This window comes from Rhinopithecus roxellana, chromosome 1 (assembly GCF_007565055.1).
Source record: "Rhinopithecus roxellana isolate Shanxi Qingling chromosome 1, ASM756505v1, whole genome shotgun sequence".
NCBI classification, from domain to species: Eukaryota; Metazoa; Chordata; class Mammalia; order Primates; family Cercopithecidae; genus Rhinopithecus; species Rhinopithecus roxellana.
Genome location: NC_044549.1, coordinates 156,774,675 through 157,063,032, shown reverse-complemented (window position 1 = coordinate 157,063,032; position 288,358 = coordinate 156,774,675). Strand labels below are relative to the sequence as shown.

The following is a 288,358-nucleotide window of genomic DNA, read 5'->3' as shown; positions in this document are numbered from 1 at the left end:
GTTGCAGTAATTACCTGGCACAGGTGGTTTGGTTTATAGGAGGACCTGTGGTGGTAACATGGATAGTCATTATTTTCCATTACTTCATATATCCTCTTGATTCACTGCTTACCACTGGTGTTTCTCCTTCCCTTTGTTTACAGTTCTTTAGTTTGATTGTGGATTCCTAAACCAAAATTACTAACCTGATTTTCTCTAAATATGTTCTCTTTTTGACTGGAAATACTGTCGATACTTAAACAGGACATCTAATGATGATTCACAGATCTTTAACATTCTCTCTAATCAACTGCATGTCATAATCACTATTTGGATGTCCCCTCATCACTTAGCATGGTCATCCTTGTCACTTTCAAAGGAACTTCTCAAGACATTAATGGAATTATACATTTTGGAGAGCTATTTTAGACATTATATTTATTAACGTGTTCATTTTTTTATTTGCAAACTGATTGATTCTAGGTTTCATGTCTTTTTCTACATGGTTATTTAGAACACCTAGCACAGTGCTTGGCACATGGACTCATCACAGATTCAGTTTACTGAAGAAAACTCAGGGATTAGTAAATATGAAGCAACTGAGTAGCTACAAAAACCTAAGTTAGTTAAAATACTTGAAACTGTTCATAAAACATCTCTAGCAATAGTTTCAACCCTGGAATCTGTGTGTTCATAAATTATTTTCAAAATTTCAAGGAACATAAAATGTGCCATATACTTTATTGAGAAAAATTATACACCTATGTTACGGGAAAGGGGTCCTGATCCAGACACCAAGAGAAGGTTCTTGGATCTCACACAAGAAAGAATTCAGGGCAAGTCCATACAGTAAAGTGAAAGCAAGTTTATTAGGAAAGTAAAGGAATAAAAGAATGGCTATTCTATAGACAGAGCAGCCAAGGGCTGCAGGTTGTCCATTTTTATGGTTATTTCTTGATGAAATGCTAAACAAGGGGTGGATTATTCATGCCTCCCCCTTTTAGACTGTAAGTGGTAACTTCCTGACGTTGCCATGGCATCTGTAAACTATCATGGCGCTGGTGGGTGTATAGCTGTGACGATAAACTGGGGCCACTCTCATGGCCAGCTTGGTTTTGGTGGGTTTCGGCCATCTTCTTTACTGCAACCTGTTTTATCAGGAAGGTCTTTATGACCCACATTTTGTGCTGACCTACTATCTCATCCCATGACTTGGAATGCCTTAACCACCTGGGAATGCAGCCCAGTAGCTTTCAGCCTCATTTTACCTAATTACTATTTAAGATAGAGTTGTTCAGGTTCACACACATCTGACACCTACATATATATGGAATAACACGGAGATTTAAATTGTAGTGCCATTTAAAGCACCAAGCAGAAACCACAAAAATTTTATTAATTAGGCTGGTAAAAGAAAATGTGATACATCAATAAAATGGCATACCACACTGAATACTATGTGTGTGTCTTCGTTCAAGAGAAAATCATAAGGTACAGAACATTGTGTGAGTATTATTATTCTGCTTGAATTTACTGGAAGAATGTATACCACACATGAAACTGGAGATTAGGATTATAGCTAGTGGTAGGGTTAGCATTTGGGGCAGGAGCTTGAAAGTCAAGCTTACAAGGAGGACTAAGTTTTCACTGTATATTCTTGATAATATTTAAATTTTTACCAGATGCTTACTTTAGCTTTTTTTTTTTTTAAAAAAAAGATAACATCTCCAGATGACTTAAACAAAAGACAAGAAATGTAAAAATTGCAGAGAAATCTGAGACAACAAGGCTTAATATTCAAATAAAACCAGAGTGAATTTCAGAATATGTCTTCTAAAACATTCTTCTTTTAAGATATGACATTATAGCTCAAAGGATCAGAGTCAACAATCTTGGATAGCTAGAACTTTTTGTAATGACTTTCCTGTTCTTTTTGTTCCAAGAGTATCACCTTCGTTTAGTGTATACCTGAAAGAGTCAGGAAAATTTACTTGGTTCTAGTTAGTTGCAGGTTTCTGCAGCCAAGGTTGTAGATAAGCAAAAGGGAATCTTTCAGATTTCTCATTTATGATATTTAAAAACACATTTAATCTGTGTGAGCAGGTTTAGAAGTACTGTAAATCATTTTGTGTGAGCTGTAAAGGTAAAGTATAGACTGAAGAATGCCCTGAGAGTAGGCATCATGTTTCGTATGCCTGAATGGTCTTGGGCTGGGACATTGCACAAGCCCCAAAGTATATTGGCTTCCTTATAGAAAATATTTCCAACTGTTTTAGCTAACTCTTCTTCCTGTCCTCAGCATTACCAAAGAACACAAAAATTATGCAAAAGTGGGTTCTAATACAGTTTTACTTTTATATAGATAAGGCATATAATCCCATTAAGACTTCTTATATACAAATAAGCCAAAGATGACTTTTGTGTATTGGCCCCTAGGTTGCTTACTTCTTCAGTATAACTGAAATTTTTATACATCAGGTTGTTTTAAACATAGCCTAAACAAGTACATTTTAGCCACTTAGAACCTGCCTGCTTTGCATACAATGGTAAAAATCTGCTAGCCATAGATGAGAATAATTTCTGGTGCTGTTGAGCAGACATCACTCAGATAGGTAAGCCCCCTTTCTGATTTTCCTCTCCCGGGAATTTTCTTTCCCTCTTCCTCTTCTGAGTAGAAACCCCCACTGCCTCTTGCCTCAGGCCAGATGCGTGCTATGAAGGACTTGCCTGCATGCAAACCTGACAAAGCAACACTCAATAAAGCTTGTGTGCGCTACTGCCACCTCGCGGTCCATTATTTTCCTTGATTAGCCCCCATACCTTGAATTGTATGTGGCTCCTCCAATTTGAAATGATTGGTTTGGAATTATAGTAATACAACTTCAAGATAATTACCTAGTTCTGATTAGAAGGTGCAATTTGTAGGGTGAAAATAAATGGTTGTTAACTTGCCTTGAAGAAAAAAAAACTGAATTGCATGGCTTATCACTACAAAGAGGTTGAACTTTCTCATTTCTAATTTATAGTTTGAAGATAATGAGCTATTCTTAGGTTACGTAGTCGACTTAAGGTCACATAATTAATAAACCCTTAGGTTTTGAACTTAGGATATAGTTTAAAGAAAAAGTTTAGAATAATAAAATTGAACAGAGTTTAACTGAGCAAAGATTGATTCGTGGAATCGGGCAGCCCCCAAAACCAGAATCCGTTCAGAGTGGCCCCATGGCTGTCACGTGGTCAGATAACCTTTAGGGACAGATAAAGAAAAGTGATTTACAGAAAATGGAAATGAGGTACAGAAACAGCTGGATGGGTTACAGTTGAGCCATCCATCGGTTAATTTGAATCTGCCGTCAACAGTTGACTGCTGGTGGTGGGCTGAGACTGCTATGTTTTAATAGAGTAGGTTACAGTCTGTTTACACATCAGATGAGGTTGTAGTTAAATATGTTTGGTGAAACCTTTAAGTTTGATTATTTCCTTTTTCCAAATTGTCTGTCTTCTTCTTTTACAAAGTAATAAGGTTTATCTTCTTTTTCTATCTTCTCTTAAGTAATTTTTTAAATTGATAGAATTTGAGTTTTTACTTCAAATTTCAGCTATTATAAACAAACGTGCTGTATTGGTCCGTTCTCACACTGCTATAAAGAAATACCCAAGACTAAGTAATTTATAGAGGAAAGAAGTTTAATTGACTCACAGTTCCACATGGCTGGCGAGGCCTCAGGAAACTTACAATCACGGCGGAAGGCAAAGGAGAATCAAGCACTTTTTTAACAAGGTGGCAGGAGAGAGTGAAGAGGGAAGAGGCCTTTTTAAAACCATCAGGTCTCATGAGAAGTCACTCACTATCATGAGAACAGCATGAGGGAAACTGCCCCCCCCATGATCCAATCACCTCCCACCAGGTCCCTCCCCACAACACATGGGGATTACAATTCCTACTACAATTTGAGATGAGATTTTGATGAGGACACAGGCAAACCATATTTGGTGTATTAAACAATCTTATGCATTTATCCTTACACTTATGTGATTATTTATGTATCTTTCAAAAGTCTTGGTTGCAAGTAACAGAAACCAAACCTGGTGACCTTAAAAAGTAAAAAATAGTGCATTGAGGGGCTGTATTTTCCTCATGGAGATGAATGGAACCTGGGAGAGAACTTTAAACATAAGCAGAAATCAATTAAACTCCAGAGGGCTGAGCAGCAGGAATGCTAGGGAAGGGTTTCAACACAACCATTCATTCATTAAAGTCATTACAATGAAACAAATCATCTCTAAACTGCCTTACCACCCTTGTGACGTCAACTTGAGGAGATAGTTATGGGAGCCAGCTCCTGATTGGCAGAAGTCACTCGTCCTCTGAGTGAGGAGAGGATGCGTGCAACCGCTTCAACTTCCATACAGGAAAGTGGCTTCTACCTGACAGGTATCTCCAAATCGCATAGGTGAAAAGAGTGTATTCATTATGGGTTTAAACTGCATTTTAGCAAATTTGAAAATTTTGAGTTAAGATAAGCATGTTTTAATAATAAAAGCCTTTTGATTTCCCAATTTCTATTAGGGTATGAGTCATTTTCTTAGAAATTAGTAAGAGTTATTTCTGTAATAAGATAATTAGTTATCTGTTACAGGTAATTAAAATCTTAAAAATTGATTTGACTTTTTATGATATATTTTGATATGCATATGTATCATTTTCTCTTCTCTGTATGTACTATTTTGCTATTCTTACAAAGTCGTCTCCAACTGCAAGATTACTGTCATAAAAACAAAGCAAAAGCCTCTTGTTCTTATTTTAAAAACTTTCATGGTTTTGTTTTCAGTATCTAAAAATTTTACCCACTACCTGGAATTTATTTTAATACTAGAAATAAAGCAGCATTCAAGCTTTATTAATTTTTAAAAATTGACTTCTTGGTTGCCTTTTGTCTCAAATGACTAAAATGCTATCTGCATCATAAAATTAATTCTTACATATATTTAGCTTTATTTTTGGATAATGCATTATTTTCTATGTATTTTGATTATTGTATATTTATATATGTTTTAAAATCTGGTTGGGCTAGTTCCTCTTCCGTATTCTTATTTTTCAGAACTTTCTGAGGACTATTTCTACTTATTTTTACATATTAATTCTAAATGTAGTTCTACTGATTACTTAAAAAAAATTTTGGTTTGGGGACATTTTACATTTATGTATTAACTTATGGAGAATGGATATCTATAAAATATTGAAACTTTCAAGGAAAGAAGCACTTTATGTTTTTTACATGCTTTTGTTTATTTTTTGACCAACCAAAATTCTGATAACCTCATATCCATTATACGGACATAGTACACTTTGATTATCCCTTCATCAGTTGATGGACATTTGGGTTGTTTCCACATTCTGACTATTAATAAAAATGCTGCCATGGACATTCATGTACAAGTTTTTGTGTAGAAACATATGTTATTTCATGGGTATAGACCTAGAAGTGAAATTGCTGGGTCATATGATAACTTTATACTTAATATTTTAAGGATCTGTCAAACCGTTTTCCAAAGTGGCTCTACCATTTTACAGGCTAATCAGCAATATATGAGACTTCCAGTTTCTCTACATCCTTGCCAAGATTTTTACTATAGTCATACTAAATAGTGAATGTGAAGTGGTATCTCAAGTTGGTTTTGATTTGCATTTTCCTAATGACTAATAATGTTGAGAATCTTTTCATGTGTTTGTTGAGCATTTGTATATTTTCTTTGAAAAAATAAATATTCAGATTATTTGCTTATTTTTTAAATGGAATATGTTTTATTGAATTATAAAAGTTCCTTACACATTCTTGATACAAGTATCTCATTAGATATGTAATTTGCAAATACTTTCTCCTTGTATGTATATGTTCAATGAATTGTCTCTTCACTGTTGCATGGTGTCCTTTACAAAATGATCTAATTTTGAGAAACTCAAATTTACCTATTTTTCTTTTGTCACTTATACTTTTGTATCAAGAGCCGAGGCCCTAATCCAAGATGATGAAGATTTACCGCAATTTTTTAAATAGTTTTGCCATTTTCGCCTTTCATTTGTGACAATGATGCATTTTGAGATAATTAACTTTTCTGTATTGTATAAAGGAAGGATTCAACTTCATTCTTTGCATGTGACTATCCAGTGATCTCAGTGCCACTTGTTTATGTTGTTATTTTGATATAATAGTGAATTCTTTTAAAATAAATTATTGTTTTGTTTCAATATTCAAAAATTAGATTGTTCTGCCTTAGATATTATTATTAATGCTATGTAGAATTCATACAAGATGTTTGTAAACTTTTATCTCTGTTTGGCAAAGTTTAAATCTCATTAGATATATATTATATTAAAATTTGGAAGAAATTGTCTAGGACTAGTGTTTAATTGGTCTAGTAGATTACTGCTACATTTCTGAACATCCTCTGTAATAATGATTTGCATGGATTTTTCATTTATTCTTAGGTAAGTTTGGATAACTTTCATTTTTCTAGTAAAGCATAATTAATTTGTATGCTTAAATTTCCAAGCCGTAAAATTTTTTCTTCCATTTTTAATGTAAGGTTTAGCTTTCCAGCATTGTGATCTAAAGAATATTTTCTGCGTTGTTATGTCAGATTTCATTTTTGCATAATAGTCAAATTTCGTAAATTTTTCATAGTATTTGAAAAGGCAGTAGATTCTCTTCCTTTACATTATAAAGGCTAATAAAACCACCCACTATACCTATTTTATGAAATTTGTGATTTATACTTTTATAGCCTAACTTATTTTCATTCTGCCTGATCTATCATGAGCCAGGAGATGTAAATGGAGTTCTCTACCACTATGCCTTGCTTTATTTCTCTCCTTGGATTTTGCTGGAGATTTTGCTTTACATATTTTGAGTTTGAAAAAATTTGATGCAGCTGGGTGCAGTGTCTCACGCCAATAATCCCAGCACTTTGGGAGTCCAAGACAGGCAGATCAAAAGGTCAGGAGATTGAGACCATCTTGGCTAACACAGTGAAACCTCGTCTCTACTAAAAATACAAAAACTTTAGCGGGGTGTGGTGGCACACGTCTGTAGTCCCAGGAACTCAGGAGGTTGAAGCAGGAGAATTGCTTGAACTCAGGAGGCAGAGGTTGCAGTGAGCTGAGATCACGCCACTGCACTCCAGCCTGGGCAACACAGTGAGACTCCATCTCAAAAAAAAAAAAAAAATTGGATGCACAGAAATTTATGGAAGTTTCGCTTTTCTTTGTAATCATGACTTTATTGTTTCATATTCTTGTTGTAGCTGTTCCAGTTTGAAGCTTGATTTTAACCATGTCAACTATTAGTATCTCCATATTTTCTTTCTCTTAATTTGCATTTGCCTATTTTTTAACCTTCATTTTATTTTTGACTTTTCTAGATCATTTTATATTAGATATGTCATGTATAAAATATATGGGTGAATTGTGACCTAGTGGAATAACCTTTTTTTTTCCATCATAAGCTACTTTATTCTATTTATTTTATTTACACCTGTCCTGTATAATTTTGGTCACTCTATTTGTTGCTTTCCTTCCTTTCTTTTAGTACTTCTTCCCATTGTTACACCATTATTTTTGTGTTTATGTTTACACCTCAGTATCACATAGACACTTTTCTCACTTCAAAAATTTCCCCTGTATTCACCACCATAGCCGTTCTCCCCAATCCTTATACGTTCACCTTTTTCAGAATACCATATCAATGGACTCATACAATATATAGGCTTTGGTATCTTGTTTATTTCATTTAGCAAAATGTATTTAAAATGTATTCGGGTTGGAGGGTGGATCAATGGCTCACTCCTTTTCATTGCTAAATAGAAGTTCATTGTATCCATGTACCAAAATTCGCTTACCTATTCTTCGGCTGAAAGACATCAAATACGTTTCCAGTGTTTGGCAAATATGAGAAAAAAGTTGATAAAAACATCCACACACATGATTTGTATGAAGATAACTTTTCATTACTCTTTAGTAAATAATGAGGAGTGGGATTGTTGGGTCATATGGTAAGTGCATTCTGAAAAAAAACTGCCAAAAATGTTTCCCAGTGACTGTGCCATTTTGGATTCTCACCAGAAATGAATGAGCATTGCTATTGCTTGCCAATGTTTGGTATTGTTAGATTTTGGATCATTATTATTTTATTCGTTATAATGTGTAGTAATATTGTATTATGGTTTTATTTGCATTTATAAAGACTAGTGATGTTGAGCATCTTTTCATTAATATAATTGGCATCTTCTTTAATGAAGTTTTTTTTCAGATCTTTTGCGCATTTTTCTAATTAGGCAGTTTGTTTCTGTGCTATTGGGTTGTAAGAGTTCTTTATATATTCTTGATATAAGGACTTTATCACATATGACTTGCAAATATATTTGCCCATCTATATATCATCTTTTCATTCTTTTGAGTATCATTTTAAGAGCAAAAGTTAGTTTTGAAAAAAAAATATAATGTATCATTTTTTAACAGAACATGCCTTTGATGTTGTATCTAAAAATTCATTGAGAAATACAAGATTATACAGATTTTATCCTATGTTTTTCTAGAAATTTAAAAGTTTTATGTTTTATTTTGAAATCTATGATTCATTTTTGGTTCATCTTTTTGTGAAATGTGAGGTAAATGTTGAGTTCTGTTTTTGCATATAAATATCCAATTATATTAGTAATATTTGCTTAAAAGACTGTATTTTATTGCCTTTCATCCTTTGTAAAACCAATCAGTTTATTCCATTTTTTGAGCATATATTCCTGGGCTGCCCCTTTTGTTCCACTGCCTTATGTGTACACCTTTTACCAACATCACATTGTCTTGATAGCTATAGTTGACAGTAAGTCTTGAAATCATGTAACTTGAGTCCACAAACATTGCTTTTCTTTTTCAGAATTGTTTTAACTATTCTAGTTCCTCTTTCTTTTCATATAACTTTTAGGATCAGCTTGTCAGTATCTCCAAAAGAAAAAAAAAAAAAAAACGTGATTTTCATTGGAATCTTCTATAATCTATTGATCAAATTAGACAGAACTAGCATCTTAATATTGGATCTTTCAATTTATGAGTATGGGATATCTCTCTACCTATTTAGAACTCTGATCTTTGTCTTAAGTGTGTAAAAGTGCTCATGATACAGATTCTGCATATGTTCTGATGTATTTATACTTAAGTACTTCATGATTTTGGTACTATTTTAACTGATATTGCTCTTTTTCTAGCTTCAAGTTCAAATTGCATATTGCCAGCATAAAGAAACACAACTGACTTTTAAAGATTGAGCAGTTGTCCTACACCCATATTAATCTCACTTACTAGTCCCAGTAGCATTTTTGTATGTTCTTTGGAATTTTCTACATTTATATTTAAGCTGTCTCTAAATATGAATAGTATTGTTTTTTCCTTTCCATTCTGTACGTCTTTTATTTCATTTTCTTTCCTTGTTGCACTGACTGGGTCTTCTGCTATGATGTTAAATAAGAATGGTCTAACAGGAGATCTTGAGCCTATTTCTGATCTTTGGGGCAAAGACTAGTATATATGATTATCAATAACCTTGATAATTTGAATTAATTGAAATAACATATAAATTATTTGTATATGCTTTCTATTAGGATAAGGATGTTCCTTCTCTTATTTCTAGTTTTCTGGGAGTTTTTTAAATCATAAATGGATGTTTGATTGAATGTTTTGTTCTGGTACTATTGAAATGATATTATTTTCTTATTTATCCTGTTAATGTTGTGAATTACCATGAATGATTTTTGTATGCTGAACAAGTCTTATATTCTTGGATGAACCCCAATGGTTGTGACAATTATCCTTTTTATATATTACTGAATTTGATTTGCTGACCTGTTGCCAAGGAATTTTATGTCTATGTTCATGAAGGATATTGAGCTGTTATATTTGTATATTGTCTTTGGTGTTTGTATTAAGGTATTGCTGGACTCATAGAATGAATTGGGAACTATTTCTTTTATTCTATTTATGAAAGAAATTTTGTAGAAATCTTATTATTTATTCCTTAAATATTTGCTGTAATCCACGAGTAAAACCATCTGGGCTGGTAGTCTTTTCTTATTTTTTCCCCTTTTTGAAATGTTTTCTATTTTTTGAAAAAAGTTAAATTTTTGATAGACACAACATTATTCAGGTTATTTCTTTATTCTTTTTATTTTTCCAAATTTTTATTACATATTTAGGGGGTACACATTTAGATATGTGCAGGTTTGTTACCTGGGCATATTGTGTGATGTTGAGGTTTACAATATGAATAATACTATTACCCACGTACTGAGCATAGTTCCAACAGTTTTTCATCCCTGTCCTCCCTCCTGCCTACCTGCTCTTATAGTCCCCAGTTTCTATTGTTGCCATCTTTATGTCTATGAATACCCAACATTTAACTCCTACTTATAAATGAGAACATGCAGTATTTAGTTTTCTGTTCCTGCATTAATCCACTTAGGATAGTGGCCTCCAGTTGTGTCCATGTTGCTGTCAAGGGTATCATTACATTCCTTTTTACAGCCAGGTAGTATTCCATGGTGTATATGTACCACATTGTCTTAATCCAATCCACTGTTGATGGACACTTAGGTTGATTCCTTGTCTTTGCTATTGTGAATAGTGCTGCAATGAACATATGAGTGCATGTGTCTTTTTGGTAGAATGATTTGTTTTCTTTGGATGTATACCCAGAAACAGATTGCTGGGTCGAATGGTAATTCTGTGTTATGTTCTTTGAGAAATTTCCAAACTTCTTTCCACCGGGGTTTAACTAATTTACATTCCCACCAAGAGTGCATAAGCGTTTCCATCTCTCCTCAACTTCACCAGCATGGGTTCCTTTTTTTTTTTTTTTTTTTTTTTTTTTTTTTTTTTTGAGGCGGAGTCTCGCTCTGTCGCCCGGACTGGAGTGCAGTGGCCGGATCTCAGCTCACTGCAAGCTCCGCCTCCCGGGTTTACGCCATTCTCCTGCCTCAGCCTCCCGAGTAGCTGGGACTACAGGTGCCCGCCACCTCGCCCGGCTAGTTTTTTTGTATTTTTTTAGTAGAGACGGTGTTTCACCGTGTTAGCCAGAATGGTCTCGATCTCCTGACCTCGTGATCCGCCCGTCTCGGCCTCCCAAAGTGCTGGGATTACAGGCTTGAGCGACCGCGCCCGGCTGCATGGGTTCTTTTTAGTCTTTTAGATAATAGCCATTCTGAGTGGTGTAAGATGGTATTTCATTGTACTTTTGATTTGCACTTCTCTAATGATTAGTGATATGAACCATTTTTTCAAGTTTGTTGGCTGCTTGTATATCTTCTTTTGAGATGTATCTGTTCATGTGTTTTGCCCATGTTTATTGGGGTTATTTGGTTTTGCTTGTTCAATTGTTTAAGTGCCTTACAGATTCTGGATATTAGACCTTTGTTGGATGTGTAGTTTGTGAATATTTTCTCCCATTCTGTAAGTTTGATGTTTACTCTGTTAATAGTTTCTTCTGCTGTGCAGAAGCTCCTTAGTTAAATTGGGTTCCACTTGTCAATCTTATCTTTGTTGTAATTGCTTTTGAGGACTAACTCATAAATTTTTTTCCTAAAGCTGATGTCCACAATAGTGTTCTATAGGTTTTCTTCTAGAATTTTTATACTTTGAGGTCTTACGTTTAGACCTTTAATTCATCTTAATTTTTTATATGGTGAAAGGTAAGGATGCAGTTTTATTCTTCTGCATACTGCTAGCCAGCTATCCCATCACCATTTATTGAATACAGACTCCTTCTCCCATTGCTTATTTTTGTTGACTTTATCAAAGATCAGATGATTGTACTTGTGTGTCCTTACTTCTGCATTCTCTATTCTGTTTTGTTGGTCTATGTGTCTATTTTTGTACCAGTACCATGATGTTTTGTTACCCTTATAATATACTTTGAAGTCAGACAATGTAATGCTCCTGGTTTTGTTCTTTTTGCTTAGGATTTCTTTGATTATTCAGGCTCTTTTTTGGTTCCACATAAATTTTAGAAGAGTTTTTTCAGGTTCTCTGAAAATTTTTATTGGTAGTTTGATAGGAATAACATTGAATTTCTAGATTCTTTGGAAGCAATGTGGCCATTTTAAATATTTTGATTGTTCCAATTCATGGTGATGGAATGTTTATTTCTTTGTGTCATCCATGATTTCTTTTAACAGTGTTTTGTAGTTCTCCTTTTAGAGATCATTCACCTCCTTGGGTAGACATATTCCTAGGTATTTTAATTTTTTGTGCTATTGTAGATGAGATTGAATTTTTAAATTATTTTTATTTTTAACTTTTATGGGTACATAGTAGTTATATACATATATATATATATATATATTTAAGGAATAAATGATATATTTGGGTACAGGTATGCAATGCATAATGATCACATCATGGAACATTAGTTATCCCTCCCCTCAAGCATGTATCATTTGTGTTACAAACAATCTATCTGTACACTTATAGTTATTTTAAAAAGTACACTTAATCTATTATTGACTACAGTCCCCTTGCTGTGCTATCAAATGCTATGTCTTATTCATTCTTTCAACCCATGGAGGGAGTGCATTCTTGATATGGTTGTCTGCTCGAACGTTATTGGTTTTGTACGTGGATTTTGTTTCCTGAAACCTGACTAAAATCATTTATCAGTTCTAGGAGCCTCTTGGCAGAGTCTTTAAGAGTTTTCTAAGTATAGAATCATAATGTCTCTACAAAGAGATACTTTGACTTCTTTTCCTGTTTGGATGCTTTTTATATGTTTCTCTTGCCTAGCTACTGTGGTTAGCACTTCCAATACTATGTTGAATAGGAGTGGAGAAAGTGGGCATTCTTGTCTTGTTCCAGTTTTCAAGGGAAATGTTTTCAGTTTTTGCCAATTCAGTATGATGATGGCTGTGGGTTTGTCATAGATGGCTCTTATTATTTTGAGGTATGATCCTTCACTGCCTAGTTTATTGAGAGTTTTTATCATGAAGGGATGTTAGATTTCATTGATGGCTTTTTCCATATCTATTAAGATGGCCATATGGTTTTGCTTTTTAATTCTATTTATGTGATAAATCACCTTTATTGATTTGCCCATGTTGAACCAACCTTGCATCCCAGAAATGAAGGCTACTTGATGATGGTAAATTAACTCTTTGATATGTTGCTGGATTTCATTTGCTAGTATTTTGTTGAAGATTTTTGCATCTATGTTAATTAGGGATATGAGCCTGAACTTTTCTTTTTTCAGTGTGTCTTTTCCTAGTTTTGGTATCAGGTGATGCTAGCTTCTTATCAATAGTTAGGGAGGAGTTCTTCCTCAAATTTTTGAAACAGTTTCAGTAGAATTGGTACCAGGTTTTTCTTTCTTTGTTTTTTTTTTTTTTTTTTTTTACATCTGGTAAAATTTGGCTATGAATTCATACGTTGTAGGGCATTTTTGGCTGGTAGATGTTTTATTACTGATTCAATTTCTGGACTCAATATTGGTCTATTCAGGGTTTTACTTTCTTCCTGGTTCAATCTTGGAAGATTGTGTTTTCGGGAATTTATTTATTCCTTCTAGATTTTCTAATGTGTGTGCATGGAGTTGTTCATAAAAGTCTCTGAGGATCTTTTATTTCTGTGCAACTGTGTGTAAACAACACTGATATGATTTTGCTCTGTGTCCGTACCCAAATCTCACCTTTAATCATAATACCCATAATCCCCACGTGTCAAAGGTGGGACGAAGTGGAGGTAATTGGATCATGGGGGTGGTTTCCCCCAAGCTGTTCTCTTGATAATATAAGTGAGTTTCATGAGATCTGATGGTTTTATAAGTGTCTGGCATTTCCCCTACTTGCACTCACATTGACAGGCCACCCTGTAAAGAAGGTGGTGCTTCTCCTTTTCCTTCCATCATGATTGTAAGTTTCTTGAGGCTTCCCCAGCAATGCGGAACTGTGAGTCAATTAAATCTCTTTTCTTTATAAATTACCCAGTCTCAGGTGTTTCTTCATAGCAGTGTGAGAACGGGGACTAATACATTCACCTTTGTTTTTTTCTGCTAGCACTTATTCTTCCTTTATTCATTCTTAATCTAGGTAGTGGTCTATCAACTTGTTTATCCTTTTAAAACATCAACTTTTGGTTTCATTGATTCTCTCTGTGGATTTTCATGTCTCAATTTCACTCAGTTTTGCTCTGATTTTAGTTTTTTTCTTTCCTTCTGCTAGCTTTGAGGCTAGTTTTTCTTTTTTTCTAGTTCCTCTAGGTGTGATGTTAGGTCAGCAGACCAGTTCCAGGCACCAAGATGGCCCTGGCTGCAAGTCTTGCCACGCAGGAGAAACTGCAGGTGTAGCATCTCTCCTTCTGCCCCAGGCTTGCAACAGGAAGAGCACAATTCCGGCACCGATTGCTGGGACACTTTCCGTAGTTTTGGCTATGGAGGTCCCTACCCAACTCCAGAGTAGGCACTCCAATCTCCGGTCTGAGACTAATGATATATGTAATCTAAGTGTGTGATTTATACACGTATAAGTTTTTATAGTATTCTTTTTATTGTTTTTTAACATATTTGAGATAGTCACGTCTCCTCTTTGATTTCTTATATTAATTATTTCATCAATTTTTTTCTCTTCATCAGCTGTGCTAGAAATTTATCAATATTATTGATAGAGCCAGCTTTTGGTTTAATTAATATTCTCCATGGCTTTTCTATTTTTAGTTTCATTAATTACTTTTTCTTTTTTTCTTTGTGTTCAATGTGCTCATCTTTTTCTAGTTTCTGAAGTTGGAAACAGGTTACTGGTGCTAGATCTTTCTTATTTTTTAATATAAACTTTCAATGCTATAAATTTCCCCCTAAGCACTGCTTTAGCTACCTCTCACACATTTTTATATGCTGTACTTTCATTTTTATTAGATCAATATTTTTAAAAAATATTATTGTTATAGCTTTTCAATTTATTTGAAAGTATGTGTTTAATTTCCAAATACTTGGTGATATGGTTTGGCTCTGTGTTCCCACTCAAATCTCATTTCAAATTGTAATCCCCACATGTCAAGGGAGGGACCTGGTGGAAGGTGATTGGATCATTGGGGCAGTTTTCCCCATGCTGTTCTGTGATAGTGAGGTAATTCTCACGAGATCTGGTTGTTTGATAAGTGTCTGGCATTTCCCCTGCACGCGCTCTCTCTCTCTCCTGCCACCTTGTGCACATAGTGCCTGCTTCCCCTTTGCCTTCCGCCATGATTGAAGGTTTCCTGAGGCCTCCCCAGCTAGGCAGAATTATGAGTCAATTAAACCTCTTTTCTTTACTATTTACCCAGTCTCAAGTAGTATCTTTATAGCAATGTGAGAACAGACTAATGCATTTGGTTTCTAAGTATCTCTTGTTATTGATTTTAGCTTTAATTTTGTGACGGTCTAAGACCTAGAACATATTCTGAGTCATAAAATAAACTGTAACAATTAGTTCTAGCTTGGTGCATGTTCCATGTACGCTTGAGAAGAATGTATATTTTGCTATTTTTTGGCGGAGTGTCCTATAAATATAAATTATGTTAAGGTACTTGATAGTTTAGGGTATCTATATCCTAACTGACTTCTGCTTATACATTCATACCAATTATTGAAAGAGAAATGTTGATGTCTCCAACTATAGCTGTGGATTTGTCTGTTTTTCCTTTTTATACCTGTCCATTTTTATCTCACATATTTTGAAGCTCTGTTGATAAGTGCATAGAAGAAATACGTATTCTCAAAAAGATAATGTCAGAAGTTTATAATGATATTTTCAGTTCAACTGTAAAACTAGTTTTTATGCTAGTTATTTGATTTTATATTAATGAAGCTTTTTCTCATGTTTCTGAAACAGATTAGGAGCCTTAAAATTTACACTTTTATATCAGTAAGAGAATTAGTTCATATATTTAAGGGCCATCTTAAATTATTTTTCTGCAAAATCTCATTCATAAATTTTGTCCATTTTTGTCTTGGTCTTCCTCTTCTTAATTCTTATTTTTTATGTGTTAGAAATTTAAAGCTTCATTTTCTGTTATATACTTCTGTATACCTTTTCTCAAATTTTTACATTTTTCTTTGGCTTTGTCAAAGATTTTTAAGCTATAAATGTTTTGTAAGGTAATCAAAGTCAATGTTTTATTTCTTCTGGATTTTGAATCATAGTTACAGAAATATTTCCTCTTTCATTTTATGATGAAATTAATCCATTATTTTCTAGAAAGTTTATAGCCTTTTTGAAAAAAAAATATCTTTTAACCATTAGGGATTTGTTTGCATATGATGTGATAATAAATGTGTTTTTTTTCAAATGCCTATCCAGTTTTAAATAACATTTATTAAAACACCTGTCCATTCTCTATTAATTTGAGATGCAATTTATGCCATAAGCATTAAGGTTCCATATGCCCTTGTATGTTTTTCAGAGCTTTAGCTTTTGTTCAATTAATCTGAATGGCCATTCCCAAGCCAATAACAACACTGATTTAATTACAGAAATTGTAATTTGGTAGGCCTATTCCCCAGATTGCTCTTCTTTTTGGGGATTTCCCAGCTATACTTGGTCTTCAAGAATAGTACTGTCTTCACATTGTGTAATTACAAAAAATAATGTATGCATTGTATTGGGAATCCACTGAATTTATATATTTATTTAGGGAGCATTGGCATCTCTCCAATACTCCTTGGTCTCTCTGACCACGCACATTTTTCTATTCTGTTTGTTCAAGTCAAGTTTTTATAATAATTATTTCAAAATTTTTCTCACATAGATTTTGATTTTTTAAGTGTTATTTTAGGCTTAGGGGTACATGTGCAGGTTTGTTATACAAGTAAATTGTGTTTTGCAGGGGTTTGGTGGAAAGATTATTGTATCACCCAAGTAATAAGCATAGTACCTGATAGGTAGTTTCTTGATCCTCTCCCTCCTCCCACCCTGCACCCTCAAGTAGTCCCTGGTGTTTGTTGTTTCCTTCTTTGTGTATTTCTGTACTCAAAGTTTAGCTACCACTTATAAGTGACAACATGTGTCATTTGGTTTTCTGTTTCTGTGTTAGTTTGCTTATGGTAATGCCCCACAGCTCCACTCATGATGCTGCAAAGGACACGATCTCTTTTTTTTTTTTTTTTTTTTTTATTATACTTTAAGTTCTAGGGTACATGTGCATAAAGTGCAGGTTTGTTACATATGTATACTTATGCCATGTTGGTGTGCTGCACCCATAAACTCGTCAGCACCCATCAATTCATCATTTATATCATGTATAACTCCCCAATGCAATCCCTCCCTCCTCCCCCCTCCCCATGATAGGCCCCAGTGTGTGATGTTCCCCTTCCCGAGTCCAAGTGATCTCATTGTTCAGTTCCCACCTATGAGTGAGAACATGCGGTGTTTGGTTTTCTGTTCTTGTGATAGTTTGCTAAGAATGATGGTTTCCAGCTGCATCCATGTCCCTACAAAGGACGCAAACTTATCCTTTTTATGGCTGCATAGTATTCCATGGTGTATATGTGCCACATTTTCTTAATCCAGTCTGTCACAGATGGACATTTGGGTTGATTCCAAGTCTTTGCTATTGTGAATAGTGCTGCAATAAACATATGTGTGCATGTGTCTTTGTAGTAGAATAATTTATAATCCTTTGGGTATATACCCAGTAGTGGGATGGCTGGGTCATATGGTACATCTAGTTCTAGATCCTTGAGGAATTGCCATACTGTTTTCCATAATGGTTGAACTAGTTTACAATCCCACCAACAGTGTAAAAGTGTTCCTATTTCTCCACATCCTCTCTAACACCTGTTGTTTCCTGACTTCTTAATGATTGCCGTTCTAACTGGTGTGAGATGGTATCTCATTGTGGTTTTGATTTGAATTTCTCTGATGGCGAGTAATAATGAGCATTTTTTCATGTGTCTGTTGGCTGTATGAATGTCTTCTTTTGAGAAATGTCTGTTCGTATCCTTTCCCCACTTTTTGATGGGGTTGTTTGTTTTTTTCTTGTATATTTGTTTGAGTTCTTTGTAGATTCTGGATATTAGCCCTTTGTCAGATGAGTAGTTTGCAAAAATTTTCTCCCATTCTGTAGGTTGCCTGTTCACTCTGGTGGTAGTTTCTTTTGCTGTGCAGAAGCTCTTTAGTTTAATTAGATCCCATTTGTCAATTTTGGCTTTTGCTGCTGTTGCTTTTGATGTTTTAGACATGAAGTCCTTGCCCATGCCTATGTCCTGAATGGTACTACCTAGATTTTCTTCTACGTTTTTATGGTATTAGGTCTAACATTTAAGTCTCTAATCCATCTTGAATTAATCTTCGTATAAGGGGTAAGGAAAGGATCCAGTTTCAGCTTTCTACTTACGGCTAACCAATTTTCCCAGCACCATTTATTAAATAGGGAGTCCTTTCCCCATTTCTTGTTTCTCTCAGGTTTGTCAAAGATCAGATGGCTATAGATGTGTGGTATTATTTCTGAGGACTCTGTTCTGTTCCATTGGTCTATATCTCTGTTTTGGTACCAGTACCATGCTGTTTTGGTTACTGTAGCCTTGTAGTATAGTTTGAAGTCAGGTAGCGTGACGCCTCCAGCTTTGTCCTTTTGACTTAGGATTGTCTTGTCAATGCGGGCTCTTTTTTGGTTCCATATGAACTTTAAAGCAGTTTTTTCCAATCTGTAAAGAAACTCATTGGTAGCTTGATGGGGATGGCATTGAATCTATAAATAACCTTGGGCAGTATGGCCATTTTCACGATATTGATTCTTCCTATCCATGAGCATGGTACGTTCTTCCATTTGTTGGTGTCCTCTTTTATTTCACTGAGCAGTGGTTTGTAGCTCTCCTTGAAGAAGTCCTTGACATCCCTTGTAAGCTGGATTCCTAGGTATTTTATTCTCTTGGAAGCAATTGTGAATGGAATTTCATTCCTGATTTGGCTCTCTGCTTGTCTTTTACTGGTGTATAAGAATGCTTGTAATTTTTGCACATTAATTTTGTATCCTGAGACTTTGCTGAAGTTGCTTATCAGCTTAAGGAGATTTTGGGCTGAGACGATGGGGTTTTCTAAATATACAATCATGTCATCTGCAAACAGGGACAATTTGACTTCTTCTTTTCCTAACTGGATACCCTTGATTTCTTTCTCTTACCTGATTGCCCTAGCCAGAACTTCCAACGCTATGTTGAATAGGAGTGGTGAGAGAGGGCATCCCTGTCTTGTGCCAGTTTTCAAAGGGAATTTTTCCAGTTTTTGCCCATTCAGTATGATATTAGCTGTGGGTTTGTCATAAATAGCTCTTATTATTTTGAGGTACGTTCCATCAATACCGAATTTATTGAGCGTTTTTAGCATGAAGGGCTGTTGAATTTTGTCAAAAGCCTTTTCTGCATCTATTGAGATAATCATGTGGTTCTTGACTTTGGTTTTGTTCATATGCTGGATTACGTTTATTGATTTGCGAATGTTGAACCAGCCTTGCATCCCAGGGATGAAGCCCACTTGATCATGGTGGATAAGCTTTTTGATGTGCTGCTGAATCCGCTTTGCCAGTATTTTATTGAGGATTTTTGCATCGATGTTCATCAGGGATATTGGTCTAAAATTCTCTTTTTTTGTTGTGTCTCTGCCAGGCTTTGGTATCAGGATATGTTGGCCTCATAAAATGAGTTAGGGAGGATTCCCTCTTTTTCTATTGATTGGAATAGTTTCAGAAGGAATGGTACCAGCTCCTCCTTGTACCTCTGGTAGAATTCAGCTGTGAATCCATCTGGTCCTGGACTTTTTTTGGTGGGTAGGCTATTAATTGTTGCCTCAATTTCAGAGCCTGCTATTGGTCTATTCAGGGATTCAACTTCTTCCTGGTTTAGTCTTGGGAGAGTGTAAGTGTCCAGGAAATTATCCATTTCTTCTAGATTTTCTAGTTGATTTCCGTAGAGGCGTTTATAGTATTATCTGATGGTTGTTTGTATTTCTGTGGGGTCGGTGGTGATATCCCCTTTATCATTTTTTATTCCATCTATTTGATTCCTCTCTCTTTTCTAATTTATTAGTCTTGCTAGCGGTCTGTCAATTTTGTTGATCTTTTCAAAAAACCAACTCTTGGATTCATTGATTTTTTGGAGGGTTTTTTGTGTCTCTATCTCCTTCAGTTCTGCTCTGATCTTAGTTATTTCTTGCCTTCTGCTAGCTTTTGAATGTGTTTGCTCTTGCCTCTCTAGTTCTTTTAATTGTAAGTTAGAGTGTCAATTTTAGATCTTTCCTGCTTTTTCTTGTGGGTATTTAGTGCTATAAATTTCCCTCTACACACTGCTTTAAATGTGTCCCAGAGATTCTGGTATGTTGTATCTTTGTTCTCATTGGTTTCAAAGAACATCTTTATTTCTGCTTTCATTTCGTTATGTACCCAGTAGTCATTCAGGAGCAGGTTGTTCAGTTTCCATGTAGTTGAGCGGTTTTGATTGAGTTTCTTAGTCCTGAGTTCTAGTTTGATTGCACTGTGGTCTGAGAGACAGTTTGTTATAATTTCTGTTCTTTTACATTTGCTGAGGAGTGCTTTACTTCCAATTATGTGGTCAATTTTGGAATAAGTGCGATGTGGTGCTGAGAAGAATGTATATTCTGTTGATTTGGGGTGGAGAGTTCTATAGATGTCTATTAGGTCCGCTTGGTGCAGAGTTCAATTCCTAGATATCCTTGTTAACTTTCTGTCTCGTTGATCTGTCTAATGTTGACAGTGGAGTGTTGAAGTCTCCCATTATTATTGTATGGGAGTCTAAGTCTCTTTGTAAGTCCCTAAGGACTTGCTTTATGAATCTGGGTGCTCCTGTATTGGGTGCATATATATTTAGGAGAGTTAGCTCTTCCTGTTGAATTGATCCCTTTACCATTATGTAATGGCCTTCTTTGTCTCTTTTGATCTTTGATGGTTTAAAGTCTGTTTTATCAGAGACTAGGATTGCAACCCCTGCTTTTTTTTGTTCTCCATTTGCTTGGTAGATCTTCCTCCATCCCTTTATTTTGAGCCTATGTATGTCTCTGCATGTGAGATTGGTCTCCTGAATACAGCAGACTGATGGGTCTTGACTCTTTATCCAGTTTGCCAGTCTGTGTCTTTTAATTGGAGCATTTAGTCCATTAACATTTAAGGTTAATATTGTTATGTGTGAACTTGATCCTGTCATTATGATATTAACTGGTTATTTTGTTCGTTAGTTGATGCAGTTTCTTCCTAGCCTCGATGGTCTTTACATTTTGGCATGTTTTTGCAATGGCTGGTACTGGTTGTTCCTTTCCATGTTTATGGCTTCCTTCAGGATCTCTTGTAAGGCAGGCCTGGTGGTGACAAAATCTCTAAACATTTGCTTATCTGTAAAGGATTTTATTTCTCCTTCACTTATGAAACTTAGTTTGGCTGGATATGAAATTCTGGGTTTAAAATTCTTTTCTTTAAGAACGTTGAATATTGGCCCCCACTCTCTTCTGGCTTGTAGAGATTCTGCCAAGAGATCTGCTGTTAGTCTGATGGGCTTCCCTTTGTGGGTAACCCGACCTTTCTGTCTGGCTGCCCTTAAGATTTTTTCCTTCATTTCAACTTTGGTGACTCTGGCAATTATGTGTCTTGGAGTTGCTCTTCTCGAGGAGTATCTTTGTGGCGTTCTCTGTATTTCCTGAATTTGAATGTTGGCCTGCCCTACTAGGTTGGGGAAGTTCTCTTGGATGATATCCTGAAGAGTGTTTTCTAACTTGGTTCCATTTTCCCCCTCACTTTCAGGCACCCCAATCAGACGTAGATTTGGTCTTTTTACATAATCCCATACTTCTTGCAGGTTTTGTTCATTTCTTTTTCTTCTTTTTTCTTTTGGTTTCTCTTCTCGCTTCATTTCATTCATTTGATCCTCAATCGCTGATACTCTTTCTTCCAGTTGATCGAGTCGGTTACTGAAGCTTGTGCATTTGTCACGTATTTCTTGTGTCATGGTTTTCATCTCTGTCATTTCGTTTATGACCTTCTCTGCATTAATTAGTCTAGCTGTCAATTCTTCCACTCTTTTTTCAAGATTTTTAGTTTCTTTGCGCTGGGTACGTAATTCCTCCTTTAGCTCTGAGAAGTTTGATGGACTGAAGCCTTCTTCTCTCATCTCGTCCAAGTCATTCTCTGACCAGCTTTGATCCGTTGCTGGCGATGGGCTGCGCTCCTTTGCAGGGGGAGATGCGCTCTTATTTTTTGAATTTCCAGCTTTTCTGCCCTGCTTCTTCCCCATCTTTGTGGTTTTATCTGCCTCTGGTCTTTGATGATGGTGATGTACTCATGGGGTTTTAGTATAGGTGTCCTTCCTGTTTGATAGTTTTCCTTCTGACAGTCAGAAGGACTGTTTGTTGGTCTGTTGGAGATTGCTTGAGGTCCACTCCAGGCCCTGTTTGCCTGGGTATCAGCAGCAGAGTTTGCCAAAGATAGAATATTGCTGAACAGCGAGTGTACCTGTCTGATTCTTCCTTTGGAAGTTTCCTCTCAGGGGTGTACTCCACCCTGTGAGGTGTGGGGTGTTAGACTGCCCCTAGTGGGGGATGTCTCCCAGCTAGGCTACTCAGGGGTCAGGGACCCACCTGAGCAGGCAGCCTGTCCGTTCTCAGATCTCAACCTCCACGTTGGGAGATCCACGGCTCTCCCCAAAGCTGTCAGGCAGAGTCGTTTGCGTCTGCACCGGCCCCCGCTGCTTCCGCTGTTGGTCTTCAGCTGTGCACTGTCCCCAGAGGTGGAGACTACAGAGACAGGCAGGCTTCCTTGAGCTGCTTTGAGCTCCACCCAGTTCGAGCTTCCTAGCGGCTTTGTTTACCTACTTAAGCCTCAGCAATGGCGGGCGCCCCTCCACCAGCCTCGCTGCTGCCTTGCGGATAGATCGCGGCAGACTGCTGTGTTAGCAGTGAGGGAGGCTCCGTGGGCATGGGACCCTCCCGGACAGGTGTGGGATATATTCTCCTGGTGTGCCTGTTTGCTTAAAGCGCAGTATTGGGGTGGGAGTTACCCAATTTTCCAGGTGTTGTGTGTCTCAGTTCCCCTGGCTAGGAAAAGGGATTCCCTTCCCCCTTGCACTTCCAGGTGAGGCGATGCCTCGCCCTGCTTCAGCTCTCGCTGGTCAGGCTGCAGCAGCTGACCAGCACCAATTGTCCGGCACTCCCTAGTGAGATGACCCCAGTACCTCAGTTGAAAATGCAGAAATCACCAGTCTTCTGTGTCGCTCGCGCTGGGAGTTGGAGACTGGAGCTGTTCCTATTCGGCCATCTTGCTCCGCCGCCCAATCTCATTCTTTTTTATGCCTCTTTAGTATTCCATGGTGTATACATACCACATTTTCTTTATTCAGTCTATCATTAATGGGCGTTTAGGTTGATTCCATGTCTTTGCTATTGTGAATAGTGCTGTGATGAACATATATGTGTTTGTGTTTTTAAGGTAGAACAATTTCTATTCCTTTGGGTATATAACCAATAATGGCATTTCTGGTGGAATGGTACTTCTATTTTACATTCTTTGATAAATTGCCAAACTGCTTTCCATGATGGCTGAATTAATTTACGTTCTCACCAGCAGTGTATAAGCACTCCCTTTGTTCCACAAATTTACCGGCATCTGTTAGTTTTTGATTTTTTAATAATAGCCATTCTGACTGGTGTGAGATGTTATCTCATTGTGATTTTGATTTGCATTTCTCTAATGATTCGTGGTGTTGAGCATATTTTATATGCTTGTTAGCCATGTGTATGTCTTCTTTTGAAGAGTGTCTGTTCATGTCATTTGTCCTTGTTTAATGGTATTGTTTTTTGCTTGCAAATTTGTTTAAGTTCCTTATAGATTCTGCATATTAGACCTTTGTCAGATGCATAGTTTGCAAATATTTTTTCCCATTCTGTAGGTTGTCTTTTTACTCTGTTGATAGTGTCTTTTGCTGTGGAGAGACCTTTAGTTTCATTAGGTCTCATTTGTCAGTTTTTGTTTGTGTTGCAATTGTTTTTGGTGTCTTCATTATAAAATCTTTGCCAGGTCCTATGTCCAGAATGGTATTTCCTAGGTTATCTTCCAAGGATTTTATAGCTTTTTGTTTTACATTTAAGTGTTTATTCCATCTTGATTTGATTTTTGTATATGGTGCAAGGCAGGGATCCATCTTCAGTCTTCTGCATATGGCTAGACAGCTATCTCAGCACCTTTTATTACATAGGAAGTTCTTTCCTATTGCTTGTTTTTGTCAATTTTGTTGAAGATCAGATGGTTGTAGGTGTTTAATTTCTGTCTAGGGTTGTTTGTTTTTGTTTTTGATTGGGGGACATTAAAGACAACTCTAGGCTTATTAAATTAGTGTCCAGTGGTAATTCTCTCACTTGCCCTTCAAAATTGAGGTCTTCCCTGTTTCAAGCCTCTCAAAAGACCATACTATTACTCTGAGACCACCATTTTATCCCCTGGAATCTTGAAGCCTCCTTCAAACACTCTAATGACAAACTGCAATGTAGATAGTTTCTACACTGCATTCCTGTATGGAACACACAGGAATCTTTCTTGAGTACATGTGTTGGGAGTTGGGAGCTGACTGAACTAATAAATTCAGGAGAAAAAAGATTGACATATAAACTTAACAAGGTGAGTTCAAGAAGTTGTAATTTGGCTTACAAAGCTCTGAGAATGTCAGCAGCCTGCTCTTCATTTAACTTCATGCACTCTTTTCCCACCTTGCAGTTTGCATCTCTCCTGGGCGTATATTATGTCATCAGAACATCCTGACATAAATCTTCCTTCATTTAAGTTCATAAGCAGTATTCAGGAAGACTGCCATTAGGAACCCTAACAGCAAAAGTTGAATCAAGTGGGGTGCAGAAGGGTGTGGAAGACAATCACGAACTGAAGTGGAGGCATTGTTCTGATGCTGTGAAAGGTGCTTTTAAGTATATTAATGATATTCCTGCGAAAGCTATCTTATCAATTCATTCAAAATAAAACAGCTATTATGCAAAAACTGTGACACAGAAGGAAAGAACATAATGATCCTTTTGTTACAAACATCTGGGAAAATAAGTCAAGATTCAGTCAGGGTTCCCTAAAAGAAATGTTAACTATTTTAATTAATGGATCTTTTAAAAAATTTCTGAATATTACAAAACTACTAAAATAATCTGAAAACACTTATTCTTCCTTCTTTTCCCTCTTCCTTATACTAATAAGCCTCCCTAGAGGTTAAGTAACTGTCTCAGTTAAACTTCTAATTGATACTGAGACCCCAGTTGCCAAATAGTGGCACAGAAATAAATGGTCACTGGAAATTAATAACGTGTGATTGATTTCTATTCTCTATGTAACTGAAAATGATCTCTCCAAGTATTTTTGCATAATTTTTAAAGCAGGTAAAGATTAATATCGCTATACTTTTAAATTATTATAATATTTGATCATGGCTTGGCTATATTAATAATGTGTTGGGTCAAGTGAAAATAATACAGATTTGGGAGTCAGAACTGGGTTTGAATTCCAGATTTAATCTATTTTGGTTGTGATATCAGGGCAAAGTATGTAACCATTCTGGGAAATAGAAAAAAAATCACATATATCTTAAATACCACAGTTAAGATTAAATAAGATAATACATGTTGCAAATGGATATTTTCGTGCCCCAAAAATATTTAATAATAAGTATTCAGATGAGTAATTGTTTACCACTCACTCCATATTCACCCTACTTTCTCTTCTCTTCAATCTCTTTCTGTTTATTTAGAGAAAAATAGGGTCTGTATAAGTCCATAAATTCTTCAATGAATAGAGGGAGACTGGTGTCATCTCTGGCCTAATTGAGGTTTAAATACCCCCAAAATATGAATACCATTGCTCATTAGTTACTTTCCATGAAGACAAAAACTCAGATCATGTGTTTAGGTTCAAGTTTCACAAGGATGGAATACAGTTGATAACCTCCAAATTGGATGGATGTTGATGCTGGAACAAATACTGGGAAGATCATTCATTCATTGAGTTGTCTTCATTCCATGCTCACACAGAAACTACCTGAATTTTCCATTGTTCAGCCCATCACCTAATCTCAAGCTCCTACATATAGGCTCACTTTCTCTATGTTGTGCATTTGACAGTGGGAGCAAAGAACCAATAAGTGAAAACATACTAGTCATAGGCTTTATAGAAAGCATGTCCCATGCATTTTATTACTGATTTCACAGACTTACTCTATGAAGTTGGTGCTATTATTATCCTTCATATTATACATAACAAAACTGAGACATCTTGTGACTATTTTTTAAAATCATATGAAAGATCAGCATTACATTCAGGCACTGAATATTTGAATTCCAATGCATGAAATCACTTCATCATACTGTATGCTGTTGTTTTTAGAGGCTTCTTTTGAAGCCCTTGGCATTGACCTAAGAACCACAAATGGATGTCTTAGGATGAAAAATAATGCCTCACTTCCTCCTTTAGCTTGGAATATTGTGATACAGACTTAAGATAGAAAGCGGGTAGTCATTAGCCTCACTTTTAACAATCTTTAAGAGCTCTGAAGATGACTATTATGATAACCCCTTAGTTTTGTCCTTCACCTTCTCCTTCCTATTATTGAAAAGATTCTAAATACCAGACTCCTACATCTGGCTGTATTTGTATCTTCTATATCCAGAGCAAGCCATTTGACCTGTTAGGACCTTGGTTTCCTTGGCTGAAAATGAGATTCAACAATATAATCACCCAGATACATTTCAGTTCTAAAGAGATTTTTGTTCTATAATGCAAAATAGAAGTCATTTTTATCTGTTCTCTTGGCCTCATTTTGAAATATTTTCTTCATGATTAAGACACTCTAAAACCCTCAACAAATCCATACATATGATAACTAATAAATATATAACTAACAAATATTAGTATATACACACACATGTGTGTATATACATGTTTGGGTATATATTTAATAACATATATTATTATTATATATGATTAATTATGTGATATAATTATGTAGTATAATTAATCATATATAATAATAACATTTAATGTGATATGTACCCAGGAATAAATACCAGTGCAAACACACTACAAATGAATATATAAAAGGCAATCTGTGTTTTATTGACTCAATCAAAACCCACATACCAAGAAAAGAAGATAAATACTATGATAGTGGGAAAGTCTATGTAGGATGGTAAAAATGATAGATGAGATTACTTAAGGCATAGAGAGAGAAAAGGAAATGTTTGAAAGTCTATTTAATTTCCATCTTTATATTCAAAATCTTGCAGGCTACCAAGTAAATCCTTCTGAGCCCAGTAATTCATATCTTTTTCTTTCTTTAATTTTTCAGGCAGAGGAGGATTTAAAATTGGGAGACAGTAAAATTTTGTGAGTTAGCATTCATTGAAAAATTATCACATTCCTGGTGCTGTATTTTCCACCTTGCACAATTGTTTGATTTAAAGCTCACAGTACTACCTGTAGAAGAGACTATTATCTGTAATATAGAAATGAAGTTGTTGAAATTCCAAAGGTTAAAGACTTAGCTATTCCTTCTATAACTACTAAATAGCAGACTTAGAATTAGAAACGAATTGTATCTGGATCCAGAGACCAAGCTCTATCTGTCTATCTGTAACAAAACAATAATTGTGATTTTGGTATTAGAAAAAACAGGTTATCACAGCTTTCTTTTCCAAAGTAGCACTGTATGAACCCTATGACCCAATGCTTCCTAGTTCTTGATCTACAGAATCACATGTAAGTATATAGTATTTGGTAAATAAAAGACAAAATTGGATACTGCTTTGAAATTTGTTGATACAATTTACCACCAGTGGATTTAATATAGAGAAAATATTCAAGAGCTGTATGTTGGTAAAAGTTGGTAATTCTTTTTTTTTTTCTTTTTTTTTTTTAATTATACTTTAAGTTCTAGGGTACATGTGCATAATGTGCAGGTTTGTTACATATGTATACTTGTGCCATGTTGGTGTGCTGCACCCATCAACTAGTCAGCACCCATCAACTCTCCATTTACATCAAGTATAACTCCCAGTGCAATCCCTCCCCCCTCCCCCCTCCCCTTGATAGGCCCCAGTGTGTGATGTTCCACTTCCCGAGTCCAGGTGATCTCATTGTTCAGTTCCCACCTATGAGTGAGAACATGCGGTGTTTGGTTTTCTGTTCTTGTGATAGTTTGCTAAGAATGATGGTTTCCAGCTGCATCCATGTCCCTACAAAGGACACAAACTCATCCTTTTTTATGGCTGCATAGTATTCCATGGTGTATATGTGCCACATTTTCTTAATCCAGTCTGTCACAGATGGACATTTGGGTTGATTCCAAGTCTTTGCTATTGTGAATAGAGCCGCAATAAACATATGTGTGCATGTATGTCTTTGTAGTAGAATAATTTATAATCCTTTGGGTATATACCCAGTAGTGGGATGGCTGGGTCATATGGTACATCTAGTTCTAGATCCTTGAGGAATTGCCATACTGTTTTCCATAATGGTTGAACTAGTTTACAATCCCACCAACAGTGTAAAAGTGTTCCTATTTCTCCACATCCTCTCCAACAACTGTTGTTTCCTGATTTTTTAATGATTGCCGTTCTAACTGGTGTGAGATGGTATCTCATTGTGGTTTTGATTTGCATTTCTCTGATGGCGAGTGATGAGGAGCATTTTTTCATGTGTCTGTTGGCTGTATGAATGTCTTCTTTTGAGAAATGTCTGGATCCTTTCCTTACTCCTTATACGAAGATTAATTCAAGGTGGATTAGAGACTTAAATGTTAGACCTAATACCATAAAAACCCTAGAAGAAAATCTAGGTAGTACCATTCAGGACATAGGCATGGGCAAGGACTTCATGTCTAAAACACCAAAAGCAACGGCAGCAAAAGCAAAAATTGACAAATGGGATCTAATTAAACTAAAGAGCTTCTGCACAGCAAAAGAAACTACCACCAGAGTGAACAGGCAACCTACAGAATGGGAGAAAATTTTTGCAATCTACTCATCTGACAAAGGGCTAATATCCAGAATCTACAAAGAACTCAAACAAATATACAAGAAAAAAACAAACAACCCCATCAAAAAGTGGGCAAAAGATATGAAGTTGGTAATTCTTTTGAGTGGTGTTAGAAAGTCCTAGTAACTGGAATAACAAATTTGATGTCCCTGGGACTTGCTAAGGTGGGCTTTTTGTTTGTTATTTTGTTTGGTTTGTTTTGGCCCTATGATCTCTGGTCTTCCTTTCCAAAGCTCCTAGGGAGGGCTTCTGAATAAAGAAAAGAGAATCGTAGTTATTTACACTTTGGAAGCTACAGGAATACAACACAATCAAAATGAAAGGGAAATGGAAACAGGAACTTCCTAAAGAGCATTATGTCCTCCAGGGATTACTCTGAAAATGGATAAATTCTGATTATGTGGGATTTCAGGCCACGAAAGCTGGGTTTAGTGAGGATAGAGAAAAGAGAGATAAACATTTAGTAATGTCTTCTTGTGTAGCAGACACTGTGCCGGTATCTTTAATCAATGTCCCAACTTTTTGAGGTGTCTTCATTTTAGAAGAAAACTGAAGTGCTAAGTGGTACAGTCACTTTCTTAAAGTGAGGTAAAACTGAATGTTGTTATGTGTGTCTCGATGATCTTTATAACCTTTGAAGATTAACTTTACAAAGACTCCCCTGTTTTTGCTTCTTACTCATTCTCACGTTTTCTTCCTTGTTTTCTCTAATTTATGACCATCATGTTTTCAAAATACTTTTTAAAGAGCTCCAATAATTTTGATTAGGAGAGCAGCATACAATTTCAATCACTACCTGTTTGTTTTTCACCCTAGTGTATCACGACCTATGTCCTTGCCCAGAACCTCTTCTAACTCTACCTTCATAACCTGACTTTTTGTCTCATAAAAGTGCTCGTTAGAGTGCGGAAGGTTGCCTTGACAAGGAACATGAACCAAATCACTAGAGCATCAAGTTTCTTTTCATATCATAATTACAGGTGCTTGCTGGAGAGTAATTAGCAAGATGGGTGCCAAGTAATTTTCAGAACCATCTTCTAATCCTGATCTCTTTCCCATAGCAGCATTCTCTGACAGGTATGCCTATTTTTCAAGTTTAAAAATTGCAGCATCAGGTGACTTAAACTAGATTCAAGAATGAGGAGAATGCTACAGAAGGGAGCACGAGAATTGAAACGATGATTGTTATTACCCCTCCTCTAAAATAATAGGCCCCTACTAGTTTCTTCAGTGCCATTTGTATTGTGGATTAGAAACTTCCTTGTAACAAAATGACATGCTTGCTTCCTAGTTATTGAGAGAGGGCTGGAATTGGTGGCACTGCTGTCCCCTGCCCCCCATGCAGAGCCGACACTCTTAGTTACAGCAAATGTTCTAGAATCTGTCATTGTTTTAAAATACCAACCAGGAGATATGGTCATTTCCTCACAGCAATGAATAATGCATTGAATATTTCAGGTAGTGAAATCACTAAAAATAGCAGGAAAGTTGAATGTCCTGAGCCATAAAACAAAATCTTTACTATTTCTGAATACTGTTATTATTTAAAGATACACCAGACAAACTAATTTCCTAAAGATTTTGTTTTATTTTACTTACTTCACAGCAAATTTCCAAGTAACTTCTGAAAGATGGAACAAATACTGAAGTGCGTCTTATGCTGTTGCTCTAGTTCTTCAAATCTGAGCACAAATAAGACCTCGCTTGCCTCTCACACCTTTAAGTTGATGCCTGACACTCACATATTAAACCGGAGTATGAGGGACTAAAAAATAAATTTTAAAACCTTGGGAAGAAACCCACCTTTAAAATGAAAAAACCTGGGGTAATAGCTCTGATTTTCCATTTTAAAGATGGGTACTCTCTTCTGTTAAAGAAAACACTCCTAATGTGTTCATGAGAGTCTAGGTTTTAACGTTAACTAGCTAGATATACTTGGGAAAATCAGTCGGCCTCTCTGATCTTCTGTTTCCCCATATGTAAAATAGAGATATTATCCCCTGCTTATAAGACTGTTGTACTGATAAATTAAGAAAGAAGTGGAAAGCTTTATAAACAATACAACTTACAATTTAAGTAATAATGTCATTGATTCAAAGAAGATATGAAATCACCATAAAGGAACTTTGGACAAACCCCTGCTCTGACACACACCCCATTTTGAGTTAAGTTTTTTTTCCATGTTGTTTGATTCACACAATATATGAATAACTTACTTTAAAATATTCAGAAGTATATGGAGAGAAATGAGACAATTTTCTTAGTGAACCTGTTTAAGATTTTTATTTTCCCAATGTAGTCACTGTTCATAGTTGGAAGTGACCTTTGCTTCTTCCTCGTTAACAGTGCAGTCGACCCGCACTCCTTACGCTTGAGGCAGACCTGGGGAAGTGTTGCGATTTGACCTCTGTGTGACCCCATGTTTGTAATTTTTCCTGCTTGGAACATACCCACCTTTCAGATATTGAGAAATAGAAATCTCTTTCTGGATGAAGGTGATATCAAACAGTGAGTCATCAACATCCCCTCAAAAAAGCTTGTTGTTAGAGCGTTGTTTTCTTTTTTTCCACCTAGTGAGAAGACAGTTATTACGTTATCCATGATTCATCACTTTTTAGGCTGTGATTAGTACATGTTTGAAGCTGACAGAAGAATGGTGCCAAATCATTCATGTGGCGCTTGAAAATGCTGGATAATTTGATTGCTCTGCTGTTTTCAGTCAGATATGAAGCTAAGGTGATTGCTTGAGATCTGTTGAATATATACATTTTTTATCAAGCTTTGTTGAGATAGTGTTTTTGAGTCTTTACATTTCTGATGTTGCCTTCGACATCTGAGGCACTGTGACCAAATATAGACACTAGTTTATTTGTGATTTCATATCAATTTGTGTCAGAACTCAAGAGAAAACTGCCATTTATAAATGCTAAAAATGATTTATAGTAATTATTAATAAAGACAATGTAGCAATGTTATATACTTCATGTCATCACAATGGTGGCTACACAACAAAACTAATTTTCAGTTTCCAATTCAGTTAAGAAGTGGGAAATTTGCATCCATGAACCTCAAGGTTCATACTTTTTTACCCCTTAAAAAGCAACTTTGAAAAACTTTGGATATTTCAAGTTGACCAATAAAACTTTTAATACAAAACTTAAATGGTTATAAAAGATGTAATTTGTAGTATTATAAATACTGAAATTTTAAACTAAAGCTCATATCACTGCTTAAAATGTCTTCAATAAATACTTGAGCAATTTGATATCCACATTTATTTATTTTAAGAAATAGCCCAGCTCTTAGTAGTCAAATATTTTACATAGTTTTTTTAATCTTTTAAAACTCACATATATATTTCATATAACCCTGAAAAGATGAGGCACAAGAAGGTTAAATGACTTGCCTAAGGTCACACAGCACATATATGGCAACTCACATGAATCCAGACTGCTTGCCTCAGAGTCTGTTTGATATTTATATTGTTAATAACCATTTGTTATTTACATTCTTAGCTTAAATGAAATTGTAAGAATGTGTACACCACCTATTAATAATTTGTTCCTTGTATTGATGCTGCTTTTCTTTTTATCTATGAACATAAATATTTTAATACTGTTACTAGAAGAGCATGATATAGAACCCAGTTGGTTCCATGCCTGGAAGATGCATGCATTATGAGTTTTTAGAAAGGAAAGATAATATGTTTTTCAGTTGTTAAAAAAAAAAAATTGACAGACTTTGTGTTTAGTAGCATGTAATATTTCTGATGAAGGAAAAAAGGAATGAAATCCACTTTCAGTGATCCAAATAAGATAGAAAATGATTTTTTTGAATGCCATTGCTGTCAATCATTTTTATGTTTAGAAAAAGGGAGATTCACTGACTTGAGGAAGAGACCCAGCATGAAGGTCATGTTTCTGTGGATGGACCCTTTTGTTTGGGGTCTATTCTTTCTATGGAAGTATGGGTTTCAAGGGTTTTTTGCTCTTGATTTTGAAAAACTTTAAAGATTATGACCTCACCAGGAAAGGGCTCAAAAACTTGTAGGAGAGTATCTGATTTTTATTTCATGTTATCCTGTGTAGAAAAATTAATTAAGTTGAAAATACTTTGTGAATGATTTCTGCCTCTTGAATTTCTGAACCTATCATACTCTGCCTTATAAAACCAATATATTTATTGGGGACCTGGCAGGAAGGGAAAAAAAACTTCCCTGAACTTTTACTAAAAATGTCCACTAATTGATAGTGTCCATTAATAATAACCAATGCCCATTAATTACCAAAGGTGAGATGAAAAGAACGCCGGCTATTCAATTCTGACAGAGGACAGGAAACCTCTCGCGGGCATTCTGCCCTGTGTGTCACAGAAAGTTACAATCCCACTTCTGGTGATGCCTGTTCCTTTGGCTTGTCCTGCCTGGTTCACCACATTCCTTCCTTCTTCCTCACCTCATCTCCTTCCCTGTCTCCTGTTTTATTATCTCATCTCTTTGTGATCCCCGTACCACATTATGTCCTTTCATTTTCCCTTTTTTCCCATTATTTGTAACCCTAATAAGGGTGCCTCCATTCCATGATTAAGTCCTGCTGTGCCTGGAGAGTAACCCAGATTATATAGGATGCCGAGCCTTTCTCTGGAAGAACTCACAACCCAGCTGTCAACTTTCCCTATGTCGCCCTCACAACCCATCCCCATGGCGTGGAGAGCTAGAGGCATTTGTGAGGCACCAGAAGCATTATCATTTACCGTAGAACAAACACTGTGCCACTCACTTCAGACACATAATCATATTAGACCTAGATTACATAAATCTTACACCATGCAGATGTAGAAACAAGCTTTGAGAGCTGTTCAAATCCATGGAACAGGGTGACCTGGGTCTACCTGCTCCAAGCCTGTGTAAAACTCTCCCTCTCGCCCTCACTGCCTCTGAGAATATGGTTAACCTTAAATTCTAATTGAATTGGATGACATACCCCAAGTTGGGATTTTGTGAAGAGAATATTTGCAGAAAACTACGTAAGTCAGGTTTTCTCACATCTGAATTGCGGGAGGACTGCAGTCTTCAATAGAGTAGTTTCCATTGTACCATTGCTTTTTTCAGGTTTCAGATAAATTCCTTTCACTAAGAGGTTGAAGGCACCAACTGCGGCTTTCTCTTTGTAGCCATGCAACTGTTCAAAACAACTTTTTAAAAGAGTTAAAATAAGCCTTCCTTTAAATGGGAGATTTTTTTTTTAATTTGCCATGCTACTATGCTAAAGTTGCAGATTCAGGACACACACACCTGTAAAGTAAGACGTCATAGAAATAACAACCATTCAGAGCTGGCAGGTTTCTCTCAGCTGCTTTGGAAAGGTAAAACCACCTTTCATCTCTCCCACATATGACCAGGTATCTTTTGCTATGGCATAAGAGCTATTATTCATATATTTAGATTTTACTTTCATTTATTCATTTCATCCTGGCAGCAAACATCGAGAAAAGAGCTATAGGAAAATGTTTAAATGACTGATATTGCATTTCCTATCCAAAGCACAAATCACATTATCTCCAAAGGTATTTAAATCCCTTTTCCACCTCAAACACAGATAGTAAATTAAAATGTCAAAAATACGTTTTAGCTTAAACATTTGTTTTGAAGATCAAAGTTATAACCTGGCTTTATTGTTAATGAAAGTCACACAAATTTTGTTCTTTTGTGGATTTCAGCAGTCTGGGTCCACAGAAACAGGAAAAAAAAAGCAGTTTTGGAATCTTCATCTAGAATATTTTTTGATGATAATGATATTAGTGGATCTCAAATAGAACAATATCATCAGAAGCAAGATCAGGTACTGTACAAAATCACAGGTTCTGAATTCAAGATCTGTATTTGTTACTTGCTATGCGGGTCTGGGCAAAGTCGATAACCTGTTTTCTCATCTATATGATGGGGGTCACAGTGATACCTAATATAATGATTTCAAGTATTAAATGGGACTATGCCTATAAAAATCCGTAGCATTATATCTGATATGAAATGCCATAAGGGCTCAATAAGTGGTGACTTTAGTTTCTATCATAGTTATTACATACCTGAAGGTTGACTAGGGTGAGAAAAACTTGAAAAGGTGCCAGAGTGGTCATAGTCAAATAAGTTTGCAAAATACACAGGAGTACATTGAATGCTTTGAAAAGTACTGCACTAAAGAATGCTCTCAAGCTTTTTGTAACTCAGTATTTTTCAATGTCATATGACCAAGCATGGCTTCCCCGACCCCACATCACTCTCAAAGCTTTGATGTGAATGTCCCACAGAAATTAGAACTGTGATAGGTACTCCAATAATAAGTCCTCCCTTCTGTAGTGGTGATTTATATTTAAGCATTTGTTGGTTTTGGGTAATGATGTTATATGTTTAAATAAGTCCTTTTGTATAATAAAGTAATTCATGCTTACTACTGAAGTTTTGGAAAATTGAGAGATGTAAGATATAACAATTAATTGTACTCAGGCTTATCTTTCAGAGAAAACCATTGTTAACATAAGATGGGTCATTTTCCATATTTCTTTCACAATTTAATGTTTTTTTGACTTAAACAGTTCCATCTATGTTGTTGCAAATGAAAGTTCCTCAAAAAATTAAAAGAAGAACTACCATACAATCCAGCAATTTCACTACTGGGTGTATATCCAAAAGAAAGAAAATCATTTTATCAAAAAGGTATCTGCACTTTTATGTTTATTGCAGCACTATTCACAATAGTTAAAATATGTAATCAACCTAAATACCCAACAATGGATAAATGGATTTTTAAAAGTACTATATATACACAATGGGACCCCCCCCTTTTTTTTGTTTGTTTGTTTGTTTGAAACAGAGTCTCACTGTGTCACCCACGCTGGAGTGCAGTGGCATGATCTTGGCTCACTGAAACCTCTGTCTCCCGGGTATGAATGATTCTCCTGACTCAGCCTCCCTAGTAGCTGGGATTATAGGCACCCACCACCATGACCAGCTAAATTTTGTATTTTTAGTAGAAACAGGGTTTCACCATTGAGGCCAGGCAGGTCTCAAACTCCTGACCTCAAGTGATCCACCTGCCTCGGCCTCCCAAAGTGCTGGGATTACAGGCATGAGCCACTGCGCCCCGCCTCACAATGGGATAGTATTAAGCCACGCACAAGAATAAAACACCAATTACTTTTCTATTAGTTTGTTTCATTTATACTCATTCTGAATATAAAATTGTGTACATTCCTTTTTTCTTAACATTTTAACATTTGTTATAATACACTCTTTATAGATATTATTTATAAACGTTATATTATTTTCAATTGAGTGAACATGCCATAATTTTCCTAACCATTAATTTACGGTAATGTTTATAAGCTTTTACCAAGTTATAATTCTTATAAATTAGCATTAAAGTCTTGTAAAGTTTTAAAATTCTAAGGTTTTCTTCCCTATATTTTACATTTCTCATTTATAATAAATTCTTATAATTGGGATTATAGGATCAAAATTTTATTTACTACTTGATTTATTTGTTCAACAGATACATATTCACTTATTTAACTGAGTATATGTGCCAGGCATGGTGCTATGGTTAAAATCTAATGGCATTTCAGCCATGGATCCCGTCTTAGAGAATGTATTATCAGATATTTGTTTTTTTAATCAAGTGTATTTTTTTTCTTTTATTATTATTATTATTATACTTTAAGTTCTAGGGTACATGTGCATAACGTGCAGGTTTCTTACATATGTATAACTGTGCCATGTTGGTGTGCTGCACCCATCAACTCGTCAGCACCCATCAACTCGTCATTACATCAGGTATAACTCCCAATGCAATCCCTCCCCCCTCCCTCCTCCCCATAATAAGCTCCGGTGTGTGACGTCCTCCTCCCTGAGTCCAAGTGATCTCATTGTTCAGTTCCCACCTATGAGTGAGAACGTGCGGTGTTTGGTTTTCTGTTCTTGCGATAGTTTGCTGAGAATGACGGTTTCCAGCTGCATCTATGTCCCTACAAAGGACACAAACTCATCCTTTTTTATGGCTGTATAGTATTCCATGGTGCGTATGTGCCACATTTTCTTAATCCAGTCTGTCACAGATGGACATTTGGGTTGATTCCAAATCTTTGCTATTGTGAATAGTGCCGCAATAAACATACGTGTGCATGTATGTCTTTGTAGTAGAATAATTTATAATCCTTTGGGTATATACCCAGTAGTGGGATGGCTGGGTCATATGGTACATCTAGTTCTAGATCCTTGAGGAATTGCCATACTGTTTTCCATAATGGTTGAACTAGTTTACAATCCCACCAACAGTGTAAAAGTGTTCCTATTTCTCCACATCCTCTCCAGCACCTGTCATTTCCTGACTTTTTAATGATTGCCATTCTAAGTGGTGTGAGATGGTATCTCATTGTGGTTTTGATTTGCATTTCTCTGATGGCCAGTGATGAGGAGCATTTTTTCATGTGTCTGTTGGCTGTATGCATGTCTTCTTTTGAGAAATATCTGTTCATATCCTTTACCCACTTTTTGATGAAGAATATATGCAGACAAATATAAAAGCATTTTCCAAAAGCACTGTCAAATTTGTGCTATAGACCATAATAATTAAACTCTAAGAGCAATTGTAAAAATATATAGAAAAAGAGAGATAAAAATACATATAGAAACAGTAATACACTTACAGATATAGGGACATTTAAATAGAAATCTATATGAAAGAGATAACTAGCATTATGTGGATACATAGATATCTCACATTCTTTTTTACTTACCCCAATTTCTGCTTTCATCAAGAAGAATGTTCTATTTATCTAAAATATATGAAAATATCTGAATAGCACCACTAGTTGTCTAACACATACATCACACTTTTTTTGTTGGGGCGGGGGGATGGAGTTTTGCTCTTGTCACTCAGGCTAGAGTGCAATGGTGCATCTCGGCTCACTGTAACCTCCACCTGTCGGGTTCCAGTGATTCTCCCACCGCAGCCTCCTGAGTAGGTGACATTACAGGCACCCATCATCATGCCCAGCTAATTTTTGTATTTTTTAGTACAGACAGGGTTCGCCCTGTGGCTGGGCTGGTCTTGAACTCCTGACCTCAGGTGATCCGCCTACCTCGGCCTCCCAAAGTGCTGGGATTACAGGCATGAGCCACCGCGCCCAGCCTATACACATCAATTTTGCATGTCTTTCACAAAACAGTCATCAAAAAATTGGCCTTAAATTTTTAATATATTTTAATTAAGTTTGTCAAATTGTTGCAGTATATTTTAGCTCTGGGAGTAGGCCCAGCTTGCCTTTAGGCTCTCAAGTCCATTTAATTTTCTAAAATTTACACAGTAAGTTGTATTCCAGCAAACTCTTTCCAAATACACTCTCCTCTGAATTCCCACACATCAGTGCCACCAGGAGAGGCTTTCTTCCACTACTGCCATAGCAACTTAAAGCAGTTTCTCCCTGCTTTAAGCTCATTCCTAGCAGAGTTTCCAAATCAACACTCTTGAAACCTTACTCTGATCATTTCGCTATCTCAATCAATAGCCTGTCATGACTCCCTGCTAACCCCAGGTCGGGGGTGTGGTGTGGGGAGAGGGGTGGAACTCTGAATACAGTTTTTTCAAAGTATGCTTCTTTCTCCTTCCTTTCGGCCAACTCCGGTTCCATTCAAATCCAAATCCTCAGCTCCCCTTTCATGCCCTTCACTTTGCCACCTTATTCCTAGATTTAGTCTGTCCAGTTGGTTTAGAAAACCCTATAATATCTACATATTAATGGTTATCATGTATTGTGTGTTGACTACCTATTTTGTTCCAGGAACTGAATAAGGTTTCCAAATGTTATCACATTGACTTTATCACATATAGTAGCCTCTATTTCACGTATGAAATAAATGTGACTCATTTAAATGACTTGTCTAATTCTTAAAACTTAGTTAAATTTATAGCGATTAGACTCTAGAGTTCCTGTTCTATCAATTTTAGCACATTTCATGATACAGATATTCCTTGTTCTTCCACCTCGGTTCTCACCAAATTCATGAAATCATTTCCAATGTTAAATTTAGGCCTACCAAAAGACAAGGATTTTGCTAAACACCTGGTATATAAAAAAACACAAACATGATCTTTGCTGTCAAAAAACATACAATTTAGTTATGGAAACTCAAAATAAATATGTAAACATTTTAACTAGTGCTATGAAGACAAAACACAGAATATGATGAGACAATAAAGAAAGGTCATCATGAGTGAGGGGATTGGTTCTGATGTGGCTTTGCCACAGAAGGCAAATGTCAGCTAAGACATCAGGATGAACAGAAATTAGCCATGTAAAGAATGGGAGTGTAGAAGAACAACATCCTAAGCATAAGGAAAAGCCTATGCATCAATTTTGAAACACAGAAAGACTGTGGTTTCCAAGAACCAAAACAACGTCATTCAAGGACATGGTATAAAATTGTGCAGTTGTCTATGGGAATGGAATCCAATAGGGTTTTGCAGTGGAGTCCTGAGGTCAAAATACCTTGAGTGAACCAATAGCCAGGCATCAGTGTAGAAAGGAAGGCAGAGTCAGATCACTCAACACTCATGAGTTCATATCTCCTTATGCAAATGAAAGTATCTCATAGGATTTAAATCAGTAATTCCCATGCTTCAATTTTGAATGTTTATTTATTCCTCCAGAAGATTAACAGTGTATGTTGACATATCTATGCCGATCTATTTTATCTTTAATATATTTTTTAACTCTGCAGTGCCTTATATAAGTCTTAGAAAACATCAGTTGTTTAATGTGTATTTTCTGAGACATATAATAAATTATTTTCTTTATTTTCTGAATCATAAATGTAGTGTCGTCATAATCAGACTACTTTCTTGTGTAATGACACCAACTTCAGCATAGCATGCATAAAATTCTGTACCTTTTTTTCTTCAAGTGGTATTTTTTAAAAAATGTCTCTAATCGAGCAAAATAACTGGTTAAACCATCAAAAAAAAAAAAAAATGTCTTTAACCAACTTTGGTCCTTCCCAGATGGTTGAGCTCTTAACATTGCTGCCAGCTAAAACTGACTGTTTGTGAACTACAGACATTTGGTGCAATGACTGCTTTGACAGTCTAGGTATAAAAGAACTGTCAAGCTTTTTATTCTAAGGCTATAGGTTACAGATATTTCGGAAGTGAAGTGTGGTATTCCCTTTGAATCAATTTGTCACAACCTCTGCTAATCCCATATGCTAAAGGACTTACCTCTAAGAGATTGCATATCGGAACCCTTGACCTTTCTAAGAAGAATCAACGAAGTTGAGATTGTAGCAAGTTAGTGTTTGTATAGAATGTTGGAAGATTGCCCTTCTCCAGGTGGAAATCTACTGGGTGGGCTGCTGCAAAATTCCTAGACTGGGGAGAAAAATTCATTTATATTTCATCAGTCAGTGCTAACCAGTCAGCAGTAGCTCTATTGAGAAAGATTTGTAGACAACATCTGGGCTGAGGAAGAGATGCCACAACTTATTAATGGTATCTATTGTATGTTCAGAAAGAGGAGTTGCCCAATACCTATGGGATATACAGTTATTATTTATTTCAAAGTCCATTTAAAAGAGCCAGGGTCCTGAGGAGGTCTTTTAGCATGGGATAATCTAATCAAACATAAAACAAAAAGGGATATAAACCAAGATTCTTAAAGAATGGCAAAAAAACACCATAAAAAGCCTATAAAACTAAAATTAATATTCAAAGAGTGCTATAAAATTGATGATAAAATGACCTCAATATAAATTTGGATAATGAGCACAGGCAGATATAGAATTATTTTAATAGTCCTTTTGATTCATCCTACTTAGTGAATTGTTCTTTAAATTTTTTATCATTGTTACCTTGGTTCTCTTGGATTTTTCACATGGAGAATCTGTGGGTAATTATAACAAATTGCATTGCAACTTTCAAATACCTAAATATCTTTTTAAAAATTTTATTGCATTGTCAAGAATTTCTAAAACAATATAAATTATACTTGAGAGAGTATACATTCTTTTCTGTTCTTTAATGAAAATTCCTTTAATGTGAAGGGTTGTTTTTAAAGTAGAATAAAAGTTAAAGTATATAAATATCTTTTTCTGACACTAATTAGTAGAATTTATATATTTTTTCTCCTCTCACTTATTAAGGTAATAGATACCCTGCTATTGATAACATAAACATACTGGCCATGGCATATTTTTCATGCTGCTATAATTGATATACTAATATTTTATTTAAGGTATTTGTTGTTTCAATATTTAAAAATGAGAATGCACCAAATATTTTTTCTTTAGGGATGCATATTGGTAAAGTACTATTGCATCGATACTTTATTTATTTATTTATTTATTTATTTATTTATTTATTTATTTATTGAGACGGAGTCTCGCTCTGTCGCCCAGGCTGGAGTGCAGTGGCCGGATCTCAGCTCACTGCAAGCTCCGCCTCCCGGGTTCACGCCATTCTCCTGCCTCAGCCTCCCGAGTCGCTGGGACTACAGGCACCCGCCACCTCGCCCGGCTAGTTTTTTGTATATTTTAGTAGAGACGGGGTTTCACCGTGTTAGCCAGGATGGTCTCGATCTCCTGACCTCGTGATCCGCCCGCCTCGGCCTCCCAAAGTGCTGGGATTACAGGCTTGAGCCACTGCGCCCGGCCTACTTCATTTATTTTAAAAAAATTTGTACTCTGTTACAATTAGAGTTCAGGAAGCAACTTAAGGTAATGGTTAAGAATCTAGGCTCTTACATACAACAGATGTGGGTTAGAAATTTGGTTACACTATTTACTGTCTCATCTTGGTTGTGTAACTTAACAAGCATATTTCCCATCTGTAAGAAAGAAAAAAAAAAAAACTGTACCTCCCTCATAAAAAGTGATAGTACCCACTATCGTATTTAATGTGAGCACACACTATCATATCACTACTTGTGGCAAGTAATAGGCATTCAATAGGTGTGTAAACACACACACAGACACTCAAAGAAACACAAAAATTAAGAATGTATTATACTTTAAAGGCTTGATAAAATTTGCCAGTAAAGCAGTAGAGCCTAATGCCTCTTGAATTCTTAATTCTTTGAAACATTTTTCCTCTTTCTTCCATACGTATTTGCTTTCAAGGCTCTCTATCTCTTTTGTCTTTCGTGATATTTAGTTTGTATTAGCCCAGATATCAACTATTTCAACAAAAAATTTTCAATATATCAATTTATTGTACATAGCTTTTAAAGAATAATTAGCTTCTCAATCCCCTCTGAACCAATGGCTCTATCTCATTTTGCTCATAATAATTTTTATTTCTTCAACACTGTCGGAACTTGGTTTATTAGCATTTCCCAAGAGTAGCTCTCAGTTAAGCACTTTTTAAAAAATTCTTTCTCGTTTTCTAATTTAATGATTTCTATCTGTATTGACTTATTTCCCATCCTTTGGTTTTTATTTTCTGGAACACACAGTCTCTGCCTAGCTGAGGATGTGTGGTGGTAGGGAGGCACTGGAGAGGGGGCCATGGAAACCTCGTCTCTAGCAGGTGTTTGCAAGAGGCTGGCTTCCACTTCCATCACTAGTACTGACTCTAGGTCTCTGGGTAAGGAATCATCCGGAAGAGCACAGAGTATCCTCCTGACTCTGACATGTGGTCTCTTGTCACATATATTCACCTAAAGAGTGTGAGGTTTAAAATCAAACACTTAGATTTGAGTCCAGGTTCTGCCACTTATTATCTTAGTGATGAATCCCTTAACTTTTCCAAATCTCATTTTCTTCACCTTTGAAAAGGCTATTATAATAGAGTCTTTCTCATGGGATTATGGTAAGGATTAAATGAGATCATTCAGGGCCCACGTTTATCTCATTGTCATATCCCTACGGATATACACTGATGCATGCATGTGTGTGGTGTGCTTGCATATGTGCATGCATTTATGTATAAATTATTTCTTAAATTAATAATTCAAGAATATTTCTTGAATAAGCCTTGGGAATTTCCTCCCAGCCTTAAAACTCTACAAGTTACTGGGACCCAATCTTGTGAAGAGATTGAAGAGCTCACTGAACCTCTTCAGCTATTACGTGATAAAAATGATTGAAGCCGCTTGCCAACATAAAAGTGCCTTGTGCATGGTTATTAATAATACTGAGCAGTGCCCATTATAGAAAACCTGCAGCTTTTATGCTTCCATAATTTTAGTCATGCTATCATCCTCTCAAAAAAGAAGAATCGTCCCCAACACAAATTCTACCAGCTCTCTGTTTTCCAATAAAGAGAACCTTGCAAATGATGAAAACAAAGGCAGGTCCTTTTCACTAGACCCACTCAGAAGTTAGGAAGGGATGCGGATGAGGAACATTTACCTTGGCTGACACAAATCAACACATGCTTGGCTGTTTCCAAGCTGATGGCAAAATCTTCCATTAACCGAGAGGGGAAGGGATGCTCCTCCTTCAGCAAAGAACCACTTCTGAAAAGGACCTCTTTTACAATAAAAAATAGCATGAAAAATATTTAGAGAAAATAACCAAAACGGACTTCCAAAAGCAAGCTGAATATTGTTTTACATGACATTTACAACCATGACTTGTTTCAGAGAATACTCACACAAAATCTTTAACATTCCAGAAGCCTCTCCTTTTTATTTAGATGAGACTTTTTATAATGACTCTACTTCCTGTTCAAAGGGCAGAAAATTATTGTTTAACATTCTGGATTGCTGTGTGTAAACATTTGAAATTAGAATGTAATTTTGTTGGGTTCATAGCAAATATATAACATTTATAGTATATATAAAGCACAAGTCATTCTCTATAAACTGCCTAAAATGGTAATAGAAAAGTTACTGTAATAAACATTTTAGTGATGTTTAGTACACTGAGAGATTGCCTGTGAGAAAATGATATGTAAGATTAAGAAAAAACACTTGAACACAACGATCCAGCAAGTAGAAAAAAATGCATGGGGAAAGCCAGGTCAAGAGTTGGTGCTGACAGCTGATTTTTTCCATTGTGGGATTCATAGGTCAGAGAACCCAAACCTGAGGGAATGAAGTTACTCCAAAGAGAAGACTTCCACTCATCACTTCATCACTCATCCCAGGAAGTGAATGTTCAGACTGCTTTGCTCATCCACCTATGCGTGCCAGAAAGCAGTGTGGACTTGTCATACCACCTCTGGGGTCTCTGTCCTGCCAGATAAAAACTATAGGAAAAAAAAATTGGAGTTTGATTTTGAAAAGGAAGGTGGGGAGGGGAAAATAACTAACTTTTAAGAAGAATAGCTTCTGTTTTTCCTCGTGGTCCCTAAATTGTCTTGGGACATAACTGTTTTTTGACAAAGACTTTAACTGAATTTTTTGAAATAGGACTCCAGTAAGCTAATGCTTCCTCCTTTGACGGGGCCAGTATTAAAGTCTGATTCCACTGTAGTAAAATTTTCATTCTTTAAAAAAGTATCAGCCATTTACAAAATAGGGTGAAAATGGGCAGAGAGTGAGGTTTCGCATGTTATGCATCTTTACCCATGATTATATTTCAAATAGGCTGCTAACATGTTAAACATGGGACTTACTTCAAGATGGGCTCCTTATCTCTTCTTGCATGTTTCCTGAGAATTTTCTGAATTCAGTATTCAAGTATCAGTCAAAAGGCTCCAGAACTTAATAGTGAAAGCATGTTCCATTCCACATTTCATATCCAGCAATAACATGCCTCTGCTGCCTCGAATTATTTCTCTCTCAGTCAATGCACATGCAAGATTAATACAATTTAAATATTTGGCGCTACAGATGTCGCATTTGGAAAATGAGAAACAGGAAGCTCCTGCAGGCAAATATCTTTGAGATGAAAAGCCACAATGGAAAGTTGGGTTGCATCAACTTTCAGATAAAATTCCCTTCTTCCATTGTAATACAGACTATGAAGGATTTTCTTATTTTCAGAAATAAATAATAAAACTGAGGTGGGATGAGCGTTTCCTTTTCTTGTTATAACCTCGTTCAGACTTATTATTAAAAGATAAACCGGGATCCTTTACGTGCTTGCTTTTACAGTGTTGAGGAAACTGTACTATACATGAAATCTCTTGCGGTTTTGTCAGCCAGATTTGTCTTTATTTATCTTACTCAAGGACAATAAAAGGTATTGGTGACAGCACCAATGTGCAAATTTCACTTGTGGAACTACGTGATGAAGTCAGAAAGGAATCAGGGTTTTAAGCAGCACAATAAATAGCACAGACAACATAGAGACCTAATGCCCCCTATTGTTAAAAATGTATAAATCTAGAAATATATTCAGTTAGACTTTGGGCATCAAGTACCATGATTTTACTTTTGACTGGTGCCGTTACCTATGCAGAGACCTTCTTCGTCTTATTTTTACTAACATACCAGATGAACTGGTCCCTTCATTATTATTGTAGCCAAGTGCATATTGTCATGTGAGGCATGAGGAAGGGACTGATGAGGAGGGCTGCGGCATACACAAAGCTACTGTGGAGAGCCCTGCTAATTGCCTTGTGGTCCAACCTCAGCATCAATGTGATTACCTGGCAGCAGTCCAGATGGCATCAGCCTCTACTCCAGGCATGTCAGCCCACAAAGGAGGGCACTGCCACCTGCTCGAGAAAGAGAGGTGAGCCCATTAATTCTGATTTACAAAGATGACACTGATTGAAGAGAGTTGGGCATGTGGTACCCCATAGCCCATTTCTAGAAACAGGCCACTGAGACCTCTTCATTCTTCCCATTCTCTGTCCTCTGCCCTTGCCTGCAATGAAATTACTTGCAGCCTTTAAACTCTCTTTGCTCTGTGGTTTTATTGCTGGCAGAAAGCTGTACAGTTTATCAACATTATCTCATATTGGCAGATTCCAGACAGTGGAATGGTAGTTGCTGGGGCCATTAAGAGATGGCTCCACACTCTGCCTGATGCAGAATTTATAGAGTCTTACTGTGTAAGGTCCTAGAAAATACAGATTGTCTCATTAGATGAAATGACAGCCTAGCACCTCAGAGATAGGGCAATTCCAAGTACTCGCAGGCCTCAGGTACAACTGGGCTTCCGAGGCTTGTTAAAAATGATGCTGATAAACTTTTAAGATTTTTACAGGATACATCTTTCTGTGCTCATGCCTTCAAGGGAAAATAGGCTTTCTTCGTTCTAGAAAGCTCCTGCAAATCCTCCTTTGAGGAAATTCATATGCCTATCTGTGTAGGGAAAGTTGATAACTTTGCTCTTTGTTCTTTCCTGTATTTCAACTGTGTGTGTGTGTGTTTCTCTTTGGTTGAGTTACTCTGAAGTGAAGGCTGAGACAGAGCTTCCTGTGTACATGGTTTATTGAAGACGGTTCTCCTTGGAGAAGGGCAGGAAGGGAAACAGAAGGGGCTGAGCAAGGCTGTGGTCTGAGGTGGGGTCTAACCTCAGCGAGACACCATGGGGAGCTCTGAAGCATGCTTTGCTCCACAGAGTTGATCTCACAGTTAGTAAAGGAATTATCCTTTTGCCCTCTGTCAGTCAGGCATAATCCTCCATGGAGAGGAGGGATGGGAAGGGGTTGCTGTGACCTCTAGGCCAGGAGGATTTAGCTTGGTCTGGAAGAGTGGTTCTCAAGAAGTGATCCATAGACTAGCAGAATCAACAGCACCTAGGAATTTGTTCTAGGTGCCATTTCTCAGAAATCTCCCCAGACACAATGAATGAGAAAGTCTGAGAATGAGGTCCAGATATATGAGGGTTAACAAGCCCTCCAGGTGATTCTGATTCATTATAAAATTTGAGAACCACTAGTTGAGGTCAATTCCTTGGAGAAGGGGGTGTCTCTGAGCATGTAGCAGTCTTCACTCACAGCAGCTACAAGATGGGTACACAAGCCTGGTGAAAGGGGTCATATGTATTTATTTATTTTTTATTCTCTAACTTTTATTTTACATCCAGGGGGTACATGCGCAGGTTTGATACATGGGTAAGTTGCACTTTGCTGGGGTTTGATGTACAAAAGATTTTGTCAACCAGATTGTGAGCATAATACTTGATAGGTAGTTTTACTTTCCTCACCCTCCTCCCACTCTCTGCCTGCAGGTAGGCTCCAGTGTCTATTTAATCCTGTCTTTGAGTCCGTGTGTACTCAACATTTAGCTTTCACTTATAAATGAGAACATGCAGTGTTGAATAGGGACATCTCTTTGTTGAATAGGGACTCCTTTCCCCATTGTTAGTTACGGTTGACTTTTTTGAAGATTAGATGGTTGAAGGTGTGTGACTTTATTTTGGGTTCTCTATTATGTTCCATTGGTCTATGTGTCTGTTTTTGTACCAGTACCATGCTGTTTTGGTTACCTTACAGCATAGTTTGAAGTCAGGTAGTATGATGTCTCCAGATTTGTTCTTTTTGCTTGGGATTGCTTGGGCTATTCAGGGTTTTTTTGTTTATTTGTTTGTTTTTTAGTTCCATATGAATTTTAGATTAGTTTTTTTCCTGGTTCTGTGGAGAATGACCTTTGTAATTTGATAGGAATAGCATCAAATCTGTAGATTGCTTTGGGCAGTATTGCCATTTTAATTGTATTATTTTTTCCTATCTATGAGCTTGGAACTTGTTTTTCATTTGTTTGTGCCATCTCTGACTTCTTTAAGCAGTGTTTTGGAATTCTTGTCGCAGTCATTCACATCCCTGGTTAGCTGTATTTCTAGGTATTTTATTCTCTTAGTGGCTATTGTGAATGGAATTGCATTCTTGATTTGATTCTCATGTTGGCCATTATTGACATATAGAGATACAATTTATTTTTATACATTGATTTTTGTGTCCTGAAACTTTACTGAAGTTGCTTATCAGTTCAAGGAGCCTTTGGGCAGAGACTATAGGATTTTCTATGTATAGAATCATATAAGTCGCAAAGGGAGATAGTTTGAGTTACTTTCTTCCTACTTAGATGTCTTTTCTTTCTTTCTCTTGCCTTATTGCTCAGCTGGCACTTTCAGTACCATGTTAAATAGGAGTGGTGAGAGTGGGCATTCTTACCCTGTTCCAGATTTCAGGAGGTATGCTTCCAGCTTTTGCCCACTCAGTATATTGTTGGCTGAGGGTTTGCCATAGATGGCGCTTATTATCTTACGGTGTATGTTTTTCATGTCAACTCTTTTGAGGGTTTTAACATAAAAGTGATATAGTTTGGATGTTTTGTCCCCTTCAAATCTAATTTTAAAATGTAACCCCAATGTTGGAGGGGATTGGATCATGGGGGTGGATTGCTTGTGGTTTAGCACCATCCCCCTTGGTACTGTCCTGGTGATAGTGAACGAGTTCTCATAAGATCTGATCATTTAAAAGTGTGTAGCACCTCCCCCTTTGCTCTATTGCTCCTGCTCTGACCGTGTGTTATACCTGCTTCAACTTTGCGGTCTGCCATGATTGTAAGTTTCCTGAGGCCTCCTCAGAGGCCAAGTAGAAGGCAGCATCATGTTTCCTGTACAGCCTGCAGAGCTGTGAGCCAATTAAACCTCCTTTCTTTATAAATTACCCAGTCTCAGATTTTTTTTATAGCAAAGCAAGAATGAACTAACATAGAAGGGATATTGGATTTTATTAAAAAGCTTTTCAGCATCTATCGAGGTGATCATGCAGCTTTTGTTTTTAGTTCTGTTTATGTGATGTGTCACATTTAATGATTTGCATAAGTAGAACCAACCTTGCACTCCAGGAATAAAGCCTCCTTGATCATAGTGGATTAGCTCTTTGATGTGCTGCTGGTTTTGATTCACAAGTACTTATTGAGGATATTTGTGTCTATGTTCATTAGGGATATGGGTCTAAAGTTGCTTTTTTTGTTGTGTATCTGCCAGGTTTTGGTATTGGAATGATGCTGACCATAAAGAATGAGTTAGGGAGAAGCCCCTTCTCCTTGATTTTTTGGAATAGTTTTAGGAGGATTGGTACTGGCTCTTCTTTATACATGTGGTTAACATTCAGCTGTGAATCTAGCTGGTCCAGGACTTTGTTTGGTCAGTAGGTTTTTTCTTTTTGATTCAATTTTGGAACTCATCATTAGTCTCTTCAGGATTTCAAGTTCTTACTAGATCAATCTTGGGAGGTTGTATTTTTCCATGAATTTAGCCATTTCTCCTAGGTTTTCTGCTTCTCTAGTTTGCATGCATAGAGATGTTCATAATAGTGTCTGAGGGATTTTTGTATTTGTGTGGGATTATTAGTAATATAACGTTTGTCATTTCTGATTGCATTTATTTGGATCTTCTTTCTTTTTTTCTTTGTTAATCTAGCTAGTAATCTCTCAATGTTATTTATTCTTTCAAAAAAAACTTTTGGTTTCGTTGATCTTTTGTATGGGATTTTTATGTCTCAGTTTTGTTCAGTGTAGCTCTGATTTTGGTTACTTTTTTCTTCTGCTAGCTTTGGAGTTGGCTGGCTCTTGTTTTTCTAGTTCTTCTATATATACTATTAGATTATTAATTTAAAATCATTCAGTCTTCTTGGCGTAGGCATTTAGCGCTATAAACTTTCCTCGTAGCACTGCTTTTGTTGTGTCTTAGAGATTCTGGAATGTTGTACCTTTGTTTTCATCAGTTTCAAAGAATTTTTTTTTTATTTCTGCCTTAATTTTATTCTTTACCCTAAAGTCATTCAGGAACACATTGTTTAATTTCCTTGTAATTGGATGGTTTTGAGAGCTCTTCTTGGTGTTGATTTCTGTTTTTATTGCATTGTCATTCAAGAACGTGGTAGGTATGATTGTGTGTGTGTGTGTGTGTGTGTGTGTGTGTTTTTAATTCATTCAGAATTGCTTTATGGCCTCGTGTGTGGTCAATCCTAAGAGTATGTGCCATGTGCAGATGAGAAGGATATATATTCTCTTGTTAGGCATGGTATTCTATAGATATCTGTTAGTCTGTTTCGTCAAGTGTCAAGTTAAGTTCTAGAATATCTTTGTTTTCTGTCTATATTCTGCTCATATGTCTACTATTACACTAATATTATTAAAGTAATTATTATTATTAGAGTAATAATGTCTGAGACTGTCAATAGGATGCCAAAGTCTCCCACTATTATTTTGTGGCTATCTAAGACTCTTCTTAAGTCTCTAAGAACCTGTTTTATGAATCTGAGTGCTTCAGTTTGGGTGCATATATATTTAGAATAGTGAAGTGCTCTTGTTGAATTGAACCTTTTATCATTATGTAATGCCCTTTTATGTCCTTTTTCATTGTTGTTAAAGTCTGTTTTGTCTGAAATAAGAATAGCAATCTCTGCTCTATTTTGTTTTTCATTTGCTTGATAGACCTTTCTCCATCCCTTTACTTTGAGCTTATGGATATCATTTCATGTGAGATGGGTTTCTTGAATACAGCATACAGTTGAATCTTGCTTCTATATCCAACTTGCCACTCTGTGTCTCCTAATTGGGATACTTGGCCAGTTTACATTCAAGGTTGATGTTGATATGTGAGGATTTGATCCAATTATTGTTCTGTTAGCTAGTTGTTATACAGACTTGATTGTATAGTTGCTTTATAGTATCAGTGGGCTATGTGCTTAAGTGTGTTTTTGTTGTGGCTGCTAATGATCTCTCATTTCTGTGTTTAGCACTCTCTGATGACCTCTTATGAGGCAGGTCTAGTGGTAATAAATTCAATTAGCATTTACTTGTCTAAAAATGATTTTATTTCTGTTTTTCTTAGGAAGCTTATTTTGGCTGAATATAAAATTCTTCATTCACATTTTTTCCTTTAAGGACGCTGAATATAGGCTCCCAATCTCTTCTGGCTTATAAAGTTTCTACTTAAAGATCTGCTGTTAGCCTGATGGGGTTCCCTTTGTATGTAACCTGCCCCTTCTTTCTAGCTGCCTTTAAGATTTTTTCTTTTGTGTTGACCTTGAAAAAACCCATGACTGTGTGTCTTGGGGCTAGTCATCTTGGATAGTATCTCACAGGGGTTCTCTGAATTTCCTTAATTTGCATGTTGACCTCTCTAGTGAAGCCGAAGAAATTTTCATGGACAATATTCTCAAATATGCCTTCCATGTTGCTTGTTCTTGCTCTGTCTCTTTCAGAAATGACAGTGAGTCATTGGTTTGGTCTCTTTACATAATCCTTTATTTCTCAGCAATTTTGTTCTTTTTTAAAAATTATTTTTTCTTTATTTTTGTCTGCCTGCATTGACTTGAAGGAATTATCTTTGAGCTCTGAGATTCTTTCCTCAGTTTGGTCTATTCTGTTACTAATGCTTCCAATTGCATTCTGAAATTCCTGTAGTTAATTTTTTATTTCCAGAAGTTCAGTTTAGTTCTTTCTTAAAATGCCTTTGTCATACTTTACTCTTTGACCATTTTACTGTTTCCCTTGGATTGGGTTTCAACCCTCTCCTGTATCTTGATGAGCTACCTTGCCATCCATATTCTGAATTCTATGTCTGTCATTTCAATCATTTCAGTCTGGTTAAGAAACTTTGCTGGGGAGCAAGTGTGGTCATTTGGAGGCAAGAGGACACTCTGGCTTTTAGAGCATTCCCGTGTTCTTGTGTTGGTTCTTTCTCATCTCTCTGGGCTGATGTTCCTTTAATCTTTGAGGTTGCTGTCTTTTGGAAGGGACTTTTTGCTTTTATATATATTTTTTATGCACTTGAGGGTTTGACTGTGCTATAAATTGGGTTTAGTCAATTGGCTTTATTTCTGGATCCTTTCAGGTGGCCAAGGCTTAGCTCAGCACTCCTGGGCTGTATGCTCTAATCTTGGCAGTTGGGATCAGCCCTGTGACTTTGTTTTCTGGGCCCTTGAGTTTAAGTATATGCTGTGCTGGAGGGGCCAAGGTGTTCCCAGTCCACTAGCAACAACACTCCAACAGGAGCTGCCAGCAAAATCTCCAGTGGGGTGGTGGTGGGACCCTTTGCATGTGTGTGCCAGCAGTGTGCTGGAGATGGGTCTGTACATGGATGTATGCTAGCAGGGTGGCAGAGAGTACCCACATGTATGCATTCCAGTGGGGCTGTGTGGGGAGACTGTAGGGGAGTGCACACTGGTGGAGGTCCATCTGCAAAGTGGTCTGATGGGTAGGTGGGGTCTGCTGGCAAAAGAGCTCTGATGGTGGCCACTGGCAAGCTGAGGCTATACTGCATGTGTGCAGCCAAGCAGGGACCCTGTGAGAGACACAAGTGCTCAGATAAGACTATTTCTGTCTCACAGATAAGACAGCTCTGCTCTGTCCAAGACTGGTAGCTAACAAAGTCTAAAGTCACTTAGAGTGTGGTGAGCTTTGGGGGTTGAACACATATGGCTGTGCTCCACTGCAGCTGTTCCCACACCAAACCTTCTGGGCTCTGCACAGGCTGAAGTTATTTCTCTGTCAATTCTCCAGGCAGTCCTCCTTGCTAGCTCAGGTGTCTGTGGGGGTCATGGGATCTCCTGTTGCTAGGATTCTGGAGGTTCATGGTGAACCTCCAGTAGACCACTGCATGCCTATTTTACTCAGCCTTTCCCTAGAAGCTGCTATGGGCCAGGAATGAGTCCTGGTCCTCAGTGACCCTATGCAGAGTCCCGAGTTTCCTTACCCTTCAGTCTGGGCTCTGCATCCTCTGTCCATTCTAAATATCTTTTTTTTCTTTTTTTTTTTTCCAAGCAAAGGGGGTCATTTTTATCAGGTCTCAGGAAAGCTTGTGCAAAGAGAGAAAAATGTGGGATAAAATCTTAAGTAAGATAAAATGTTAGTTGAGTAGAGAAAGCAGATTTCTAGGTAGGGAAAGAATCATGAAAGAAGGTTCTAAAGTTGAAAAATGTTATAGTTTATTGGAAGAACTGATTGAAGAGTAATGTGGACAGTGCACTGAGAGCAGGAGAAATAATGGTGCAAAGGGAAGGCTGAGAGGTAGATTAGGGTCTAAAGCACATTTAAAATGGCCAATAATAATGATGGTGAACATTACAGAGTATTTGCTGGTGCACACTACTCCAGTTTCTGCATTAAACACAAAAGTTTAAATAGTATATCATAGCTTTAGCCTGTCCACCTGTTAATATCTGGGTATTAAATTTCATTGCTAGTGAGACCCAGTGTCTGGTTTTCCAGAGCTAAGATCCCTGCAGCTTTCAAATGTCAGCACATCTTTCCCTTGCAACTGTGTTAAACCAGAGCACATGGAGGGACCTCCTGCCTTAATCTTGCTTTTATATTTTTAAACACATGTCTCCTTTCAAAGCTTATCTATTTTATATTCTGAATACATGCATTAGCCAAAAAGAATTCAAAACATTTTAATTGCTATTTAAAGAAGTAGAGATGTTGATATAGATTTTAAATTATACATGCAAGTATAATTTTTTTTTTTTTATTCTGTCATGCTCTCTATCCTGAGGAAATTTTTTCCTGATTGCAAGTCACTGTTTGTTCTGGTTTCCCTGCTTAGCTCAGGAGTTATGGCCCGTCTTCACTCTTTTACAGAAAGTTTTTCAGTTGCTTTCTCCAAGGGATGGTAACCTATGTTGTATATAGTCTTAGGAACTTTCACACATATGTGTATATAAATGTAGAGTAGACAGTAATAGTGACAACAGTAGCTCTGCTGGGAAAAACTCTACAGAAGAAAATGGCCCTCATTTTTCCTATAATATCACTACCAGTAAGTTATTGTGATAAACTTTATCTTATTTAAAAGCATTCCCCTGCCAAGTGTTAAAACACAAAACATACCATTCTCATTTCAATCTAAGGATCTTTAAGTAATTTTGTATGTGCTGAGAGACATGAGATAAAGATTTCTGAGAATAAGACTCAGACTCCAGAAGGTGAATTTGTAGCTGCACAAAGCCATAAACACACTCGGAAAAGGAAAATCAGGATGTAGAGAAATGGGCCCTGCACTTGGCAGAGGGCCATTCCTGAACACCACCACCAATGGCATCGTTCAGGGTGTACTTCCACGTGCATTCTCACATCTAAAGCCTCCTCAGTTCTACCAGGGAGGTACTACTGCTGCTACAGCAAGGAAATCAAGAATCAGAGACTAAACCGCTTTTCAAAGCCACTTTAACTTTGGTGGTTTGGTGAGACCACAGAAATTTTGACTTCCAAACCTGTGTTTTTTGTAATACCCCCAAATTTAAGGAATCTAGGTCCTGGCTAAGAGTTGCCATAAGGACTAGAACTTTCATACTAGTTCGCTTGTGCTTTCTTGGTCCCCAGAGGTGATCTGCAGCATGTGCTGTGGAATCAGCATAGTCATGGGGCTAACAGCACACTTTTAGTGAGCTGTCAAGATGCTAGAAAATATTAAGAGAAAATTGGGTGTAAAATCTAACTGGCAAATAATATCAATTATTTTAAAGTTAAACGAAGAATGGCTACTACATATTATATAATTGATTATCATTTTAAAAGATAAAACTCAAATTCAAGGACACTTTCTGTTTCTAGAAACTAATATCAGGCTAGACTCAAAGTTTCCCTCATGACTACATTATGTGTCTGCTCTTGGTGGTATCAACATTGAATAGTTTCAGAAGCACTGATGGTTTAAAAAGCCTTTTTGTAATAACAGAATGGATTTACTTTCCTTTTGTCAGTGATTGTATCATTTCTTTTGAGGTAGGAGTTGAGGGAGAGGTGAGGAGCTAAGTGTTCTCTTTTGTATAGAAGCATCCAAACATGAAGATGGCTACACAGATTTTATGCTTTATGGCACTAGCCTACTCCCATAACTCTATAGGTTACATGTAACATAGATATTAGCTCATTGCCTTCTGAACTACTTAACCTGTTGTCAGTCACAAAGTAAGGCCACAGCAATAATAATGACTTAAGGGTAGGCTATCCCTTGAGTGAGGATAATATTTGAAGGCTATGCCATGCGTAAGAGAAGAAAGATCTTCATGGAGAAAAATAAATAAATAAAGGTTGGCTTTAGTGTTTAGATCTTAGAAAAATAAGAGAGGGAGCTTTTATTTCTGTTATATCTCTGAACATTCTCATGGCTCCCTCAGAGGGTTGGAGTACATTCAAAAGAGGTAGAGAATTTTTGAAGTTGATGTCCAACATTCTAAGACGACACTGATTTGTTGGTGATCAAAGTCAACTCTTCTTCAGCCTGGCATTTAAAACCCTTTGCCTCACTTTATTCATGTTATATGATCAAGGTTATTTTTCATTACTCCCACTGATTTTCATTCTGCACTTGCTGCCCGGTCTCTCAGGACATTAATATTTATGTTTTTTCAGTGCCCATATCGTTGCTCCCAGCATGAATTAGCAACTTACTTAAGCTTATCAAAAATAGATCCATTCTTCCTCTAATGCGTATTATTGCCTTTGTGCTTGAAATTATAAATGGCAACTATATTTTAAGTGCTAAAATATTTCAGGTATTTCTGACAAAATCTCAATTCAAAAGTGAAACTAGTTCTTCAAGGGACTATGGTTTAAAGAAAGATACCTAAACCTCCTAAATAACAAAAGTATGGATTTTGTATTTTCTACTTCCATTTTATTTTTAAAAAAAACTCACGTGCTTAAAAAATTAAATTGTTCTAAATGACCGAAAGGGAAAAGATACAAATCTAATTGTTCTATCTTTTTTTACACCTGAGTGTAAGAAGCATAAATGTCCAACTCTGTTAGCCATCTGTGAATATATTTATACTTACATTTCTAAGTAATATGTTTGTGAACTTCTCATTTAGATATTATCTATTGACTTCTTACTCTAGTGGATTAGGATTTAGACAGAAAACATTCTCCTCCCCACAATTTCTCCCCTACATTTCAATATAGTTGTTTTATACACACTGGTTAAGTCAATATTCACCATTTATGTGTATGACTGTCAATAACTGACCTCACTGAAATACAAATAGTCAATTGCACTTAGTGAAATATGATTATGTTTTGTGTACTGCAAAACAATTTGTTTTCTTTTCTATGTAGTTACTACAAATTCTTCTAAAATGTTTCCATTTTATCTCTCACTAAACACATTAGACAAATAATTCAGTGCATTTTATTTTTCCTAGAGACTTTTCTTTTGAAACCAACTTTCCTCGTTCTCTAATCTAGAATTGTTCTCTAGGCTGCTGAGTACATATTGTCCCAGAACTGTCCTACATTATCTAGTGTTGATCCCTTTTTCTTGAGTCCTGTTTTCTTATTTCTAAGTTGATTCCTACATCTTATTGGAATATACCTTCCAAAGTTTCCTATGAAGAAAGGTACTTAGAAACTCAACTGAATACTGCTGTCTAACACTGTATTAGTTTTAGCCTTAAATCTGAGAGGAGTTTGGTTGGGTATAGAGTTCTAGAATTAGATTTTTTTTTTTTTCAGAATCTTTGATGCATTGTCTTTTACTTTCTAGCACTGCTGCCAAGAAGCTTGAAACCTTTCTATCCTGATATTTAGTATTTACCTATTTTTTATCCATAAAAGCTTTTCATTTTTTTTGCCTAGATCTTGATGTTCTGAAATGTCATATTGATATGCCTTGAGACAAGGCTCCTTTCTGTTCATTGTGGTAGACAGACACAGCATGGCCCTTTCACCCTTGAAATATCTTATGTCTTTATTTCCTCCGCATATTTATCTGTTCAGTTCTTCTAATATTTCTGCTATATTTTCTGATCTCCTAGATTGTTTCTGTAATAGTCTCATAATTTATTAGCTATTTTGCATCTTTGGCCTCTTATTCATGTTTCTGGAACTGCCTCAGTTTTAGTTTGGTATTTTCTATTATTTTTCTGCTCAAATTCAGTAATGAAATAGCTAATTTTTCTCTAATGCTTTTAAAAATTACATATGTTTGTTTCATGGATGCAATACTCTCTCATCTCTTTGAGGGTGTTACAGATAGTTTTCTTCTTGTTAATCATCTTTCTTTTCCTCTGTTTCTTTCATGGTCTCTGTTTCATCTCTGGTTTTCTTTTTTGTTGTTTTTTTCTTGTTTGTTTAGATTCTGTTTGTCACATTGGAAGCTCCCCTCATATATTATGTACCCATGGTTGTTCTAGGTTGTCTATTTATGTTGAAGAATTAGATGTTACATTAGTAATTTTTAAACTCTACATATCTGGAAGGGATTTATATACTAGTACAATTCACTGTAGAGCAATTGGGCTTCAAAAGAGAATGTTAGTTTTGTTGATCTGTTGGTCTTTTTGGCCTTGGACTGATCATCATTCTAAGAGCACCCTGTAATACATTATCTGAAGTTACTGAAGTATGTACCTGGTTGCTAACAGTCTGGAAAGAGAGGGAGAGGGAGGTTAGGCTTTCCTTTAATGTTATTTCCAGCCTTGCACCTCATCCCATTCTCCACAGTTCTTGTTTGTCAATCAGTGGATTCTCTTCATTTACCTTCTTGTTCTCTTGCTTTGGGTGCAAGGTGAGAAACGTGGTAATCAGTTGGCCATATAGAGTGTGAGGTCCCTTGGAGGTATAAGAACCCCACATGTATACTTTGGAGCTGTGTTCCTGTTTTTAGCCCCATAAACCACTTCCAACTTCTGTGATACCAGTTGACTTTTAATTCAGAGATTCCGTAGTACTTCTCAGGTCAAATTCTCACCAGAAAGTTCTTCCTCTGTAAGCACTTAGTTTTCTGCTTTAATTCTCCAGGAGACTCTAAGGTAGGGCTGCTCCTGTGTTCTGTCTGCATTTCATCTCCCCAAAAGTTTTGAAATTTTTAATCTACTGCTATCACATTGCCTATAATCTTTATCCTTGCTATTCACATACTTTATTTTATTATTAATGTTTATGTGTGCTTTTGGAGAGCTGTGATATAAGTCTGCTATTTTATGTTTAAAATTCCATTTAGATTAAGACAAGAACCAAGGTTTGATTGGGAAGAATCTTCTTTCCTTGTAATTAATGGAAGTTAAGAAACATTATATACTCCCTGTGTCTTTAAATTTTTATTACCATGAAACCTGATTAAATATAACTGAGTAAAACTATTTTTGCTTAAATCCTCAATCCTTACATCCACTGAAAAATGAAAAGATTGAGGAAAACTCTAAATAGAGAAATAAAAAAATCTGCCACAACGTAGCCCACAAGCTCTGACCCATACCTTAAAAAGTCTGTGAAATATTCACTGAGGTGATAACACTAACGTGTATGATTCAAGGCTGTAGAATTCACAGCTCACTCTAGCTCTCAAACTCTGGCCATTGCCTAGCCTATCCTAGCCTGAATAATGTAGTAGTAGACATATAGGTGTATATTATAACAACATAAAATATATGGCATGGAACATATGGCTTCGAAGATAGCTGTCCATGAAACTGATATTAGAGGCCAGAAATGGAAAGTCATGTTACAACAGAAAATATTTTATAATATTTTATAAATAGTAATCTACAACATATTGGTAGGTAGACCATAGGGATACTAAAGTGAAAGCAATTGTGTGCATTTGGCAAGGAAGTAAATTAAAGGTTTGAGCTAATCAAATAATTGGCTAGCTTCAAAACTGAAATAAAAGGGATTAAACAGTTTAGAAATGTTGTAACATGTAGAATTAGAATAGCTGATTGCCTTTATGTTCAAAATGTAAAGATAAATTTAAGAAAGGCTTAAGACCCATTAAAATTTAATTTGTTGGAATAAACCAAATTAAGGATATGACTTTACCCTCTAGTATTAAAAAATCTAAATGAATTAAGACACCTGAAAGCAAATATAAGAATAAAGGCATAGCATTTCCAGAATAGCTAGAGCAATATGAACATGAAATAGAAAAAAAAACACAAGTTACATGAAAACTCTGCTCTCAAAAAGATTTCTGATGCAGAAAACTTGTTGGAAGGAAATGGATTAAAAAATCTATTAAGATTTGAGAGAATTAGTCAAAGAAATCATGAAATTGTATGTGAAAGTTTTCTGAATGGGTCTTAGACACCTACCTGTCATGCGCAGAATGCAGGCTGAGAAAGCTGTGCACCCTGGAAGAAGGTTGTATTTCCCTAATACCTATATTAGAGAAAGCCACGAAGAAAAACAGTAAAGGAAGAAGCCCCACAGAGTGGAGTCAGGGACCACATAGGATAATGGACAAGGAAACTATGCCCAAGAGAAAAATTAGGGCCTAAACAAGGAACATTCCCCACCCAGGGTTGGGCTTTCACAGTGTTATCCAGGCTAGCTACTTACAGGTTATCATTCATGTTTTAAATAAGCTCCTACAAAAATAAATCAGAACACTGATAGTACAGAAACTTTCTACTATTGATAGTTATCTTCATAGCTCTCTTATATAACATTCCCATAAGCCTTGAGCGATGCTTATTTCGAACTTCAGTGTGATTCAATATAGTGATTGTATGTGGTACTGTTTTCTGGATGACGGGTTCCATCACCAGTTCCTGCAGTGATAGAGAGTCTACTATACTGAGCTAGGACAAAGTTAGTCTTTGTCTATGAGACTGATGATAATGAAGGTAGCCCAGACAAGTTAAAAATTTGAAACCCATTATATAAATATTCTTCAGATATTAGTTTAGCATTTATGTGAAGGTGTTATTAATGGCCAATTATATATTAACAAATATTAGATGTCTCTAGATGTCTCTTTTTTTTTTTTTTTTTTTTTTTTTGAGACGGAGTCTCACTCTGTCGCCCAGGCTGGAGTGCAGTGGCCGGATCTCAGCTCACTGCAAGCTCCGCTTCCCGGGTTCACGCTATTCTCCTGCCTCAGCCTCCCGAGTAGCTGGGACTACAGGCGCCCGCCACCGCGCCCGGCTAGTTTTTTTATTTTTTAGTAGAGACGGGGTTTCACCATGTTAGCCAGGATGGTCTCGATTCTTTATCAAAAATAAAGAATTTTTACATGTGCTAAATATAAAATAATTTTTAACATATTTGTGTTTATCTTTCATTTCACCCTTTTCTCCATTAGTTATATTTAAATGGTGTTACTCACACTCAGAATAAAGTTAATTTACATTAATATATTTCCAAAAGTCATGTTCAAATTGTTTTAAAGTTTCTTTCTGGCTTTTGTACTGGAAAGCACCGTTCTGAAGGTCTTGTTCTTCCTTCCTTTCCTCAGTGATTTTCCAAACCAGGCATCATTTTGGCAGTTGTGTTAGCCTGTTTTGCCTTGCTATAAAGGAATACCCGAGAATGGGTAATTTGTATAGAAAAGTGGTTTATTTGGCTCATAGTTCTGCAGGCTGTACAGGCATGGCACCAGCATCTTCTTTGGGTGATGCCTCAGGAAACCTTTGCTTATGATGGGAAGTGAAGAGATAGCAGACATGTAAAATGGTGAGAGAGGGTGCAAGAGAGAAAGACGAAGGTGCCAGACTCCTTTAAACAACCAGCCCTGCCAAGAACTAAAAGAGTGAGCACTCACTTACTACCACAGGACAGTATGAAGCCATTCGTGAGGGATCTGTCTCCATAATCCAAACACTCCCATCAGGTTCCACCTCCAACACTGGGGATCCCATTTCAGTATGAGATTGGGAGGGGACAAAACCTTCAAACTACATCAACAATCAAAAGAAAAATGTTGAAAATGTATATATTAACATATATGTAAATAACATATAAATGTATATATTAACATATATGTAAATAACATAAATGTATATATAACATATATGTAAATAACATATACATGTGCATATAGCGTATGTAAATAACATATACATGTATATGTTAACATGTATGTAAATAACACATAAATGTATATATTACATATATGTAAGTAACATAAATGTATATATGGACATATATGTAAATAACATGTAAATGTATATATTACATATATGTAAATAACAAATGTATATATTGACATATATGTAAATAACATATAAATGTATATATTAACATATATACATTTCAAAATATATATATATAGCCATAAATTGCTTTTTTTCCCCTGAAGACATAACTGTGGCATTCAGAAAGCCATGCGGTTTTATGATATCCATGGTTCATGAGTACTGAATTTACGAAGGGCTGGTTGCAATGGTGACAACATGCTAAGATAAAACTCCTCCCAGGAACCAGATATTGCTAGCCAATAATTTTTTTTTTAATTTTTAAATTCATGCTCTAGGATTCTGTTGACTTCAGCTGGACTGAATGCAGATTACATTTCACTCGGTACATGAGAATCCTGCATAGAAATCTATATTTATGCTTGTGGTCCTTTCATGCTCCTATGGAGTGGCCACTTGAAAATTGATGCTCTGGTTTATCCTTCAACCAGCTCTTGGTTTTCATTAAGCTCATTGAGCTAAAGCTTGTGTTTGGAAGTTCTCAGACATTTTCTATTTTCTCTGTTTAATTGATTTAGTAATAATTTTTATTTAGACTCTTCATGTACTGTTGAATATCTGATGAAGAGAGCCACAGTCAAAAGCAAACAAGGCAGCAGTGATTCCCACACTAGATACTAAGTACCTAAGTGCATTTAGTAGCCTTTGTGGAAGGAGGGTGATGAAAAAAAAATGAGTCCTAATTTAAAAGGTTTGTCTTACTCTACTGACATCACAGAGCTGCCTTGAATGTTGAATGTGTTTGTATATATAAAAGTACCTTTGCAAACAGAGGTGCCAGTTCATCATTAGTGTCAGGAACAATAACTTCCAATGGTTGTCCTCTCTACTTTCCATCAGTAGGAATGAAAATACCGGTACTTAGGTAAGTACCAGGTATCACATGAAAATCAATAACCACTTTGACTTTTTCCAATCTTTTTTCTTTTCCCCTTATTCCTCCCTAAGAGAATATTCAAGAAAGTAAATTGTAAAGTGGAAGTTTTACTTAGTCTCCACCTAGATGGCATAAATATTTCTAAGTAATTTTTCTTTATAGTTAGTCAAACAACTAAAAATTTATCAGAGTTATTTTTAAAGCTACCCTTCTACCCTACCCCCAAAAAGATGGTCTTCCAGCTTTGATAAATAGAAGATGGATTTTGTTTTTATTTAAAATATCAAACTTCAAATTTGCCTAAGACTTCCCATATTCAGCTAGGTGGGGCTTGAAACTTGGGAAGCTAATAAGAAAAAAGTTAGACACAACTGAATAGTCTCAGTTACTTATTCTTAGAAACTTAAACCAAATCCTATAACCTTTTTAAGGTAAAACCAATTAAAACAGACCTTAGTGTGATACAGAACATTTTGAGGGATGATTCGCAAAAACTTAACAACAGTAGATAGAAAGACAGCATGCTATTTCTAAACAAAGCAATGTAAAAGATTCTGATGTAGAAATGTTTGCAAAGGAGTAAAGCAAAATTAAAGGTGAGAAATTACTATCCAAAGTGTTCTATAGTGTTGGGTGTGCTTATAATCTATTGGGGTATAAAGGATAAAAAGAAGCAGAGGGACCTATTGGAATAAGCAGGAGGAAGAAGGCAAAATCATTTCCTTGCATGTGAGCTCTATTGTTGAATACAGGAAGTCCAACAGAAGGTAAGAAATCAAACCTAGAGCTAGGACAAGGGCGTAAATGAGTAGATAAGTGGCAGAGAATGGGACTGAGTTTCTAATACTTTTATATGCACTGTGTGGATAGCTTAACATTGTAAGCAATGTAGGGAAGCATTGTTAACTGTTTAGACACCATAACTTCAGACTCATGATTCAGTTGTGGGTAGAAAATAGCACCAAGCAGGAAGGGAGAAGGGAAGAAAGGAAAAAACAAAACAAAAAAACATTCATTAGTACATCCTGACATGTCGTTAAGTACTTTACATAACTTATCTCATATTGATGTCATTCATTATTTTTCTCCAATTATGAGTAATATTATTCTTAATGAAACTTAAGAAAGCATAGAAAAAAATAAAAAGTATTTATAATCTCACTACCTTAGATGTCTGTGAACCACATAGATTTCATAGAATTTATTCCATAAAACACAGCATTTTACATAGTGGTTGGTTTTTGTCTTTTTTTTTTTTTTTTCTGCTTGCCATGGTCATTGTCACATTATTACCTACTCATGGAAAAACTAATATTCAATGATATCCCTTGATTATTACCTTGTAAGTTACTTGGAAGATGATATCAGAATTTGTCTCAAACCCATATCAAATATCTATACTTATTTTTAGAAACTTTTTCTTCAAAATGCACTATAAGAGTAAAAAAAAAATAGCAGAGATAATGCTAGCTTCTCCTAACACTTTCCTGTAGAGAAATTTGGGGATCAACTAAGAATGAGCCCTCACTGATTAAATGACTAAACGTATCCATGTGGATACAAGCCTGTCTTTGCGGCTAATGATGACAATTTAAAACATAATTATAATTTGACTCTGGATATGTATATTTTTTCTGTTTACTATTTCACACCAATTGCCTTCTGGATACACAATATTTAATCATACACTCAATTATAATTAAGTGTTTCAGGAGATTGGGTATGATGATATACAGTAATAAAGGGGTGATGTCAATATGGTAGTTTTTTGTGCTGCCTCAGTTATCTGGAAATTATGACAGCCAAGTCACATTAGCATGTTATTGTTGTCTGAGGTTAATAGCATGCTCTCTGATGTGGAAAACCAATAAGATAAGCTGAGCCTCTTTTTCCTAAGATTAAAATGATAAAGGGCATGGCCTTCTATGTAATTTTTTTTACATAGAACTTAATTAACTGTATTGATTAAAAATATAGTTATATTTTGAAATAGATAAATACATATACACAAACACACGTGGACTATTTTCTGCTCCTTTAAGCTTCTTTTGCAGTAAAAGGCAGAACATTGAGGGAGAATAAGGCTAGGCTAGAATTAACCCTAACCCTAATATGTGTGTGTGTGTGTGTGTGTGTATGTCTATCTATCTATCTACCTAAATTGCCATTCTCATAAATATAATAGGCAATATATTTCTAAGGTTCAATATGTTACTGGAGGATGACACAATAATAATGTATTCAGGTATGAAGGGAAAGGATTTAATCTAATCCTTCCTTACACAGGGAATAATCTGGAATTTATAGAGGCTGTTAACAGTCAGTGTCAGTTGGTTTTACATTTTGCTCTAAATTACATAGGCTTCTAGTATAATTGTAAATATAAAGTTGGTTGATTAGTTGATTTTACTGAGCCTTTTCCTTGGTTTCCAATAAAACCAAAGAATATCAAGCAAACAAACCAAAACTACCAATAGGTTGTTGCCAAAAAAGTTGTTCTTAACACAGAACAAAAAAAGAAAAAGCATCTCCTCTTCTAAATCGTTATTTCACATTTATTAGATCCTTAGCATTTTTATCTTATAATAAACACTTTCCCTTTTATTTTCCTCTCCTTTGAGCTTCCTTTGTAGTAAAACGCAGAACACTGGGAGAGAATAAGGGTAGAATCAACAGAATAAGTTTTACAGAGTCAAATAGACCAAACTTGGTTCAATTTATAAGCCAGGGTAGATGTTTCATTGCCAGCTTGAACTAGATCTACCCTGAGGCTCGTTTATTTCACAGAGCTGATAGAAAGTTTTCTTGTTACTGTTCCTAAGGCACAAAATTGATTTCTCTAAATGAAAGTGTAAACTTATTTCAATAAAATTTCTGGCACCCTTTTCTCTTTACTGTAAGCTCAACATGTAAAACCATATTTCTTTCAGCATTTCCCTCTCTCAGTTGTCAGTATTCCAGCAATAGAAATGACACTCATTTTTAGGCACAGTAAGTGAACAAAAGAATTGAGAATCTACATTGCACACGGACTATGGACTGGGTCGCTTTTTCTGATTACACTGTTGAACATAGCAGTGCCTTGCTGGTGGAAACTGCTTTGAGAACATACGCACATAAAACAGGAGATGGAGCTCTTGACTAACACGAATTCAAGTTGCCTACCATCTTTTTAGATTAACCTCATTTACTTTATCTTACACAATTCAGAGACTCCCGGAAATCAAGGCTAAGTAATTTCCCCTGATTATCAGTTATTTGTGTTAGGAAGTATTCAATTTGGGGAATTAAAGTCCTTCCAGACTCAGGGTCATTACCTTAAAACAATGAGAACTTGAAGCAGAAGCTCTGAGTCCCAGAATTGTGAGATTCAAGGAATCACTGCACTGGGACAATTCTCCACAAAGAAGTGTGTGTGTGTGTGTGTGTGTGTGTGTGTGTGTGTGTGTGTGGGTGTGTGTGTGCGCGCGCGCGCCTATGACAAAGGTAAGCCTTGGCTCTCTTTGACACTAATAATTGACTCTTAACAGTCTCATGTAAAGTCTCTGCAAATGCAACTTTAAGACCCTTCTTTTAGCCAATTGTTCCATCTGAAGTCCTTTCACATAAATAGTGGAACTGCTACTGGGGTATGTTGATTGACTGACTTTTGAGGATGGCCACACATGACTTCTGTTTCTTTTCTGAACATGCTCTTTTCTTTTCAATATTCCCATTTTGTTTTCCAGCTTTATTCTAGGTAGATTTTCTTTCACTGTTTTTCTCTTTCTATTCTATTCTAATGGTATGAAGTAATTTTGGAAGTAAACACCCCTCACAGTTCAAAAGAAATAAGCAAAAAAGCAGAGTTTTAGGCATTATTCTTTATGGCAAAATAGTACAGACATTTTTTTCTTATACTTGTGAATAATTGTATTTGCTGGAATTTTCTTCCTGTATTTGGCCCATTAGGAAATTTCTAAATTGCTCATTCATGTGTTGAAGTATAACCCTCTTTAGAAAAAACCTTCTGTGACACCTTAACTGAAGCCACTGCAGTTCAAGGTGAATATATGAGAGGTCCTCATTGGACAAAACACTCTGCATAAAGCGCCTTGGAAATGGCTCTTATTAGCTCATCCTCTTTGTTTCATTCCTAGTGAACTCACTCACTGAAGAGGGAGTCAGCAAAATGCTAGTTAAGTAATAAATGAGGGTGAGAAAGACAGGTTAGACTCCCATTCACAGCATCTCACCTCAGCTTTTGCAAATCTGAGTGAACTTCATATAGAGAGATTACCTGTGTTTCTAAGCTAGGCAACCATGGACAGTGCTCGCTTTACCACTAGGTTCCTGAGCCCATGAAGCAGTCTTCTCTTTTCAGCCTCTAAGAGACAGTGCTTTCTTCAATTTTAGTTTTGGACTAGGAAAGGATCCAAGAGGGTTTTCTTTGTGTCCTCCTGAAACAGTAACACTAGAGGTAAAAAAAAAAATGGCTTGATATTTCTTTATAATCACTAAAAGGCAATAAGGTGGGGCTATTACCTTCAATGAAGACACATTCCATGCAACCCCCTGTGCCAGATACATTGGCATATATTTTCCGAAGAATACCTAGGAGATTGTCTTATCCTATAAACCGTACAATAAAAAAATCCTGGGGCTAAAATCTTGCTGTGAAACAGAGGTGACACATATGCAGACGTGATACAATGTCTGTGCAAAGTGTGACAAGTCACAGAGCATCAGTGGAAAGGAGGGAGTGCAGCAATGGTCGGTGTCAGCAGTGTTCAGGAAGGACTTCTGAAAAAAGGAAATTTAACCTGAATTTTGGAGGATGGCTAGGATAACCTTGAACTGACGAGAGGAAGGAGAAACTGCAGACAGACAAGAGTAGGATCATGCTGCTGGCAGATGACAGCACAGAGGCATGGAAGCAAGAGTTATGAGGAGTCCTGTTTTTGCAGAGTGTGAAATACTGAGCTTGGGGTCATGGAGAAGTATGCTTTTGAAGTGCTTGCTTGTGCTATGTGTTGCTGACTCTTAATCATGTAAGTGATAGGGGCGCGGTAAATGTTTTGCAGACTTACTTCCACATTTCTCTTACTGTGTGGAAAGAAAAGCGGATAATGTTGTCTCAGTGCCTCTTAAGTCTCCAAGATTCTTGGTGTGGTGAGGATAACATTTGAATTGGAGTTTTTAAGAGGAACTTGAGGCTGTTGGGCATATATTTTTAGAAAAATGTTTCACATGTTTTCTAATGATGGTGAATTGGTTATGTAAAGAAGTTCTACGTTGTTAGACGCTGTGAATGATGTGACATATTTGATTTGTAACCAGCCAAAATCAGAGTTTCTTACATTGGATAACATGGTGCTTTTCTGGAAATGGATAATGCAGAGTACTCATTATAAATGTGCATAACATATCATTTGCCTATAAATAAGTCTATCGGTAACAATTTATATGTGATGCTTTGTCAGACCTGGTGATAAGCAAGCTCCCTTAAAGGAGACATAGCCTGTGTAGTTTCAGTTGATGGCATTTGTGCGTGCTATTTGACAGAAACAAGGAAACAAGATTATTTTTGGTTGCAATTTACTTAATTTATGGGAAAGACATAGAGCAACAAGAAATTGTGAACCTTGACTTAGGAGGACTCCAATGGAGTACATTTTAACATTATACTTTTGAATTCTATATGGGGTATTTTCTGTCTAATCTCTGGTGAAAACAATGCTTATATTGTGTAGTTAATTTAGAACTTAATAGAAAAAAATAAGTATTTTCCTGAAAACATAGCATGTTCCTTTTTTATAAAGTAATCTATAATTATCTCCTTTATATGAACTGTAAAAATCACTTATAATTAATCACAATGTCCATATTAGCCTGGTGTTTCATATGTTTATTTTTGATTACTGCTCCTTTAGTAATCCCATTTAAATTTTAGCAATAGTACTATAAAAGAGTCTCTGTTATGTATTAAAGATACTATTTTTCTTCTTTCTCTTTTCTTTTGTAGGGGATGATATTATCATTTGCTCCTGGTATAAGTATGATCTGAAAGTTACAATGAAACTTATATTCATTTCCCGATGAAGACTGGTCCCAGTGGTTTTCCTTAGTTATACAGACATAATATTACTAAGCATCTATTGCTGGGGGGAAGATCTGAGAAAGGCAATAAAAGGATGTTAGGTAACTTTTTAGGTTTCTATCATGGCTGACCTTATAGCCAAATCTAGTCACAAGTAAAAATGTAGGTTAATTTGGAGGGTTTTTGGGGAAAGAAAATAACAGTATGCATACTTTAAATGTGTAATAAGAGTAATAGCTTTTCAAAAAGAGTTTGAGGGGTCTTAAAATTTATCAAGTCTAATAATTTCTTCTTATGAGAAAATTGAAATACCAAGGGATTAATGACTTTCTGAGTATCACGCATTAGAACGCAGAGTTTTTTGTTTGTGTGTTTGCTCACTTTTGTTTTTGTTTTGCAAATATCACAAAATACTAATCAAACTTTTGGAATTCTGATATAATATAACAAAAGATTAACATAGCTTTGGTTAACTTTAGTCAAAGTCACATCCTGATTTACACTGAAATAGTGATCTGCATCAGAACTAGAATAATAAAAGCGAAGGTAAGTTTCTTCCATCATGAAAATATGCTATTCTGCAACGACATAATATTCAGTCCTACTTTTTTGTTCATCTCATCAAGCCTTGCTAAAACAGACTGTCTCTCCTAAGTCCAATCTACACTGCTATGTTTTCGAGAGAATTTAATGATCTTTAGATGCACTCCGTTCCTAGGGAGGTATCCTGGTTTTCCGTTTTTAAAAAAGATATTTTAGAAAATCGGCCGGGCGCGGTGGCGCAAGCCTGTAATCCCAGCACTTTGGGAGGCCGAGGCGGGTGGATCACGAGGTCAGGAGATTGAGACCATCCTGGCTAACACGGTGAAACCCCATCTCTACTAAAAAATACAAAAACAAAAACTAGCCGGGCAAGGTGGCGGGCGCCTGTAGTCCCAGCTACTCGGGAGGCTGAGGCAGGAGAATGGAGTGAACCCGGGAGGCGGAGCTTGCAGTGAGCTGAGATCCGGCCACTGCACTCCAGCCTGGGCGACAGAGCCAGACTCCGTCTCAAAAAAATAAAAATAAAAAATCATTTGGCAACATAAACCCAGAGTTTTCAAATATTTACACGTGCCTACCTAAATTGGCGTTTTTCTTAAGGAATAATGGGGAAACAACTTTATGTCAAATTTCACAACGCTATTATTTATGAGATTGAAAAATAACAGAAATAGAAATATAAAAATAGATCAAATATTTCTAAAATCTGAAAACAGATATTTGGTGAAACATTAGGCAAACATTAAAATTTGCATAATAACTTGAGAACCTGCAAATGTAAATTGTTATAATGCAGAGAACAAACTAAGACTAAGTGTTAGATGTGGTATCCCTGAATAATGACAATCAAGAAATTAAATTTGCTTCCAATAATTTTTCTGTATGCTTCTGTTTTTCTGCATAGAAAATACTTCATATTATAATCAGGAAATGGCTTACTGAAATATAGATGAAAGAAAATGATAAGAGGACAGGCTTTTAAAAGCAACAATGCAGAATGATGTGAAACAGGAAAAATGTATACAGTCATAAAAAATGCTGTCCTTTTAATTTTCAGGAGCTAGGGGACCTAGCTTAAAACATTTAATTTCTCAGTATTACTAAAAAAATTCACACTTGTGGATTCTCCTCTCATTTTTAATTCACGGGAAAAAATAGATTTTTATTATTGCTGTCACCTTGACCCTTCTAACATCTTCCTACTTTCCTTCCAGTATATTTCTCTGTAAATTTGGGAACAAACTGTAACTGAAGTTTGCTGAAAAACTCAAGGCACTTGGGCCTTCCATTTTGAAAACATTAAATATTGCTGTAGGAACCCATTCATTCTGCTCAAAATAACAAAAATGAAATAAAGCCTTTCCTGCTGTATATTTTGAATTACATGATAAATCTGTTGGTTCTTCCATTTTTCTACCTAAAAAATACCTTGGGGAACCAATTTTTCTTACTAATATTATTATTAGATAATTAATGGCATTAGGATATAAATGTTTCAGAGGATGATTCTTAAACACTTTTTTTTTGTATTAACCATTGTTTCTCACAGTCTTTGGTGATTTTTGTTTTTTCTCTGTAGCTTTGTATGGATGACACACCCATCTGCAAATACGTGACAAATACTATAAATCAGGTGTTGGCAAGCTTTCTCTGGAAAGAGTAATTGGTAGTAAACATTACAGACTTTGTGAGCTCCACACAGTCTCTTCTGCAACTACTCAAATCTGGCAACTGCAGCCTGAATGCAGTCATAGATGATACATAAATATATGGGAGAGGTTGTTTTCTAGTAAAACTTGATTTATGCAAACTGAAATTTGTATTTCATATAATTTTCACATGTCACAAAATGTTATTCTTCTTTTGAAATTTTTAAACCATTTGCAAGTGTAAGAACTCTTCTTAGCTTGCAGGCAGAAAAAAAAAAAAAAAAGTCAATGACATGCAGGTATTGGCTAGCAAGCCATATTTTCACAATCTCTGCCACAAATCAAGTGGGAACACACTAATCAGAGCCTCTGATGAAGGTAACAACCTTGTCCCTTTGTCCTGGTCCTCAACTGCGTGTTCTTCAGATCTTTCATTGCAGTGTTACTTGGACACATCCTCAAGAACCTGTCATCTAAACCGTTGTTCTGAGTCATAGATACAGAAACAGCCACAATTCTTTACAGCCCCCACCAGGAGGTGGAAGAGGGAGTGTATACTTAGGCAAGCAGGCTCTTCTTGTGATTTCTGCCAATAGAAGGTAGCAAAAGCAATGATGTGCAGATTTACCTTGGTCTTTTGCTCACTTTTGCCTCACTCATAGAATGTGACATCATGGTTATGGAAACATCACTGCATGGCTTGTGGGAGGGTGAGAAACCTCTTGAAAAGTAAATTACTCATTCTGGCAGAGGTATCTTAGTCTCAACTGACTAAAAGGCAGGTCAGCAAATCGAACTGACCTGATAAGGGTGGCCCAGATTAACAGAACTGATCCACTGAGTCCAGCCCAATTTGCCAATTCACAGATTTCTGAGCTAAATAAATACTTACTGTTTAATCCACTCCACGTGGGGAAATTTGTAGCTCAAGACAAGAAATAGATATGTCATGGCTACTATTTGAAAAGATATCCATGAAAGGACATAAGCAGAAGGTGAAGGACTACATGTAGTTCTGTTTATTTGTCTGTAAATTAACAAATCTTTTCATGTGGAAAGTTATAACAACTGAGATGACAACAATTTAGGTTTTACTTTTCATTCTCCTATATTTTATTCCTTTATTCATTTACTACTTTTTTTGTTTGTTAGTTTTGAAACAGGGCCTGCCACTGTCACCCAGGGTGGAGTGTAGTGGCAGTATCACGGCTCACTGCAGCCTCTATCTCCCGGGTTCAGGTGATCCTCCCACCTCAGCCTCCAAAGTAGCTGGAACCACACGCGTATGTCACCATGCCTGGCTAGTTTTTGTTTTCCTTTTTTTTTTTTAATTTTATTTTTGCAGAGACGGGATCTCCCTATGTTTCCCAGATTGGTCTTGAACTCCTGGACTCAAGTGATCCTTTTTCCCTAGATTCTCAAGGTCTGGGATTACAGATGTGAGCCACCTTGCCCAGCTCTTTACTACTTTTTAAGCAAAAATTTGTTTATTTCTATAGAATCTCCTCTACTATATTTATTATTTGTTTCTGTATAGGAGCTCTACCATAAAGTCAATTAGAAGTGGTTAATTAGATATTCTCAGCTTGCTAATATTTAGATATATGTATATGTATGGATCGACAGATATGGATGGATAGATAAAGAGATAGACAGACAGACAGATAATATTCAGTTCTGTCACACATACCAACCAGATATTAGTATCCAAATATCATTTTGCACTAAAGGAACCAAGGCTCTTTGGAGAAATAGCCAATCAATTCTGTAGCTGGGGCAGGAAAAATACAATACAGGCTTCGGATATATCAGTGCAGTTTATCAACTCAGTTCATCTGAGAGTTAATAGCTACTCTTACTGAAAACTTCCTATTTGCCAGAAATAATATGAAGTTATTTATGTGTATTATTTCTTCTGCACTATGGCACATATATAACTTTAATTCCCATGTTTTGGTTGTGGGACTATAGCTCACGTAAATAAAGAAACTTTCCAAGATTACTCAGCGAACAAACTGAGGAGCACGAGATTCAAATAGGCCACTGTTTTTGGTCAACAGATTTGTTTAGAATCTGTTTATTGTTGATTTCTCTTAGACATAGTTTTCACTCACAATAACTCTGTGGTATTCATGGTCTTTGATTTTCCTTTCATTCATTTATGTGTAAATTCTGGCCTTTATTTCTGTCCACCTAAAAGAACAGTATATGTTCTGACTGAAAGTGTGTAGGGGAGAAAATATTTTCTTCCTCACTCATCACAATGTTTATGGCTCATACTGCTATATTGGTTCAGAAATTCTTTCCTCTCTTTTTTCTTTACCAAATTTATCTTTCTTTCCACAGTCCTCCCAAAGAACGTTGTTTATATTTCTATTCTAAAATGGCATTCCTCCTTGCTTCATAATTGACAGTACCTATGTCCCCAACTAAACAGTTGGATATTTCATGGCAATGTTTTGTTCCTCTTGGTGTTTCTTGCACAACAGAGGATAATGCCCTCTTTAAGTCTTAGATCCCAGAACACAGTGGAGGTCTAATTTTGCTTTCCTAAGAAAAAACCATCACCTCCCAGAGGTTTTAAACAAATGTCTTACTTATTCTCTGTGTATTTGGTTTTTTTTTTTTTTTTTCCAAATTGTCTTCTCTAACACCACCTGAATATCTTTTTTGTCATTAGTCTCTAAATCTTTCTAAAATATCCAATTACCTACATCCTTTTTAAACACTCCCGCATGCTTTCCCTGAACTTCTTGGATAAATGCTGTTGGTTTAGCTGTTTTAATCTGTCCTTCAGCTCTGAGTTCTTTAAGCTGGTCCAGGAATTCCTTTTTCACTTTTTTCTTCATTAAATATATTCCAAAATTCTATATTCCAAAATTTCAACTCAATTTTTATAGAAGATGTGTAAAGGAGTTTATCTTTCATATTTCAAACAGTTATGCTTGCACCTGCCAGTAAAAATCCTACAGCAGATACACTTCTCTCTATAGAATTATCTCTTCTCACTTTCTAAATGAAAATCACAGAGCATTTGGTTAAGTCTGCCTTCTATCTGCCAGGTTTCCAGATTTCATTTCATGCTTACATTCACTCATTCAAACTCAGAATCAGGTAGACAATTTTACTGGGATTGTTTACACATCTCAGTATTTTTCAGGTTATTATATTTTTCTTATATTGATAGCCTAATGCTGCAAGTGAATGAGTGAAGATGTGAGCATTATCTAGCTTCTTGAATCCTGTGACATAATTCTAGTTGTCTTTTTTTCTCTTGGCATATTATTTAAAGTTAACACAAATTCTCCAAAGAACTGAAGTTGCCTTACATTGGATGCTACAGTGGAAGCTGTCTTCTCAGCATCCAAGAAATAGACCCCTGCTTTAGGTCTACTGTTTTCCCTTTAAACAGGTCAGTTTTCCTGTCACCGCCTACACATGGCATTACCCTAAACCTTTTTCTCCCAATCTTCTTTCTCAATCTATCTTGTAAACTGGATCTCCTGATACATACTCTTAGCTACAGAAATCTTGATCCAAAGACACTGGTCTTCCCTGAACTGTACACATGACCGCTTCCCTTGCCTTCACCACTTTTCATGACCTTTATTCAGTTGATAGTCTTCTGGTGGCCAAGGCCAGGGGATAAATGGATAAACTGATTTTTCCACACTTGGGTAGTTCCTGGATATGTACTGCTTCTCTTTCCTTCTCTAACTTAATCATTCCCCCCCTTTGCTCCATTCTCCTCTGGTCTTGTGAATTGTGAGTTGCTGAAGTGTGTGTAGAGGTCATTTGATTCTTCTATATCATTCTTTATCCTTTGTTCTTCATTTCGTCAAGTGAGCCAAGTCTATTCGATATTTATAACAGCCCCAGGAAGAAGAGAGCAGAAAGATTTTTATCCTCGTTTCTCAAGTGAGCAAACTAAAGTTCCAGCAGGGAATCTAAGATTCCTAACTGTAACACTCTGGCCCAAGAAATGCTAGAGCAAGACAAATAACTAGGAAAATGGAAAAAGTGCCAAAGTGAGAATTGATTTCACTCTCTTTTCTTCCCAGTATTACAGGATAAACCTGGATTTACATCAAAACACATTATTCTCTGTGCTTTTGTTTTTTCATCTATACAATAGGGCTTATACGAAAATCTATATCATCGTGTTAGAAGAATTATACAGGTTTGTACAAGTGAAATATTTAGAACAGTGACTGGTGCACGCAGTAAGTGTTGTCTATTTTTATTATATCTAAATAAAATAAAATCACATCTTCCTTCTCAAAATGTATTTACCTTCTGGTATGTCTTATTCCTTAAGTTATGCCACTATTTAAGTCTCCTAGGTTACTAAACTTAGTCACCCATGACTTCCTCATTCATATTCATCTGCTAATATTTTTTGCCTTTATCTTTGAAGCAACATTTATCTTCATTTCTTCCTCTGCAACCTCACTAATGGTGTACCAAATTATAATATATAGTATATATTAAGATTATATAATGATTATATTAACACGTACAGTGTGTAATATGTATAATAGTTATGTAATGCTAATCTATATTAATATATTCTATACATTTTAATATTATATAGAGACTCGTATATAGGGGTCACTTAATTATGGGATATGTTCTGAGAAATGAATTGTTAGGTGATTTTGTGATTGTGTGAACATTACAGAGTGTACTTACACAAACCTATACAGTACAGCCTATTAGACACCTAGGCTATATAATATAGCCTATTGCTCCTAGGATACAAACCAGTACGGCATATTGTTGTACTGAATACTGCAGGCAGTTGTAACATATTGATAAGTATTTGGGTATCTAAACATACCTACACGTAGAAAATATTCAGTTAAAATATGATATTATAATCTTAAGGGACCATCATAGTATATCCAGTCTGTCTTTGATTGAAATGTTGATATGCAGGGCATGACTGTACTGCTATTATGTTTACAAATGTGGACCTTATTGAAGAGAATTTATGAACCAAAGGATACATTAATTGACAGTTTCATCCAAAGACACACTATACGGACAATTTGCATTTCCAATTGCACAGAGTAATTTTCCCTTGTGAAGCAGGAGAAAACTCCAGTTTGTCTCTGGAGTGACCTAATAATATCCATTCTCATGAAATGTTCATTTTTACAAGTTAAGGAACTCATGAATCAGTTTCGCCACAGTGTCAGAAAAAAATTGATATTAATATATGCTATGTCAGTCAGGGAAAGCCGGATTATGCAGTCATAACACAAACTGAAAAATATTTGTGCCTTCCATAACAGGGTTTTATTTCATGTCTCTGCAAGAAATTCATCATGAGTTGGCCAGAAGCTCAGCCCCAAGATAGGGACTCAAGCTAAAGGAGATTCCATCATGAAGGATGTTGCTGAATACATTGTAAGAGGCAAAAAATTATTAGAGCATCTTCTCACTGGCAATTAAATGATCCAGTCCACAGTAATACTTTTTGTATCAATCACAACCTATTGACCAGAACCTCTCACAGCATTCCACAGAAATACAAGGAAGGTAGAAAAGCCAAATCCTACCATTGATCAAAAGGACAACAGAACAAACATACATAAACACTAGAAATCTCTACCACATTATTTAAATTCTAAAAGCTTAATCTTGGGATGAAACTTCTTCCATCAGTATATGTCCCAAAAGGAGGTTTGTGTATAACCCCTTTTCATGACTAATGCTTCAGAAATTCAAGAAGTAAGATGTTCTCATCAAACTTGCTACAGAAGAGGTAGCATGTATTTTTAATTTAAAAAAATGTATTTTTAATTTAAAAAAAAACCTATGATGAAATGTAGCCTTTTACTTTATTTTCATGATATTTATATTTATATTTATTTTTATTTTTATTTTGATATGGAGTTTCACTCTGTCGCCTAGGCTGGAGTGTGATGGCGCGACCTTAGCTCACTGCAACCTCTACCTCCCACGTTCAAGCAATTCTCCTGCCTCAGCCTCCCAAGTAGCTGGTATGACAGGCATGTGCCACCATGCCAGGCTAATTTTGTATTTATTTTTATTTTTATTTATTTATTTATTTATTTTAGTAAAGATGGGGTTTCACCATGTTCGTCAGGCTGGTCTCAAACTCCTAACCTCAGATGATCTGCCAGCCTCGGCCTCCCAGAGTGTTGGGATTACAGGCGTTAACCACCGCTCCCAGCTGATATTTGTACTTTTGAAGCATTTGGTCCAATTGTCCATTATGTCTCATCACTTGAATATTATCTGATTTCACTTCCTTTTACTTAGATTCAACTTAATCATTTTCTCCTAAGAATACAATTTAGTTAATTTTCTGTACATTTAATCCCATCATAACAGGAGACACATGACGTCAGTTTACTTTATCAGTGATGTTACATTTGATCACTTAGTTAACAATGTAAAATGGATACAGGGGTTTCCTACCAAGAAAATCCTGTTTGCATATCTATGCCAATCCCCTAGCTCCAGTGAGTCTTGGATGTTCGTTGTTCATAGTTGTCCCATAAGGAATTGCTTTAAGCCAGCAGAATGCTCTGTGTGTACTTGAAAAGAAGGTATATCCCCAGTTCAGAGTTTCAGATTCATAACTCAGATGTTGTTAATTGTGCTATAGAGCTCTTCTGGTGCCTCATTTCTTTTTGCCCAATTATTTTGTTTGAACTGATAGTAATGTATTAATATTTATTTCTTACTATGTTTCTGTGTCTAATTTAATCTCCTATAGTTTCTACTTTAATAGAAGATTGTTATATTTGGTACATACATATTCATAACTGTCGTATGTTCATTATGATTTCTGGCTCTTAGAGAATAATATATCATGTCATATTTAAGTGCCTTTTTCTTGAATTATATATTGTCAATGTCAAGATCTCAATGCAAATTTTCTTATTTTCTTATATTAACAAATTTATTGAAATATAATTGATGCACATAAAATTGCACATATTTAAAGTAGAAAATTAAATGCATTAAGGCATATGTAGACACATGTGAAACCATCATCGCAGTCAAGATAATAAACATGTCCATCACCCCTAAATGGTACATTTCTTTGTAATCAATTCGTCTTTATCTCTAGACACTCGATGATTTGTTTGCTGTCACTATAGATTAGTTTGAATTTTCTAGAATCTAACAAAAATGGAAACATACAGTATATAACTCCTTATTGTCTATATTATTTACTCAGCATAATTATTTTGACATTTATTGTTTATGTTGGATATACCAATCATTTCGTTTTTATTCATACAAGTTCATTGTTTGTCTGTTTCACAGTTTGTTTGTCTGTTTATCTGTTGATTCACATTTGAGTTGTTTCCAATTGTTGTCTATTACAAATATTGTTGTTATGGACATTCATGTGTAAATGTTTGTGAAGACATGTATGTCTTAGTATTTTGTGTAAGTATCTCAGAAATATGTAATATATGCTTTGTAGAAACTTTAGTAATTATTTGGCTATTGCTCCCTGGTGTCTCTTGGCCATAGTCTCCAGCATTTCACCCCATGTAAGTGAAAAGCAGTATTCAGTCCAAAATTCTTGGATACTATCTGCAGATTTCTGGAATTGTCTGTACAGAGTCCTCCTCTTTGGCATCTTTCTCCAAAATATCTAGCAACATCAGCCTCTGTAAACCCTGTTCTCATTATATTTATTTTTCTACAACAGTCTGTTAATGTAGGTAACTACGCTGATTGATTTTTGAAAGTTAAACCAAACTGACATTCTTGGGATAAAGCTTATTCAGTCATGGTGTGTGTCTGTGTGTGTGTGTGTGTGTGTGTGTGTGTGTGTGTGTGTGTGTGTGTGTGTTTTCAGCAGGCTGGATAGATCAGTCATGGTTTTTAAAATTATTATTTTAGTATATGTTTGCATTTAATTGGCTACTTAATAATTTTTTTTTTTTTTGAGACGTTGTCTCACACTGCTGTAGCCCAGGCTGGACTGGAGTGCAGTGGTGTGATCTAGGCTCACTGCAACCTCTGCCTCCTGGGTTCAAGCAATTCACCTGCCTCAGCCTCCCGAGTAGCTGGGACTACAGCTGCATGCTGCAACACCAGGTTAATTTTTTGTATTTTTAGTAGAGATGGGGTTTCACTGTGTTTCCCAGGCTAGTCTCTAACTCCTGAGCTCAGGCAATCTGCCCGCCTTGGCCTCCCAAAGTGCTAGGATTACAGGTGTTGAGCCACCGCACCTAGCCTGCTTTAAAAATTTCTATCTAAAGGTACAGAACAAGATGGCAGAATAAAAGCCTTCACCATTGGTACCTCCTGAAGGAACACCAAATTTTGCTATCTGCACACAGAAAAGCACTGTCACAAGAACCAAAAATCAAATGAGCAATCAACAGTACCTGGTCTTAACTTCAACTCATTGAAAGAGGCTTTGAGGAGAGCAGGAGAGGCAGTGTTGAATTGCCAATGCCACTCCTCCATTCCCTACCCCAGCCATGCAGTTCTGAGAACCTGTGCACTTGAGGGAGGGAAAGTACGGTAATGAGGGAACATTACATTGAACTCAGTGCTACCCTGTCGCAGCAGAGAATAAAGCTGTGCTGAGCTCAGCTAACACCCATGCACAGAGGGAGAATTTGGACCAGACCTAGCTAGAGGAGAATCACCCATCCCATCAGTCAAAACTCAAATTTCTCAGCAAGTCTCTCTACCACAGGCCAAAGTGCCGTAGGGTGCTAAGTAAACTTGCAAGGCAGTCTAGGACACAAGCACTGCAATTCCTAGAACTGCAATTCCTAGGCAACTCCTAGTGCTGGGCTGAGGTCGGAACCAGCGGACTAGTGTGGCTTATGACCTAGGGAGATACCAGTCAGGGCCGCTAAAGGAGTGCTTGCACCACTCCTCCCATTACCCCAGGCAGTGCAGCTCACAGCAGTGAAAGAGTCTCCTTCCTCTGCCTAAGGGGAGGAGAGTTAAGAGTAAAAAGCACTTAGTTTTTCTTCTTGGATACAAGCTCAGCCACAGTAGGATAAAGCACCAAGCAAAGTCCTAATGCTCCCATTCCCGGCCCTAACTACCTGGATGACATTTCTAAACATATCCTAGGCCTAAAGGGAACCTATTGCCTTGAACGGAATAACCTAGTCCTGTCAATATTTGTCACCTGCTAACTAAAGAGCCCTTGTGCCCTGAATAACCCATAGCAATATTCAGGTAATACACCATGGGCTGAGCTCTGAGACATGCTGACTACAGGTGTACTCTAGCACATTCCAAGCTATGGTGGCTATGTTGAAAGACTCCTTTTGGATAAAAGTTAAGGAAAAGTAAAGGGGGCTTTGTCTCACACCTTAGGTGCCGGCTTGACCACAGAGGAGTAGGACAAGTAGGGTCTTGGGAGTCCCTGAGTGTAGGCCTAGGCTCTTGGTAAGCATTTGTGGACTTTCCCTGAGACAGAGGAAAGCCCAGTTCCCAGAAGGCTGAGTCCCAGGCCTGGAAGCATTTATCCCAAGGGGACTGAAGAGCACTTGGGCTTTAAGTGAACACGAGTAGTGGCCTCACAAAAGCTCCTTGTGGACCAGTGGTGGTGCTGTCACAGGGAGAGGCTTCACTGCCTTTGGAAAGGTGGGTAGAAAGCAGGAAGGGCTTTATACTGTAGTTTGAGTGCCAGTTTAGCAGCAGTAGGATAGAACATCGGGCAAATTTCTAAGGTTTTTGACTTCGATTCCTGGCTCCCTGACAGCATCTCTGAACCCACCCAGGGCCTAGGGGATCTTGCTCCCCTGAAGGAAAATACACAAACCTGACTAGCTTCACCACCTTCTAATTGTAAAGACTCAGGGCCTTGAGTGAACATGGGTAGTAGACAAGTAGTTGTTCTAGCAGGCCACACCTCCAGTTTCAGACAGCTAAGCACAGAGGGAGAGACTATTTTCAGAGTAGTTTTTGTAGGTTTTTGGTTTCCTGTTCTTGTGTTAGTTTGCTAAGGAATGGCATCCAGCTCCATCCATGTCCCTGCAAAGGACATAATATTGTTTCTTTTTATGGTTGCATGGTATTACATAGTGTAGACACAGGAACCACATTTTCTTTATTCAGTCTAACACCAGAGAGCATGTAGGTTGATTCCATGCCTTTTCTATTGTGAATAGTGCTGCAGTGAACATACTCATGCATGTATCTTCATAATAGAATGATTTATATTCCTCTGGGTATGTACCCAGTAACGGGATTGCTGCATCAAGTGGTATTTCTGCATCTAGGTCTTTGAGAAATTGCCACACTTTCTTCCACAATTGTTGAACTCATGTATACTCCCACCAACAGTGTAAAAGCATTCCTTTTTCTCCACAGCCCCACCATTGATTTTTAATAATAGCTATTCTGCTGGTATCAATGAGATAATATCTCATTGAGGTTTTTATTTACATTTATATAATAATCAGTGATGTTGAGGTTTTTTTCTTTTTTTTCAAGACAGAGTTTTGCTCTGTTGCCCAGGCTAGAGTCCAGTGGTGTGATCTCCACTCACTGCAAGCTCCACCTCCCGGGTTCATGCTATTCTCCTGCCTCGCCTCCCGAGTTGCTGGGACTACAGATGCCCGCCACTGCGCCCGGCTAATTTTTTTTTTTTTTTTTTTTTTTTTTAGTAGATATGGGGTTTCATCATGTTAGCCAGGATGGTCTCAATCTTCTTACCTCGTGATCGACCCGCCTTGGCCTCCCAAAGTGCTGGGATTACAGGCTTGAGCCACCACGCCCAGCTGATGTTGAGTTTTTATTCATATATTTGTTGGCCACATGTATGTCTTCTTTTGAGAAGTGTCTGTTCATGTCCTTTGCCCACTTTTTAATATGGTTGTTTGTTTGTAAATTTGTTTAAGTTCCTTGTAGATGCTGGATATCACTTTTGTCAGATAGATTACAGAAATTTTCTACCAGATCTGTAGCTTGTCTGCTTGCTTTCTGCTCACTGCAATCTCCGCCTCTTGATAGCTGATAGTTTCATTTGTTGTGCAGAGGCTCTTTAGTTTAATTAGATTCCATTTGTCAATTTTTGCTTATGTTGCAATTTCTTTTGACAGCTTTGTCATGAAATCTTTGCCCATACCTATGTCTGAAATTGTATTGCCTAGGTTTTCTTCTAGGATTTTTATAGTTTTGGATTTTACATTTAACTCTTTAATCCATCTTGAGTTGATTTTTGTATATGATGTAAGGAAAGGGTCCAGTTACAATTTTCTGCATGGCTAATCAGTTCTCCCAGCTCCATTTATTAAATAAAGAATACTTTTCCCGTTGCTTGCTTTTGACAGGTTTGCCAAAGATCAGATAGTTGTAGATGTGTGGTCTTATTTCTGGATTCTCTATTCTTTTCCATTCGTGTTTGTGTCTGTTCTTGTACCAGTAGCATGCTGTTTTGGTTACTGTAGCTTTGTAGTGTAATTTGAAGTCAGGTAGCAGGATACCTCCAGTTTTGTTCTTTTTGCTTAGAATTGTCTTGGCTATTCAGGCTCCTTTTTTAGTTCCATATGCATTTTAAAATAGTATTTTCTTTAATTCCATGAAGAATGACTGATAATTTAATAAAAATAGCATTGAATCTATAAATTGTTTTGGGCAGTATGACCACTTTTATACATTGATTCTTCCTATCCATGAGCATGGAATGTTTTTTCATTTGGTTGTGTCATCTCCAATATCTTCGCAGTGGTTTGTAGCTCTCCTTGAAGAGATCCCTCACTTCTCTTTTTAATTGTATTCCTAGGTATTTTTTCCTTTTGTGACAATTATGAATGGAAGTTCATTCATGATTTGGCTCTCTGCTTACCAATTGTTGGGTTATAGAAATGATAGCAAATTTTGCACATTGATTTTGTATCCTGAGACTTTGCTGAAGTTGCTTATCAGATTAAGAAGTCTTTGGGCTGAGTTGATGGGGTTTTCTTGATATAGGATCATGTCAACTGCAAACAAAAGTTAGTTTGACTTTCTCTCTTCCTATCTGAATATGCTTTATTTCTTTCTCTTGTCTGGTTGTCCTGGCCAGAACTTCCAATACTATGTTAAATAGGAGTGGTGAGACACGGCATCCTTGTCTACTTCTGGTTTTCAAGGGGAATGCTTCTAGCTTTTGTCCATTCATTATGATATTAGCTGTGGGTTTGTCATATATGGCTCTTATTATTTTGAGTTATGTTCCTTCAATACCTAGTTTATTGAGAGTTTTTATCATGAAGAAATGTTGAATTTTATCAAAAGCCTTTTCTGCATCTGTTGAGATAATCATGTGGTTTTTGTCTTTAGTTCTGCATATGGCATGAATCACATTTAATGTTGAACCAAACTTGCATCCCAGTGATGAAGCCTACTTGATCATAGTGGATAAGATTTTTGATGTGGTGCTGGATTTGATTTGCCAGTATTTTATTGAGAATTTTTGCATCAACGTTCATCAGGATATTGGTCTGAAGTTTTCTTTTTTATTGTGTCTCAGCCAAATTTTGGTATCAGGCTGATGCTGGCCTTATAGAATTAGTTGAGGAGAAATGCCTCCATTTCCATTTTTTGAAATAGTTTCAGTAGGAATGGTACCGGCTCTTCTTTGTAAATCTTGTAGAATTCAACTATGAACTCATCTGGTCTTGAGCTTTTTCTTTTTTTTTTTTTTTTTTTTTTTTTTTTTTTTTTTTTTTTTTTTTTTTTTTTTGGTTAGTAGGCTATTTATCACTACCTCATTATTGGTCTATTTAGGGATTCAATTTCTTCCTGGTTCAGTCTTGGGAGGGTGTATGCATCCAGGAATTATTCCATTTCTTCTAGATTTTCTAGTTAATGAGGATAGAAATGTTTATACTATTTTCTGATGGTTCTTTGTATTTCTGTGGGGTCAGTGGTAATATCCCCTTTATCATTTCTGATTGTGTCTATTTGAATCTTGCCGCTTTTCTTCTTTATCAATCTAGTTAGCAGTGTATTTATTGTGTTAATTTTTTCACAAACTAGCTCCTGGATTCATTGATTTTTTGAAGGTTTTTTGTATCTCTAACTCCTTCAGTTCAGCTCTGATCTTCGTTATTTCTTGTGTATTGCCAGCTTTGGGGTTTGTTTGTAGTTGGTTCTCAGTTTTTATAGTTGTGATGTTAGGATATTAAATTGAGATCTTTCTAGCATTTTGATATGGGCATTAAGGGCTACAAATTTTCCTCTAACACTGCTTTAGCTGTGTCCCAGAGATTTGTGTACACTGTATCTTTTTTCTCATTAGTTTCAAAAACTTCTTCTTTTCTGACTTAATTCCATGATTTATTCAAGAATCATTCAGGAGCAGATTGTTCAATTTCCTCATAGTTGTATGGTTTTGTGTGAACTTCTTAATCTCAAGTTCTAATTTGATTGAGCTGTGGTCTAAGAGACGGTTTGTTATACTTTCAGTTATTTTGCATTTGCTGAGTGTTTCACTTCCAATTATATGATCAATTTTAGAGTGCCATGTGGCAATGAGAAGACTGTATATTCTGTTGTTTTTGAGTGGAGAGTTTTGTAGATATATAACAGGTCCTCTTGATCCAGAGTTGAGTTTAGGTCCTGAAAATCTTTGTTAGTTTTCTGTCTCAATGATCTGTCTAATCTTTTCAGTGAGGTATTAAAGTCTCCCACCATTATTTTTGTGGGACTTTAAGTCTCTTTGAAGGTCTCTAAGAACTTGCTTCATGAATCTGAATGTTCTTGTTTTGGGTGAATATATACTTAGGATAGCTATGTCTTCTTGTTGAATTGAACCCTGTACCATTACGTAATGCCCTTCTTTGTCTTTTTTGATCTTTGCTGGTTTAAAGTCTGTTTTGTCAGAAACTAGGTTTGCAGCCCCCTGATTTTGTCTGTTTTTATTTTCTTGGTAAATTTTCTTCCATCCCTTTATTCTGAGCCTATGTGTGTCTTTGCATGTGAGATGGGCCTCTTGAAGATAACATACTGATGGGTCTTGGTTTTTTATTCAGCTTACCATATTGTGTCTTTTAATTGGGGTATTTAGCCCACTTACATTTAAGGTTAGTATTGTTATGTGTGGATTTGATCTCATCATTATGCTACTAGTTGGTTATTTTGCAGACTTGTTAATGTGGTTGCTGTATAGTGTCACTGGTCTGCATACTTCAGTGCCCTTTTGTAGTGGCTGGTAATGGTTTCTCCTTTCAGTATTTAGAGCTTCCTTCAAGAGCTCTTGCAAGGCAGCCCTGGTTGTGATATATTCCCTTGGGATTTGCTTGTCTGAAAAGCATCTGATTTCTCCTGCACTTATGAAGGTCAGTTTGGACTGATATGAAATTTCGTGTTATAAATTCTAAGAATATTGAATATTGGCTTCCAATCCCTTTTGGCTTGTAGGGTTTCTATTGAGAGGTTTGCTGTTAGTCTGATGGACTTCCCTTTGTAGGTGACCTGGTCTTTCCCTTTGGCTGCACTTAACATTTTTTCTTTTATTTCTACCTTGGAGAATCTGATAATTATGTGTCTTGGGGACAATCTTTTGGTGGAATATCTACTGAGGTTCTCTGCATTTCCTGAATTTCAGTATTGACCTTTCTGGTTAGGTTGGGAATGTTATCCTGGATGATATCCTTTAGTATCTTATCCAACTTGGCTTCCTTCTCACCATCTCTTTCAGATACCCCAATCAGCCATAGATTCAGTCTCTTTATATAATCCCATATTTCTCAGAGGTCTTGTTCATTCCTTTTTATTATTTCTTCTCTCTTCTTGTCTGCCTGTCTTATTTCAGAGAGATAGTCTTCAAGCTCTGAGACTCTTCTTCACTTGCTCTATTCTGCTATTAATACTCATGATTGCATTGTGAAGTTCTTGTAGTGTATTTATTAGCTCTAACAGGTTGGTTATGTTCCTCTCTAGACTGGTTATTTTGGCTGTCAGCTCCTGGTTTGTTTTATCATGCTTCTTAGCTTCTTTGCATTGAATTACAATGTGCTCTTTTAGCTCAATGAAGTTCATTATCATCCATATTCTGAAGCCTACTTCTGTCATTTCAGCCATCTCAGCCACAGCTCAGTTCTAAATTCTTGCTAGAAAGGCGCTGCAGTCATTTGGGAGAAAAGCAGCACTATGAATTTTTGAGTTTTCAGTGTTTTTGCATTGATTCTTTCTCATTTTATTTATTTATTTATTTATTTATTTATTTATTTTTATTATACTTTAAGTTCTGGGGTACATGTGCATAACGTGCAGGTTTGTTACATATATATATTTGTGCCATGTTGGTGTGCTGCACCCATCAACTCATCAGCACCCATCAATTCATCATTTATATCATGCGTAACTCCCCAGTGCAATACCTTCCCGCTCCCCCCTCCCCATGATAGGCCCCGGTGTGTGATGTTCCCCTTCTCGAGTCCAAGTGATCTCATTGTTCAGTTCCCACCTATGAGTGAGAACATGCGGTGTTTGGTTTTCTCTTCTTGTGATAGTTTGCTAAGAATGCTGGTTTCCAGCTTCATCCATGTCCCTACAAAGGATGCAAACTCATCCTTTTTTATGGCTGCATAGTATTCCATGGTGTATATGTGCCACATTTTCTTAGTCCAGTCTGTCACAGATGGACATTTGGGTTGATTCCAAGTCTTTGCTATTGTGAATAGTGCCGCAATAAACATACATGTGCATGTGTCTTTGTAGTAGAATAATTTATAATCCTTTGGGTATATACCCAGTAGTGGGATGGCTGGGTCATATGGAACATCTAGTTCTAGATCCTTGAGGAATTGCCATACTGTTTTCCATAATGGTTGAACTAGTTTACAATCCCACCAACAGTGTAAAAGTGTTCCTATTTCTCCACATCCTCTCCAACACCTGCTGTTTCCTGATTTTTTAATGATTGCCATTCTAGCTGGTGTGAGATGGTATCTCATTTTGGTTTTGATTTGCATTTCTCTGATGGCAAATGATGATGAGCATATTTTCATGTGTCTGTTGGCTGTATGAATGTCTTCTTTTGAGAAATGTCTGTTCATATCCTTTCCCCACTTTTTGATGGGGTTGTTTGTTTTTTTCTTGTAAATTTGTTTGAGTTCTTTGTAGATTCTGGATATTAGCCCTTTGTCAGATGAGTAGATTGCAAAAATTTTCTCCCATTCTGTAGGTTGCCTGTTCACTCTGATGGTAGTTTCTTTTGCTGTGCAGTAGCTCTTTAGTTTAATTAGATCCCATTTGTCAATTCTGGCTTTTGCTGCCGTTGCTTTTGGTGTTTTAGACATGAAGTCCTTGCCCATGCCTATGTCCTGAATGGTACTACCTAGATTTTCTTCTAGGGTTTTTATGGTATTAGGTCTAACATTTAAGTCTCTAATCCATCTTGAATTAATCTTCGTATAAGGAGTAAGGAAAGGATCCAGTTTCAGCTTTCTACTTATGCCTAGCCAATTTTCCCAGCACCATTTATTAAATAGGGAATCCTTTCCCCATTTCTTGTTTCTCTCAGGTTTGTCAAAGATCAGATGGCTGTAGATGTGTGGTATTATTTCTGAGGACTCTGTTCTGTTCCATTGGTCTATATCTCTGTTTTGGTACCAGTACCATGCTGTTTTGGTTACTGTAGCCTTGTAGTATAGTTTGAAGTCAGGTAGCGTGACGCCTCCAGCTTTGTCCTTTTGACTTAGGATTGTCTTGTCAATGTGGGCTCTTTTTTGGTTCCATATGAACTTTAAAGCAGTTTTTTCCAATTCTGTGAAGAAACTCATTGGTAGCTTGATGGGGATGGCATTGAACCTATAAATAACCTTGGGCAATATAGCCATTTTCACGATATTGATTCTTCCTATCCATGAGCATGGTATGTTCTTCCATTTGTTTGTGTCCTCTTTGATTTCACTGAGCAGTGGTTTGTAGTTCTCCTTGAAGAGGTCCTTTGCATCCCTTGTAAGTTGGATTCCTAGGTATTTTATTCTCTTTGAAGCAATTGTGAATGGAAGTTCATTCCCGACTTGGCTCTCTGCTTGTCTGTTACTGGTGTATAAGAATGCTTGTGATTTTTGCACATTAATTTTGTATCCTGAGACTTTGCTGAAGTTGCTTATCAGCTTAAGGAGATTTGGGGCTGAGATGATGGGGTTTTCTAAATATACATTCATGTCATCTGCAAACAGGGACAATTTGACTTCTTCTTTTCCTAACTGGATACCCTTGATTTCTTTCTCTTGCCTGATTGCCCTAGCCAGAACTTCCAACACTATGTTGAATAGGAGGGTGAGAGAGGGCATCCCTGTCTTGTACCAGTTTTCAAAGGGAATTTTTCCAGTTTTTCCCATTCAGTATGATATTAACTGTGGGTTTGTCATAAATAGCTCTTATTATTTTGAGGTACGTTCCATCAATACCGAATTTATTGAGCGTTTTTAGCATGAAGGGTTGTTGAATTTTGTCAAAAGCCTTTTCTGCATCTATTGAGATAATCATGTGGGTCTTGACTTTGGTTCTGTTTATATGCTGGATTACGTTTATTGATTTGCAAATGTTGAACCAGCCTTGCATCCCAGGGATGAAGCCCACTTGATCATGGTGGATAAGCTTTTTGATGTGCTGCTGAATCCGGTTTGCCAGTATTTTATTGAGGATTTTTGCATCGATGTTCATCAGGGATATTGGTCTAAAATTCTCTTTTTTTGTTGTGTCTCTGCCAGGCTTTGGTATCAGGATGATGTTGGCCTCATAAAATGAGTTAGGGAGGATTCCCTCTTTTTCTATTGATTGGAATAGTTTCAGAAGGAATGGTACCAGCTCCTCCTTGTACCTCTGGTAGAATTCAGCTGTGAATCCATCTGGTCCTGGACTTTTTTTGGTGGGTAGGCTATTAATTGTTGCCTCAATTTCAGAGCCTGCTATTGGTCTATTCAGGGATTCAACTTCTTCCTGGTTTAGTCTTGGAAGAGTGTAAGTGTCCAGGAAATTATCCATTTCTTCTAGATTTTCTAGTTGATTTGCGTAGAGGTGTTTATAGTATTCTCTGATGGTTGTTTGTATTTCTGTGGGGTCGGTGGTGATATCCCCTTTATCATTTTTTATTGCATCTGTTTGATTCCTCTCTCTCTTCTTCTTTATTAGTCTTGCTAGCGGTCTGTCAATTTTGTTGATCTTTTCAAAAAACCAACTCCTGGATTCATTGATTTTTTGGAGGGTTTTTTGTGTCTCTATCTCCTTCAGTTCTGCTCTGATCTTAGTTATTTCTTGCCTTCTGCTAGCTTTTGAATGTGTTTGCTCTTGCCTCTCTAGTTCTTTTAATTGTGATGTTAGAGTGTCCATTTTAGATCTTTCCTGCTTTCTCTTGTGGGCATTTAGTGCTATAAATTTCCCTCTACACACTGCTTTAAATGTGTCCCAGAGATTCTGGTATGTTGTATCTTTGTTCTCATTGGTTTCAAAGAACATCTTTATTTCTGCCTTCATTTCATTATGTACCCAGTAGTCATTCAGGAGCAGGTTGTTCAGTTTCCATGTAGTGGAGCGGTTTTGATTGAGTTTCTTAGTCCTGAGTTCTAGTTTGATTGCACTGTGGTCTGAGAGACAGTTTGTTATAATTTATGTTCTTGTACATTTGCTGAGGAGTGCTTTACTTCCAATTATGTGGTCAATTTTGGAATAAGTGCGATGTGGTGCTGAGAAGAATGTATATTCTGTTGATTTGGGGTGGAGAGTTCTATAGATGTCTATTAGGTCCGCTTGGTGCAGAGATGAGTTCAATTCCTGGATATCCTTGTTAACTTTCTGTCTCGTTGATCTGTCTAACGTTGACAGTGGAGTGTTGAAGTCTCCCATTATTATTGTATGGGAATCTAAGTCTCTTTGTAAGTCTCTAAGGACTTGCTTTATGAATCTGGGTGCTCCTGTATTGGGTGCATATATATTTAGGATAGTTAACTCTTCCTGTTGAATTGATCCCTTTACCATTATGTAATGGCCTTCTTTGTCTCTTTTGATCTTTGATGGTTTAAAGTCTGTTTTATCAGAAACTAGGATTGCAACCCCTGCTTTTTTTTGTTCTCATTTGCTTGGTAGATCTTCCTCCATCCCTTTATTTTGAGCCTATGTATGTCTCTGCATGTGAGATGGGTCTCCTGAATACAGCAGACTGATGGGTCTTGACTCTTTATCCAGTTTGCCAGTCTGTGTCTTTTAATTGGAGCATTTAGTCCATTTACATTTAAGCTTAATATTGTTATGTGTGAACTTGATCCTGCCATTATGATATTAACTGGTTATTTTGCTTGTTAGTTGATGCAGTTTTTTCCTAGCCTCGATGGTCTTTACATTTTGGCATGTTTTTGCAATGGCTTGTACCGGTTGTTCCTTTCCATGTTTAGGGCTTCCTTCAGGGTCTCTTGTAAGGCAGGCCTGGTGGTGACAAAATCTCTAAGCATTTGCTTATCTGTAAAGGATTTTATTTCTCCTTCACTGATGAAACTTAGTTTGGCTGGATATGAAATTCTGGGTTTAAAATTCTTTTCTTTAAGAACGTTGAATATTGGCCCCCACTCTCTTCTGGCTTGTAGAGTTTCTGCCGAGAGATCTGCTGTTAGTCTGATGGGCTTCCCTTTGTGGGTAACCCGACCTTTCTCTCTGGCTGCCCTTAAGATTTTTTCCTTCATTTCAACTTTGGTGACTCTGGCAATTATGTGTCTTGGAGTTGCTCTTCTGGAGGAGTATCTTTGTGGCGTTCTCTGTATTTCCTGGATTTGAATGTTGGCCTGCCCTACTAGGTTGGGGAAGTTCTCCTGGATGATATCCTGAAGAGTGTTTTCCAACTTGTTTCCAATTTCCCCCTCACTTTCAGGCACCCCAATCAGATGTAGATTTGGTCTTTTTACATAATCCCATACTTCTTGTAGGCTTTGTTCATTTCTTTTTCTTCTTTTTTCTTTTGGTTTCTCTTCTCGCTTCATTTCATTCATTTGATCCTCAATTGCTGATACTCTTTCTTCCAGTTGATCGAGTCGGTTACTGAAGCTTGTGCATTTGTCACGTATTTCTCGTGTCATGGTTTTCATCTCTGTCATTTCGTTTATGACCTTCTCTGCATTAATTAGTCTAGCTGTCAATTCTTCCACTCTTTTTTCAAGATTTTTAGTTTCTTTGCGCTGGGTACGTAATTCCTCCTTTAGCTCTGAGAAGTTTGATGGACTGAAGCCTTCTTCTCTCATCTCGTCAAAGTCATTCTCTGACCAGCTTCGATCCATTGCTGGCGATGGGCTGCGCTCCTTTGCAGGGGTAGATGCGCTCTTATTTTTTGAATTTCCAGCTTTTCTGCCCTGCTTTTTCCCCATCTTTGTGGTTTTATCTGCCTCTGGTCTTTGATGATGGTGACATACTGATGGGGTTTTGGTATAGGTGTCCTTCCTGTTTGATAGTTTTCCTTCTGACAGTCAGGACCCTCAGCTATAGTTCTGTTGGAGATTGCTTGAGGTCCCCTCCAGACCCTGTTTGCCTGGGTATCAGCAGCAGAGGTTGCAGAAGATAGAATATTGCTGAACAGCGAGTGTACCTGTCTGATTCTTCCTTTGGAAGCTTCCTCTCAGGGGTGTACTCCACCCTGTGAGGTGTGGGGTGTCAGACTGCCCCTAGTGGGTGATATCTCCCAGTTAGGCTACTCAGGGGTCAGTGACCCACTTGAGCAGGCAGTCTGTCCGTTCTCAGATCTCAACCTCCGCGTTGAGAGATCCACTGCTCTCTTCAAAGCTGTCAGACAGAGTTGTTTGCGTCTGCTCAGGCCTCTGTTGCTTCCCCTGTTGTTCTTTTAGCTGAGCCCTGCCCCCAGAGGTGGAGTCTATAGAGACAGGCAGGTTTCCTTGAGCTGCTGTGAGCTCCACCCAGTTCGATCTTCCCAGCGGCTTTGTTTACCTACTTAAGCCTCAGCAATGGTGGGCACCCCTCCCCCAGCCTCGCTGCTGTCTGGCGGTTAGATCGCTGCAGACTGCTGTGTTAACAATGAGGGAGGCTCCGTGGGCGTGGGACCCTCCCGGCCAGGTGAGGGATATATTCTTCTGGTGTGCCCATTTGCTTAGAGCACGGTATTGGGGTGGGAGTTATCCGATTTTCCAGGTGTTGTGTGTCTCAGTTCCCCTGGCTAGGAAAAGGGATACCCTTCCCCCTTGCGCTTCCCAGGTGAGGCGATGCCTTGCCCTGCTTCAGCTCTCGCTGGTCCGGCTGCAGCAGCTGACCAGCACCAATTGTCGGGCACTCCCCAGTGAGATGACCTCAGTACCTCAGTTGAAGATGCAGAAATCACCGGTCTTCTGTGTCGCTCGCGCTGGGAGTTGGAGACTGGAGCTGTTCCTATTCGGCCATCTTGCTCTGCCCCCGATTCTTTCTCATTTTTGTGGACTTATCTATACTTTTGATCTTTGAGGTTGATGACATTTGGATGGAGTTTTTGTAGGGGGTTGGTGTTGTTGTTGTTTTCTGTTTGCTTGCTTTTCTTTTGACAGTCTGGCCATCCTTCAGTCAGGGGTGCTGTGGTTTGCTGGGGGTCTGTTCCAGACCCTAGTTGCCTCCGTTTTTCCCAGACATGGAAGTATCACCAGTTAAGGCTGTGAAACAGCAAAGATGGTAGCCTGCCCCTTCCTCTGGAAGCTCCATCCCAGGCAGGTACTGACCTATTGCCAGCCTCTATGCATCTGTAGGAGGTGGCTGGAGACCCCAGTTTGGAGGTCTCACCCAATATGGAAGAATGGTATGAGGGGCCTGTTAACGCAGCAGTCTGACTGCCTTTTGGTAGAGGAGTTGTGCTGTGTTGGCAGTCCCTTCAGCCCTTGATTGGTTTGGGCTCTCCAAGGCCCACAGTCTGGACCAGCTGAGAAGCCTGAACAGCCAAGGCAGCAGCCTTCCCTGTCCCTCAGGCACTCTGTCCCACAGAAAAATTAGAGCTTTGCTGGCCATAGAACACAGACAGGGGTGGCCGGAGGCCCCAGCTGGGAAGACCTTCCCCATGAGGAGAAGTGGAATGCAGTGACACTTAAAGAAGCAGTCTGTCCAGGCACGGTGGCTCATGCCTGTAATCCCAGCACTTTGGAAGGCCGAGGCGGGCAGATCACCTGAGGTCAGGAGTTTAAGACCAGCCTGACTAACATGGTGAAACCCCGTCTCTACTAAAAATACAAAAATTAGCCAGGTATAGTGGCAGGCACCAGTAATCTCAGCTACTCAGGAGGCTAAGGCAGGAGAATAGCTTGAATCCAGGAGGCGAAGGTTGCAGTGAGCCAAGATTGTGCCATTGCACTCTAGCCTGGGCAACTGAGCAAGACTCCGTCTCAAAAAAAAAAAAAAAAAAGAAGCACACAGAACAGTGTGTTGTGGTGGGGAACCACCTCTGCCCCTGTCAGCTTGGACTTTCCAAAGCCCACAGGCTGGAACAGCTGAGTTGTCCAACCAACCCAGGTGGTGGCCCTCCCTCCTCTGTGCACTCTGTCTCAGGGAGAGATCAGAGCTCTCTCTCTAAGACGTGCAGGTGGCCATGGCTGGAGGGCCTGGTTATAGGTTTCACTTAGTGAGGAGGAATAGATTGGGATCTTGCTTAAGGTAGCACAATCTGGCCATGATCTAGCAAAGCCTCTGTGCTTCACTGGCATGAGACTTTCTTGTCTGTTTGGATTCTGCAAAGCCCACAGTCTAGAACAGCTTGGTTGACCAAACAGCAGAGATGGTGACCGCCCATTGTGCCACAGGCTCCATCCTATCTCATGCAGGCTCCACCCTGTTGCCAGTGGCTGACTGGAATTCCAAGCCAATTTGTCTTATCTTGTGAGGTGCTGTGGAAGTGGGGCCCATGGAATGATGCTGTTTGGCTCCAAGGAAGGTATGTGCAAGCCTTCCGCCTTGTCTGAGGTGCAGACACATTTGTTGGGGATCCCAGGGCTGGACTATGTAAAGCTCTTGGGTCTCTGTGTGTGCTTGAACAGCTGCTCTGCCAAGACTGCACACAGTTCTGTGTGTCGGACCCAAGGCCCTCATGGTGTGGGCTCACTAGGGGATTTCCTGATCTGCAGGTTGCAAAGATCCGTGGAAGAAGTGTGGTTTCCCAGGGTCACACCATCACTCACTGCTTCCCTTGACTGGGGGTGAGGGCTCCCTTGGCTTTGTGTGGCTTCCAGGTAGACCGTCACCCTGCCCTGCTTTTCTTCATTCTCCATGGATCAAGTTGTTTCCATGATCAGTCCCAGTATGAGTACCTGGATATTTCAGTTGAAGGTGCTGTATTCACTCATGCCTTTCATTCCTCTCTGTGAGCGCTGAGGACCGCAGTCGCTTCTAATTGACCATCTTGGCACTAAATCCTTAAGATTTGTTATAATGGATACAGGGATTTAGGTATAATATATAATGTATATAGGCATAATTATTAAGGTAATAGACCTCTAAGACTCTTTCCTATACCATGTTTAATGAGGTTTCTCTACTAGGCCTGGTGTGAATGAACTCTTCCTTGCCTTTTAGAAACTGGTAATTATTTGGCAATTGCTCCCTTGTGTCTCTTGGCATAGTCTTGAAAAGCAGTATTCAGTCCAAATTTCTTTGAGATAATCTGCAGATTTCTGCAATTGTCCTTGCAGAGTCCTTGTCTTCAGCATTCTTCTCTAAAATGTCAGCCACCTCAGCATCTGTGAACTCTGTTATATTTTTCTTCAACTCAGTGAGATTGCTGGGCTCCATTTGAGTTCCCCTACTTGCTCTGCAGCTTGAAGATACCGATAGGCAGTATTTTCAAGACAATCTACTGTTATGATCACAATCTTGTTCTTCACGATCCACTGTTTCAAAATAATTATTTCATATATTTTTTCTAGTTTTCTAATTGTCTACAATAGAAAGGTAATTGCAAAACAGTTCATTCATAGTAGTTCAGCTGTAAAAGCAGAAGTTGAAAATATCCAAAATTTATACTATTTAATCCTCAGAGCTTACTGTATTTTCTAACCAAATAACGTGTCCTTATCTGTATCTGCTTTCATCATCCTCTAATGAGGATTTCAGATCCAGATGGTAATTTTGGGATGTATGTGTGCTGAGCAACACTAAATATATTATACTCACCTTTCCCAAGTGATAGCTCTTTTATTAACATGGCCACCACTTCCTAACAACTTCTGCTGTTTTAATGGTAATGTAGATTCCTTGCCTTCTTTAGTTACTATTTCAATTTCATTCTTACACAAACGTATGTACCTATTCTGCTGTTTGTTTGTTTTTTTTTTTTTTTTGAAGCTTAATGAATCATACCTGTTACTTAATTTATCTTTATTCTGCCCTTTTCTTCTTATTATTCTAATCCCTTTTTGATATTTCCATTTCATCTTTAACACTAGATATCTGGTCGATCCATCTCTTTGCTTATTTCTATCTTTTCTTAACCCTGGAGTGGAACATCTTCACAGAACATCTATTTCGTTGTTGTACTTAATAAAAGTCTTGCTAGCATATATGATAGTCAGAGATGCTTGACAGTGAGTGATTACAATGTTATTGTAAGGCTACATTGTTTGTAGAAAGAGTGCAAGTTTTATAAGTAGAAAACGTGTTTCAAGTTCTATATTGTTATTACATAGGTATAACATTTAACCACAGAGTCTGTTTTCTTGGCTGTAAAATGGAGATGAGTCTTTCCAAATTCCCAAACTACAGAATCTCAGAAATCTATACATTTTAAAAAACATTGTTGTTTTAAGTGTATAAGTTAAAGTATTTTATAGGTAGCAATATTAATAACGGGAAAAATAGTGTGGAATCAATTCATCAGATGCACTATTAGGTTTCCTTATTTGTAAATTGGGCATAATGGTAATGTCTATTTCAGGGGGCTTTGTAAAAATTAAATGTAATTTATAGAAAATAATTTATTAATAGTTGAGTGCCTAGCACATAAAAGATGCTTTGCAAATGTTAAATAACTTTTCTTCTTTTTTACTTACTGTTGTTTGAAATAAGGTTTGAAATAAGACTTATCTTTATAGGACATATGTGTAAGAAGAAAGATTCCTTGAGCATCTGAGAAAATATGGACCAAAACTTTAAAGAATCCTTTCTTTAGTTTGGCTATTTGCTAGGGTTTAATATTACCAATAGTATGCTATTAACAAAATTTTGTTAAAAACAAGACTAAACAAGGAGGCATATAAAAGTTCACCAAGAGCAAATGCTAAGGGCAGGTAAATTCACTTAACTTAAGATTTTGGCTTACATTTACCTGTAATGTTTCTGCCATAACCAATAATAAGCTACTGTTGTGAAAAAGTATATTTTCAGAGTTCAGATGAAGAACACAAGGTACTAAAATTGCCTATATTTAATAATTTCAAATAATGCTAAGAGAAAACAGCTATAATAGACTGATTTATAAGATAATATATTCGTATGTTTTTATAAGCCTTAAAACTTCAGTGTATCATGATTTTTATGTAGCCATTCTACTTTAGCATTTAGATTATTCCTTTGCTCAAACAAATCTATTCCATTATTGTACTTTTTGAATTATACATATATCTTTTTGTTCTCTCTATATAATGCATACATTGTTGTGAGGATTGAAAAATCTTTGTTTTTTCATGGCATGGCTTGGCAATAATAAAACAGGAAAATAAAACAAAAAGCATGAGTAAATTCAAGAGAGTCTGATACTGATTGAATGTGAGGATGAGTTTGGGAATGAAAGGAATTGTTATGATCACTCCCACCTTATCACATTGACTAACTAATTCTACGTAGTTGTTTTCTGGTGACAGGAGTTGATGATCAGTTATGCTGAGAAAAAACTATGTCTGTGGTGACAAGTGGGAGTATTTCAAAAGCTGCACAGTCTCATATGGAAGTAGATCTTAGGTGGGTAACAGAGAAGGTGGTATGTGAGATGACAAAGAAAATTGAGAATACGTCAGGAAGAAAAAAATCTAGCAGAGAGAATGAGTTGAAGATGTTGGAAATAAATCTTTATGTCCTTACAGATTATCCAAAAAAGAACCTGTGGCCTGTCACATGACCTCTTCCTTTGTTAATTCTGTGATGACGATTACAATATGTCAACTTGGCTAGGTTATTTTCTCTAGTTATTCAATCAAACACTAACCTGGGTGTTACTGTAAAGGAAGTTTGCAAATCTAATTCAACTCCCTAATCAAGTAACTTTAAGTAAGGTATATTATCCTGGATAATATGACTAGGCCTGACTGAAGTAATTAGAGGGCTATAAAAGCCTCACCAAGACTTCTCCAAGGCACAAAGGAATTCCACCTGTGGATAATAGCTTTGGACCTTGTTCATAGAGCTAAATCTAGTTTAAAATCTTACTTTCTTGACTGTCTGTGGACAACAGCCTCAGCTTATGTGCATAAATTCCAGCCTGCCCGTAATCTTGCCTCCCAGACTGCCTGCCCTATGGAATTTTACTTTCTTAGCCAGGTTCCACAACTGCATAAGCCAATTCCTTATATTTAAATGTATTGTTTCACATGTATGTTAATATATATCATATAGTCCTGCTTCTCTGTTAAAACCTGACTTATTTATCTTCAAGTTCCTTGATCTCCTATCCTACTACCTTATGCTCATGATGAAACCAAAACTCTAGCTGAATCCAACATTCAATCAACTTTATGACATATATATTTAAAGTCATAGAAGATATCCCATTATAAGGCTGCATAATACATTAGAGATAATAAATAAGAAAGAGATATAGATATTTGATACCTGCATGTTCTTCACAAACTGAACCCAACCATTAGACTTCTCTTTATCATGAAGAACTTAATGTTGTCTAAAATCAGAAATGTGGAATATTTCTATATGTGATTATATGGATTTTAAAAGTTAAGAATAAAAACCAAGACAGAATAAAAATACTTAGGATTCACTAAATTATCTTTCTAACAAACTACTAGATCTTCCTAGACAGTAGAACCTCTACTTTGTTTATTGTTTCCTTTGACTTTCTTATCAGACTATATATTGGACTCTGAGAAACACCTTATTTAATAGATAGAATTCTATAACTACTATTTAGAAGGTAACATAAAATACAAATATATCTAGTGCATCTATATTTTTTCCTGATGAATGGAAAGCTTAATCAGTCTTAATCAAGATACTATAATTATTCATGCTAGTGTATGAATAATAATGGAATTTGCATTTTAAAGCCAAATGAATGAATCTTTAAAGTGAAAATTTCAGAAATCAGCAATTAAGTCAATTCAAGAGTGGATAAATAATGTGCAAAAATTCTGGGGACAGTACAATGGCTCTGGATCCAGGATATAATTATAAATGTGGTGACAGCAAAGGCACATACACAATATTCAAAGCTCCCAGCAGCCTCTCTGTTGACAACCCTACTCTCTCTTTTTCTATCCTTATTTGTGGTAAATGGTCCTTTTTTATCAGAACCAGGTAGCCTTAACAATGAGATGCAGCTCTCCCAGGATCCTAAAGAACGTGTCTTCTAGTGATCCTACCTTGCTCCTCAATTTTCTACTTTAGTTTCTGAAATTGACTCAGTCTTTCATTAGCGTACTTTAACCTTAATACCATTGGCCACATCTTTTCTCCTAAAACTCCAAATAACTTGGAAACCCAGGAATTAAAAATAAATTATCCTGAATTACTTGTCATGATGTAATGCACTTAAAGTAAAATCTAGGTTTATTTAAAAAAGAAGAAGAAGAAGAGAACTGAAGGTATCACACGACCAGACTTCAAAATATACTACAAAACTACGTAACCAAAATAATTTGGTAATGGCACAAAACCAAACACATAGATCAGTGGAACAGAATGGAGAACCCAGAATAAATCCAAGCATTTACAGCCAACTCATTTTCAACAAAGATGCCAAGAACATATATTAGGGAAGACAGTTTCTTCAATAAATTGTGCTGGAAAATTGGATATTCATATGTACAAGATTAAAACTAGACCCCTATCTTTTGTAATATACAAAAATAAAATAAAAATGGATTAAAGACTTACATGTAAAACCCAGAATTATACAAGTACTAGAAGAAAATATAGGGGAACTACTTCAGGACATTGATTTGGGCAAAGATTTTGTGGGCCAAAGGTTTTATGGGCAAAGAAACAAAGGCAACAAAAGCAAAAAAAAAAAAAAAAAAAGTATGATGTAAAACTGAAAAGCATCTTCACAGCAAAGAAAACAATCAGCAGAATAAAGAGATAATCTGGAAAAGGGGGAAATATTTGCAAACTATTCATCTGACCAGAGATTAATAACCAGAAGTCACAAGAAACTCAAACAACTCAATAGCTAAAACCAAATCATCTGATGAAAAAATGGGCAAAAGTTCTGAATATATATTTCTCAAAGAAGTTGTACAAATTGTCAATAAACATTAAAAAAAAAAAGCTCTACATCACTAATGATCAGTGAAATGCTAATGACAACCATACTGAGATATTCTCACACCAGATAGAATGGGTATTAACAAATATTTTTAAAAAACACAAATATTGACAAGGAGAATGGGAATGGAGATGTGAAGAAAAGAGAATTCTTATACGTTGCTGGTGGGAATGTAAATTAGTATAGCCATTATGAAAACAGTGTAAAGGTTTATCAGGAAACACTAAAAATAGATCTACAATATGATCCAGCAATCCCACTACTGGGTATTTATCCAAGGGAAAGAAAATCAGTTTATCAAAGAAACATCTGTACTTCCAATGTTTATTGCAGCACTATTCACAATAACCGTGATATGTAATCAACCTAAGTGTCTATCAAAAGATGACTAGATAAAAAAATGTGTTATGTATGTATACACACACCCAAACACCGCCCCCCTACACACAAACACACATGTAAGAGAATACTACTGAACCATAAAAAAACTTAAATTCTGTTATTTGAGGCAACATGGATGATCATGGAAAACAATACGTTAATTGAAATAAAAGTCAGACACAGAAAGACAAATACTGTGGGTTCTCACTCATATTTGGAAGCTAAAAAGTTAATCCCATAGAACTATAAAGAACAGTGATTACTAGAGGCTGGGAAGGGTTCAAGAAGAGGGCATAGAGACTGGTTGGTTAATAAATACAAAATAATAGCTAGATAAAAAGAATAAGTTCTATTGTTCTATAGCACTGTAAGATGACCATAGTTTTTAATAATTTATTGTATATTTTCAAATAGCTAAAGACGATTTTGAATGTTCCCAAAGCAAAGAAATAATACATGTTTGAGGTGATGAATATAATAATTATCCTGATTTGATCATTACACATTTTATACATGTATCAAAATATTACTCTAGGAGAAGGCAGAGAAGGATAACCAACTGGAAGCCTCCAGTGATTTTCCTCTGTACTAGTCTGTTCCCTTATTGCTACAAATAAGTACCTGAGACTGATTAATTAATAAAGAAAATAGGTTTAATTGGCTCATGATTCCACAGGCTGTATAGGAAGCATAATGCTGGCATCTGCTTAGCTTCTGGGGAGGTGTCAGGGAGCTTACAATCATAGCAGAAGTTGAAGTGGGGGACCAGCACAACTTACATGGCAGAATCAGGAGCAAGAGAGAGAAAGGAGGGAGGTGCTATGCACTTTTAAACAACCAGTGTTCATGAGGACTCACTACTAGGCGAAGAGCACCAAGGGTATGGTGCTAACCCATTCATCAGAAACCATCCCCATGATCCAATCACTTCCTACCAGGCCCCATCTTCAACACTGAGGCTTATGATTAGACACAAGATTTGGGTGGGAACACAGATCCAAACCATATTATTCTGCCCCTAGCTCCCCCACCACCACAAATTTCATGTCTTTCTTCCACTGCAAAATGCAATCATTTATTCTCAACAGTCCCCCAAAGTCTTCAGTTACCTCCACATTAACTCAAAAGTCCAAAGCCTCATCTAAGAAAAGGCAAGTCCTTTCCACCAATGAGCTTGTAAAATCAAAAACAAGTTAGTAACTTCCAAGATAAAATGGAGATGTAGGCATTGGGTAAATTCTCAATTCCAAAAGGGAGAAATCAGCTAAAAGAAGGGAGTTAGAATTCCCATACAAGTCCAAAACCAAGGAGAAACGCTATGTAGAAGCTGTCAAAGCTTATGGCTTTTACCCTCTGAAGCAGTGGCCCAAGCTGTACCTGGACCCCTTTGAGCCATGGCTGAAGCTGGAGTGACTGGGATTCAGGGAGCAATATCCAGAAGCTCCCCAGGATAGCAGAGCACTGGATGTGGCCGACAAAACCATTTAGGCCTCCTAGGCCTCTGGGTCTGTGATAGGAGGGGCTGCTGCAATGGTCTCTGAAATACCTTTGAGACCCTTTTCTCCCATTGTCATGGCTATCAGCACTTGGCTTTTTTTTTTTTTTTTTTTTTTTTTTTTACTTGGGCAAATTTATACAGCCTACTTGAATTCCTCCCCTGAAAATGGACTTTTCTTTTCTACCATATGGTCACATTGCAAATTTTCAAAACTTTTTTGCTCTATTTACCCTTTAAATATAAGTTTCAACTTTAGACCATTTCTTTGCCCACACATATGAGCATAGGTTGTTAGAAGCAGCCAGGTCTCATCTTGATTCTCACTTTCCCCATTGTTATTCAACATTGTACTGAAAGTCTTAGCTAGAGCACTCTGGCAAGAGAAAGAAATAAAGCACATCCAAATTGGAAAAGAAGAAGTCCAGTTATCATTGTTTGCAGATGATATCAGCTTATGTTTAGAAAAAGAAAATCTAAGAATCCACCAAAAAATACTGAAACCATAAACAAATTCTATAAAATCAACATAAAAAAATCAGTGGCATTTCTATATAACAACAGTGAATCATCTGAAAAAGAAACAAAGAAGCAACCCCATTTATAATAGCCATGAATAAAATTATATACCTTGGAAGTAACCAAAGAAGTGAAAGATCACTACAATAAAAACTATAAAACATTCATGAAAGATACTGAAGAGGACACAACACAATGGAAAGATATTCTATTTCCATAAATTAGAAGAGTCAATAATGTTAAAATATCCATACTATCTAAAGCAATCTATAGATTCAATGCAATTCCTATCAAAATACCAATGACATTTTTTCACAGAAATAGAAAAAATAATTCTCAAATGTGTATTGAACCACAAGACACTCAGAGTAGCCACAGCCATCCTAAGCAAAAAGAACAAATCTGAATGAATGACTTTACCTGACTTAAAATTATACTATAGAGCTATAGTACCCAAAATAGCCTGGTACTGACATAAAAACAGATACATAGACCAATGTAACAAAACAGAAAACCCAGAAACAAATTCACACACCTATAGTGAATTGATTTTTGACAAAGGTACCAAGGACATGCATTCAGGAAGGTCTCTGCAATAAATGATGCTGGGAAAACTGGATATCCATATGCAGAAGAATGAAACTAGACTCCTATTTCTCACCCTAAACAAAAATCAAATTAAAATGGATTAAAGGCTTAAGTATAAGAACTGACCAGGTATAGTGGCTCACAGCTGTCATCTCAGCACCCTGAGAGGCCAAGGTAGGTGACTTGAGGCCAGGAGTTAGAGACCAGCCTGGACAACATGGTGAAACCCCATCTCTACTAAAAATAAAATGAAAAAGAAGCCTACCTCTAGTCCCTACTACTTAGGATGCTGAGGTGGGAGAATCACCTGACCCAGCAGAAGTCAAGGCTGCAGTGAGCTGTGATTGTGCCACTGCATTCCAACCTGGATGATGGAAATGACACTCTGTCTCAAAAGCAATAATAAAAATTATATATATATATATAGTAACTGCAACTATAAAACAACTACAAGAAAATAGTGGAAGGATTTCTAGGACTTTGTCTGGGCAAGTATTTCTTGAGTAATATCAACAAGCACAGTCACCTCAAAGCACAAATGAACAAATGAGATCACATCTTCTGCACGGCAAAAGAAACAATCAACAAAGTGAAGAGATAACCCACAGAATAGAAGAAAATATTTGCAAACTACTCATCTGACAAGGGATTAATAACCTGAATATATAAAGAGCTCAAAAAATAGTATATAGAGAGCTCAACTCTATAGAAAAAATAATCTTATTTAAAATGGTCAAAAGATCTGTTTAGACACTTTTCAAAAGAAGACTTATAAATGGCAAACAGGCATAAGAAAAGGTGCTCAGCATCACTGATCATCAGAGAAATGCAAACCAAAACTCCAATGAGATATTATATCACTCAGTCAATAGCTTTTATCCAAAAGACAGACAATAACAAATTCTGGAGAGGATGTTCTTGGTGGGAATATACATTAGTACAACTACTATGGAGAAGAGTAGGGAGGTTCCTCAATAAACTAAAAATAGAGCTACCATATGATCCAGCCATCTCACCACTGGGTATATACACAAAAGAAAGGAAATAAGTATATCTAATAGATACCTGCACTCTCATGTTTATTGTTGCATTGCTCAAAATAGCCAAGATTTAGAAGTAATCTAAGTTTCCATCAACAGATGAATGGATGAAGAAAATGTAGTAGATATCCACAATGGAGTGCTATTCAGACATAAAAAGAATGGGATCCTGTCACTTGCAACAACATGGATAGAACTGGAGGAGATTAAAAATAAGTCAGGCAAAGACAGACAAACTGCATGTTCTCACTTATTTGTGGGAGCTAAAAATTAAGACAATTGAACTCGTGGAGATAGAGTGTTGAATGATAGTTACCAGAGGCAGGAAAGGCTAGTAGGAGTGTGGGGTGGAAGTGAGAATGATAATGGGTAGAAAATATAGTGATCGTAGAGTTTAAATAACTGTTCAGTTATTTAATATAACTATATTATATGTATATTAATACAAATATTAATATAAAATAAAATTAATATAACTGTACAGTTATTTAACATAACTGTAATATAAATAATTATACAGTGTAAAATAACTAAAAGAGTATGATTGAATTGTTTGTAACACAAGGGATAAATGCTTGAGGTGATGGGCTACCCTATTTACCCTGATGTCATTATTATGGATTTTATTCCTGCATCAAAATATCTCATGTACCCGATAAATACGTGCATTTACTATGTACCCCCAAAATTAAAAATTTTAAAAATCACTGTCACTCTGTACTTCTGTACAGTTATTACATGTCAATTTAAAATAAAATGTAAACATTGAGCTGTACTTTAATTATGAACAAGATTTACCCATTATGAATTAATTCTCTATTATTTAAACTTTATAAATTTTTAGACTAGCCCATAAGTAGACCAATTGTGAAACTGTGTAAATGTAGTTAAAGTAACTTTAGCTATTCAATCGTTGATGGGCTTCATTTAAGTGAGTTTTTCCTTCATCCTTTTAGTAAACAATTCTTTGTTTATAATAGTGATTTTATGTTGTGTCTACTTGAATAAACCAAAGTTGTTTCCCAGAATCCCTTCTTTTGCCATAGTCCTGGCTTAGAGTTGGCTGAAAGAAAAATTTGCGCAAGATTTAAAAGTCAAATATGAAACAGCTAACTTGTTTCCTGATGTGGTTTTGATTAGATGTGATGGCATATGCCAAGTGGCCAACTACTGAAACTTTTTTCACCCTCCTGTACTCCACATGCGGCTCATCTCAAATGCCAGCCCTGCTGACCAGTAATGATGCCAGCCCACCACATAGTGCAGAGCTAAATAACCTCCTGTAGACTTGTCCATACACTACCATATCTCAAACTGTCAACCAGGTGTGCCTGGCTCCTCAGATCTTCCTATAAGCTCCAACTTGTTCGTTCATGTCAAAGCTTTACAAAGACTGGTAGTGATTTTTCTTTGAACCTCCAAGTATTTTTTTTCCATACTTTAACTGTTTCATGTCTTCTCACAGTTGTTTAAGGTCTAAAATGTTCCATAATAAGTCCCTGATTCCATAATAATTATAGTGGTTCTGCTTTCCTGTTTGAAACCTGTCAGAAACACGTGTCTGCATAATTCGTTCCTAGAAACAGAAATTTAAAGATGAGAATCTGAACTATGTTTTCTTAGCCAATTATGCTTAGCCAATTATGCTGTTGGATTAACAACCCTGTTGCCAGTGGTAAAGGAAATATTAGTAATCTATGGCACATGGTGAAAAAAGGTATTAAAATTATTATCTGTTGGTAGCTGCAATCAAGTGACTATGGAAGGAAAGGCTTTGCATCATTAAATGGCTAATATGGAATGTATTAGTGAACAGAGTTTATTTTCATTGGCTTATTGCTTCTAAGTGCACTGAAGAACTTAGAGAAATGAAGCTTTGAGTTCTGGGATTTAAACTTCCAACTTAAAATCTGCTGAGACAAAGTTTTACAACTGCTCTGAAAGAAAAATCCTTTGTCTTCCGACCACTGGGATGCAATTGCTGAAAAATAGGTCCAAACACTGATCTTTCAGGTAGCTTAATTAAACTCAAATTGGATCAGACTCTTTCAGCCTCTCTTACATTAAAGCTGGGTATTGATTGAGAAAGAATTGGTGGGATCCTTAAAATCGGAATGGGGAAATATGAGATAATTTAATTGTTTCAGTAAGTCGTTTGCCAGCGGAAATATCACTTCCTCCTCACTGAGGAGTTTAGTCTTCCTTTGCCTAAGGAAACTATGTTAGTCTCCCCAGAGATAATTGCCTTCAGTGGAATTTTAAATTATCCCTGCCCCTTCTGCACTATTTCTACTCAGTAACTAGTAGGAACTAGGGGGCAAGGTACAAAGTGGGACCTGTGAGGGGGTATAAAACACATCAAAACAACTAAAAAATTTTGCTAGCACATATCCACAGAAATCTCAAGAATATGTATAAATGTGCATCATAAGGATGTTGCATTGTGGTTGTAGGAATATAATATCGGAGCGGGCAGAATTTGTTGATATTGGTACATGATACAAAAATTCTGAAATCAATGTGCTATCTTGAGCAGCAGGAAGAGGCTCCAATATTTTCCCTAAGAACAAAATATTGTGAGGAAGGTGGAGGAACCTAGGAGAGCCATCAGATCTTAATGCAAGTCTTATCTCTATGGAAGAGAGAAGAAAGAGAAGAAGGCTGAGTAGGCAAGGAAATAAATTTAAGTAGAAAATGTCTTAGAATGTGGTGTGGTTCTCAGAAAAGCTTGGTAAATCTGGTCACAAGTCCTTGAGCCAACATCATCTATTACAGGAGTCCCATGTCTTCCAGGAATACTCCTGTCCTTGTATCTCGGCCATACTCAGTCTTTGGCTGTGAGCAGTCCATGGAAAGTGCAGTTTCCATGTGAACACAGTGATAAATTTCAGAACACAGCAGTGGGAGTTATAGGTCAATTACGTTGCCTGCAACTACAGACCTGAGAGGCCCAGTTTCATGGCTGCCATACTATGAAGTGATTAAAATGTTTAATTCACTAAGAAAACCTAATAATTCTTAAAATGTATGTTTTATTCTCACAATATACTTGTACTACCACAGTAGATTATACCACACTTCCACTAGTTATGGCTAGATAAAGTAGACAAGAAAGAATCCAATAATGGTCCCAAGTATTAGCCCTAAATAGTCTTCTCAATCACACTTGTCATATTTATAAAAATTGGTCATATACTAGTTTAAGAATCAATCCACAATAAATTATAAAGAATACGTATCATACAGGTGACACTTTCTGGCAACAATGCAATTAAATTGGATGTTAATGATTAAAAAATGAAATAAAAAATCACAAGCAAGTATTTGGAATTTTAAAATAATTTTAAATAACTCATGGGCCAAAAAATAAACTATAAAGGAAATATTAAGTTAGACATGGAGAAGACAAGCACGTCTATCATCAGGGAGTAGACAGGTTTCTCCTCAGCCTCAGATAACTAAGATTCTTTATCTTTTGCTTTCATCTTGCAGATCCCAAGTCCTTGTTCTGCAGGGTCCTCACCAACACTGAGCAGTTGAGCAAGTATGGAGACAGGTTCTCCTTTCCTGTGATGATCATGTTTGTCCCTGGTGTAGTAGGTAAATAACTGACCCTAGAATTCAAACCTTACACCTGGGTTCACATTCCAACCACATCACCCAAATTTTGTGAACAACGACAGATGACTCCATGTCGTTGAAGCTCAAGTTTCTCATTTGTAAAATGGATTAATAAAAGTGATATCATTGAGTTGCTGAAGGCAACTGTAAGTTAGAACCTTTAACTTGCTGTAAGTTAGAGTCTTGAGACAATAGGAGATATTTACAAAATGCTAAGTATGCATGATTTTCTTTTCCCGGGTTCGAATTCTTAGTATTTGGCTATACAAGCCAGATAGATCCTTATACATGTATTCAGTTCAGCCTTGTACTTCAGGTTCATCTTAAGTTTAAAAAGCTTTTGAGATTACCTGGCCAATATCTGTGTACTTATTTCCCAGTTCTCACTTAGTCGAGGGACAAAAATCTCAGCTTAATCATCTCCATCATCAAAAGATGTGGCTGGGCACAAAGTAGAAATCTGAAGCATAAACACTGAATAGATGAATGAACAAATGGTTTCTAAAAGTGTACTTGTATGTGGGAACTGCTAGTAGATATCATTAGACTTTCCTCTCCACCTGACTGAAATTCAATTTTGAGGGTTCATACTCTTTGATCAAAACCCTCTCAAGTTCCCTCACACTTGGATAGAATATATTGAGTAGTTTCAAAGAGGAAATTTATTTTTCATGAACAGGTTTTTTGATATCCACTCTCAAAAGTGCCTGGAGTTAGTGAAAATGCAGTGAGACCCTCTCTCTAAGCACCACTACCTTATACAAAATCATTTATATTTGATTTAGATTCAGTTTGTGCTAGGACTTTAAAGTATATTGGTTTAGATCAGCATTTCACAACCTCAATACTACTGACATTTGGAGCCAGATCATTCTCTGTTGGGGGAAGGTGGCTGTCCTATGTATAGTAGGATGATTAGCCCTGACCTCTTCCCATTAGATGCCAGTAGCAACCCCACCCACCCACACTGCTATGACAGCCAGAAATGCCCAAACATTGCCAAATATTCCTCTGGATGACAAAAGTGTTCCCTGCTTAGAAACACTTCTTTAGAATGATTTTTGCTATAACATAAATATAAGCTTTCTCAAAAGTTGAAGTGAGTAGTATATCATCAACTCTGGAATCTACTTCATTGTTGAAATTTATGATTGTTTAAGGTAATGTCTCAATCCAATCAGAAAACTCTCACCCTAAACTGGCAAGTGCTATTTTTTGCCAAATCATCATATTGAGAGTACTAAGTCTTTAACAAAAAGTCACTTACTGACTGTAGATTATGATGGCTTCTACACTGTGTGTGTGTGTGTGTGTGTGTGTGTGTACACATCATACATAAATGAAGGTATATATCACAGTTAATTTATATTCTTGAATTCATCACTAAGTTTTAGTTACATCATCTGTTAATCCTTTAGAAGGATTGGTCTAAAATTTTCCACTTCAATTATGTTTCTGAAAACAATTTTATGCAAAGTTATTCAACACATCAATAGTCTAAAAAGTTACAATGTTTTGTATCTGCTTCCACATAATCTGATAGAAATATTACAATATAATGTTATTTTTACACATTTGATGACACACCTCTGCATAGACTTTTAATTTTTACCTTACTGCTCCACTCTGTTTTAGTCCTTATTATACTAGGTTATAATATAGTCCAAATTATACTAGGGTATAATTTGATTTCATTTTCGACCCTTTAGGAGTGTCTGCCATTTAATAAGAAAAATGAACCTATCTATTCATGTTACAACAGGTATATTTTGCTTTACTTGCACCATGTTGTTCCATTCAAGTTTCCTCTGAATTCGTACTCTTTTAGTGGGGAATTTATTTACTTTGCTCTTACCAATCCTACTGCTTTAGAACTCATATTTTTTGTTCTTAATTCTACTAATAGTCACTAAAGTTTTTCCATGAGTTTCTAAGAATGTTTTATAATTCTTTTAATTTTTACATTATATATTTTGGTTTATAATGTCAGGTGCATATGGATTCAAATAATGTATTCCTGGTGAATTACTCCTTTTGTTATTAAAAATGTCTCTCTTGTATCCATTAAAAATATTTCTACCTTAAAGACCTTTTTTCTCAACAACTTCTTTTGATTAGTAAGTTTTGCACTGCTTCGCATTTCCCACTACTATTTTTCAGTGTTTTTTTTTATTTAATTTTATTTTGTTTTTATTGCATATTTTAAGATATAGGGCACTATGTTTTTATATACATACTCGCAGTGAAGTAATTACTACAGACTAATAAATTAACATACCCACCACCTCACATAGTTGTCTTTCTTTTCTTTTTTGTGGTAAGAGTACCTAAAATCTACTCTGAGCACATTCTCAGTACACACAAAAAATTATTAACTATTGTCCTCATGTTGTGCATTAGATCTCTACACTTATTCATCCTACATAACTGAGACTTTGTACCCTTTAACCTACATCTTCCCATTTTCCCCATCCTCAACCCCTGTTAAATACCATCTTGCTCTGTTTCTATGTATTCAATGTATTTATTTATTTATTTATTTATTTTAGATCCCACATATAAGCAAGATCATGTAGTATTTTTCTTTTTGTGTCTGGCTTACTTTACTTCACAGAATGTCCTCTAAGTTCATCATCCTTGTTCTCTCAAATGCTAGGATATTCTATTTTGAGGCTGAATAATATTTCATTAAGTATATGTGGGTATATATATATATATATATATATCCCAACTTATTTATATCTGTTCATGGATACTCAAATTGTTTGCATGTCTTGACTATTGTGAATAATGCTGCAACAAACATAGGAATGCAGGTATCTTTACAAGGTGATGATTTCATTGCTTTTGAATATACACCCAGAAAATGGATGCTGGATCATATAGTAGTTCTATCTTTAATTTCATTAGGAATCTCTGTACTGTTTTCCACAGTGGCTGCACCAATATACATTCCCACCAACAGTGTACAAGGGTTTCCTTTTCTCCAAACTCTCACTAACACTTACGTCTTGTCTTTTTGATAAAAGCCATCTTAACAGTTGTCAGCTGATATCTCATTATGGTCTTGATTTGCATTTCCCTGGTGATTAGTAGTGTTGAGCATTTTTCATATACTTGTTAGTCGTTTTTATGTATTCTTTGAAGAAATGTTTATTTAGTTCCTTTGCCCGTTTAAAAAAACCAAGTTATTTCCATTTTTCTGCTATTTAGTTGAGCAGATTCCTTCCTTATTGTATTTTGGATTAACGCCTTATCAGATATATAATTCGCCAATGTTTTCTTCCAATCTGTAGGCTGCCTTTTTATTTTGTTAATTGTGTCCTTTGCTGTGCAGAAACTTTTTAGTTTGATGTAGTCTCACTTATTTATTTGTGCTATTTTGTTTGTTCTTTGGTATCATATCCAAAAAATAATTGCCAAGACTGACATCAAAGAGCTTTGCCCCTATGTATTATTACAGAAGTTTTATGGCTTCAGGTCTTGTATTTAGGTTTTTACTCCATTTTCAGTTGATTTTTGTGTATGGTGTACAATACAGGTCCAATTTCATTCTTCTGCATGTAGATATCTAGCTCCCCAGCATCATTTGTTGAAGATACAATCCTTTCCCCATGGTATCTTCTTTGTGCCTTTGTCAAAGATTAGTTGACTGGATTTGTCAAAGATTAGTGGACTAGTGTGTTTATTTCTGGGCTCTCTATTCTGTTCCACTGGTCACTGTGTCTGTTTTATGTTAGCACCATACCATTTTGATTATTATAGATTCATACTCAATTTTGAGATTAGATTAGCTTGATGTCTCCAACTTCGTTCATTTTCCTCAAGATTGCGTTGGCTATTCAGGGTCTTTTGTGGTTCCAGATGAACTTTAGGATAGATTTTTTGTTGTTGTTGCTGTGAAAAATATCATTGAAATTTTGATAGGGATTGCATGGAATCTGAATAATATTTTGGTTAGTATGAGCATTTTTAACAATATTAATTTTTCCAACCCATGAACACAGAATAACCTCCTTGATTAAATTTATTCCTACTTTTTGTACATATTGTAAAAGAGATTGTTTTCTTAATTTTGTTTTCAATGGCGTGTTCTTAATGTACAGAAACACTAGTAATTTTTGTACATTGCTTTTATATTGTGCAACTTTATCAAATACATGTATTAGTTCTAACAAATTTTTGATGAAGTCTATAAGGTTTTCTACAGATAAGATCATGTTATCTGCAAACAGGAACAACTTAACTGCTTTTCTTTCCCAATTTAGATGCTTTTTATTTCTTTCTTTTATGTAATTTATCTGGCTAGGACTTTTGGTACTGTGTAGAATAGAAATGGTGCGAGTGGGCATCCTTGTCTTATTCCTGATCTTAGACAAAAAACTTTCCATTTTTTTGCCATTCAGTATGTTTACCTGTGAGTTTGTCATATATGGCCTTTATTATGCTGAAGTATATTCCTTCTGTATCTAATTTGTTGACATTTTCCCTCTTATTTTTAATTAACATGCAATAATAGTACATATTTATGAGATACAGAATATTTTGATACATGCACATTATATATAAAGATTAAATCAGTATAATTAGCATATCTACCACTTCAAACGTTTATCTTTCTATTTGTTGTAAACATTCTGAATCTTTTCTTATGGCTTTTTTCAAAATACACACTAAATTATCATTAACCATATCCACTCTACAGTGCTAAAGCATGCTAAAACTTGTTCCTTCCAGTTAGCTGTAATTTTGTATCCCTTAACCAACCTCTTCCTATTTTTCCCTTTCCCTACCCTTTCCAGTCTCTAATAACATAATTCTACTATGTACTCCTATGAAATTGATGTTTTCATTCCTATATGACTAAGAACATGCAATATTGATCTTTCTGTGCCTAACTTATTTCACCTAACATAACATCCCCCAGGGTCATCCATGTTGCTGTGAATAATAGGATTTCATTTGTTTTATGGCTAAATAATATTTCACCAGGTTTATATACCTCTTTGCTTTATCCGTTTGTCTGTTGATAGACACTTAAGTTGATTCCATATTTGGCTATTGTGAATAGAGCTGCAATGAATATAAGGTTACAGGTATCTCTTCAATATACTGATTTATCCTTTAGATAAATATATAGTAGTGATATTGATGGATGGTATTAACCGTTATTTAATTTTATTTTTCAACTTTTCAATTTTTAAATAACTTTAAACACTTACCAAAACCAGAAATATATCATTGATGTAATTCTATTAATGAAACATTCAACTTTATTTGAATTGTATAAGATTTTCTATTAATGTCCCCTTTAGAATTCTACTTAGGTTGAACATTGCATTCAGTTATTTCTCCTTTAGTCTCCCTCAATTTGTTGTTTTTTTTATTCAAGAGGAAAGTTTTTAAAATCAATGTATATTTATTATAATTTCTAGTTTTGTTTTCAATTACTCTAGTTTTTTAATTCTTGCATTTATATTTCTGCAGTTTTTGTTTTCTGTTATTTTAATATGGCCTTTTAATATTTACATTTGTCCTCTAGATATTTGAAATAAATTTGTCTTATTTGCAGTTCTATTAGGGGTTAAATTTGGTTAAAATTATCTCCCCAATAGTTCTCTAATTAGCCATATTGCATAAAACCTTTTCTTAGTGTTCATCCATTTATTAAGGTATTTCATCACCCTGCTCCAAGTTCTTATGGGTGTGATCTGGGTGCTTCAGTATGAGTTATTTTATTCATTTATTATTTTATGATGTAATTTATGCTTTGTATTTACTTTGTTTTCAGTTTTGCTCCCTGTTGCTTATGTGTTTTAAAACCTAGAGACTGTCAAACAGAAAGTTTTCAATAATTAATTGTTGATTTAAATTATCATATTTCCACCCGTTTTCTGGACCTGAATCTTTCAAAAGTTGTTTTGACACTTATCCATTAATCTTTCCCTGTCATAGTTTCTCTAATTTTAGATTTTTTTCCTTCCAGCTCATTGGCATTAAGACTTTCAAAGATATGTTGAATTAATAGAGTATTTCAGGCAATATTACGTATTTAGAAGCACTTTCTATTGTGCTAACATCTGAAATATAATTTGGCTAAGTTTAAAATTATTCCATCATCAATACCTCCTCTCCCAACAATATTCCTTACATTGTTTCTATATCTCTCACAACGTGTGTTTCAGAGCAGAAGTCAAATGTTTTTAACCCTTTTCTAATGTTCTTGATGAATGTAGAATGATTTCCTTTTAATTTTATAACTCAAGCATTTACCTGACTAATTTTAGATGTGAGTTTTCTTTTCAGTAATTTTTCTAGTGCTTGGTTATTCCTTTCACACTTCATACATCTTTCCTCAACTGAGAAATTTTTTCAATTCTATTTTTGAATAATTTTGTGATCCTGCCATACAAGTCTCTTGTGCATAACTCCAAGTTTCTACAGGTTAGATTTCTGTTCTCTGTTTATCATACCTGTTATTTTCTGTCATTGGTTCTTTTTGTCATTTTTCTCCATATTCTGCAAGAATCTACCAGTTTGACCTGCGTGTCATTCATTTACTTTTTTATTTGTTTGTTTTTGTATATTCTAACTCATATGTGAGGGCTAAAATGTTTATCTCAGGGTGGTAGAGAATAGAATGGTGGTTACCAGAGGCTAAGAAGGGTAGGGGAGAAAAGGGCATGAAGAGAGGCTGGTTAATGGGTACAAAGGTACAGTTAGATAGGTACAGTTCTAGTGTTCAATAGCACAGTAAAGTGACTACAGTTAATAAGATGCTATTGTATATTTTAAAAATAGCTAGAAGAGAAGATTTTGAATGTTTCTAACACAAACAAATGTTAAATGTTTGAGGTGATGAATATCTCAGCTACCCTGATTTGATCATTAGACATTGTAGGCATGTGTCATTCACTTTTAATTGAATCAATTTGATTCTCTATTAAAGCAAAATCAAGTATAAAAGAAAGTTTTTGTGGTTTTGGTTTTAACTATTTTTCTTTATATTATTTAGCTACTTTTGTATTTCAGACTAATCTTTCCATTTGGAACATGGTCTGCTTACCAAGTGTTGGCAATAGCAGTAATAGTTTACAGCATGGTAACTATACACTGAGGATGCTAACTATCCATTGAGGACATTATATCCATTACCTTATGCAGTTGTCATTATAAGTGTAAAATGTAGGTATTGTAATTGTCCACATTTTACACATTAGTAATCTGAGTCACTTTGTAACTTAACTTGCTCAGAGAAACCCAACTTGAAAATGGAGAATCAAGAGAGACATGGATCCAGGCCAATGTCAGTATCTGATTTCAGCATAGCAATACTGAGTTTTCAAAATATCTATTATTTTACCTGACATTTATAGTTAATCCTCGGACTAAAATGTCTGTGTCTTCTGAATCATGAATCACATTCATGTTCCTGTAGTATTATATAAATACCTATGTAGTGTTTTAAAAGTTAATACTTCAATCAGGTCAAATTTTTTAGAGTTAATATTTGCAACACAGAGGAGACAGACTCTACCATTAGCTAAATTCCCTGTCTGGTTGTTCAGACTGCACACCATGTATCTAGAACTAGAGAACAAACTGATGTACACAGTACCTAACATGTGACCATTTCTGCTTCATGGAATTGAGTGAACACCTTCTTCCCTCCTGTTTGCTTCCTGTACATCCTGATCCAGTGAAAAATATGAGAAACTATGCTCTTCCATATACACTACTTCCAGAGTTCTTTTCTCTTCTTTACCTACAGTATTTACCTTATAGGAGCTCCACATCTCAGGATGAATGTCACCATGCCAGAATTACTCTCACTTTATATCTTTTTTTTTTTTTTTTTTTTTTTTTTTTTTTTTTTTTTTTAAGATTTGCTGTTGCACAATGAATATAGAAAAGAGGAGGAAGGCACAAATGAGAGAAGGAAAAGAAGGAACAATATTGTTGCTAACTCGAAAAATCCATTCCCTTGTAATGGAATGAAAGTGTTTTAGTTTTCTGATTCATACCAACTGACGAAGACTCTCTCCTTTAACAAAACTTGAGTCAGGCTCCTGTGAGTTCTTAAGGACCAGACCCAACATTGGGTTACCCTCTCCGTCCTTGTAGAATCATGTATGAGCAAGGTAGTTTGGTGAAAATCCTCCATCCTCGATATCTGACCACTCTCAATGGTTGATCACCTTGGTCTACCTTCAGCAATAATTCTGCCAAGTTCGTGTAGCCAGGAACTGCCTTATCGCTGATATTTCCTGTTACTCATTTTCCATCCACTGATCCTGACCCTACTTTTTGGCTGTAAATCCCCATTTGCCTTTGTTGGGATCAGAGTTGAGCCCATTCTCTCTCCCCCATTGAAAAACTCCAATTGCAGTTTTCCTATTACTATGGTCCCTTTTAATAAAGTCTGTTTTACTGTGTTTAACAAATGTTGTAAATATTTTTTCTTAAACACAACCATAAACTCTAAACAAAGAGGAGTCTTGCAGTATATTTACTGTATTTCATGAGTCGATAATTTAACATCAAGTGATTTTTTTTTTCCCTTGGCATTTTCAACTTATACTGACGATCAGACTGTGTTTTTATTGTATAATCACACACTCCATGATGGACTGCATATACAATGGTGGTCCCATAAGATTATAATGGAGTTGAAAAATTCCTATTGCCTAATGATGTCTTGATGATCCTGTCCCTGTGTAGCCCTAACAAAAAGTTTAAAGAGGAAAAAATTAAAATTAGATATAAGCTTATAGAATAAAAATATAAAGTGAAAAATATTTTTGTACACCTGTGCAATGTGTGTGTTTTAAGCTAAATATTATTACAAAGGAATCAAAAGTTAAAAAAATTAAACAGTAACAAAGTTGCAATAAGCTAAGTTTAATCTATTATTGAAGAAAGAAAAATATTTTTTATAAATTTAGTGTAGCATCAGTGTACAAAGTTTAGAAAGTCTACCGTAGCATACAGTAATGTCCTTGGCCTTCATATACAGTCACCACTCACTCACTGGCTCATCCAGAGCAACTTCCAGTCCTGCAAGCTCCATTCATGCTATGTACCCTATATAGGTATACTACTCTCTATCTTTTATGCTGTATCTTTTAATGTACCTTTTCTATGTTTAGATATGCAAGTACTTACCCTTGTATTACAATTGCCTACAGTATTTAGTGCACTAACATGCTGTACAGGTTTGTATAGGAGCAATAGGCTATACCATATAGCCTAGATGTGTAGTAAGCTATACCATCTAGCATTTGTGTAAGTACATTCTATGATGTTCACACAAGGAAGAAATTGCCTGAGGAGGTAGGTATTTTTCAGAATATACTTTCATCATAACGCAATGCATGGCTGTATTACTTTTTTAAAATCAGTTTTATGCCTTCAGACAATCAGAAATACTGCAGCAGACAGTATAAGCCAGCCAATAGTTAAAAATAAAGTTTTATTCACTTTTTTCTCTTACAAAACATGAATTAAAAAAAATAAAAAAAGATAGTAACCAGGTAACAGTAATGATCATTTATATGTGAGTATATATTTTGAGTACTTTTACATGACTATAAATATATGAAAAAACTGGATATGTGAGTGATAATATATCTTTAATAAAAATGGAAATATGTACCTTTCTATTTTCAATAAATTGTGTTTTTCTAGTGCCTACATCATGTTCAAATATGCTTCCTTACATGGATAGTTTAAAAATAGACTACATAGAAGTAGTCAAACTTTGAGTGATGAGAGGGACATGATTGAATTATTCTAGCTCTGAAGTTAGATAGTAAAAGGAAAATCATGTCAATTTTATGCTACAAGTTTAAATTAAAGCATTAAAAATATTGTATGTTGCAGAAACTGAAAAAGAAGCAAGGATGTACCAAAGACTTAAAATAAAATATATTTTATAAAAATATCTATATATTTCCAAAATGTTGCACCAAAAAATTATATATATTTGAACTTTAATTTAATACAGATCAATGATAGTGAATTAGGTACTACAGCAATAATTCCAAGATAGAAAATGGACCACACTTCCCCCTAAAGATACAGACCTCAATCACACAGGAAGTTTTTACAAAGTGTGAATTCATCAACACCTCCCACTCCATTTTACTCCATACACACAAAGTTCTGATATTTCTTGGTATGCGGTGCTGACAGTGACTTTTCCCCATACTACCCTAAACCTCTCCCATCACCGTCACCTAGCCTGCCCTGACATAGCATTCATTATTGGGAATGCTAGTAAGGGAAGATATCTATCATCCTCAGGAGTGATGTCATTCAGACAGGTAAGACTGTCTATATGCTAGGAAGTGGTGATGATTCATTTGGACCTTGAGAAAGTCACAGGTCACAAGTGAGGCATATACTTGAAAAGGTAATTACAGTGCATTATGCTCAAGGGTTCCATTTGGAATGATAGAGGAAGTGCTCCTCATCCTGCTTTGGAGACAGGAGAGTTCACAGAGAAGTTATCGCTTCAATGTAGTCTTCAGTAAAGTTTGAGAATTTTCTAGATATACCCAGGGAAAGGAAGAACACTGTAATATCATAATTTGTTGCACTTTTTCCTTCTGTGCAATGACATGAAATAATGAGGCAAACAAATGTCACCATTCAATCATAGCTACTGTTTACTATAGAGTATTTACTATGTGACAAACATTGTGCTCAGGACCTCACTGTGTTGGTAATCTTATGATTTCCTCTCCTGCCACTCTCCACTCTTCATTTTCACCCTATTCTGTGTCCCTGAAGGTTCCTTGCCCTTGCACTTCAATTTGAATCTTGTCAATGAGGAGCACAGGTAGGATATTAAAGGAAGAGGGGAGAATGAAGCCAGGGTATTTATCACTCTATTCCCTCCCTGTGGGGTAATTGTGGTCTAACTGGGTCTGTCATTCAGAGGTCACAATTCTGTCAGCCAGCCCTCTCCATATATCCCTCATCTTAGTTCCAGAAACCACTACCTCAGTGCCCAGCACTTTTCTAGCCCCAGGCTTCTGAAATTTTTCTCCTGATTTCCCTTCACCCAACTTACACTTTTGAAAATAGCTCCTTTGTTATATTCTTCTTAAATTACCCAGTTTGAAATGTCATCTAGCATCAGGAACCTGCTCACATTATCTCGTGTAACCCTTCCTATAATGCAGCAGTGTAGGCCCTATCATCCCATTTTTTTCCCCCATTTGAGTTAGAATTTCTTTGGAAAGTGTTTCTAAGAACAACTGCTCTTTTTGTCAACTTATGATACATGTCACCAACCAGAAAAAGAAATAATACTATAGTTATCATTTATCAGATTCCAACCACGAGCAATCTCTTTAAATAAAAACTTAATCCTCAAAATGTGCATTTGAGGCCGGGCGCGGTGGCTCAAGCCTGTAATCCCAGCACTTTGGGAGGCCGAGACGGGCGGATCACGAGGTCAGGAGATCGAGACCATCCTGGCTAACACGGTGAAACCCCGTCTCTACTAAAAATACAAAAAAAAAAAACTAGCCGGGCGAGGTGGCGGCGCCTGTAGTCCCAGCTACTCGGGAGGCTGAGGCAGGAGAATGGCGTAAACCTGGGAGGCGGAGCTTGCAGTGAGCTGAGATCCGGCCACTGCACTCCAGTCCGGGCGACAGAGCGAGACTCCGCCTCAAAAAAAAAAAAAAAAAAATGTGCATTTGAGATAAATTATCTTATCCTAATTTTTGAAAAGATGAAATTGTAACCAGACCTAGGTTCTGCTGCTCACTGCTCAAAAGCCAAACATAAGCAGCAAGGGTTGATGGGAGGAAGTGCAGGTTTAATTCGAGAGCCAGCAAACGGAAGATGGTAAACTAGCATTCTAAAGGACCACCTTAAATTTTAAATTGTACCATAGCATTTCTAAAGGGAAACTTGGTATGGGAGACACGCAGAAGTGGTACAAGGTGCAAGGTGCAAGGTGCAGGGTCTGTGTGTCCATTCTGATGGCTATCCTAAGTAATCACCCATCTTGAGGTCTGGTTGTCATGTTATCTTGACTTTGGCCCATGGTGGTGGACTTAAATCGTTTGCCACTCCCCGGATGTGGGAGGATTTCACAGGGACTCTGTGCCTGATTTGTTTCAAGATTAGCCTCTGGAATTTCTTAAACAAGAACACAATTGGATAAACATGCATTGCTGAAGGGAGTATCTAGAGGAGGAAGAATGAAGGAGTGAGAGGGGAGGGAAGGAAGAAAATGTGAGTGATTAAAATATATTATTAAAACTGAGGTTCTTGGTTACGAAACTGGCTTCAAGAGGTTAAGTAACTTCTTTGTATTTACATCCCAACTATGCAGAGGGATTCAAACCCTCTCTCTCAGGATTCAAACTCAGTGTTGTCATCTCCTCCACTAACCAATGAAAATTCCATTATGAAAAAAAATTGTGAATGACATCAGGTAAATAAAATTCACTAATCTTTTAAATCCAATTTATTTATTCACAAAGGATAAGAGAAATTTCATATTTTGTGTATGTTCTTCTCAGTAAATTTTTTACATTTAATATATAGCAACCCTAAACCTCTCTCAGAATTTTTTTTCATGGTGTTACCAAAAATTCATGGATCATTTTATTGTATCTAATTTCAGACTGTTGAAAATTTTTATCTCATTTTATCTTAAAAGAAAATATACAAAAAAAGTATATAAAATGAATGTATACATTGAATAACTGATAGCAAGGCAAAAAAAAAAAAATTTCATGTTACCACCACTCAAGTCAAGAAAAAATTTTTGTTATCAAAGTTTCTCTAGTCTTTACCAACTGCAATTAATCCCTCAGAGGTAATCATAATTGTTCATTTATACCCATTATTTAATTGTATTTAAAAACTGTTTTTGGCCAGCTGCGGTAGCTCACGCCTGTAATCCCAGCACTTTGGGAGGCTGAGGCGGGTGGATCACAAGGTCAGGAGATCAAGACCAGCCTGGCTAACATGGTGAAACCCCGTCCCTACTAAAAATACAAAAAATTAGCCGGGCGTGGTGGTGGGCGTCTATAGTCCCAGCTACTCGGGAGGCTGAGGCAGGAGAATGGCATGAACCTGGGAGGCAGAGGTTACAGTGAGCCAAGACCATGCCACTGCACTCCAGCCTGGGTGACAGAGTGAGACTTCGTCTCAAAAAAAAAAAAAAATTTTTTTTTACTGCCTGTGTATCCGTCTCTACATGACATACTTATGCTTCGCTTTGCTTGTTTTTGAAATTTACATAAATGGAATCAAATTGCTTGTATGCTTTCACAACTTTTCTTTGTTTTCTTGATTAATATTATGAATGCAAGATGCATTCATGTCATTGAACAGAACAAAATTTTTATTTTCATTGTAGAGAATTTCATTTTACAAATATACCACAATACATTGATTAATTTTCCTATTTGTAAATATTTGTTTTTTTTCCTATTTTTGCCTATTTTAAATAAAACTGCTGTGAACATTCTTGACATGTTTCTTGATGACATATGTACACATTTCTGTTGGTACATATCTAACAATGGAAATATTAGGTAATCAAGTGTACAGATATAAACATTGACAAGCAAATTTCCAAAGTAGAGGTATGAATTTATGCTATATGCCAGTTCTAGTTGTTCCACATTTTCACCAACCCAGGGAATCTTCAGTTTTTGCTAACATTAGATATTCTGGTAGGGGTAGGTGTATAATGGTATTCCACCATGATTTCAATTTGTATTTCACTGCCTATACATTCACTTGGACACCTTTCGTTTCTTAAAATTGAGATTTCCTCTTTGTTGAAGTGTCTCTTCAAGTTTTTTTTTTTTTTAACATTTTTTAAAATTTTTATGACCTGGCTTTTCATCACTTATCTATAGCAATTTTATAGATATTCCAGATATTTGTCCTTTGTCAGTAATAATATGTGTGACAAATGCTGTTTCTCACTTTGTGGCTTTATATTTGGAAAAATATATCAAATGTTGTATCGTTAAATTTGACACTCTCCATTCATGGTTGGTGGTTTCAATGTGTTGTTTTTTAAAAAGTCCTACCACATCCCAATGCTACTAAGGCTTGATAAGGCCTTTAATGTCTTTCATTGACCTGGAATTACTTTTAATGTATGAAGTGAAATGGAGAATCCAAAATCTAAAGATAATCAAACCTTATCATCCTGTCAGTAAAATTAAATCTAAAAAGTTAAAATGTAAACACCATTTACTCACCTTCCAACTCATTTTTTTCCCCGTGGGAATTTCAGTCTAACGTATTTTTTTACTTGCTGTTACTGCCAGTGAATCCATAAGGGTCTGCAGCAACCTCAATTCTTGCCTCCTCAGAAGATAGAATTTGACTGAAGGGTATAAGGCAGAAGGAGAGACTGAGGCATGTTTTTGAGCAGGAGTGGAAGTTTATTAACAAGCTTTAGAGCAGGAATGAAAGGAAGGAAAGTATACTTGGAAGAGGGCCAAGTGGCTAACTTGAGAGATCAATTGTACGTGGGTTTTATACGTTGGCATGTTTCTGTGGCCTTGTGTTACTTTTCCTATGATTCTTCCCTTGGGGTGGGCTGTCCACGTGCTCAGTGGCCTGCTGGCATTTGGGAGGGAAGCACGCACGGTGTGTTTACTGGAGCTGTGCGCATGCTCACTTGAGGTGCTTTTCCCTCACCAGTCTAGTGTTCCTAAAGGAAGGTCATCCGCTATTTTGCCTCTTAGTGCGCATGCTTGAGCCGACTCACTGAACTCCTGAGATCTTTTTGGGAAGCTGCTGATAACCAGTTTCCGATTTTTCTATCTAGTGAGAGACTGCCTTTTCCTGATCCCAGCTGTAACTAATTATTATTTTAGAGAAACGGAGTAACAACTGCCCGACCATCGCCTGATGGTTACCTGACATTCCTGAGTTGAGGGAAGGAAGCCCTCTCCTGCCTTGCTCACTCCTGACTAGCTACCTACTGTAAAATTCTGATCCCCACTAGACATTAGTTTTACAATTTTGTACAATTTTGGTTCATTTACGTTAGCCCCCATATTTCCCATTTTCTGTTTTTAATTCCTTTGGCTTTTCAGGCCTCACATTTGTGTTCATTTTTTTTCTACTTGAATTCTTCAGAATTATCTTTTGTAAGACTCTTTCCTCAGTCTTTGTTTATTGTACATGTTTATATTTGACTTTCATTCAGTATATTTTCTCTGGATATAAAATTCTAGGTTGCAGTTATTTTATTTCAGGTTTTTAAAAATAGCCTTTCTGTTTTCTGATTTTTGTAGTGACTATTGAGAAATCAGTCACTAAATATGAAATAGGGGTGTCACCAAACTGTGGCAGGGGCAGAGAGGGTGTTCCGCACCAAGCAATTCTCCAATAGCTAGGTGTACTAAAATTTAATTCAGTTCTAATATTAACCAAAGTTAGCACAAACCCAGACCCCACAGGTTAAGGGCTCAGTCCCACAGGACTGCCGCACAACAGATGACAATCACAAGTAATAGGTTTCCAGGCTACCCACACTCTGTCTGACTTGACCACAAATTACAGATTCCTTCAACTCCCCCTCAGGTTCTATGTTTTGCTAGAATGACACACAGAACTCAGGGAAACACTTTATTTACATTCACCCAATTATTATAAAAGGATGCAACTCAGGAACAGCCAGATGGAAGAGATGCATAGAACAAGTTATGTGGAGAGGAGCTTGGAGTTTCCATGCCCTCTCCAGGCACACCACCCTCCCAGCACTTCCGCATGTTGAGGAATCCAAAAACTTCAAACTCCATCCTTCTGGGTTTGGTTGTGTTGTTTTGTTTTGCTGAGATAAGGTCTTGCTCTATTGTCCAGGCTGCAGTGTAGTGGCACAATCATAGCTCATTGCAGGCTCAATCTTCTGGTCTCAAGCAATTCTCCCAAGTAGCTGGGACCACAGGTACATACCACCACACCTGGCTCATTTTTGTATTTTTTGTAGAGATGCATTTTTGCCTGTTGTACAGGCTCGTCTCAAACTCTAGGCTCAATCTTTAGCCCCATGTCAGCCTCCCAAATTGCTGAGATTAAAAGTATGAGCCACTGAGCCTGAACCCTTTTGGTGTTTTTGGAGGCTTCATTCTAAACAAGCATCGTTGATTAAATCATTGGTTATTAGTAAGTAGCTCAATCTCTAGCGCGTCTTCCCTCCCTGGAGGTTGTAGAGGAGGTTGGAAAATGGTTGAGGGTTTGAAAGTTCCATTCCTGCTAATTATATGTTTGTCCCCTGATAATTATTATCAATTCTGAGCTTATCCCAGGGCCCTCAACCATCTGATCATTTCATTAGCATACCAAAGACACATCATTTCAGAGATTCCAAAGGTTTTAGGAGTTGTATACCAGGAAATGGGTTAGGGGAGACCTAAATATATAGTTGTTATTGAAGCACAATATTATAACCTCTAATCTATGTTTATCTTTGCTTTTTTCTATGATTTACTCTGCATAATTTGTTATGATCTGCCTTCCAGTTTTCGAAAACTTCTATCTGTTGTTGCTATTTATATTATTTTTTAAAATGTGGAATATTATCTTTTTTACTATGTCTTAAGTTTTATTCATGTGAAACCCTATAATTTCATTAATAGTATTGTATAAAAGCTAACGTCCAGGATTTGCAAATTTTATTCTAGTTATATAAGATGTTAACATTAGGGGAAGCTGAATAAGAGATATCTGGGAACTCTCTGTACTGTTGTTACAACTTTTCTGTAAGTCTAAAATTAGTTCAAATTACATTTTGTTTTTTTTTTAAAGCAATGTATCATACTAGATAGTAATCCAGCGTGTGTGATTAATGTGACTTTAAAAATGATAAAAATGTACTGACCCAAAGAAGACAGCAGGTGCTCATTAGAAGTGTGAAATTCTCATTAATAATTCAACTCCATATACAGAAACCATTCCCACAGCAGAAAGTAGGGACCCAAATCAGTTATAGATTACAAAAAAAATAAGCAAATGTCTCAGACCAGAAACTTCTTTTATGTTTTCCTAGAAAATGTAGAACCCAGAAGCTATAGCCCCTGCACTTCCTTCTTTTATTTTTACTTCTCTTCTTCCTCTACCTCTCTTTCTATTCTTCCTTTTATTAATAACAAGTAGTTAGATAGAAATTACCATAACAGATTTTTTTCCTCATGTAAGTAATACTCAGAGCTTCCAGTATAAAAATATTATCTTGCAAATGTGCTAAATGAAGCATAATTAAATTTGCCATGGAATCATTCCAAAGCAGTGAGGGTGGGCTCTCCCTTCTGTAATGTACCCCCTTCCATCCTCTCCCTTACTTCATTTTCTGTGCTTTTATTTCTTTGAATTATTGGCTCTGCCTAAATGCAGAACAGAGTAGACTGTAGAAATAGTTCTTGGTCCACTTCAAAAACCAGCATCAATTTAGTTGAAGCATTCTTAACCTGTTTTCTGGGTAATGTAGTCCATGAATCTGGAAACCTGTTTCCATCACCCTACTCTGATTAGAAGCTTTTAGTTAACACTATCTTTCACCTTCCCTTGCCTGGCTCAGATTACTTCAGGCTGCACATTTTCAAGTGCGCTAGAGGGATGTGGGAAGTTAAGCAAAAGCCTGGGGTATGAGATCATTATACGATTTTGGAGCTTGAGCAACCATCACCTCCTCATATACAGAATGTGCCCAGGTAGGCACACGTACAAACACACACATATACGCAAAGGGACCAGAGAATGGCTTCTAAAGGGCTAACTTCCTTCCCAGAAGCTTCAAGTAGCAGCTGTGTCTCCATTGCAAACCGGGGATTCCAGGTCTCTGTTCATCTCATGAGGAGTACCCACCTGCTTCCGCAGACACCCAGCAGCCAGGGAGAAGTCTGCTTCTCCTGCCTTATTGCCCGTTCAATGAGCCTTCTGAGAGAGAAACAGCTCATTTCTCTTAATCAGTAGCAATGACTTTCAAGAGTCTGATGGCACCAATTGATGAAGTAAGTCAAGAGGGAGAAGCTAATCATGAAGGATGTGCCTTGTGCCGGGTGTGTGTTATTTATAGAAACCTCAGCAGACAAGAATACATTAACATTATTAAGCTAAATCTACCCTGTGATTCTGAGTTCTTGTTAGTGACGAATTCTCCCTTAAGTGCTTACTATATTATTCTATAACAATCAATGCTATATTTATTTTAGTTAAAATTGTGCCCTGGAATAGAGTGTTTCTCACCTTTTTTTCTCCTCTAAAAAGCTGTTGATCTGGATCTCCATAGCAAGTCATAGAAAGATGATGAACAATGTTTCAAAAAAAACATAACATGTGGATAGAAACATGTTGCCTTTTCCTAAGTAAAATGATTTTTTTTTTACATTTAAAACGATATTACTTTGCAAAGGGCTGTCGTAACAATGCAGTCTATTTAACAGCAATGATATGTATGAAAAGACGGATACAGACAAGTAAGCAGAAACTTAAAGACATTAAGACCTAGAGAGGAAATTTAATAACTCTAACAATGGGACGCAGAGCCAATCCCGTTTCCAGTTTAGGGTGCTGTACTTGTCATGAAAAATTGCAAATTAGTTTTGTCATTTCAGTTATTGTTTCCCAAAATACAAAAGCCACAACACAAAAAATTCTCAGTACAATCAAATATCCAGTCAGTGTTTAAATTTCCATAATTGCCTAATTAATTAATTAGAACAGTTTGCTTTTGCTTGTCTGAATCATGGCATGCATTGTGATTGGTTATTTCTGAAGTCTTTTAAATCTGTAGTTTCTTTCATCTTTTTCTCTTTCTTTTCTTTCTGTCAATGCATTTATTGAGGAAGCCAGCTTGATGCACTTTGGAATATACCATGGTCAGGATTTTGCTGGTTGCACCCCTCTAGTGTCATATAATATTTTATTTGAAAATTGGTGTTTAGTTTAGAATTTTCATCAGAAATGGATTTGGTTTTTTTTGGCAAAACTTCTTTATTGGTGATACGTATTTTCATTAGGAAATGTTAGCACTTTTGTTCTAGGAATCCTTGTTCATTATGGATTGCTAAATGTTGATATTCTCATTCTATCATTCTCTCTTCATGCATTAGCTGGATCCCATCTTTAAGAACTTTCCCTCATAAGCTATTTGACCACCCAGATGCATAGTTTAAAAAGAAGAGGCAAAACTAATGTTAATTCTTTCTCTTTATTTATGAATTTTTCACATGTTTCCTAGCATCTTCTAAAATTAGCCAATGATATTTTACTTTTGAAATTTCATTATGAATTCAGGGATTTAAAAGTTTTTGGTGAGTTTCAAACTATTGCAGTCATAGTTCTTATTCCTCATCTTTGATCACTGATTCTCATCATTGTGATTTCTTTATATAGAGAGATTTATATAAAATTATTTATAAAGTTTATATATAATTTTAACTAAACATAATAATTGCACATATTTATGGAGTACAATGTGATGTTTCCAGTGTGTAATGTTTACATTGTGTAATGATCTAATCAAGGTAATTAACATATTTACCATCTAAAACATTTATTTCTTTGTGGTCAGAACATTCAAAATCTTGTCTTCTAGCTATTTTGAAATATACATTATTGTTAACTATATCACAATTCTGTGCAAAGAACACTAGAACTTACTCCTCTGATCTAACTGTGACAGAGTACTCATTAACTGCTTCCTGTCTTCTCTACTTTCCCTAGTCTCTGGTAACCATGATTCTACTCGACTTCTATGAGATCCACCTTTTTTAGATCCCATATGTGAGTGAGATCATGTCATATTTGACCTTCTGTGCCTGGCTTCTTTCACTTAAAAATGTCCTCTTGGTTCATCCATGTTGTTGCAAATGACAGGATTTCATTCTTTGTTATGGCTGAATAGTATTCCATTGTGTATATGTACATTTTTATTTCATTTGTTCATTGATGGATACTTAGATTGATTCCATATTTTGGATGTTGAAATAGACATGGGAATACAGACATCAACGTACTCATTTCATTTCTTTTGGGTATATATCCAACAATAGGATTGCTGGATCATACGGTAGTTCTATTTTTAATTTTTTGAGGAACCCTCATATTGTTCACCTTAATGATTCTCATCAACAGTGTACAAGAGTTCCCCTTTCTCTACATGCTGGCCATAATTTGTTATTTTTTGTCTTTTGGGCAATAGCCATTCTAACTAGGATGAGATAGTATCTCATTGTGGTTTTGATTTTCCAGCATCATTAATTGAAGAAAGTATCCCTTCCCCAATGTGTGTTCTTGGTGCTTTTGTTGAAAATCAGTTAACTGTAGATGTATGGGTTCATTTCTAGGTTCGCTATTTAGTTTCATTAATCTGTGTCTGTTTTCGTGACAACACCATGCTGTTTTAGTTATTACAACTCAGTAGTATATTTTGAAGTCAAATAATGTGATGCCTCTAGCATTGTTCTGTGTAGTCAGGATTGCTTTGGCTATTTAGGAATTTTTTGTGTTTCCACAGACATTTTAGAATTTTCTTTTTTTCTATTTTTGTGAAGAATGTCATTGGTATACTAAAAAAATTTCATTGAATCTATAGATTAAATTGGGGAGTATGGACATTTTATTAATATTAAATCTTTCCATTCATCCCCATGGGATATTTTTCCATTTATTTGTGTCTTCTTCAGTTTCTTCCATTAGTGTTTTATAACTTTTATCATAGAGATCTTTCACGTCCTTGGTAAAATTTATTTCTTTTATTTTTAGCTATTATAAATGGCATTGTCTTCTTGATTTCTTTTTCAGATCATTCACTATTAGAATATACAACACGACTGACTTTCGTATGTTGATTTGTATGCTACATCTTTATTGAATTGGTTTATCAGTTCTAATAGATTTTTGGTGGCATCTTTAGGGATTTTTAATATATACAATTATGTCATTAGCAAACAGGGACAATTCAACCTCCTACTTTTCAATTTAGATACTCTTTATTTCTTTCTCTTGCCCAATTTCTCTGACTAGAACTTCCAGTACTATGTTTAATACAAGTGGTAAATATGGGCATCCTTGTCCTGACCCAGGTCTTACACAAAAAGTTTTCAGTTTTTCCCTGTTCGTTATGATGTTAGCTGTGGGTTTATCTTGTATGACATTTAATATATAAACCAAAATTAAAATGTCAGGCCCCTCAGCCAACTGAATGGACCTTCTTTTGGTCAAGGGGACCCCAGAGAAACTTTAAAAACTGAGTTTCTGGTCATGATAAGATAGGAGGTTGGACAGGCCTTGTTATACTCATGCCGTTTTATGGTTTAGACAAAAACTGACCAGTATTAATGTTAAAATAGAGATTATAAGACTGACCAGAATAGACTCTTTGTGGTAAGAAGTTAACAAACTGTAAAAACACTTAATGCCATGCCAGACAAGGGTTAAGTCATGCAGCCTTACACTTGAAGAATAAACTATGTTCTAACTGCCACAAGGTTTTTCTTTTTCTCTAGCAACTAAATAAGCACCAGCCTTGAGATAAGCAATATTTAAATAATTTACAAGGCCGGGCGCGGTGGCTCAAGCCTGTAATCCCAGCACTTTGGGAGGCCGAGTCGGGCGGATCACGAGGTCAGGAGATCGAGACCATCCTGGCTAACACGGCGAAACCCCGTCTCTACTAAAAACTACAAAAAACTAGCCGGGCGACGCGGCGGCGCCTGTAGTCCCAGCTACCCGGGAGGCTGAGACAGGAGAATGGCGTGAACCCGGGAGGCGGAGCTTGCAGTGAGCTGAGATCCGGCCACAGCACTCCAGCCTGGGTGACAGAGCGAGACTCCGTCTCAAAAAAAAAAAAAAAAAAAAAAAAACAATTTACAGCTCAATTTCAGATGCTAACTGACCCTCTAGTCCACAGGCCACAACTACAGCCTTGATTGGGTAAGAGACTGATTTCAGTAATTTTCTGTTGATAAGAAGACCACTGACATGGACTAGTTCTGGCTGGTTTACAGAGGCTGTGCGTTTGAACGCCTTCGTGTCCCTGCTTCACCTTTTGATGTATAGGGCCTAAATTTAATACCTCTAAATGTTAAGTCTCCACTCCTAGGTGAAAATGGGTCATATGTTGTAACATGCACGTTTGTTTAGTACATGTTTTGGAACCACCTTCATGAATAATCATAGCTTATCCTGTTACCTGTTGAATATGTATACCTAACCAACAAATTGAGCATAAATTTCTGTCTCAGCTTTCTTCCTTTGAAGTACTTACCTGTTGTCTTTTTGTCTTTGCCTAAGGCTATGCTTCCCATCCTACAGGATGACCACCTTGTGAGCTGTAAACTTTTATATGAAATAAAGTCTCCTCTCCATATAAGACCTTGTTATTTTTTGTTAACATTATGTTGAGGTGTGTTTCATCTTTACCTAATTTGCTTAGAGTTTTTATTATGAAGACATGCTGAATTCTATCAAATATTTTTCCATGTCTATTGAAATGATCATGTTGTTTTACCCTTAATTCTTTCAATGTGATGTATCATGTTTATTGATTTGTGTGTAGTGAACCATCCTTGAATTCCTGGGGTGAATCCCATGTGATTACAGTGATTTTTTTAAATGTATTGTTGAATTTTATTTGATTGTATTTTGTTGAGGATCTTTGCATGTGTGTCCATCAGGGATATTGATTGGCATGTGCCAATCACATTTCCTTTCTTGTCATGTCCTTGTCTGGTTTTACTGTCAGGGTAATGCTGGCATAAAATAATGAGTTTGGAAGAAATTACTTGCTAAAGGTTGCATATTTGTTGCCTCCAAATCTCATGTTAAAACTTAATTCCCAATGTGGCAACACTGAGAGGTAGGCCTTTAAGAGTAGACTGGGTAATGAGTGCTCTCCCCTCATGAAGGGATTAATCCAATAATGGATTAATGGATTCATGGGTTAATGGATAAGTGGGTTACTCTGGGAATAAGACTTTATAAGAAGAAAAAGAGAGTCCTGAGCCAGCACATTCAGTCCCCTCATGATGTGATACTCTGCACCTCCTCTGGACTTTACAGAGGGTCTCCACCAGCCAAAAGCCCCTCATCAGATGAAGCCTTTGACCTTGTACTTCTCAGCCTCCATAAATGTAAGAAATAAACTTATCAAGCGGGGCACAGTGGCTTACCCCTGTAATCCCAGCACTTTGGGAGGCTGAGGTGGGTGGATCACCTGATGTCAGGAGTTTGAGACCAGCCTGGCCACCATGGGGAAACCCCATCTCTACTAAAAATACAAAAATTAACCAGGCATGGTTGCATGCACCTGTAATCCCACCTACTTAGAAGGCTGAGGCAGGAGAATCACTTGAACCTGGGAGGTGGGGGTTACAGCAAGCTGAGATCGCACCACAGCACCCCAGCCTGGGTGACAGAGTGAGAGTCTGTCTCAAAAACAAACAAAAAAAAAAAAAAAAAAGAGAGAGAAGAAAAAGAAAAAAGTAAAAGAATTCTCTTTATAAATTACCCAGTTTCAGGCATTTTGTTAAAAGTAACAGAAAATGGACTAAGACATCCTTCCTCTTTAATATTTTGGAAGAGGTTGAGAAAAATTGGTATTCGTTCTTTAAGTGTTTGGTGGAATTCAGCAGTGAAGCCATCGGTCTGTGGGTTTTTGCCTTTTTTATGGGGGGTTTTATTACTGATTCAAACTTGTTTCTTATTATTGGTCTGTTTAGGTTTTCTATTTCTTCATGATGCAATTTTGGTAAGCTGTAGGTGTTCAGGAATTTGTTCATTTCCTCTAAGGTTTTCCAGTTTTTTTGGCATATAATTGTTCAGAGCTGTCCCTTATTATCTTTTGAAGTTGTTTGGTATCATTTGTAATGTTTTTCTTTTTATCTCTGATTCTGTTAATTTGCATCCTCTCTCTCTTTTCTTTACTTAGTCTTGCAAAAGGTTTGTCCTTTTTATCTTTTCACAAAAAGCCCAACTGTTTATTTCATTATTAATACTGATCTTTTGTAGTTTTGTAAGTCTCTTTTGCTTATGCCTGCTCTGATTTTTATTTTTTTTCCTCTACTAATATTGGTTTAGTTCATCTCTCACTTTTCTAGGTTTTTCTGAGGTGTAACATTAGGTTGTTTATTTAAGATTTTTCTACTTTACTGATGTAGGAATTTACTAACACAAAATTTCCTTATAGAGCTCTGCTGAATCACATAGGTTTTGGTATGTTGTGTTTCCATTTTTATTTGTCTCAATAATTTTTTTAAACCATTTTGATTTCTTCATTTATCCTTTGGTTATTCAGGAGCATATTGTTTAACATCCATGTATTTGTGAACTTTCCAAACTTTATTCTGTTACTGATTTCTAGTTTTATTCCATTGGGGTCAGAAAAGATACTTGACATGATTTTGATTTAAATTTGCTGAGTTTTTTTAATGTCTAAAATATGACATGTCCTGGAGAATGTTCTATGTGCTTTTGAGAAATCTGTGTTTTCTTCAGGTATCATATGAAACATTCTGTAAATGTTTGTAAGGTCCATTTGATCTAGAGTACAGTTTGACTTCCCTGTTTGTTGATTTTCTATTTGCATGATGTGTTCATTGCTGAGAGTAAGGTGTTGAAGTCTTCTACCATTATTGTATTGCAGTCTCTTTCTCTCTTTAGGTTTATCAATATTTGCTTTATACATTTTGGTGCTCCAATGTTGAGTGCATAAATATATTTATAACTACTATATCCTCTAGTTGTATTGACCCCTTTATTATTATATAATGTATCTTTTGTCTCTTTTTATGAGTTTTGCTTTAAAGTCTATTTTATCTGGTATAGGTATAGATACTCCTCAATTTCCACTTGCATGGAATATCATTTTTCAATCCCTTACTTTCAGTCTATGTGTGTCCTTACAGGGAAAATGAGTCTATTGGTAGGTAGCATATAACTAGTTCTTGTTTTCTTATCCATCCAGACACTCTATGTATTTTACTTGAAGGATTTAGTCCATTTACATTCAGGGTATTTATTAATAAGTAAGGACATATTACTTCCATTTTGTTCATTGCGTTCTACTTGCTTGTAGATTCATTCTTCTTTTTCTCCACTTTTACTCTCTTCCTTCATGGTTGTATGATTTTCTGTAGTAGTATGTTTTCATTCCTTGCTTTTCATTTTTAGTGCATCTATTGCAAGTTTCTGTTTTATGGTTATAAAACAAAACATATTATAGTTCTAACAGGTTATATATTAAACTGATAACAACTAAGTTTGTTTGCTGAAATTACCAAAACAAAAAAAAATTACATTTTTACTCTGTATTTTCTCCCATTTTTCATCACCATGTTTTGAATTTTTGATGTGAGAATGTATGTCTTTTTACATTATGTATTCATTAACAAGTTTTTATTGTTGTTGTTTTTAATAGTTTTTTTAAATTTTTCATACTATATATAAGTGATTTACATGCCATGATTTTTGAGAACTTGTGGGTCTTTGAAAGCTTCCTTTTTATCTACTATGAAAAGATGATCTGAATGTATCTGTGTATGTCATGCCCCAGATGTCATGCTTTCAGCTGGGGTTGTCACTGTTTCAGTGCCTAAATCTAAGAAATATGTATACATAAGAAGAAAAGGGATTCACAGTGATATTTTTATTTACTAAATAGCACTCAATAATTTTCCATTATGTCTTTTTCTTCATAATGGCAAACCTCATTTGCAACAAAATAACCATACTTGCCTCACTGGAATAAATCCCACTTGGTCATGATGAATAATCTTTAATGTATTCTTGAATTTTGTTTCCCAGTATTTTGTTGAGGGCTTTTGCATGAATACTCATCAGAGATACCGGTCTGCAGTTTTCTTCATTTTCTGTATCTTTGTCTGGTTTTGGTATCAGGGTGATACTGGTCTTTAGAGTAAGCTTGGAAGTGTTCCATCCTCTATTTTTTGGAACAGTTTGAGTGGGATTGACATCAGTTCTTTAAATGTTTGGTAGAATTCAGCGCTGAAGCCATGGATCTTGGACTTTTCTTTACTGGGAGACTTTTTATTATGACTTCGATCTCATTATTTGTTATTGGTCTGTTCACTGGGTCTTGTTTTTTCATCCATTCAGCCACTCTTTTGTCTTTTGACCAGAGAATTTAATCTATTTGCCTTCAATGTTACTATACATCACCATTTTGTTCTGTGTTTTCTGATTATTTTTGTGGTCTTTTATTTCTTTCTTCCTTTCTTCTTTTTAGTGAAGGTGATTTTCTCTGGTGGTATGCTTTACTTTCTTGCTTTTTATTTTTTGTGTACCCACTGTATGTTTTTTGATTTGAGGTTTTAGTGAGGCTTGCAAATACTATCTCAAATAACTCATTATTTTAAACTGATGACAACTTAACACTGATTGCATAAACACACATGCAAAATGAAAACTAATAAAAACTCTACAATTTAACTTTGTTCCCCTATTGTTTAACTTCTTGTTGTTTCTCATTATGTCTTATTTTGCTGTCTATGTCTTTACGAGTTGTTGTAGTTATAATTTTTCTTTGGTTTATAATTTGGTCTTCCTCTTAAGTAAAGAGTTCTTTACACACCATAATTGCAGTGCTATAATATTCTGTGTTTTTTGTGTGCTCACTATCAACAGTGAATTGTGTACCTTTATATGACTTCTTCCTGCTCATTAACATCTTTTTCTCTCAGATTGAAGAACTCCTTTTAGCATTTCTTGTAGGACAAGTCTAGTATTGATGAAATCTCCCAACTTTGCTTTATCTGGGAAGATCTTTATTTCTCCTTCATGCTTAAAGTGTTTTTTCATCAGATATACTATTCTTGGGTAAAAGATTTTTTCCTTCAGAAGTTAAACATGTCATGCCACTCTCTCCTGACTTGCAAGGTTTCCACTGAAAAGTGTGCTGCCAGATGAATTGGAGCTCCATTGTATGTTACATGTTTCTTTTGTTCTTGCTGCTTTTAGGATCCTTTCTTTATCCTTGACATGTGGGAGTTTAATTATTAAATGCCTTGAGGTAGTCTTCTTTGGATTTAATCTGTTTGGTGTTCTATAACCTTCTTGTACTCAAATGTTGATATCTTTCTCTAGATTTAGGAAGTTCTCTGATATTATCCCTTTGAATAAACTTTCTACCCCTATCTCTTTCTCTACCCTCCTTTTCAAGGCCAATAACTCTTAGATTTGCCATTTTGAGGCTAACAATATCAACTTTTGCACTAACAATTGATTGCCAAAAGCAATGCATTTTAGTGGCAGTTTTATTTTCAGTTGGGGTGAATAAGTCCAGACTATGTCACTGTAGCATAAAAGTTGTTTGGAGGTGAAGACATTTGAGAATGGGCTCCTCCCCTTAACTCCCTTATCTGCCTAACGTCACAGACTCAGAAAAAACAAATGCTCAAAAGCTCTCTATCATCATAAATCCCTTTCCAGGAGCAACCAGAGAATATTGATTCTTTCATTGGAGACTAGAAGTCAGAGGCTAGAAGTAAATATCACACTTAAAACTTAGACAGTAACAAAACTATCATATCTCCCACCTGTTCTCCTAAGGACCCATTTATCTTTTCTACTAAGGATCTATTTATCTGTCCTACAGTCATTTTTCCATAAATACCCTCTCTTCTCACCCCCTCTTTTTTTTTAGATGGAGTCTCACTGTCCTCCCAGCTGGAGTGCAGTCGTGTGATCTCGGCTCACTGCAACCTGCATCTCCCAGGTTCGAGTAATTCTCCCTGCCTCAGCCTCAGGAGTAGTTGGGATTACAGGCTCATGCTACCACACCTGGCTAATCTTTGTATTTTTAGTAGCGATACGTTTTCACCATGTTGGTCAGGCTAGTCTCAAATTCCTGACCTCAAGTGATCCACGTGCCTCGGCCTCCCAAAGTGCTGGGATTACAAGCCTGAGCCACCATGCTCAGCCTCTTCCCCGCTCTCTTTGTTAAGAAGTCATTTTTGCTTTTGCTGCCGTTGCTTTTGGTGTTTACCCTAGAACTTAAAGTATAATAAAAATAAATAAATAAATAAATAAATAAAAATAAAATTAAAAAAAAAAAGAAAGAAGTCATTGATTTCCTTTAGGTACCTTGGTCCTCCCTTCTTCCTCTATTAAGATGGTATATGAGCCCCAAGTTCTAACTGCCTCCTTTAGTTAGGTTTTGTGAACTCTTCATATATGATTAATTCTTTTTCTTGATCATCTGTCTTTTGTCACTTTAATTCACAAACCCCTAATTATTTAATATAAGAGGGCAGAACAAAAGGTTTTCCTCCTCAATAAGGTATATTATATATCCCATTAGAAATGCTCAAGCAGACCGGACGCGGTGACTCACGCCTGTAATCCCAGCACTTTGGGAGGCTGAGGCGGGCAGATCACTTTAGGTCAGGAGTTTGAGACAAGCCTGGCCAACATGGTGAAACCCCGTCTCTACCAAAAATACAAAAAAATTAGCCAGGCATGGTGGTGTGTGCCTGTAATCCCAGCTACTCGGGAGACTGAGACAGGAGAATCACTTGGCCCTGGGAAGTGAAGGTTGTAATGAACCCAGATCATGTCACTGTACTCCAGCCTGGGCGACAGAGTGAGACTCCATCTAAAAAAGAAAGAAAGAAATGTTCAAGCAAATTACTGTGTTTTAAAGTTTGTCTCTCTGTGGTTATAACCACCAATTGAAATAAATAGTTCATTTGTTACAGTTTATTCAACACATAAAGATTAAACTCTTACTTAGTTTTTGCTTAGAATTATGTAAGTATGTTGTTCAAGATTTGAAATGGAAAATGAGTTTTATGCAATGTAATTTAACTTATATTGCTAGCCCATTCAACCTATTTTCTGCCTTACCCATAGGAAATCATTGTATTGCTTAGTTTTATGTTTTATCCTTCCACATTTTATACAAGAAAATATACATGTATATTTGTATTCCTTTTTTTCTCAGATAATTAATAGTAAACTTCACATCTCTGTTTTCATTTTATCACATTGTCACAGAGATCCCATGTTGGGAGAACAACTTTTCCTTTTCCATCTTGGATCCAGTAGTGGGGGCCTGCAAATTAACTGACAAAAGACAGACTAACAGGAAAAAAGACAAGGTTCATTTAAGTGTACACCTAGGAGTATTCAGTGATATGTAATTTACTCAATAGAGATAAAAGATTTATATACCAAACTTAAAAAAGTAAGGAGGGTGGGGTTAGGGCTTCAGTGAGAAGAAACCAATATTTGAAATTAGCTCAGTTGAGACTTTAGATTCATAAACAAATTTAGATATGACCATGTAGCAAACAATTTAAAAATAAAAATTTAAAAAACTCATCAATGTTTTATAGTTTCTCTCATAGAGATATTTCTTCTTGGTTAAATTTATTCATTAGTATTGTTGTTAGCTACTGTAAATGAAATTGCATTCTTGATTTCTTTCTCAGTCGTCTCATTATTGAAGTATAGAAACACTGCTGATTTTTATGTGTGGATTTCATATCCTACCTGTTACCTGAATTTATCAGATCTAGGAGATTTTGATGGAGTCTTTATGTTTTTCTAGATATACGATCATATCATCTGCAGACAGAGATAATTTTACACCCTCTTTTCCAATGTGGATGCCTTTTATATCTTCTTCTTGCCTGATTGTTCTGGCTAGGACTTCCAGATATTTTTGAATAGGCATGGTAAAAGCAAGCATTATTGTCTTGTTCCAGATCTTAGAGAAAGAGCTTTCAGCTTTTCTCTATTCAGTTGATGTTATCTGTGGATTTGACATGTATGGTATTTATTATTTTGAGGTAAGTTTCTTCTATTCCTAGTTTGGAGAGTGCTTTTTTTATTATTATACTTTAAGTTCTGGGGTACATGTGAAGAACGTGCAGGTTTGTTACATAGGTACACACGTGCCATGGTGGTTTGCTGCACCCATCAACCTGCCATCTACATTAAATATTTCTCCTAATGTTATCACTCCCCCAATCCCCCACCCCCGATAGGCCCCAGTGTATGATGTTTCCCTCCCTATGTCCATGTGTTCTCATTGTTCAACTCCCACTTACGAGTGAAACTATGTGGTGTTTGGTTTTCTGTTCTTGTGATAGTTTGCTGAGAATGATGGTTTCCAGCATCATCCACATCCCTGCAAAGGACATAAACTCATCCTTTTTTTATAGCTGCATAGTGTTCCATGGTGTATATGTGCCATATTTTCTTTATCCAGTCTATTATTGATGAAAATTTGGGTTGGTTCCAAGTCTTTACTGTTGTGAAGGGTGCTTCAATAAATATACGTGTGCATGTGTCTTTATAGTGGAATGATTTATAATCCTTTTGGTATTTACCCAGTAATGGGATTGCTGGGTCAAATGGTATTTCTAGTTCTAGATCCTTGAGGAATCGCCACACTGTCTTCTACAATGGTTGAACTCCCACCAACAGTGTAAAAGCATTCCTATTTCTATTTTTCCACATCCTCTCCAGCATCTGTTGTTTCCTGACTTTTTTTTTTTTTTTTTTTTTTTTCCTTTTGAGATAGGCTTACCCTCAAGGTTTATTCATACTGTACAATGTTTAAAAATTTATTTTCTTTTTGAGGCTGAATAACACTCCATTTTATTCACCCTTTTTTTATCCATTCATCTGTTGATGAAGGCTTGGGTGGCTTCCTATTTTTGGCTTTTCTGAATAATTCTGCTATGAATATGATTTTATCGGCTTTCAATTCATTTGAGTATATATATCCAGAAGTAGAATTGCTGGATCATATGGTAATTCTATTTTTAATTTTTTGAGGAACTTCCATAGTGTTCTTCATAGTGGCCGCACCATTTTATACTTTCATCAAAAGTGCATAAGGGTTTCAATTTTTCCACATCTTCATCAGTACTTGATATTTTCTGGGTGTTATGATGGTAGCCACCCTACCTTCAATACAGCATATGAAATGGTGACAAGCTTTTTGATGGTAGGCACAGGGTCTCATTGATAAGAAGTTGTAGTCCCAATATTATGGCTCAGCATAGGAGATGTTTGATATGTATTTGTTTAATGAAGAGCAATAGACAGATAATTTTGCACATCATACCCCACAGTTTAGGAAGGCCTAGCCTGACTTTTTAACGATCACCATTCTAACTGGCGAGAGTCGGTTTTTTAAATCATTAAGGAATGTTGAGTTTTATTAAATGCTTTCTACACATCTATTAAGATGATCATATGGTTTTTGTTCTTCATTCTGTTGATGTAATGTATCACATTTATTGATTTGCATATGTTGAACCATCCTTGAATCCATGGTGTAAATCCCCTTTGGTCATAGTATGTTAGCTTTTTGATGTGCTGAAGGATTTGGTTTGCTAGGATTTTTTTGCGGACTTTGGCATCGATGTTCATCAGGGATGTTGTCTCGCCATTTTCTTTTTTCATGTCATGCCCTTATTTGGTTTTTGTGTCAAGATAGTGTTGACCTCATAGAATGAGTTAGGGGGAGTCCCCTCCTCTTCAGTTTTTTGGAATAGTTTCAGGAGGATTGGTAATAGTTATTTATATGGTTCATGGAATTTGACTGTGCATACATTCAGACCTGGGATTTTCTTTTTGTGAGGGACTTTTTATTACTGATTCAGTGTTGATATTCTTTATTGGTCTCTTCAGGTTTTCTGTTTCTTCCTAGTCAATATTGGTTGTGTTTCTGGAAATTTAATCTTTTCTTCTAGGTTTTCTCCAGTTTGTTAGCATATACTTGTTCATAATAGTCTCTGGTCTTCTTTTGTATTTCTGTGGTATCAGTTGTAACTTCTCCTGTTTCATTTCTAATCTTAATTGGGTTCCTCTTTTTCTTTTCTTCATTACTCTAGCTAAAAGTTTATCAATTTTTTGTTTGTTCTTTCAAAGAGCTAACTTTTTGTTTTGTTCATCCTCTGTGTTGCTTTTTTAGTCTCTATATCATTTAGCCCTACTCTGATCTTTCTTATTGTCTTTCTTTCAGGTAATTCACAGCTTTGGTTCGCCTTTGCTTTTCTAGTACTTTGAGATACATCTTAGGTTGTTTATCTGAAATATTTCTACCGTTCTGATGTAGGCATTCATTGCTATAAACTTCCCTCTTAGCACTGCTTTTGCCATATTCTACAGGTTTTGTTGTGTTGTGTTTCCATTTTCATTTGTTTTAAGATATTTTTTGATTTCTATCTTAATGTCTTCATTGGCTTATTGTTTAGAAGCATATTGTTTAATTTCCATGTATTTTTATAGTTGCCAAATACTCCCTCTTAGTATTTATTTCTAGTTTTATTCCATTGTGTTTTGAGGAGATACTTGATATGATTTTGACTTCTTAAAATTTGTGGAGACTTATTTTGTGGCATAATATATGGTCTATTCTGGAGAATGCTCCCTGTGCTGATGAGAAGACTGTATATTCTGAAGTTGTTCTATAAAATGTTCTGTAAGTATCTGTTAGGTCCATTTGCTCTAGAGTCTTAATTCAATATTTCTTTATTTTTTTCTAGATAATCTGTCTAATGCGGAGAGGGGTTTTAAAGTCCTCCCCTCTCTATTTTTATACTGGAGTCTATCTTTCTCTTTATATCTAGTAACGTTTTCTTATGAATATGGGTACTCCAGTGTTTGGTGCAAACACATTTAGAATCATTATATCTTCTTGCTGGATTGATACCTTATGTTTTTTTCTGTTTTTTTGTTACTGTTTTGACTTAAAATCTATTTTATCTGATATAAGTATAGTAGCTCCTGCTCATTTCTGGTTTCTGTATGTGTAGAACATTTTTTCCATCCCTTTTCTTACGACTACATATTTCTCTGCAGGTAAACTATGTTTCTTGTAGGCATTGTAGAGTTTGATCATGTTGCTTTACCTATTCAGACAGTTTGTATATTTTAAGTGGATAATTTAATTCATTTACATTCAAGGCTATTACTGATACATGAAGTTTTATTACTGTTATATTCTTCATTGTTTTTGCTTGTTTCGTTTATTCTTTCTCCCTTTATTTTTCTCTTAATATTTGTCATTGTAGTTTGATGTTTTACTGAAGGAGTTCCATTTCAGTCCTTTGTCTTCCTCATTTGTGTGTTTGGTTTTATAACCAAAACCAGTAAGTTTTATACTTTGTGTGTTTTCATGACAGTAAATGTCATCTTTTCACTTTTAACTTTAAGACTCCCTTGAACATTTCTTGTAGTACTGATCTAGTGGTAATGAATTCCCTAAGCATTTTCTTACATAGGAAAAAATCATTTCCCCTTTATTTATGAAGGATAATTTCACTGCATATAGTATTCCTGGGTGCCAGTATTTTCTTTCAGCAGTTTGAATATGTCATCCCTTTCTCCCCTGGCCTGTAAGGTTTCTTCTTAGAGGCCAGTTTAGTCTTATGGGGATTCCTTTATAGAAGACAAGACATTTTTATCTTGCTCTTTTTTAGTATTCTCTTTTGCTTTGACTTTATATAGTTTGACTATAATGTGCTGTGGAGAAGACATTTTTGCACTATATCTGTTTAGAGGTCTTTGATCCTCTTGTGTTTGGATGTCTAGGTCTTTCCTTAGATTTGGGAAGTTTTCATCTAACATTTTGTTAGATTTTCTAAATTTTTTAATCTTCACCCTCAGGGACAATGGTAATTTGATTATTCTGTCGGTTTATGTTGTCTATAATGTCAAAAGGCTTTGCTCTTTCTTTTATATTATTATTTTTTTTTTCTGACTGGGTTATTTGAAAATACCTATCTTCAAGTTTTTAGATTTTTTTATTTGGCTTGATCTAGTCTATTGTTGAAGTTTTGGAATGTATTTTGTATTTCATTCAGTGAATTCTTTAGTTCCAGAATTTTTGTTTGGTTCTTTTAAAAAATATCTATCTATGATAAATTTCTTAATTATATCCTGAATCCTGTTTTTTGAGTTCTCTATATTGTTTTTCAGAATTCTCTTGTGCCTTGCTGAACTTTTTTAAAAATAGTATTTTGAATTTTTTTATCCAGAATTTTGTGAATTTTTTATTGGGATCTGTTGCTGGAGAATTATTGTGTTCCTTTGGAGGAATTATATTTTCTGAATTTTTCATGTTTCCTGTGTCTTTACACTGATATCTGTGCATCTGGTGTAACACTAGTTTCTTCCAATGTTTTGAATTTTCTTTTGTAGGAAAGGACTTTTTCCTGAAGAAGTATATATTTTGTTGGTTACACCAAGCACTTTGACTTTGGCCGCATGCAGTACCATAATTTCAGTGTGATTTATTTGGCTGTAAACAGTGTCAGTGGTATCTGATTTTCTTGATGGGTTAGAATGCAGTCATTAGTAGAGGCTGTTGTGGAGTTTTGCTGGGGACTAGGGTGTCAAGTGGGCTAGTCTTTGGGCCCCAGTGGTGTAAGAATGGGCTGAACATGCTTGTTCTTGGGCCTCAGGGTGACATTCGCTGGAACTGGTGTCAGTTGGTCCAGGCAGGCCAATTCTTCGCTTCCAGTTGGCTTGCTCAGATGCTAGTAGTGGCAGCAGTGGTCTAGGCATGTGGGTGTGTTCTTGGGTCCCTGGACAGCAAGTGTGATGTGGGTGATGGTAGCAGCAGCAGTGGAGCAACCCATTGGAATCCAAGTGATCCATGTTGGTGTTGGCAGTGGCTGTAACAGGTTGGGCAAGTCAGTGTCCTTGCCCACTGGTGGGTGACACGTATGGGTGGGTGTCAGCTATGGAGGTATTGGCAGGTTGGTTCAGCCTGACTTCATACTCCAGGAGGAGTATTCAGATGCCAACAGTAGTGGACGGGGTTGGGCAATCTCTAGTCTCATAAGTATCATGTTTGACTACCAGGTGGACAGGACCAGGCTGACAGACATCTATTTACCACCCTGTAGCACATTCACACATTAGCTGTGATACGCACGGGCAGGAATTTTCCCAGACTGCTGGTAGAATGTTCAGGTGTAGGTAGTGGCAGCTGCACTGCAGGTCTTCCACTGGAGACGGAGGGGTCGCTCTCAGTGTAGGGTAGGCAGGTAGTTATGGGATGCACAGTTTCCTTGTGCCTCAGTTCCATAGCAGCCTGCAGCAGTGTCAGAGGCATTTGTCCTTGAGGCGTGTGAAAGTACCTGGCCTCTTCTCTCCCTACTTGGCCTGGAAGCAGCAGCAGCAGCAGCAGCAGCAGCAGCAGTCCTAACTCCAGGGCAGGATGCAGATTACTGGGGGTTTAGTTCTCAGAATCGTGCCAAACTGCAACTTCACAGAACTTGGAGGACTGTGGGACTCAGCCTGAGTTCCCTGTGGGGAGCCATGTCTCTGCAATCTCGAAGCAGCTTCCTATGTTAGTCTTTAGGCCCGTGTGGGATGAGAGCTCTCCCTTAGCTGGGATTAAAAGGTTTGTGGTGGGAATGTGGAGCCCTGGGGTCTCTCACCAACCTCTTTCCTAAGTCCAGGAACTTATCTTGACTCCCAGCCCTACCTGACCAAGCTGACTACCTAAATTCCTTCTTTTTGTGCTTTTAGTCCTTTCCATTGCTTTTCTGTTGAACCCAGTGTTCTCTCTTAGATATTCTATTCAAAGCGTGAATATCTACTTGTTATTTGGTTTCCTCCCTGTGACAGAGGCACATACTAGCTGTATCTACTAAGCCATCTTGAATCCCCCTTTATTATAATCTTATGGGACCAGCATCATACATGTGGTCTGTCATTGACCTAAACATTATTATGCACTGCATGACAATGCTGATGTATGCTACTACACGAATGAAGCTTGAAAACATTACGCTGAATGAAAGAAAACAGTCACAAAATACATATTATATGATTCCATTCATATAACATGTCCAAAAAAGGGAAAACTGTAGAAACAAAAGGTAGATTAGTACTATGATTAGGTAGATTAGTACTATGATTAGGTATATTAGTACTGTGATTAGTAGATGAGTACTGTTGTTAGTACTAGATTAGTACTGGTATTTGTACTAGATTAGTACTGTGATTAGATTAGGACTGTGTAGGATGGGGAAAGAAAAGAGGGCTGGGAAGTAGTAACAATTTTGATTTGACAAAAAATGTACTAAATCTAACTGTGGTAAGATTACAAACGCCTACAAATATACTAAAATCCACTGGGTTGTGTATTTTAAATGGGTGAATTCTATGGTATTTGATTTATATCTCAATAAAGCTATTACCCTAAAACAGCATTTTTACTGTATTTATAGCTCAGATATTTCAATTAGGTATGTTCCTCGAATTCCAGCATGCTATTTTAATTGAAACTTTTTATATGATCAGAAAACTCTCACAATGTCTTGCCAGGTGATTAAAACAGCTTGATTTATTTGCTCATAACAAGCTTCATAGGAGTTTTGTTTAATTAAAAATTACTTTTGGTCAATGGAGTTTTTCTCTATTTCTGTTCTTTAGTCACTTCCATACTGAAAGTACTAAATCAGAGAAACTCAGACAACTTTTCACCTTTATCCAATAAACTCTACATCTGACCATTTTCTCAAGCAGAGAAGCAACCACTTTGCTTTTTACCTGAATCATTAATTCCTTCAAAAATTTTTGAGAAAATCCTTCTTTAATTCAAAGATGTCATTTATCTCAGGCATATATTGTTTAGCTGTGTCCCCACCCAAATCTCATCTTGAATTGTAGTTCCCATAATCCCCACATATCATGGGTGGGACCTGGTGGGAGGTAACTGAATCACAGGGGCAGTTACCCCCATGCTATTCTTCTCATGATAGTGTGTGAGTTCTCACAAGATCTGATGGTTTCATAATGGGCCTTTCCCCCTTTTGCTCGGCACTTCTCTTTCCTGCCACCATGTGAAGAAGAATATGTTTGCTTCCTCTTCTGCCATGATTGTAAGTTTCCTGAGGTCTTTTCAGGCCTGTGGAACTGTGAGTCAATTAAACCTCTTTTCTTTATAAATTACCCAGCCTCGGGTATGTCTTTATTAGCAGTGTGAGAACGGACTAATACACAGGCAGATTTAAAAAACTGTAACTATACATTTCATTATGCTTTTGAATTAGCTACAAAATATCTCTTTAGCAACATTCCGTGGAATGTATTTACCCTGATTATGTCTCAGGGACACAAGGAACATTTTGTCTTTGCTAAGAATACAGTAAGAAGTCAATGGGAAAAGAAAGAACTTCAAGGTGTCGCAGGTATGAGTAGGAATAGGCAGGATGGTGACGGGTCAGAAAGAAACATCTAGAGAACTCATCACAGTGGGCTCACAACCCACTTCTGCAATCTTACCTGCTCACCGTAATATTTCCATTACCCTTACTAGAAAGCATATGCCCCATAACCAAAAGTAGCTATGGTATCTTAGAAAAGCATTTGTCTCCACATGTCACCAAGATTTTCACCTTTCTCTTAACTCTATTTTTAATCTACTAAATATGCCTCGAATGGCTATGGACAGGAATGGATAGCAAGGGATATCCTATGATTATTAATATTTCAGATACAGTGCTAGAGACAAGGACATTGAATATTATGAAAGGGATAAGATGACTCCTCCATTCCACCTCGTAACTTCTAGCCACTGCCTTAATTTCTAGTATAGGGAAGTGTGGCATTTGAGATAAAATTCAGTTTGTTCTGAACACATGCCAACTCTTTATGGAACAATTTGTGGACAGATATATTAACCATCTTTCCACAAGTCAGGACAAGAAAGCTAAACTATAGAATTGCAGAGTTACATTAGGCCAAATGCCTAATTTCTGTTAAGGGTATATAGTATTTAAGTCACTACTCTCCTATCAAGACCAGTTCAAAAAGCGTGATGTTTATTAGTAGACCAAAGTAGTATATTCCTATTCATTACCTCTCAAATAACTCACAAAAATAAAATAATATTATATAACACTAAATGAAAATAAAAATTTTATTCTGAAATAATTTGAATTGCAAATCTGGTTGCAACCTTGGGAATGGGTAGGTGAGCAATCTGGTGACACAGAAGCATCTGGTTTTTCTTGATTTATAAATCTTCCCCTGGAGTTTATATGCTACTCCATGGAGACACATTATGGAGAACCATGGAAGTAGCCAGCTTGAAATTTAACACTTGTAAACAGGGTCTTATTCAAAGGGCACCATCTTGCAATTAAACATCATTTTAAAATCCCAGAGGAAATGAAATGTTAAGTGTGACATTCTTTGGATCATTTCTACAGTTTATTAAATTGCAAGAAATAAACATTGTAATTTTTATTCATTTTTAGTTATTCTGCTTTTTAAAGCTGTGAGTAATGTATTAGTAGTACTTGGTATTTTTTGGACCACAGTTTTCCTTTCTTAACATCTATATTTGGAAATCCTGAATCTGCCTCGTACTGGCTACATGCACAGTGACTATAAAGGATGGGTCAAAGTTAGATACTAAATTCATGGTGCAGAAATAATTAATTATCCATATGGTAAAATATGAAATTATATCTTAACTCACATCATACATAAAAATAAATTGTCTAAATGGTGATACTAAAATCTCTAACTTTTTAAACAAAATATGTTTAAGAAATCAGGTTAGGATTAAATTTATCAAAAAAAGTTTCTTCAAAAAGCAAATATCAACTTGTTCTGATTCTGATCATGATGAATTATTGGATGTATCTGTCCCCTCTCACACTGTAAACAATTATAAAATATACAAAATTTACAATGCAATTGTTTGAGGACATTGGAGGGCAAAAAGGATAGTACTCTGATCCCTGGGGTACCATGGGAGATGAGTTCCACTTCAGCCTAATTTTCTCTCTGGGGAAATTTTTAAATATCACCACAGGGAAATGAGTTCTAAACAGAGAGTAGGAGCTTCACTAGTGGAGGAAACAAAGATCACAGTTAGAAGGTAAAATGATGGCTAGAATTTCTGGAACAAGATACTAGATAGGAAGGAGATGTACAAAGAGGGAGCCTCACAGTCTGATAGAAGTTTCCTTGCACTGTTGAGCAAATATTTAACTATATAGTAATCTCCCCTTACCTACAAGGGATACACTCCATGATCCCCAGTGGATGCCTGAAACTCAGATAGTACTAAACCCTACATATACTATGCTTTTCTATGCAAAGATACCTATGATGAAGTTTCATCTATATATTAGGCACAGTAAGAGATTAACAATAATAATAAAATAAAACAATTATAACAATATCCTGTAATAAAGTATGCAAATGGTCTCTCCTTCACACACACACATACACACACTCCCTTTCTCTCTCTCTCTCTCTCAAAATATTTTATTGTACTGCCCTCACCTATTTTCAGACTCCAGTAGACTTCAGGCAATTGAAACACAGAAAGTGTTTCAAGAGGTATCTAGGGGGACTGCCGTACATGTGCACTGTGTATCTAGGGGGACTACCGTACATGTGCACTGTGTATCTAGGGGGACTGCCGTACATGTGCACTGTGTATCTAGGGGGACTGCCGTACATGTGCACTGAGTATCTAGGGGGACTGCCGTACATGTGCACTGTGTATCTAGGGGGACTGCCGTACATGTGCACTGTGTATCTAGGGGGACTGCCGTACATGTGCACTGTGTATCTAGGGGGACTACCGTACATGTGCAAAGCAGTATTCTGTGATGTCTATCAAAGAAGGTGTTGTATGAGTGAAGCAAATATGTTAAAAGACACACAGGACCATACATTCTGAAGTTACAACCAGATATAGTTTAAAAAACCTAATTGAATACCCTGAGCATTCAGTTAAAGCCTCTGAAAGCCCACACATTAGGAGTAGAGGTACCCTGGCCCAAGAATAAAGATAAGGATAAGGAATACTGTAGACTTAATTTATAAAAGCTAAAACCAGACTTTGTCAAGATCAAGCTAAGCTACCAGTAAAGTAACCATCTTCCAGATTGAAAGTCAATATTTGTTCAAATGAAGAAACAAAGTTACATGCTCAAAAATATAGCATTGACAATGACAAGCGTACAATCAATACCTATAACACTCATGAAAAACTGGATAATGTGGCCCCTAGGTAGGAGAGGAAATAGTAAATAGAGAACCTAGAGATGGCAAAAAACTGACAATAGCAAATGCTGAGGCTATTTGAGGCAATAGGAAGTCTAATTCATTTGATGGTGCAAATACAAAATGGTACTGCCAATCTGAAAGACAATTTGGCAGCTCTTAAAAAGCTCAACAGAGTCTTATCATAGGATCCAGCAGTCCCACTCTTGGATATTTACACAACTGATTTAAAACCTCACGTCCAAACAAAAATCTTACACGTGAATGCTTATGACAGCATTATTTATAATCCAGCATTGGAAGCAATCAAGATATTCTTCAGTGAGTTAACGGCTAAATAAACTAGTACATCCACCAATTGGGTACGAGTAGACTATTATCCTGCAATAAAAAGAAATGAGCCATCAAACCATGAAAAGACATGGAGGAATCTTAAACAGACATTGCTAACTGAAAGAAGACAATTGAAAAGGCTACAACTGGTATGACTCCAATTATATGGCATACTAGCAAACAGTAAAATTATACAGACAGTAAAATTGTAAGTGGTTGCCAGGAATTCAGGAGGAGGTAGGGATTAAAAAGTGAAGCACAGGGAATTATTAGGGCAATAAAATTATTCTGCATGATTTTTTAAGTTGCATACAAGACATTATGCATTTGACAAAACTCACAAATCTTTACAATACAAGGGGCAATCCTCAGTGTTTGCAAATTTAAAAAATAGTTTAGGAGGTTGGAAGATCTCAGAAAAAAACATGCAGACTGAAAAGAGAATCTAACTGTACTACAAATATATGTGCCAGACTCCCTGAAGGAGATTGGGAGAAAATGTACTGACCTAAGTAACTTTGGAAATGAGTGGAGTCTGTAAGACTGAAGACAAAAGGAACTGTACTTAAGCACTATATTTTAGTTGAATAGTTGTTTCCCAGGGGTGTACAGGTTAGCAATTCTGATCCTGCTACACACGTATTCCAGAACAGAACAATCAAGTAGATGGATGGCAGAAAGTGGGAGCCAATCATCTTACTTTTGGAGTTAGAGTTCATGGAAAAGCAAGGGTTCACTTGGTAATGGATTAGTTTAACACACCAGTGTGAATTCATGTTTAACTTAATATATTGATGTGGATGGTTATTAATTATGTATAGGTATGTGCATAAACACAAGTTAGTATAAACACATTTAGTTTTAGGTCTGTCACTCTAGCAGCAACTAGCACTTTGAGTACCCAGAGTTTGGGTTCTAATATTATTCCCTGATAATAGGGACTAGTGCTCCTTGGAGAAATGGCTGATTCCAGGACTAGGGCAGAAAATATACAAGATAAGCCTGGAGCATCATTTTCCTATCTTTGTCTGTGTCTTTCTTCAGCTCTTTGTGCAACTTTTAAGATAGTTATTTTAAAGTATTTATTAAATCAAAATCTAGGATTCCTCAGAGATGACTTTGAGTTTTTTTGTTCCTTCAGGTGGGCTCTACATTTCTGAGGTTTTTTTTTAATGCCTTGTGGTTTTTTGAAATTGAAAACTGTCTATTTCAACCTTACATTGTGTTAACTCTGGAAATTGTATTCTTCCTCTGCTTCCAGAAGATGTCTTTTTTATTGTTGAAGGGTATCTCTGTGCTGAGGATTTGCCTGAGGTGAAAGCTTAAGGTCATCTCAGGACTTAGTTCTGGGTCTATGTCCTTCCATGGGCTTGCATGGTGGCTTTCTAAATGTCCTGATATGTGTGGTTGTTTTTGGATATTCTAATCTTTAAATGCCTGGCTTCTAAAAGAAGAAAAGGGATGAGAGTTAAGACAGTGATATCCATGACAGTGGTAGCCAGCCGCTGTGCCTGAACCTGAGTGATCAGAAATAACTGTCAGCAATCAGAACTCGGAAACTGGATACACGGACGACAAACTCTTGCTTGTCCATCTTGGCTCCAGGAAGCCACACCAAAAACAGGCATGACATGACTACCTAACGCAGGGCTAGGGGGTGGGTAGCCACTACTACCCTAAAGGCTGAAGTTGGCTAAATTAAACAGTTTACTAACCATGTTTTCCTCTGCAAACTGCAAGCTTTCAAATAGACTCCAGATTTCCAAAATAGTTACATCAAACAGTTTCTGCCAGTACAATTGTTTTCTGTGTGGAGAATCAGATTCTTGGTGTTTCCTACTTCACCATCCTCCTGATGTCACCCCAGATAAGATTTTAAGCAGTGCTAAGTTGTACGATTCTGAGAAAAACAACATATATAAAATGAATAGAACATCTTGATCTTACATGTTACACAGAAGGATTAAAAAGAGAGAGCCAAATATAAAATCTCTTTTGTATTCTCCTCTGTATTGTTATTAAAAAAACAATCAGAACCCAAGACAGTAATCTCTTCTCCCATTCAATGGCTTTCCTCGTAATTTGAGTTGGTGTTCACATCAAGCGCCATTGCCCGGTCATTATCCAATATTGGTTTCAATTTGAAATTAATTGTCCATATGCCTTGGTTTGGTGTAATGTACTTCTCTTTTTACTGATGCATATATATTCTAGAGACCAGATCTGAGGCAAAGAGACACAAGGGAGCTATGTAATACACTAAATGAAACCATTAAGAGAACTGCTTTTACCCGGTACTGAGTAGGTACAACGATCCATCATCACACTGTTTAGTCAGTCTCTCATACCTCATCATCCTCAACTGCTGAACATGAATCAGAATGATAAATCCTTAAAATTAAATATCACTTCCTCAAAGAACAGCCAAATGTATTCTCCTAGCCAGATGGGGAGATAATGAGCACTCACATTTGCTACAGAGAGGAATGTATTACTGTCTGATCATCACAGTCCAAAGGGCAATCTAAAATCTAGTGGAGTGTTCAAAGGAAACATTCGGCTCACCAACACATTTACAAGCTCAGGGAAGTTATTATTTGCCAAGCTGGAGGTTTTGTGTTCCGCCTTAACAACATGATCTCCTTTTTCTCATCCACTTAGTAGAGCTTAATGTGTAGAGAAGTCAGAGCCATACTAGGAGGAGAAAAAGGTCACTGATATTCAAACTGCAAGTCATTATCTAACTTCATGATTTTTCAAAATCAAATAATAGAATAGAATGAAAGGAAATAAAATGAAATGAATGGAGCTGAGTAGAAAACAGGAGAGAATAAAACACTCAGATATCAAATACATAAGGACACTGCTTCTTAAAATTTCCTGATTAGACATTTGTAAGAATTCTATCTTTTCGTGAATCATGATTTTAAAAATTTGAAAAAACTGTTTCCTATAGATTTTGGATTGGGTTCACTCAATTTGGGGAAGGAGAATTTGAGATGATTGCCAGGAAAAGGTGAGAGTATAAGGAAATCACTTTATTTTTAGTAACAATAGAAATGATAAAAATAATTATTATTTGTAACAATTGTACATGAGACATATATGAAAAGCCTTCATAACATATTTAGCACTGAAGGGCATATCAATCTTTCCTTTATCTAAGAAGGATATTTGTTGTTGTTTGTCACTTTTAAAAATATTAATAACAATGTTTAGGTCTTTTCCTTTAGGCCTGCCTATGACCATGTGTGTTTGATATACTGCACAGGTGTATGCACAGTTAGTGCAGAAAACACTGCCATTATGCAAATGTGACAAATGAAACACCTAGTCAGAATAAATCTCCTTAATGCAAACATACCTAACGGGCAGCTTACATGGTTTTGCCTCCTGAGAGCATAGAATGCTTAATTTTTAATTGCCAAGGAAGAACCATCTATTTCAGAAATCTACATAGAATTCTTCTTAGAAATCTACATAGAATACTAACGGTATGTAATTATTAATTTGTGATGTAAGTTAATGAAAGATTTGTTAAGCATATCTGAGATGCTTTGCAATAAATGCATAGAATTTACTGTGCACAGTTACATTGCTGTACAAGAAACATGTCATAATTTCTGCAAAGAAACTCTGGGTTTCTCACCCAAGAATTGCTTATAGTCCTAAATGGAGAGGCTAGGAGAACAGTCTTTCTTCTGTATCTACTTAAGAGTTCTTGCTCCATGCTGTTTTTGGTTAGGGTGGCTATATCTTCCTCTGGCTCCATGCTCTCATGTGTTAGCATAGAGATTTCTTAGACATTGCTTATCTCAGGATTACACATGCTGACTCTGTAACCTAACTGCACCTGACTTCAGACACTTTAGGGCTGCCATTCTTCTGGTCTAGCATCAGCCAGTGTTCTTATGCTCATTGACCACTGGGAAAACATTTTAAAGTGAATTTCATGGGAAGTGTCTTTTCCTACTTATACCCCAAACAACAACAATAGAAACAACAAAAACAGATCTTAGCAAGTACAAATATGCGGATTCCATTACCCTTTTTGCTAAGTGAACTTTAGATAACTGTAATGAAATAACACTTGGATCACTCCACACGCAATATTTTATGTGGTCACACAATTTACATCGCTTTTTATTATTTATTCAAACACTGGGAGAAGTCTGATAAATGACAGACATCATCATAGACAACGGGAAAGGATTTGGGTAGGCAGGGAAAGAGAGAAAACTGCAAATGACAACAACTTCAGGCTTCACGCTAAATCACTCACTTAACACAGGCACATCTTCTATACTGACAAGATCAATGTAGGTACTAACTATGCCCGAGGCATGGGGCAATACAAAAGTGAATAATATCTGGGCTCTCCATTCATAGAATGTACATTCTATAAGGAAAGATGGGCCAAATGCATAATTATCTGAAGTGCTAGGTTGAAAATGATACACCAGTGAGCAGAGCTGCAAGTTGAGTGTTGGGTTCTTGCACATCACACTTCTAGTAGCTGCCAGCAATCCCAACCTGACAGCAAAAACCATTTCAGCACATGAGAATGGAAAATATTTCAACTTATTCACTTTCAAGTGAGACTTTATTTCAGTTAGAAAGGAGAGCAGGTAAGAGATGAGATTAATTTTTGCTTTCTCATTAAGCCAACCTATTGGGAAATTGATTGAAGGAAAACAATAAGATAAGTGAATGCACATATCTTTGTAGGAGTCAATTTATTACTAGAGAGCGGGATTATCAATCCTCAGGCCTACATCAGCAAGGACTTGATCATACCTTCTGAGTCTTAGTTTCTTAGAGAACAAGAACTTCCTCTAGAATAGTACTGTTTAAAGCTCACAGAACAATCAACCTTGTCTTTTTCACACAGCTAGTATCCTTCACCTTCTTTTGAGAACAATCAGTGTGACTTACAGGTGGAGAAGCAAATATTGGGCAAGAAAATTGGAATTCTCACCTAAACTGAGAAAGAGATAGATATGCTAAAAGGGCCCCACTGGGACAAGCTCATTGTAGTAAGAACGACGCAGATGAAATACAATTAGTGATAGAAAATGAATGTCTGAAATGTAATGGACCAGTGACAATATGAATTAGAGCCAGAAACTGAGTCTCCTTTTTGTGAAATCCCGAGTGGTACTTAGCTTGCACTTCAGATGTTCCCAAAGTGCATCTGAGAGACTACATATATCCTCCTTGACTTGGGAAAAAAAAAAAATCTTTAGCACTGATAGGGTATCCACTAATATCTTAGCTAGCTGGGAGAAATAAGGGTTGGAGTCAAGGAATATATCCAGTAAACAATGTCTTTATACAACTGAATGACTTAAAATTGAAGGCTTCCGGCCCGGCGCAGTGGCTCAAGCCTGTAATCCCAGCACTTTGGGAGGCCGAGACGGGCGGATCACGAGGTCAGGAGATCGAGACCATCCTGGCTAACACAGTGAAACCCCGTCTCTACTAAAAATACAAAAACTAGCCGGGCGAGGTGGCGGGCGCCTGTAGTCCCAGCTACTCGGGAGGCTGAGGCAGGAGAATGGCGTAAACCCGGGAGGCGGAGCTTGCAGTGAGCTGAGATCCGGCCACTGCACTCCAGCCCGGGCGACAGAGCGAGACTCCGCCTCAAAAAAAAAAAAAAAAAAAAAAATTGAAGGCTTCTGTTACATTACTTGTGTAGCAGATTGAAAAACTCACATGTGATGAATCAGGAAGAGAAATCCTATAAAATGTAAATGTTATATTTTAATAAATGGAAAAAGGAAGAATGAAGGGAGTCAGATGTTTATTTTCCTCCTCTTTAAGCATCTCTGTATAACTGACTTCATTATGAATCATTTCGGTTTGGTCACAATATGCTTTTGTTAAAACACTTTTATATTAACCTAAAGTCTATACCACAAGTACAGACTTCTTACCAATTTTGGCTACGTATTTCGTGGAGTGTTATTGGATATGGTGGTAGGTGTAAGATCAAATACAAGCATGAACAAACATTTTAGGCAATTCTAGAAGTTTCACAGATTCTAAACAGAAACTACAACTTTTCTTTTTAGCTTTTCTCACTGTTTAGACAGAAATCCAAGTCCACTGGCACCCGCCCTGCAATAACCTTGGCATCTAATAATTTTGTACTTAATAAAAGGGTTTCTTGCTCCTCTGTAACAGTTTCTTGGAGTTACTCATTTACAAATTAATTCCAAATCCTAGATAAAGATATATCCCCCTTATTGTCCTAAACAGGATTACTTGAAATTTTTTACAAGTTTAGAAATATTGTTATACTTTACAGTTCTTTTAAATTTTTATTCACATATATGAAAAAAACACACACACACACATATATGTGTGAGGGAGAACAACAGAAGTCAGCTATAACTCATAAGCAGTAAAAAGTGCCTTTATCTCATTCAATGACAGTGAAATTAAATTGTCTTATGGGCTTTTAAGACACATTTTTCTATTATTTTCATAACAATCTCTCTCTGCAAACTTCTACCATCACCAGGCACTTCTAATCAGGGTATTTTCTTTCCTTCAAACGTGCACCCTTAACTATGTCCTACATCCCATTGCATTGTTGTCAGCTGTGAGGCCTCCACATCTGCAGAGAAATTCTCCCCAACCCAGGAGCGCACTAGAGTCTGGGCCCATTCTAAATTCTCCACACATAAAATGGCCAAATGATTGCAGTGGCAGTGACAGTAAATCTTGCTTGTCATGGTTATCAGTAAGTGTTCCTGCTTTATTAGTAGGGACAGAATCTAAGTGCATCCTAAGATCAGGTTCAATGCTAGACCTGCACATTTATTCTGGATGAGATAACAAAGAGAAAAAAGCTTTTTGTTTTGCCATGGTTTATGGTTCCATTAGCATCTGTTTCTTTCAAACCCATAGAATCAAAATCAGAGCTGATTTCTCTGAATAAATGTGTTTTTCAGAAAACCATAATTCTGGTCAGATTGCTTATTAAGGTAACACCTGGCACAAACATGAGACTATAGTGTTAACTAATCACACAGCCCACCTGAAATCTGTCCAGAAAAATGTGAAATGGACCCTGCTAAGAAAGCATGAAGCAATGAGTCACAAACACACAGCTAACACCTAGGGAGACATAAACACAGATGTCATCTCCTCTTCCTTCCTTTCCTCCTGCTTTTCACTCACACCCACCAAGGAAAGACGGTGATGAGATGTTTCACAGATGCTATGTGGGTAGGATGGGATTCGGTTATTTGTTGGAATCTTTTTTTCTTTTTTCTTTTTTTGTATGCATGTTTGTGTTTGTTTTCTTTAATGTCACACCACAATTTCTCTAGAAATAACATTTATCTTCAATCTCCGTTTGACTATTATTCCTTAAAATAATTTAAAGTGAAGGAGTAAGCATGCTTTAAGTCGATACTGGCCACATTGTTATAAAGATTTTAGGTAAGGAGTCACAGACAGATAATGAGAAAGATGAAAGAAGAGAGAAAAGAAAATAGAAGAAAAAAGAAGGACAAAGTGAAAAAAATTTAAGGGAATGGCAAAAACAAGGGTAAACAAAGGATAACACATCATTTTGGTGCTGAAATCGTGAGCATTTTCCTGGCACTGTTGAGGCGATATTTATTATTACTATTATTCAAATAAATAGCATGCTTTCTTCCTGCAAACTCAATCTGAATTTTAAAATTCTGGGATTATAATTACTTAGTGAGCTGTTCTATCCATATTCCCATGACACCCAGACGAGAAGTCCATTTGCCCTTTCATGCTACATTACAATTACGAATATTCCTTAAAAATCTGAACTACAGTGACTTATTGTTATATGGGTTGAATTGTGTTGCCCTAAAATTCATACTTTAACCCTTAGTCCCTTAGAATGTGGCCTTATTTGCAGACAGTGTCTTTTACAGAGGTTATCAGGTTAAAATGAAGTCATTAGGCTATATTGTCATCCAATATGACCGGTGTCCTTATAGAAAGGGGAAATTTGAAGACAGACATGCACACAGGGAGAATGTCATGTGAAGATGAAGAGAGAGATCGAGATGACATTTCTACAAGCCAAGAAAAGCCAAAGATTGCCAGCAAACCACCAGAAGCTGGGATAGAGGCGTGAAATGGATTTTCTCTGAAAATTTTCAGAAGGAACCAACCCTGATGACACCTTTACCTTGGGTTTCTGTCTTTCAGAACTGTGAGACAATACATTTCTTTTGTTTAAACTACCCAGTTTGTGGTAATTTCTTATGGCAGTCCTAGCAAACTAAGACACTGGTTTTACTCTCTTCATGTTCTTTAGAACTCACCTATCACTATCAAAGGATGAAATGCTCTACGCAGTTAGAGTAGACATCAAGATAAATGGCTTCAATGAGATATAGAAGGGCCTCCACTTAATAACATCCCACTTTAAAATCTTGATATTCCAGCGAGAAAACAGGCAACCATTGAAATGTTAACAATCGGGCAAAAATTGAAAAAAAGAAACAAACATGACACCAGCCATATGAATGATGGAATAAAACTCGCAGCTTTACTCGTTCTGAACCAGTGTGTGCATCTTAAATGTCATCAAGATACAAAATACAACAAATGAAAGTCTGTAAGTGCCTCTTCATGTTGAGCCTTTCCCTGTCATAATCGAAGCGTGCTATGGCATGATGTCCCTACACCCCCACACCAACTTTTTTGTAGTGAGATGTTTCATACTATACTTTCCCTAAGAGGCAGAATGAATATGTAACAAAAAAGCATGATTTGCATGGATAGGCAGGTAAGTATTTACCTCTTGAATGCTAAGAAGGGTCCTAATCTAAAGCTCCTTATCCCAGTAATTCTATCACAGTGCATTCTGGAAAATTATGCTTTTTGCTTCCTTTTATAAGAAAATTCTAGTCCCAGAGTTGTACTCAACCTCAATATGCATTTTAGATGCAGTCTCTATTTAAGAAGCAGCAACACTTACTCGTAGCTATCATAAAATAAAGGGCTCCCACCATTAAAGAGACTTGATTGGTCCTCGTGATAGGTGGACTGGGGTTAAAAACAATTTAACCAGATTTGTCAAATAATGGCTACATTAGCAGACACGAAAACTTTAGTAATTAGAAATTTAGTAATTATATGTGGTTATTCTTAAGGATACAATAGATACCATTTATTGAGTACTTACTATGTACCAATTATTGGGCTTTGCATATATCATCTCATTTAACCCTCACAAAACCAGAATATATTTTTTCTCTACTAACCTAATTTTGACGTAACAATTATGTCTGAAATACATAAGTGGATTAATTAGTTTTATTTTCAGGATTTAAAAATAATAGCTAAGTGATATTGTCATTCTTTTATGCAAACCTAACTATCCACCTGTGGATCTTTGGAAGTCAAAGCTAGACAATGCACATGATTTTCAGATTTCTTTGTATACTTATCAACCACCTGATTAATACTCCCAGACTGTAGTCTTAACCTAACCACAAAATATTTTCTGCCACTTTTTATCAGAGGAAAATTAGTATTTTCCAATAGTACCCTTAGCCAGCAGACATCACCTGCAGAGCATTGTGGTAAACTCCATAATGAATAATTTGTAAGATTAGTTATAAACGAATACTCTATTCCCCTAAAATCTGGTCATAAATTTAGGATTTTAATATTTAAAACCTTTTAGTACTATACAAGCCAGTGGGAGGTATATTCAAAAGCAAATGTGTTTCACAAGGATTTAAGAAGAATATAACAGAGGACTGTAAAAATGAAAATATCCAGCTCTATTCTTACCCAGGATAAATTAAAATGGTTGATACAATAAAGAATGTATACATTCAAAATAGAGTAAAATAATAGGAATGTTAATTTACATTTTATAAGGATTTGCTGCTTCTTCTATGCTTGATAACTACTTTGTGAGACAAATATAATGATTCTCCTATTATTTTACTTAAGAAAATGAAGACCCACAGTTTTCAAACAACTTGCTTAAAATATCACAACCTCTAAGTTACTGACATGCCAGTGTCAGTCAGACATACTGACATAAATACTTCTAATAAGAGTTGTGGTAATTCCAAAGTACCTCAAAGATGTACTAGACCTAAATATGACCAGATGGAGATTTCACTGTACAGAAGAACTCAAATGGCACCACTTTCGATGCTTTTGAACTAAAAGTATTATTCTAAAACACCCCCATGAGGTTGCCAGGTCTGCTTACACAGAGCAGCTGAATAAAATGTATCTAAAGACTGTTTAGTAAGATTTTATAAATTTTTATATATTATGTTTTTAAATATTTATTTTAAGTTCTGTGGTACATGTGCAGGATGTGCAAATTTGTTACATGGTGGTTTCCTGTACCTATCAACCCATCACCTAGGTATTAAGCTCCACATGCATTAGCTATTTTTCCTGATGCTCTCTCATCCCCTCAAACTCTCTCTCCCATGACAGGCCAGAGTGTGTGTTGTTCCCTTCCCCATGTCCACATCTTCTCATTGTTCATTTCCCACTTATAAATAAGAACGTGCAGGGTTTGGTTTTTTGTTCCTGCATTACTTTGCTGAGGATAATGGCTTCCAGCTCCATCGATGTCCCTGCAAAGGACATGATCTTGTTCCTATTTATGGCTGTGTAGTATTCCATGGTGGTATATGTACCACATATTCTTGATCCAATCTGTCTTTGATGGGCATTTGGGTTTATTCCATGTCTTTACTGTGGTGTATAGTGCTGCAATGAACATACATGTGTATGTATCTTTATAATACAATGATTTCTATTCCTTTGGGTATATACCGTGTAATGGGATTGCTGGGTTAAATGGTATTTCTGGTGTCAGGTCTTTGAGGAATTGCCACACTATCTTTCACAATGGTTTAATAATTTACATTCCTACCAACAGTGTAAAAGCGTTCCTATTTCTCCACAGCCTCACCAGTTGTTTCTTGATTTCATAATAATTGCCATTCTGACTGGTGTGAGATAGTATCTCTTTGTGGTTTTGATTTGCATTTCTCTAAAAATCAGAGACGCGGAGCTTTTTCTATTTGTTGGCTGCAAAAAAATACCATCTTTCAGAAGTGTTAGTTCGTGTCATTTGCCCACTTATTAATGAGATTTTTTTTTTCTTGTAAATTTGTTTAAGTTCCTTGTAGACTCTGGATATTAGACCTTTGTCAGATGGATAGATTGAAAAAATTTTCTCCTATTCTGTATGTTGCCTTTGTGATCTGATGATAGTTTCTTTGGCTATGCAGAGCTCTTTAGTTTAATTAGATCTCATTTGTCAATTTTTGCTTTTGTTGCAATTGCTTTTAGCATCTTCATCATGAAATATTTACCCTTACCTAAGACCTAAATGATATTGCCTAGATTTTCTTCTAGGATTTTTAAAGTTTTGGGTTTTACATTTAAGTCTTTAATCCATCTTGATTTAATTTTTGTATAAGGTGTAAGGAACAGGTTCAGTTTCAACTTTCTGCATATGGCTAGCCAGTTCTCCTTGCACCATTTATTAAATAGGAAATCCTTTCCCCATTGCTTGTTTTCATCAGGTTTGTCAAAGATCAGATGGTTTTACATGTGTGGCCTTATTTTTGAGTTATCTATTCTATTCCATTGGTCTATGTTTCTGTTTTTGTACCAGTATCATGCTATTTTGGTTACTGTAGCCTTGTAGTGTAATATGAAGTTGGGTAGCATGAAGCCTCCAGCTTTGTTCTTTTTGCTTAGGATTCTCTTCGCTATACGGGCTCCTTTGGTTCATATGAATTTTTAAATAGTTTTTTTCTGGCCGGGCGCGGTGGCTCAAGCCTGTAATCCCAGCACTTTGGGAGGCCGAGACGGGTGGATCGCGAGGTCAGGAGATCGAGACCATCCTGGCTAACACGGCGAAACCCCGTCTCTACTAAAAAAAAAAAATACAAAAAACTAGCCGGGCGAGTTGGCGGGTGCCTGTAGTCCCAGCTACTTGGGAGGCTGAGGCAGGAGAATGGTGTAAACCCGGGAGGCGGAGCTTGCAGTGAGCTGAGATCCGGCCACTGCACTCCAGCCTGGGCGACAGAGCGAGACTCCGTCTCAAAAAAAAAAAAAAAAAAAAAAAAAAAAAAAAAAAAAAAAAAAAAAAAATAAATAGTTTTTTTCTAATTCTGTGAAGAGTGTCAATGACAGTTTGATGGGAATAACATTGAATCTATTACTTTGGGCAATATGGCCATTTTTTGCAGTACTGATTTTTTCTATCCACGAGCATGGAATGTTTTCCCATTTGTTTGTGTCCTCTCTTATTTCCTTGAGCAGTGGTTTGTAGTTCTTGAACAGGTCCTTCACTTCCCTTGTTAGTTGTATTTTTAGGTGTTTTATTCTCTTTGTAGCAATTGTGAATGGGAGGTCACTCATTATTTGCTTCTCTACTTGTCTGTTGTTGGGGTGCAGGAATGCTTGTGATTTTTGCACATTGATTTTGTATCCAAAGACTTTGCTGAAGTTGACTATCAGCTTAAGAAGCCTTTGTGCTGAAACAATGGGGTTTTCTAAATATAGGATCATGTTATCTGCAAACAAAGACAATTTGATGTCCTCTCTTCCTACCTGAATACACTTTATTTCTTTCTCTTGCCTGATTGCCCTGGCCAGAACTTCCAATACTATATTGAATAGGAGTGATGAGAGAGGGCATCTTTTTCCTGTGCCAGTTTTCAAGGGGAATGCTTCCAGCTTTTGCTCATTCAGTATAATATTGGTTATGCATTTGTCATAAATGGTTCTTATTATTTTATTGCATGTTCCTTCAATACGTAGTTTATTGAAAGTTTTTAACACAAATGAATATTGAATTTTATCAAAGGCCTTTTCTGCATTTATTGAGATAATCATGTAGTTTTGGGCTTTAGTTCTGTTTATGTGATGAGTTACATTTATTGATTTGCGTATGTTGAACCAACCTTGTATCCTGGGGATGAAGCCTACTTGATCGTCATATATAAGCTTTTTGATGTGCTGCTGGATTTGGTTTGTCAGTAATTTATTGAGGATTTCTACATCAACATTCATCAAGAATATTGGCCTGAAGTTTTCTTTTTTGTTGTATCTCTGCCAGGTTTTCATGTCAGGTGTTGCTGGTCTCATAACATGAGTTAAGGAAGAGTCCCCTCCTTTTCAATCGTTTGGAATAATTTCAGAAGAAATGGTACCAGTTCCTCTCTGTAACTCTGGTAGAATTCAGCTGTAAATCCACCTGATCCTAGGCTTTTTTTTGGTTGGTAGGCTATTTATTACTGCCTCAATTTCAGAATTTACTGTTGGTCTATTCAGGGATTCAACCTCTTCCTGGTTCAGTCTTGGGAAGGTGTATGCATCCAAGAAGTCATCCATTTCTTCTAGATTTTCTACTTTATGGGTAGATAGGTATTTATAGTATTCTCTTATAGTTGTTTGTATTTCTGTGTGGTCGGTGGTGATATCCTCTTTATCATTTCTGATTGTATCTATTTGATGATTCTTCTTTCTTTTCTTCTTATTAGTCTAGCTAGCAGTCTATCCATTTTATTTTATTTTTTTCAAAAATCCAGCACCTGGATTTGTTGATTTTTGAAGAGATTTCATGTCTCTATCTCCTTCATTTCTGCTCTGATCTTAGTTATTTCTTGTCTTCTGCCAGATTTGGGGTTTGTTTGCTCTTGATTCTCTAGTTCGTTTAGTTGTGCTGTTAGGATGTCACTTTGAGATCTTTCTAGCTTTTTGATGTGGGCATTTAGTGCTATAAATTTCTCTCTTAACACTGCTTTAACTGCATCCCAGAGATTTTCGTACATTGTCTCTTTGTTTTCATTAACCTCAAAGTACTTCTTGATTTCTGCCCTGATTTCATTAATTACCCAGAGATCATTCAGGAGCAGGTTGTTCAATTTCCATGTAGTTGTTTGGTTTTTAGTGAATTTCTTAATCTTGAGTTCTAATTTAATTGTTCTGTGGTCTGAGAGACTGTTTGTTATGATTTCACTTCTTTCACATTTTCTGAGAAGTGTCTTACTTTCAATTATATGATCAATTTTAGAATTAGTGCCATGTGGCACCAAGAAGAATGTATATTCTATTGTTTTTGGGTAGAGAGTTCTGTAGATACTTATATCAAGTACACTCAATTTAGAACTGAGTTCAGGTCCTGAATATGTTTGTTAATTTTCTGTTTTGATGATCTGTCTAATTTGGATGGTGTGGTGTTAAAGTCTCCCACTATTATTGTGTGGGAGCGTAAGTCTCTTTGTAGGTCTCTAAGAACTTGTTTTATAAATATGGCTGCTCCTGTATTGGGCACATATATATTTAGGTTAGTTAGCTCTTCTTGTTGAATTGAACCCTTTACCATTATGTAATTCCCTTATTTTCTTTTCTGATCTTTCTTTGTTTGAAGTCTTACTGGAGCTCCCTGGATTTCCTGAATTTGAATGTTGGCCTGTCTTGCTAGACTGGGGACATTCTCCTGGACATTTTCCAACTTGGTTCCATTCTCCCCATCCCTTTCAGGTACCCCAATCAGTTGTAGGTTCCATCTTTTTACATAATCGCATATTTCTCTGAAATTTTGTTCATTTCTTTTCATTCTTTGTTCTCCAATCTTGTCTGTCTTATTTCAGCAAGATAGTCTTCAAGCTCTAAGAATCTTTCCACCACTAGATCTATGTAGCTATTGACACTTGTGATTGCATTGTTAAGTTCTTGTGTTGTGTTTTTCAGCTCCATCAGGTTATGTATCTTCCTCTCTAAACTGGTTATTCTGGTTATCAGCTCCTGTAATGTTTTATCATTGTACTTAGCTTCTTGCATTGGGTTAGAACATACTCCTTTAGCTCAGTTAAGTTCTGAATTTCTGAAGCCTACTTCTGTTAATTCATCAATCTCAGCCTCAGCTCAGTTCTGTGCTCTTGCTGGAGAGGTGTTGCAATCATTTGGAGAACAGGCACTCTGGGTTTTTGAGTTTTCAGCATTTTTGCATTGACTCTTTCTCATTTTTGTGGGTTTATCTACCTTCAATCTTTTAGGCTGCTGACCTTTGGATGGGGTTTTTTGTGGAGTCTTTTTCTTAATGTTGTTGTAGTTGTTGCTTTCTGTTGGTTTGTTTGTTTTCTTTTAACAATCAGTCTCTTCTTCCACAGGACTGATTTGGGTTGCTGGGGGTCCACTCCAGACACTATTTTCCTGGATCCCTCCCACACTTGGAGGTATAACCAGTGGAGGCTACAAAACAGCAAAGATGGCAGCCTACTTCTTCCTGTGGGCACTCTGTCCCAGAGGGGCACCCACCTGATGCTGGCCGGAACGTTCCTGTATGAAGTATCTGGCAACCCCTGTTGGGAGGTCTCGCCCAGACAGGAGGAATGGGATCAGGGACCTGCTTAAAGAAGCAGTCTGGCTGTCCCTTGGCAGAGAAGGTGTCCTGCAATGGGGCAAATCCCCCTTATCTGGACTGTCCAGACTCTCAGAGCCAACTGGAAGGAAAGACTAAGTTAAGCTGAACCACAGCTACCCCTCCCCTCAGAGGCTCCCCCCAAAGGAGGTCAGCGTTCCATCTGTAAACCCATGACTGGAGTTGGTCAAATTCCTGCGGGAAGGCTTCATCCAGTGATGAGGGATGGATAGTGGTCCCACTTAGAGAAGCAGTCTGGCCACGATCTGCCACAGCCACTGTGCTTCACTGTGGGGAATTCCTCCCAGTCCAAACCTCCCAGTCTCCCCAGCACTGGCAGGGGAAAACAGCCAACTGGAGCTACAGAGATGGCAGCTACCCCTCCCCCCGAGAATTCAATTATCTTAGGCGGTCTCCAGCCTGCTGCCACTAAGCTGGCAGGGATTTCAAGCCAGTGGGTCTAAGCTTGTGAGGTTCCCTAGGAGTGGGGTCAACTAGACAATGTCACTTTGATCTCTGGTTTAAGCCCCCTTCCTTCAGCAGTGGATGATTTCCTGCCTCATCAGAATTCCTGGGACTGGAGTATGTGAAACAACTCCTGCAGGCCAGGCACGGTGGCTCACCATGGGAGGCTGAAGTGGGCGGATCACTTGAGGTCAGGAGTTCTAGATCAGCCTGGCCAACATGGTGAAGGCCCGTCTTTACTAAAAATACACAAATTGGCTGGGTGTGGTGGCTACTTGGGAGGCAGAGGCAAGAGAATCGCTTGAACCTGGGAGAAGGAGGTTCCTGTGAGCTGAGATAGCACCACTGCCCTCCAGCCTGGGTGACAGGGCAAGACTCTGTCCCAAACAAACAAACAAAACAATTCCTGTGTCTCAGTGCCTGCCCCTGCAGCCACTGACCTGAGCAGCTGCCAAGAGTCTGCATAGCTCTGTTTGGCACCCAAAGCCTTGGAAGCATGGGCTCATGAGGGGATCTCCTGATCCATGGGAAAAACATGATTTTCTGGACAGGGTAGCACAATCACTCACTGCCTCCCTTGGCAGGGCAGGGAGCATCCCCTGCCCTGCCACTCCTGGGTGGGCCATCGCCCCACTCTGCTTTCCCCTCTTTGTGGGTCGTGCCAATCACCTAGTCAGTCCCAGTGAAAGAACCCAGATACCTCAGTCAAAGATGCAGAATTCACTCATTGCTATGGTTCTTCTCAGGGAGAGCTACAGCCTGCAGTTGCTACTAATCAGCCATCTTCACTCCTTTTCTAGTTTTTATAAGTTCTGATCCCACCTGAACCATAGCTACCATTTCTCCACATTCTCATTAAATTCAAATAATGTGAAAATTCTGGACTGTGAATAGAAATAGATTGAAGAAACAAGGACTAGAAAGCAGGTATATCCAAGGACCAAGAAGCAAGAATATACTAAGACAATGATTTTTTGAGACAGAGTCTTGCTCTCTTGCCCACGCTGGAGTGCATTAGTGTGATCTCAGCTCACTGCAACCTCCGCCTCCCAGGTTCAAGCGATTCTCTTGCCTCAGCCACCTGAGTAGCTGCGATTACAGGCATGCACCACCATGCCTGGCTAATTTTTGTATTTTTAATAGAGACAGGGTTTCACCATGTTGACCAGGCTTGCCTCAAACTTCTGACCTCAAGTGACCTTGGCCTCCCAAAGTGCTGAGATTACAGGCATGAGCCACTGCTCCCAACCTAAAAATGACATTTTAAACCCAAGAACTACACAGAAGCTAGAGCTGAGGATGGGGAATGAGACTAGTTGGGGAAACACTCATGACTAAGGGTTGTGGGCCATGGTTGAACAGAGAATAGAAAGATACTTTCTCTGTATGAGTAAGGAGAAATAAATACTGAGAAGTCCTAAACCTAGGCAGCTTCCCTTGTGAACAATGTTCTAAACATTTTGTTAGTATTGTCTGCTACTGCAAAGTCGAACTTCGAACCAGAGTGTAAGAAAGAAACATTTTATAGAAGCTATGTCAGATGGTTTGGGATCTCTCCAGAGACTGTTGTGATTATATTGTTTTCTTGCTCTATTGTTTTTATAGTTGGTAAAGTTTGCTGTTGGATAAGATATTTGAATCATGTGAGTCTGTTTTGCCAATTCAACCTTTGTGCTGATGTAGCAACTATGAGTAATTAGTAGATTTTACTTTGCGCCAGGCACTCTGCTAAGTCTTTCAGATGGCCTATTGGTATAGTAAGGAAAACAAGCAATTTCAACCTTGTGATGAGACAGAAATCAATATAGGTTATCAAAGAAAAATGAAATTCCCCCAAATCTGAAATTTTAAATTTCTTTAAATTATTGGTTCCTCTCACAGACACAGGTGATTAATTATTGCTTGGTTAATTAACACTTATTTGATTGCATTGCTTTTCTTAGTTTATAAGCTCTCAGAAGGAAGGCATTTTGGGTGTATACTTATTTTTGTGTACTGCCAAGTTCTCTAATATAGCCATCCATTTCAATTAAGAGCTTAATAAAATATTTTATAAATAAAAGAAAAATGTGACATATATATAGAAGTAATATAAATATCCAGTTTATAAGGATATAAATAATTTTGGTCACATGCATTCTTTCAAATGTAGTGCCTTTGGCACAAAGCAAACAAACAGTATTTATTTTTATACATTTTTTAGTATGCTGTATGACACTATTTATTTCAACATAACCTTGCCTTATGTTCTTTTGTTGAACTTGTCTTAAAATATGTAATTACCTCCATAGATAGGCACCTTTGCTAAATGATAGATTGTAGTTTATGACTACTGAGAAAAAAAGTACTTAAATATGAGTAGACATCTTATTTTTCCATTAGAGAAACGGTACACTGTGTCTACTTATTATTGTGAATATGCCATCTCCAAAAGTCTAGCAGTACAATTTAATATATTAAAAGAGCAGAAGTGGATCACAATACTCATATATATCTAACACTAAAAGATTTAGTAATGGACTTCAATACATTTCTGGTAAGTACTTTTAGACTCTAAATGTGAGTACCTCTCCTGCAAAATGTTGGCAACTGAGATTTCCATTTAGGTAGGAAACTGAGAGCAAGATTTTCTACTTTTGCAAAAAGTCTAAATGTAATCATCCTTCTCCTTTTTCTGTCCATGATTTTGGCACCTGCTCATAAATTATGTCAGAAAAGTAAGGTTTTCTTAAGTAGCCTACAATTGGGGTAATGTAGAGTAGTTTTCCGGGAAATAGTGAACTGGCATTTACCATCACTATAGGTTTCCATTAGCCCAGCCATTGTATTCCTTCTGAGGCTCTACAACTCAGGTTTTTCTTATCAGGTGTAAAGTGTGTCCTCTAGTTAAGTTTACATGTGCCAAATCTAAGATTTCTGCAGGTAAGAGTGAATGAGATGCAGATGTCAATGAAGAGTCTTAGTAGTATATCCATACAATTCAATGCTGATATATGTTACAACACTGATGAATTTTAAAAACAACATGCTGAGTGAAAGAGGTCAGTCACAAAAGACCACATATTGTATGATTTCATTTATACGAAATCACAAGGATGGATAAATCTATAGAGACAGAAAGTAGATTAATAGTTGTCCGAGGTGGGAAGTAGTGGGAGGGAGATGATAAATGACAGCTAATACGTACAAGGTTTCTGTTCAATATCATCAAAATGTTCTAAAATTGATGGTTGCATAATGCCATGCATATACCCCACAACACTGAATCGTACACTTCAAACAGGTGAATTTCATCAAAATATGTTTTAAGAAAGCTTTTAAAAAATACTCTAGATACTTTCTGCAGCATGTAAATGAATACTCTTGTCGATAATTAGAGTATTTTTAAATTTATAAAATCTAAATGACTTAAATATTAATGTTAAGTATATTTGGATTAGAATCTAACCAATCACTAATAATAAATGCTTTAAAATATTGAAAGAACTCTACTATCACCTAACCACAAAATGTCCTTCTATTTAACTGTTAGTTAAATGCCAAATTTAATACTGCCTGAGATGACTGGTTTGACTCACTGGCCTGCTTCTTCCCAATGCACAATCTTTCTTTGTATTGAACAGTCTAGAGTGTCAATATGAGCCATTTCCAAGTTGAAATTTCCCTGGAAGTATCTCTTAAAGACAAAGGTAAGTAAGGAAAATTGCAGAATAATAATTTTCCCAATCCATTTCTGCTCTCTTTTTCAATCGGATGTGAAATATAAATATATTTATATAAACATCATAATGCAAACCTGAAATATGGATTTAACCTAGTAACTTATTTTATTATATTAGTAATATGGCAGGAAAATGACAGATGTGGTAGTTTTAAGAGAATGAAATCCTTAGGTTCCAAGAAATAAACAGCTATATATAAAATTTTAATATCAAAAAATGGAGGAAAATCATATTTTCTAGAAACATAAATTTCTGAAATAAGCAAATTTGGGACATCTGGAATCAAAAGTTGGAAGGAATTCTATACGAGATTATTAGAATTATTTCCATTTCAAAATTCTGTGCATGTAAAACCTGGATAAAATTAAAAGTGATCAAATGAAAAAGTTACTACAATTTGTTTTGTAAACTATGTCATGCTTCTCTCCTCATTTCAGAATCTTGGTTACTTACAATTACTTCAGTAAACTGTCAACTGGCTGGATTTATGGTAACACAGTATATAGATATATTATGCCATATACACATAGGTACTGCAAAAATAATAAAGATGGCTTTGTACTAGCTCATAGAATATTTTTTCTGTTTGGTTTGTTTATTTTATTAATTAACTTTTATACAGAAATACTGTCAGCTTTGGTGGGAGGAAGACAAATTTCTTTTTTATCTACTACATAGTGAAAGTGACATGTGGAGTGAGGTAACCGGACCCTGAATTCAAGGGTATTCTGCTTCAAGACCTCATCATAGAGCGGTGCCTTGAATGGTTTTTCGGGTAACCTGTTCCATGATTCCTTTGTGCTTATTCTCAAAGATGCTTTCTTGGAGACTTTGTAATTCAGCAGCTTTGGGGAGTGTGATGATTTTGAGTCAAAATCCCTTACCTTATTGCTGGTGACTTACTAGAAAGAAAATACTGAGTGCCTTGCATATACCCTCTTTTGCCTCCCCTCATTTTTCTCTCCCTCTTACCATTTTGGTTGTCTAAATATTTGAAGTGATGTCTTAGGCAGCTGGGACTTCTGTAACAAAATACCATAAATTGAGTAGCTTAAACAACATAAATTCATTTCTCACAGTGATGAAGGCTGGAAGTCCATGATCAGAGCCAGCATGGTGAAGTTCTCGCAAATGGCTATCTTATCCGTGTCCTCACATGACAGAGAGAGAGCTCTGGTGTTTCCTCTTCTTATTAGGGTATAAATCTCATCATGGGGGCTCTACCCTCATTATCTCATCTCAACCTGATTATCCCCAAAGACCCCATCTCCAAATACTATCACCTTGGGAGTTAGGGCTTCAACATTGGAATTTGGGGGAAACAAAATTCAGTCCATAGCAAATAAAAACTTCTTTTATTCTGCAGGGAAAACAAGCATGCTCTGTCTTCCTTGTACTTGCATGATGTCTGAATCTCCTCATCCTAACTTTAAAATTGGCCTGGTTCCAATCAGGATACAGAATACAACCAATTAAACGGATGCATAGTTCTATCACCATTCATAGCTCTATCACTGCATTTGAAACTCAGATTGCTATAAAAGTTATTTTCCAAATCCTGAAAAAATTACATCAAAATATAAACTATAATTATCTCTGAATGATAGAAAGCTCTATTTTCTTATTTTTATTTGTCAGTACTTTTCAAGTTTCTACAACAAATGTATCAGTTGATAAATAGCACAATATTATTTTAAGTTATATTAAAATTGATCTTCATGTAATTTGTGAATATTATTCCTCTTACTTTAATGGCTTATCTTTCTTTTCTTTTTTTTTTTGTTTTTGGACTAAAATCTGTCTTTATTTATTTATCTTTTTATTTTGCTTATGTTCCAGGATACACATGCAGAATGTACAGGTTTGTTACATAGGTATACATGTGCCACAGTGGTGTGCTGCACCTATTGACCCATCCTCTAAGTTGTCTGCCCTTGCCTCCCACCCCCCAACAGCCTTAGTGTGTGTTGTTAACTTCCCTGTGTCTATGTGTTCTCATTGTTCAACTCCCACTTATGAGTAAGAACATTCAGTGTTTGGTTTTCTGTTCCTGTGTTAGTTTGCTGAGGATGATGGCTTCCAGCTTCATCCATGTCCCTTCAAAGGGCATGATCTCATTTCTTTTTATGGCTGCATAGTATTCCATAGTATATATGTGCCACATTTTCTTTATCTAGTTTATTATTGATGGACATTTAGGTTGTTTCCATTACTCTGCTATTGTGAATAGTGTCACAAAAAACATATGTGTTCATGTGTCTTTATAGAATGATTTATATTCCTTTGGGTATATACTCAGCAATGGGATTGCCAGGTCAAATGGTATTTCTGATTCTAGACCCTTGAGGAATCGCCATACTGTCTTCCACAATGGTTAGACTAATTTATATTCCCACCAACAGTGTAAAAGCATTCCTGTTTCTCCACAGCCTCGCCAGCATCTATTGTTTCTTGACTTTATAATAATTGCCATTCTGACCGGCATGAGATGGTATTTCATTGTGGTTTTGATTTGCATTCATCTAATGATTAGTGATGTTGAGTTTTTTTTTTTTTTATGTTCGTTGACTGTGTGTCGCCTTTTGAGAGGTGATTATTCATATCCTTTGTCCACTTTTTGATGGGTTTTTTTTTCTTGTAAATTTGTTTAAGTTCCTTGTAAATTCTGGATATTAGACCTTTGTCAGGTGGGTAGGTTGCAAAAATATTCTCCCATTCTGTAGGTTGCCTGTTCACTCTGATGATAGTTTATTTTGCTGTGCAGAAGCTCTTTAGTTTAACAAGATCTTATTTGTCAATTTGTGCTCTTGTTATCATTGCTTTTGGTGTTTTAGTCATGAAGTCTTTGCCCATGCTTATGTCCTAAATGGCATTGCCTAGGTTTTCTTCTAGGGGTTTTATGATTTTGGGTTTTACATTTAAGTCTTTAATCCATCTTGTGTTAATTTTTGTATAAGGTGTAAGGGGAAGGGGTCCAGTTTCAGTTTTCTATATATGGCTCGCCAGTTTTTCCAGCACCATTTATTAAATAGGGAATCCTTTCCCCATTGCTTGTTTTTGTCAGGTTTGTCAAAGATCAGATAGTTGTAGATTTTTCTAAATAGACTTGTTAAAGACACCATTTGTTTTTTACTCCAAGAATTACCAAGCCCACTTAAACTTTTGTTGACAAACAGATGACACATATTAAATTACTCCTTCATAAAGGATACTCAATTTCTTGAAAAATAACCTATTACTTACTCACATCTATTACCTTAAAACACCAAATTTGATGTGTTTTATGTGATTCCCATTTAAAATGGGATACCCTCTTTTTATAGTGTGTTTTCATATTCATTCTAATTTTTCCCACATTATATGGAAGTATTGTGTTCTGATTTATCCAGTGCTGAATTGCCTTTATTACCTTGCATATTTTTTCTTTATCTTTAATTGGTTAGTGAGCAAATAATTTTAATAGTATTTTTATACATAAAATATCATTTATAGGAAAATATAATTTGTACCTTTAGGTCAGTTTCTGAAATGTGGCCCCTGGAACTCTAGTACCTAAGGACTTGACTGTCATTACATTTGCTTTTTCTACAATATTCTAGGCCACTTTTTTGTATTTTCTTGTCAGTTATTAAATGATGAAACAACCCCCTTCTTCCTTTATAGTCTTTATCTGAGCAAGCTCATCCACATCTCCAGCATTAGTTGCCACCTACATGTAGAGGACTCATGCATTTGAATCTCCAAACCAAATTTCCTCAGAACAGAAAAACCTCAGAGATCTGTATTTTCCATAGCTACTGCACAGATCCTCCTAGACATCTCAAAGTCCTCTCAAACTCATATTCAAAACCAATTCATATCCTAACCAACTTTTACACATTTCTAACTCTTCTGTTGCTATTTCAATGCCCCCATCTCAATGAGTGGCTTAACGAATTAGCTGGTTTTATAAAAGGGGAAAAGACTGTTTCAGCCAGAGAACATATGCTGGTAGATGTGAGGCGAGTATAAAAGGATTTTTCATATGATATGTTTTATATTCTCTATGAAGTAAATGGGAAGATTATCTGCTCAAAACCAGACAGGAAGCAGGTGTGTGAGGAGTATGTTGAATCTGAAGAGATGGGGCTGTGTTCGAAATAGCATGCCAAGAAAACAGACAAGTATATACAGATAATTGAGAGTCATTTAAATTAGTAGTTACGTATCATGAAACCAGTCTGCATGGTATGAGTTTCTAATGCAGATGAACAGGGATCAAAGAACAGGCACTATGGATCCCAAGAAGCGTGATCACTGAAGTGAGAGAAATACTGGCACAAAGAAAGGAGAGAATTTTGAAACATACCAATAATTGGCAATTTCAAATACTTGAGAAACAGATGAGACTTGTTGAAAAATGACAAGGTTTTCAGAAATAGTTGTCAGCAACATCAAGTGTTTTAGAGACGTCAAACAAGATGAGTGACTGATTTTCGTCACAAAATGATTGTTAAAGGATAGAAGAATGGATTGAAAAACAGAAACGTGATAAAGTACAGTAAAATATTAATGGTAAGATCGACATGCTAGGTAAACAGGTACTCTGTACGAATTTTTTCAATCCTGCCATGTATTTGAAAACTTTCATAAGATATTGTGAAAGGATCAACCAAGTAGTAATCTTAGAAATAACAAATTCTGTGCTTGGTGATGATAAAAAAGCCAGATTAATAAAGAAAAGGAATTGATAAATCAGTCACATAGGTTGTGGTAGGTAGGTACTCAAGAAGTTTAAAGTTGAACAAAAAAAGATCATTGCTGCAGAACAGTTTGTAAAGGAATAAAATGAAGCTTTTTGCAATGTGAGAGGGTTGGCATTTTGGTAAACAAGGGCAGGGGACTTGTGGAGAGTGAGGGTGAGAATTTTCAAGAAAGGAGTTAACTGTTCAGTAGCCTTTTCTCATTTTTCCCTATATTTTATATCTGAATGCCTCAAATTTAAAAATGTAGCCTTGGCTTTTATTGAGATAAAATTCATATAATATAAAATTCATCATTTTAAAGTATCACACTCAGTGGTTTTCAGTATACTCTCCATGCCGTGCAACCATCATCATGATCTAATTCCAGAACATTTTCATCACCTCAAAAAAAAATCAGCTCATATCCATTAAGCAGTCACTCCCCATTCCTCACTCCCCACAGACCCTGGTACTCACTAATCTCCCTTCTGTCTCGATAGATTGACCTATTCTAAACATTTTATATAAGTGGAGTCATGCAATATGAGGCCTTTAACTGCCTGAATTAGCCCAATTTTGTTGCTAATAAAAAATTCTGTCTGGAAAGATCTGTATATTCATAAGTTCTAAAAGTCAAATGTACATCGTGCTGGTAGTAAACCTAGGAGGAGCTAGCATGCTGAGCAGGTTTACAAGGTTTGCTTTATTCCATCCACACAACATCTTCTGCAATAACATGATACACATTTTCAAATAAGAATCAGAAACTATGAAAGGTTATACAATTAGCAGAAAAAATATTTTTAACTTAAAATTACTAATATTTTGGCCTAGGCAACACAGTGAGACCCTGTCTCTACAAAATACGCTGACAATTAACCGGACATGGTGGCATGCACCTGTAGTCCCAGCTACAAGGAAGGCTGAGGTGAGAGGATCGCTTGAGCCCAGGAGTGGAGGCTGCAGTGAACTATGATGGTACCACTGCATTCCAGCTTGGGTAACAGAGCGAGATCCTGTGTCAAAAAAGAAAACTAATATTTAAATATTCTATGTTTCAATATTTCAAACACTTTGGATTGAAAAATACAGTTCTTTCATTGTCTGCAAATTTTTTCATATGAATACTAATAGAAGCATAATTTGATTGCATCTATTTTCCATATTATTCTAAGAAGAAGGTGTATTTGTTTTTCTTTCAAATTTAGAGATGTCCACTGACACAGCTTCTTTATCCCTTTAAAGTTAGCAACAACTATTACCTAATCAAAGTTACTACTGTACCATAAATGTGTTTTATATTTTAAAGATTTATAAATTGGTAGAAGATAAATGTGATCACTAAGAACACTATCTTTTTGTTTGTTTTTCAGTCTTCATGGTAGGAAAATTATGCCCTGGCGGCCTAGTGATCTGTCAGTATCATTGATTCCATTGAGGATTAAGGAAAGCTGAAGATGTTTATTTCAGGAAACCCTACAATCCTAGCAACTTGTTTTCTGTGACCATTAGCCATTTTTGAGATAGCTATTAAAGAAAAACTGCTAAAAATATTAAGAGCACAATAAATCACTGTTAAAATGCTCATTTATTTCCACTTTTTATACTTGCATTCAATAGTGATTTAGCATGAGATCTTTTCTTACAGCAATAAAAGGTTCTCTTTTTGCAGATTTATCTTTTGCATATCATATGGATTTTCAACCATAACAGGCAACTGAATTAAGCAAAGTAAATAACTTAGAGACTTTTATATCAGACATTCTAGATGTATATATAGATCTTATGCATTGTTTTCTATTTGACAAAGGGTAAAGAAGATAATAAATACACTAGCTTTTTCAAAATCTACACAAACGTGAATCAGAAGAGAAACAACCATTGAGAAGACCCAAATCCAAACTCTCACAATGTAAAGTGTTTTGTTTCATTTCCTCAATGACGAGGTTCTCATCTCAAAAATGTGCATATTTTCAATTCAAATCAACCAGCTACACTTGTAAGAAAATAGAAAAATAGATAGGGGCGCTTTATAAATCTCTTAGAAGTTGTGAGGACATTGAAATATTTTGCAAACAGTAATTCAAGCACTGCATAAAAATCCACTTCTTAGAAGTGAGATATTTCTTTTTTATGTTTCAATCTCTCCATCAGTAAAATGTAATCATAACAACTCTGTCTTAACTCATCTTTCAGGTGCCATTGAAAAGAAAAAGTTTCAGTAAAACGAAGCTTTGTCACCATCATGGTAGTTATAATTATTAAATCATAGATGTTATCTTTGTGCCTGCATTTCTTACTATATTTTGTTTTCCCAAAGAAAGAAAATATGAAACTATTTTTATGAGAAAAATATTTATTATAAATACTTATATTTATTTTGAATAATGGCAGGTGAGAGCTAGACTTGGCTGGTTGTTTCCTTGCTTTTAATATTCCTGCTTACAAGTTCTCTACTTTTGCTGATTACATGAAACATGTAAATTTATGTTGATTTTTCCATTCACATTAAATGGAAATCTGCCAATTACCATCCTAACTCAGGTAAAATTCTTAGTTTTATTCTCTTTTTTATCAACAAAATCTATATTAGTTATAAATTTGCCCTCCTCCCTTTCGTCTCCTCAATAAAGTTTCTGCTAGTAGGATTGATTTGGAGCTTTTACTTTTTAATTCAACAAAAACCCTGTAGTGGCATTACCTGGAGGTAATGGAATATGAATTCTTTAGAAATGTAATTTTATTGATTTCAGTAAGTTAGTGAGATGAATCAAAGGTTAGCAAAATATTTTTGGGTACATACCTACTGACTGTTTTATCAGCCAAGAAAGAACCTTATTTTCCTTTTTATGTCACCTTTTTTGAAGCATTAGGCGACTACTTTAAAAGTACATTCTAAAAAATCATCAGAAAGCCAAATTTCAGAGCTTATTTTAGGAAAAACTTGTGGTGATCTGATGCACATGAGGAGATAATTACTTCCCACGTTCTGCTTGACCACAAAACTTGGAGTCGTGATCATGTAAAACATCAGCAAATGTCATTGAAAATTTGATATTCCGGTCATAAATATAAGAATGATGAAATATATAGGGGGGAAGGATATTATATTAGAACATTTCTAAGGTTTAAAGGCATTTGGATACATTTTGTTCTTAAATTGCCATCTTTATTCATAATAGCAAAATAACAGGATTTCAGTTTGTGAGAAGATGGAACCATAATAGATGTAAAAATTGCTAAGTCAATTTTCAGCAGCCAATCTAATTCAGTTATGTTATTATTCTCCTTCACAGAGAAAAGAGTAACTTTCCATAACTGCTTCACTTTATTCTCTTTCATTTGCACAGTTTCAATCTACAAACTCTCCTTAAATTACCGCCATTGTATCTAATTATTCAATTTTATTTTTAACAATAGGATGTTAAACTTGTATGAAACTTAATAAATTTAAGTGCGATTTGACATCTGGTTATTTCATTTGAACCACACAGAATCACTATGATGAAGATGAACTTAGTTGCAACATTGGTAACCACATTTTCAAAATGATAGTTATATAATTATGGACTTTGTTGAATCCAGCAAAACATGGCCCAGAACTCAACTGAATAGAAGGGGCCAGGGTCTCAACTGTAGTTGGAGGGAGATGGAATCAATGCAAAAGACATAGGCTAATTATGTAAGCAGAATAAAAAAACAGAGCATGAAGTGAAAGCTTTCAGAAGAGTAGCCAGGCAATCAATGGGGTTTCATGGGAATCCAGTTGTAACAGTAGGGTGTTCCTACAGCAGAAAATCTAGCACAATACGAAGAAGCTATCTGAAAAGACTTAGGCAGATAGTACCCATCTACGGATGTATTTGAGTACAGTGACACAGTCATGGTACTAGGATTTTGGGAACCCAAATTACTCCATCCCAAGGGACAGAAACTGCAAGAGGAACGATGATGCCATGAAAACAGAAAATGTAAACATGGTGACTGAGTTTCTAGAGATGGAATGTAAGATCTCTCGGTGCATTTGCTGTAATAGTTTTTAATCGTCTATCTGTCTCCAGGGTTCCTTTCTTTAAATACAGCCTCTTTGTTGCAGAGAGGGATCATTCTCAATTGCAAATTTGATTATGTGAAAGTCTTAAATGGTTCCTCAGGAGCTTGTATGCTCTGGATAAAGCTCAAACTCTTTAAAATGGTATTTCAAAACCTTTAAAGACTAGATTCTGCCTACTTTTCTCATTTTCTATCTTCTGTCCTAAAGCAACATGCTTTTTATCTACTTAACAAATATTTATTAAACACCCACTGTAAGCACTGTGTTAGAATCTGAGAATATAAAGATAAAGATGGTGTCAGAGTTCTAGAAGCTTACAGCAAGGTGAGTAGAGGGATGCTTTAAATACAACTAAGCCACTAGAATTCAGTGTGATGATTGGTATTGTTGTTAACAGATAATTATCTAAAGAAAGCAAAATTATGGCTCTCACACAAATAAAAAATGAACACGTGTGAAAGATTCAAAGGTTGTATTTATCTCTTTAATTAATGAGAGAACAAATAAGATGATACAGCTGCTTCAACAGAGAATTCAAAGAGCAGAAAGAGAGATTTTTGAAATGGATTTGCAAATAAATGAAAATAACTCCATCCAATGGTCAATAATTGCATTCTACTAGATGCAATTAGTTTGCATTTCTATGGACACAAATCATTTGCATGATTATGTTTTGTGCATTTTCTAGAGTTGTAAAATAGTTCAGAGATAATAAAAAAAAAAAGGGTGATAACTTTGATGGATGAGCTAGACAGGACATAAGATAATGTTTTCTTGTCCATTTCAAAGCCTTCCCCAATTTTCCTGATAAAGCTAAAGCACATAAAAGAATGGTGGTCATAGAAATTATGCACCTAGAGTTGGAAGATTAATGAGGAAAGCTTCATTTGATGCATAGATTGTGGTCATGGATGGAATTTTTCCAGGTCATTTTGAGAATAATGAACATGCATTCCAAAGGTAAGAATAAAAAAGAGGTAAGGAAGGCTTCAAAGCAGTACAATTAATAAGTCTCAAAGATCTTTCCTTAAAAGAACTGTGGGAATAAAGTTCACAAGCTTCCTCGATCTTTTCAGGATTCTAAATAAACCATTGATGAAGGGATTCCTCCAGAATGGTTTGAGGCAAGAGCAGTCAATGGCCCTTTCTTCTTAGGTGGCTCTCAAGTGTGGTCCAGAAACAGCAGTACAGCATCACCTGAGAAACTGCTAAAGGTGCAAATGTGAGGGCCTGAAGCCAGAACTACTGAATCAGAAATTCCGAGGGTGTGCCCAGCAATCTGTATTCTAACAAGTTGCCAGGTGACTCTGATGCTCCTTTGAGTTTGAGAACCACTGTCTTAGAGGAGCAGGTACCTGAAAACCTACTGAGAGATACTACCTTGCAGACCCAAACCTCAGTTAGAGGAAGGAAATCTTTCCACATTTATATAACAAGAACATATATACATTCTTGTTATTATATTATTACATTCTTGTTATATAATTGTGGGGAAAAAATGTGTATACACACACAAGAACAAGTGAAAGCTCATTCTTCTGATTTTAGTAAATGATTTATCTGCATATCTATTCTTTCGCTGCTTCCTAAACTGTCCGGCCACAGGCACAGTATCTTTTCTGAACTTCCAGGTCAGGTTTATGGTAGAAATAATATGACAAGTATTTGCTGAGTGGCTGACCAGATAACTTCACAAGGCAAAAAACCTGATAGCAAAACTCAGGTTGAAGACCATTGTCAGACAAGCAGGAAGACTAATATGAATACTAGTATAGAATGCCTCGAGTTCTCCAAGTCTAAAGATCAGTTCAGTTTCAAGTGAGAGAATTCCACTTACGTGGGTAGGAGCAGGGATACTGGAGACTGGTTCCCCCCATAAACGACAGCCTGAAATGAGGACGTGCCTTTTTTCATTGTATAACACAATATTAGTTAATAATACCAACTATTAACTAATGATTAGTTATTAACTAATATTGTATTGTACACTGACAATCTGCTGGGAAGGTAGGTTTTAAGTGATCTTACCACATACACACACAGAAAAGGTAAACATGTAAGGTGATGAGTATGTTAATTTCTTTCACTGTAAGTAATCATTTCTCTATGTATTTCAAAATATGAAGTTGTAAAGCTTAAATATATACAATAAAATATTTAATTAAAATTGCAGAAAAATTAAATGTTATTACAAAGTAGAGCCTATATCAGAATAAAATTATAATAAAAAAGAGGTATGATCCAAAAAAAATTGCTGAAGGTAATCTAAGTCAGAAAGCAATCTTAAGGAAGTGAAATGGGAAACGGAAGACAGAGGAAAGTGAAAGAGGGAAGAAGAAAAACTCTTGAGCTGACTTTGCCTCTTGAGTAGGCAATTGAAGTTGAATCCTGCCAGTGCCCTTGAGGAACCCATAGAATAGACTTCTGAATTGTCCACCATAGGGCTGGAAGAGGAAGCTATTACCATGTGTTCTCATTTCCTTTTTGTCAAGTGTTATTTCATGGGATGTAAGCTTTCTAAAAATATCAAGCTGTGTTTGTGCATGCAGTAGGTACCTTCAGCGCCTCAAAAACAACAACAACAAAAACCTTCAGACAGAAAGCCAGGAGTACTGAGGCAAGGAGCTGTCAGGTTACACCACAGGTAGCTGGTTGCAGCAGGAATGGCTGGAATAAAAGAAGTGGCACAAGAAGTGTTTAAGATACAAGTGTTTCATTCTAGATTAGAAACTTCCAAAGTTAAGAAGGCCATCCCACTGTCTCTACTCCCAGGAAAAAAGCATTTGTTCTATCCCAGAAAGAACACTTTGACATAACAGGAGACCCCAAATATACCTTCAAGAGTTGCAGAGGGGTAGAGGGTAGAAAGGGGGTATTAGGGCTGAATGGTCTCAGTGAATGAACATGAATTGTAGAATCCATGGCCTGAGCATCCCGTCTTTGCCACTCATCTGTTCTATATAGTTCAGAAAGTTTTATTTCCTCAATCCTTAGATTGTTTATATAAAGTTGTAGTAATAACCTACTTATCTGTCTCAAAAACCTGCTGGGAAATGGAGATACTATAATGCTTTTTAAAATATAAAAATAATAACAGCCAGACTAACATAATAGCTAATATTATTGGGAATATATTATATGCCAGTTACTCTCAGTGTTTTATAATCTTCAAAACTGCACTATGAGTAGGTTCTTTTAATCCCATTTTATTTATGAGGAAGTCAGATAAAATACACACACATGCAAACATACACACACACACAAACACCCCTATTAAGTGATCAAGTAGATATTTAAACAAAGCTATCAAGCTCCAAAGCAGGGTGTTTCGTAGCAATTGCTTTCCTTTTTCTTCTTTTTTAACACTATCAGTTTGTGTGACAAATGATTAACATAAAACAAGGCTGCAAGAGGAGGCAGAATGGTCATGATCACCTGCTTCGAAGGAGTTCATTGCTACTGCAAGTCTCTCTGTACACGCTTTTTATAGAAAACTAGCTTGGGATGACAAGAAGAGATGCTGTGGTAAAAATGGTTGCTCTGTAAGGTCTACTATTTAGGGAGAAATCATGTGATTATAGTACGTCTGGATCTGCCCAATGTCTTTAAGCCCAAGTGTCACAGAACCGCCACCATCCACAGCAGGCTGCCCCACCCTGTTGCTCTCTGTAGTCCTTTGCCACTTGCTTTTCTATGCCTCCTGAGCATCCTGATATTCCTCAGATGTCCTTATGTCTGACTTCATTTTCTTTCTCCCCATTTTTGCTCTTGCTTCACCTTTCAAACCTGACCCTTCATAGTACTTTCTAACCTTCTTTATATAATTTTGAAAATATTTTTGTGCTTCAGATTCCCCTTTGGCCTCATAACTTTACACCCAATAAATACCTCACCGATGCTAGGACCATCAGTCTCCTTGTTGGGAAAGAGGTATGTCTTACTGGGTTGGCCCCTTGGATGACATCTGAATTTGATGGAGAAAATCGATTCTGATACCACACATTTCTTCTTGAGATATAAACTGCTGCTTTAGAAAATTTTCATCCAAATGTACAGCAACAGACTCTGTTAACCAGTTAACAGAATCAGATGAACCCCCATCAAATGTTCTTAGAATTGAATACCACTGCAACTAAGAATGAAGTTTCTTTTTCCTATCCTCAAAAGGATCATTTAAGAAACACTGGCCTGGAAATGTAATAAACACCATCTCTACTTGTGGTGCCGAGTGGTGACAATGGTAACGTGGACTGTCAAATTGGGAGTCACGACATTTCACACCACCCATAATCTCTCTTTGAAAAGAAGGAACAGACTAAGCGACATGGAGGTAGTGTTTCCTTTCAGCCATCAGTGTGGTTTTCTGGAGTGGCAACCGTGACCAGCAGGTATTAAAGACCTTGCTTTCCTGCCCTTACTTCTGCCTTCACTGTATTACAGACTTGATCAAATGAGTCAATGTATTTAGGATAATGAAAGCCAAGTTTTTCAATGTTAGTGAAGCCTGTTACAGATAAGGAAAGAGAAGAGACTAGAATATACCCGTAGTGGTGCTGCCTTGGAATTGAATTAGCCCAAAGTATATAATTGATAAAGATATTTACTAGCTCTGTTGCTGAGTGGATCTAGAAGGAATAATACACGATTAACAAGGAGTATACCTAGTGCCAGGACTCCTTGGAGTCAAGGCTGGTTCCCAGGTTAAGGCAGCATATGTAAAAGATGAACGTGGAGACATTCCGTCAAGCCAGTGCATGCTAAAAACAAATAAGAACACACCAAACGCACCAGAGCTATAGTGAAGGGTTCCCCACTAGCCAAATCTAAAATAATTTGAAAATCAAAATAAATAAAATACTAATGGCTTATAACCCACCAAATAAGATATAAAAATCTATGAGCCCATACTGATATAAATAATTAATAAGGGACAACTCTTCCTTTCAGTAGACTGCTGATGAATAAATATGTATGAAATGATGGCGTTAGGAAATCATAAATGAGTGCCAAAACTAGTGGGTGAACATTTGATGTTAAGGGAAAGCGCTTGTCCTTCCTTAGGGAATGCACACTGAAGTATGCAGAAGTAAGGAGAGATCATGTATCCTAGTCAATTTCAAATGTTTCAGAAACCAAATGAGAGCCAGAGAGAGGGAAAATATAAAAAATTTCTGAATTTATGTCAAGTGTATATACGATTTTTTATACTATCTTAAACTTTTTTATAATTTTAAATTTTATCAACTTAATAGTTATAAATAACAATAAAAATTCCACCCATTAAAAAAAAAAAAAAAAAACTCCCTGTGAAAGAAAAAATTTTAAGTGACTTTGAAATGGAAAGAACTTGGTAAAGCCAAAGCAGACAAAGTAGAAACTAACATTTCCTTATTACAAATGTATCATAACTCTTTGCAGTATAGCTATGACCAAAAGGACTATTTTAAACTAAAAGTAGGGAGCAGATCTTGAACTTCAAAACTCTGTCTTCAAGTCCGAGTGTGGTGGTGCACACCTGTAGTTTCAGCTATTTGGTAGACTGAGGCAGAAGGATCCTTTGAGCCTGGCAGGTCAAGGCCATAGTAAGAAATGACTGCACCACTGCATTCCAGCCTGGAACCTTGTCTCAAAAACAAACAAAAATTCTGCCTTCAAATTTGTAACTGCCCAGGAAAACAGAAGTCCTTTAAAAGCAGCAGTTTTTCTCAGTTTGGAAAAGTCCCTAGTACTCAGTATTTCCATTGAGATAAACACGAGGTCAAACTAAAGCAATATGTAGCAGTAATTTGGGGGAAGGCCTTATACCTGCCTTGAGTTAGTAGGTCACTCATTTGAACGTAGCTGAAAAACTTGAGACAGTCCTGAAGGTAGGTCAGACGTGTGATGAGGGACATGGCCAGCAGGCCCCTTCCACAAATAAAAGCTTTGGTGCCAGAATTCTTCTCTTCATATCTTAGGGTCTTTAAAATATTGTAATAATTGTCGTTCTTTTTTGTTTAAAGTGAAAGAGGGGTAAGAGTACTGAGCATTACCTACTATAGGCACACACAAATGTATTGATTAATTTAACCCTCACAAGATAAAGGAATTGGGATTCTGGGGTATTGTGTGACTTACCAATAATCTCCCGTAAAATAAATGGCAATCTACCTGACACCAGAATGCCTACTCTTTCCACCACATTGCCCTGCCTCTGCCTTAAGATTTGCTACTTCTAGAGAATGAATCAGGTTAAATCAGCCTCAAAAGTGCCTTCCTTATTAGGAAGAGTTAACTGCAGGGTGATGAGAAGGTGCTGGGCACATGCACACTGGAAGGGATAGAAGTGTTAACTGGAGAGAACCCAAGACATAAATGCTAGTTCCTTTCTGTTTTTGTTTCTTCAGCTATTTTAGTTTACTTCCCACCCACTTCAAATTTCTTCATCACCCAGTCGTGCATTCCTTTTGTTTTCAGGCTTTGAAATACTATTAGGGATCTGAAAAGCAGGATGAAAATCTTTGTTCCTAGTAAATATACTTTTGGAAACTACCCAGCTGGGAAATAATCCTGTGAAAGCAACTATTAGGCAGCCCACAGAGAATGGGCGGGAGAGGATGTTTGTGAGTTCCGAATTCTCTGGGTTTGGCTTTGGAAACAAGAAACAGAGAATGTCTCTCAACTCATACACACACACACATACACACAGTGAAAGTAATATATAAAAGCTGACAGAACACAAATTCCAGACAGAGACAAAAAGAAATCCAAGTTTTGGCTTCTTCTCCTGATTGTGTAGCCCTGAGGAAATGACTCACTCCTGGAATATCTGTCAGGAGTCTAGAAACAAGAGATTGGAGATGTCACTGCTTGCTCAGAAGGATAACACTGCAGGCTCCTCTTTGGTCAAGCAAGAATGAAATATCATCCTGGCTATGTCACAGATTGTTGTGATACTCAAATCAAACAATAAATATTAATGTGCTTGGGATACTATTAAATGCCACACAAATATAAAAAGCTGCTTTCTAAGCAATATTGCCTCCAATGTTAAAGAGCACTTGATGCCAAGCAAGGGACTCAATCTCTAAGATATACAACAATTCCCAGTGGCTTTCTATGGTATGATAATTCCCCCGTTAGACTAATCCCCACAGGCAGCAACTATGTTTGGCATATTCTAGGTATTCAACACATAATATGCCTGGATGCATAATTGGAAGTAGAAGCCAAAAGATTTCACTGTACTGGGTTGGTTCTGCAAGGTCATCTTTTAAAAACTAGCCCCTAGCACAGTGCCTGGCACAATATACTGTGATGATCAAGTTTGTGTTTAACTCTGCTGGGCCACAGTGCCCAGATATTTGAAGAAACATTATTCTGGATGTTTCTGTGAACATTTTTTTTGGAAGAGATTAACATTTAAATCAGTGGATGCTGAGTAGAGTGGATTACCCCCAATCCTGTGCGTGGACCTCATTCCATCAGTTGAAGGTCTTAATAGGACAAAATACTAACCTCCTCTCAGCAAGAAGAAATTCTGCCAGCAGACCACCTTTAGACTCAACCTACAACTCTTCCCTGGGTCTCCAGCTTGCCAGCCTATCCTACAAATGTTGGGCTTACAAAGCATTCACAACAGTGTGAGCCAGTTCACTAAATTCAACCAAGATCTCTCTCTCTCTCCACACACACACACACACACACACACACACACAGTGGTTTGGTTCTCTGGAAAATCCTAATCAATACAACTACAAATGTTCAATAAATATCCAGTATTTTTTCATCCCCAAAATAAATTATTCTTTAACCATCAAATATTTCACTCTAAAATAACCTTTCTGTTTTCTAAATTTTAAAAATTACTTCAAAAATAATTGTTTATTCAATTCTCAATTCCTTCCCAAGTATTTATTGATTTCTTCCTCATTTAATTATTTACTAGCAGATGGAATAAAAGAGAAACTCTACGTAGAGCAAATAGAGAGCTACGTCCAAATTTAGCAGTGAGTGTCTAAAATACTAAGCACTTACAAATTTGAAAGTTATAAAAAATGAATATAATTTTGTGGAACATTCCTATTATAATGAATACTGTTTGTTGAATAGAGCAACATTAAGAAAACTTTTTTTCCTCTATAAAAATGCTGGACTCAGAATAAGGAATTGAAGTTGAAATCATTTAATCTGCATCTAACATAGAAAAATGGCACTGAAATTCTGAAAGGAATGTGAAATTGCTGTACCTTCTAAGTATCTGTGAATAAAACAGGTGAGGAAAAGGGGAAAAATTCAATTTAACACTGCAAGCAAATTCCACCTTTCTTTGAAAAACATACCTAAAATGCCATGTGTTGTCATGGAAACAGTAAAATAAGAAGTCTGTGAATGCTTAAAGTTAGGTGCAAGATTGTCAAATACAGACTGTTTTTATTGTCTCTTACAGGGTAGAAAAAGACTGATGGTGATTTGGTACATAACCATCCTGTGTTTATTCTAAATCTTCCTATAATTTGTAGTTTTTTTTTTTAGTGTAACTTCCCAAAGTTATTACCCTTTTTTCCTTCCTAGAGCTTACAGGAGGCACCTTGTCTAGACCTCGTTTATAATGACAATGAGTTAAATTAAAATTATGGATTATAAGACTTAAAAGTGTTCAAAAGAACTGAATACAGAACAAGATGATGCTCAAATCCATGTGCTCAGGCTCACAACACAGAATACTTGACGCAATAATTGTAACGTAAAGACCATGGGATTTGGGATAAGACGCACCCCTAAGTTTGAGTCCTGGTTCCTCTATGTAGTTACTGTGTGACCTTGGCTAGCATATGTACATCCTCTCTAATATATATTTTTAATCTATAAAATGAAACTAGCTGAATCACATTTGGGGGATTGTTTAAGATTATTGAGTGAATATTAAATAGTATATACCCCAAAGCACAAATGTTATCATTATGCCTTTTTCCATTACTCTCATTAGTGGTTAGGGCCAGACCCTGGATAACTGAAAATGACTTATAATCCTCAAATGCTTTCTATTGCTTTTGAGCCTTGTGGTTGTATGTATTCCTGCCGTTCGGTTACTGATCATTGACAATGATTCCCATCAGAAACCCAACAAAATGTCAAATTTTAGAAGCCTAGTATTCTTTACCTGACCTTCAAGGATCTCCATAACCTACCCAGATGCCAATTACCGATACTGAATTGCATGCTACCATTCAAACTAGACCCACTGAAAATTAAAGCTGTAAGAGACTTGACTGCCTTTATTCCATAGATGGAAACGTAGACTCGGGAACCAGAGTGTTTGGTTGAAGATCCCACTGCTAGTGAAGTCGGAGACCAATTTCCCAACTTCTAATGAAAGGCTTTAGGCCTCACATTTCACATAATTCTGGCCCAAGAAGAGAACAATGTACTGCCTCTCCTATATACTATGTTAATTTCCATTGCTCTATCTCTGTCTTGCAGAGAGTAGTTTTCCTCAAACTTGGATACCAACGTGAGTACATGAAATTGTCCCAAGGATTATAGGAGCAAGAGCAATTTAAAATAATCAATTTCTAGCTCCTCGACATCCATGTCTTCTTTTTCCTAAAACTTCTGCCTGAGTACCTACCTTTATTCCACTTTACGAAAGAAACATGTATCCTTCATTTATATTATCAATTTCTATGGTGCATTATCCCAGGGGTCTGTTGTTTAAGCTACCTAGTCTATGGTATTTTTGTTAAAGCAGCAGGAAAAAAACAGACTGTTTTTTAATTGCAATTATAGTATCCAGAATCCGTTCCCAAAATTGGTCTCTGACTTCTGGTTCTGGCCACTATGAAATAATAAGGTACAATTTGTCTTCTTGCCTGAAGGAACAAAAAACTTGACAAAATATATAAAACTACAGTTTTTAAGACATTAGACATCAAGCAAGGAATGACAGTAACTTCTAAGAAATGGAAAGCGATTGAGATGATCCTATAATTGCCCATTTTACTATTTTCAGAGAATTTTTAGGCCATAGAAATGAGTGAGGAATCAAGCCGGGGCCAGCTGGACTCCTGGAGCTGACAGTCTGAGTTAACAAGGCAGCTACAGTTCACAAGACAGAGCACTGAAGAGGAGAGAGCCACACAATAGAAAAGAAGCTGCAAAGATCTCCAGGGAGAATGAAAAGATGAGCCAAAGATTGAAAGAAAGAATGACAACTCACATATCTCATAAAGCATTTTTATACAAAATATATAAAGAAATTTTGAAACTTAATAGGAATACAAAAAATAGTTAAAACTAAAATTAACCACCAGTTACAAATGGCCAAAGTGTTTAAACGGAAACTTCACCACAGAAGGTACACAGGGGGCCTGGCGCAGTGGCTCATACCTGTAATCCCAGAACTTTGGGAGGCCAAGGTGAGATGATCAGTTGAGCCCAGTAGTTCCAGACTAGCCTGTGAAAGATGGCAAGAACCCATCTCTACAAAAAAAAAATTAAAAATTACCCAGTCGTAGTAGCACACACCTCTAGTCCCACCTACTTGGGAAGCTGAGGTGGGAGAATTGCTTGAGCCTAGGAATTTGAGGCGGCAGTGAGCTATGATTGTGCCACTGCACTCCAGCCTGGGTGACAAAGTGAGACCTCACCTTTTTAAAAAAATTTTAAAAGCAAATAAAGAAATTAAAGAAGATGCACAGGTTTCAGATAAGCACTGGAAAAGACAGTCAATATCAATCATTAGGGAAATGAGAATTGAAATTACAAAACTAAAAATGCAATAACAAAACACTAGACACCTTAAGATTTTTTCCTTCATTTCAACTTTGGTGAATCTGGCAATAAAGGGCAGCCAGAGAGAAAGGTCGGGTTACCCACAAAGGGAAGCCCATCAGACTAACAGCAGATCTCTCAGCAGAAACTCTACAAGCCAGAAGAGAGTGGGGGCCAATATTCAACATTCTTAAAGAAAAGAATTTTTAACCCAGAATTTCATATCCAGCCAAACTAAGTTTCATAAGTGAAGGAGAAATAAAATCCTTTACAGATAAGCAAATACTTAGAGATTTTGTCACCACCAGGCCTGCCTTACAAGAGACCCTGAAGGAAGCCCTAAACATGGAAAGGAACAACCGGTACAAGCCATTGCAAAAACATGCCAAATTGTAAAGACCATCGAGGCTAGGAAGAAACTGCATCAACTAACAAGCAAAATAACCAGTTAATATCATAATGGCAGGATGAAGTTCACATATAACAATATTAACCTTAAATGTAAATGGACTAAATGGTCCAATTAAAAGACACAGACTGGCAAACTGGATAAAGAGTCAAGACCCATCAGGCTGCTGTATTCAGGAGACCCATCTCACATGCAGAGACATATATAGGCTCAAAATAAAGGGATGGAGGAAGATATACCAAGCCAATGGAGAACAAAAAAAAGCAGGGGTTGCAATCCTAGTCTCTGATAAAACAGACTTTAAACCATCAAAGATCAAAAGAGACAAAGAAGGCCATTACATAATGGTAAAGGGATCAATTCAACAGGAAGAGCTAACTCTCCTAAATATATATGCACCCAATACAGGAGCACCCAGATTCATAAAGCAAGTCCTTAGAGACTTACAAAGAGACTTAGACTCCCATACAATAATAATGGGAGACTTCAACACTCCACTGTCAACATTAGACAGATCAATGAGACAGAAAGTTAACAAGGATATCCAGGAATTGAACTCATCTCTGCACCAAGCAGACCTAATAGACATCTACAGAACTCTCCACCCCAAATCAACAGAATATACATTCTTCTCAGCATCACATCGCACTTATTCCAAAATTGATGACATAATTGGAAGTAAAGCACTCCTCAGCAAATGTAAAAGAACAGAAATTATAACAAACTGTCTCTCAGACCACAGTACAATCAAACTAGAACTCAGGACTAAGAAACTCAATCAAAACCGCTCAACTACATGGAAACTGAACAACCTGCTCCTGAATGACTACTGGGTACATGACGAAATGAAGGCAGAAATAAAGATGTTCTTTGAAACCAATGAGAACAGAGATACAACATACCAGAATCTCTGGGACACATTTAAAGCAGTGTGTAGAGGGAAATTTATAGCACTAAATGCCCACAAGAGAAAGCAGGAAAGATCTAAAATTGACACTCTAACATCACAATTAAAAGAACTAGAGAGGCAAGAGCAAACACATTCAAAAGCTAACAGAAGGCAAGAAATAACTAAGATCAGAGCAGAACTGAAGGAGATAGAGACACAAAAAACTCTCCAAAAAAATCAATGAATCCAGGAGTTGGTTTTCTGAAAAGATCAACAAAATTGACAGACCGCTAGCAAGACTAATAAAGAAGAAAAGAGAGAAGAATCAAATAGATGCAATAAAAAATGATAAAGGGGATATCACCACTGACCCCACAGAAATACAAACTACCATCAGAGAATACTATAAACACCTCTACGCAAATCAACTAGAAAATCTGGAAGAAATGGATAATTTCCTGGACACTTACACTCTCCCAAGACTAAACCAGGAAGAAGTTGAATCCCTGAATAGACCAATAGCAGGCTCTGAAATTGAGGCAATAATTAATAGCCTACCAACCAAAAAAAGTCCAGGACCAGATGGATTCACAGCTGAATTCTACCAGAGGTACAAGGAGGAGCTGGTACCATTCCTTCTGAAACTATTCCAATCAATAGAAAAAGAGGGAATCCTCCCTAACTCATTTTATGAGGCCAACATCATCCTGATACCAAAGCCTGGCAGAGACACAACAAAAAAAGAGAATTTTAGACCAATATCCCTGATGAACATGGATGCAAAAATCCTCAATAAAATACTGGCAAACCGGATTCAGCAGCACATCAAAAAGCTTATCCACCATGATCAAGTGGGCTTCATCCCTGGGATGCAAGGCTGGTTCAACATTCGCAAATCAATAAACGTTATCCAGCATATAAACAGAGCCAAAGACAAGAACCACATGATTATCTCAATAGATGCAGAAAAGGCTTTTGACAAAATTCAACAGCCCTTCATGCTAAAAACGCTCAATGATTTCGGTATTGATGGAATGTATCTCAAAATAGTAAGAGCTATTTATGACAAACCCACAGCCAATATCATACTGAATGGGCAAAAACTGGAAAAATTCCCTTTGAAAACTGGCACAAGACAGGGATGTCCTCTCTCACCGCTCCTACTCAACATAGCATTGGAAGTTCTGGCTAGGGCAATCAGGCAAGAGAAAGAAATCAAGGGTGTTCAGTTAGGAAAAGAAGAAGTCAAAATGTCCCTGTTTGCAGATGACATGATTGTATATTTAGAAAACCCCATTGTCTCAGCCCAAAATCTCCTTAAGCTGATAAGCAACGTCAGCAAAGTCTCAGGATACAAAATTAATGTGCAAAAATCACAAGCATTCTTATACACCAGTAACAGACAGAGAGCCAAATCATGAATGAATTTCCATTCACAATTGCTTCAAAGAGAATAAAATACCTAGGAATCCAACTTACAAGGGATGTCAAGGACCTCTTCAAGGAGAACTACAAACTGCTGCTCAGTGAAATCAAAGAGGACACAAACAAATGGAAGAACATACCATGCTCATGGATAGGAAGAATCAATATTGTGAAAATGGCCATACTGCCCAAGGTAATTTATAGATTCAATGCCATCCCCATCAAGCTACCAATGAGTTTCTTCACAGAATTGGAAAAAACTGCTTTAAAGTTCATATGGAACCAAAAAAGAGCCCGCATTGCCAAGACAATCCTAAGTCAAAAGAACAAAGCTGAAGGCATCACGCTACCTGACTTCAAACTATACTACAAGGCTACAGTATCCAAAACAGCATGGTACTGGTACCAAAACAGAGACATAGACCAAGGGAAGAGAACAGAGTCCTCAGAAATAATACCACACATCTACAGCCATCTGATCTTTGACAAACCTGAGAGAAACAAGAAATGGGGAAAGGATTCCCTATTTAATAAATGGTGCTGGGAAAATTGGCTAGCCATAAGTAGAAAGCTGAAACTGGATCCTTTCCTTACCCCTTATATGAAAATTAATTCAAGATGGATTAGAGACTTAAATGTTAGACCTAATACCATAAAAACCCTAGAAGAAAACCTAGGTAGTACCATTCAGGACATAGGCATGGGCAAGGACTTCATGTCTAAAACACCAAAAGCAACGGCAGCAAAAGCCAAAATTGACAAATGGGATCTAATTAAACTAAAGAGCTTCTGCACAGCAAAAGAAACTACCATCAGAGTGAACAGGCAACCTACAGAATGGGAGAAAATGTTTGCAATCTACTCATTTGACAAAGGGCTAATATCCAGAACCTACAAAGAACTCAAACAAATTTACAAGAAAAAAACAAACGACCCCATCAAAAAGTGGGCAAAGGATATGAACAGACATTTCTCAAAAGAAGACATGCATACAGCCAACAGACACATGAAAAAATGCTCATCATCACTCGCCATCAGAGAAATGCAAATCAAAACCACAATGAGATACCATCTCACACCAGTTAGAATGGCAATCATTAAAAAGTCAGGAAACAACAGGTGCTGGAGAGGATGTGGAGAAATAGGAACACTTTTACACTGTTGGTGGGATTGTAAACTAGTTCAACCATTATGGAAAACAGTATGGCAATTCCTCAAGGATCTAGAACTAGATGTACCATATGACCCAGCCATCCCACTACTGGGTATATACCCAAAGGATTATAAATCATGCTGCTATAAAGACACATGCACACGTATGTTTATTGCGGCACTATTCACAATAGCAAGGACTTGGAATCAACCCAAATGTCCATCAATGACAGACTGGATTAAGAAAATGTGGCACATATACACCATGGAATACTATGCAGCCATAAAAAAGGATGAGTTTGCATCCTTTGTAGGGACATGGATGCAGCTGGAAACCATCATTCTTAGCACACTATCACAAGAACAGAAAACCAAACATCGCATGTTCTCACTCATAGGTGGGAACTGAAAAATGAGAACACTTGGACTCGGGAAGGGGAACATCACACACCAGGGCCTATCATGGGAGGGGGGAGGGGGGAGGGATTGCATTGGGAGTTATACCTGATATAAATGACGAATTGATGGGTGCTGACGAGTTCATGGGTGCAGCACACCAACATGGCACAAATATACATATGTAACAAACCTGCACGTTTTGCACATGTACCACCCTAGAACTTAAAGTATAATAATAATAATAATAATAATAATAATAATACTAAAACACTAGACACCAATTAGAATGACTAAAATTTAAAAGATCATATCAAGTGTTAGTGAGGAGACGGAGGAACTAAAACTCTTATATAACTACTTTGGAAAGCAGTTTGAGAGTTTCTTAACAAATTAAGGCTATATATTTGTATGATGTATATACTCTCCTCTCCTGGGTATTTATTGAAGAGAAATGAAAGCATATTTCCAAACAAAGACATGTACACAAATGTTCATAGGAATTGTATTTGTAATACCCCCAAACTGAAAATAACTCAAATATTCATCAACCAGTGAATAAACAAATTGTAATATAATTATACAGTGGTATACTATACATCAATAAAAAAATGAACTATTGATACATGCAAAAACATGTATAAATCTCAAAATAATTTGTTGAGTGAAAAAAGTCAACCCAAAGGGTGAACATATTGTGTTACTTCATTTATATGGAATTCTAGAAAATTTAAACTAATCTGTAAAGGCAGAATATAGATCAGTGTTTGCCTGGGGACAGAGTTGGGGTGGCAGTGAGGGTCAGGAGAAAGAGGTTACAAAGGGGCATGAGGACACTTTTGAGGAGTGATGATTTCACAGATGTATACATATTTCAAAACTTACCAAATTCTACACCTTACATATATGCAGTTTATTGTATGTCAATTGTTCCTCAATAAAACTGTATTTTTTAAAAGGGAGGAGGATGGAAACCATACTGATCATCGACACTCAACAGTCATTGATCTTTTCTGAGCAAAGAATGAGGCTTTCTCTAGCCTTTTCCCCACTCTAAGAGCCTACCTTTCATCTTAGGTTCACATTTTTCAGCTCTCAGATCACACCTTCTCCAATTATTTTCAGCCTACCAGCAAACACTTCTATAACACACACTCCAGGCTTAACTTCTTCCTCTACATCTTGTTGCATAGGTTCCCAACACATATTGTGTATTTCTTTTCATTCCTTGTAGCTCTCCAACCCTGGAATCCTGCTTGCATCTGCATTTGGGCTGGAGCCAGAACTTGAACTGGAGAAGTTGCTGGGAAAGAAAAATCAAATGTATTTGAGGGGAATCAGTGGAAAAATGATTCAATCATTTTGGTCCTTGGGGAGAATGGAGAGCTCATTCTTCCCACAGAAAGCCATTTAGACTTTCTTGAAGATCCTTCTCCTTTGAGAGCTAGTTTATGGTCAACATGTGGAACATGGCTACTCTATCTATATCACCAACAGTACTATTTCTTGAAGACCCACCATGTTCTAGCTCAGTCTTCATCAACTCCTAACAATTCAGAAAAAAAAGGAGCCATACGGAAAATCTGTACATTTAATAAGCCTAATAATATAAGATTATGCCCTTCATGACAACAGCTAATAGTTATAACCTATGCATAAATGATTGGTAACAGGCAATTAAACCAATGTAAAGTCCTTATAGTTTCTTTTCTATGTGCAGACGGCAAACTCTATTAGTGTATTACTGAAGGAAACTTAATCATTTTTAACAAGTCCTATTGCCATCTTCCATAAATTCTTGTGTTAAAATTACTGTTTTTGGCAACAATGCTATTGGGTCCTTGAAGATACTACTGTCACGAGTCTCGTGTACAGAGTGAACAAGCAAATAGGGAAGCATCTCTAAAACGCAAAAACAAAAGCAAAACAACAACAGCAAAAAACAAGTGTGTTTTGTTGAACTGCAAGCAACATCACTGAAAACTTGTTCTTTTTATACTATTTGATTATCTTCCATCATTCAGATTCTAAAGTTGCATTTCATTCCAATAGCATTGCTTTCCTGAAGCTTCTAGACCAATGATGGCTTGAGTGATACTCTGCACTCTTTTCAAAGTTGGCAGAAAATTCCCTTTAGGAAGTTTCCTAATATTTATTAACCATTTCCCTCTTTTACCTTCCTGTCCATCCCATGTCTAGGCATGATTCTTCCTCATCATTTGGTGCATGTGTCCGGTATCTCATATAAATCCATGTTTCAATCTCACTTTTTAATGTCAGAGCTGATATCACAATCAACTTTCAGTTTTTGTGTCTAAATTTGTTAAAATTTGATCCTGAGAGTATTTTCTTCCAAAATAGTATTGTTCTATTTCTGTTCCTATTTGTTGTTCCATAGGTTTAGGCAATGTGGACACCCTGGAAGAATTACTCTCTGTAGAAGGTGTGCATGCTCCCATTGGTTAGAACAAAATGTTATCTTTGTAATGTGTTAGTAAAAAACACTGTTTTCACTTTAAAATTTTTTAATTTTGAAAATAACAATAATTATCAGATTGAATATTGTTGGATATCCCTAATTTCTTGAAATGTGTTTTTATGTTCCACCTTTCTGAAAATTATTTCTCTAACCTTACCATCATTGAGCTATTTTGTAAAATCGTTTTAAACAGTGGCAGCACATTTTACTCCATAATAAAAAGGAAAAGCGTCTCCAGGGAAGTATTACTCTTTAGAATTCTTGTAATTCAAGGATAATCAATATGTCACCAGAAACAAATAACTGAGATCAGACTCGTTTTGGGGGAGGTGATGGATAAATATGAACATAGGGCATCTCAAAGAGGGTACAAGGGCAAGTCCTAAAAATATAGAAAAGAAAGGCTGTATATGCTAAGCTTATTTGCTTTTTATTGAGTTTTCATGAAAATAATATGGCTTGATGCACTTAACAATTTTTGTACCATAGAACAATTCTTCATTCTATTTAAGCCTATGAGCTCTTTTCTCAGAATAAAGTTTCTAAAGACATAAAATAAAATACATACCATCACCAAGAAAATACAGTTACATTTAGTTATCAAAGTACTAGAGAAACAATCTATGATGTAGTAACATAGTTGCCTTTTATTGTTGTATTAAATATGAAGGCCTGTCATTAGGTAATAATAAATAACATTATTACAAATGGCATTGAGCATAAATAATATTTTTATATATCTTTAGCAACTGTAATAAAATATGAAAATATCTGTCATTTGTATTAGCGACAAGGTTATGGGTACTGCTTATACTACTATGGTTTGCTATTTACATTCAGAACTGAATGAAATGGCAAATTTCAATTAGATGTTTGTGAGAATAAATACGTATTTTTCCCATCTAAATAACAGATCTCTTGAATTTTCTTTCATGCAAAAAGTTCCTTTGCCTGGGATGGTTTAGCAGAAACATTTCTATATGTTTATAAATTTGAGTTTTAGTTATTCAATTAAGCATTATTGATGACATACTAATCATCTTAAAGTAAGTAGAGGCTCAGAACGAGAACTGCGAGGTATATATCGTGGTACTATCTGAAGGAAATGTATATAGCTCAGTAGAGTAAGAAAATCTTATGAATTACTGCAATGAAATGTTAGAGATATTATAAAGAGAAAAATATCCAATGTAGAGGAAGCACAAAGAAGAGAAAGCCAAATAAACCAAGTTTCATCCACAAAAAGGGAGTTGCCAGGCAGATTTATGGGTGATAGATAGGAAAGAACTCCCCAGGGAGATAAAACTTTATGACCCCCAAATACTGAAATATAAAACAGTTCGAAAAGGGTCGGTCATTCAATATGGTTTGCCATCTAATGTAAGAATCTCTTGCCAAAATTACATTTCCCTCACAGACTCTGAGATGCTTAAACAAATAGCCACACATATTATGGAAACTTTACTTCCAAAGAATTATTTAAGCATCTGTCTATTCCCCTGGAATGTTAACTTATTGTATATTTGATGAATGAATGAATGAGTGAATGAATGAAGTATATTTGAACCCTACAGTCCTACAGTGGCCCTGGTAATATCAACAGTTCTTATAAAACCATCAGGTAGCAGATAATGAATCCAAGAATGGCTGTTAGCCATGAACAAAACTCAGATGATGAAATGCATAATGCTTTTGCATTCTTTATTTTTTCTGTCTGAATTCATTAAAATCAAAAAGATTTTGTGAGGAGATGGACTGGAGAATATTTTTGTCCCTGTTGGCTTAGAAAAATATGGCTTACTGAACTGGTTTATGAAATTGAATTTGAAAAAGAAAAAATACTCTTATTTTTGCAAAGAAAAAATAATAATAATCAAAGGGAGATTCTTCAGGCTAAGTCATCTCTATAAAGATTTCTACCCTCACTCTTCAAAATCAGTAAAATAAGGATTATAACCATGAAAGTCATGATATGTTTACATATTATTTAAATAATAATAAATGAGGCATAGCCAGATGATGTCTTTCTATCTCTGTCACATGTAAATTAAACTTCAAGTCACCATAAAACAAGTCTCACAGTCATAGATAGCAGAAAGGAGGTGTCTGAAACACAGCATACTCAACTACATATAGGACTAATCCACAAGCCCCCAGTACTCCTGGTTATATTTAATTCTGAATATGAGGCCATAAATGGGACATTGAGAGAAAAAATGAGAGGTTACCCAAAGGAGATTATCCAGAATAGAAAGCAGGTTATATGGAGAACAGCTGGATAAATGGAGGTATTCAATCAGGAAATGTGACATGGTAGCCACCCAGGGCTCACATGGGGACCTCAGATAAGCTACAATTGCTCAGAATTAGGACAACTGAGTTACAAAGAAGCAGAATTCTGCTTTCTAAAGGGTAGAATGTTTTAACAGTTAGAGCAGACCACCTAGGGAAACTCTGAGGTTTTTCTCAATAGACTGTTTAGGCATAGGCCCTAGTGTAATTATTCGCTTCTTAAATAATTAACCACCCACTCACTATATGCCTTTTGGTAGTGGGCATGGAGCAGTAAACAATATGTCAGAAGCACGGTGGGGGTGGATGCCCTTACTGGCAAATAAAGACCCTGTAACTTAAGTGGGCACTTAAGTGAGAAGCCATTAAGGAGAGTGTGAGGACCTGGGCCCTTCTCTGAATTGCTTAGTTCAGAATCAGGCATGAGATTTCAAAATGCATAGTAGATTACATCTGGAGAAGAGCACACTCTTTAATGTGACAATATAGTGTGGCTTGAAATAAACCACTATAGGACTTCTGTATTCAGCTCTGACATGTAAAGAGCGTAGGAGTCATCACTCCTATCCTTATAATAGTAATATTTTAAAAACCAAACACACTGAAAAGCAATGACTTTTCTTGACCCATTAGAGAACTGAGGTTGTAGGGTAAATTGCCACCTTGAAGTCAGGAGAGACAGGTGAATCCAGAGAATAATAGCTGAAATCTTCTTACCGGGACAAGAATTTGATAGAATTTTAAACTAGTAGAAACACTGAAATGGTAATTGTGATGAATTTCTGGAGGCTGAATATAGACCAGTGTGTGTGAGTGAGAAAGTTCTGGTGACAGCAGTTGTAGGGGAACCCCCACATTTTCATGGGTTTTGCCTCCAGGAAGCTTTCTGGATTCTCAAGGTGAAGATCTGAGAAAGATACCTTCGTGGCTCTTGCAGAGAAAGTGAAAGAGTAAACCTTAGGAGAAGACAGGGATGTTTTCTTTCACGACTTCTATTAAATGTAATACCAGTTGTCTGAGCTAGTACAGTAAGACAAGAAAAGGAAGTGAAGCATTCACTTTGAAAAGGAACAAATAAAGCTGTCTATTCAAAAATAACATAATTATCTACGTATAAAAGCCCAGAAACATCAACAAAAATTGCTTAGAATTAATAAATGAGGATAGCAAAAGCATACAATACAAAAATAATGTACAAAAACCAATTGCTTTCTTATATAACAGCAAAGAACAATTGGAATTTGGCATCAAAAAAACCAGTATCACTTACAATAGAACCAAAAACTCAGAAACTTTGGCATAATTCTAACAAAATATGTACAGGATGTATATTCAGAAAACTACAAAACACTAATAAAGAAATTTAAAAAGAGCTAAATAAACTGAGAGGTGCTCTGTGTTCATAGACTGAAGCATACTATCGCTAGATAATAATAATGAGGGCAACCATGTGTGAGGTCTATGGGGACTCTCTGTCCTATGTTTCTAATATTTCTGTGAATTTAAAATCGTTATAAAATTTTTTCAAAAATATTTTGAAAATTCAAAACACCCTCCCACCTATTGGCATGTATTTGTGGAACCTAGTGCCACTCCAGTGTCCACCTCTTGGGTGAGCTACAGGAATGAAAGAGTATAGCATGATACTTATCATATGTCCCTTCTGCTTTTCAGGGCTGAAAAGTCTGCACAAGAATAAAACACAAAGATAATGAACATTCATTGTGTTGACCAAAAAAACCCTAAAATCACCTCATGAATTTTCATGATTATCATATGTAACCAAATAACGTCTAAACAAGAGCTCGTAATTCAACAAACTCATGAGTTCACCATAAACTGAGAAACTCCCAAGGCAACCTTCAACACTTCTTCTGTGTGAGCTACTTCCCTCTACTCCACAACACGGCATGGATACGGCAATGGGATAGCTGATGTCACCGCATTTACCAGTGTCTCTGGATCTAACCAGCAATGCAGCTTGACCCTCTCAAACATTATCATGACTTTCTCTTCTCCTCCCCTTTTTTTATGCTTTTCATTTCCTCTCTTCATTCAGTTTTCTCTCTTTTTTGTCTTTCTCTGTGTGTTCACTTCTTTTTCATCTGCTGGAAGTGGCTTCCTCCACGCAGCAGGAAGCATAGCTGTAGGCAGCAACGGGGCTAAGAAGAAAGCCCTGTCACCTACACACATATATGCAGGGTTATTTTGCAATTACAGACCACAATCTATTCCCTAAATCATTTGGACTCATCTCAAGATACCTTCCCGAGGCTCCACTGTTGTCAGAGGAGATTGATTGCAATACTGCTGATTATGCTTTACATGGTTTCAAAAAATTAAATGTTGATGGTTCTGAAAAAACTAATGATGTTCACCTCAATTACTATATACATGGGTTTCAACTCACATGCCAACCCTGACCAATATGTGAGAAAGCTTCAAAGACAAATTCTGAGTTCAGTGTGTGACTGGTTGTCAAATTCTCCTGCAGGCTTGGAAGACAGTGCAGCAATAGAAGAGCTATTCCTGTTTAGCATGATGCTTTATCAGAAATTAGAATGCCTTGCCATTGAAGTATTAGTCTTACCTTAATAGTACAAATTAATAATCAATATCAAGAGGAAAACCTTTTTATATACTGTAAAAATATAAGCTCTAGTCATGTTATTTTAATTAACATCAAAGGAAAGTCTCCAGAATGAACGACGAGATTTCTGAGGACAATACATTCTATTTGCTTTGCATTGTGCACAAGAAATTACCAGTAATTTAGCAGCTTAAAACACTACTCGTTTATTAGCTCATGGTTCTGTAAGTTAAAAGGCTGAGACAGTGTGGCTGACTTCTCTGCTTAGTATATCACAAGGCTAAAATCAAGGTATTAGCTAGGGCTTCGTTTCTCATCTGGGGCTAAGGGCTCTCTTCTGAGTTTAGAGGTTGTTGAATTTAATTATTTGTGGTTGTTGGACTAAGGTCCCCAGTTCCTTGCTGTCAGAGAAGCCTTGTGGAGCTCCCTAAAGCCTCCCACATGCCTTCTCATGTGACCTCCTCCACCTTTAAATCAGCAATGGCTCATCAGGTCCTTCTCACACTGCAAATCTGTCTGGTTTCTTCTTTTGCCGCTGGCTGGAGAAAATTCTCTGATTTTAAAACCTCATGCGACTAGATTAGACCCATCTGCCTAATCTCCCCATGTTATAATGACAGTGCCATATAACAATATGTAATCATGAGAGTAATACCTCATCATATTTATAGGTTCCAGGGGTGAAGGAAGGACATCTTTCAGGGGCCATTTAAGAAACTCTGCCTACCACACAAAACAGACACACACACCACACAAACACATGCAATAAATCCTCTTTTGAACATAGGGTAGTTCTTTTAAATAATAAAATAACATTAGCTAATATATATTTGCCTGTTGTTGTGTGTAGATGAGATTTCTCCAAGTGCTTTAAATATACCAGCTTATTTATCTCCATGAGGCAGATACTGTTACGAACCCATTTTACAGATGAACAAACAGGCAGAAAGATGTATGATAACTTTCCCAGAGGATTAGTGAAAAGAGAGACAGAATTAAACCCAGAAACCCAGATGATCTACCCTCAAAGACAACATGCTTAACAATATGACATAATGTGAAAATACTTTGCACAATGCCTGGTTTATAGCAAATGTTCACTAATAGCACTTTTTTATGTATACTTTTCATTTCTGTTATTACCTGAAGTTTGATCATGTAACCTCATTTTTGTTTTAGAAAATAAATCTAATAATTTATTTAATAATTTGTGCTATTTATTTATAACTACTTATACATGCTTATAAAAAAGATTATGATGCTTAATATCTACCTATTACTTTTTGGTCCATTAAACACACTTGTATATATTTACATTATTTATTCAATACTCACAATGACCCTAGCATAATTCTTGACATATAGTATTTAACAAGACTTTGTGAGTCATGAATAATTATCCCTATTTTATCAAAAACTCAGTATATAAGTTTCCATGGATAATAAATGCAGAATTAGAAGTTTATATGTTCTGAATTCATTTTTCTGTATTTCTTTTCACAATGCTATATTAGCATCTGTGAGAAAATTAAACAACATACATACAAAAAACTCAGCAGTATATATACTGATATACACATGTATGCATATACATATACATATGTACATCTGTTTGTAATTTCCAAAAAAATCAAGAATATTGAGAAGAATTCCTCATTTAAAGCACATCACACTCATCTGATGGAGATAATGCATATATCCTTTGAATTTGGACTAAGAAATGTCGCAGTGATGTTTTGCCACTCATCAGAGAAGACCAGTTTAGTTTCAGAGAGGAGTGTCCTAATGCTTGTGCCATATCTTTCAAACTACACATAGGTCCACTTAAAGGATGATTCACAAAACATGTGCAAGTACATATGTGAGCCTCATTGTCCCCCAGTCAGTAGGCTGTTGAGCAATGGCAAATTTTCTCAGCTTTGGCTACGACTAATATACTAGCTAGCAGAAGCACTACACAGAATTTGCAGGGCAGCATTCAAGTTACTGACTGGGGTAAGGTTAATTAACACTTTTCTTACAAATGTCAAGCGATTAGTAAGAACAGCGATAAATTGGGGTCACTGGGAGTTCTTTCTGCAATCAGCATACTGAGTAGCCCATAATATTTTTCATAATAATCTGTGTCAACCTGTAATGTTCTATATATTTATAGAATATTTCAGTGAAGTTTACAGATTCAAATTTTAATTCAAACACTAACCTTTCTTTGGTTGCTTAATTTACTTGAAGCATTTGTTAGACATTATACAGAGGGCTTCACTTGTATGTTTTCATGTAATCACTCAAGAAATATTTAAATGTAAGGTTCATTTCACAGATTTGCAAACTAACTCTCAAAGAGAACAAATAACTAGTGTTAGAACACAGGAAAGCCAGGTTTTGAACCCAGGAATCTTGACTCCTGAATCGTGTAACCTCACACACCTAAAATAAGCACTCTGGATAGGTAATAACACTGATAAACAAATTTAGTTAAGTTGTTGGATGCAAAATCCACACAGAAAGGTCAGTAACACCTCTACATGCCAACAACAAACAACCTGAAAAAGAAATCCAGAAAGTAATCCCATTTACAATAGCTACCAATAAAATAAAATATCTAGGAACAAACTTAATGAAAGAAGTAAAAGATCTCTATAATGCAAACTATAAAACATTAATGGAGGAAACTGAAAATGACACACACACAAAAAAAACCAGAAAAATGTTCCATGTTCATTATAGATTGTAAGGGTCAATAATTTTTAAATGTCCATACTCCTCAAAGAAATCTACAGAGTCAATGCAATGCTTATCAAAACACAATGATACTCTTCTACACAGCAAAGGAAACAACAAACGAAGTGAAGAGATCACCCAGAGAATGGAAGACAAAATTTGCAAACTACCCATCTGACAAGAAATTAATAATCAGAATATATAAGGAGCTCAAACAACTCTATAGGAAAGGACAATGGTCTGATTTTAAATGTTCAAACGATCTGAGTAGACACTTCAAAAGAAGACATGCAAATGTCAAACGGGCATAGGGACTGGTGCTAAATCACTGATTATCAGAGAAATGCAAACCAAAACTACAATGAGATATCCTGTCATCCCAGTTAAAATGTCTTTATCCAAAAGACAGGCAATAATAAATGCTGGTGAGGATGTGGAAAAAAGGGAATCCTTATACACTGTTGGTGGGAATGTAAATTAGTACAGTCACTGTGGAGAATAATATGGAGGCTCCTCAAAAAACTAAAAATAGTACTACCATATGATCCAGCAATTTCACTGACAGGAATATACCCCCTGCTCCAACAAAAGGAAATCAGTATATTAGACAAAAATCTGCACTCCTGTGTTTTTTTTTGTTTTTTTTTTTTTTTTTTTTTTTTTTTTGAGACGGAGTCTTGCTCTGTCGCCCAGGCTGGAGTGCAGTGGTTGGATCTCAGCTCACTGCAAGCTCTGCCTCCTGGGTTCATGCCATTCTCCTGCCTCAGCCTCCCGAGTAGCTGGGACTACAGGCGCCCACCACCTCGCCCAGCTAGTTTTTTGTATTTTTTAGTAGAGACGGGGTTTCACCGTGTTAGCCAGGATGGTCTCGATCTCCTGACCTCATGATCCGCCCGTCTCGGCCTCCCAAAGTGCTGGGATTACAGGCTTGAGCCACCACGCCCGGCCACTCCTGTGTTTATTGCAGAACCAGTCACAGTAAGCAAGCTTTGGAGGCAACGTGAGTGCCCATCAACAGATGAATGGATAAAGAAAATGTGGTACATATAAACAATGGAGTACTAGTCAAATGAAATCCTGTCATTTGCAACGATATGAATAGAACTGGAGGTCATTATCTTAAGTAAAATAAGGCAGGCACATTCATTTGTGGGAGCTAAAAATTAAAGCAACTTAATTCATTGAGATAGAGAGTAGAATGACTGTAACCAGAACCTGGAAAGGGTAATGGGAGGTGGAGATAGTGGGGATGGTTAATGTGGAAAAAAATAGTTAGAATGAATGAGATCTAGTATATGATAAAACAAGAGGGTAACTACAGTCAGCAATAATATATTGTACCTTTTTAAATAATTAAAAAGATTTAATTGGAATGTTTGTAACACAAAGAAGTGATAAATGCTTGAGAGGGTGGATACCCCACTTACCCCGTTGTGATTATTATATATTATATGCCTGTATCAAAATATCGCATGTACCCCACAAATATATAGACCCACTATGTACCCACAAGAATTAAAAATTAAAAAATAATAGTAAGTACCACTCATGAGAGACACAAGTTTTGGGGATCTGAGTCAGATAGATGGGTCTGAACTGAGCCCTAAGAGAAAGAAATGAGTTCCATACATAGGATGGCAGTGTGGAAGAATTTTAGTTTGGGAGTAGCACAATTAAAGCCCAGCAGAATGCTAGGAATCAGGGTTTGTTTCTGAGCCAACGTGATCAGAGGGAGAGAGGTATGGGCAGACATCCAGAACCACAGACTGGAACAAGATAGGGCCCCCAAGGTGGGGCCAACCCCAAGATAAGAATGATTAAGGTACACCAAAGCCTGATCCTCACTTCTCCAGGAAGGCTCTCCTGCCCTTGCCCCTGGCACACAGTTCTCTGCCATAACTCTACATCCCTAAAGGTCTGGTTTGTCTATAATCAAAGGTAAGTAAGTAAACAGCAAAGGTGACAATATAGCATATAAAACTTCAGGGAAATCATCAATGGGCAAGTAGATTTTATTATCAGTCAAGTAATTGTATTCACATTTTTACTCTCTCTCTCTCTCTCTCTCTCTCTCTCTCTCTCTCTCTCTCTCTCTCTCTCTCTCTCTCACACACACACACACACACACACACACACACACACACACACACCACTCCCTAACACACACATTCATACAGTGCTGTCATGTGAGATCGAACAACCCTCTTCAGGCACACATGGGATGTATGCCCATGACAGTGAGTTAGTCTGCTGAAAGAATGCCACTGATACCAGACTAAAATTGAAATGCTGGTTCAGTGAGAAATGCCGTAAGGTAGCATACAATATAGTTGACTTCCACCTGTGAATTTTAAGCAGTATACTGGAATATACTCAGACTTTCACTATTATCTTAGTGTGCCATCAGATGTACTTGTATAGGTCTATTGTGAACTTATTTACAGGAATTTTAAATTCCTGACAAATACACAGCCACCTTCTGGGGAAAGAAGTCCCCAGTGACTATGAAGCAACTTTCCTTTGGAAAAAAAAGAACGTATGCATTGATATATTTTATTATTTTATTTTATTTTATTTTATTTTATTTTTTCGAGACGGAGTTTTACTTTTGCCACCCAGGCTGGAGTGCAGTGGCACGATCTCGGCTCACTGCAACTGCTGCTTCCCAGGTTCAAGGGATTCTCCTGCCTCAGCCTCCTGAGTAGCTAGGATTACAGGCATGTACCACCACCCCTGGCTACTTTTTGCATTTTTAGTAGAGATAAGGTTTCACCATGCCAGCCAGGCTGTTCTTGAACTCCTGACCTCAGGTGATCCTCCCACCTTGGCCTCCCAAAGTGCTGGGATTACAGGTGTGAGCCACTGCACCTGACCTATTTTATTTTTAAATTACATTTTTTTGCCAGGGACTTTAAAAGAGTGAAGGAAGCTAAATATGAACTGCACATGAGGGGGTATAGTTATTTTTCACATCCCTGATAAAAACTCTTGCCATAGCAATGCTCCACATCTCATGGAGCTTAGATACTCCAGTCAAATATCTTCTTTTGGGAAATACAAATTAAGGGTGAGCAAAAACAAAGCAAAGCACTCAGCTCAAGTTTGCATATGCCAAGTAGTGCAGTGCAATTTTCCCTACACACAACTAGTTGGCTACCTGGGACCCAGGAGAACTCTATTGCTAATGAGTTCTTTCTTTCTCTCTGACATTCACTCAGCATATATAATTGAGTCACCCCTGTATGTTAGTCATTTATTCAGGGGCTGAAGGTACAGCAGAAGAAAATGAACAGGACCCTTGTTTTGGTGTCTTTTACATTCTAGTGGACAGAAAGACAATACACATTAAACAAAGAAATACTTTAATTGTAGGTAGTAGTAAGTTCTCTGTTATGACAATACAGGAAGGTATTTGAGTAAAAGGAAGAGCTGTTTTAGATATTATGATTGGTGGAGATTCTTTTAAGAAAGTCATATTTGGGTTAAGTACTAAATGATATGAAAGACTTAAGCATGTAAATATCTGGTATAAACATATGCTTAGCATCGTTTAGAAGCAGCAAGGCCGGTGTGTGCAGAATACAATGAGAAAGGAGTGTAGCAGAAGATAAAAAATTCAATGGGAGCAGATCAGGTAGAGACTTCTAGACTCTGTAAAGAAGTTTTGTATCAACTTCCCAGCCTTCTAAAAAATAATTGGAGGATTTTAAGCCGAGACGTGACATTTGATTTCTCCCGTGAACAGTTTACTTCAGTGTCATGTGGCGAATAGGTTGTGGGGAGAAAGTGAAGGAGAAAGACCAATTAGGAGGTTGTTTTTGGAAATATCGAGTGATCCTCACAAATCATTTTAAATTGAAGTCACAGGAGCTTCTTATGTATTCAGCCCACTGAATGATCCATTATGTACTCATTGTTTTCTATAAACTAGATATATAAATGTTAGTCTATTGCAAGGCATTCTAATAGGGTTAACTGAAGCTAATCCTAAATTGAACATTGTTTTTGTTTTTATTGTTATTGTTGTAAGACGTTTGGCCTAATTTTCCTTTGGTTGACAGATAAATGTCTTTGTGGTAGAGAACAAATATACAAATGTTGAATTTTTAGCTCAATCACCTTTACCAGGGATCTTGGACATATCTCTTAGCCACTTTGGGTCACAGTCTCTTTATCCAAGAATGAGTGTGGTCAGTATAGGTTTACCTGGTTCTGAAATTATATCAATGTTTTGATCGTAGAAGTAATTAGAGCATGACCTCAATTAGCTTTGTCATTTATGATTCAGAAGGAAAAATGAGTTGACTCTGAGGCCAGTGACCTAAATTGGCTGTACATTTGTAATGGCTTCGAATAATAGTTTCATTTATTTTATTGCACTTACCACTGTCTAAAATTATCCAGTTCATTTTTATTCCTCCCATTATAATGAACGTTTCATAAGAGCAAGGACATTGTCCATTTTTTTACACCCGTATGTTTAGCCTGTAAAAGAGTACTCATAATATATTAGATGGTCAATTAATACGTGTTGAATGGATGAATGAATGATTTGCTACCTTGGTGGGAATTCCTATGCATTGAGGAAGTAACAAATATTTCAAAAATCTCAAAAAGTCCTTGGAGGAGTTATATCTGGACTACAGTGAAGTATAGACACCCCACCTTTCTTAGAATATCTGTTAGTCTCCTTATCTACATAAATGCTGTGGGTGGGTGTTGGGGGAAGCTGGAGTATAACTTTCAAACGACTATGGACTGTGAAAGAACATAACAGTGGTTAAATGTTGGTTCTATCACAAAATCAGCTATGGATGCTGACAAGTAGCAACATGATTAGAGTTATAATTTCTTCATTTGTAAATTGGAAGTATCCTATCATATGATCTTTGTAGAGAATGATTTTAAAAATGATCTAGCATAAATTGAACAAAGGTATGTCTCTTTTTTTCCTTAATCTTTTTCTGGGGATAACCTACATCAATCTAGTCCAAGTATAAACGATTTTTTCATGGGAATGTACAGAAAAAACCCAATATGTGGGTAGTGGTAACACAGAAGCTAAAATGGACAAAGAGACTGCTTAGTGAATTATCCCTTGACCAATGGCAAAGTATTTCTCGATTAAATATCTCAGGTCTCATTACCAAGTATTCACTTTTCCTCCACCTGGGGTTGCTGTTCTCAGAGTCGTTGTTACTCCAGAACCTGCCAAGGCAACACCAAATCGTTATGGGAATTTGATCAAAGACTTGGATATTTTGGGGAAAAATAGTTTTCATTTACTCCACACGTAAAAACGGTGAGAGCAGCAAGAGTGGCCAAAAGTCATGCTGATTATTTCTCCTCAATTCTTAACATATTAATATTACCTGTTTCCTAGTATAGATGACTGTAACTCCAAAACTACCTCACTCCACTTTTGTACCTTCCTAGGAATATTATTGGGGATCAAATTTTATATGGCTAATAATAAACATTGGGGAAAAATATTCAATTGTATGTTTTGAAAGAAAGAGCAGTGATAAAAAATAGGGTAAAATATATACCTGGAAGGATACTCAGATACACATTTGAAAAGAAACATACTCAGAAGAACTAAGGTTAGTGCGATATTGAAGACTTCCTGTTGTTGTTGAGAGATTTTAACTTCCAGAAAAAGTGACATAATCTGTGTTGATTCTGTAAAGTTGACTTCATCATTCTTTGTCGAAACTCTCCCCTATTCTCATGGCCTAAGATTGCCTCTTCATCTGGCAAACTAACTCATATTTCCAAAATGAGCTCAATGGCCATAGTGCTATGTTCTGAATGCTTGTGTACCCACAAAATTCATATGTTGAAACCTAATACTCAATGTATTTGGAGATGGGGCCTTTAGGAGGTGGTTAGATCATGAGGATGATGCCCTCATGAACAGGAACAGTCCCTTTTTAAAAAAGACTTGAGGGTTGGAAAAATAGTAAACAAAGAAAGATGACTAAATAGAACCCTCTAGCAATCTTCCCCCAGCAGAAATATCAAATGGAATAACTATGCATGAAAGAAAGCACCTTCACAAGAACTGAAAAATCAGGTGAGAGATGACAGTAATTTGTTTTAGCATAATAACAAGAATAGATGAGTTGAAGAGTGTGTAAAGAATAGTCTTGCACAGATGGACATTTGGGTTGATTCCAAGTCTTTGCTATTGTGAATAGTGCCGCAATAAACATATGTGTACATGTGTCTTTGTAGTAGAATAATTTATAATCCTTTGGGTATATACCCAGTAGTGGGATGGCTGGGTCATATGGTACATCTAGTTCTAGATCCTTGAGGAATTGCCATACTGTTTTCCATAATGGTTGAACTAGTTTACAATCCCACCAACAGTGTAAAAGTGTTCCTATTTCTCCACATCCTCTCCAACACCTGTTGTTTGAAAATGTGGCACATATACACCATGGAATACTATGCAGCCATAAAAAAGGATGAATTTGCGTCCTTTGTAGGGACATGGATGCAGCTGGAAACCATCATTCTTAGCAAACTATCACAAGAACAGAAAACCAAACACTGCATGTTCTCACTCATAGGTGGGAACTGAACAATGAGATCACTTGGACTCGGGAAGGGGAACATCATGCACTGGGGCCTATCATGAGGAGGGGGGAGGGGGGAGGAGGGAGGGATTGCATTGGGGAGTTATACATGATATAAATGATGAATTGATGGGTGCTGACGAGTTGATGGGTGCAGCACACCAACATGGCATAAGTATACATATATAACAAACCTGCACATTATGCACATGTACCCTAGAACTTAAAGTATAATAAAAAAAAAATAAATAAATAAATAAATAAAATAAAAAATAAAAAAATAAAAAAAAAAAAAGAATAGTCTTGCATTACCTACATGATTCCTACCCCAATCCCAAGCAGTGCAGCATGGATAGAGAATTTGTGTGCTTGAGGGAAGGAGAGCAGAGTGAGTGTGGGACTCTACTTTGGAACTCAGTGATGTTCCATGACAGCGGAACACAGCACTGGGCAGAATTCCATGAGTGCCCGTGGTGAGAGTACTTAGACCAGCCCTCAACCAGAGGGAAACACACTACCCTGTCAAGAGAAATCTAAGTCTTGGCCTGCTTCACCATCAGCTAACTAAAGTGGCCTTGGACTCTGAATAAATTTTAGTGGCAACCAGGTTGTTGCAAGTGCAGTCCTTGGGTGAGCATTGGCGCTGTGCTAATCTTGGAGGCTGTGAGCTTGGGAAGTAACCCTTCCTGAGCTGCAGCTACAGCAGCCACAGGAGTGCCTACATCACCCCTCCCCCAAATCCAGGCAGTGTAAAATAGAGAGAGACTCATTTTTGCTTGGGGGAAGTAGAGGGAAGATTACAGGGGACACTGTCTTACAACTCAGTGCCAACCACACCACAGGGAAACAGAGCACCCAAAATACCGTAGCCCATTATATCAGCCCACTACAAAACAGATTGCCTGGGAACCCAGGAATTTTTCTGCATCTTACCAAAGTCCACCAGGGGTGGGTATCTAGGAGTCTGCAAGTCACAGTGTTTCTGGGTTTAGGACGCCCTCTAGGGCTGAAATGGATTCAGTGACCACAGACTTAGGAACCTCAACAGTCAATCTCCTTCGAATTATTAGAAAGCCTTCTAAAGAATAATGGGTATAACCATGGGGAGACTACAAATAATAGAATAAATACAAATTATCCAATGTCCAGACATTGATGAACATATAAAAGCATCAAGAACATTCAAAAAAATATTACTTTACCAAAAGTACTAAATAAAACACCAGTGACCAACCTGGATTGCCAGAGATCTGTGACCTCTCAGACAGGTTATTCAAAATAGCTGTTTTTACCAAAAACAGATATGTAGATCAATGAAACAGAACAGGAGCTTCAGAAATAATGCCACACATCTACAACCATCTGATCTTTGACAAACCTGACAAAAACAAGAAATGGGGAAAGGATTCCCTATTTAATAAATGGTGCTGGGAACACTGGCTGGCCATATGCAGAACACTGAAACTGGACTCCTTCCTTACACCTTACACAAAACTTAACTCAAGATGGATTAAAGACTTAAACGTAAGACCTAAAACCATAAAAACCCTAGAAGAAAACCTAGGCAATACCATCAGGACATAGGCATGGGCAAAGACTTCATGACTAAAACACCAAAGGCAATAGCAACAAAAGCAAATATTGACAAATGGAATCTAATTAAACTAAAGAGCTTCTGCACAGCAAAAGAAACTACCATCAGAGTGAACAGGTAACCTACAGAATGGGAGAAAAGTTTTGCAATCTATCCATCTGACAAAGGGCTAATATCCAGAATCTACAAAGAACTTAAACAATTTTACAAGAAAAAAACAAACAACCCCATCAAAAAAATGTGCAAGGGATATGAAGAGACACTCCTCAAAAGAAGACATTTATGTGGCCAACAAACATGAAAAAAAGCTCATCGTCACTGGTCATTAGAGAAATGCAAATCGAAACCACAATGCGATACCATCTCACACCAGTTAGAATGGCGATCATTAAAAAGTCCTGTAGCAAAAGGGGGACCTGTACCTTAATGAGGTCATATTCACAAGGCATCTTTTGTAGGGGCATGAGTGAGGTAGGACCTTCCTAAAATGAGAATTTCTAGGATGGGATAATCTTAAGGCAGAGTACCTGGGTAGAGAGAACAGGATGGACCAGGAGGAGCAGGATTAGAGGGAGCTTACTCCCCTGCTGGAGGCACCTCTGAGCTTTACTGCCCTAGTCCCTTAGGAGAGTCCTTTGCAGACTCTCCTGAGATGACCACTAGGAGAGCTGGATCAATCCTACAATATCGGCAGAGGTTCTGATTATCCTACAAGAAAAAAAAAAAAATCCTGCACATGGGACAAGGTCCCAGATTTCTGATCCTCTTGAGGCCCCTCTGGTCTGGGGGGTGCTCCATAAGAGAAATAAAACCTCAATATTCTCCTGCAGAAATACAATGGGCCACTTCTTAGGGATATACCTTCAGCCCTTAGGATGGCCTCAATTGGGTCTTCATCAAGCCTCCCACCTAGCAAAAGATAAAACCTATCAATTGGCTCAAAGATTGTTCTCAGGTAAAAATCTGTTAAAAAAAAAAAAAAAAGTCATCAAACAGGTCATTAATGCTTGTTACACTTGCCTTAAAAAGAATTCCCTCAACTGATGGCTTCTCTTCTCTTCTCCAGAACCCAAAGAATGGGCATCTACCTGGGAGAATGGCAAATGGATTTCACCCATATGCCAGAGATAAGGGTCATCTGGTACCTCTTAGTACTGGTAGATACCTTCACCGACTATGTAGAAGCATTTGCATGTCAGAAAAAGCCTCTGAGGTGATAAAAGTACTAATTAATGAGATAATTCCTCACTTTGGATTCTCTAAGTACCTCGAGAGTGATAATGACCCCTCATTCCAGGCAGCTGTCACCCAGGGTCTCAAAGGCACTAGGCATACAATACCATCTGAATTGTGCTTGGAGACTACAATTCTTGGGAATGGTAGAAAAGACAACTGATCTTATCAAAAGGCACCTTAGAAAACTGTCTCAAGAGACTCATCTCCCCTGGATTACTCTTCTTCCCATGTCCCTACTACCTGTTAGAAACACTCCTTCAAAGCTGGGTTTAAGTCCCTTTGAAATGAGATTTTCTCACCAATGATTTCCTGCTAGACCAAGAAATCTCTGATTTTATTAAATATGCAACTTCTTTGATTCATATCCAGCAGCAACAGAAACAACTCTCAGAGGTCCACACCCATGAACTAGGGCCTCCTCTATTCAACCCAGGGGATTTAGCACTGGTAGAGCCTCTTCCTTCTCTGTCTCCATCTCTAGGCCCAAATTGGAAGGAACCTTACAATGAACTTCTTTCTACTCCTTCAGCAGTGAAGGTCACTGGAATAGATTCTTGAATTTATTATACTTGAGCAAAGACCTGAGGAACTGACAGAATTAACTCTGTTGACCCAGGAGAGCACACAAAATTCCAATGTGAAGAAATCACAGACCTCAAGTTAAATATCATGAAAGATAAGTGTTAATAATTAACCCTCCAAGGATATCCTCTTTACAGTCTTGCTTATACTTGCCGTTCTCACATCCATTCTCTTCCTCACCATAAGGTGTCTTTGCCAAGGACCCCTTGATCCTGAATACTCATGGGATTATCTACTCCCCTAAACACCTGTTTCTCCTCTAAAATTTAACTGCCCTACCTCATAAAAGATTTAATTTCTTTCACAATGGTGAAACAGCTCTAGCCACAATATTGTTTTCAGAATGATTAATCTATTTTATTTCTTATCTCTGGCGCTGGCATGGATTTTTCCTTTTTTAGCTCCTGTTTGTATTATACTCGTATTTGGTCCATGCATATCTAACCTCCTTGTAAAATCTGTTTCTTCTCACCTAGTGCCCATCAAAGTCCAAATGGCCATGCAAATGGAGACTCAAATGATGGCTCCCTTTTACCGGGGACCCTTAAATAGGCCTCTGAGAAAGAGAGAAAGAGAGAGAGAGAGAAAGAGAGAGAGAGAGAGAGACAGATCTGACTGCCATTTCCCAAAATAATACCCCCTGTCAGCATGAAGCAGTTAGACCAGTCACCATCCCTATCTTAATGGCAATTAGATGTACCACTTCAAGGGGGGGATTGATAGTGAAATAAAACAGATAGATTCCTGGGCAGACAAGGATGGGTCCCCAGTGGGGCTTGACCTTCAGGCCAAGAACATCTTGTATCAATTTTAAAAAAGCAAAACAAAAAAGAAGAAAAGAAAAAAACAAATGTGGTCCTCTCCCTGAAAACAAAATAGGCCTGAGGGAGCTTGTTCACTCCTTCTGCCATGGGAGGACACAGCAAGAAAGTGTGCCATCTATATATCAGAGAGCACACTCTCACCAGATATAGAATCTACTGGTGTCTTGATCTTAGACTCCCCAATATGCAGAACCGTGAGAAATAAATTTACGTTGTTTACAAATTACACAGTTTAAGGGATTTTGTTCTAGCAGCCTGAATGGACTAAGACACATATTTTCTGTGTGTGCTTATGATTAATTGCTATTAATAATAAAATTATTATTAAAATGAGAGGTATTCACTCTCTTTTCTAAAATCCCACATACTCAATTAAGACCTCTACTATGTCATTTTCCTGCTATATTTAAAATCTTTGATTCTCTGTCTTTCTACTCACTAGGATATGATATCTTCAAAAGTCATGATCATGTTTCATTATTCTTCATTCCTCCAGTTTCTACCACTGACCTTGGAAGATAGTAAATATTCAGTAACTCTTTATTGAATTACTTTTCTTGGGTGGAAAAGTAAACATGTTTCTGTCTGGATTTCTTAGTGTATGAATTCAACCAGAGTTGATTTATAACTTCAGTTTTCTTCACAGTGTTCAAGAAATGTAGACAATTTTATCAAGAATTTCTTGTGTCCTTTCGATTTCATATTTCTTGTTACCTAGCTACTTGTTGGGATATTACTTCTTTCCAGGCATCCAAGTTCCAGGTATAGTTAGTATTACCTAACTCAGTTATAACAAGTGAGTAGCAGATTTCTAGTAAACGTCTAAAGCCTCTGCAATGGTTTTCCCTTTCTAGAATTCTCATAAACATGTTCTTAAATATTTCTTTGTGTGACATACCTACATACATATGACTGTGTGTGTGTGTGTGTGTGTATATATGTGTGTGTATATGTGTGTGTGTGTGTGTGTGTGTATATATATATATGCCTATAGTCACCAAGAGGGCACTCTCTAAGCTTGCTTTCTTGGCTGAGATTTATTGAACTCTAATTTTGCCAGCATTCCCTTGTGTCAAACTATGACAATATGAAGTGAAGAAACTTTGTCTATATGCCCTTCCTATGCCAGTTTTGGTCAGTTCCAAACACAGCAGTTTGCACCTGGTAGACCTTCAAGATATATAATGTGCATGATTGAATCAGCAAATTCTACTTGGCTTGTACCTTATTTGGCCATCTTCAAAAAAAAAATCTTCTAAAATAAACTTTCCACTCCTATCACTGACTCAAATCTTCCAGTGTGATGATTTGTAATTTTGAACCAGCCTACTAAAACTCTAGCCAGAATTGGTTCCATAAATCCTTTTACATAACTTTGACTCATCCATAATTAATCATCATAATAAGATTGTTAAATTCCATTTATTTCTAATACCATTAATCTTTCTTATCAGATAATTTGTGATATGCCATGATTAGCAGAATACTTTAATTACCACATTCCATAAATCTAGAACATGATCTTGGAGTGAATTCTGTTAGTCCTCCTTACCTCATATCAGTAACTGCAGCAGAGAATTAGAAAAGTTGTTGCTCACCCATAGGCTTTCTCTCTTACAGCTCTTTTCCTGGGAGCCATATTGCACTAGAAAGTGTCTCTCCTAACATGTCTTCTACTTTTCCCTAACATTTTTTAACTGTAATTTTTAAGTCAGCTTAAGTAAAATTTTAAATATTTTAAATACACAGCAATTTTCACCAAAAGTTCTCATATATACTCACTGCATATAATAACCCTGTAGATTATTATGCTTATTGTACAATTAAGGCAAGCTGCCTAGAACAAATATAGCGTAACTTTCACTGCATTCCACTTGTCAGGCCAAGGCCAGCTTCATGGACATATGATCTGTATAGTTGCGCAAAATCTGGTGCATAGAAAGACCCTATGTTTGTTGGTTTGCTGCTGTCATCTTGAAATTCTTAATAATTTTTGAACAAGGGGACTCACACTTTTATTTTCCACTGGGCCCCACATATTATATGGTTGCTCCTGATCAAAGCAAGTCACAGGCCAGCCCAGATTCTAAGAAAAGGAAAATAAGAGTTAGATTTTACCTCCTGATGGGTGGAACAGCATATATGTTCAGGGGAGAAATGAATTGATTGTGACCACCTTTGCAGAATATTTACCATATTCTTATTTTACTAATGAGTAACTGAGGTGGAGAGAGATTAACTGCCTCGCCCAAAATCACATCACTGACCAGTAATGTAACAGATACAGCCCTGGTATTCACTAGAAAAAAATTACTGTGCATAGTCCAGAGCACGTTGGAAATAGAATAGTAAAACTGATGAATTTCCATCTCTTGTACAATCACTAGAGGACAATATTACTAAAATAAGAGCTAATTTAACCACAGTGTATCTTCTTTCAGTATGTTAGCACCCTGTTTAGTGCCTTGGGTTGTAATCTCCTTGCCAGCTCTGATTCTTCAAACTCCAGTGCCTAAAACCAATCATTCATCCTTTATTACACCTGGGCTAGTTCATGCGCTTTCTCCACCTCAGTTAGGAACACTGAATATAGAAAGGGAAAATGGCTGAGCACTACGGCCAAGCAAGAAAAGAGGTGTAACTCAAATCTGAAAATGTCCATAGGATACGAAAGTAAGGATAGTCAGGAATATAAGACCCTCTAGTGGTGAGATTGAATATGAGACTAAGCAAGAGGAAGGAATGAGAGGGAGTGGAACAGGAGGTTGAGCTTCTAAATTTTGAGTCTTGGAAATACAGCAGTGTTAAAGTGTTTCTTTCTAGGTAACTGAAGACTCCTCAGAGTAATAAATAAAATAAAGTGACTATTATAATAGCTGATTAAATGATATGAGTTTTTTTAACAACTGTAAGATATTATTTTCAACATTTGGTATATGAGTTGCATTACTAATAAAACCAAGTCTTCTTTAACTTTGTATTTCAGTGCTTGATATTTATAGGTTTCTCATTAAATATTAATGATTCAAATGAGAAAGTAGTATTTTCCAATCTGTAAGAACCATCATTTAATATTTGACAAAAACTGTTCCTCTTGTTCTTCTAGTGTTACTTTGAAAATGGCATTTAGTGGAAAGATGCTATGTTAGATATAATGTAATGCATAAGATAAAACTACAATCAGTTTTTTCATCTAAAATCACTGACATTCTTTATTATTTCCTATATTCCAGACATTGTAAACTTTAGATATATGTTCTCATTTAATTCCCACAAATACCCTTCATAGTAGATGGTATTGTTATCAAAATTATACGGAAAAGAAATTTTTTTAAATTTAGATTCAGGGGATACTTGTGCTGGTTTATGACATGAGTATATTGTGTGATGTTGAGTCTTGGGCTTCTACTGATCCCATCACCCAGATAGTGACCACAGTACTCAATAGATAGTTTTTCACCCTTTGACCATCTTTCTTCCTTCCACTTTTTGGAGTCCCCAGTGTCTGCTGCACCCGTCTTTATGTCTGTGTACCCAATGATTGGCTCCCACTTATAAGTGAGATTAGGTAGTGCTTGGTTATCTATTTCCATATTAATTTACTTAGGATAATGGCCTCCAGCTGCATTCATGTTGCTGCAAAGAACATGCTCTCATTCTTTTTTATGGTTGCATAGCATTCCATGGTGTATACATAACATTTTCTTTAATCAGTCCACCATTGATGAGCACCTAGGTTGACTTTTCCCCTTTGTTATCGTAAATAGTATTGTGATAAACATACAAATGTAGGTATCTTTTTGGTAGAATGATTTATTGTCCTTTGAGTATACACCCAGTAGTGGAATTGCTGGCATGAATGGTAATTCCACTTTTGCTTATTTGAGAAATGTCCAAACTGCTTTTTACAGGGGCTGAACTAATTAACATTCCCACCAGGAGGGTGTAAGTATTCCTTTTCTTTGTCTCCTTGTCGACATCGGTTATGTTTTGCCTTTTTATGATAGCCACTGCAATTGATGTGAGATGATATCTCCTTGTGGTTTTGATGTGCATCTCCCTCATTATTAGTGATGTTGACCATTTTTTGAAATGTTTGTTGGTCATTTGTATGTCTTCTTTTGAGAGGTGTGTGTTCATGTCCTTTGCCTACTTTTGAAAGAGATGATTTTTTTTTTCTTGTCTAAGTTCCTTGTAAATTCTGAATATTTGTTATTTGTCAGATGCATAATTTGCTAATATTTTCTCCCATTCTATAGGTTGTCTGTTTACTTTGCTGATAGTTTCTTTTGCTGTGCAGAAGCTCCTTAGTTTAATTAGATCTCACTTATCAATTGTTATTTTCATTGCATTTGCTTTTGAGGACTTAGTCATAAACTTTTTGCCTAGGCCAATGTTAAGAAGAGTGTATTTCCTCATTTTTTATAGGATATTTATAGTTTGAGATCTTATGTTTAACTCTTTAATCCATCTTGAGTTAATTTTTGTACATCGTGATAGGTAGGAGTCCAGTTTTATTTTTCTGCATATGATTAATGATTTTTCTCAGTATCATTTATTGAATAAGGAGTCCTTTCCCCATTGCTTATTTTTGCTGACTTTGTGGAAGATCAGTTGGTTGTGGGTGTGCAGCTTTATTTCTGGGTTCCCTATTTTGTTCCATTAGTCTATGTTTCTATTTTTGTACCAGTAACATGCTGTTTTGATTCCTACGGCCTTGTAGTATAGTTTGAAGTTGGGTAATGTGATGCCTCCAGATTTATTCTTTTTGCACAGGACTGCTTTGGATATTTGGGCTCTTTTTTTGGTTCCATATAAATTTTAGAATATTTTTTTCTAATTCTGTTAAAAAATGATGATGATAATTTGATAGAAATTGCATCAAATCTATAGATTGCTTGGGGCAGTATTGCCATTTTAATAATGTTTATTTTTACAATCTATGAGCATGAAATTTTTTCTCCATTTGTTTACATTGTCTATGATTTTTTTTCCAGCAGTATTTTAGTTTTCCTTGTAAAGATCTTTCACCTCCTTTGTTAGATGTATTCCTAGGTATTTTAATTTTTTGTGGCTATTGTAAATGGGATTTCATTATTGATTTGTTTTTCAGATTGAACATTACTAATGTATAGAAATGCTAGTGACTTTCACACATCAGTTTTATATCTGAGACTTCACTGAAGTTGTTTATCAGGTCTAAAAGTCTTTTGGCAGAATCTTTAGGGTTTTCTATGTAATTAATCATATTGTCAATGAAGAAAGATAATTTGACTTATTTTTTCCTCTTTGGATCCCTTTTATTTCTTTCTCTTGCCTGACAGGAAAGGAAACTAAGAATAACAACTTGCTGAAGTTACCAGAGTTAGGAAGTAAGAGAATTATAATCTATAAACCCTAATTGATTAATCGCACACTATGTATCTGTTTCAGGTGGGGGCTATTTTATTAGTAGGAGGCAAACCACCCTCAAAACTTAGTGTCTTAAAACAACAACCACTTATTTGCTCACAATTCAGTCAGTTACTTGGGCTGGATTCATCTGGACAGTTCTACTAGTCTTGCCTAGATGACCACGGTGATTGCAGCTATCTCGTGGTCCAACTGTGTCAGGATTAGCTAACATGGTTTCAACTAACATGCCTGAAGATAGGTGCTGGTTTGCTACTAGGCCATCCTCTGTGCATATTGTTTTACATAGCATCTGCATTCCAAGAGGGAGAGAGAAGATGTTCCAAGACACTTGGGGTTTAGTCTGGTAACTCCCCCCAATATGACTTCTCCCACATGTTATTGATCAAAACAAATCACAAGGCCAACCTAGATTTTAAAACTGGGAAGTAGATTTAAACTCTAGAGAGGATGAGCTGCAAAGCATTTGTGGCCTTTTATCATTTATCACAATTTCCACACTTGCCAGAGAAAGAAGTTTGATGCCAAGTAATTTTCCCAGTTACTGCATTGATTTCCTGGGCCACTTCTGGACTAATGCCCTTCTGCACCCTTGCACACATTTGAAAAGCAAAGAGTAGGCTAAATTACAGATTCCAGTTGCCCACTCCCCTCAACTGACCGGAAGCCTATTGATATGGCACGAACTACACAAACACATGCAATACTCCTCAATCCGCTGATTTTGTCTGTTGGTTGGTTGATTTGGAAAATATTCATGTTTTATTTCAAAATAAATTATTTGTAAACATTATATAAGAAAACACGCTGGGCGCAGTGGCTCACGCCTGTAATCCTAGCACTTTGGGAGGCCAAGGCGGGCGGATCATGAGGTCAGGAGATCGAGACCATCCTGGCTAACACGGTGAAACCCCGTCTCCACTAAAAACACAAAAAATTAGCCGGGGGAGGTGGCGGGAGCCTGTAGTCGCAGCTACTCAGGAGGCTGAGGCAGGAGAATGGCGTGAACCCAGGAGGCGGAGCTTGCAGTGAGCCCAGATCGTGCCACTGCACTCCAGCCCGGGCGACAGAGCGAGACTCCGTCTCAAAAAAGAAAGAAAACACTTGCCAGAGCCTGGCGTAACAGGCACTGTAAGTGTTGCTGTATATTTCTTTTTCTAAGCGTAGCTTCCCTTGAATGAAAATTCAGTCACTAAACCAGCAACAGATAGATGCTGTCTGCTCATGTGTGCACAGACACATTTATCCTGCTGTAATCATGCCTCAATTTAGCAATCTACCTGGAAAAACTGCAGCCATGCCCACTCTAATTTCATTATGGAATGAAAAACTCTACTGAGGGTAATTTACACACCAAATATGGCTACATAACAAGCATCTGAATAGGTAAAATATTACCATTTTAGAGCAGAATATTTTGGTTAAAACCAGTGTCTTGTTTGTGTCAATCACAGAATCTGGTCCTATAAAATGCCACAAAAAATGATCACTACTAAAGCTAGTTCCTATTTTCCAAAAGAAGACACAACACAGACTGTGTATGTGTTCTCCCACTGCTCTGTGCAGGGAGGTTGCACCAGCAGTACCCAAGGTCCTAAAATGAATTCCCCTTTTCTTTCCCCATACTTCAACTTTGAATTCCTACAAGCTAAGAATAAGTCACAGGTGTGCACTAAAGTGGATCTCCTCTAGCTTCCAATCTGTTGGGGAGCTTGAGGAGCCAGAATCCCAGGTCCAGCAGGTCTCCAGCAACTCCATCTCAAAGGGCCTTAAATACTATTTTTTCTATGCATTTCATGAAATGTGAGAGCAGATGGGAATCACTGATTTAGCATTTTCGTGCTGACATAGAAGTATAGTTTCCTGGTTCTATTTTAAGCAATATTACTATTTTAAGCAATACAATCTGCTCGTGGACATATTAGGGGAAAAAATCCTCAATGTACTGAAAAGTATAAATTGAAACATTGAAATTCATCTTTTCTTTCCAACAGTCCAGACTTGTCTATGAATAAGCATGTTTCTGTGTGCATGTGTATATGTGTGTATGTATATATGTATACACATATACATACACACATATACACATAAATATACTATATAATCACATGTATATATCTACATACATAAAATGAAAGTTTATACTAAACATACTCATTTTGATTTTTTCATCTTAATATGTCTTCGATGCTGTCCTAATCCATTTAGCCTGCTATAACAAAATACCATAGGCTGGGTGGCTTATAAAAACAGATATTTATTTCTCACAATTCTGGAGAGTGAGAAGTCCAAGGTCAAAGTGCAAGCAGATTCTGTGTCTGGTAGGGCCAGCTTCCTAATAAAGAGCATCTTCTCATCTCATTTTAACCTCATGTGGAGGAAGGGCAAGGTATTTCTCATAGGTTTATTTTATAAGGGCACTAACCCCATCATGACCTAATCATGCCCCCAAAGGCCCTACCTTCCAATACCATCAATGTGGAGGGAGGATTTCAACATATGAATTTTTGAGAGACATAAGCATTCAGATCACAGCAGATGTCTCTCCATATCAGCATATATAAATATTCTCCATTCCTTTTAAATACTATGCAGTAGTTTTTTGTTTATATAACCATAAAAATTAGTTTACATGACCATAAAAATTAGTTTCTTGTAAATAAACACTTTGATTGTTTACAGTTTCGTGCCATTACAATGCTACCAGGAGGCTAGGCAGTTTAGGGTAAAAGTTGTGTCCAAGCCCTGTATCCATCTGGATGCCCTCATTCTAATTCTGCCTGTGTTAGTGACTAGCTAGGGGAGCAGGGGCAAGATAGGCCACCTCTGCTGCCTGATTTTTCTCATGTGCAAAATTGTGAAAACAGCAGTGCCTAGCTAGCTGAATTAAAATTGGATGTTTAGTGCTCAAAGCAGAATCTGGAACATTGCAAGTAGTCAATAAATGCTAACTGTTGGTAAATTGTTATGGACCTATTTTAACATATTTGTAGGATAAAATAATTCTATTCTTGAAATTACTTTGTCAAGTTCTGAAGGATATTTTAAATTGCTCTTGAAAATTTTCATTGCGACTGTTTCTTCAATCCATTTCAATTTATTTAACTACTTAATTTTTGCTGAATTTGATTAGTGAATTTAATTTTAATTAATTTATGTTAATGTGGACATCTGTTTTATTTTTAATATGCTTAAGTATATTCATATCTTTATTCCTGGTGTGTCTTTCTTGTTCTGTAAATTGCTCTTTCATGACTTTTGCTTCTTTTTCTATTGGGTGGTTCATTGCTATCTTATTAATTTGAAAGATTTTTGTATGCAAAAAAAAAATTACATTATCCAAATAAATCTCTTTGAAATACTCAGAAAATGTGTCTTTTGCCTCATATTTATTTACAGTTTTTAAAATCATACAGATTTGCTTTGTTTTATTTTTTTGTTTCTAGAGTTAGTAGTAGGTTACAATATTTCTGTCTTTTCTGTTGATACTGTTTATGAGTACTTCGTTGATTTTAGGTTTTAAGCATTCTAGAGCTTATAAAATGATGTAAGTGATGGGGCAGAGGGTGCATGTGGGTATGGCTACTTCCAGTAGAACACGCACAGAAGGCATCTCTGATGATGTGACATTTGAGCTATGAACTACAGATTGAGAATGAGCCAGCCATATGCAGAGAGAGAGGGGACAGGGAATGCAAAGACCTCAAAGGTCTTTTCTGTCTGAGCAATAGAAAAACCCCAGCATAGCTGAGCAATCTGTGTCTAGGTGGAGAAATTGGCAGAGATCCGCTCTAAAGGAAGCCTAAATCACCACCGTTTTTGTACCTGGACTATTACAGCGGCCTCTGTCACAAGTGACCCACTGTCATGAACCCAGGGACCTACTAGCACAGAGTGCACTTTGTAGTGTGAAAAAAAAAATTGCCTTCAAAATCAAAGTCAAAGGAAGTATAAAGCAAGATTTGTTGATTCTTTAAAATGAGAGAATATTTTTCCCAGTTAATGCAATAAGATGCATGCCATATCACATCATTCCATGAGAAATAATTTATAATGAGAAATAAAATGGCTACCCACTCTGGCATTTACAGGAAAATTCTCCATAACAACTTTTTTTAACAAGTATTTTATGAAAACTTACTATGAAATATAGCATAATTGACCACTTCTAAGAAATACAAAAACTATAATCTTTCTTGGTAGAAAGGTAAATAGTATTGTGTAGCAAAGCACTTTGATGTTTGTAGACTGCAGATATTAATTATATGATATCAATAGTGATTCATTAATCGTAACAAATGTGCCACACGAACATGGCATGTGAATCACAGAGGAAACTGGACGTACGGTCTACAGGGACTGTCTGTATTATCTTTGAGATAATTTTGTAAATCTAAAATTATCCTAAAATAAAGAGTTTATTTTTAAAAGACTTATGCACACATCCCACAAAAGACCCATACTTTGCAAACAATTACCAAGAACAAAAAGCTTTTGTGCCTATATTAAAATGAGCAGAACAGACTTTAAGGAAAAGCATTACTAGTGATAAAAGGAACATGTCATTATATAATGACTCAATTCACCAGAAAGAAGCAACTATTCTAAATTTGCATTCATCTAATAGCGTGTCTCAACAGAAAGAGAAAGGAAAAATTACCAGAAGTACAAAAAGAAATGGGCAAATCTACAGTCATACTTGGAGGTTAAAACACATTTCTCTCAGTCCTCCACAGAAAAGACAGAACAAATCAAAAACTAGCTAAAGATACTTACACAACATGGCATTTTGGATAAGACAATTGATTGTGATACACTGCTCTAGTTGTGTGAGAATGTACCGTCTTTGGTTCTATAAACCAAATGAGAGTATTTCCCTCAAATTATGACAGCCAAACTGCCCCACACTTTTACAAATAAGGGAGGACAGCTTCTCGCAATATCCTCTCCCAGGCCCCACACACTGTCTGAACCACAGAGTCATCAGACCTTCTTCCATGATATAGTCACCCAATATGTTATCTTGACCCATTCAGGCTGCTATAACAAAATACCATAGACTGAGTAGCTTATAAGTGGTAGAAATTTATTTTTCGCAGTTCTGGAGTTTGGAAAGCACAAGATTCAGATTTGATGTCTGGTAAAGGCCTATTTCCTGGTTCACAGATAGCACTGTCTCGATGCGTCCCCTCACTTGGTGGGCAGGGTGAACAAGTTCCCTTGGGCCTCTTTTATAAGGGCACTAGTTTTATGCATGAGACTTCTTCCCTCATGATCAAATCATCTCCCGAAGATACGACCTCTTAATACCATCACCTTGAGAATTAAAATTTCAACATATGAATTTGGGGAGATACAAACATTTAGACCTTAGCAGCTGTGAATATTTTCATTACAGCCCTTTCAAAGAGTTTTTTAATCTACACAGTGATGTGCCTGTCTTCCACATTAGAATGTAGTAACCCTTTACTCATTGAGCACTGTGCTTACATTTTCTCATCTATAAAATGGAGATAATAATAGTTACTTTATTTTGAGACTTAAATAATGTAATGTATATAAAGCTGTTAGTACCATGCCTGAGAGTATAAGGCTTTGATCAAGTAGTATTATTATTACATTATTCACAGTACAAGCTGGCTCCCTATGATAAAGGAAAGGCAATATTGTAAAAGTCCAACCAAAGAGTGGTATTAGTGTTGGACCAGTCAAAGGGGATTCATCTAGGAGAAAGATGTTTCTCAGGACAGTCTGAGATTGCAATCAGAAGTCGAAACACCATGACGGAGACATCCTCAAATTTTTATCTAGGTGGTGTTCAATATCGTTCTGAGGATAGGATAAGATGGGAATAAATTTTAGAGAATAGTTTGTAAGTTGGCAGAATGGAGCAAGGGCAAGGTGAGTGTGTGGTTCTGAACTGTTGCTATGGTGGGAGAGAGGGATGGACTCGCATTTGTACCATGCATTGCTTGTTCTCACAGGGGGAATAAATACTTCTCCCCCGACCTTGGGTGCACTAAGGATGAAATAAAAAGGAAATCAGCCTCTCTGAGGCAACACAAACTGAGGGCCTCTAAAATATTCTGCCGGACTAAAGCCCTCCTCATGCTTCTTAATGGAAGAGCTGAAAGGGACAGATAGTCTGAGATGCTAAGGAAGGAAAAGAACTCTGGGGATAGAATACCAGAGAAAAAAACCCAAGGTCTTTGATTTTCTTTAATGTCAGTGACACAGAAATAAGGGACAGACTGAGAAGAGCTTCCCTATTTCTCTCTAGGTTATAAGAGTAGTGGCTTGCTAACAGTGGCAGCAATCCCTATTAGCCACCCTTTTTTATTCAAATAGCCAGCCATTTGACATTAACACTAAACGTGTCTCCTCAGTAGCAAGCATTGCCTTCAAAGCTTCTTATGTGTCACCCAGAGGACCACTTAGCGTCAGGGGGAAGTCCAGCTGTGGCATTTTCTTCCAAGTGATGGACAATATTTCTTCACTGTCCCATCCAAAAAATGTGGATTTTTGTGTATATTTGTGCGAGTGTCTGTGTGTGTGTGTGTGTGCGCGCGCTTTCCAAAAGTCACTGGGCCATGTTCATGTTCATACTGTTCAACAGCAGTCTCAACTTCCCATTTATTTAAAGGCTGACCACTACTTAATGGCAAAATAAGCATTGCACCCACTGTCTAACCAGTCCCAATGAGATGAGCCAGGTATTTCAGTTAGAAATGCAGAAATCACCTGCCTTCTGCGTTGGTCTCGCCAGGAGCCGCAGACCAGAGCTGTTCCTATTTGGATATCTTGCCTGGGAATCCCAAGAAACTTCTTCTTTTAGTATGTAACAAGGCTGAAACTTGACCTTTGGTCTGTTAATCTAAAATCTTAACAATTATTTGATGTAATCTTTAGTAAATGCCATTGCTTACCAACTGTAGCACAGTATAATAGTTATGGCATTTGTGTCAAGATGGGGGCTCAAGCCCTAACTTTGCCATATATTACTGCTAATAGAGGAAACTGTTTTCAGGAGTTTCCATGTGCTCAAGGATTCATGAAGAGGTATTTTGATTGTTGTGGAGTGATGACTGTCATATCTCTGGTTTATATGGGGAAAAGGCAATGGAGAACAAACCAGATCGACTAATGAAGGAGGTGTCAGTTCCCTGCTTCCTTTCATTCTCTTCAAAAGTATAAATGCTTTTGGCATTAAGGGTTGGGAGATTACCTATTCTGAAGTACACAGAGGAGCAAATAATTCCTTTTAGGATATTTTTCTTAAGAAAAAATTATATTTTAATGTACTGTTTACTAAAACTTAAACTTACACTTCTTACGTATTCTAAAGTCTTACTTTTTTCTGATTTTTAAAAATGTTACTGAGTTCCATAGGTTTAAATCATGTTTCTTTTTAATTAAGAACACTTTTTTAAAAAAGGAAAAAAAGAAGAAGCTTGCTATTTTTACTGTGTTTCCTGAAGTTGGCTCATCTAGGAGGAAGAACAAATAAATTATTCAACATTTCCTAATTTAATGGTCAGAATGAGCTCCAGCACTCCAACATACAAGATCATCAAGAGCGACTGGCGAAGAACATATTTCTCTCTCACTTAGAGTGCAATGGCTTAGTGAAACTGCTTGTGTTAGAACAGGGAGTGGGCTTGGGGTTAGGGACTGGCGGGGAGATGGGGTAGGAAGGAATTCTTAGAGTAGGATCATTTGTCTGATAAAAAAAAAATTACATTTCATTTTAAAGCTGGATGTGACCATAAAAATCATGTAGGTCTATCTTTCATTTCTCCAGTGAAGGAAAGGAGGCCAAGACAGTTTACGTGTGGTAAAATATGACTCTTACCACCTGCTAAGCTGGCACAAAAGAGAATTTGAGCAATAGTCAGGAAGGTTCCTTCTAGGGTTGTACAAGAATCTGAGAGTCCTCCATGAAGTCCCTCCAATGGGATAAGGATGTCTTATCTTCACTCCATTGTTGCTGATACTCTGTTCAAGGACCTGGGGTCTCTTAAAACTAACAAATCTGCTGCAACAGAGTTAAGCTCAGATGTGGAACTCTCTGATTCTGGAGCCTCCAGATCAAGGTAAAGATTTTGGTGGCACCAGGCCGGGCGCGGTGGCTCAAGCCTGTAATCCCAGCACTTTGGGAGGCCGAGACGGGCGGATCACGAGGTCAGGAGATCGAGACCATCCTGGCTAACACGGTGAAACCTCGTCTCTACTAAAAAATACAAAAAACTAGCCGGGCGAGGTGGCGGGCGCCTGTAGTCCCAGCTACTGGGGAGGCTGAGGCAGGAGAATGGCGTAAACCCGGGAGGCGGATCGTGCAGTGAGCTGAGATCCGGCCACTGCACTCCAGCCTGGGCGACAGAGCGAGACTCCGTCTCAAAAAAAAAAAAAAAAAAAAAAAAAAAGATTTTGGTGGCACCACAGACTTTCCTGGGTGCAACCAGGAATGGGGCCTAAGTCTGCCCTGTACACAGGCTCCCAAACTCTATCCTTCTCACAGATTGAGGGGAAATATGCCATCTCTCTCATGGCCCATGCTGCTTTTCCATTGCATTATCCAATTCTACACCTACAATAGGCGTCTGTATGAGTTCAGACATGCACAGATAGACAGAATGAATAACATTCATCAGCTTCTCGCTCACACTGTGAAAAAAACATGAAATAGAAAAAAACACGGATCTGACCTCTATGAAACAGAAGAGAAAAAATACAGGAAGCACAACACTTATAGCTCTAACTTGGCATGGTTCTCTACAGCAGAAAAGTAAAACCTAATTAATATGTCAGGAAATGATCACATTGCAAGGACTAATATTATTTCCCATTTAACTTCACATTGAATGTTAAGCTACAATGTGATAAATGTTGTTTATTCAGGCCACCCCTGCAGGTTTCTCCAGGATCCGTGTGGTGGAAAACTTTGAGAAGCACTGAAGTAAGCCAACACCTTCATTTTACAGGTGAGGAAAATAAAGCCCAGATATGCTTTCTGGGGTTGCATATATCACTGATGGCAGATTTAGGTCACAGTTGGGTGGATGGAGGCCTTAGAGTTTATGGTGAGCTTGGGTAAACCACATCATTTACTTTAATCTATAAAGAAAGCCATAGAGCCCAATATGCTCCTAAACATGAGAGATCCGCACCCCCCCCCCCAAGCCCCTGATACTCTTGGCTTAGTCCCTGAGGCCACACCACCACCTGTATCACCAATCCCAATCATACAAAAGGCCAGGCCTGAGAAGGTTCCTCTTGTTAAAACTGATCACTCATCTTTTCCATGGACCACCAGGACAAGCCCTTTAACTCTTACACTCATCACTATCTAGGTCACTGCTGGTTGTCCAAACAACTCAAGCCATCCATTAGGACTCTGAACATTCATAACCTAAGCCAAATTTTTACTCTTTACCAAGCTCCCAAGGCTTTCCATTATGCCTTCTGGAACACTTCAAGTGGCATTGACAAAATTCCCAACTTCCTCAGCCTCTTTTGTATTGAATTTCCTTCACCTCCAGAGCTCATTGACACTTGGTCCACCTCAAGGAGATTGTTTCTTTGGTAACCCTCTTAGTGGTAGCTGTTTCTTTTGCTCACAACCCAAGTACTACAGGGCCTGGAAGACGGTTAGCTATTCTTAATGCTTATTGCTGGATTATTTATCCTCCCTTTTCACAAACCCCCACAAGGAAAATCTCTTTATTTAAAGAGATCTGATGGCACAGACCATCAGATCATCCAATTCACTGCCTTTCATTGTTGATTTTTCCTGATTTCTCATCACTCCCTATTTAGTTTTTAGAAATAGCATATTACCACTGTTACTATAACTATTTTTGAGATTTCTAGATCCCATTAAAATGCAAGAAATCCATAAAATAAGAGAGAGAAAATGGGAAAAGGAGAATGGAGAATAAATAAAAATAGAAAGTACTTTAACTGACATAATAGAGAAGACACAATAACACGTGAGCTGCTGGTGGTGGTTGGGGTATGAATGGCCAAAAATAAGCAAGATAACTCACGCCACAGCCCCACCTCACCCTCAGATATACACATATTTATTACATCAGGTACTTCTGAAGTCAGGAAAGCTAGCTGGAACTGAAAAACAGAAAACGTACTTGAAAGTTTGATTAAGGAGCAGTGAGAAATCTAGATCTCCTCGTCTTTCCTAGAACCCCAAGGACCTGTCCCTTCTCCACCCTGGAAGAAGCCCAGATGTTTACTCTCCCAAGGTCTTAATTGAAAAAGCATTGGGCCTTGGGAATACAAGGTACAAGGAAGGCTGGGAGTGACGTCCAGATACTGAAAATAAGAGATTAACAGAAAATCTGTCTGCTGAAAAGTGAGTCCCCAGCTCTCTCTCTATTCGAATCCTAAATCCCAAAGTCAGGAGATTAAAGACTCCAAGACTGACAGCAATCAACCTTTGGAAGTCCCACAAATAAATGGCCTGGGTTTCCTTCTGATCAATCTATAATGAAGTGCACCAGTTGACAGGGACTACTGCCCCACCACCATCATGACTACCCCACACACAAAATCACATGGAGAGTTGCCAAATATCAGCTTGATGTATGTTCCTCGGAGCCTAGGATGATTAAGCATTTGAGAAAGTATTTAACATGGAGGTCAGAGATAAAATTCAAAAAACAGAGAAAAAAAAACAGAAGAAAAAGAGGCAATATTCTGAGTAGAAGAAAACATAAGAAGAATTAATATCCATAGGTGATAAAAAGCAAAAATATTGCTTTGATTACATTGCAAATGGTTGCAATAAAAGGAAGACTATGAGACAAATAAAGAAATGTTAGAGATAAAAATAGGCCAAGCATGTGGCTTATATCTATAATCCCAGCACTATGGAAGGTGAAGGTGGGTGAATCACTTGAGCCCAGGAGTTTGAGGCCAGCCTAGGCAACATGGAGAAACTGTCTCTACAAAAAAATACAAAATTAGCCAAGCATGGTGGTACACATCTGTAGTCCCGGCTATTTGAGATGCTCAGGTGGGAGGATCACTTGAGCCCAGGAGGTAGAGGTTGCAGTGAACCAAGATTGTGCCACTGCACACCAACCTGGGCAACAGAGCAAGATCCTGTCAGAAAAAAAAAAGACGAAGAAGAAAAATGAAATATTAGAGATAAAAATGATAATAACATAAATTTTAAAATGTCACACCCATATTTAAAGGTAAGTTATGGAAACCAAAATAAGAAAACAGCAATTAAGTTTTTCTAGTATTTCTATGTCTGTTAAGGATATATAATGATGAATGTATACATACAATGCTATAGCAATAAACAACACAGACATACACACATGGAAAGCATATAATCAACTGAAGAGCAAACTCTGAATAATAATTAAAATAGGAAAATTATTAACTTACTCACTAATTATGCTACTAATCCCATTTATATATTAAAATTTAATTTTAAGTTCCAAGATGGCCGAATAGGAACAGCTCCAGTCTGCAGTTCCCAGCATGAGCAATGCAGAAGATGGGTGATTTCTGCATTTCCAACTGAGGTACTGGGTGCCTCTCACTGGGGCTTGTCAGACAGTGGGTACAGCCCATGGAGCAGGGCAGTGCATCACCTCACCCAGGATGCACAAGGGGTTGGGCAATCCCCTTTCCTAGCAAAGGGAAGCCATGACAGACGGTACCTGGAAAATCAGGACACTCCCACCCTAATACTGCACTTTTCCAACGGCCTTAGCAAATGGCACACCAGGAGATTATATCCTGTGCCTGGCTCAGAGGGTCCCACACCCGTGGGGCCTCACTCACTGCTAGGACAGCAATCTGAGATTGAACTGCAAGGCAGCAGCAAGGCTGGAGAAGGGGCATCTGCCACTGCTGAGGCTTGAGTAGGTAAACAAAGCAACCAGCAAGCTCAAACTGGGTGGAGTCCACCGCAGCTCAAGGAGGCCTGCCTGCCTCTGTAGACTCCACCTCTAGGGGCAGGGCATAGCTGAACAAAAGGCAGCTGAAACTTCTACAGACTTCAACGTCCCTGTCTGACAGCTTTGAAGAGAGTAGTGGTTCTCCCAGCACAGAGTTTGACATCTGAGAAAGAACAGACTGCCTCCTCAAGTGGGTCACTGACCCCCAAGTAGCCTAACTGGGAGACACCTCCCAGTGGGGGCTGAATGACACCTCATACAGCCGGGTGCCCCTCTGAGACAAAGCTTCCAAAGGAAGGATCAGGCAGCAACATCTGCTGTTCTGCAATATTTGCTGTTCTGCAGCCTCCACTGGTGATACCCAGGCAAGCAGGGTCTGGAGTGGCCCTTCAGCAAACTCCAACAGACCTGCAGCTGAGAGTCCTGACTGTTAGAAGGAAAACTAACAAACAGAAAGGACATCCACACCAAAACCCCATCTGTACGTCACATCATCAAAGACCAAAGGTAGATAAAACCACAAAGATGGGGAGAAACCAGAGCAGAAAAGCTGAAAATTCTGAAAATCAGAGCACCTCTTCTCCTTGAAAGGAATGCAGCTCCTCACCAGCAATGGAACAAGGCTAGATGGAGAATTACTTTAACAAGTTGAGAGAAGAAGGCTTCAGACGATCGGTAATACCAACTTCTCTGAGCTAAAGGAGGATGTTCGAGCCCATCGCAAAGAAGCTAAAAACCTTGAAAAAAGATTAGATGAATTACTAACTAGAATAAGCAGTGGAGAGAAGTCCTTAAATGACCTGGTGGAGCTGAAAACCATGGCATGAGAACTACGTGATACATGCACAATCTTCAGTAGCTGATTTGATCAAGTGGAAGAAAGGGTATCAGCGATTGAAGATCAAATGAATGAAATGAAGTGAGAAGTTTAGAGAAAAAAGAGTAAAACGAAACGGATAAAGTCTCCAAGAAATATGGGACTATATGAAAAGACCAAATCTATGTCTGATTGGTGTACCAGAAAGTGACGTGGAGAACAGAACCAAGTTGGAAAACACTCTGCAGGATATTATCCAGGAGAACCTCCCCAACCTAGCAAGGCAGGCCAACATTCAAATTTAGGAAATACAGAGAATGCCACAAAGATACTCCTCGAGAAGAGCAACTCCAAGACACATAATTGTCAGATTCACCAAAGTTGAAAAGAAGGAAAAAATGTTAAGGGTAGTCAGAGAAAGGTCGGGTTACCCACAAAGGGAAGCCCATCAGACTAACAGTGGATCCCTCAGCAGAAACTCTACAATCCAAAAGAGAGTGGGGGCCAATATTCAACATTCTTAAAGAAAAGATTTTTTCAACCCATAATTTCATATCCAGCCAAACTAAGCTTCATAAGTGAAGGAGAAATAAAATCCTTTACAGGCAAGCAAATGCTGAGAGATTTTGTCACCACCAGGCCTGCCTTACAAGAGCTCCTGAAGGAAGCACTGAACATGGAAAGGAACAACCGGTACCAGCCACTGCAAAAACATGCCAAATTGTAAAGACCATTAATGCTAGGAAAAACCTGCATCAACTAACGAGCAAAATAACCAGCTAACATCATAATGACAGGATCACATTCACACATAACAATATTAACCTTAAATGTAAATGGGCTAAATGCTCCAATTAAAAGACACAGACTGGCAAATTAGATAAAGAGTCAAGACCTATCAGTGTGCTGTATTCAGGAGACCCATCTCACGTGCAGAGACACACATAGGCTCAAAATAAAGGGATGGAGGAAGATCTACCAAGCAAATGGAAAACAAACAAACAAACAAAAAGCAGGGGTTGCAATCCTAGTCTCTGATAAAACAGATTTTAAACCAACAAAGATCAAAAGAGACAAAGAAGGCTATTACATAATGGTAAAGGGATAAATTCAACAAGAAGAGCTAACTATCCTAAATATATATGCACCCAATACAGGAGCACCCAGATTCGTAAAGCAAGTCCTTAGAGACCTACAAAAAGACTTAGACTCCCACACAATAATAATGGAAGACTTTAACACTCCACTGTCAACATTAGACAGATCAGTGAGACAGAAAGTTAACAAGGATATCCAGGAATTGAACTCAGCTCTGCACCAAGTGGACCTAATAGACATCTACAGAACTCTCCACCACAAATCAACAGAATATACATTCTTCTCAGCACCACATTCCACTTATTCCAAAATTGACCACATAGTTGGAAGTAAAGCACTCCTCAGCAAGTGTAAAAGAACAGAAATTATAACAAACCGACTCTCAGACCACAGTGCAATCAAACAAGAACTCAGGATTAAGAAACTCACTCAAAACCACTCAACTACATGGAAACTGAACAACCTGCTCTTGAATGACTACAGGGTACATAACGAAATGAAGGCAGAAATAAAGATGTTCTTTGAAACCAATGAGAACAAAGACACAACATACCAGAATCTCTGGGACACATTTAAAGCAGTGTGTAGAGGGAAATTTATAGCACTAAATGCCCACAGGAGAAAGCAGGAAAGATGTAAAATTGACACCTTAACATCACAATTAAAAGAACTAGAGAAGCAAGAGCAAACACTTTCAAAAGCTAGCAGAAGGCAAGAAATACTAAGATCAGAGCAGAATTGAAGGAGATAGAGACACAAAAAACCCTTCAAAAAAATCATGAATCCAGGAGCTGGTTTCGTGAAAAGATCAACAAAATTGATAGACCATTAGCAAGACTAATAAAGAAGAAAAGAGAGAAGAATCAAATAGACACAATAAAAAAATGATAAAGGGGATATTACCACCAATCCCACAGAAATACAAAGTACCATCAGAGAATATTATAAACACCTCTATGCAAATCAACTAGAAAATCTAGAAGAAATGGATAAATTCCTGGACACATACACCCTCCCAAGACTAAACCAGGAAGAAGCTGAATCCCTGAATAGACCTATAACAGGTGCTGAAATTGAGGCAATAATTAATAGCCTACCAACCAAAAAAAGCCCAGACCAGACAGATTCACAGCCGAATTCTACCATAGGTACAAAGAGGAGCTGGTACTATTCCTTCTGAAACTATTCCAATCAATAGAAAGAGAGAGAATCCTCCCTAATTCATTTTATGAGGCCAACATCATCCTGATACCAAAGCCCGGCAGAGACACAACAAAAAAAGAGAATTTTAGACCAATATCCCTGATGAACATCGATGCAAAAATCCTCAATAAAATACTGGCAAACCGAAGCCAGCAGCACATCAAAAAGCTTATTCACCATGATCAAGTGGGCTTCATCCCTGGGATGCAAGGCTGGTTCAACATACACAAATCAATAAATGTAATCCAGCATATAAACAGAACCAAAGACAAAAACCACATGATTATCTCAACAGATGCAGAAATGTCCTTTGACAAAATTCAACAGCCTTCATGCTAAAAACACTGAGTAAACTAGGTATTGATGGAATGTATCTCAAAATAATAAGAGCTACTTATGACAAACCCACAGCCAATATCATACTGAATGGGCAAAAACTGGAAGCATTCACTTTGAAAACTGGCACAAGACAGAGATGCTCTCTCTCACCAATCCTATTCAACATAGTGTTGGAAGTTCTGGCCAGGGCAATCAGGCAAAAGAAAGAAGTAAAGGGTATGCAATCAGGAAAAGAGGAAGTCAAATTGTCCCTGTTTGCAGATGACACGATTGTATATTTAGAAAATCCCATCATCACAGCCCAAAATCTCCTTAAGCTGATAAGCAACTTCAGCAAAGTCTCAGGATACAAAATCAATGTGCAAAAATCACAAGCATTCCTACACACCAATAACAGACAAACAGAGAACCAATTCATTAGTGAACTCCCATTCCCAATTGCTTCAAAAAGAATAAAATACCTCAGAATCCGACTTACAAGGGATGTCAAGGACCTCTTCAAGGAGAACTACAAACCACTGCTCAATGAAATAAAAGAGGACACAAACAAATGGAAGAACATTTCATGCTCATGGATAGGAACAATCAATATTGTGAAAATGTCCATACTGCCAAAGGTAATTTATAGATTCAATGCCATCCTCATCAAGCTACCAATGAGTTTCTTCACAGAATTGGAAAAAAACTACTTTAAAGTTCATATGGAACCAAAAAAGAGCCTGCATTGCTAAGACAATCCTAAGCAAAATGAACAAAGCTGGAGGCATCACGCTACCTGACTTCAAACTATACTATAAGGCTACAGTAACCAAAACCTCGTGGTACTGGTACCAAAACAGAGCTATAGACCAATGGAACAGAATAGAGCCCTCAGAAATAATATCATACATGTACAACCATATGATCTTTGACAAACCTGAGAAAAACATGAAATGGGGAAAGGATTCCCTATTTAATAAATGGTGCTGGGAAAATTGGCTAGCCATATGTAGAAAGCTGAAACTGGATCCCTTCCTTACACCTTATACAAAAATTAATTCAAGATGGATTAAAGACTTAAATGTTAGACCTAAAACCATAAAACCTAGAAGAAAATCTAGGCAATACCATTCAGGACATAGGCATGGGCAAGGACTTCATGGCCAAAACACCAAAAGCAATGGCAACAAAAGCCAAAATTGACAAATGGGATCTAATTAAACTAAAGAGCTTCTGCACAGCAAAAGAAACTACCATCCGAGTGAACAGGCAACCTACAGAATGGGAGAAAAGTTGACAAAGTGCTAATATCCAGAATCTACAAAGAACTTAAACAAATTTACAAGAAAAAGTCAAACAACTCCATCAAAAAGTGGCCAAAGGATATGAACAGACACTTCTCAAAAGAAGACATTTATGCAGCCAACAGACACATGAAAAAAGGCTCATCATCACCGACCTTCAGAGAAATGCAAATCCAAACCACAATGAGATACCATCTCACACCAGTTAGAATGGCGATCATTAAAAGTCAAGAAACAACAGGTGCTGGAGAGGATGTGGAGAAATAGGAATGGTTTTACATTGTTGGTTGGACTGTAGACTAGTTCAACCATTGTGGAATACAGTGTGGTGATTCCTCAAGGATCTAGAACTAGAAATACCATTTGACTCAATCATCCCATTACTGGGCATATACCCAAAGGATTATAACTCATGCTGCTATAAAGACACATGCACACGTATGTTTATTGCGGCACTATTCACAATAGCAAAGACTTGGAACCAACCCAAATATCCATCAATGATAGACTGGATTAAGAAAATGTGGCACATATACACCATGGAATACTATGCAGCCATAAAAAAGGATGAGTTCATGTCCTTTGTAGGAACATGGATGAAACTGGAAACCATCATTCAGAGCAAACTATCACAAGGACAGAAAACCAAACACTGCATGTTCTTACTCATAGGTGGTAATTAAAGAACGAGAACACTTGGACACATGGTGAGGAACATCACACACCGGGGCCTGTCATGGGGTGGGGGCCAGGGGGAGGGATAGCATTAGGAGATATACCTAATGCAAATGATGAGTTAAGGGGTGCAGCACACCAACACGGCACATGTATACATATGTAACAAACCTGCACATTGTGCACACGTACCCTATAACTTAAAGTATAATTTAAAAAATAAAAATAAAAAATAAAATTCTATTTTTATGGAAATTTTTATTTTCTTTTTCCAATTTTAGAATAAGTTTTCTTCCTTTTTCTCCAATAACTTTACTATAAGTATAATAGGGTACAGTGTACAAGTGTATTTAGCACTTTGTAAATTGTATTTCTCATAGTTCTGTGTTGATAGTAGAATGGTTATGGTAATAGCTTTGTAATCTACATGAGTTTTTCAATTTTCCTTTATAAACATGTGTAATCAAGGCAAAAGATGTTATTTAGCTGAATAATCAACAAGAGCAATTCTATAGCTCTGTGTTGTGTGTATTGGGTAAATATATACTTTCAAACTTATTTTTATGTCAGGATTCAGTATCTTATGTCTGGTTGTCTTATTTAATGGACGGATTTTTAACTCACAAACAACATAAACAAATATTCATTTTTAATAAATATATTTTATTTTATTTCACTGTTCTCTACATAGCAGTTAGTTGCATTTTAAAAGAAATCATGAGTATTGCTGTTTATTTAATAACACAGTTAACAGAGCTAAGGAGGAAATTACAGCAATAATAAATGTGGTATCAGTGAAATAATTGCTCCACCGTGGCTTCTTCATTAAAGATCATAAGTCAATGAGCTATGTGAAAGTTTGCTGCTGATTTTTTTCTGGGCCCTACGTTTGCATGTTATATAAATGTCCTATTTGTACCATATGATTGCTAGAGACTCAATGAGCCATTTGAATGGCAAACAGTTAACACATTACTTTCTGTCTTTCTGTTTTACTCACGTGGTAATTGTAGCCAAAGTTTAGTTGTTCCAATGTTCTTTTAAATAATTAAATTGCTTGTTGGCTGCATTTTCCCCTTGATATAGTGAATGGTTGAGGATAATTCATCTTGAAATTGAGTAATAACCATGACTGTGTGTTATAGGAACATAACTAGTTTGGATTTATTTGAAAATGCTGTTTCAATTAGATTCAAATGGTAAATGGAGAATTTTTATCGGCATGAGACAAACATGTACTGCTACTACAATTTCTTGCATTACGTTCTCAAATTTATTTTCTTCTAAGAATACCATTGGTTATTTCAATGCTGAGATTGTTTGTTCAGGTATCGTATTTGAGCCAAAGTTTCTTTTGAGAATCAGCCTCTCATTGGCAAATAAGGCAGATACTGAATCAAGTCCTGGAGGGCAGGGAAGCTCTGTGAGTCACTGCTGCATCACTTCAAGGTTGGGGCTCACAGCAGAGGTTTAATGAGTTCCAAGGAAATGACTAAGACTGGTATTCCTGAAACACAGCTTGTGACAGTCCACTGGGGCCCATGTGGCTGTTCTGAGATGGCCTCATAGATTTTAGTTTTACACAGTCCGTCAGGGCAAATAACAGCATATTCCTTATGTCTAACACCTTAAAGGATTTTCCTTCTCAAATCATTCTTTATCTATTCATTCTTCTATCAAGTGTCAGTGACTTCTTATTACCACTTTTTTTTTTTTTAAGGAAGCATGCTTATGTTGGCCTTTTAAAAAATTGTATAAATTCAAGGAGTACAACGGCAGTTTTGTTATGTGAACATATTGCATGGGTGAAATCTAAGCTTTTAGTATAATCATCATCTGAATAGTGTACATTGTACCCAGTAAGTAATTTCTCAACCCTCACCTCTCTGCTCCCTTCTCACCCTTCTGAGTCTCCAATGACTATTATGCTACACTCTGTGTCCAGGTATCACTTTCTTTCTTTTTTAAAATAACTTGTAATTAAGGTTCAGGGATATATGTGCAGGTTTGTTATATAGGTAAACTTGCGTCATGGGTAGGGGGTGTTGTGGTATAGATTATTTTGTTACCCAAGTAGTAAGCCTGGTATCCAACAGTTATTTTTTCTCATCCTCTCCCTCCTCCCATTCTTCACCCTCAAGTAGGCCACTTTCTTTATATCTGGAATTCTTCTTGGGATGATAAGAAGACTAAACTCATTCATTCATCTACACATTCATTCAAAATTATTATTGAGTGCCCACTGTGCCAGAGACTATTCTAGGAGCTGAAAATTTGTTAGTGAGCAAAGCCCCCTCACCAACCCATCCTGGTGCTTACACTGTGGGACCCAAGACAAGAGTACAAATGAATACAATTTACCATATGCCTAGGTATTTAAAAGCCATTCATCAAGTTAACAAATGACTGAATAAAATGCATTTTCTCCTCCTACCCTAAAAAATATGCCTTTATGACTTTCAAGTTCAAGACTAGAATTCTCAAACCCCATGAAATCTCCCACTAGAACATAAGGGTCTAATGAGGAGAGCCAGCCTTCAGTCCCTGGCTCCCAGCTGAGGCCCAGGTCTCCCTCCTCTCACCCTCTTCTCCCTTCAGCCCTGCAATGGTCTTCTTGCATGTTTGTGTGAACACCTCTAACCCTGTCCAAGCTCTGTTTACACTTTCTGAGAACAACTCATGAGTATAGGGATGAACTCAGAAAGAGACCCATGGAGACCCCGGAAGCAAGCTCAGGCTCACTTGAGAAAGGATTTCCAAGGTTCTCAGTATTCACAGTGTGGACTACAAAAAGGGCTAAGTTCTCCGGGTGGACAGATCCCTTCCTTTACTCCACCAGGGACCAGCATTCCAGGCCTTCTTCTGTAACTACAGCACTACAGCCTGACTGGGTAAACCTTAGAGGTAGACCAAGTAATAAAGAGAAGTCGCCTAGCCTAGGGGATTTTCTTTACCAATCTTGCAGATTTTGCCTTTTCTTCACTGCCAGTGAAACCATCTGAACAGAAAGTTTTCTTTTTCAGGACTTTCTGATTTTTGCCTTTACTAGTAATGTAATTTCTTCAATAGAAATAGTTTTATATATAAGTTACACACACATATACTTATTAATTATACATATTAATTATATATATAATATATGTACATTCTCGGTGAGTTTGGCAGTTTGTGGCTTTTAAGGAATCTATTTCATCTCAATTGTCAAATTTACATGCTTAGACTTATTTATAATATTTTCTTATGTTCCTTTAAATGTCCATGAGGTCTGTAGTGATATCCCGCTTCACACATAAGCAGGGCTTTTCTGAGATTTCTGCAGGACTTCTCTGCAAGTCTATGAGTCGGTTGTGAAGGAAGATTCAGATCTTCCTTTTTGTACACAGTACATAACACATAGTAAATATCTCCAATGCTGGAAGCAGGCACACAAACTGCCAAGCACCTACTACAAATAGGTGGTATCTCATTAGATGTAGCACGAGATCAATCTGCAAAGAACTTTTCCATGGTTCTTTACAAGGCATGTTGAGCATCTTTATTGAGTTTGTCAACTTCTGTCAATAATACCATTTTAAAATATCTGAGAGTTTGTTTCAAGTTGCTGTGATTGAGCCACTGTTTTCAACATCTTCTGAATTACTACCTCATCAATACTTCCAGCATCGCTGGGATTAACTTCAAGGTGGTAATTACTTGCAATGGTGCTAATTTCAATTTTTTTATATGGAGTCCTGATGGTATGATATTCAATTCTCAATTTTTCCACTCCAACACCATAAAGTTCATGTAGAACACACATAGCACTCGTCTTTTTTCCGGCACCTGATGGTCCATACACTTAAAGGTGAGGAAAGTCACCACCCTGCACCAGGTTGTACAGCTAGGCTGCCTGCTCCCTGTGACACTCCATCCATCCCAAGGAGTAGTGCTGGTACTTGTCCACCCAGAGGCTTATGAAAGCTTGAGTTCCTGAGGTCTGATAAATGAAAGTTACACACACATGTCTGTCTTCTTAATAATAACCATTCTGGCCAGTGTGAGATGGTATCTCATTGTGGTTTTGATTTGCATTTCTGAAGAGAGAAAACGTAAGGCTACTTTGGTACATGAAATTTGTATTCTAAAGTCAACTTTAACTCTGCAGAGTTACAATATATTTGTAATATCTCATATCTGCCTGCCCTGAAAGGTGAGACTACTGACTTAAAGTCACTTCCACTTCAAGGTGTGACTACAATAGGGGACATATGCTAGCATTAGAAAAAATAAGTTAAACACTGATAATGAGCTTTTCTAGCTGAATCTGGCAGCCATGAGATTTTCTGTAGAGTTCAAATCCCACCTAAATCCCATTTGTCTTCTAATTCTTCTTTGCTTTCATTCCATTCTGACCACCAGTTTCCTGACTGTAATCGTCAACATGTAATACCTTTCCAAGTATCAATTTCTAAAATTATAGCTTGCTTTGTGATGATTACAGCTTAGAGGGATCTATCTTCTCTCCTTAACACTATTGGTCTGCAAGTCACCACATAGCAAAGGTTATTTCTTTGGGAGTCCTGGAGATGGCCAATTTCTTAGGGAGACATGCCCTAGTTTTCATGTGAAAATACCTCCCCAGCCTCATCCTAGATACCAAGATTCATATGGCCTTTGAGAGAAAGGAAGTCAGTCTTCACTCCACTTATACCTGTGAACCCAGAAGTATCTGAGACAGGTCTCAATCCATTTAGAAAGTTTATTTTGGTGAGGTTAAGGACACATTCATGATACAACATCAGAGATTCTGATAACATGTGCCAAAGATCGTTGGGGAATAGCTTGTTTTTATACAACTTAGGGAGACATAATACATCAGTCAATTTATATAAGATTTACACTGGTTTTATCTGGAAGTGTGGGATAACTCTAAGTTGGGGTTTTCAGGTCATAGGTAGATTTAAAATTTTTCTGATTGACATTGGGTTGAAAGCATTATTATCAATAGAAAGGAATGTCTAGTTTACAATAAGTGGTCAGGAAGACCTAGGTTTTATCATGGAGATGAAGCCTCCAGGTATCAGACTTCAGAGAGAAGAGATTGTAAATGTTTTTATTAGACTTAAAGTCTGTGTTGGTGTTAACACTGTTCAGCTTTTCCTGAATTCCAAAAAGGAGGAGAGTATACTGAGGCATATCTGATCCCCCTTCGCACAACAGCCTGAACTAAGATTTTCAGGTCAACTTTGGAATGCCCTTGGCTGAAAGGAGGGGTCCATTCAGATGGTTAGGGACCTTAGAATTTTATTTTTGGCTTACCCACCCAAGTCCCAATGTATGATCAAAGTAGTAACAGAAGATAAGTGAGTAAAGCAGGCTGAACCAAAAAAGGAGATCCCAGATGTAGGTGATTGTAATGAGACCTAGAGAGGACTGATTTGGGAGGACTAGTGATGAGCTAAAAAAACATGAGGAATACTCTTTGAGGATGGTAGAGTATGGTGGTAGGACATGTGCTTTTGACCAATGTAAAATTCCAAGTTCTGGTATCTGTGGTCAAACAAAAAACTAGGTCCTCATCACTGGAGCTGACTAGAGAAATGTGAATTCCCAACTTTTCAACAAGTCCCAAAGGCCAAGCCAGGGTACCAGCCATAACCCTGGGCAAAGCAGCTCTCTCGAATTTAGGCACTTTCCAAAGAAGGCTAATAGATAAGAGCTATCTGCTGGAAGCACTCCCAGCATTTGGGAAGATAAATCCTTCAGTCCTGATAATCTGGGTGTCCTCTACAGTCCACCCCTTGCGATACTAGGATACAATTCTTCAAGTCAATTCTGGGAACAGTTACTGAAGGATCCCAGTCAGCCTCTCTTTCTGGGGGAAACTTAGAAAAAGAAGATTAACAGGAAAATATATGGCCCTTGCTACTATAGCTGGTCTTGAAGAAACAACTGACACTCATTGTGTGTCTCTCCTTTACTTTCATTCAGGATTCCCTTCATCTTCAACTAACACATCCCCTTGTCTCAGTTATTTACCTTGTGGCATGATCCACCCGCACATGCCTAAGAATCCTGAGTCCCTGGTCACACAGGTTTCTTAGCCCAAGGCTGTTACACTTGTTCATTTGCCATGAAAATTTGGCAGGGATATACCTGAAAGGTGCCCAAGTGCATTGAGTACCAAATATATTTTCCCTGTCCCCATTATAACACTATCCCTTTCTCCTTCTGATAATCATTATTAATTATCCTTTCTAAGATGATGATTCTTCTTATTTTCTGTTCTTCACTTTCTAAGAAGAACTTGAAGTAACCAGCTGTTAGCCATAGTTTGTACTTCAACGGGAGTCTTCCTGTATCTTCCTAGTTGGAAGCACTTCTCCTTGGTAACTAACATATTTAAGATTCCAGAATTTGGGGTACAGGAAACATAAATTCCCCTAAGGGAATTACTGAGAGTGACAGTGAGCAATGTACTTCTACTTCCATTCCTTGGTTCATAGAACAAGGTATTCTACCTATTTGAGACACCAGCACCATGTTAAACATTTTGTTATTCTTGCCTCTTGGATCCAGGATACTCAAAAAAAAAAAAAAAAAAAAAAAAAAAAAACAGTCCCTTACGTATGTTTCACACTCCTACCAGTAGAAGTTGGCTATGTTCTGCACCTCTTTTGGAATATAGTCTTTTTATCTTTTTACTCCCTTCTCAGACCCAAGATGACTCCAACTGGATTCTGTGGTAACTTAATCCTGGTCATTGAGCTTGTGGCCTGGAGGGGAGGTGAGGGCAGATCCTAAAAAGGAGCTCCACGCTGTCATGAAGTTCACAGAACTTGCATCATCTTTAATTAAGGGAAGAGATATGTATAATATACACATCAAAATTACAGTAATATAATATTCTATGTTTTCTGTGTACATACTATTATTGGTGAGTTTTGTATTAGAAGGTTTCTTATTGCTTGTTACCATCCTTTTCTTTCAGATTGAAAAACTTTCTTTAGCATTTCTTATATGAAAGTTTTGATATTGATGAAACCTCCTCAGCTTTTGTTTGTCTGGAGGGGGGCTGTTATTTCTCCTTAATATTTGAAGGATATTTTCACTGGATCTGCTATTCGAGGATAGAAGTTTTTTGTTTGTTTTTCCTTCAGCACTTTAAATATGTCATGTCACTCTCTCTTGGCCTGTAAGGTTTCCACTGAGGCATCTGCTGCCATACATACTGACTCGTCTTTGTACGCTATTTGTTTCTCTTCTCTTCCTGCTTTTAGGATCTTTTTTTTATTCTTGTCCTTTGGGAGTTTGGCTATTAAATGTCCTTTGGGAGTTTGATTATTAAATGACTTGATGTTGTCTTATTTGGGTTAAATCTGTTTGGTGTTCTGTAACCTTTTTGTACTTAAATATTGATATATCTCTCTAGATTTATAAACTTATCTGTTCATATCTTTTTGAATAAACTTTCTACTCTGATCTCTGTCTGAATGACCTCTTTAAAAGCCAATAATTCTTAAATTTTCCCTTTTGAGGTTATATTTTAGGTCTTATAGGCATGCTTTATTTTTTTTATTTTGTTTCCTCTGAATCTATTTTCAAATACATGTCTTCAACCTCACTAATTATTCTGCTTGAGTAATTCTGCTATTGAGAGACTCTGATGCATTCTGTAGTATGCCAATTGAATTTTTTAGGTCCAGAATTTCTGCTTGATTTTTAAAATTATTTCAATCATTTTGTCAAATTTATCTGATAGGATTCTAAATTACTTCTCTGTGTTATCCTGAATTTCATTGAGCTTCCTCAAAAAATATATTTTGAATTCTGTCTGAATGGTCACATATCTCTGCCAATCCAGCATTAGTCATTGATGCCTTATTTTATTCTTTTGTGGAGGTCTTGATGCTTGTGGATGTTTGTCAATGTCTGGGCATTGAAGAGTTAAGTATTTATTGTAGTCTTCAGAGTCTGTGCTTGTTTGGGAAGCCTTCTTGGCTTCTTGGGAAGGCTTTCCAATTATTCAAAGGGAATTGAGTCTTACGATCTAAGTCTTTGGGTTTTGGTGACTTTACCCATACCCATTAACACTGCGTCTCTTTCAAACTCATAGAAGTACCACCTGGTGGTCTTGGATATGATCTGAGAGAATTCCCCATATTAGCAATCTCTTCTCTTATTTCCCCCAAATAAATGGAGTCAGTCTCTCTCTCTCTCTCTCTCTCTCTCTCTCTCTCTCTCTCTCTCTCTCTCTCTCTCTCCTCATCCCAGAGCAGCTACACAAATGCTGCCCAGGAGTCAGGTACTTCGTTAGAAACCTTAAGAATCTTCTTGGTGCTCTATTCTACTGCTGCTGAGCTAGCATTCAAGCTGTAAAATAAATTCCTTCCCATTCTTCCCTTTTCTTTTCCTCAAGTGAAATGAGTCTCACCCCATGACTGACTACAACTGCCCCAGGCCCATGGCAAGTGCTGCTGATGTTCACTCAAGGCTCAAGTGCTCTTCAGTCAGTTTATGGTAAATGCTGCCAGGCCTGGGCTCTCCCTTTAGAGCAACGGGCTCCCTCTGGCCCAGGCCAGGTCCAGAAATGCCATCCAGGAGCCAAAGCCTGGAATTGGGGGTTCAGGAGTCTGTTTGGTGTTCTACCCACTGTGACTGAACTGGTACCCAGGCTGCAAGACAAAATCCCCTTTATTCTTCCCTCTCCTTTCCTCAAGGAAGAGTCTCTCCCGTAATGGCCACCAGAGCTGGAAATGTGCGAGGACATACCTGAAGCCAGCATCACACTGAGTCTCACACAAGGCCCACAATAAGTACTACCTGAGTATTGCTGATGTTTATTCAAGGCCAAAGGGCTCTTCAGTCAGGAGGTGATAGATCCTGCCAGGATTGGGTCCTTTTCATCAAGGCAGTGAGTTTCTCTCTGGCTCATGGTGTGGAGCTAGGACCTGGAATGGGGGCCTCAAAACTCAGCGTGGTACTTTTTTTTTTTTTTTTCTGTGGCTGAGCTGGTATCCAAGTTTCAAGACAAAGTCCTCTTTACTCTTCCTTCTCGTCTCCTCAAGCAGAAGGAAGGAGTTTCTTTTGGGGCTGCAATCTGTACTGCCTGGAGTTGGGGGAGGGTGACACAAACACTCCCTTGGCAACCCCAGCTGGTATCTCACTAAGCCACAGGCACCCCAAGTCCAGTGGCTCCAAGACCAGCACAGCACCAAGATTTGTCCACGAATTGCATTTCTTTTGGCCTAATCTACCTTTCAAGTTCATTTAGGACCTCAAATTGCTTTAGCCTGAGGTGTCAGGGCTTATCAGAACTCAGATTCCAAACACAGGGATGGATGATTTGCCTCTGGTGAGGGCTGATTTAAATACTTCCTCTGTGGGTGCCAGTTGGATTCTGCACTGTGTTACTTTCCACTGTGACGGGCAGTACTGAGTTCCAGTGCAGAGTCCCACAATTACTGTGCTTTTCCTCCCTCAAATGCACAGATTCTCTTTCCCCACCATGTGACTGCTGCTGGGAGATGTGGGAGGGGTGGTGTCAGCAAGTGAAGACTGTCCTTCCTACCCTATTTAGTGCCTCTTTCAGTGATACGAAGTTAAAACCAGGTACCGTGATTGCTTACCTGATTTTTGGTTTTTATGAAAGTGCTTTCTTGTGTGGATAGTTGTTCAATTTGATGATCCTGAGGAGGGGGCACAATCACTGAAGGGTTCTATTCAGCTATCTTGCTCCACCTCTTCCTGGACACTGCTCTCTTTGGGTTTTGTTAAATAGTAGTGAGAAAAGCAGCCTGATAAAAGAGTTGTCTGTATGCAATTGGTTGTTAAGTGGGGTTGAGTATAGAGAGGAGGAAGGAAATATTTTTTAGGGAAAGATAGTTTAGGGTTAAGGAAGAAGAATTTGGAAAAGCCTGGAGGTAAAATATCATGCAATGTTTGATAACATGTTTGGAGGTAAGGTAAACATGGGTAAAAAACAAAATGTAGGTGATCTTCAAGGCTAAGGATATGGAAAGAAAAGCACACTATACTCATACAATTAAAACCCATGTAGGCAACACTAAGAAGTTCGGGCTTTCTCCTGAAGACCATGGAAAGATTTCGAAGTATTTCAACCAGAAAGTCACACTGGTTTAAGCATAGAGGGCTGTAGGACAGGACGTCAGATAGGAAGACCGATTAGAAGGCAGGGTAGTAACCCATATGTGTGAGAATTTGCTCCTTTATTCTATGTCTACACAAAATACAGCCTCTGGATGGAGAATGTGGCAAAGGAGCCCCTAGGATTTCTTGTGTATTTGGAAATGCTGTTTTTAGTATCAGACAGAAGACTTGCAAACACTTGTTTGGGATACTGCCTTGGCTTCTCTCAATGAAAAATTATTGTCAAATTTTAAGGCCTGAGAGTCATTGTCTTTAAAACACCAAATTGAATTTTCAAATACTGAATTAAAAATTCAAACACAGTTTAAATATTTGGGTAAATTTTTACAATATATGGCAGTTGAAAAGAAGTCATCCTCAGCTCTCACAAGATTTTGACATCTAAAATTTGATGTTCTTATTTTAAAATGTACTTAAAATATTGTGTGTTGTAAAGCTGAATGAAATGTGAGATACCACCAGGCAGTCCCTGAGTAAAACAAAGACCACTCCACCTGCGAGGGGTTGCAACAGCTCACCTCTGACCTCTGCACCTCTGCCTCCACACTTTCTGAAGGACCAATCTACACGTGCTAAATCCCTGCTGAAAAATCTGTGATGGCCACACATTGCCCACCAGAACACATGGGTGAGTTCTACAAGGCCTTCCTTGGCTTGAAGGGGCCTAAACCAGTTAGGCATTCTATTGTGTTCCCTCTTGCTTATGCTTGTAGCATTCTGTAGTCCTGCCACACTACTCACATCTGTAACATGGTGCCCCATGCCACCGTCCCATTCTTCCCATTTTGCCTGCATTTTAAGACTAATCTCAAATTTCCCTAAATGGGAAAACTTCCGGGAACCTCCCACTTAGACATCAGTATGCCTGTGTAGAAAGAATACAGGCAAGTACTAAGAATGACTTCTGATGGGAATGGTGCAGATCAGCTCTAACCAAGGCGAAGGTGCAGGTGGGTGCATTCCCACTGTGGTTTCTCAGAGGCCAACTACCCACTTACACTCCTCAGCTACACTTTTGCAGGCCGGGTCCACTACCAACTAAAACTGCTGACTTTGATTCCACTAGTCAGCTTGCTCAAGGACAGAATGCCCAGACAGCCCTCTCTGCCAGCTGACAGCTTATCAAGTTTATCCCCCAAAATATGTGTAAACAAGATTCACTGTGTCCTGATTGCCTGAAATTTGCTTTTCTTCTTTCTCTTCTTTCTGTTAGCAATTCTGTATTTGATTTACTCACTCAAATGACAACTGACCTCCTCAAATGTGACTCATTTCCGTGAAAAAAAAGCTAAATGGCATGTAAAATAACTTTCTAACACTATCTAAATTATTTTTGATAATAACAAACACATGGTAAAACAGTACTGTCAGTACGTTTTTAATAAATTAATTAAAGAAAAGCTGCCGACTTGAAGTAAACACATGTCAATTAGTTAGTTTGTATGGTATTTTCTCTCAATATCCCTAATAAGCTCCAAATAGGAAATTTGCCTTGAGAAAATAAAAACAAAATTAAAAAAAAAAAAGCTCTGCAATTTGTAATTTCTTTGACTCATCAAGATTTTGTTTACCATTATATTTCATGTTTGCTGGTAGGAGAGGTATTACAATCAAGTGAAAAAAAATGAGAATTTGGAGTTTAAATCGTGGCTGTTCCAATTGTGTAACCGTAGGCAAGATACCTAGCCCCTCTTCAGAGGCCTCAATTTACTGATCAGTAAAATGGACATCATAATGTAAAACTTTATAATGTTATTTTGAAGATAAATTGAAAGAAGCAATGTAAGTTCTTTGAGAACATGGTTGAAAGCAATTTTTGTCTCCTGTCATTGGCAGGATATTATTATCTCTTAAACCAGCCCCTTGCTTACAGACAGTTTATGCATGTTGCTAAGAAAGACGCATGTTGCTAAGAAAAACGCATTTCCTAAGAAAGATGGAAAGCTTTTGTCAACAGTACTGTGCTGTAGAACCCCTGGTCCAGGCTGAGGATGAATGAATTTATATAATATAAAGAATGACCACAAGTGTACGTGTTCACACAGAGGAAAGGATGGGAGGAAGTCAAAAGCCCTGTGCTGCTGTGATACCAACCATTCTAATAACATTAGGATTAATAGGCCAAGAGAGCAAGTGATCAGCATATCTTTTTATTTTTTAGACAGAGGCTGGAGTGCAATGGCATGATCTTCGCTCCCTGCAACCTCCACCTCCTGGGTTCAAGCGATTCTCCTGCCTCACCCTCCTGAGTAGCTGGGATTACAGGCATACACCACCATGCCCAGCTAATTTTTTGCATCTTTAGTGGAGACGGGGTTTCACCATGTTGACCGGGCTGGTCTCCAATCCCTGACCTTGTGCTCTGCTCTCCTCGGCCTCCCAAAGTGCTGGGATTACAGGCGTGAGCCACGGCACCTGGCCTGTTTGTTTGTTTGTTTGTTTGTTTGTTTGTTTGTTTGTTTTTGTTCTGAGATGGAGTTTTGCTCTTGTTGACCAGGCTGGAGTGCAATGGCGAGATCTCAGCACACCACAACCTCTGCCTCTCGGATTCTAGCGATTCTCCTGCCTCAGCCTCCCGAGTAGCTGGGACTACAGGCATGCACCACCACGCCCGGCTAATTTGTATTTTTAGTAGAGACGGGGTTTCTCCATGTTGGTCAGGCTGGTCTTTTAACATTAAAATGCTGAAGTGTTGGAAAGGAGAGTAGGGCACTGTTTTTCCCCCATTACTTAAAACTGAATCTTTAAGCACCCTGTCAATGGATCTCTGGTGATAGTTTGGTAGTATTAGTGCTGTTAAAAGTCTTTAAGTACCTTTGAGTATTTGAATGTTCTTTTAAAAACTAATAAAGAGCTCAATGAGTTAACTTTAAAGCAATTCTTTAGAATCTAGTAGATAAAACTAGAGAGTAACAGCAACACACTTAGCAATGAGACTTTATAGATGACAAATTTAAAGAAAACAGAAAAGACCAGAATTTTAAAGTTTGAAAGCCCTAAAGATGTTATTAATTTAGTGCCATCATTTTATAGGTGAAGAAATTGAATCCCAGAACACTTAAGTGATTGACATAAGATCATAAAACGTGAAAGCTGTATCTGAGATTTCCTGATGACTCTTTGAATGGTCAGTTACAAAAAAAAAAAAAAAAAAAAAAAAAAGGAAAGCAAATAAACCAGGTTTAGAAACTAGCTATGTATTTTTCTCTTACACAACACATTTCTCTGTCCCCAATAGCTAAATACTGAATATCTACATTTGAATATTTAAGTCCTTTTTTTTCATTTTTATTTTATGTATCTTAAAATGTAGGCTATGTTTTATGTTTTTAATTGAGGCCTCATTAGTCCCACTGATTATGGTGCCAGTGAGCTCAAGGGAATCAAGTGCATAGGACACAGGGGTGGTGGTGGGGGATCCAAGTGTCCAGAGAGGGGATATATTGACAGTGTAGCACAAGATCATCATTCCACATGGGTTGGACAAACTACTCCATTAATATAAAAGGAGAACCCTGGGATACCTCTAATGCATAACAGAAACCTAATGAAGGGAAGTTAATACAGCACATTCATCAACTTCCTATTGTTTATTAGGTAGGCTCAGAGAGAACATTATGTGCTATTTCAGGCAGAACCTTGTGGGGCATGTGCCCTTTAAATAGGTCAACAAGTGCTAGGGTTGGTCCTTAGCTCTGAGGATGCAGAAATTAGATTGGATCTTCCTTTAGGGTGTTAAGTCTCTGGAAAATGATTCTCATTGATCAAATAAATAATAAATGGATTTTAAAATTAAAAAGGTGAAAAGAAAAATGCTGGCTATGGCATAACAATCAAAACTCTGGAATATATTCATGTAGAAAACAGAATTCCTCTGGATCCTGGATGTTCTGTGATTTTTAAAACATTTGTTTTGAAATATATATCTATATGCCCAAACTGAAATGTAAAAGACATTAAGATTTTGCCATATTGGTTTCAGATTTTTCTATCTTTATATCATAAAAAAATCTCAGACAAATATCTAAACAAAGAAACATCTAAAGCCACACTTCTATCTCTTCCCCAGCTTTCCCTGTGCAGACTTAATCATCATACTGAAATTAGTATAAATTACACTCAAGCATGTTTTTGTATCTCTACTACATAAGCATAAATCCATAGGATTAATTAACAATGTACATTATATTCTAATGCACATGCATTCTTTAAAGCTTTCTTTTTACTCTCACCTTTAAGTCTAGATATTTATACATGTTGATACAAAAAAATCTGGTTCATTTCTATATCAATTTTAATTAACCTTACAACTGAGAGGTGTGGGTTATTTCCCACTTTTCTACTACTATAATCCCTGCTACAAGTAACGTTATTGTACATGTCTTTTGTGATACTTTTCTTTTTGTGCACATGTGTAAGAATTCTTCAGGCATGACCACTAAGAAACGCTATTGCAGGATTGAAAGATGTTCTTCAACTTTACTAAATATGCCCAGTTGCTTTCCACAGTAGTGGTACCAATTTACACTTCCAAACTAAAAACGCTATCATTCCCCCACATTTTTCTCAATGCATGGCACAGTTGGCTGAATAATGGACTTGCAAAGATGAATACATCTTCAGCTCTGGAATCTGTGACTATGCTACCTTATATTGCAAAAGGGATTTTGCAGATACTGGGTTGAGATGGAGAAATGGCCTGCATTATCCAGATGGGTCCAGTGTAGTCACAATTTTCCTCATAATAAAAAGTCAGGAAGTCAGAGACAGAGAAGGGGATGTGAAAATGGAAGCAGAGGTCAGTGAGAGATGAACATGCTATGCAATCCTGCTGACACCTTCACTTTCAGCCTAGTGAGATTTTAGGCTTCTGACTTCCAGAGCTATAAGGTAATGCATTTGTGTTGTTTTAAGCTATCACATTTTTAGTAATTTGTTGTAGCAGAAATGGGCCATTAATACACATATTGTTATAAGGTTCAGTTTTTTGTTTGCCAAAATGAGGGATGTGATATTTGCAATTGCCTATCTACTACGAATTTACGCCTCTTCTCATATGCATATTGGTCATTTTAATTTTTTTTCTGCACAAACTACTCTGTTGATTGTTATCTCTTTGATGATTTGAAGAAATTTTCTATACCAGAGTTTCTCAAACTCAGTATTATTGACATTTTGGGCCAGATAATTTTTTGTTGTGTGGAGCTGTCTGTTATAGGATGTTTAGCAGCATCCCTGTCACTTACCAACTAAATGAAGGCAGCACCTGTCCCTTAACTTGTCTTAATGAACAAAAATGCCTCCAGAAATTACAAAATATTCCCAGGGGGACAAAATCAACCCCAATTAAGAACCACTGCTCTGTATTAACCTGTGCTGAATATTTTATATGCTAATCTATGGCCAGTTATAGGAATCGAAGACAGAAAACTTTCTAAGACTGGTTTGATAAATATTTTATATTTTAAATATTCGTGCAGCCGTTGTATCAATCTTTCACTTTATACCTTGTCTACCTTATTTTCTCATGAAGGGTTACTCTACTCCAGTGGTCCTCACACGTCAGCATGCATGACAGTCTCCTGGGGGGTTGTTAAAACTAGAATAGCTGGATGCTACCTATGGAGTTTCTGATTTAATATGTCTAGAACTGAGCCCCTAAATTTGCATTTCTAGCAAATTCCCCAAGAATGCTGATACTACTAGTCTAGGGACTATAATAAGATTATTTATCATAAAATTATTTCTTTTGTCCCCACATCTAGGTCTCTCATTCTTCTAGATTTTCTTTTTGTGTATGATGTTAAGTAGGTTTCTAGTTTTATCTTCTTTTTCTCCCCATGGATGGGCAGTTGCATAGCACCATTTTCTGAACTGTCAGCTCCTTTGAGTTTATTATACTATGATAGGTTTTTAGTTACTGACATTTTTAAATACACTTTTTACTTTAGAATAATTTTTGATTTACAGGGAAGTTGTGAAGACAGTGGGGGTAGTTCCTGTATAATTCCTACCCAGTTTCCCAACATTTTCCATTAGTATGCAACGTTTGACAAAACTAATGAAACAATAGTGTATTAGCTCATTCTTGCATTGCTATAAAGAATTACCTGAGACTGGATAATTTATAAAGAAAAGAGGCTTAATTGGCTCATGGTTCTGTAGGTTGTATAAGAAGCATGATATTGGCATCTGATTGGCTTCAGGGGAGGCCTCAGGAGTCTTACAGTGATGACAGAAGGCAAATGGGGAGTGAGGCATCTTACGTGGCAGGAGCAGAAGCAACAGAGAGAGCAGGCGAGGAGGTACTACACACCCCCAGTCAGATTTCATAAGAGCTCACTCACCACCACAAGAACAGCACCAAGGGACAGTGCAAAACCACCCCTGAAAAACACCTCCATGATCCAATCACCTCCCACCAGGCCCCATCTCCAACACTGGGGACCACAGTTCTACTTCAGACTTGGGGCAGGGACACAGATCCAAACCATATCAAATAGCAATATGGCATTATTAAATAGAGTTCATACTTTATTAAAATTTACTTCGTTTTTACTTAATGTCCTTTTCTTGTTGCAGAATCCACTCCAGTATATCATAATTACATTTAATTGTCATATCTCCTTAGACTCCTCTTGGTTGTGACAGTCTATCAGACATTCCTCATGTTTGATGACATTGGCAGCATTGAGGAACACTGGTCATGTATTTTGTAGAATTTCCCTCATTTGAGATTTACTGATGTTCTTCTCGTGATTGCTCTGGAACTATGACTTTTTTTTGAAGAAAGTTTCTCATCCAGTCATATCAAGGGTACATACAAGCAACATGACTTATCCCTGTTATGTCAACCTTGATCACTTGGTGTTTGTTAGGTTTCTCCACTGTAAAATTACTCTTTTTCCCCTTTCTATACTGTACTCTTTGGAAAAATATTATTATGTACAGCCTATATATAAGATGTAGGGAGTTAAGCCCTACATCCTTGAGAGCAGAGTGTCTGCAGAAAGTATTTGGCCTCCCAAAGTGCTGGGATTACAGGCATGAGCCACTACACCCGGCCCTGATTTTAACTTCTTGGATTAAAGGCTGATTTAATTTATGTCAGTTCTTTATTTATAATATGTTAATTTTAAGATTTCAGATTTCACTCCATACTTCTTTAGTGGCATCATTTTTGATATGTAATGCTTTCATTGTTATTTGTATGTAAATATCCTCTAATATCTATTAAGAGTTCTTTAACCCATAAATTATATAGGTATAAATATATAAGATTTTCTTAGTTGTAATTTTGCTATTTATTGATTTCATTGTTATCTGAGGACATGCTCTTCTTGAGATTTTCTTTATGTATTAACTAATGTTAGACACAATTCTGTAAATGTCTAGTACTTTGAGCTTATTAATTCTGTTTTTCAAATATGCTATCTCCTTTCTAATTTTTGTATTCTTGATCTATTAATTATTCATTAGGTATATTAAAATCTTGTACTATGAAGACTGTAAATTTGTTCATTTTTCCTAGTAATTTTTTCAATTTTGCTTTATACATTTTAAAGCTATGTTGTTAAACATATACCCATTCTTCCTTTGCATTTTGAAATTTAACAACAATATGCATTGGTGAGTGTCAATCTTCATTTATTGTGTTGAGTCAGTTCTTCTCCTTCTTCTTCTTCTTTTTTTTATTATTATCATTATACTTTTAAGTTCTAGGGTACATGTGCATAACGTGCAGGTTTGTTACATATGTATACTTGTGCCATGTTGGTATGCTGCACCCATCAACTCGTCAGCACCCATCAACTCGTCATTTACCTTTTTTTTTTTTTTGAGATGGAGTCTCATTCTGTCACCCAGGCTGGAGGTTGAGCCAATTCTTTCTGTAAGTTCGTCTTCTCCTTCAGCTTCGGGAGGTTTTCTTGATTTGTTTCTTTAATATTGTTCTCTCTATTGCTTTTCTCCTCTCTGTTTCTGGGGCTCCTATAACTCATATGCTGAAATCTTCTATAATGATGCTCTAATTTTCATATTTACTCCCTCTTTTTCCCTTCCCTCTTTCCTTTTTGTTTTTTCTTCATTCATTTCTTTAGTTTTATCTTAGGCTACCAGCACTTAACATTGAACACTTCAGTCAACCCATACTCAGTTCCACTTAATTCTGTGCTCTTTGACCTCTAGGCCTTCAGCGGACCTCCCTTCTGCCTGAAACACTCTCTGCTGCTCTGCAACTACATCTGGATAATGCCTACTCAACTTTGGGTTTTATTTTTCTGAGATAATCCCTTGAGTGATAGGCATGTTATCCCTGAGAATATTTGCTATTACTCTTGCTTTTTCCAGGTGTCATCATCAGCCCTATATCTACCTGTACGAAATGTTTTGACTTGGGGGTTTCCAAACCAATAGATATTAGCTCAGATACAATCTTGAGCAACTTATAGGCTCAGAATTTTTACGTCTAAATAAATTCCTTCTTACCAGATGTTAAAACCAGAGGGACAACCTCCTTCTCTTTTACTTGTGTAACGTATTTTATTATAGGTCTTCCTTCCACCAACAGTGTAGGTCCTCATTGAAGGACCCAAGCTTTACAAAGGGTCTTAGTTCAAGTTCCCCACCTACTCCAGGCCAAAGCCTTATCTTCTGTCACTATGGAAAAAATGAAACCTGAGCTTTTAAATTACTAGGATAATAAAACTCCACCTCAATGTTTATACATTTACAAAAATTTGGTTATATTTAATAAACTATTCTAAAGTTTTTAATAATTTTTCTAGAAACAGAAATCTAGGATAATAATTTCAATTGGAAAAAAGTTTATTTCAAGATAATCAAGGTTTCTGATTCAACAAACACCAACATTGACATTGTTGGACGAATAATGTCTTAGTCTGATTACATGTCATCTCATTTAATATTCATAAATATATCTATGACATATAGGGATAGTTCTATTACACAAGCAAAACAGCTGAACCTGACGGTTAAACTCTAAAGTCTACCTGGGAATTAGAATCAGTTATACTGATTGCAAGTGGAGTCCATGTTATTACGCTTGCAAAAGCATACATTTAATTACAACAAAAATAACAGCTTGTATTTAGTGAGCATTTACTGTGTGCCAGATCATTCACATGCACCCCTCAATATTTTCCAAAATATTCCTATGATATAGCATTCTTATAAAATATAATTGTTTGAATTTTATGTATGAGGATATTTTATCTATTGGAGAAGAAACTGGTTTCAGTCAGTGCAATAGTATGTGGTTGAGACTTTATTTGAATCCATTATGTTTGAATTTGTGCTTTTAAATACTACTATTTTGACTTCTCAAACTGTCAATACTGTTTTTTTTTTTAATTTTCTTATTTGCATATGTTATTGGGGAACAGGTGGTATTTGGTTACATGAGTAAGTTCTTTAGTGGTGACTTGTGACCTATCCATGAGCATGGGATGTGTTTCCATTTGTTTTTGTCATCTATGATTTCTTTCAGCAGTGTTTGGTAGTTTTCCTTGTAGAGGTCTTTTACCTCCTTGGTTAGGTATATTTCTAAGTTTTTTGTTTTGTTTTGGTGTTTTATTTTTGTTGTTTTTGTTGTTGTTTGTTTGTTTTTGCAGCTATTGGAAAGGGGTTGAGTTCTTTATTTGATTCTCAGTTTCGTCACTGTTAGTGTATATAAGAGCTACTGATTTGTGTACATTAATTTTATATCTGGAAACTTTGCTGAATTCTTTTATCAGTTCTATGAGCTTTCTGGAGGAGTCTTTAGGGTTTTCTAGGTAAATGATCATATCATCAGCAAACAGCAATGGTTTGATTTCCTCTTTACCAATTTGGATGTCCTTTATTTCTTTCTCTTGTCTGATTGTTCTGGCTAGGATTTACAGTACTATGTTGAAGAAGAGTGGTGAGAGTGGGCATCCTTGTCTTGTTCTCAGAGTGAATGCTTTCGACTCTTCTCCATTCAGTATCATGTTGGCTGTGAGTTTGTCATAGATGGCTTTTATTAGATTGAGGCATGTTCCTTGTATGCCGATTTTGCTGAGAGTTTTAATAATAAAGGGGTGCTGGATTTTGTCAAATGCTGTTTCTGCATCTATTGAGATAATCGTGTTATTTTTGTTTTTAATTCTGTTTGTGTGGTGTATCACATTTATTGACTTGTGTATGTTAAACCATCCCTGGATCCTTGGTATGAAACCTACTTGATCGTAGTGGATTATCTTTTTACACACCGCTGGGTTCAGTTAGCTAATATTTTTTGTTAGTGATTTTAGCATCTGTGTTCATCAGGGATATCAGTCTGCAGTTTTCTTTTTTGGTTATGTCCTTTCCTGGTTTTGGTATTAGGGTGATACTGGCTTCATAGAATGATTTAGGGAGGGTTCCCTCTTTCTCTATCTTGTGAAATATTGTCAATAGGATTGGTACCAATTCTTCTTTGAATATCTAGTAGAATTCTGTTGTGAATCATCTGGTCCTGGACTTTCTTTTTGTTGGTAGTTTTAAAATTACCATTTCAATCTCGCTGCTTGTTATTGGTCTGTTCAGGGTATCTAATTCTTCCTAATTTAAGCTAGGAGGGTTATATCTTTCCAGGAATTTATACATATCTTCTAGGTTTTCTAGTTTGTGTGTGTCAATGTGTTCACAGTAGCCTTGAATGGTCTTTTGTATTTCTGTGGTGTCAGTTGTAATGACTCCTGTTTCATTTCTTATTGAGCCTATTTGGATTTTCTCTCTTCTTTTCTTGGTTAATCTTGCTAATGGTTTATCAATTTTATTTATCTTTTCAAAGAACCAGCTTTTTGTTTCACTTATCTTTTGTATTGTTTTTTGTTTGTTTATTTCAATTTCATTTAGTTCTGCTCTGATCTTGGTTATTTCCTTTCTTCTGGTTTTGGGTTTGATTTGTTCTTGTTTCTCTAGTTCCTTGAGGTGTAACCTTAGATTGTCTGTTTGTGCTTTTTCAGACTTTTTGATGTAGGCATTTAGGGCTCTGAACTTTCCTCTTAGCACCGCCTTTGTTTTAATGCAGAAGTTTTGATAGGTCGTGTCACTACTGTCATTCAGTTCGAAGAATTTTTAAATTTCTGTCTTCATTCCATTTTTGACCCAATGATCATTCAGGAGCAGATTATTTAATTTCCATGTATTTACATGGTTTGGAAGGTTTGTTTTGGATTTCCAGTTTTATTCCACTGTGATCTAAGAGAGTGTTTGATATAATTTCAATTTCCTTAAATTTATTGAGGCTCGTTTTGTGGCCTATCATGTGTTCTATCTTGGAGCATGTTGCATGTGCTATTGAATAGAATGTATATTCTGTGGTTGTTGGATGGAATGTTCTGTATATATCTGTTAAGTCCATTTGTTCCAGAATATAGTTTAATTCCATTATTTCTTTGTTGACTTTCTGTCTTAATGACCTCTCTAGTGCTGTCAGTGGAGTTTTGAAGGCCCCCGTTATTATTGTGTTACTGTCTATCTCATTTCTGAGGTCTATTAGTAATCGTTTTATAAATTTGGGAACTCCAGTGTTAGGTGCATATATGCTTAGGACTGTGATTTTTTTGTTGCTGCTGTTGTTGTTGGACAAGGCCTTTTATCAATATATAATGTCCCTCTTTGTCTTTTTTAACTGCTGTTGCTTCCAAGTTTGTTTTGTCTGATACAAGAATAGCTACTCCTGCTCACTTTTGGTGTCCATTTGCATGAAATGTCTTTTTTCCACCCCTTAACCTTAAGTTTTTGTGAGTCCTTATGTGTTAGGTGAGTCTCTTGAAGGCAGCAGATAGTTGGTTGGTGAATTCTTATTCATTCTGCAGTTCTGTATCTTTTAAGTGGAGCATTTAGGCCATTTACATTCAATGTTAATATTGAGATGTGAGGTACTATTCCATTCATCATGCTATTTGTTGCCTGTATGCCTTGCTTTTTTGTTTTTTGTTTTTGTTTTTTAAATTGTATTTTTGTTTCATAGGTCCCGTGAGATTTATGCTTTAAAGAGATTCTGTTTTAATATGTTTCCAGGATTTGTTTCAAGATTTAGAGCTCCTTTTTGCAGTTCGTGTAGTGGTGGCTTGGTAGTGGCAAATTCTCTTAGCTTTTGTTAGTCTGAAAAAGACTATTTTTTCTTCATATATAAAGCTTTGTTTCACTAGATACAAAATTCTTGGCTGATAATTGTTTTGTTTGAGGAGGCTGAAAATAGGGCCCCAATCTCTTCTAGCTTGTAGGGTTTCTGCTGAGAAATCTGCTGTTAATCTGATAGGTTTTCCTTCATAGGTTATCTGGTGATTTTGTCTCACAGCTCTTAAGATTCTTTCCTTTGTCTTGACCTTAGATAACCTGATGACAATGTTCCTAGTTGATGATCTTTTGCAATGGATTTTCCAGGTGTTCATTGTGCTTCTTGCAATTTGGATGTTTAGGTCTCCAGCAAGGTCAGGGAGGTTTTCCTCAATTATTCCCCCAAATACATTTTCCAAACTTTTGATTTCTCTTCTTCCTCAGGAACACAGATTATTTTTAAGTTTGGTCATTTAACACAATCCCAGACTTCTTGGAGGCTTTATTCATATTTTCTTATTCTTTTTTGTCTTTGTTGGATTGGGTTAATTCGAAGACCTTGTCCTCGAGCTCTGAATTTCTTTTTTCTATTTGTTCAATTCTATTGTTGAGACTTTCCAGGACATTTTGCATTTCTATAAAGGTGTCTATTGTTTCCTGAAGTTTGGGTTTTTTTTTCATTTATGCTATCTATTTCCTTGAATATTTCTCCCTTCATTTCTTGTATCCTTTTTTGGATTTTCTTACATTGGACTTTGCCTTTCTCTGGTGTCTCATTGATTAGCTTAATAACTAACCTCTTGAATTCTTTTTCAGGTAAATCAGGGATTTTTCCTTGGTTTGGGTCCATTGCTGGTGAGCTAGTGTGATTTTCTGGGGGTGTTAACAAACCTTATTTTTTCGTATTACCAGAGTTGGTTTTCTGATTCCTTCTCATTTGGGTAGGCTCTGTGAGAGGAAAGGTCTAGGGCTGAAGACTGTTCACATTCTGTTGTCCCCCAGGGTGGTCCCTTGATGTAGTCCTGCCCCCTTTTCCAATAGATGTGGCTTCCTGAGAGCCAAGCTGCAGTGATTGTTATCCCTCTTCTGGATCTAGCCACCCAGCAAGCCTACCAGGCTCCGGGCTGGTACTGGGGGTTGTCTGCACAGAGTCCTGTGATGTGACCCATCTGTGGGTCTCTCAGCTGTGGATACCAACACAGTATTTGGGGTGTCTCCTGGGTCCTGCAGGAACAATCTACTTCCTTCAGGGGGTCTGTGGGTCCTCTCAGATTTTCTGATTTATTCCTGCAGACAGTCTGGAGCAAAAATTCACAAAGCAAGCCTCCACACACTGCTACATCTGTCCAGTCGGAGCTGTAATATAGTCCTGCCTTCCATTTTTCCTGATCTCCTCATTTATTAATACTGCTATTTTTAATTGGTGAATTTACTAGAGTCAGCTATTAAACAGAATTCTTTAATTTGACGTGAAACTATTTTCTGACAAATTTTGCTGAATAGTGTAGGAAGATGTAATTCAACATGATTAAATGCATACTATATTACTATGCTCAAATGTCACCATTTTTTTTTCTGATTTAGCCATATTATTGTGTTATTGTGTTATGACAAGTGAGGAGGAGGTGAGTGTAGGAAGGGGTGGTTAGAAAGTTTATAAACAAAGAGTATATCAAAGGTTTTGTTATTTTTATTCGATCAATCCCTATGTGAACTTAAATATGGAACACATAAGATACTTTGTGTAGCTCAAAGTTTCTAACAGAGTAAGAAGTTCAGGGCAGGCACGGTGGCTCAAGCCTGTAATCCCAGCACTTTGGGAGGCCGAGACGGGCGGATCACAAGGTCAGGAGATCGAGACCATCCTGGCTAACACGGTGAAACCCCGTCTCTACTAAAAATACAAAACAAAAACTGGCCGGGCGAGGTGGCAGCACCTGTAGTCCCAGCTACTCGGGAGGCTAAGGCAGGAGAATGGCGTGAACCCGGGAGGCGGAGCTTGCAGTGAGCTGAGATCTGGCCACTGCACTCCAGCCTGGGCGACAGAGCGAGACTCCGTCTCAAAAAAAAAAGAAAGAAGTTCAGAGTCGATATTAAAGGATTATCAATAAACATATAAGTGGACGACTATTAGAGTTACATGTGAAAATTTAGATACTAGTTGATTGATAGTGTCACTGCTTTGACAAAAACAACATTTTGGGGGATTTCTGAACAATAGGTAGAATTGCCACAAGTCTGTGCCTTTGTCTAAGAACTGATAAAAGTATCGAAGGGGCAATGAAATCAACAATCTAACATGAACAGAAAATGTGCCTTTATAAAATCCAGAATGGCAGCCAGGACATTAAGCATAATGAAGACAATGCAGGATTTGGGGCCAGACAGACCTGGATTTGAAGTTAGTCTCTATCATTTGGTAAATTTGTGAGACTCTGATGGCTCATTCTTTAAATGAAGATCATGGAATCTATCATGTTAGGTTTAGGCTGTTAAAGATGAAGAATTTTAAAAGCCTATGATCCAACTTGAACCTGATAAATAGGAATTACTACATTATTATTGTTTTATATAGAGATAAATATGAATGAAAAATGCTTTTCTTGATTCTGGGTCACTATTTTTGAGATTCAGTCTTATTTTCCCCTGGCTAAAAAGCACAGCTTCTGCAGCAATCTGACTTGGTAGGCATTACAATGTACAGAAGGAGAAACAAGTCCCCACTCAAAAGGCTTTCTTCAGTCTAAAAATAAATGTTCCCTTACCTGGCCATTGTTTTGTCTCTAACCTATTTGAGAATCCCTGCCCCTTGCTCTGTGTGGCATGCTGCACCTGCTCTGTGCTCCTGTTCAATCATCAGGGACTAAAAACAGGAAAAGGTCTCCTCTTTAATATGACTTCCAGATGTGCTCAAAAAACTTAGCTGCATCAGGAGCCAAAATTCTTGCCATTGATCAAGCCAGACACCTCTCATGATCTGCTGTCTAAACTGAAATGAAGTCTTGGCATAAGTTATATGGAATATTGATGGGGAACAAGAGGATGAAGAGGTGATAACTTAAAAAAGCTTTGACGATACCTATTTTGATTATGTCACATGAAAATACGGGCCCCAAAGAAACATATATTGAACATATATTGAGTTTTGACAATGAACAGGCATTGAGGCTCCACTAAGTGCAAGACCCTGTGCCAAAGATGTGGATATTCTGCACCCATGGAAAGATGGCTAATGATGCAAGGTAGCAGAATACGGGAAGTGCCTTGTGAGTCTACATTCAAGGAAAACAATGGGAGGAAGTTCTGTCTCAGCTGATTATCATAATTTCACATGCTATATGCTATATTGTGAAAGTTGCACCTTGCATGTGGTTCCCTAGCCAAGGAGACAAGTGGGATGATAATCCACCCTGTACTTGCTCACCAATCAGGACACTCTAACTCGGGGCTGAGTTTACCCAAAGGAAGGGAAGCTTTTCTCTAAGTCTCACAAGGAGCCACACTGGCAAATAGGGTATCCATTTCATTGGCTCTCTCATTCATTGATCAATGTTTATTGTATTTATGTATTAACCTAGATTCCTTCCCTGCCTTTGATAAACCAACAGGCCCATGATTAGGAGGTTCAGTAGAAGGGACTGGCCTCCCATCTAGGGAGTTTCTTCATTTAATGTGTCCTAATCATTATCTCTCTCCTTGAGGGACACACACTTATTTATGTAACATCTCCATCAAATAAATAATTGGAAATAGAGAAAATTTTGTGTAACAGCAACTCCCTACTATATGGCTCTTTACAGTGTACATAGCAGGTTCTCATAAACTGCCTTTTTGATCCTCACAATAATTAGTGGGAAGGTCAGGATGAGTATCAACATCGCATTTGACAGTGAGTGAGGCTCTGAAGATAACTCTAGGTCCCAGATATACATAGGCTCAATGATGTCTATTGCACATACATCTTGGCAATTAAAACAATGGTTTTCCTGTTTTATAACACAATTTTGACACATTTATAAATGTCTGATTCAAAAATGTCTCCCAGGTCAGAATACCCTCAAAAAATCAGCCAAGATAAAATGGCCTTTGACATCACTCACATCCCCATACATGAAATTTAGCAAGTAAAATCTTTATACAGATTTTTAATCAGATTAGCAGATGGATTAACAGATGATGTATGAAACAGATTAAAAATTCAGAATTAAAATATTGATTGTCAATACAGAATCAGATCAATACTGATCTGTTTTCAGATCAGTCTTATCTGGGGAAAGGTAAGACTGATGTGAAAATTCCAAAATGATTCTTCCAAATTAAATAATTCATCTTTGTCAGCTCTTAATCCAGTTGATGTCAGAAGATAACAGTCTGCACAATGACCTTGTTTTCCCACAGTGCCATGGCACACCCGTGGCAGGATTCACTACTGACACTCAGCCTGAACACTAATCCCATGAAGCTTCTGACCAGCTCTCGGTTCTGTTTCTCCAATATCCTGAGGGATTTCAAAGTCTAATTAGTCTTGAACGTGAATGTGAACAAAGAATAGCCTTTAGTGACTTGGCCAGCTCTTACCTCTTCTCCTTGCTCTTCACATTGTCTTACCCTTTGATGTTACCAGATTCGTCTTCTCAAAGCATGATACATGGTTTTCATATTAACTCTCCGGTTCAAAACCTCCATGACCTTATTGCCAATTGCCTATAATTAAAGAGAAAAAGTCCTTAGTTTGGAATTTAAGGCCTCCAGTGTGGTTCCAAGCTCCATTTCAGTCCATTTTTCTCACAGTTCCTTCACAAATACACAACTACTGTTATTTATGCACATACCCATGCCCCTGCTAAAAGAAGTGTACACATCTTAAATACTCTTCTTTCTTTCTCACAATTGCATGTAAAAAGTCTACTAGTATTGCACCTAAATGATGTCTCCACAAAAAAATTCACTGATTTCTTCTAGCTAGGAATAATCACATGTACCTCTGAACTTTAATGTATTCTAAGTGTTCCCATCTTAAGTATCTTTTGCTTTTTGCTTTGTATTATCTACTTCAGAACATAACCTTTCTGAGGGTAGGGGGTCTGTCATACTTTATTCCTTTGATGTATTACCTGATATTTATAAATTTTTCACCACAAATTGATAAATACAGTCATAACTACTCTGCCTTTTGCCTTACTCCTCATTGTAACAGAATAATTTTCACTCTAGGGTCTCAGGAGAAGTAGAATCTTTCTAGAGCTCCCTGTTATTACTGATTCCACTTCTTAGTGGAAACCCATGTAAGTTAACAGTGTATCTGAATGGACACATGAATGCACACATGGAGGGCCATCAGAGCTTCCAGCTATGGCTGAAAGGTCTAGGGAAAGTTTGTTTCCTTGGCAGCTGCAAGGAAGGGACATTGTTTATTGAGCTAGGAAAGCAAGAGCTTCACTAAGAGAATATTCATATGCTCTGCCATAATGAATTTGTGCAGTTCATTGCATTTTTCAGTATAAAAATAACATTTTATTTTGTAATTTGCATACTAAATTTGGACTCTATTTGTACACTGTTTACAAGGTAAGAAACAAGCGTGCTGACTAACAATTGCTGTGTCCTGGGCAAGTATATCAAAGTGGATCTGGATACATAAAAACAGGTGGAACATGTAACAGGATGGTATGGAGATGCTCCAGTGGAGAACCAGCTTCCAGCTCCTCATCTCAGCAGGACAGATGTGTGTCACTCATTGCCAAAGACCAACCCAAGGCAGAAAAAGCTCAGAAATCAAAGCTCCTGGGGCAGCAAGGTAGAGTTTAAAATAAATAACTGTGGGAATAAATGATTTTGGTTATTAGGGGACCTGGCTGTTGATAGTCTCTCACCAATCTAAAATGTGACTTGGTCATCATGAATCGTATTATTTGTGGCCATGTGTAACCTTCACTTCCATGCCAGAGCTATGCAGTGCGTCACCTGTGAAATGTAGAACACACTCAACCATCCTTAGCAAATGATATTTTCTATTGAATTGTAATCCAAGCAGGCTTAGAAATTCTGCCTCACGCTTTTTCCTCCTTCTCTTCTCATTTGAGGGAATGACACTTTCAGTGAAGAATCTCTGCTGATTGTCTGTTGTTTAGAAAGACTGAGATTACCTTTCTCTGAACATCTGCTATCTAATAATCACTTTGGGAAGTAGGTTGTTTTATCCCCATTATACCGATTAAAAACAGCTCAGAGAGCTTAATTCCTGGCTCAGGGCCCTTCAGGTGGTAACTGGCAGAGCTAGGATCTGAGTCTGGGCAGGTCTGTATAGTTCCCTTGGCTAAGCTTGCCCCAGTACACAACCATACCTCTCTCCAGTGACTGGCGAGCTCTCTGGAGCCCTACTTCCTGCAGATGAAACACTGGCATGATCAGACTGTTTTGGTGTGGTTACAAGATTACGCAAACAGAAATACAGACAAATAACAAGTAACGTTTAGTATAACCATGTCACAACCAGTATTTGTGTCCTGTATTCTGTCTGATAAGCCTATTTTAAAGAGGATCTTTGTTAAATTGCCTTATTCACTGTACCCCTAGAAGACATCCTGGCTCTTTCTTTCAGATGGAACTAAAAAGCTACTTCTGTTGATTCATTCCTTAAGGGAAATGGCCAGAGCTGAATAATTTCTGAACCCACCATTAGTGCTTGGCATGAAACTTTGTATATCTAGAAGTAGTAGACAAATAGGCAGTGAATAAATTTCCTAAAGTTAAGATAGACAACCTTATTTACATATTGCAAAATAACTCATAATGATGTTTAGATCAGCAAGATAGTGTATTAGTAATGGGTAAGAAGAAATAGAAATAAAAGGAAAGGGTAATAATGAAAATGAGGTTGGAACAATGAATATAAAAAATCCAAATCATGAAGATTTGCTGTATATAGGTAACAGAGAAGCATATGGTTCTACCACAAGCTCGTTTGGGCACCTTGCCTATTTCTCAACCTAGAAATGTGAATAGTTGTAAATAAGAAATATCCTAGCATCCCCTTGTTTCCTCACTGCCAGGGCTGCAGACTTAGTCCTGACCAAGCTTATGGACAAGCCTGACTTGGGAGGGCACCTGAAAAGCCCAGTTTCATTTTCTGGTAACTCAGCCTCACCCCAGAGGACTGCTGCCCTAGATTTGGACATCGTATCCTGGTTTTGACATCATGGAAAGTACTCATGGTCTACTAAGACAGAGACACTTGAACTCATTCTCAATAGTCCCATCATGTTGCTTTGTGTACTCCTATTTCCTTACTCAGGTTATGAGTTAAGATATTTTATCACCCCCTTTGAGTAACACTCTTTAGTAGATAATAACTTTGCTCCACCTAGATCTGTTTGGACCCTCTTTTGCCATATTTGTATGTACACACACCATTCAATATCCCTTTGCTTTCAATTGATACAACATCCATTTCAAAGAGAACTGTCTGCAGACTTTCATAGCCCCATCAACTCACAGCAAGAAAAGACAGAGTATCTAGGAATTTACATTCTCCCCTTATCTTGGGCAGCCTACCAGGTTCAGGAATATGTAAACCCAATCTCCTATTCCTTGGGGTTTCCTTGGGGCATAATTTCATGGTGCCATAGCTCACGCTTCAGAGTTTCCCTGTGGGATGAGGCTGACAACTACCTTCTGTGGGACTCTGCTTGGCTTCCTTCCTTTCCTTGTTTCCTCCACTCCTTTACTGGTTCCCTCTAAAAGCACTCCCTTAATAAATCATTGCAAATAAATTCTTGCTTAGGTTCTACTTCTAGGAAACCCAACCTAAGGCACCCTACACTATACACGTTGCCCTCTTGTTATGGAGTTGGACTAGTCCAGAATCTCCTGGATTTCCCAAGTAGGCAAGTGTAGTCACAAATCAAGGTTATTTCCACCTTCCTGCAGGGGCTTGGTATGCCAGTAAATACAAGAGTAGCTTCTAATTCATATTTTGCATTACTGTCTCTCAGCAGGAGATGCAACAAGCATTGTGAGGCTGTGCTAATCTCCATGCAGACCACTAGCTCTTTCCCATTTAGAATTCAAAGCTTTTCATCAAACTTTATTAGTATTAGAGGTGTGCTATTGACTCTGCTATTTGAAGTTTGTCTCTGGGACCTTGATTTACTACCTGTTATGTTACTGTTATATATTTATAATAAGATACCTGAATTTTATTTTTCCATCCTTTTAAATTCCCAAGACACGCAGAGAAAAGAAGTTCATTGTGCTTCCAGTGGGACTGATTCTCAGGGAATTGTAATACTTTATTTCTCAGAAATAGTTGGACTCTGTGGCAGTGAAATTGTAAGATGGATGGGGTTAGAAAAGTGAGTGTTGTCTCCCATTAGAAACTTGATAGGGGGAATAAACAAGCAAGACTTGATCAAGACCATCCAGGGAGTCAATGACAAGGAAAGAGGAAAAGCATCTCAAAGCTGTGTGCACTCAGCAAAGCAGAACTTTTCTCTGTATTTAATGTCTGTCATTTGGGCAGGTGTTCCCTGTGTCAAATCTTCCCCAAAGAGAAACAAGATTAGTCCTTTTCTCTTCTGTGTCCCTACAATCCTCTTCTGAAGCTCTTGAGAGAAATCGCAAGAGATAGAGTTTCCAATGCTGTCTTGAGCCATTTGAGAGCTGATGTTGTCTTATTTCTCTCTTAATTTCTAATACTAAGCAGTGAACCATTTTTATAGTGATTGTCTAAAGAAAAAACTGTACTGAGTAGAACTCAATAAGGTGCTATCCTTGCCATCAAAATATTACTGACTAAGGAAGGAATGGGAAGGATGGAAAAGATTAATTGATTCCAGCAACCAAAAAAAGATCAGGATGTTCCCCCTTTACGCTTTCTCATTATGGAATTGGACACATCCACATTCAAAAAGGGATGTGGTGCTGAAAAGATTAAGGGGCTTCATGACTATCATGGTAGTATGATCATTCATCACTAGCTCAATCATTCTTTCACTGTCTGTTTATAAACATAAACTTTGATTTTATGAGCAACTCAGTGTGAATAACACAAATGGCTATCCATCTAGAGATGACTCTGGGCATAAATCAGATAATTATACCTGGAAATGGAGAACCAGAAAAGACTAGAATGCATGCCCACTGAGTGGATGAACTGTTAAGGATGGCCCCAGGAACATGAGGAAAAGAGGCAAGTGAGGAAGGCAGAATGTATCACCAAAAATGTGTTAATTTAAATGAATGAACTCCACAGACAACACTAAACTATAGAAGAAGACCTGAAAGGGTAGATTGTATGATTATTTTTATGCAAAGTATGAAAATAGACAAAGCCAATCTATTCTATGCAAAGTTAGAATAACAGTTGCCCTTCTATGGTATAGATAACTGGGGCCTATCATGGGGAGGGGGGAGGAGGGGAGGGATTGCACTGGGAGTTATACATGATATGAATAATGAATTGATGGGTGCTGACGAGTTGATGGGTGCAGCACACCAACATGGCACAAGTATACATATGTAACAAACCTGCACGTTATGCACATGTACCCTAGAACTTAAAGTATAATAAAAAATAAAAAAATAAAGAACTAGAAGAGATGAGGGCTCTGTGCTGGCAATATTCTGTTTCTTGATCTGGGTTCTGGATACATAAACTTGTTGTTCATAAAGTTTCAGTATGCTATACACTAATGGGCACTTTTTAATTTATATTAGTCTTTATAAAAAAGGAGAACTGCAATTGGCTTTTGGCTGAGAGAACTTCCTTTCCCCTCCCCAAAATATGAAAGGAGAGACAGTTCTCATTTCTTAAATTTCAGAATATTACCAAGAATCATTGTCCCAACAGTGGACTTTGGAGGAATTCAAGGTTGGAGCTCATATTGAAGCTTACTGAGTTGCCTTCTGGAGAAAAGTCCCAGCATACTTCTTTCTCCCTTCAATTTCTTCTTGAACATAGACAGCTTATAAATTGAAGCACAACTGAGGCAGAACCTTATGCTCTGAAAGGAAAGGACATTGGAGAACCTGTACCATGCTGGAAATATGTGGTGATCTCTTATTCTCATTAATGGGCTTTCTCTGAACTGCCCTTCCTCACACTAGAGGGTAAGAGCCAAGCATTATTCTATTGTATTTCATCAAAGCTAAAATTTGCCTTTCCACCTTTTATGTACATACATGCACATGAAGAGAAATAACCATAGATTTCTGAGTCTGTCTCATCCTAAACCCTGCTATTTAATATTTTATTCAGTTTTATGTTTGGATTCCAATTATTTTCTGTATGTTCCTCATTCCTAGCTAAAATCAGCTTCCTATGGAAAGTTTGTCTATCTAGGGCTTGCTTCTGTCCCTAGGCAACATAGGTTTCATAACTTGCCTCATCCTAAACAAAGAGTTCCAGAGTCTGCACGATCCATCTCCTCTGACAGCCTCATTACCTCCATCTTGAAATGCTTACATAGATTCCTAGAAAAACTTCGAGTTACTTTGTCAGCATGTCACTTTATCAGTCTGCCCCAGTTTCCATAAGAGAACACCACAAACTGAGTGGCCTAAACAAAATACATTTATTTTCTCTCAGTTCTGGAAGCTGCAAGTCCAAGATCAAGGTGCCATCAGGGTTGGTTCCTGGGGAAGTCTCCCTCCCTGGGTTGGAGACTGTGTCTTCACATGACCTTTCTTCTGTGTACGTGTGGAAAGAGAGAGACATGGCGTCTCTTCCCCTTTTTATAAAGACACCAGTCTTCTTAGATTAGAGTCCCACTCTTATGACCTCATTTAACCTAATGACCTCCTTAAAGGTTCTATCTCCAAATAGAGTTACATTGGGGATTAGGGCTTCAACATGTACATTTTGGGATAACACCATTCCGTCTGTCACCGTCACATTACCTTCCGTTTTTTTGTTTTGTTTTTTGTTTGTTTGTTTCTTTTAGCATTTTTGGAGTCATATGCCTCATTAAGTATTTTTTTTTTTTTTTCTACTTACAGAAAACCACTTTGGAGAATACAAGACTATTAGCCATGGATCCACTAATGGAATTTAAACCCAGTTTTATCTTAGCCTTGTATTTACAATATCATTATCAAAATAATTATACAACAATGATTCTATCAGTAACTGCCAAACTTTACACAAATCCAATGCTCTGCTGTTACAATTTCACATGTGGATGTCTGCTCTTGTAGCATTTTATAGAATTTTGCATATTCTTTTCTCTTCTTCCAACAGTGGGGCAAGGTCAGTGCAGTTGCTCTTGAGACAATGGCAGTAATGGAAAGTAGTTACAGATGGATACATGGGCCAAGTGCTTTGCCTGAAAATAACTGACAAATCTCAACCTTTGAAGTCTGCTGTGTGCCTGATTTTAGGGGACGCTGTGAAACTACTAGTGAACTTTCAACATGGACTGCAAAGGAGAGCTGTATGCACTAGATGTCTCTAGCTCTGCTTATTAGAAACATAGGTGGCTTTCAGGCCCAGCGCCTCCCAGATGTGCCATGTATGCCCCTCCCCCACAACTACAATCCTGGCTTTGGGTCAAGTTTCAGCATTGCACACGCCAGACAGGACCAGTCACTCAGGATGCAACAAAATCATTGCTGTATTTTCTCTAAACAGTGTATCTGCTGAAGACAATAATTTCCTTTTTAACAATCTTTCCAGTAAGGATTAGAACTCTCTAATAACTTGTGGTCTCCTGTAGACAGAAGACGGCTTTTTATTCCTTTAGTATAAATAGAATTCTAGAAATCAGAAAGTTTTAGGGCCACCAAAGTTGAGAGAGTCTACCTACTAATTGTGTGTATCTCAGTTTCCTCATTTGCAAAATGAGATCGTATATTAAATGAATTGGTATGTATTGCAAAGTCTCTTTTATGGGCTTAGTTATCACTGTTATTAATGTTATTATGATTACTATTTTTAATATTAACCCCCAAATATTTACTAAGTGCACACAAGTTGCAAAGCACACCTTACATATGTTGAAATATCCTTTTATGTCCCTAGATTTAAGAAACAATAAATTAGGCCAACCTCTTCTTTTAAAGACTAAGAAGCTAGGATTCAGAGGAGGAGAATAGTTTACTTAAGGTCATTATGGCTACTATTTTCATTACATCAACAGACTTCATGTAAAAAGAGAATAAAACATGACATATTCAGTCAGATGACCTCAAACTTAATGCTAACCTGTAACTATCACCTTTTGTCTTCTAAAACATCTATACTGAAATAAGCAGACTGCATGAATTAGGGAAAGCCGGCTGGGAAATGTTACAATGCTTAGCATGATTCCGTCTTTATGGTCTCTTTCTGTTTCTTACACACTAAGGCTTCCCCTGCCAATTTGTCCAAGTTAAGATGGCACTTTGCACTTTGGGAGGCTGAGACGGGTGGATCACGAGGTCAGGAGATCGAGACCATCCTGGCTAACACGGTGAAACCCCGTCTCTACTAAAAAAATACAAAAAAAAAAAAAAAAAAAAAAAAAAAAAAACCAGCTGGGCGAGGTGGCGGGCGCCTGAAGTCCCAGCTGCTCGGGAGGCTGAGGCAGGAGAATGGCGTAAACCCAGGAGGCGGAGCTTGCAGTGAGCTGAGATCCGGCCACTGCACTCCAGCCTGGGCGACAGAGCGAGACTCCGTCTCAAAAAAAAAAAAAAAAAAGATGCCACTTTGGTGACCAACCCTGGCAGAACACACTGTTTACTGGTGTGATAATCCAGCACTGTCAGCATCACAGCCAGGCCCAGCTCAGCCATCACAGGGCATGCCTCACTGTCTTATAGGCAATGGAGAAAGGTCACTCCCATGTCCCCTAGCAATATATTGGTGACAAAAACAAGGTACTTCATTGATAAAAGAAAAATGTCTTGGCCATTCACTATGTAAAGAAACTTCTTTTTTTCTTTTTCTTTTTTTTTTTTTGAGACGGAGTCTGGCTCTGTCGCCCAGGCTGGAGTGCAGTGGCCGGATCTCAGCTCACTGCAAGCTCCGCCTCCCGGGTTTACGCCATTCTCCTGCCTCAGCCTCCCGAATAGCTGGGACTACAAGCGCCCGCCACCTCGCCCGGCTAGTTTTTTGTATTTTTTAGTAGAGACGGGGTTTCACCATATTAGCCAGGATGGTCTCCATCTCCTGACCTCGTGATCCGCCCGTCTCGGCCTCCCAAAGTGCTGGGATTACAGGCTTGAGCCACCGCGCCCGGCCAAGAAACTTCTAAATTAATTCAGAATTCTGAACAAGAGAATATTAGTGATTAAGGAGACAGGAAAAACCAGACATGTGCCTAGAATTATTGACTGAGAGTGGAGGTGATAATGCTAGAACTCTAGGCAGCTAAAAACACATCCTAATGAGGACACAGGAGTAGGAGATGTTGGTGTCCAGGCTGGCTCCTGCTCAATACTTTGTTTGTGCAGTTGGTCCAAAATGATTTATGTTCCATGTCTACAGAACAGGATCTTTTGTCCTTAAATTCCCCAAGAGCAAATCAAAAGAGAGGAAAAGGCAGAGGCAGATGAAAATTAAATTTGTTCCACTGAGAATTCAAAAATACAAAAGAGAAAACATCGTCATCTTTCAAGAAACTATTAATGACCGTACTATTGAACTTGGTAGCAGGGGATATAAATGTGGGTGAGGCTGGATCCAACCCTCTGAAGGATCAGGATGCTAACTGAGAAGCGGCTAATTAATTGCTAATCTAATGAGGAGAGGTGGGTAAGATAAATCTGCAAGAGATTTATAAAAAATACATCACACAGTTTATATTTGTACACTAAATCCTAACATTTGAATGCCACAGACATCGTTGCGATTCCAATGAAAGCTCTGAATCCCTCTTCCTAGAATTATATACATGTGTACAACACATGCCTTCAAGCTCAGGTCCTCACTGGAGTCCAGATTAAGAACCTATACCTTGATGTATGTTTAGACTCATGCTTGCAATTACTTCCCATTTGAATAAATTTGGTCAAAATCAGCTGGCAAGAATAACATATGTGAATAGAACAGAATAGCATGTGAATGCCAGAGACCTAAAGATTTTGAGTTTGTATAAAGGACTAAAAGCAAATTAACAGTTAAAATAGACAAAGAAGAAAAGGGATTTAAAATATATGCAGGTGCTAAAATAAATTGGGATGCATTCATAAAGTAAATGGGTAAAAGGTATATTTTATATTCCAAAATATAAAAAGTGAAAAATATTTTATAAAATTTTGAAAATATTAATGGAAAAGCAATGAACAGAAGAGTATTTCTAATCTAATTTGTATAAAAATTAAAAAGTAAATTTCATAAATATAATGACATATTATACATATATGCTGAATTTGCGTAAGAAATTTATCCAAGGATGTACAAGAGAATTTACAGCAGTTACTATAGAAAAGAAGGAAGGGACAAATAACATTTTTAACTTATTTTTAATATGTTTGAATGTTTATTAGGAGTATGAAGTATCTGAGACAAGGGGAGACAGAGTGACCTTTATAATTACTCAGGTTGCAGACAGAATCCAACCATGCTCTGGCTTAAGCCATTGCAACACAAAAAACTATGCCTTAGGAACATCCCACAATTTGAGCACATTGAGTTTTTGCAGAAGCATATTCTGAGCCAAGAATTTAGGAGCAAGTGCTTTATTAAGAAAATGTCTTAAATCAGCAAGGCAGCAGGGGAGTCAGGATAGGTCAGGAGAAGAAGCCAAACAAAAAGGTGATTTCAGGCAGAGTCCCACGCTCAGTCCCATCCTGCAGGGAGCACCAAAGTATAAATACACTTCAGAATTTGCCTTGCATGGAGGCAAAAGAGCTTGATATTTCCACACCAGTCATCCATAGGCTATCCAAGTTACCTATTGTTTATGGAGAAGGGTTTATAAAATTCCTAGAGATTTCTGGTTCTTTGTACAGTAAGGTGACTCTAGTATCTAAGGCGAATCCTCTGAAGGCTGCAGGTACTAGCTTTTAGCAATGAAGTGCGCAATAGCTGGGGATGCGTACACAGAGAGGATAGGATTCTGATGGAACCTAAATGGGGCACCAACCACACCCTCACATTCAGCAAGTTTTAGCTTTCATGCATTTAACAGATATTTATTGAGGGTCTAGAATTGTGCTGTCTAACATGGTAGCCACTAGCCACACACAACTACTGATCACTTGAAAAGTGGCTATTCCAGAAAGAGATGTTCTGTAAGTGCTAAATAAATACTGATTATTAATACTTGGTAAGAAGAAAAAGTCAAGTCAAGTATCTCAGTAATAATCTTTTTTATTTTGAATACATGTCGAAATAATATTAGATTATATACTAGATTAAATTAAAAATCATTGAAATTAAGTTTACCTGTTTCTTTTTACTTTTTTAATGTGGTTTCTAGAAGATTTAAAATTACATATGTGGCTCGGGTTAAATTTCTATTAAACTGCACTGATCTAGAATATGTCTGACACTGTTAAGTGCTGGAGTATATTGCAGTGACCAAAGGAGACATGAGCCCTGCTGTCATGATGTTTACAGTCAGTGGTTGTAACAGACAATAATCAAATGAAGAAATACAGTGTTACCATTTATATTAAATATGCTGATGGAAATATAAGGTAATTTATAATGAGTAATAAGACAATGAGACAGTATACAACCAGAGAGGGATTGACTTCAAAAAGACTCATCAGGAAACACATTTCTGCACAAATGTCTTTTAAACCCAAAGAGAGACAGGAGTGAACCGTGCCTGTGGAGGTGGGGGAGAAGTGGCGAGAAAGATGAGTTGAAATGTTTTAAGAGTATTCCAAGTCAGAGAACATCAGATAGTAGGAAAAAGCATTTATGAATTGCTTAACTTTTTAGTTATACTGTAAGTGGTCTAAGACCAATAAAGAAGTGAAAATACATAAAATTCCTCTAGACTGCAGACATCTAACTTGGCACACACAATTGACCTCTATGAAAAATGGTCATATTAGAAGGTTGACTGAGAAAGCAATTTTTTTCTTTTTCTGAATTAATGCTGACTTTCACCTTAGCCAATAATGGCCAAACAACTTGGAAAATCAAAGTGTAGGTAATAGAGGCAGAACCCTTTGCTTATATTAAGATTTTTTAAAGTAAATTTATAGAACGTACCTTAAACACATTCATAAGAGCTTGTTTATTTTCTACTTGGTGATTTTGAAGTGATGTTAACTGTTGTTGAATACATGTAAGAGTTTTAAAGCAGTTTTTAGAGGAAAAGATTGTTGAAGTGACATTTTCCAGCTTTCTTAACCGACAGGAAGTCAGAACGAAATGCTTTGAAATGTCTAGCTAATACCAAAAAGATTAAGACATAATTCCCTAGTATATAAAAATCTGCTCCAAGAAATATAATTTTTCCATAGTATATTAATTTTTTGGTAGTATGTAGATATTCCTTGTAAAATTGTTAAAGTTAACTCTTCTTAGGGAAGTTTAGCTTCTTCATATTGTTTTACCCAACTAGTACTAACATGACCCCCAATTATATATTTTTTAATCTGACTTATTTCACATTTCAATTGAAATGTATGTAAATATAAGGAAATGGTTGGTTCAAAGTTTCAGTTTTGCTTCTTGAAAGTTGCTATAACTTCTGAATTAATATTTCATGGCAAATTTAGAATTGAAATTCTAAGGAGTGGGGAAATTCTTCAAGACATACATTTTTCTGAACGAGAAGCAGTTAAGCAGAGTTATCTTCCATTAGAAAGTATATGGGGTCTGATATATTTAAAGGTGGTTTAAGGGATAACACAGTTTTTTAGATAGTTTATTTTATCCAAAAAACATTTATTGGATTGTGGTCTTTTGTTAGGTACTAAAACTATTAATATTTCCTTCCTATGATCCCTGAACCTCATAGGAAGCTCAGGGGAGGGTACAACATGTCCCAGTGGGGTAAGTATTCCAAGAGAAGTATCCAGAATGCTGAGGAAAAAAGGTAGAAACAGCAACTCTCCCTGAAAGAAGTAACTCAGAGATGAGAAGGTGATATGTGACCTGGACCATGAAGTAAGAGTAAGACTTGTATGAATACAAATGAAAGAAAAGCATTGCTAGCAAAGACAGTACGAGAAAAGCTGTGGAAGTGTGAAACTGTCTAGGGGAGTCACTAAATTTTAAACACAGAATGTGCTAGGTAGTTCTGTGTGCCTAGAGCCTTAGAATATATACATAAAGTACCAGACGGCTTTGAACCAAAATGCTTTGAGGAAGAAATTAGAATTTATTTTTTATTGTTTTTCTTTCTAAAACACATGTAGATTTCAGTGCACATTCTCTAATTCTGTTAGACAAGGAGCAAATAAGAAGCAGCAAAGCAAAGACTAAAAAGCTTTTTTTAGTCTTTCTGATCACCTGCTTCATCCTCAGTAATTTACAAACTTTGTGTTATCTTTGTTCTCTTTGCTTTTCATTAGGATGATTATTGATTTATGAGCAGCTTTAATGTGGCTCTTTCAGGCATCCTGAATAACCCTGACAGCAGCTCTGTAAATAGATCAATTTCTGCCTTTAAAATTTGACGTCTTCTGTCCTAACAAACCATTACTTTGCCTCAACTCAGATAAAAGAATTCTTTATGTTTGGCAAAGTATCACTAAATTATCCTCTGAAGAGCTGAGGTAATATTATTCTTATTATGTTGAGTGGAAGTAATCCAGCATGTTGAACTTCATTGAAGGTCACTTGTTTACTGAGGACTGAAATTATTCTGTAGTCCTTAGACAACTGTGTTAATGAACCCCTTGAATTTAAGAGGAAAGCAACAAGAGTCTTGGTCACTATCCTCACAAATCATCCATGACTTGAGCTTCCAGTAACCAAGGATAAGCCATTTATTGCATATGTAAAAGGTGAGCACTCTTCTGGGAGAGGAGAGATTTCTAGATCCTCCTTTGCATTTTCTTCTTGTCATGACTCCAAACTGTGAACACATGTTTTTTAAGTCTTTGTTTTTTCTTTAAAAAAAAAAGTGTCTGATCTAATGGAATGAGAAATGAGCTTCCAGGTTAAAAAAGAAAAGAAGAAGAAAAGAAAAGAAAAAAGACAAAGAAAACACCTTGATTTTATTTCTTGCATATCTACTTAACTAACTGTTATAGCATTAGGCTAAGAGTCAAAGTTCTGTAATTGTTCCCCTCTTTATGAAACAGGGAACAGCACACCCTACTTTCTGGCTTGTCGTGAGGGATGAGGTAATACATGTAACAATTATTTTTAAATCATGCAACTCTTTATAAATGTAAGATTAAATGTATAAATGTAAGTTATCATTTACCCTGCAGCTCCATAAGGGTGAGAAATGAAACATAATTTTGCTGACATCTCCATTCAAAAACTGTCAGCAATTAAAATTTTATGTTCAAAGGATGAGTATACTGTGTTTCTACGAATCAGGTTTGTGAACCCAGTAGAAGAACGGGCAGGGGAAAAACAAGGGACATTCTCCAAGGTCAAAGCATTCTCTCCCACATTATTAGCTATGTGGGAAGTGACGGTCAACCTCATTGGTTGTTAGATAAATGCAAATTAAAGCAATATTCCTATGCTGTTTCAATGGATTATGAACTCCTTGAGTTTAGCCCACTTCTGCTTCTCTATTAGGAGTCAGGCTACACAGAGAAAGGTAAAAGCTCTGGCTTTTTTTCCCCATGGAGAGTTCTCTGAACAGACTTCTATATGGGAAATCCTTGGGTGGGCCCAATGATGACTGTAATTGGGCTATCAAAAATCTCTAATTCTGAAGTTTGTATTAGGAAACCCAAATGCTTGCCACGCCCTCAATTGGCCTTATCAGTTAGAAAAATAAAAGATGTCATTTAGATTTCTACTCCTTGACTCCCTTCTTTTGCTTAATGGATGTCATTTATCTGGCTTCACTAACACCCTAAGATCTAAGCATTGGGCTGTGGATCTTAAAAGATAAGCAATGAGTGTCATTTGGGAAGCAAAGGAACAGTAGACATTAAGCCTTTTTGTGGAATTGGCCTTGTGAGTTTTTACCGTGATAGCTTGCAGGAGCTCACATTGCATCTGTACAGTTTTTAATCTCGTATAGTTCTAGACAGGCAGCTATAAGTTACTTCGAGTAAATGCTGGCTTTGGACAGTCACTGCAGCTTATGGCTGCTGTGTCCCAAAGAGGGTAGCCAAGGCAGGATACACGTATGATCTAATAGAACAAAATGCCTTCTGGTTTTAAGCAAATGCCACACAAGTCTGCCTGCACAGACTTTACCAAATGGCTTGTAGGTCAGGCAAGGATCTTAGGATGCAGCTTCTTGACCTTGGACCAGAGGGTCACAGCTTCATCTGGTATTACAGGGGAGTTAGAGATAGAACTAGATTATTTTGGTAAGCCTGACAATATTGTCTGCTTTCAAATTGCTAGACATGCTGGATTTAAGAATACAGAAGGCCAGGAGCAATGGTCCACACCTGTAATCCCAGCACTCTGGGAGGCTGAGGCGGTTGGATCACCTGAGGTCAGCAGTTTGAGAGCTGCCTGGCCAATATGGCGAAACCGCATCTCTACTAAAATTACAAAAAAAAATAGCCAGGTGTGGTGGCACATGCCTGTAGTCAGTCTCAGCTACTTGGGAAGCTGAGGCAGGAGAATCACTTGAACCCAGGAATGAGCTATGTTGCAGTGAGCCAAGATCACGCCACTGCATTCCAGCCTAGATAACAGAGTGAGACTCCATCTCAAAAAAAAAAAAAAAAAAAAGACTACAGAAAGAGCTGTGTGTCTTGACCATGGGTTCAAAAAAACTGCATAGTACAACTATTCAAGGTGACTTTGGATTTGGTATTTACGTGAATTCTAATGATACCTTTAGATTTCAGATACCCACACTGAGTCTTCACCCTTAGAAAGATGGTAAGTTTTATTTAAAAAAATTAATAAAAACAAATGAGTCTTTATTAAAAAGGTAATATATGCTACCTTCTTGGGATAAGAGAAAGAATCATTTTAAGGAAATTCTCACAACCAAAAAGATTCTGGATAATTTTAAAAACCTATGCTTGCAACTTTAAGATCAGTCATAGTATTAAGTAGTAACAAATCCTTTGAAAAGTCACACTTTAGTTTGTGTCAGAATAAGGAAAGATGGATTGTTTAAACTGAAGAAGAAAAAGCCATTCTTAAAAGAAACGTTAAAATTTTGTAATCTAGACAGATATTAAGGAGAAAGTTAGATCTTAAAGGCCACGATAGACTGAAATAAAATGGAAAGGCGATCTGCCTAGTTTTAACTCCTCTTAAAGAGGCATCAGAAGAAAAGAGGGTTCTCTCAGCTCTTGAGAGGTTTGAAACAGTCGACGGAGCTCAAGAGAATTTCAGAGGAAGGAAGATAAATTACTGGAGCACATCGAAGCTTTTCCACCACCAGGTATCAGGATCCAAGGTCCTAAGAAGAGGTGGCTTCAAAAAATTGCTGATGGAAGAATCATAGCAACAGCAACTAGGAACCTCTGCTTAAAGACTAGGGCAGCCCTACCAAGCTGTTACAGAAAATCTGGGCAGTTAAGAGGACAAGATCTGGAAGGCTAGCACAAAACAAAAACACATTTAAAAAGTAAGCTTGAAAGTGACATGGCCATTGGAAGTGGAGATAAAATATTGCCTGTATTCTTAGGTGTCATGATACCCACAAATGCCTCCCCACACCAGACAAAAGCAGTCTATAGGTCTCCATTGACATTTTTGCAATCCTGGGATTAAGTCAGAAATACAATATTCTAGATCCTGTCAAGTTTTGCTGTTATTTTAACTAAAACATATTTTTACACTCACAGAAGAAGAATATTTTCTCATTATAAAAATCATGTTGGCTGACTGTAGTAGCTCACACCCATAATCCCAACACTTTGGGAGGCCGAGGCACGAGAATAGCTTGAGCCCAGGAGTTTAAGACCAGCCTGAGCAACATAGTGAGACCCCCATCTTAAATTAGTCAGGTGTGGGGGTACACACCTGTGGTCCCAGCCACTCAGAATGCTGGGCGAGAGGATTGCTTAAGCCCAAGAAGTTGAAGCTGCAGTGAAGCTGTGATGGTGCCATTGCACTCTGAGCTGGGCAGCAGAGCAAGAACCTGTCTCAAAATTATTATTATTAATAATAATGCCAAACTTTAGATAGTAAACATCCACTTGCCCTTAAAAGATAATACATAATGAGTTCTATAACCAAGAAACTGTGATTATAAAACCAACAAGTAGCCCACCTTTATGGGGAATCAGAGGATTCAGAGAAACTGAATAGATCTGTTCAGAAAAATAAACCTGATTTGGACTTTATTGAAACACCAAATAAAATAAGCATATCTATGTAACAAAAGTACTCTCAGCAAATGTTTTCCCAAGGTGAAACATTCTAAACAGGAAATTTACCAGTTTCTAAAAGTTGAAATGTTTAACATCAACCACCTTTTAGAGAAAGCAAAACTTACATGAATAGTTCAGGAAAAGCTGGTGGGTCTCCTGACCACCACTTTCACTCCCCATTTGCATTTCTCTTAAAAGTGTCCTAGGTAATTATCTCTGACCAAACCTACAAGCCATTCATTTATTCTTTTATTCATGAATCTATCACAGGTCTCATGAATAAGGCCCACTTATATAGTCTACCAGTGGAGGGAGGCAAATAACTGGTGATTATGGTATAACCTCTGATGGGTCCATAAATGGACTAGACCTGAGGTTTCTAGAAACTTCATAGTGGAGCTGCAGCCAGTTACAACTGCGGTCAAACACTGGGGTGTACCTTTTAAGCAATCCTCACGTGTTGAGCATTAGTCACTATTAATATGTTGTTCCCTGGGAGATCTATAAATGGCACCCTACACACATGAGAGTGGCAGTTGGTACTAGTGAAGAGTAAGTATCTTTTGATTTTCCCTTTTATGTTTCAGCTGTTGCAAAAATAACAATCATCAACTGGGGCAAACCACGGTTGACATGTGGGAAATCGAAAGAGAACCTGCCAAGATAATCTTTGTTCTCTTGTTTAGTCCACAACTACTGGGCAATATATTTCAAAAGAGGATGCATGAGATACTACGCAGACAGGAGAGGCCCTCTGAGCCTGCCTGAACCCAATCCATCAGGCCTGCCCCTGGACTTTGCCTCATGTGCCATCTCCAAGTCAGCTCTAATACGCTTTCTTGCCAGTAACGTCAGTCCTGAAATTCGTAACCTGACCTGCCCACAAAGGCACCCGTTTAGACCCTTCTGGTTTCTCTCTCTGAGGACTTGCCTCAACCTTTATCCCTGACACCCTGCACTGCTCATCTGGCTCTTCTTTGGATGACCCTTCCTGGCCACAACTCTATCCTGGGCCAGTCCTCTGTGGGGGCTCTCAGATTTCTGGAATCCTCACTTTTAGCATAGCCCCCTGCAGAAATGATTGAACAGTGGGTCAGAAGCATAGCTTAGTAGATAGAATAGATTTCCTAATCCTATGGAGGAAAAACATGCAAAATCAGTAATTTATAGAAGACAAATTTACTTTTTACCAGACAATAAATATTACCTGCAGCACCACAAAATTGTGAACTCATTTGCAAAACCAAAATAGTTGACAAGCACCAGCATGGATTGTAGCTCTGATGTTTTTCCACAGATATATTTGGACTATTATGTTATGTTCACTTTATAAAAAGATTCTGCCAAATTATAGTATAGATATTAATGTCTAATATGAGAAGATATAGCCAAGGGAATAAATGGTAATAAAATTTGATAGCATGTTTATTACTGATGCAAAGAAACACTTATGTTTATTCCAGAAATCTCTCCACATGGTTGTGATACAACTGCTTTATGGGGCTGCATTCAATGATGATTGTAACACATACTGGAGGCAGCCTGCCTGCATAGAGACAATATCAGCTTTACAGTTAAATGAACCCATGTTTGATTTCATCTTAGCCACGGCAGAGCTTCGTGACTTTGAGCAAACTCCTTAGCCTTGCTGGTATTTAGCTGAGTCATACATCAATGCTTTTGCCATCTTCATAAAATCCTTGTATTAAAGTTACTCCTTTAAAACACTGAACTCTGATTTTTGTTTTCTCTCTTCACAGTCACATTTGCAATTATAGCTTGTTTAGTGTTTATTTTTTATACTATGTTATAAATTCTGTAATAGCAGGAACTATGCATGTGTACATCACCAAGGTATATCCAACACCTAGAATGTATAGAACCCCTAACATATCATTTAAATATCTAAGCATGAAAAAGATTGTAATTTGGTGATTTAACACAAGTAGAAAGATAATTCCCTCAAACAAATCCTGGGGGTACTTTGTCTCTAGGATGGATACAGACATGGGATTTAATATTGTTGACCGATTTGGGGAAGTTCATTGGCAGGGTCAGATTAATGTGATACTCAATGGAAACCTCTCAGAATACACCATAGATAGAAATGTATGCCTAAACTCCAGCACGGCCCAGGTATGACTCATCAGTGGGCTTTATTTTAATATTTCCTCTTTGGCTAAATTGCAACCCCTATCCTAATCTCTGGTCATTATTTGCAGGCACATAAGCCTTTTTGATCTAAGTGCTGAAGGACTGCATTAATGAGACTACATGCTTCTTGGGTTTTTTATTATTTATCAATTTATGGTGTGAGAAAATCTCTCAAAGATAGAAGATAGACACCTACATAACATTGAGTAGTTGGGCCTTGAATCGTGGGTTTAAATCCTAGCACATCTATTTGCTAGCAGATGGACAGTCATCTTCCCTAAACTATAGTTTTCACAGCTGTAAAATGAGGATAAAATCAATACAACTTCATAGCGGTGTCATGAGAAATAAATAAAACAATGCCTATAAAGTCCTTAAGCTGATACCTGGCACCTGCAATAAATATTAGCTATTTTTTATTACTGATTCTTTTTTTACCTATACTGAAGGTAACCTTCTTTGAAATATTCTAAAATTAATACTCATTCATCAAATAATTGTTGAGTGGCTGCTATACAAGCAAAGTTCAGGATGTAGAAAATATTAAACACTTTTTAAAAGAGTAAAATTCCTATTATGTGAATTAATAAAATTGGCAATGAAGTATAACAGGTGAAATTCCATTCAAGGCTGAATCACCTTTAAAACTATTCCAAAATAGAGACCATTTTTAAATAAGACTTTAATATATCTTCAGGTTATTTTATCTCAACTTTCTAAATTAAAGCCACTTTGAAAATGTAAGAAGTGTTTATACTTTGCTACTATGCCTAAATTTTGACAGATCTATAAAAGAATCCTTTTTTGATATATTTTCATTAACCTGATACCTGGCACCTGCAATAAATATTAGCTATTTTTTATTGTTGATCCCTTTTTCCTTATACTGAAAGTAACCTTCTTTAAAATATTTTAAAATTAATAATCATCAAACAATTGTTGAGTGGCTACTATACAAGCAAAGCCCAGGATGTAGAAAATATTAAAACACTTTTTAAAATATTAAAATTCCTATTATGTGAATTAATAAAATTAGCAATGAAGTATAATAGGTGAAATTTCATTCAAAGGCTATATCACCTAAAAGCTATTCCAAAATAGAAAATATTCCAAAATTCAAATTTTTAAATAAGACTTTAATATAGCTTCGGGTTATTTTATCTCGACTTTCTAAACCGAAGCCACTTTGAAAATGTGAGAAGTGTTTACATTTTGCTACTACGCTTAAATTTTGAGAAATCTATAACAAGAACCCTTTTTTGATATATTCTCATTATTTTACCAAGCAGATTTTTCTCTACTGTACTTAGGTGCCTTTTGTTTTAGCATTTTGGACGTATTTCCTAAGTTGTCCAGCTGTTATTTAGGCTTTCATATTTTTTATTATACAGAAAGCAAAACAGACAAATCACAGAAAAATAAAATAAATAACTTTAGAATATCCATTTGCCTACTTTTTTTCTGGTTTCAGTAACAAAGTATTCTGGGTAAATAGAAATCACCAGTGCCGACATATTCAATTTTCTACCCTTGACAAACATACATAGAATCTCTACTCTGTACCAGGCCCTGTGCCAGTACTTAACAAGGACAAATGACTCCTTTCTCAATGAAGGCAGTGGAGAGATTAGCTAAAAGAACAGGTTCTATAATGAGACTGACCAGGTACAGACACTCAGTAACTGTGAGTTGTGAAGCTTCTTCACGGAGACTGTCCATGGACTTAGGAATCAGGCAGAACTGAGTTAAAATTCCAGAGTTTCCATTTATTAGAAAGATCTGAAATATATATGTAGCATTCTGAGCCTCTGTTTTCTCACTTTTAAAATAAGGGCCAAAACAATCTCATTTTGAAAACTGTGAAGTTGAAATGTAATACACATCTGCAATGTGTTAGCTCAGTGCCTAGGTCATGTAATGCTATGCTAGTTCCCTTCCGTATCTGTGCCTTTTCTTCCAGACATACTTTTGGAAAAAAATAAATAAATAATTGGGGAAAAAGTAAATTCCAGTCAGAAATTAGGGGTTATTGCTGGCACATACTATTATGTTGAAAGGACAGAATGTATTGCTGTGACTAAAAGTCACAAACATAGGCTGAGAACTCATGATCAAAATCTCTGATAGTAGTTGTTGGTGAGAAATTTAGGATTTTATCAGCATCATAGACTTAATGACTCAAGAAAGCAAAAAGATGATTAGTTATATACCATCCTGCAAAATGCCATGTAGTGCTTGTTACAGCAAGAGTTGAATGTTGGTTTCAAACAGATTGAATTGTTCACCATCTATTCATAGAAAGATAAAGCCCCTCTTCCTGTAAAATAGATCAACAAGGATTTGAAGAAAAAATAATTGTCTCAAATTTCAGCATCAAGTGACTGTGATTATGTAACCAAAAATTGCACACAGGGAACAAATAAAAGATCAGCCAGTAAAATAGAACAATATAAATTTTGAAATCCCTTTCTGCATATCTTGGAAACACTTCTCTTGTGTTTTATGGAAGACTGTAAAGTAACAGTGAAAAACATATTTAATAGAGTGCCAGATAGTTCATGTTTTACTATTTTAAGACTTCAATCTTCAAAATGCTATTTTTATCCTGTTTATCCAAACTTAAAAATCTTTTCAGGCCTTAATTGCTTTTGTACTATGCATAGAGAATTAAATTTCTGTATAATAATTTATATACTTAATTTTAAATATAAATAATTTATATTTAAAAACAGTAAACAATTAGAAAGCAAAAGACAAAACCCAGAGAATCTAAAAAAAACTACAGTCTATTAGAATTAACAGTAAATTTGGCAAAAATACTTTGATACAAGATAAATGTGCCAAATCAATTTTATTTCTAAGGAAAAATGTAGAAAATTAAATTTCATAAATTATATAATCAAATATAATTCATCAAAACATAAGTACCGAGAAATCCATCCAACAGATGTGTTATATCATTACACTGAAAACTACAAGGCATTTCTTAGGGGAATTAAAGAACACTTAAATAAATAGAAGGATACATAAATTAATGGTTATGAAGACTCATGTTGGAATGAAGTAAACTATCCTCAAATTAATCTAGAGATTCTAAGAAGTTCCAATCAAAATTCTCAGCTGGTTATTTTTAGTTGACAAACTGATTCTAACATTTATATAAAAATGCAAAGAGCCAAAAGTATCAAGGACAATCTTGAAGATAAATTTCTAAGTGTAATTTAAAGGATTTATACTACCACATGTCAGGAATTACAATAAAGCTACAGTAATTAAGTAATTAAGACAGGGTGGTATCAGTGCAAAGATAGACAAAAAGACTAGGGAAACAGAATATTCTAGAAGCAGACAAATACATAAATGTTTGTTTTAAATCAAATAATGTAGGCCGGGCGCGGTGGCTCAAGCCTGTAATCCCAACACTTTGGGAGGCCGAGACTGGCGGATCACGAGGTCAGGAGATCAAGACCATCCTGGCTAACATGATGAAATCCCGTCTCTACTAAAAAACACAAAAAACGAGCCGGGCGAGGTGGCGGGTGCCTGTAGTCCCAGCTATTCAGGAGGCTGAGGCAGGAGAATGGCGTAAACCCGGGAGGTGGAGCTTGCAGTGAGCTGAGATCCGGCCACTGCACTCCAGCCGGGGCGACAGAGTGAGACTCCGTCTCAAAAAAAAAAATCAAATAATGTATTACAGAGCAATGAGGGAAGGATGGTTTTTTCAAAAAATATATGCTGGGTCAACTGTATCTCCATATGGAAAAATTCATTTTGATGCCTAACTTATAATATGCACAAAAATAAATACCATAAAGATCATTCATCTAAATGTGAAAGGAAAAATAATAATGGTTTTGAAAGAAAATTTTGAGACTGTATTCATGACTTTGGGATAGACTGTTTTCTTGAACAGGAAACAAAAAGCATTTACCAAAAAGAAAAAAGTTATAAATTAGATTATGTTAAAATTAAGAAATTTTGTCCATTAAATGATTCCATTCAAAGATTGGAAAGGTAACACAAAGAAAGGGAGAAGATATTTGAAATATCCATCCAAAAAAGGAAATATATATATGTACTACAAATCAGTATATATATATAGCATATACATATATGCTACAAATCAGTAAAAATTTATGTTCCAAAATAAATAAAATATTTGAACTGACATTTTGCAAAAGATAATATCCAAAATACAAACAAGTATATGAAATGATGTCCAATCTTATTAACCAGAAGAAAATGCAAATTAAAAACAATTTGAGATCACTATGTAACTACTAGATTTATATTTAAAATTTCAAGTTTGACAATAGTATGGTGCACCTTACGGTTAGGATTGTAAATTGGTATAATCACAGTGGAAAATTATTTGTTGATATTTACTAAGTACTCAAGATATGCCTACCCTAAGACCCTTAATTCAATTCCTGCTTTATAACCAACATTATTCACCAAAAACCTGTGCCAGGATATTATTCAGAACAGCTTCAAAAATCTTAAAAACTATTCACCAAAATCCTGTGCCAGTATGTTATTCAAAACAGCTGCAAACATCTTAAAAATGACCCCAAACAGTAGAATGTTAAGTCAATTATGACATATCCCTACAAACAAATACTATATAGCAATGAGAGTGAAACACAATACTGCTACACACAACATGGATGAATCTCATAAACATAATTGTGAATGAAGGAAGCAAGACTGTATGATTCCATTTATGAAAAGTTCACAACGGGCAAAATGAATATATGATGTTAAAGTATGGGCAGAAGTTACCTTTGGGTCAGAAGATGTTGACGGATAGGTAGCTTCTGAAATGCTTTCATGTCTGAGTGGTGGTTAGACCATTATGTTCTCTCCATGAAATACATTGTTCCATGCACCTATGGTTCATATACTGTTCAATTTTTTTTATAAAAATTCAATATAAAAATTGATTTTATAAAGTACCATTTTTCCAAAAGATATATAGTAGTCCCAGATTCTTAAAATGTTAAAAATATCATTTTATAAGCTGCTTGCCCATCTGATAATGCATGAAAATGGAGGCATAGCTCCTTTTGAGTTTTTATTTTTGTGAGTACTAAACTAAAATAGTTTGAACTTGTGCTACTCTAGATAGTGAGGTTGAAGTGTTTTCATGGTAATCTGTCATTTATATATTTTTTTCAAATTGCTCATGCCTTTTGCTCAATGTTTTCTCTATGATGTATATAGTTATTGTTATTATTACTATTATTATTTTGTGAAGCTTCTTCATGCAGTGATAGAATGAATAGGTTGCAGTGTGTGTACAGTTATGAGCTCTTTCTGACCCTTGGGAAATTTACTTACTGTTTAAGTCTCACCTTTCTCATCAGGAAAACTGGATAACAATAATATCAACAATTTTGAAAAGGTTTCCTTTTAAAAATTACATGAGTACCTAGATGACATGTACACTGCAAAATCTTTTTCCACTTTCACCAGTTCCCTACACCTATTACATGTAAGAACCCATGCTAGGCACTGGATGGTGACAGAAAGACAATTTCTCTCATTAAGCCACTGCTCTGGTCAGTTGTCAGTCAAAGCATTATAAATCTGTTCCTTTCGTTTTCATCTGTCACTTTATTCTGCTGACTTCACTTCCTCAACATCCCTGAAGATGATTCTCTTTCTGTCCCTATAATCACTGCCTGCATTCAGACCTCCGCCTTTCCTGCCTCGATGTTGTAATGGCTTCCCAATGAGTCCCTCTGCTACCCTCTCATTAGTCCTCAATCTGTTAAACTCCCTGCTGCCAGATTGAACATTCTAAATGCAGCTCCCATCATACCAAGCTTCATATTTCACTTGACATGGATTCCGTTTCTTTATCAGATCACACACACAAAAATTATCTGATCCCTACTTTTCCACTGCAGCACCATCTCTAACAGTCCCCAGCTGGCCTCTTATGTTTCAAAGGTTCCAAAATACACGCAGTTTCCTGAATAATCCATGATGCTTATGTCACACAATCTTGCATCTGATGCTCCTTCTTTCAAGAATACCTCTTTAGCTCTATTCCTTTCCTTCAAACTCATCTCAGACACCATTTTACCCTGAAGATCTTTTTCCTAACATTTGGGGTTCTAGCTCAGCTGATTTTCCCCTAAACTCCCATAATCTCACCCCACCAAAATACCTGCAAAATTGCACTTAGCTATTTTATTGATTTATATGCCCAACTCACCACTCTTGGAACTGCTAAGGAGCAAAGACTATGTCTTTTGTATCATTGTCCCTTAATCCTAAACAGTTCCACATGAACGAGTGAACGAATGAGTGAACAAATGAAAGAGCATAATATTGAACTGCCTTTCAGGGGCTGCCTCCCAGCAATATTCTCATGAAGATTTTTAAGAGGAATTCAATAAAATCAAGTTAAGGTTTCTTCATTCTCTTCTGGAAAGAAGAGAAATTAAACTCTACCCTCTATAGCAATGCAGAAACATAGATAGATAGATAGATAGATAGATAGATAGATAGATAGATAGATAGATAGATAGATAGATACATACATACATACATACATACATACATGATTGATAGATAGATAGATAGATAGATAGATAGATAGATAGATAGATAGATTTCATACACTAGGAAAAGACTCTGTTGCTTTAATTCGCATGCCCATTTATGACAGAGATTCAGATGACCTAAGCTTAGGGGAACTTGAATAATATATTATCATTGGGAGTCAGGTTATTATTCTCACAAGAATGATTCATCCCTTCAACTTGCAAACTGCTCTTAAATCAACTTGCAAACTGCTCTCTCAGCTATGGGACTGAGAGAAAACTATATTCCCTTGTAAGTTGTGGTGGAAAGCACATTATAAATGGTCCCATTGCTTCTTGGAGGAGGATGGAATTCATCACTTCGTTGGCTGCCTAAAGGCCGTATTTTAGAGCTTATGTACTTGAAGATTAGCTCATATACTATCAAATCACCAATAGACTGATAAGATGAAGTCAATGCATAGAGAAATTATTTCAACTTCTCCTCTCTTGGTATTCATGAAGGAGGAAATTTGGAGGCCAGATCCTGAGAAAAGTGACTAGCATATACTGTCAATCAATCTGCAAGTATGGATCTGGTGCTTCTTCAAGGATCAGAAGAGTTGTATGTGTATGGTGTATATATATGAAGTGGGAGTTTTAAAGTACTTACTCATCAGCTACTTCTTTGTGAACATTTTATCTGTCAACAACCAAGTCATCCTTATTTGAGTCTCCCCTTCAGTATCTGCCACATCACTTTCACCTCTTTTGTTCTCAGCAGATGAGGATTTCAATAGATTCTTAAAAACTCTTGTGAACCAGAAATCCTGAAAGTATCTGATTTTTTTTTTAACATAAAAGCTTCTAAGGAATAGAAATTCCTGTCGTAAGTTTTATCTACATTCTTCAGGCGTTCATTTGCAACAGACTCTTGCTTCTAATTTGCTGCATGATGGATAGTGACAGCTGCATATAAAGCAGCTCAGAGACCATGAGAGAAGAGGAAGCATCCATTAACTCCAGTTTGTGCACATTACTGTCATTGCCCTTCTGTGTTTGAGCATGAGCTGCAATCATAGCTTGTCAAAAAGTATGAACTATCCCCTATTTCCTTTAGTACCACTGGTTTCTTGTGACTCACTTCGTCATTTTGCTAAGTTGGTGACATCTGTGTCTGTGCTGCCAGAAAATATGTAATGGTAATATTGCTGTTTTTTGGACTGAGTATATTTGTGTAATGATTTGCAAATGTTTTGTGTGTAAGTGTTTACATTTGTATGCATTCAGTCAATACATGAGATTAGCTGTAAGGACAGAGAACCCCAGAATTTGAAAATAAGTACCAAACTAAAATGTCAATATGCAGTGGGTCAAAGCAGAAATATGCAAAGTTACTCATAAGAATGTAATTATTCCTAGGCCAGCAAGATTTGACAACATCCTGAGTAACAGTGGAAAGATATCTAAATGTGAATGATCAAAGAAAAGCAATTGGCTAGATTAAGAAGCACTGGAAAAAAACAGGACACATAAGGAAACAAATATTGTCAGTGTCTATTTGGCCCTCTCCAAGGCAGGTGGGTGTCCTGAAGAAATGATGATACAATCAAGTCTTGGCACAAAATACCACAACCAGAGAGACTGTAACTTTTGCTCAACCATCATAGTAACCAATCTTCCTGTTTAAAAAAAATGTTTTTCCAGGTACCTCAATATAAGGAAAAAAAGATACTCTGAATTGAGGATGTGAGTATTTCCAACACTGCACATGGATCACACACATTCACACACACACACACACACACATACACACAAAGATGGCATGCTAATTTGCCCTGTGAATGCATGAGAGGTTTTTTTTTTTAATGTGTATTTGGTTACTTCTCCAAAATTCAGATCAGTTCTGAAGCACTGAAAAGTCTGAACACCTACGTAGAGATGTACCAAAAGACCACAGGAATAACAGAACTGAGAATGTTGTCAAAAGAATGATTTGGGGCAACAGCTTATGGATTTTAGCATGGGTAGATAAGAGTAGAGGTAGGAGAAGATGCAAAATTGAGAGAAGTTAAAGGGGTCAGAAAGTTAGATGAGTTCAAAGGATAAGGAAGTTGGGAGAAACTCAATGAGCATGTTGAAATAACAGGAAACTGGGATCAGAAACTAGAAAACCCAAACTTATACTTTAGAAGAAGTGGAGAAAATCCCAGGTCCAAGATATGGCTGTGGTAGATCATTAAACATGAGCTCAAGATGTTTTCACTCATCCATTCCAACGTTTCACATCTAGAATGATGACAGGAAGAGAGTTAGACAGAAAGAATACAGATTAGGTGCCCAGTCCTTCAAAAACTGAAGACCATATATTTTACTTATATAACTACTTTTATGTCTCCATATTTTTTTCATACTCTTCCCATCTGATGGTCTTCTATCCCTGCCCCATGTTACCCTACCCTGTTTGCATGGAGACATATGTTTCCCTTTGACTGAGTTCTACTATATAAGTTCATCTTTGTATGCAATCCATATAATACAATGGCTAACTCTGTACATATTT

At 36.9% G+C, this 288,358-nt stretch overlaps 1 pseudogene; it reads right to left on the bottom strand.

Annotated features, from left to right (window-relative positions):
* Nucleotides 1–144,343: 144,343 nt before the first annotated feature.
* On the bottom strand, nucleotides 144,344–262,955 carry LOC104653646 (annotated as a pseudogene).
* Between the last annotated feature and the right edge of the window lie 25,403 nt (nucleotides 262,956–288,358).